The following is a 288358-nucleotide window of genomic DNA, read 5'->3' on the forward strand; positions in this document are numbered from 1 at the left end:
GGCTCAGAGAATCTGGCCATATGTGCTGCTCTCTCCTCCCGACAACGCTGTCTCTATGCAGGACCAGAGTGCAGTGAGGTGTGTGAAGCGGGAAAAGGGGGTGCCAATCTGCCAGGGTTCGCTCTGTTGCAGCAGAGCAGTCAGGAAGTTTGTCCAGGCAGCGCTACAGCAAACTCTCCTAGAGGAAAAAAAGCTATACTGTCTCTCTCTTTCTTTCTTTCATGTAGGTAATATGCACCTAGTGAATTATTTAAGATGCCAGAGGGAGGGTGGGGTAAGCTACATGGATGACAGCTTTGCACACTCTTGATATTCTCTCAACGAGCTTCACCTGGAATGCTTTTCCAACAGTCCTGAAGGAGTTCCCACATATGCTGAGCACTTGTTGGCTGCTTTTCCTTCACTCTGCGGTCCAACTCATCCAAAACCATCCCAATTGGGTTGAGGTTGGGTGATTGTGGAGGCCAGGTCAGCCGATGCAGCACTCCATCACTCTCCTTCTTGGTCAAATAGCCCTTACATAGCCTGGAGGTGTGTTGAGTCATTGTCGTGTTGAAAAACAAATGATAGTCCCAACAAGCGCAAACCAGATGCGATGGCGTATCTCTGCAGAATGCTGTGGTAGCCATGCTGGTTACTGTAATGATGGACTGTCATTTGTCTTTGCTTATTTGAGCTTTTCTTGAGATAATATGGACTTGGTATTTTACCAAATAGGGCTATCTTCTGTATACCACAACTACCTTGTCACAACACAACTGATTGGCTCAAACGCATTAAGAAGGAAATAAATTCCACAAATTCACTTTTAACAAGGCACACCTATTAATTGAAATGCATTCTAGCTGACTACCTCATGAAGCTGGTTGAGAGAATGCCAAGCGTGTGCAAAGCTGTCATCATGGCAAAGGGGGGCTACTTTGAAGAATATCAAATATACAATATTTTGGGATTTGTTTAACACTTTTTTGGTTACTACATGATTCCATATGTGTTATTTCATAGTTTTGATGTATCAATTTGATGATCCAATTTAAAGACATAGCTTTTAGTAATTTGGCTCAGATTTAACCAATTTAAATTAAGTTATATTTGTGTTAGGGTTAGGGTTATGGACAAGAAAAGGGGGCGTCATGTCATCTACCAAATCATCATAAAGGAACTCACAGACTGCATATTGATCTTTATCAATGTATTGATAATAGCACATGGATAATAACTCAAATATATTGCCTCCATATAAAAATTGGTTGAGAGGCCCTAGACGTTCTTCTGCTCGTGATATAGTAGCCAGTGCCACAGCTGTGGTGTGTTTTTATGGAAGATGAATAGAGACACATTGGTGTGACTGCCAGTTTCACCATTAGACTTATTGCACCATCTGGGCGCAGTGCCAGAACCTTAAACGAATAGCAGCCAGACAGACAGGCAGGCAGCCTTCCATGTCCAGGATGTAACAGGCCATTTAATTTCCTTTAGCGATACCCTTGACGCAGGAGCCATCAGCCCACTGCATTACCAGTGATTAAAACTATGCAACCCAGTACTACAGAGCTGCAGCTAAACCAAAATTAAGTTCCCATTCCACAACTATGGTCATAGGCCTACTTCATTCACTGCACTGTGAGTCTTGAACTCGCTTGTTTTTTAAAGGTACAGTAAGGTCATCTCATAGTTTAGTGAAGAAGGAGCACTAGCGCACACCAATTTAGTGAGTGCTGCACTAATTACTAATTAGTCATGTAGCCCTGCCTTTAAGACACTGGCTGGACTGCAATCGATCAGCATTAAGATTGTCACTGAAATTTGATAGATAAAACCATTTGTGTACCAAACTGTTGGTTTATGGTTTCTGTTCACATAGGATAGTGAGAGAGCGAGAGAGAGATAGGGGGAGAATCTCAATTGCATATTCCTTGTGTCCTCTCTCCTTGCCTCCTTCTCAAAACCCATTGGAGAAGGTCAGAAGGGCGGGATCTCTGGCTTTCTCATCCAATGGGTTTTGAGAAGGAGGCGAGGAGAGAGGATGTGAGTCGTATGCACTCGGCAAATACTGGTTGCAATGAATAACAGGAAATAATAAAATACAACAATTGATAAAGAAATAAACTGGAAATGGAAGACAAAAGTACTCAAAAGCCTGAAATAAGGCAGGAATTAACATGGTAGAGATAAAAACACAGCAAACCGAGGACATAGAAGGCACAGCATGTGGGTATGTATGGGTGTATATGTGGGGGGAGCGTGGTTGTGATGGAAGAGGTGCTCGTGTTTGTGTGATGGGAAAAGTGTGATGAGTTAAGTGAATGAAGAAGGAAAATGGTTGCAAAAGCCAGAGCCAATGTGTGTCTGCGAGCAGGAGTTGTGACAGAGAGTTTTCAACTTTGTGCAGATATGGGATATACATTTTAAAATAAATTACAAATACAGTTTATTTATTTTTGTATTGTCTTATCATGATGGAACAGTCTCCAACCCTATATCCTAGACACCCACCTGAGTGACCCACACACTAAGGAGAAGTCCTTATCTGTTTTATAGGCCTACTGCAAGTAGCCTACACGCAGCCAAGACAGAGAGATAAATGTGGTCAGAGACACACTAAAGCAGCACCGCCCCCTCATGAGTCTGAGCCTGTCTGGCAGGGTTGGTCCTAACAAAGCCAAAGCACCTAGATGGGTGAGCATAATATACAAGGAATCTCTCAAAGCTGCTAATAAGAACCTTGACGACCTTGTAACTAGCTGGTGGGAATTCTGGTGGAGTACCCCCACCCAGATAGTGGCAGTGCTGGCAACACCAGCTGCAGTAACCCATGGGGAGGGGGTCACACTCAGACAATCGAGGGGGCAAATTATTGTGGCCCTGGTGGGACAAAAAAAAGAATGGTCTAACTGCACAGAGGTGCTTGGGAAAATGGTCACAACGGGAGACCAGTGTGTTTTGGGTGAAAGTGGTGTATCCAAGCTCCATCAGCTAGGAGTAGACATTGGTTAATCAAATCTCCCCATTCTTGCTCAATTTGACATGCCTTCGCAAACAGCTGCAACTGTATTCGCATTCACACATCAAGTCTTCTCTTGAGTTGGGCTCGGAGTTGGAACAACTGTTGAACATCTGAGCTTGTGGTTGTTTGTGAGAGAGGGGTGGGTGGGGAGAGTGTGTGTATGTAACCTACATCTGTTGTTATAGGGTAATGATATTAAGGACAGTATAGGTGAACATGTAATTTTTGTCATGTCAATCCTGGTTATAGGTAACAATCCTTCGTTAGAAGGGCCTACATTATTATGCATATTATTCATTAATTGTGGAAATAAAATAAGATATGTAGAATTGTTTATATACAGTGTATAAATATATTTTCTATAACTATATAAAGTTTAATCGAAGTGAGTGTGTTGGATATGCTTTTGGCTGTTGATCTGCTTCTGTTCTGTAGGTGATCTAGTGTGCTCTTTTCAAAGGATGGGTAGCAGTCTCTGGGAGGGCTCTGGGATCTGGGTGGGCAGGGGAGGTCTGCCGGTCACTAGGAGGACAACCCAACTTGGGATGGGGGGAAGTTTTAGCGAGTAGTGGAGAACAATTGGAGGTTTACTCAGTAGCAGTGGAAATATCATGGTACAGCTACATGGACACTCAATCGTAAAGGTACTTTTTAATTGCACTGTAAGTTTACAAACATAAACTCAGCAATAAAAGAAACGTCCTCTCACTGTCAACTGCGTTTATTTTCAGCAAACTTAACATGTGTAAATATTTGTATGAACATAACAAGATTCAACAACTGAGACATAAACTGAACAAGTTCCTCAGACATGTGACTAACAGAAATGGAATAATGTGTCCCTGAACAAAGGGGGGGTCAAAATCAAAAGTAACAGTCAGTATCTGGTGTGGCCACCAGCTGCATTAAGTACTGCAGTGCATCTCCTCCTCACGGACCGCACCAGATTTGCCAGTTCTTGCTGTGAGATGTTACCCCACTCTTCCACCAAGGCACGTGCAAGTTCCCGGACATTTCTGGGGGGAAGGGCCCTAGCCCTCACCCTCCGATCCAACAGGTCCCAGACATGCTCAATGGGATTGAGATCCGGGCTCTTCGCTGGCCATGGCAGAACTCTGACATTTCTGTCTTGCAGGAAATCATGCACAGAATGAGCAGTATGGCTGGTGGCATTGTCATGCTGGAGGGTCCTGTCAGGATGAGCCTGCAGGAAGGGTACCATATGAGGAAGGAGGATGTCTTCGCTGTAACGCACAGCGTTGAGATTGCCTGCAATGACAACAAGCTCAGTCCGATGATGCTGTGACACACCGCCCCAGAACATGACGATCCCGCTCCAGAGTACAGGCCTCAGTGTAATGCTCATTTCTTATACGAGAAATGCGAATCCGACCATCACCCCTGCTGAGACAAAACTGCGACTCGTCAGTGAAGATAACTTTTTGACAGTCCTGTCTGGTCCAGCGATGGTGGGTTTTCGCCCATAGGCGACGTTGTTGCCGGTGATACCAGGTGAGGACTGGCCTTACAACAGCCCTACAAGCCCTCAGTCCAGCCTATCTCAGCCTAATGCAGACAATCTGAGGACTGATGGAGGGATTGTGCGTTCCTGGTGTAACTCGGGCAGTTGCTGTTGCCATCCTGTACCTGTCCCTCAGGTGTGATGTTCGGATGTACCGATCCTGTGCAGGTGTTGTTACACGTGGTTTTCCACTGCGGAGACGATAAGCTGTCCGTCCTGTCTCCCTGTAGCGCTGTCTTGGGCGTCTCACAGTACAGACATTGCCATTTATTTCCCTGGCCACATCTGCAGTCCTCATGCCTCCTTGCAGCATAAGGCATGTTCATGCAGATGAGCAGGGACCCTGGACATCTTTCTTTTGGTGTGTTTTTCAGAGTCAGTAGAAAGGCCTCTTTAGTGTCCTAAGTTTTCATAACTGTGACCTTAAATTGCCTTCCGTCTGTAAGCTGTTAGTGTCTTAACGACCGTTCCACAGGTGCATGTTCATTAACTGTTTATGGTTCATTGAACAAGCATGGGGAACAGTGTTTGAACCCTTTACAATGAAGATCTGTGAAGTTATTTGGATTTTTGCGAATTATCTTTGAAAGACAGGGTTCTGAAAAAGGGACGTTTATTTTTTTGCTGAGTTAATATTCTGATAAATAGAATTGAAACTTGTAACTCATTATGGTAAATGGTGAAATAAGTATAGCCAGTTATAATTGTAATGGCTTAGCAGATAATAAGAAAAGACGATCAGTATTTACTTTGTTAAAAAGAGAATGAATATTTTGGCAAAATCCTGCACGGAGCCTTCACCGTGCGCTGCCACTTTAAGAGCGCATCAGCAGTCAGGAGCGAGAAAATAAAGACAGCTTTCCTGGCTCTGTGTGGAAGCTCTCGGTTGGCGCAGCAGTTTGACAGTGTGTGTCTTGTTTATTTTCAGCGTGTTCAGTTTGTAAAGTGTTTATGTCAATCACCAGGTATACCTCTCTAGGTTGTGGTTGTAATCTTCTGGGACCGCTCCTGTCATTGATCGCATAGATTAGTAGCAACATTGTTGCGAAGCTTTGACAAACAAACCAACAGGTGTATCAGATGGACAGACAGTGCCACTGTAAGCCTGAAGTCAACAGCTAAGACGCTCTCTCTCCCCTTACAAATTCCAGGGTTTTTCTTTATTTTTACTATTATTCTACATTGTAGAATAATAGTGAAGACATCAAAACTATGAAATAACACAACTCCATATTATGGCAAGAACAGCTCAAATAAGAAAAGAGAAATGACAAACCATTACTTTAAGACATTAACATTTACATTTACATTTAAGTCATTTAGCAGACGCTCTTATCCAGAGCGACTTACAAATTGGTGCATTCACCTTATGATATCCAGTGGAACAACCACTTTACAATAGTGCATCTAACTCTTTTAAGGGGGGGGGGGGGTTAGAAGGATTACTTTATCCTATCCTAGGTATTCCTTAAAGAGGTGGGGTTTCAGGTGTCTCCGGAAGGTGGTGATTGACTCCGCTGACCTGGCGTCGTGAGGGAGTTTGTTCCACCATTGGGGTGCCAGAGCAGCGAACAGTTTTGACTGGGCTGAGCGGGAACTGTACTTCCTCAGAGGTAGGGAGGCGAGCAGGCCAGAGGTGGATGAACGCAGTGCCCTTGTTTGGGTGTAGGGCCTGATCAGAGCCTGAAGGTACGGAGGTGCCTAAGTCAGTCAATGCGGAAAATGTCAAGAACTTTGAAAGTTTCTTCAAGTGCAGTCGCAAAAACAATCAAGCACTATGATGAAACTGGTTCTCATGAGGACCGCCACAGGAAAGGAACACCCAGAGTTATCTCTGCTGCAGAGGATAAGTTCATTAGAGTTAACTGCACCTCAGATTGCAGCTCAAATAAATGCTTCACAGAGTTCAAGTAACAGACACATCTCAACATCAACTGTTCAGAGGAGACTGCGTGAATCAGTCCTTCGTGGTCGAATTGCTACAAAGAAACCACTACAAAAGGACACCAACAAGAAGAGACTTGCTTGGGCCAAGAAACACGAGCAATAGACAAAGGACAGGTGGAAATCTGTCCTTTGGTCTGATGAGTCCAAGATTTTTGGTTTCAACAGCCGTGTCTTTGTGAGACGCAGAGTAGGTGGACGGATGATCTCTGCATCTGTGTTTCCCACCATGAAGCATGGAGGAGGTGGTGTGAAGGTGCTTTGCTGGTGTCACTGTCAGTGATTTATTTAGAATTCAAGGCACACTTAACCAGCATGGTTACCACAATATTCTGCAGCGACACGCTATCCCATCTGGTTTGCGCTTAGTGCGACTATCATTTGTTTTTCAACAGGACAATGACTCAACACACACCTCCAGGCTGTGTAAGGGCTATTTAACGAAGGAGAGTGATGGAGTGCTGCATCAGATGACCTGGCCTCCATAATCACCCAACCTCAACCCAATTGAGATGGTTTGGGATGAGTTGGACTACAGAGCGAAGGAAAAGCAGCCAACAAGTGCTCAGCAAACAGTATGTTGGAACTCCTTCAGGACTGTTGGGAAAGCATTCCTCATGAAGCTGGTTGAGAGAATGTCAAGAGTGTACAAAGCTGTCATCAAGGCAATGGGTGACTACTTTGAAGAATTTAAAATATAAAATATATTTTGATTTGTTAAACACTTTTTTTTACACTACATGATTCCATATGTGTTATTTCATAGTTTTGATGTCTTCACTATTATTCTACAATGTAGAAATAGTAAAAATAAAGAAAAACCCTTGACTAGGTGTGTCCAAACTTTGACTGGTACTGTATATTGGGGATACAACCATCCCAGCTCTACAGATTTTGCTGCAAAGAGACAGAATCATTAGATCACTTGTTTTGGTACGGCCCATACGTAGCTTGTTTTTGGTCGCAGGTTCAGGAATGGTTGAAGAATTGCAACATTTACCTCAAGCTAACTCTGCAAATAGCACTGCAGGCTGATTAGAAAAGTAATTGTCAATCGATCAATAATACTCTCAGCAAAATGTTTATCTGCAATTTACAATCTTTAGAAACTATGAGAATAGAAAGGTTCAGAACTTTTGTGAAACATCACAGTTGCAATATATATGGGAAATAGAAATCAAAACTGGATGGTGTTCAGAGATAAATGGGAGTGGTTGGTGTGGAGCTGAAGGGTGGGAATAAAAAAAATAAAAACATGATAACTCATGTAAATTATACTGTGTCTGTAACGTGTATATGGTATGTATAAACTGGAAGTAGAAGCCTAAGTGTTATTGTTGTTCATTCGTTTTCTCCAATTAGGGGAGGGATGGTAGGGTTAGGGAAAAATAAGGAAAATACATTAAAAAAAAATATTTAACTAAAAATATGGGGGATTGGAAAGGAGGCAGATAATTACATTGATAGAAGCCACAATCTATCTGCAATATTAAAGTTGATCTACTCCCTACATTAATTATTTGTAATGGTTTGCCACATTTCAACACAGATAGTCAATGTTTTTTTTTCATCCAACTTTTAACCTAAAAACATGGTGACATCAACCAAACGTAAATCAGAACTAGATGTTGAACTGACTTCTGCACTGTGGGTTCACTGTAATAGAAATAGCCTCTACGTATCTTGTCATTTCCAAGTAAGGACACTAGAGGGAGCTGTTGTTGAGTGGTGCTCTTGTACCAACCATGCCTTCAGACACCGTCACCTCTCTCTCTCCAACTCTCTTAAAGACACAATGTCATCCAGCCACCGTATCCAAATGCTTCGTATTGTCATCACTGGCAACAATCTACATATCTCTGGCAACACAGCCTCTTATCACTATGCCAAAAACTCCATGACTGTGTGAGGATGAGACAGTTACATAGCCCGCTGGAGGGCCAGTCATACTGTTGCTACACTTGTACCTTTTTGTGTGTGAGCCAAAGTGCCCAAGTGTGGACACGCTCTTCTGCCTCTTGATTTAGCAGTGGTGTTGTTGCACTGTTTTTTTTAATTCTCAGTTCTGTAGTCTTCTTGGCTGGATTCATAGGAGAGTAATCGAGTGCCAGGACACTGTGTAGACTGATACCTGATCAGCTTGGATTCAACCCATACCATGCCACTCTGTAATATCAGATCATGTCATGTGATAAACAAGTTAAAGAGCGACTACTGTGTACTGCACATACTGCATATTATACAAACACATTACAAAATCCTGTTAAGGAAATAATCTGCCGGCCTTGCCATAACCAGCACTTTTCCTCTTTCACAATAAGTACAGAAGGTTTCGATCGACCCGTTGTCATTTTTACTTCAGGTTAGAGAAGGTTTATTCAACAAAAGAAAAGCATTAAATCAAAATATTGTAACACATTCCGAGGTTTTACATCTTTAATCTCCAATCAGTAACAATCGATTTGCTCTATTCAGAATTACAATGTGACACAGACAGTTGTTGACATCGGAGATGGTTGTGGACATGGATATGAACTCTATACCAGAGAGTACTAAGGAAGAAAAATAAATAAAGGCAACAAAAAAAATGATCTTCATAAATATAGGAACGTGGTTGTAGACATTAACTATTTCATTGTTTGTTCTCTCCAGTCAGTCATATGTACATGTTTTTTCCAGCATCCAGAACCGTCCTATAGAAAAACAAGTGGCATATATAACTTTAAAACTCACCGAACGTTATTTAATGTCTCAACATATTTCACATCAAAAGAGAGATAGTACAGTTTAGAGCTTATAAAGACCACCTCACCTTTTTGTAAAGGCCTCATTCCGCTTGCTTCTAATTTGGGACTGTAACAGATGTAAAGAACAGGTGTCAATTCACATGCCGTATTTAGCCAACTGGGGTGGTTAGAACTGCAGTCGCAGGCCTACGAAATATATATTCCAAGAGTTTAACGTACATTTTTTTTTTAAAGACTACAGCCAGTATAAATATTCATATTACAATAAAATCGTTTTTTGCAAGTGAACAGAGCTGATGAATCTCCACGGGGGATACTAACACCTTGGTGGGTGAAAAGCTGCTTGCAATACTGTGGATCCTGGTAGTAAATTGCCGTGTCTCGCTGGTCTCTAATGGGCCCCGAATGCCGAGTCAAGGAAATGATGTAGTCCCCCAACAGAGTGCAACTCCACTGTATATGGAGCCATTACAGGACTAATGTATGAGCAGCAGATGGGACTAGCACTCAGACCCTTGCAATTGCAGAGGCCACCTTCCACCTCCCACTTTAGGGCTCTCCATGTAAGGCCAGCCTTGGAGAATATGTACGTCATACCAGGACTCAAATAGACTTTGGTACATATTCAAATAAATGTTGGTGCAACATTTTATGTGATAATATGGGTACATATAAACTTTCTCTCCAATAAGACCAAAGTCAAAGAAAATGAAATGCCAAGATGGATTTTATATCTTTAATAAAGATATTAAAGAAGTATATTTTGGAACAAAGTGGCCTTTATTTATTGATTCAAGTCAACTTCTGAATTCAGGCCTTGTAAATTGAAGCCCATTTTCCACATGAAACCTTAATGCCAATAAGAGTGACTGACCTGTATGCATGTGCATTTACAGTTCCTACTTGTCAGCGTCAGCGTCTGCGTCTGCATGCGCAGGCTCTGTTGAGGTAAATATAATTCATTTAGTGATCACAAATGGCAATATTTCCACACAGACTGATTTCAAATACAGCAAATATCGAGTGTCTAAATTTGCATGGATAATGAATCATATAAAACACCACTAAAAGTAGAAATACATTTGATTACAAAAGCATTTGTCTATGTTATAGATGAACTCGCTTCATACTTTGTGAGGCTTCTTCCTCGGGTAAAACTATGTATGAGAAAGCCTTTTCCCACTAGGTACGGACATCAATTCAACTTCTATTCCACGTTGATTTCATGTAATTGTATTGAAATGGCATGGAGACAACGTTGATTCAACCCGAGTGGGCCCAGGGTGTTCGAAATGAAGTTACTTTTACATTTGATCATTTAGTCATTTAGCAGAAGCTCTTATCCAGAGGAACTTACAGTTAGTTACTTAAGTTGAGACAACCACATACCAGTCATAGTAAGTACAATTTTCACAAAAAAAGAAGTTATCCTACTAGAAAAGACAGTACTAGCAGGAAAAGACAAGTGCACTTTTTTTTTCTTCACCACAACAACTTACTTTTGACCTCTAGCTTGCAGCCGGTGTCGACCTTCCCCAGTTGGTTCTCGGCTCTGCAGACATACTCACCACCGTCGTATGGGCCAGGCTTACGGATCTCCAGGGTGCATATGCCCCCTGTGCTGATCATCCTGTACTTGGGGTTGTTCATGTTGTTGAGGATCATCTTGTTCTTCATCCACAGAATCTTAGGCTGCAATGACATATGTGATTTATATGTGTTTCGTATGAATTGTATATTTCCCGCTTTCGTGTACATGGAGCATGTATTACTATGTACGATACTACAATCCTACAATGATCAGCGCATCGCAAAAGGGACATACACTACATGGCTCGTTGAACATCACATTCCAAAATCATGGGCATTAATATGGAGTTTGTACCCCCTTTGCTGCTACAACAGCCTCCACTCTTCTGGGAAGGCTTTTCACTAGTTGTTGGAACATTGCTGCAGGGACTTGCTTCCATTCAGCCACAAGATTCCATTCAGCATTACTGAGGTCGGGCACAGATGTTGGGCAATTAGGCCTGGCTCTCAGTCTGTCCACTGTTCCGCGAATGTCCAGCGAATGTCCAGCAGAATCGTTCCCTTTTCCCGCATTTGGGCTTTTTAAATATGATCATCCTAATTCCACTGGTGGAAATATTGCTACTGCAACATGTTATCACCATCTTTTCACATGTGAGGAGAATAACATTTCAACCCCACATGTGAATCTGCAATTCCACAAGTGAAAGTGAGATTTTCATGTGAAACGAAAAATGTGATTTTCACAAGTGAATGTTTTCACATGTGAAAATGCAATTCTACATTTCAAAGTGAGATTTTCTTTTTCAAATGTGAAATTTGCAGTTTTACATGTTAAATATCACATGTGAAACTGCAATTCACGTGAAGTGAAAACATGTTATTCTCCTCAAATGTGAAAAGGTGGTGTTAACATGTGAAGTTTAAATGTAATATATTTAAATTTAAGCTCAACATGTGAAACTGCAAATTTGACTTGTTATTTTGTAAGGGACGGTGTAAAGGCCCCCCCATGATCCCCTCAGGGTAGGAATGTAACACATCTGACCCCTCCACCCCCTCCTCTCTGCCACCCACCCACTACGGCCCAGTTGGCCAGGAGTCCAAGGTTCCTCTCAGAGGGAGACTATCATAACCTAACCCTATATGGAGCTGCATGTTCAACTCCCGCGTGGCACAGCAGTCTAAGGCACTGCATCCCAGTGCTAGAGGTGTCACTACAGACCCTGGTTCGATTCCAGGCTGTATCACAACCGGGTGTGATTGGGAGACCCATAGGGCGGTGCACAATTGGCCCAGCGTCGTTAAGGTTTGGCCGGGGTAGGCCTTCATTGTAAATAAGAATTTGTTCTTAACTGACTTGCCTGGTTAAATAAAGGTGGCAGCATCTAATGGGTATCCTTAATAAATACAAATGCAGCTCTGCTAGCCTAGCCTACATGTGTCCATTTCATTAACCTACAGTATGAGAGCGTTTGTGAGAGGGAAGTTTTACCTTGGGGCATCCCCTCACAGAGCACAGCAGCTTGGTGCTGTAGCCAACAGTGGTGGACCTGTCGTTCAGAACAGTGGTGAACTTGGGAGCCTCAGTGAAGTCATGCTCCACGAACGGGGTAGGTTTGTATTCAATAACTGAAAAATAATGAGACAAGCATGGATTAGGTCCTAAATGGGGGCAACTACAATACTTTATTGTTCTAACATTCTCCAACATTGTGGGGGACCCGTTAAAAAAACATGTCAAATTAGCATTTTCACATGTGAAATAGCTGTTTTCACATGTTGAGCTTAAATTTCACATGAAACCGTATTTTCACATTATTACTTTTAGAGTTCACAAGTTAACGCCACCTTTCAGATGTGAGAAGAAAAACATTTTGACATCACATGTGAATTGCAGTTGCATATGTGAAACTTGCTGTTTCACATTGTAAATATGTCATGTGAAAATCGGATATGCAGTTTCACGTGAAACACTTTGAAAAGCTCACATTCAAATGTAGAATTTCAAGTTCACATCAAAAAAAATCTATCACATGAAAATCGGATTTGCAATTTCACATGTAAAAAACATTTACGTGAAAATCTAACTTTCACATGTGGAGTGAAATAGTGTTATTCTCACATGTGAAAAAGTGGGGTAACATGTTGTAGTAGCAATGTTTCCACATATGGAATTGCTCATTATTTAATGCCATTCTGTGAATAATAATTCAAGTGTGTTAAACGGTATAATTTCTTATTTCTGTGCCATCAATTCGTAGTGTTACAGCTGCAGGCACACGCCTCTCTCCTTCATACGTTGATCAGTGACCGTTTGGAAGAAGATCAGAGAAAATAACTGACAAACTAGCGCTCTGTGTCTCCTTATTTATCGTTTTTAACATGTCAAAATTAGCACTGCCGAAGTTAATCAGTTAACCAATGTCATTAACTGAAATCATTTTTGTGCTCAATTTTTTTATTGCAATGTCAGAAAGCGTTTAAAATACACTGAAAACATAAAATACATTGTCTATATAGCTAAAATCAGCAATACGATGTCAAAAGAAGTTGACTTTGAGGTTAAAGAAAGTTTGTTGAACAATTTACCTGATTTTGCTAACCGTTACTTTGGATAAAATCAGAACAGCAATGTTCATGTAATGCTTTTTGTATAAAAAAAATCTAAAATGACAACTCAACTAGAGCAAACTATGAATTTGTGATTAATCACAGCAAATCCTGTGATAAACTCGATTACAGTTTTGTTATCGTTGATACCCATAGTTGACAAAATGTGAAAAGCGGACATGAGTCGCTCATGGTTGCTAATGGTCACGTTATGAGGTAGCCCCGCCTACGACTTCAAAAAAGTGTTGGCCCTCATGGTCAAATGGTAAAGACATTGTCATCTACCGTTGGAGACCTGGGTTCTAATCCTGCCAGTTACAAAAGAATACATGTGAAACTTATAAAATCTTATGTGAAATGTTGAGAAACAGGGAAATGTGTCTGAGTCATGTGAAAATCCATTTTAAACTTCACATGTCTGAAAACCATGTGTCTGCTTTTCCCATGAGATTTTTTTTATATATATTTTTTTACATATGATTTGTTCACGTGACAAATTCATGTGAAACGTCACGCGTGTCCGAAAACCATGTGTCTGACTCATGAAAATGTCATGTAAAAATTATATACAGTACTAGTCAAGTTTGGAAACACCTACTCATTCCAGAGTTTTTCGTAGTTTTTACTATTTGCTACATTGTAGAATAATAGTGAAGATATAAAAACTATGAAATAACACATATGTAATCATGTAGTAACCAAAACAGTGTTAAAGAAATCAAGCCACCCTTTGCCTTGACAGCTCTGCACACTCTTGGCATTCTCTCAACTAGCTTCCTGAGGTACTGTAGTCACCTGCAACGCATTTCAATTAACAGGTGTGCCTTGATAATTTGTGGAATTTCTTTCCTTCTTAATGCGTTTGAGCCAAGCAGTTGTGTTGTGACAAGGTAGGGGTGTTATACAGAAGATAGACCTATTTGGTAAAATACCAAGTCCATCAAATGGCAAGAACAGCTCAAATAAGAAAAGAGAAATGACAGTCCATCATTACTTTAAGACATGGTCAATCTGGAAAATGTCAAGAACTTTAAAAATGTATTCAAGTGCTGTCGCAAAAAACATCAAGCGCTATGATGAAACTGGCTCTCATGAGGCCCACCACATGAAAAGACCCAGAGTTACCTCTACTGCAGAGGATAAGTTCATTAGAGTTAACTGCACCTCAGATTGCAGCCCAAATAAATGTTTTACAGAGTTCAAGTAACAGACACATGTCAACATCAAGTGTTCAGAGGAGACTGCGTGAATCAGGCCTTCGTGGTCGAATTGCTGCAAAGAAACCACTACAAAAGGACACCAATAAGAAGAAGAGACTTGCTTGGGCCAAGAAACACAAGCAATGGACATTAGACCGAAGGAAATCTGTCCTTTGGTCTGATGAGTCCAAATTAGAGATTTTTGGTTCCAACCGCCATGTCTTTGTGAGATGCACAGTAGGTGAACAGATGATCTCTGCATGTGTGGTTCCCACCGTGAAGCAAAGAGGAGGTATGATGGTGTGGGGGTGCTTTGCTGGTGTTACTGTCAGTGATTTATTTAGAATTAAAGGCACACTTAACGAGCATGGCTACCACAGCATTCTGCAGCGATACGCCATACCATCTGGTTTGCACTTAGTGGGACTATCATTTGTTTTTCAACAAGACAATGACCCAAAACACACCACCAGGCTGTGTAAGGGTTAATTGACCAAGGAGAGTGATGGATTGCTGCATCAGATGACCTAGCCTCCACAATAACCCAACCTTAATGCATTTGAGATGGTTTGGGATGAGTTGGACCACAAAGGAGAAGCAGCCAACAAGTGCTCAGCATATGTGGGAACTCCTTCAAGACTGTTGGAAAAGCATTCCTCATGATGCTGGTTGAGAGAATGCCAAGAGTGTGCACAACTGTCACCAAGGCAAAGAGTGGCTACTTTGAAGAATCTAAAATATATTTTGATTTGTTTAACACTTTTTTTGGTTACTACATGATTCCATATGTGTTACTTCATAGTTTTATTCTACAATGTAGAAAAGAGTAAAAATAAAGAAAATCCCTTGAATTAGTTTGACTGGTACAGTGTGTGTGTGTACATGTGTATATATATACACAGAAACACACACACAATTTTTATATATATAAAAAAGTGTGATTTTCACGTGTGATTTTCTCATGTTTTTTTTTTTGTAAGGGACTTTTTTTGAAAAGGGTAGTGTGGAGAGTGTCTCACCCTCCTTCACAATGGTGGCTTCTCCCTTGGTCACGGCACATTCCTCACTGAGTCCGCACTTGTTCTCTGCAAAGATCCTGAAGGTGTAGGTGTTGCCCATAATGAGGTCTGAGATGGTGGCGTTTAGTCTGGGGTAGTGCTCCAAAATGTTGAACCAGTCCTAGGCAAGAGACCATATGAGTATTAATAATATTTCAATGTCTTATTACACATATTGTACTTTCTTTTTGAAGTACATTTTTTGTGTAAAGTATACTGAGATGTACTTTTAAAAAACATTTTGGGGGAATGTATTTGACTACAGGGGAAATATTTGCTGCTGAATCAATGGGAATTTTGTAGACGAGAGGGTTACAGAAGTTGTGAATGACTCAGTATGTCATTCACTTTGACATTGTATGGTAAGCAAGAGGGTTTCTCACCCCGGTCTTCTTGTCAGCTTTCTGGACAGTGTAGCCTGTGATCTCTGTGTTTCCATTATCTTTGGGTACGGTCCACTCCAAAGCAACATTGAATCCCCAGACATCCACAATCTTAATGCTGGCTGGTGGCCCAGGCAACTCTGTGGGAGAGCAAGCACCAAGATACATGGTTCAATATGGGTTGCATCATTAGTATCAGTAAACTCACAAAAAACTTAATCACTCTCAAGATCAGTTAGGACCTGACCAGAAACAACTCCTGGCCCTAGTTATGACCAAAATATACCTACAGTTGAAGTCAGAAGTCTACATACACCTTAGGCAAATACATTTCAACTCAGTTTCACAATTCCGGACATTTAATCCTAGTAAAAATTCCCTGTCTTAGGTCAGTTACGATCACCACTTTATTTTAAAATGTGAAATGTCAGAATAATAGTAGAGAGAACTAATTATTTCAGCTTTTATTTCTTTCATCACATTCCCAGTGGGTCAGAAGTTTACATACACTCAATTCGTATTTGGTAGCATTGCCTTTAAATTGTTTAACTTGGGTCAAATGTTTCAGGTAGCCTTCCACAAGCTTCCCACAACAAGTTGGGTGAATTTTGGTCAATTCCTCCTGACAGAGCTGGTGTAACAGTCAGGTTTGTAGGCCCCCTTGCTCGCACACGCTTTTTCAGTTCTGCTCACAAATTTTCTATAGGATTGAGGTCAGGCATTGTGATGGCCACTCCAATACCTTGACTTTGTTGTCCTTAAGCCATTTTGCCACAATTTTGGAAGTATGCTTGGGGTCATTGTCCATTTGGAAGACCCATTTGCAACAAAACATTAACTTCCTGACTGATGTCTTAATATGTTGCTTCAATATATCCAGATCATTTTCCTTCCATTTTAATATATATATATTTTTTAACCTTTATTTAACTAGGCAAGTCAGTTAAGAAAAAAATCTTATTTTCAATGACGGCCTAGGAACAGCCTTGTTCAGGGGAAGAACGACAGATTTGTACCTTGTCAGCTCAGGGATGCGAACTTGCAAACTTTCGGTTACTAGTCCAATGCTCTAACCACCGTCACCCCAATGCTGCCATCTATTTTGTGAAGTGCACCAGTCCCTCCTGCAGCAAAGCACCCCACAACATGATGCTGCCACCCCCGTGCTTCATAACAATGGTCATTATGGCCAAACAGTTCTATTTTTGTTTCATCAGACCAGAGAACATTTCTCCAAAAATAAATTTCCCCCTGATGTCAAGCAAAGATGCACTGAGTTTGAAGGTAGGTCTTGAAATTCATCCACAGGTACACCTCCAATTGACTCAAATGATGTCTATTAGCCATTCAGAAGCTTCTAAAGCCATGACATCATCTTCTGGAATTTTCCAAGCTGTTTATAGGCACAGTCAACTTAGCGTATGTAAACTTCTGACCCAGTGGAATTGTGATACAGTGAATTAAGTGAAATAATCTGTCTGTTAACAAGTGTTGGAAAAATGACTTGTGTCATGCACAAAGTAGATGTCCTAACCGACTTGCCAAAACTATAGTTCGATTAACAAGAAATTTGTGGAGTGGTTGAAAGACGAGTTTTAATGACTCCAACCTAAGTGTGTGTCAACTTCTGACTTCAACTGTATTTTATGACAGGCTAATGCTGTGTCATCATCTGTTTTGGAAATATAAACAAGGTTGGATAGTCTAATAGAATTTGACTGACCAATAATCTGGATGATGATAGCAGCTTTGTCCTCAAAGTCGTCCACCTTCACGCACATTTCGTATGAGCCAGAGTCCACTCTCTCTGCTTGACGGATGAACAGGATGCTGTCTCTGTCAGATGTACGGATGTTGACCCTCTTTGAGTCGAGGGGCTGTCCATCCTTTAACCAGCTAACCACTGGCTTAGGTTTGCCCTAGGAAAGTAAAGAACACAATGCTGGGCTCAATCAATTGTCTTAACTTCCATCTGTATTCACACATGCTATAACATCAAGTCATTTCACATCATTAGTGCCAGGAGTCTTTCCTGACCATGTGAAAAACCTTTGGCCCATAGTTGTAGCCTATAGCTAGGGTCCAATGGTTTTGGTCCTGCTCAGGTCCTGTGGTTTAGACACTCCCAGGCCTACCCATCTCATAATGCAAACTCACAGAGTAGGGGATGACAAGGTTGATCTTCTCGCCGACTTTCTTGACATACCTCTGCCTCAGGAAACGAGGCATGCGGACTTTGGGGCGAGCTACAGACAGAGAAAAATAGTTTACGAATAATAATCAACCTGTTCAAAGAAGTAAAATGACTCTGAAACTGTGACGCACACAATGGATGGGACACTTCAGAGATACTTCAGAGCGAGCAATTGAATGTGTATCTGAAAGAATAAAAAACAACTTCCTCAAAACCCACTCTGTACCTTCAGCTACGAGACAGATTCTCCTGTACTCCAGTCATCCAGACCAGATCTAGTTTGGTGGGAACCAAACACCTGCTGAGTCTAGCGGAGTGTCACTCACCAGAGCTCTAAATAGGTCCTATCTGAACTCATGCCATGTCGCAACACATGATGTAGATCTACAGTTACCCCAGCCCACACTGTTAAACAGGCTGCAGTAAGAATCACTCAACTGTACTGTAGATTCTCCAAGACCATAGGGTTCCCCACAAACACACAATTCACAGCCAATGGCTTACTGTGTTAAAACATGGACAGAATGGTTTACATTTGTAAATAACTAATATTCATATAATTGCAAACCTGCACCCATACAAACCTATGCACTAGTGCCAGTGCTCTAGGCAGAAATATGTGCTGCTATCAGAAAATGTATTTAACACAAAACAATCAACCAACTGGGGAATGGCCATGGTAGAATTAGGTGTGTTTCTCTGTGGAGTGTCCTGACTTGACGCTCCTTATGCGGCGATCAGGTCAAAAGAGAACTGCCTTGTCCCCGTCAGAGTCTGTGGCATGTTTCAAAATAAACACAGGGTCCCTGGTCATCTCAAAGGACTTAGATGGCATACGAGACGTTAGATCCCTCCCCTGTCCCCACCCCCTCTGTGTAGAGTGAACACTTTGGAATGTCCCCCATCCCCACCCCCCTCGACAGATTGCACTTGTTTCCATCGCTCTTACATGGGTTGGCTTGACACCTCTCCAGCACGCATTCTGACCGGGGAGTCAACTTAATGCCAAACCTTCCCAATTGAATCCGTGTTAATAGCAGACACATCCCAACTATTTTTCCAAGGATTTGTGGGGAAGTTAGCGGTCGTTCCATTGTGTGGTAAACCAGATGCTTTTATTGGTGGACCAATGGCTAAGTTTGACAGTGGGACTGTGGGACATGGACTGTGACACTCCGATTGGGGGTCGGCCAGTCCCTGTATAAGTCCTTGGGGTTCAGGTTTCATTCCCCTCCACTAAAATTCTCCATTACACATTTGCTGATCCCTGCTTACATAAATAATGTTTTAATCAACTCTCATAAAAAAAACATAGTTCCACCAATTACTTTGGTTTTGATATAACTATTTTACCGTGTATTCAGAAAATCGGACTCTGGATAAAACACAAAATCCAGGGCCACTGTATACAGTACATTCACTTGCTTCCAGGATGATTGCTATAAATTAAGAGGCTTGACTAACCATTTACGGTCATCATCGATGAAAACAAAAAGTAGACAAAGTAAGAAGACACAGGTGAAAACATGCACCCAAAAGGTGTCGAAGGAGGTAGTATATTTATCCTTCTACAAATGGGAAGCTTAGACCGAGGATCTCTACCCCCCCTCTTGGTGGCAACAATCTGGGAAGGCCACAGTTGCATTATTCTAACGGGCCAGGGATGTGACAACAGCCGTTGGATACCCGAGACTGAAATCAAGCCGAGCCGTTTCTCCCTAGCGGTTTCAACGTCTGCTCTTTTAAAAGCCATTTCAACAACAAAGACTGACACCGCCCACCGCAAACAGTTTGGACTTGCTGTTATTGCCACCCAATAATACAATACTGTCTACTTGGAAGAAAACCCACACGTCTGCTGGTTGGAAGAAATGGACCATGGCATGCTTCTGAAGTACAGTAGTTAAGGGCTGTTTGTGAGTGAGGACTATTGTCCAGGCTTTGCTTACCCCCAACTGCCTTGACCAGAACGGGGTCGGCGATGGTAGCAGGGGGGCTGCGGCCACCGGGGTTTACAGCAACCACCCGGATCAGCAGACGGTCGTCGGTAGTCTGGTTCTTGATGACATAACGGCAGGACACGGTCAGATCCTCGTTGGCTGCTTTCCAGTCTTCAGCTGTGACAGGAAAGTGAACAAACTTAGTGCAATATAGAACTGTGGCAGGAGAGTGATCACAGTGAGGACAATAAGTATCAGCTAATAGCTCAGTTCATGAGTTGTGTCATTTTATTTGACAGGACCTTCAAGGTACACCTTCTGTCCAGACGCTGAGCAGACAGCAAGGGGAAAGAGGCAGGGACAATTAAGAAACATTGAGACAGATATGGAGAATCTTCAGTCCTTCACTGAGTGAAAATGTAAACTGCAGGACACATATTTCAATAAATTATATTTCTAGTGGTGACTGAGAATCAGGGGAAGTATTTGGATGGAAAGTATTGTCATGACTTATCTCCCTATCTGGGCCCAAAACCATATTTTTAAATGGAGGAATTAAGGAGATTCATGAATAAAAAGATCATATGTTCAAATTTCCCAGGTGCATTATTACATTTGCAAGGTGAAATGTGTAGTTGCATTACTATATTTTCTTCTCTGCCATTTGACTCGAGTCCGTTACTGACATTAGCAGAAGGTTGTGATCTAAAAGCAGGCACCAGCTAGTCCATGGCACCGCCAGTAATGCCTCTCTCCTTATAAGGAGAGGTTAGGTACCGTATAAATCATCTAGTGACATGCAGGGGACAGGTGCAACTGATAGGTCTGACCAGCCCAAAAAAATATCATTTAAAATGGCACCAGCTTAAAGTGGAACGCAGCCTCATCGTACGGTGTTAGGTGAAACAAATAGATAAACATTATTCTTAGGTTGTGGTTAATTCTCTGTTTTACCTTCCAAGCATATCAGAGATGTACAAAATCCAATGGGACAACATAACAACATTCAAAGAACTTAGTCGTCAAATGCTAGCCTGGTCTCAGATTGGTCACGCCCATGACCATAGGAGTTGGCAAGACTGCACAAACAAATCTGGGACGAGGTTAGTTAAGGTAGTGGGCTTGAATAACTTACTTCCCTCCTTGGTGATTTCCACAGTGTATCCATCCAGGCCAGTGTTGGCTGGAATGGTCTTTGGAGGCCTCCAGGCGATGGTCACTGAAGTGTCGCTCTTGTCGTCCACTGTCACTTCCAGGGGCTCACTGGTGGGCTCTACAGTTGGGAAACGCAAACGCAATTCAGACAACGCATTGTACAACTTGGAAGTGAGATGAAATATTAGCCCCATTGGATTATACATTATCAATCAAAAACAAAGTAATACGGCTCTATTTAGTTTGGAAATGCTAACACAACTCAGACAATGTACAACTCGAGTTGCAAGAGGAAATAATTAGCCTTGTTGGGTTAGCATATCAACGGAAACATGGCATTAGGGCTCTACATTGTTTAGAAATGCAAAAATAATACAGACAATGTACAACTTGAAACTTGGAAGACATGGTTATCATAAAAAGTATTTTTTTTAAAATGTAATAGGAGAATGTGTGAAGAGCGTCGTAACGGTTTGACCAATCTTTCCTCTGACTGTCGAGTTGGTTTACCTTTGGGGGATGGGGGTGGGGTGGGGGGGTAGGTGTTTTGGGGGTTCCTCTACGGGGGCTGCGTCGGCAGCAGCGGCTGATGTTAAATGTGCATTTACACAAAAGGTCAGAGGCAGCAGGTATGAGAGCAGTGTTCTAGAATCCATTCCAATGCAATCTCTTACTGAACTCCTCTTTTTTTTTATCCAGTAGAGAGATGAAAACAGTCTACAATCTGCTAAGGTGCACTAGGCTTTAACTAGGGCCCGGAGTGTTCCCCTGGTCAGGAAAAACGTTTGAATGCATTATATGTATACCAAACTAACTATGCCTTCTCATGATCCTATATTGGAGTGGATTGGAATTGGACATATTCAGATGCGAAGGTATAATTGATCCATTTCACATGAACAGGGTTTACTCCTTCAGCAGCAGGGGCATCTCCCTCTGTGGTTGAGGCAGCTGTAACTGCAGCAGCATCAGCTAGTGTTTAATGTTAGAGATTCATCTAATGAATTAGTTCAAATAACATAAGAGCCTGGTCCCAGATCTGTTAACTCCTATGATAATGACCAGAGGAGTTGGCAAGAAAGACAGCACAAACAGATCAGGGACCATGCTAATAAAGCCATACCTACCATGATGGGCAAAATGCCCAATTATCATAGAGATTGTCTAGCTCTTTTTTTAATTTGAACTAGGCAAGTCAGTTAAGAACAAATTCTTATTTACTATGATGGCCTACCCCGGTCAAACCCTAACCCGAACGATGCTGGGCCAATTGTGCGCCGCCCTATGGGACTCCCAATCACGGCCAGTTGTGATACAGCCTGGGATAAAACCAGGGTCTGTAGTGACACCTCTAGCACTGAGATGCAGTGCCTTAGACCACTGCGCCACTCGTGAGTTAGTGCTGTTAGCCAAAAGTGATTTGCCATAATTCTAAACAGGAAAATCCGTATTAAGTGGCATATGATGATGAAGTCCCTTGGCTCCTTATGGATTGGTAGTGAGCCTATTACCATCAGGGTGGGCCACAACCTCAGCATCAGCAGCGGGGGTGCCTTCTTCTGCAGCAGTGGCGGCGGCCGCTATTAATTAAACGTTAGCAAGAAGTTTAAAGTCAGCTTTTGCTCTAACATTTCAAAAGATATTACAAAATGAAAAGATGTTGCAGCATGTTATGTGGATAGGAAGTACCGGTATATGAGTAAAGAGATAAAGAACTTACAGTAAAAGAGGTTAAGTAGCCTAGTCAAAACAAACATGTTATTCTTGGCTTTACCCTTGGATGGTGCCTCAGCGTAGGCCCACCCAGTGGGGAGCCAGGCCCAGCAAAGAGCTTATTACAGACAGAGATACTCCTTTGATTCATCAGCTGTCCGCAGGTGAAGAAGCCAGACTTGGAGATCCTTGGCTGGCGTGGTTACAAGTGGTCTGCAGTTGTGAGGCTGGTTGGGTGTACTGCCATATTCTCTAAAACGATGTTGGAGGTGGCTTATGGTAGAGAAAAACATTCAATTCTCTGGCAACAGTTCTGGTGGACATTCCTGCAGTCAGCATGCCAATTGCACGCTCCCTCAAAACTTAAGACATCTGTGGCATTGTGTTGTGTGACAAAACTGCACATTTAGAGTGGCCTTTTATTGTCCCCAGCACAAGGTGTGCCCGTGTAATGATCATCTTGGCAAAGGAGAAATGCTCACTAACAGGGAGGTAAACACACGTGCACAAGAAGCTTTTTGTGCGTATGGAACATTTCGGTGATCTTTTATTTCAGCTCATAAAACATGGGACCAACACTTTATGTTGCGTTTTATATTATTTTTGTTCAGTATAGTTTGATTACTAGCCTATAGGAAACATACATGATGTAGTGAACGCACTCTAAATTAAGTATGCCTTGACAGCATTGCGATGCATGAATTACCCTCTGGCTCAGCAGGCGGCTCAACAGGCACCTCAGGTGGGGAAGGAGCATCTTCAGTAAGAGCAGCTAACGTTAAATGTTTGGTAATATGGTATGTTAGTTTGCCAGCTGTTGACTGTAGTGGTGTTATTCCTGGATGGATTATTATGTTTGAAGACACACAATGTAAGCTACTTCCTGAACCATTAGAGAGTAGCCTAAGGCCGAGCACAATGCTTTATCCAGGGAATCAGGGCGCGCGCAAAGATACACAAAGGATAGAACATTGGTGTCCACTGAATCACCATTAATCAATAGCTCATATACAGTGAGATATCGAGCAATTGCACTACTTGACTAGGTAGTCAGGCTATCAAGTGGCTGACACCAGTGGATCCTAAACTGTGGGGCCTTTCAAGAGTAAGTTTAAAGACGGACTGAGTTCCACCACCACAAAATTGTTCCCCAGTGCAAGAAGGGGGGCCTCGAGTTTTGGAACCCCCGCCTTACACAACCACTTACACAACACATTGTAGGCTTGTAGTCATGGAGCCCACAGTGATTATTCTGCAATGTCTTCCGTAATGAGGCTTTAGGCCTATCTCAAAAGTAGGGGCTTCCGTGCTTTAAAGTTCTCTTTTATGAATCAATAATGGACGAAAGTTGCTTTTTTTTTTTACCATAAAAATGTGGAAGAACAGACTTTCTCGAAATACATGTCATGTGAAGGAATATTTTTTGCAGGGTTTGGCGGTTCGCAATGGGAGTTAGTTACATTTTGGACCAAAAATGGTAAGGCTATTTATAGAAGGCTCTTGAAGAGATCCAGTGGCAAAGGGACCGTCATAAGATCCATGACCTCCATTGAAGTATTGGGTAAATTAGAAAGACCCATTAACAAATCATGTCAACGTTTTGTTTTAGCACTCCTGTGAACTTATGAAAATGTTAGGTATGCCCCTTCCGCACCAAACAAACGTCACCATGGCTCATCCATTCAGAGAGGAGATCAACGATATAATTGACAAAGTAGCCCACGTGTTTCTGCTAAAAGCCCAACCGAGGCTCATTTCATGGAGCATTATTGCATTACCATTTGGAGGAGGGGGTGTGGGTGCTTTGGGCTGCTCAGGCGCGGGTTCTGCGGGAGCCTTTTCTTCGGTTGGAGCTGCCTCGGCAGGGGCAGCTGCTTCGGCAGCTTCGGCAGGGGCAGCTGCTTCGGCAGCTTCGGCAGGGGCAGCCTCTGCCGGTGGAGCTTCGACCTCGACAGGGGGAGCAACTTCAGCAGGAGCCACCTCCGCGGGTGCAGGGGCAGGTGCTTCCTCCTTCTTAGGAGCAGGCGCTTTCGGGGCTGCCTTCTTGATAGGGGCAGGCTTCGCAGGCATGGTGGCAGTTTCTGCTACTCCCAAAGTCAGTATGTCCTCAAAGAGTCATCACTTTAGAGGGAGTGGCAGGCTATATAGACAGTGGTCACAGACTCCACCCCCTAAGGAATTTTCTGTAACAGATACTTGACTGAATCTTGGACCTTATTATAGACCTAGTAGGGACATCCCAACACTTTCATTAGCCCCATTGAAGTTGAAATGTAAAAATGGTTAAAGTTAGGGTTCAGGGTAGGGACGTCCCAAGGATTCCGAATAGCACTAACCCTAGTATGAATAGGGACGATTAGGCCCGAGAGGGGGTCCAATCCGGCCCACGGGTGGTTTGTGAAAAATATCTATATAAATGCTTTATGTACATTTACCCACTAAAAAATTGTGTGGGGAGGTGAACTAAATATATTTACAAAATGACTAAAACCAAATCCAAACTATGTAGAACTGATAATGGATCTACTGTACATCCATACAGTTTCTTGACTGTGTCCAGCTAGCTAATAATCACTGAAATGAAAGCTAAACAGTCAGGGAGCGTTATATATTCCAAAAACGATAGAGGACTAATTTTCACAAATTTTGACGGCAAGGAAATATAACCACTTTTCAGTGTGGCCCGTCGGACCTTGATGAAGAACGAATGCGGCCCCCGGGCCAAAATGAGTTTGACACCCCTGCCATATACAGTAGCCTAGGTGAGCAGGGGGTTTACCCTGTGTTTCACTCAGTTTCCAGTTCACTGATGTGTTTGTTCTGATAAATTACTCTTATTTACAGATATGATGGTTAGGCCACAACCCAAATGCACACTGACCGCTCTTATTAAAGGTCTCAAGCACTCTTTGATTGCAACATTGTATTCATCATTTTAAAAAGGAAGTATTTTCGCAATTATGAGACCAATCATATATGACATGATTTTATTGACTGGAACGAACAGCGATAGGTGGATGAAAATGTCATTTCAGAAGCATGCCTACCTCTCCATGTATCGGGCTCAACTCTGGAGGGATAAGTTATTAGTCTGGTAATAGGCCTTTATGGAGTTATTTGTTTTCCTTAATGATTGTTGTCGCATACAGTATGCAGAACTATTTACAATGTTTACAATTATGAAATCCTGTACAAAATAGATAAATGAAATTTTACAAAGGATTCCTTAGAAAAAGAAATATCAAATATCAGCATATTAAAAAGAAAAAGCATTTTCTATATAGAATGAACCCCTAACAATACGCTGATGCTATTACATATTTTGTTCACACACTCATTTGGCATGCATTTACAACATTTAAAAATCCATCACATTTGCCCGTCAGTGACATTAGATACCATCATTACAGTTTTTATATTTTTATTGTGAGTCAATAACAAGCTTTGAAAAATAATTATGACTATTCAGCAACCTGTATTGGCCTTCATCAAGTGGAAATACTTAATTTCCAAGAGCTTCAGATTTGTTTAAGATTTTTTGAAGACCCTGATATAAAAAAACATTGATTTATCTTAGAATTTTTTTTTTATCAAGTTTTTATGTTGAACTATGATCTTAGATAATAGTTCAATTGTGCCCAACTGCAATACAGGCCTAAACCTTTGGACAACAAACTCTATAACCTACACATCATATCCCTCATGTGACCGACCTGAGTTCAAACCCAGGTTTCCTGTGCGCCACAAGGGTATGTTAGCCCACTGAGCTAAAGCCCAGGTTTTTACCACCAATTCAAAGTCAGGTGGTGTGTTGTGGGACCAAGGTTTGACACAAAGCATCCCTTCCATTGTCAAAGGTCACATACTCACTCTGTCTCAATGCAACACTCGCATCAAAATTCACATTAAGGCATAGTCAAACCCTGCCTGGAAAATTAACTCATAATCGTCATTTGGTCCAACTTACTGCGAGACTGGGGCAAGACTGGGGCAAGACTGGGTTTGTTAGCTTTCAGAACAATTTTGACCGTTTTCTTTTCTCTAATTGCCAACACCAGTAGAAGTTGCTGCATAGTCCTGATACAAAAGATAGTTAGCAAAACACACAGCACAGCCACTACAGCGCAACAGCCACAACGACCAGTGAATGAGATGAAGAACGAGCAGAATGGCATTTGTTTGCTTGCATACATAGATACGGGGTATAATATATTCTTCTAAATAGTAAAACAATGCAGAGTAGTTAATGAGGCTATTCATTAAGATGACAGAAGGTTCATATGGGTCTAGTCGGCTGAGTTTACACAGGCAGCCCAACTCGGATCTTTTCCCACTTATTGGTCTTTTGACCAATCCGATCAACTCTTTCTACAATAATTAGGCAAAAGATTAGAATTGCGCTGCCTGTGTAAACGCAGCCATGGTGTCATTGTGAAATGGATTGGCCAAAGGGGCATCTTTTCACACATATGGATTTATCAAGGATTCCATTCAATTTGTAAAAATGTGACCACACAAGGCAGCAAAAGCCATTGGCTTCAAGTCATCAGATGGAGTCGTTTAACAGTTTGATGCAAAAGCATACAAAAAAAAAAAAAATGAAGTAAAAAGGGAATGTAACGTGTTTTAACTTCATCGCGGCGGTTTAGTTGCACTGTGCTTAATAATGACCTTTGACAGTGTGCACCATTTCTTTCTGTTGTGATAACCATTGTACAAAGAAAGCAATCTGACATTAAATGACACTTTATATACAGGTGACTTATGATAAAGGGATTATACATCATTAGTGTGAAGAGTCCAAAACACAGACTGATTCTCCTACATTGTTTCAGCATCCGCCAGTATGGCCAGTTGTATCTTCTGAGAACACTACTGTAACCCACTATACTCTAAAATTACCTCATTATACAAAAGATGTACATTGTCTTTGACTTCTATCTTGTTTTGATCAACCGATCTTTCTATATTCCATGCCTCTGAAGTGGGAAATGGTCCTTGATCATTGCTATGCGCAAACAGATGTTTCTTCTATTTTATGCTGTGTGTCTGAACGGTCATTACCTAAACGAAAGATGAGCAAAGCAATAGTACCAGTCAAAAAGAGGGGAGAGCACCATTGGTTGCTACAGTAGATGAAGGACTGTTAATAGCAGAGTTAACCTGTGTCTGACGAAAAGGATTTGTGGGGTGCAACAGAGAACTCTAAATACTGACGTTCACTCACCCGTCTTGGTAATAGGCCTAAATACATGTTTTCTACTAGGAATGAGACCGTAGCTTTGGGAAAAGGCTATATTCGAAAGCACCTAGATGATCTGCGATGTTATACGGCTACCACACTGAGTAAAAGATCTCAATGTACATGTACATTCTTTTTAGCACTTTTATACTCTGACCCCAAACTAGACTGTCAATATGCAAGATTACAGTAAAGTATTTGGTTCAGCATATTAGATATTTGCGCCATGCAACTAGTGTAGATAAAATAACTGAAATCGATATTGGAAATACAGCACTGAGCAAAGTAACTACACCGAATTATGTCGTGGAATAGATTAGAGCATACCTCACCATATTGAAAATAAAAGCCAAACAATATCTAAGCTATAAGCAAACAGTAGTTGCTTAAGTGTTATTCCAAACAAACAAAAAAATCTCAGTAATACCTGATTTTATATGTGGGTAGTACTGGCGTGGCCTTATCTTCAAACAGATAGTTGGATTTCAAATCTATGTCAGTTCAGTCAAATAAATGAAAATGTATGCTGCTCGCAACAAAATGAGGAACTAATACCACAGAAGCTGAAATTAGTATGTACTGATGACATCGTTAAATGTGTTGGTTAGAGTGGACAGCGTTTGTAATTTTGCAATGAATGATAAGTAAAGATATTAACCATAAGGAAATAACCATGTGTCTGTGTGCTGCTCTGTTCAAACCCTGTTTTCTCGCTTGACCATGAAAGCCGGATCCCCACCATCTAGACTACCTGGAACACTTTAATTATCCCTCAAATATAGTTACGTGACATTAAAATCAACCCTGAACTACCCACGGTTCCCCGCAGTTGACCTGCAAAAAAATAATCAGCTGGCGGGTGGAATGAACACATTCCTATCAAAGGTTATGATGGTGGAATACACCATCATGGAAACAGGTGCTGCGTGAGTGAAATCCCCAGTCTGGAAGGATTTGGAGTCATTGTAGACAAGGACAACAACCCGGTATGGATACAGCCTGCAAAAGTGCAAGCAGGTATTTGTTGATGTTAATTCAGTTAATAGAAGTTCATTATTACAATAATTCAGGCTTTCATTTATTTAGACCATACGCAGGCCATATAAAGTTTCATCCTGTGAGGCTGGTAAACGTTTGAGTAGCCAATAGCCTACTGAATGAATGTAGGCTATTTTTGCAACCTACAGCCTATTCAATTATGGGAAATGTTTACTTACGTTTGAATGTAAAGGTATTGTTTTGTTATGTCAGCTATAGGCTTTCGTTAAGTAAGAAGAAGGCTAATTAGAAGGATCCTATTCAAAGCGATTTGAGTTGTCAATGTGCCGCATTGCATTGTGAAAATAGGAACATAGGCCTTAACTCATGGCATGGTTTCATTTTATCCAAACATTGAACAGACAAATTCATTCCTGCGGGGAATGGGAATAGCCTGAGGGGTAAATGTGGAAGACACATTTCAGTTGAATGCATTCAGTTGTACAACTTCCTCGGTATCCCCCTTTCCCTTACTACTCTGGAGTCATAAAAACAGTCAAACAAATTGATGTTATTTGGAGTGTCACGGATCGTCTCTTGGAACAACTCTATGCAGAGAAAAAACGGTCCTGATGTCGGATATCAGGCGAGGCTCGGAAATGATGTGGACGAGGCGGGTGCGGCGCCAAAAAACGGACGTGTGCAGGACTACACTGAACTACGCGTGGGGGGGGTAAAAAGCCAATGTCCTGGCACTCACTACTCTGCTCGGCGATGGTTATAAAGCAAAGCACCACTGTTGTATACTGCTGTTCATCTTGAGGTTACCATAAGGAATATATTTATTAAGGCATTCAGTATGTTTGGTCACAGAGTCAAACAAGTTCACCTGGTTATGTATAAGAGTTGCATATGTCTAAGATTTGGCCTTCAAAGATTGATCGATCGATATGTATTCAGGACCAGGACTATACAACCTGACGAGCCATACAACACGCCGTCATACTCTTTCCAATAAGCCAAAACGGGTCTCAAACTGACTTAATTTTACATGCACACTGCAGGCCATGTTGCTGTTGTTGGGCAAAAGTTGACAAGCAAGAATGGTGCTATTTTGTCATTTGAATTTGCTGTTGGAAGAATCACCTGCTTAGACCAATGAGAGATGAGGATACATTTCGAAAGTAAGAGTGATACTAATTATCTAGATATTTAGCACCTGTTTCTATCGAGGGTAGCAGTGATAGAGAGAAGGCTTCAGTAGAAAGAAAGAGAGACTTCATACTTGTGTATTATGAATATAACCTCGAGTTCAAGAAATCAAAATGTTTTCTCTCACTATAATATCTGTTGGTATGACTTGGCATGATTGAATACAATTTCAAAACATCAAAACAAAATGGCTTCTCATTCAACCATATGTAGTGTGATTGTTGTTTGCGGAGATTAAAGATAAGGTCCAATAAAACTATATTGGAGTTTTTGTTCCTGAATATACTAGAGCTCGCATAGGGGTAAATATTTAGAGCTATTTGAAGGGCTAGGTTTTGAGTCTACAGTTGAAGTTGATGTTCAAAATGTAGGGAGGCTGGGGTCCATTGTTTCTCTGTCCGGAGATTCAATGCAATTGGCTGCCTCTTGCAACTTCAACAACATAGCCATCTGGAACAACAGACAGAGAAGGAAAGAGTCAGAACAGGTGAAGCATTTCAAATGAACTCTACATAATGTACCGTGTTGTGATAACGTTACCTTCCAAGGACATACAGTAATGGAATTGAGATACAGACGAGGCCAGAGACGGCCTTACAGCAGGGTTGGGAAACAGGTACCACAGGCTTTTGCTCCAGCACAGCTCGTGCTATACACACCTGATTCAACTAATCAATAAATCACCTTGTTCAAATGTGGCCACTATCACAGTAGGCAAATCAGGTGTATTGTTGCTGGACCACAAGAAAATCACACACACACTGTGGGACCTCCAGGACAACAGTTGCATACCCCGTGGTACAAATGTGGGAGGTCGAGTGTCTCACCAGAGGGTCCAGGGTGTCCATGGAGCTGGGTGGGGTCTCCTTATTAAGAGGCCTGGCTGAGGCCTCGCTGGGCTGGCCTGGGCCTCCAGAGGTCATGCTGGGGGGAGGCAGGTGGAACAGCTTGGCCTGGTCCTGTTGGGCTGAGGGCCAGGGCAGGGTGCCCCTCACCCACTCCACTGGGTCCTCCCATACCGCCTTCTGACCATGCACCTGTGGCACAAGGCCACAACACGTCATACTCCGAGCACATTTAACATTCTAGTCATTTAGTAGACGCTCTTATACAGAGTGACTTACAGTTATTGCATTAGACAGGTGAGATAGCTAGGTGAGACAACTACAAATCACAGTGATAGTAAGTCAATTTTTCCTCTAAGGAAGTTATCAGCAAAGTCAGTGCTAGTTTGAAAAGAAAAGTGTGAGTGTTATTCCTTGCAAGATCTTTGCTCCATCCATTTAATTTACCTGCAATTCACCTAGCCTGGTCCCAGATCTGGTTGTGCCGTCACGCCAAACGTTTGACGTGACAATGACCATAGGAGTTGGCAAAACAGCACAAACAGATCTGGGACCAGGCTATAATTCATCTACCAGGACAGTAAAACCTGTCTGACCTTAATGCCATCCTTGGCTCCTTCCTGTAGGTAGGGGATAATGGAGAGGTTCCAAAGGTCAATGAACCAGGAGCGGAACTCCTCCACAGTCACAGGACAGGACAGGAAGAAACACGGGCCTAGAGAGAGGGAGAGCACAAGAGAGAGAATAAATAACATTAATGACCACATCAAATCAAAACACACAGTCTGTGGCCATGGACAAGAATCAGATCTCCAGTTAACTAACTTATATCACTTTATTTGGATAGTATGTAGATTTAGATCTGTAGATCATCCACAGGGAACTATCCAATTAAAGTGTGACCTAACTTTATATTTGTGTATTATTTCCCAGTTATAACAGAATGTTTTCCTACCGATGAGGAAGTCAGAGGTGCTGTGTTTCTCCAGGAAGGTGTGCAGGTGGTACCACAGCTTGGGCACCCAGTCCAGCACCCTGAGGAGGTCCTCGTTGGCCAGGCTCCTCTCGTCCTCCGCCTCCATCAACTTCCTGTGCAGGTAACGCACCAGGAAGCCATTGGCTGGCTCCACATTATTAGAGAAGGTCACCATCCTTGGGGTCAGGAGAGGGTCAAAGGTCAGGTCATGCTGTATGTATCATAAAGTACTTTTCTAATATATACAGTGCCTTCAGAAAGTATTGACACCTCTTTTTTCCAAATGGTGTTGTGTTACTGTCTGAATTTAAAACGGATTAAATTGAGGTTCTGTGTCACTGGCCTACACACAATACCCCATAATGTCAAAGTGGAATTACGTTTTTAGAAATGTCTTGAGTCAATAAGTATTTAACGCCTTTGTTTTCGCATGCCTAAATAAATTCAGGAGTAACATTTTTCTTAACAAGTCACATAATAAGTTGCATGGACTCACTCTGTGTGCAATAATAGTGTCAAACATGATTTTTGAAAGACTACCTCATCTCTGTAACCCACACATACAATTATCTGTAAGGTCCCTCAGTCGACCAGTGTATTTCAATCACAGATTCAACCACAAAGAACAGGGAGGTTTTCCAATGCCTCGTAAGGAAGGGCACATATTGGTAAATGGGTTAAATTTAAAAAAGGAGACATTCAATATCCCTTTGAGCATAGTGAAGTTAGTAATTACATTTTGGATGGTGTATCAATACACCCAGTCAGTACAAAGATACAAGCGTCCTTCCTAACTCATTTGCCGGAGAGGAAGGAAACTGCTCAGGGATTTCACCATGAGGCCAATGGGGACTTTTTAAAATAGTTAGAGTTTAATGGCTGTGAAAGGAGAAAACTGAAGATGGATCAACAACATTGTAGTTACTCCACAATACTAACCTAAATGACAGCGTGATAAGAAGGAAGCTTGTACAGAAAAAAAAAAAATCCAAAACATACATGCTAAAGTAAAACTGCTAGAAAATGATATCCTGAATACAAAGTGTTATGTTTGGGGGAAATCCAACGAGTACCACTCTTCAAATGTTCAAGTATGGTGGTGGCTGCATCATGTTATGGGTATGCTTGTCATCAGCAAGGACTATGGATTATTTTTTATTTTTTTTAGCTAAGCACAGGCAAAATCCTAGAGGAAAACCAGGTTCAGTCTGCTTTCCAACAGACATTGGGAAACAAATTCACCGTTCAACAGGACCATAACCTAAAACACAAGGCCAAATATTCACTGGAGGTGCTTACCAAAATGACATTGAATGTTCCTGAGTGGCCTATTTACTTAAACCGCTTGAAAATGTATGTCTAGCAATGATAAACAACCAACTTGACAGAGCTTGAAGAATTTTTTAAAGAATGTGCAAATATTGTACAATTCAGATGTGCAAAGCTCTTAGAGACTACCCAGAAAGACTCACAGCTGTAATCACTGCCAACGGTGATTCTAACATGTATAGACTCAGGGGTGTGAATACTTATGTAAACTAGATATTTTCGTATTTCATTTTCAATGCCAATGCAAACATTTAAAAAAAATATGTTTTCACTTTGTCATGATGGATGTGTGTAGATCGGTGAGAGGAAAATATATTTAATCAATTTTGAATTCAGGCTGTAACACAAAATGTGCAATAAGTCAAGGGGTATGAATACTTTGAAGGCACTTTTTTACATTGCCAATTTTCTAACCACTGTCCCTATTCATTAGACTGACAACATCCCAATTTAAATATGCATCAAAGCATACTTTAGACTTTAGATGCATGACCGGGATATATTGTAGCCTTAAATAAGATGTTTTAAGGCTAGGTCAGAACAAAAACCTGCCCACACAAAAAAACAACTTGATTTGTCTCTTCATTCACCTGAAGCTGAGGTGCAGGCCATGGTTCGGGGTCATCTTCACCGGCTGGTTGGTAGTTCCAATGATGTAAGGACTAAAATAAACACAGAATCATCACAGTTCAGATTAGAAACAATAATGTACTAGATGTTTGATAAAAGGTTCCATTTCAGTGTTAGTCTGCTCACCATTTGTGGTATTTGCAGGTGAGGGCCCCGTTGACAAGCTCGCTGATGGAAGTGGCATCATGTATATCATCCAGGATAACCACCAATGGAATTTCAGCGGTGCTGGTTTCCCGGTCAATCTGATTGGCCAGGTTGGACAGGCAGAGCTGGAGATCCTGTTGAGAGGGGAGTGAGAGAGAGGTCATGTTATTGATGTATGGTGATATTAAATCACAAACCCAAAACCAGCTTTCTGTTGGTCCTGAACTGTAAGGTGTACAGACTTTTCTGCCAGCCCAAAACTAACACACCTGACGATTAGAGGTAAATGTTAAGTTAGTGCCAATGCAGATGCTATTTTAACTCTGCATATTTTGTCGTGAGGATACAGAATCAATAGACCATTTGTGACCCGATTCAGGAAACTAGGTGTATGTCGCAAGTCACGACTTCACTGGAGAGCCATTTGAACGTAAAACATGTTTTTAAATCAAAATGCGTTTTTTGCCCTTCTCAAATACAGTATGTGAACATTCATGTGCCTTAATACCATACTTTTATGCCATCTGTAAATACGAAAAAAGTTGTTAAATTACGAGCCTAGTTGGTTTAGCCAAAGAAAAAGCAAGGAACCTTCCCGCTAGCCATGATTGTCTGAGATAATGAGTGGGCTGGACATGCTGAGAGATAAGTTTGATTGGTCTGCGGTGTAGCATCTTCTGTCTATAATATGAGCTGCTCGTTATGTGTAGAATCTTTTTTCTACTGCAGTTTTTTCTAAAGATATAATGTTAGCCATTGAGAACTGCAAATATGTTGCTACTGCTCTCAATAACATTGCTGACCTTAATTTATCAGGTGCTATCGACGCTATCGACAACGGTCAGTGAGAAAAAGTTGTGATGGACTACTTTCTGGATGACAATCTACCTCCTGGATGACAATCAGAGCTGACTCGCTCTGACTCTGAAAATGAGTCAGACGATGAGGAAATCCCTGATTTAGGTAAAAACATTTTAGTTAAAGAAGACATTGTAGAGTCTTCTGATGACAGTGATGGGGAAGAAACGGCGATCAACACTTGTCACGGAAGAAGTTTACCGAGTTTTGAAATCAGTGGAACACAACGGGCCAAACAAGCTGTGCAAACTGAACAGAAATGACACAGGATGTCTTATTTTAATTAAAGGGTTTGCAGTCTGCCGTGAAGCTTTCATCCATGTATACGAGTAAGAATCTAGCTACAGTTTCAGATATTATACGTTTTTAATTTTGTCAGAAAGTTGTTTTCATTGCAAGTTAAAGTTTGCTGTTAGCTAGCCAGCTGGAGTTCGATGGTTAGCTTGCTAGCTAACATTGAACCTATTTGGTTAACTTTAGCAAGGTACTGTATGACAATTGGTTTGTATTGCTAGTAATGTTACTCTATGGATTGGGATCATAGTTCATTTTTTAGCTAGCCAACGTTAACGTGACATGCCCAAACAAAAGACCCCAAGTTAAAGCTTGCTGTTAGCTAGCTAACATTAGCTGAAGTTAGATGGCTGGCTTGCTAGCTAACATTAACTTACGTGTATGAAGTGTGTGTAACGTTAGTGATGTTTTCTCAGAATGCCATTTCGCATTGTTAGGTATAGCCTAATGCTAACTAGCGCACAATTAACCTATTTGGTTAACTTTAGCTAGCTATGACAATCGGTTTGTATTGTTAGTTAAAGCTTGCTGTTAACTAGCCAGCTGAAGTTCGATGGCTGGCTTGCTAGCTAACATTACGTGTATGATCTGTGTAGTAATATCTCAGAATGCCATTTCGCATCTATTGTATAATAATGCTAAAATATTTGTATCTGGAATTTGTCTTTTAGCATCAGTAGAACACGCCTGACTCTCCTCCACCAGTCATACAAGGAGAATAGTCGAATGCCTCCCATCAAAAAGAGAGTTGGCCCAAGCAAAGGCAGCAGCGCAGTCATCAACTATATGCACCATATCTTCACCTATTTTTACTTGTTTAACACTTTTTGGGTTACTACACGATTCCATATGTGTTATTTCATAGTTTCGATGTCTTCACTATTATTCTACAATGTAGAAAATAGTAAAAATAAAGAAAAACCCTTGAATGAGAAGTGTGTCCAAACTTTTGACTGGTACTGTAAATATTTCAAGAGACAATTTTTTTCCAGCTTCGTAACATTGCAAAATCTGAAACCTTTTGTTTAAAAATGATGCAGAAAAGCTAATCCATCCTTTTGTCACTTCAAGATTAGACTACTGCAATGTTCTACTCTCCGGCTACCCAGATAAAGCACTGAATAAACTTCAGCTAGTGCTAAATACGTCTGCTAGAATCTTGACTAGAACACACAAATGTATCATATTAGCTCCCCTCTCTCCACCGGGATTATATGCCTCTGGCCCTATTACAGGGGCTGAGTCACTGGCTTGCTAGTGCAATCCCCTGCTGTCCATAGGAAGTGTGCATCACGTCGTGCCAGGCTTTTTTCGCTATACTCGCCTTGAGTGGGGTTATATCCTGCCTGGTTGGCCCTGTCCGGGGGTATCGCCGGATGCGGCCACACTGTCCCCCGATCCCCTCGGTCTCAGTCTCCAGTATCTATGCTGCAATAGTCTATATTCCAGTCTAATATCTCTCTCTTTCTCTCCCCCTCTCCCTCTATCCCCCTCCCTACTGCCTGGCCTGATAACTCTTGTCTGTCCCCATGCCAAGTCTACCTGGCCATGTTGCTACTCCAGTTTCTGCTGTTCGGCCTGTGGCTATGGAACCCTGACCTGTTCACCGGATAAGATACCTTATCCCAGACCTACTGTTTCGACCCTCTCTCTACCGCACTTACTGTCTTGACCTTTGAATGCTCGGCTATGAAAAGTCAACTGACATTTACTACTGAGGTGCTGACCTGTTGCACCCTCTACAACAACTGTGATTATTATTTGACCCTGCTGGTCATCTATGAACATTTGAACATCTTGAAGAACGATCTGGCCTTAATGGCCATGTACTCTTATAATCTCCACCGGGCACAGCCAGAAGAGGACTGCCCACTCCTCACAGCCTGGTTCCTATCTAGGTTTCTTCTTAGGTTCCTGCCTTTCTAGAGAGTTTTTCCTAGCCACCGAGCTTCTACATCTGCACAGCTCTGACACACACACACACTTACCCCACCAGACGTGCCACCAGAGGTCTTTTCACAGTCCACAAATCCAGAACAAATTAAAGAAAGCGTACAGTATTATATAGAGCCATTATTGCATGGAACTCCCTTCCATCTCATATTGCTCAAATGAACAGCAAACCTGGTTTAAAAAAAACATAAAGCAACACCTCACAACGCCTCTCCCGTTTGACCTAGATATTGTGTGTATGTATTTATATGTAGGCTATGTGTGCCATTTTTTTTTAATTTATGTAGTTCTGTCCTTGAGCTGTTCTTGTCTATTCATGTTCTGTATTATGTCATGTTTCATGCTTTGTTTGGACCCCAGGAAGAGTGGCTGCTGCCTTCACAACAGCTAATGGGGATCCTAATAAAATACCAAATTGCTTGCTCTTTGAGGTTTTAGGCTGGGTTTCTGTATAAGCACTTTGTGTCATCTGCTGATGTAAAACGGGCTTTATGAATACATTTGATTTATTGATTGGCAGAGAGGTTTGGAAATATCTTTCTTATTGGTTTATTAACTTACATTCAAACAGCTCTTACACTAAAAGGCCAATATCATTTTCACAATATTATTGCAACCTCATAGGGTGGAAATATATTTAAAACACAGGTAAATCACATTTTTTGACTGCACTGGGCCTTTAATAATTAGCTGCTCAGCCCATAGCTCCTCTCCAGAACTAGGAGTGAGGAACCCCGTTACCGTATGGCACACACTATCCTGTCCCCACCTTGCAAGACTGGCGGTGCATGTTGAAGGTGACCACAATGCCGTCGTTGAGGTCTCGACCGCTGCGGTCCACCAGGTACTCTGCCAGGCGAGAAGTGAGGTAGGTCTTGCCGGTGCCGCTGGGCCCAGACATAATGAGGCGGCGGTGCTTGAGCAGCAGGCTGATGTAGTGTTGGGTCATGGGCTTGGGGATGAGGGTCTCAAACACCAGGCTGTCCACACACTTCTCCTTCAGACCTGGGGGACGCAGAGTTCAAAGTTCAAACGTTTAATGTTCTGAAGCTTTATTGTCTGTTCAGGGTAAACACACAGAATTAAATAGAACACTAGAATGGACAAAAATCGGCCATCTTGGCCCGGAATTATATGGGTAAACATTTAAAACAAAATGTCTTTAACACATAGACAGGTCAGCTACAACGATTGGTCGGGTGTAGGGCATTCCAAACAGCCCTCCATTCAGCTGCTCACAGAGACATACTGTACGTGAAGTTAAACCAGGGAGTCCATCCACGTGCATGAAAATGTTCTGCTTAACGATTTACCGCATCACATGTCTCCCTTCATAAACAACTTGGAGAGCAGAAAGAATGTTCTGTAAATAACTCCCAGATCAAGGAGTTTGTGCTCCTCCTCTTCCCTCTCCAAACCTTCTCCCCCCCCTACCTCCTCCATGCCCTCACCCTACAGTGTGACATATCACCACCCACATTTATAGGGTGTGTGTGTGTGTGTATGTTGTGTGTGTGCGTGTGAGGCCTGGGCCAGTTGGGTCGGACTGCCTGAGCTGTCTGACACACAAGCTGCAGCGGGATCGTGTTTCTCTGAACCCTCGATTGCACTCCCCTGCTTCTTTCCCACCCTGGCCTACGGCATTCCTGCTTAGCCAGGTGGAACAGACAGCCTACCCAGCCTGCACCTCTTCATTGGTTTAAAAACACAAATGGGGTCTAACTGATATGGATTACCCTGAAAAGGATCTATCTACACTACTGTTCTAAGGAAATGTGCTCTAAAAAAAAAAACGACATCGAACCAAGAAAGCTAATCTGCTAATGGCCTGTCTGAGCATGTGTTTTCCTCTGGAACTTAGCAAGTAGAGAGAGGTAGACACCACAATTCAGTCTCAGCCTGGCCCTAACCTCTCCACTACAGGGTGCCAGTAGCAACAGTCATCGAAATTGTTAAAATGTTTTTTTTTTTTAACTATTATAATAAATGCAACAGTTGGACAATGGATGTATTTAAATATTGATTTATGATCCTTCAGATATTGACTGAATTATCTTTGTTTTCTATGTTCTATGTTTTTCTCTGGATCTCCTAGGGGACGGAGGGAAGCGACACATTCTCTTATATAGCAAGTAGGGAGCGGTATAGTGCCATTCAGAGTTAGAAAGTTGATTGTATTGATTGTAATACTTTTAATCCGTCTGTCTGAATAAGACATGGCATAATGGGGTGTAGTGAGATACCCAATGGGTTGGACGGGACATTTCTCGTCAATTATCTTGAAAAAACATATACTTAAAAAACAGAAATCAACCAATCCCCCATCCGTATCACAATGGGAAGGTCAAATGCTTTATTATCTAAATGTTGGAAGTGCATGGGCAACAGAGAGGCTTGCCTCTGAAGCTAAGCAGGGTTGGTCCTGGATGGGAGACCAGATGCTGCTGGAAGTGATGTTGGAGGGTCAGTAGGAAGCACTCTTTCCTCTACTCTAAAAATATCAAATATCAAATATCCCAATGCCACAGGACAGTGATTGGGGACATTGCCTTGTGTAGGGGACCTGACTCTCTGTGGTCACTAAAGATCCCATGGAACTTATCGTAAGAGTTTTAACCCCGCTGTCCTGGCTAAATTTCTAATCTGACCACCTAATCATCCCCAGCTTCCAATTGCCTCAGTTGTCCCCCTTCCTCTCCCCTTAACTATTCCCCAGGTCGTTGCTATAAATGAGAATGTGTTCCCAGTCAACTTACCTGGTAAAATAATCCTGTTTGGGTGCGTCTGTATGTTGTCATGTGTATGTTTTGTATAAAAATATATATTTTTATTCTGTATTTAATTTTCAATAAATCTCAAAACATGTTTTGAATTTGTCATTATGGGGTATTGTGTGTCAATTGGTGATAATTATTATTTTTTTCGAATAAATTTTGAATTCAGGCAGTAACACAACAAAATGTGGAATAAGTCAAGGGGTATGAATACTTTCTGAAGGCACTGTAGACACCACAAATCTTAGCCCAGAGTCAGCTCTCCGCTACAGGGTGCCAGGGGTCAGAGAGAGGTCAAAGACAGGGGGGCGATAGAGTTGAATCAATAACGAGACAAACAGAAGGACTTATGAGACTTCACAGCAGGGTTGGTGTCAATTCCATTTAAATGCCAGTCAATTCAGAAAGTAAACCATTGAACATAATTTGAATGGTCAGTCTACTTCCTGAATTTAAATGGATTTGACCCCAAGCCCCAAGCCTGCGTCACAGCCAATCATCCATCCTACATCATATCTTAGTATGGAACATGACAAGCAGTCCAGATATCTGGTTAATGTCCACAGCATGGGTCATAAATCATGATATATCTAAATAAAACATTCCTTTCATCATTGTACAGTGTGGAACAGGAGATCTGAAGAGAGTGGACAGAAATTCCAGAGCAGACTAAAGGAGGTGAATGTCAGTTAGACCAAACATACACGGTCTCACGGCCAAAAACATGTGCTACAATGACCTTTGGGGTGAACATTAACTCCATTGACTGTTTGCTGACCCCAAATATATCTAACACAAGCTAGACACAAGCTGTCTTTTACAATCGATGCTCAAAGAAATGACACAGAAAAAACTAACTTGTTAATAGTTAATAGTACATTAACAAATACCCTCTCCCTCAGAGAAATATTTTTCTACATCAGAAATGAAACTCCAGATTGTAGCGAACTTTTATAACAAGTATTTTGATCGTCACATTAAATAGATACAGTGATAAAGGGCATCCTTTTATTACATTCCGGCCCTAAATAATGGTATATTTCCAGAAAATGACCATTATTCATAATTATACCATTATGATCCTAGTCAGGTACTGACCTTTGAGTGTGACAGTGATGCTGCTGGGCCCCTTGGAGACACAGCGTGAGGGCTGGCTCTCTGGCAGCTCCCCTCCCAGCACCCTCCTGATGTGGTTCATACTGTAGCTGTAGACAGAGTCTGTAGTAAGGCCCAGGCTGGAGGTGGGGTCCACCTTGGCTATGTATACCTGGGGGAGGCGAGAAGGGGGAGGCGAGGAGACAGGGGAGAGGAGATGAGTGGGGGCAGGGGAGAGGAGACATGGGAGATGACAGGGGAGAGGAGAGGAGACAGGGGAGAGCAGAGGAGGGGAGCATTAGTGGTGTTGGGGAAAAGCAGACTGAGAACATACAGATACAGATTAAACTAGCCAAAACCATGTCCTAATTGAGAAGAAAAGTGGTCCTGTATTTATGTGTGTTCTGTTTGTAGACATTATAACCCTACACAGAACCCTACACCCTACCTTGTCATTTAAGTTTAAACAAATAAAATTTTTAGGGTACATTTGCATCAACAATATATCCACTTTTGAACGTAAACATGCTTTCTCACAGTGGAGGTGCCTGTTGAGACTCACCTTAAAAGCCTGGCCAACAGCCGAGTCCAGCATAGGCCAGTCCATTCTGCCGTTAACCCTCACAGTTCCGATGAAGAAGTCCTGCTGTTTCACCTCCTGTTGAACGAGGACAGGGGCAGTGGAGAGGTTAAACGGCTCGCCGTCATACTTATTGTAGAGGCCAGCTGAACAGAACAAGTCTGGCTCATACATCAATCACGAATGGCATAAATAGACTCACATCTTTGAAGACGCGCAGATTGGCCACGCGAACCACCACTCTCACACGAGTGTCGTCCCTGTGAGAGGGGAGGCTAACGGTGTCTGTCTGGAACACGTCTGTTTCGACAGAGAGAGAGAGAGAGAGAGAGAGAGAGAATGGTATGAGTGGTAGTCAGCCGGAGAGACACTGGGTCAAGGAATAATCTAATGAGTGTCCTACATGCATGTCAGAATTTTAACATGTCAAACACATAAACGTGGGTACACAATGTCCTTGTGTTCTGTTAGACAGTTGTATGTTTACTCATCACTGAGTTATGACCCTTTCACAGTGCACGCTAAAGAGGGTTATTTAGCTGAAATGCTTCATGATAATTATCCCTAGTCTCAGATTATTTTATTTTTTTTAAGAATTCAAGGAAGTTCATTCAGTCGTAAGACTTGTTGAGTGATGACTGCGTTCCTCTAGTTACTGATACCAGGCCTCACCAGAGGGGCTGCCCTCTCCCAGACTCATGCTGAAGGTCTTGGTCAGAGACATGGCAACAGATTGGCGTGGCGAGGCGGTGCCGAGTGATGCCAGGCCGGAGGACTGGGAGGTGGAGGTGGAGGGACCGCCTGTCTTTAACTGGTCATTCTCTGCCTTCAGGTTCTCCACTGTCATCTGCAGGCAGGAACACACAGTGTAGGATTAGGGTGATACTTACACAGCTACTTAATGAGGGGAATCCTGTAGGGCCGTAATGGGGTCAGGGTCAGAGGCCAAACCGCACAAACCATAACTATATCTACGTTACAGTAGACACCATTGGGTAACACAAAGACACACAGACACATGCAGGCATGCTCACACACCTCGCAAACACACAAGAGTCCTGCACTGGTCAGTTTTTTGGAACCACACCCGCGCCACATCAATTCCAAGCCCCACCCGATATATGACATCAGTACAGATTTTTCTACCCAAATTGACTTTCTACCGAAAGGCGATCAGTGACCCGCTGAATAACATACATTTATATAATTGTTTTAATGAGCTAGGCTAGCCAGGGAAAGTACACTTGGCAACGTATTCTCCAATGAGGGGGATGAAACATACGTTTCAGCACCACACAAATAATGGAAAGTTCCTTGATCCACTGTGTGCGTGAGTGGTAGCCTATATGTCTGCCTCACCGCTCACAGGATGGAATTTGCAACACATTGCAACACAACATGTAAAAAAAAAATAAAAAAAGATTAAGACTAGATTTAAAGCGTTTGATGCAATATTATTCTGAACCGTGAGCCGAGCCGTGGGTGTCCGACCCGTTGCAGGACTCAAACACACACACACCTGCATGTTGTTCATGGCCTCCTGCAGCTGCTCCAGCTGGTGGGCGGAGCTAAGGGCCTCCAAGCGGATGTCTGTCAGCTTCCTCTCCTTCTCCCAGAGGGCCGAGCGCAGCGTGGTCACCACCTTCTCATCCTCCGGGGGCTCCTCGCCTCCTTCACACAGTCTGGAGAAGAAGAGAAGAACACAACTTGCTTAGACTGAAAAGAGGTGGCAGGCACCTCCTCAATTCTATTGAACTGTATGATAGAGATGAATAAGAGAGATAATGGTACATGACATTCATACACGTGCCATTTGGTGCCCATTTGAAATGTGTTTCTTATGGAAGCAAAACATGATTCAGACTGGAGGGGCACCAGAGGGGATCAGGTTGTGTGAATTGACCTTACCCAGAGGAAGACGCAGAGACAGAGGACCTCATCATGGAGGGAGGGTTGTCCCCATTTCCATCTTCCTCGACATCCCTGTCCATGTGGTGGATGGGGATTTTAGGAGAGGAGGGTGCAGAGGAGTCTGGCGTGGCGATCTCCTCGATGTCAGCGTATGACGCAGAGAGCTTGGACCCCTTCTTACTGAACGCCTTGTTAAAGGAACTCCTCAGCTATACAGAGAAATACATAGATAACAGAGATGAGAATTAAAGACTGATGGGGCGCCCAGAGAGAACCACAATGAACACTTACAGTATTGTGACTCCTGTATCCATCCCTGCATTTGTTGATGCATTCGACCTTTGATGCGTCTCAAATGGCACCCTTTCCCCTGTATAGTGCACTACTATAGGGGGAAAGGGTGTTATTTGACACGCACTGCTATTCTTCATCAAAATCACAGCAGGGGTCTTTTTGTGTTTATTTGGAAGTCATTGCTTGGCTTTGATTTTGACACTTGAATATATAGCCAGTAGAAAGAAAGAAAACACGCTGTCCTCAAAATCCCCAAATCTCCCGACCCCTATACTGGTATCCTCTTTTCTTTGGTGAAGCAGGGTAATGTGAGACCGGTGTTGTCCTCTATTCTGAGGTGAAGCGGGGTAAATGTGAGAACCCAAGGCTAATCTAGGGTGGGGGTAAATTTCATTAAAATTCCAGTCAACTCAAAAAGCAAACCAAATTCCAATTCCAAATTGTCCTAACAGAAAAGCATTGAAGAGAATTGGAATGTCAGTCTACTTCCTGAATTGACTGGAATTTAAATGGAAGGTACCCTAACCCTGCAGAGCACTAGTCATGGGATGCAGTCCTATGGACGCAGTCCACGCAACATGACAATAACCTAGCAGATTAGTCTGTAGGGAACAGAGCACATAGAAATAAGCATCTGGCGATGAGACAGAGGTGTTCACGATGTCCAATGAGGGGGAAGGAAGAGAGAAAAGAACTGCCCCATGGTGGGAAAAGCCGTGAGAGTTGTACAGACCGTACAGATTTGAGTTGTTGCAAGAATCATGACCAAATGAGGAGCAAGGCTTTTGTGTTTACGTTCACTTTGTTCACAGTAGAACCCTATATGAGGAATTATCCACATTTCTTAAGTGTCTCTACTGTCTGTACAGTTTAAACAAAGTGAGTGCTGTGATTCGACAATACATACACTTAAAAAAAAAAAAAATGTGTTGAGTTTGACGTTTTGTCATGATATGTCAAATATGAGGACTACTGTACCACAACAAAACAACAGAAAATGGCTGGGGTGACTATATCACAAAAAGTTTATTTTGTCCTCTGGCAAAAAAATGTCATCGTCATTCACTAACTTTCAGACTAGCTTCGCATGAAAATCAAAACTTCCCTGGACACTAAACCAAACAGAATTTGAAAACATTTGTTGTCGTCTGATTATCCGATTTACTTTGTAATTTCTGAATCATTTATCTGTCTTATATTTACTGTAAATGGTATACATAAAAATGTATGCTACCGTAACGTACAGTTAGTGAATGAAGTGGATCTGGCTAGGTTTAATATGGGATGAAAAACCACACAGCTTTTCCAAATATCTAACAAGTATGACTCATCAGTGCAGGGAGGGAGGGAGGGAGAGAACTTGGGGCTCTTACAATATCCACTACTCACCTCAAAGACCTGAATAAAATACAGTAGCAGGGAAGCATGAGAAAGAGATCAGAGAGGAGTCATACTTAATATCAGATTTGGAGAGAGAGAGAGAGAACCCACACATGCAGGAGCACAGACACAGAGAGTGGCTGGATGGTGTCTCTCCTTTCAATGCAAAACATAAATTAGGATTCTAAAATGAAGCAATCCTATTCTAAGCCAATCTCATAACTTCATGATGTTGCTATTTTATAAGCTCTTTAGAATGTTTATGTTGGTTTATAGCTTGTGTAAAACATGTTATGTAGAGTTTATGAATGCTTTATGTATACATACATTAGCTAGATCACATAAAGTGAAGTAAAGTTACCCACTTTGCTTGTTACTAGCCAGTCCAGTGGTAAACTCTTGGTATAGTGGACTCCAGGAACTCAAATTGTAAGTTTTCGCAACGTTAGACACCAATAGGCCGATCAAATCCCAATGATCCAAAACCCAGACCGTTTTGACAAGACAGTACCACTGCCCTGACCCTAGTTAGAGGGTTCTCTCATAGAACCCGAAACCTAATTAGAATCCTGATTCAAATTCCTTATTATATTTAGACGGTTCTGTGCCCTCACCCAGCTCTTCTTCTTCTTCTTGGCCTCCTGCTCCTTCAGACTGCCCATGCTGGAGTGGCTGGTGATGCTGTTCAGGCTGGAGATGCTCTCGGACGAGTTCTGCCTCTTCATCTGCAGCTCTGGAGAGACAAGAGGAGCTAGTGAGGGGGAGTGAAGAGAGAGAAAAACTGTTCTGGAGAAGAGAAGGAATGGTCAAAGGGATTCTATTGAAAGAACGTTAGGCCCTTGGTTGGCTCCCTACCTTTAGGAGTGATGTCAGGGTTGCTGAGGGCCACATGGATGATATCCTGTGCCTCTGTGTTCTTCGTCTTCAGAATCTCTATGGTCTCCTTCAGATCAGTCAGCTCAGAGTCCTACAAGGAAACAGGCCCAATACATTACAACTGTCTGTTGCCTCTAGGGTTGCAGAATTCTGGTAACTTTCCCCAAATTCCCAGATTTTCCAGAAATCCTGGTTGGAAGATTCCCGGAAGCAGGAAATCGGAGAATCCTCTAACCAAGATTTCTGGGAAAACCTGGGAATTGTGTGGAAGTTACAGGAATTTTGCAATCTTACTCTGATGTTGAGAGAGGACTCCCTACTGTATATCTTCTGGGCTAATGTACCCCGTTGAGCAGCTGACAGCAGTCCTACACGGGGGGACTGACTATGGTGTGTCTATGGTGTCTCAGACCTGAAGGCTTGAAGGATTGTGCCGAGTGGCTGGTGAAAACAAGACCTTAGCACCATGTCAACTTTTGACCTAGATTTAATTTCCTGTCCTCCTGACAGTTTTTGTCCTCTGCTCTCCAACAGCATGATACAGTTAGACGATGCCAGGGCTTTGGGGTGGTCATGCGGATAACGCTCAATGGCATGTTGTGGGCCAGGATGTTAGCCTTGACTGTCAAAACACACTGAGGAGATCAGACTCTGTCTACACTCTACGCTCGCTTTGCGCTCAGCCTTCTCATATAACAAAAGTCAAATTGGTTCATTTGTTTGAAGAACTATTGGTTAAACATTAAACAATTCTCCAGATGCATTTTTTAAATGAAATTCTCACAACTTGAAGCTCTGTTTGCTAACAACTAATTATGGTGAACTGGAAAGAGCGCTGAATAATAAACATATCTTATGGACATTTATTTTACATTGATTGGAAATAGCTCGACAGTAAATTAATAGCGCAGAACTCTGCTCCCCTGAAGTTTTGGAAAATAAATCGCCCCCCCCTCATCGTGGAAGGATGTAAGAGAGGGCAGAATAATGCAGCTGCATTTACCGGTACCTTCTGCTCCTGGCTGACCGACAGGCTCTGCAGACGTGACGTCATCAGTTGCAGGCTCTGCTCAAATGCTGCTACCAAATTAGCCTTGAGAGAGAGAGAAAGAGGGGTCGAGAAGAGAGAGGGGGAAAGAGGGAGAGAAAGAGAGAACACAGATGAGTCACTGCAGTTTAGAGGCCGCAGGCACCACAGGATCACTGCACATCAAGCAAATGGCTTTCTCCATCTGCCAGGAGGAGAGGAGGGAAGGGGTGAAGGGATGGACAGTTGTGGAGGATGAAAGGAAGGGAGGAGAGGAGGGTGGGTGTGAGTGAGTGAGTGAGTGAGAGGTGACTGGAGTATGGCACTGGGGCACAGGCCTCTCCAACCTGATGTAGCATGGGAGACCGTTCTGAACCCTCATAGTAGTGAATGTGACTCTAATGTAATAGAGTAACAATAAACCTCAGCCGTTTTTACTTATATGTGTATGCAGGGCTACCATCTTTACATTCTCTTACATTTCAACATTAGCTACTTTTTACATGGCTTATTTAAAACTAAAACTACAGATATGCCATCATCCACATGATTCAAGGTAGGTGTCGAGGCCTGGCTGGCGCCGCCACATGGCGACTAAAACAGGAACCTCAGCACCAGGTCAGCCTGTTAGCCTGCGGAACGGGATGGACGGTCAGAGAGAGAGAGAGAGTCATGCGACAGCGAAGGACGGAGGAGGGATCTGGAAGCAACAGACAGTCCAACAAACCTGGCCTAGCTGCTACACCCAGCATCCAGAGGTGTGGGTCAGCGGCCAGCAGGCAGGGGGCAGCAAAGAGTCCAGAACCAGCGGTCAATACAGCCAACAGTGGAGGAGAGAGGGACAGTGGCGTTAGGCCGGGATCACACTCCTCGCATGCACCCACACATACAGCATGTGCACGCGCACACACACATACGCATGAACGCACACGTACATACACACACACACACACACACACACAACCGAGACACACACAGACATTGGGCCAGAGAGCTAATTACAGTAATAATAAATTACAGTTAATAGCGACATCATACAATTTATCACATAATAAAGAGACAATAATCCAGTGGGTAAGGGATGAAGCAAAATTATAATTTTTCCTACTGTGTAGGTTTTTATCAATTGTTTTATAAACACTGTTTATTCATGTATTAATACTGAACCAAGGTCTGTGGTCATATCACACGCAATCATGCAGTAGCAGTAACACACTCAGGTTAGAGGGTTAGACCGGGTTAAAGGGTATTGCCAATGGACAGTGTTAGTACTGTAGTGGACTTGACTTTCTTTGCTTAAACAGCATGCAATAGAGTCATCAAGTGCAGTTCCTGAAAAGAGTTTTGGATTGGTCGGCACCTCCCAAGATTTCATGTCTCTTTCAGCATGAACACATGGCAGTCTGTCACTCACTCTCGTAACACATCAAATATATGTAGCATCTAGTTGCCGGATTGTTAGGCTGAGGTGTGAGAAGCAGGGGCAGGGAGGGGGGGAAAGGGTGATGGGCGGATGGGGTGGGGAGGTATAGTGCAGAGAGAATAAAAGGGGTTGTGGCAGTACAGGGGAGAGAGAAGAGATTGTTGGGTGTGCAGCGTTGCTGGTTTACCTCCTGTGGGCCCAGCCTGGCCTCAGAACTATACGAAACATACTTTACGTATTTCTGAGTACCTCCAAGATGTATGATACCTACTAGTGGTCTAGTTACTTTAGACAGAAACAAAAGTAGAGAGGTTGCTCGGGGAGGATAGGCGAGCGTGATTCGTGACCGTCTAGCAAACCAAAGGTTGCGTGTTCGAGTCACGTCGGGACAACTGTAGCATTTTAGCTAAGCCTTCCCCTAACCCTTATTCTAAACTTAAACCAATTCACCTAACCTGCTATGTAAATTAACCCTTTCTTTTGTCATTTTAGTTCCCCTAACTTTTCACGTAAATGATTCTAACCTTTGTTGTTAGTTCACCTAACCACCAGCGTAAATTCTCCCCATAATTCTCCTTTGCTGTTATGACGCAAAAAGAAACTTGGTCCCAGAGAAATACCTATCCTATACGTCCACCATTATGCATGATAAATTACATCATAGAATGCATATGCTATTGTACGACAGAGTAAGACGCATGATACTATACGTCCTCTAATTCGTATGATATTGTTTCCATTCATAATGTAACCTAAAGTAACATAACATATCATACTAAACAGAGTCTCATACATGTACGTACAGAATAATACGAATTGCCCTGAGACCATGTTGTGCCTATGGTTCATAAATCTCCACCAGCATCGCTGGCTGTACTGGGTACGGGTACGGAGCGGGGGCCAGAGCCAGCCTCTAGTAGGCTAACCATAGTTGGCAAGGTCCAAATCCAGCTTTAACCAGCACGACGTACAGCTATGACCAGGCCAAGGTGGGTATTTATCCCATCTAGAACACTATAGGTTTATGTCTGCTTAGTAACTACAACAATGGACAGAAGATTTTCCCTGGTGAGGTCACATGACCGGGGGAAACTCTTGACCCAAGATTTAACCAATACTAGCTTCATTTTAGCTTAATTTTCATTGATTGGATTTCGGTCTGCGAGTTAGATTTCGTTCTATGCATTCAACACTGGGCATAAATCTATCAAAGCCAGCACCATATCTGATCTCACCCTCTCCACTATGCATGCTTTTCATAGCTCAACATCAGTTTAATCAATGCCTAATGATCCAGGCGCTTTAAATATCTTGGGTTTTGTGTTGGTTCGTGTGATAAAGACCTCATCACGATGTCTGGCACCCAGAGACAGGTTAATTCATATTATTAGATGACTCTTAACAGACTTGGATTCAAGCTCATTCAGCTTCCACCAATCGTATGGTCCAACACAGACATAAAGACATTTGTTTTTTTATATTGAAAACAAACAAATGGATCCTGCTACCATGGTATGTGAGACTGCTGTTAACAGAGACTCTCACAATCAATCAAAATAGAATCATGGTAGGACATAAAAGAATCATGGTAGAACATAATAGAATCATGGTAGAACATAATAGAATCATGGTAGAACATAATAGAATCGTGATCGAACAAAGGTGTGTCAGTTTGTTCATTAGTCAGCCATATAGATTGTCTGCTAGCCAGACCGCCTTAGCCAACTTCTTTGCCATTTAGCCAACAATAAAGGAGTAGCATACAGTAGCATAGTTTCGCTTTGGCCAGACTTAGGCTACATACCGGTGCGAGACTTTGCACCTGGTGGCTGGAGACTAGACAACGGCAGAAACAAATATGGCCACCATATAGAAGCTCAGAGGTTGAAAGGTGAGAAGCCTGTTCTACATACGTTGGCAGACAGCTGGGTGGTCAGGTTGGCCACTTTCTCCTGGGAGTTCTCCAGCTCGCGTCTCAGCTTGCGGATTTGCTGTGGAGAAGACAATAACAACAAGGTCCTTTAGAAAGGCAGAGCGGGCAAAGATCACGCCTTATAATTTACGGACGGATGGCCTGACACAATTGGCTTACTTCTCCACATCTCAAAGTGCCTCACACTGTATGGTAGAACATGGAATGAGTGATTGGCTGGGTAAGGCGCATGACACTAAGTAAGCTTATGGGAGAACATGAAATGATAAAGTAGTAACTACATGAAAAACAATAGAAACAATGGTTGCTGGACACCATGCCGAGTTACTCTGAACATGCCAAATGAATCACAATTGTTTGGGGGAAAACAACGTTTCTGATCGCCAAAGCACTGCTGAACGGATGGAGGTGAGCGGTACGCATGGACGAGAGCGAACGAGATGACATTTGGAAGATGAAGACAAGGGAGAGTTGAAGAGCAGAACATGTTAGCCTTACCTCTCCTTGTATCCGCTCCTCGGTCTTAGAGAGCATAGTAGGACAGAAAGAAGAAACGAGAAGAAAGCAGATAGAGTGAACTTGGGAGTAGTCGAGGTTACGGTGGGTTGTGGTAGTCGAACGGTAGCTCAGGTACAATCCTGAGTTTATAGAGGGCAGGGGATTCAGACTGCATCTTGTAAGCATTCAGCAGGGTAAAGGCAGGATAGAATACACCCTAAAATAATGACTATAGATAAGGATATACTTGATATGGGTATCAGTAGCAGTCAAACCACAACGTGTGAGCCTTAGTAGTTCATGAGAGGTGACGTTTTATAGAATTTAAACATCATGGTAAAGACCTGGATAAACAGGTAACTTCCAAAATAAAGGAAACACCAACATAAAGTGTCTTAATAGGGCGTTGGGCCACCGCGAGCCGCCAGAACAGCTTCAATTCGTAGATTGGCATAGATTCTACAAGGGTCTGGAACTATATGGCTGGTCTTTTGACCAAACAGATCAACTCTGAAAAAGATATGTTGTGACAAGTTCTGGGGATCTATTTTCGGCTGGAGGTAAAGAGGTGTAACTTTTAAACGCACGCTAGTTTATAAGGGATGGATCGTAATTTACAGAAAGGGGAGGGTTTAGTATTTTGTTAATCTAGTCCAGGGGAGGGTCATGTAATTTGTCATTTCAATATTTCTCAGTGTTTTAGAATGAGTTGCTTATTGGGATATATATCGATGTGTGCCCGATGCCGCCCACAATCTGATTCTCCGCTGGGCAAGCAATATCAAGTGTGCCTTCAGGCTCTTTAGTGTGGTCTCAATCAAATTAGCCATAGGCTACGAAGTGCATGCTCGGAGAAGCACAGAGCAAAGTTATATTTCTAAGATAGCTGCTGGGACGGTGTAAATACAAATAGGATACACTACACACTGCAATGGATATTCCGATTGTGAGCCCCGGCCTGCTCTGCTCTTGCTGATCAAAACTTTTTTGTGTGCTGCCTAACCAATGGCTGTACCTATGATGGCAGTCCAGGAGGAGAGTCAAAGGCTTTTTCCGAATGTTTTTATGTATTAGGCCTAGTCCCAATAATGCAGTATCTTGCGTGTGGTCTCGCCTATAGCTTATGTTTTGTTCAGTTTGAAAAGGAGAGCGCGAAGAGGAGAAGGAGGACCGGAGGTCAACTTTGATAGCTTGCTACGATTATAATTGATTTGATTAAAAACAATGCGTTTCTTGCCCATTATGTATTTATTAGAATTATTGACCTCACAATAAGCCAAGTAACTTACATTGTGTTGCTGAAACTAAAAGCAGCAACCGTGGCACAATCAATTGGAAATGGACAGCTCATGGTGCTGAAAGTAGGCAAATCTATGTAGACATAATTCATTTCAACCATCTTCATTTTAATGAGACTAACAACAAGAGGGCTATGAGTTTGAGACTATTTCTTTGACAGACGAAATGAGGCTATAGGCCGCTATATCCATAGATTTGTCAGTCAATTCCTCCACCCACCACGCACTCTTTAAATAGACTACCTCCGCGTCAGTGAAGGGCTGTTAAGTTCAAACTAAGACTCGAATTGAGGGGGTATGAGAGGGTATGCCATAGGTCTACCATTTATTAAAGAAAATGGCACAAAGCACAGGCCTACCCAATGTTAGTTTAAGATTTTGAAGAAAATAAAACGGATCCAATGATATATATAAAGTGATCTATAATAGTGCTTTATGCTAGAAACAAGCTGTAAAATACCTGGTTAAGACGTGATTCTGATGCATATGGGGATATCATTGTTTAGTTTCTTTGACATTCAGAGGCTGATCTCCACCCTCTATTGCTGAGGAGACATAAAATAGACTTTGCTTGGGAAGTAATCAAATTCTGTCTCTATCAATTTATTAAGCTATTCACTTTCTGTACAACAGATGTTTAAACCCAGACAGCTTTTAGGGTAACACTAGTGACCTTCTCTCGTTGGTTTAAGCCACGGAAGAAGAGTAGCCAGCATGTAAAGTTTAAATCTTTATGCATCGGTAGGCCTACTCTGTCTGGGGTGGAAAGGTGCTCAGATTGCTAAGGACGTCTCAGATTGAATTATTTGGAAATAGGGACCGTTTCGTTGCAAACAAGACACACTGATTTGGCGTTGGAGAAATATGATAAGATGAACACATAGGCCTGTCTCTCTGTGCATTCTTACCCTGTCGTTTTGGTAATCTGTGTGATATTAAAACATTTCTGCTAACATGTAAAATGACGAAAAATTGCATTCAATGTTTATAAGAGGCCATTTCTCCCTCGGACCTGCAAATACGATGAGAGATTCATGAAATGCTTTTACTATAAAGGAGATCTTTCCACCTCTACTCTTGTCCACGGTGGTCTGCGAACCCACAACCTTCTGGCCCGCAGCCCTTTGCGCTTTCAAAATCCCTGCGTTGCCATGTAATGCTTACAGGACGAAGGACAGTTTCTAAAACGGCATATCTAAGGCTCCGGTCTGTCCAAGAAGTGAGAGTAAATGGTAGACATGTTCTCTGCTATCCACTTTGTTTTAATTATTATTTTGGGTATAGGGGAGGGTCACTTTTTTTCTTCTTCAAGTGTTCATGGAGGGTTTAGGCAAAATGTACTTGCTGTATGAAGGGCCATCCATTTTCATTTCAGAAAGGTCAGATTTTCTCCATGTGACCCTTATTATAAATAACATTCACTCACTAAGTTTTATTTATACAGTATTGGACATTATTTTTGTCCAGCTTCTGTGAAAGGTTTGGACTCAATCTGGCATGGAAGGTGTCAGTGACTGTAGGAAGCCTGTTTAGGAATATCAAGTTATTTAAAAATACTGTTTATTGTTTTTTATTGATCATTTTGCATTTGACACTTTCCTCTGTTGGACCTAACTTTCAAATCGTGGGAATTCCGATCGCTGTCCGTGGTGCTGAATCCACTTGTAGACTATATTTGCCTGTTTGTTTGTTTACCTTTCACGTGGCAAAGTCACTACTGGCCATATCAACGAAGATGGTAGGCTACAGCTATATATTTGAGAGCCGTAACGGTGAGTGGACATTCCCCCTTTCTCTATATATTGGATATTTTTCCAGCGCCTGTGAAAAGTTTGGATGTGCGTAAAACCCTCCATTGTCTATGTTGTCTTAGGCCTAAATAGTATATGCCCATGGGGAGCAATTATGGTGCCTGTAACTGTATTTAGACATAGCATATTTGAAACAAGTTGTTGTTTCAAAAATTATTCACTGTCTTTTTAGGTCTTATCAAAAGTTAACCTAATCGTGCTTATTGACAACGTTTGACATGTCCATAGCTCAAATATAATGCATTTTACAGTAGGCCTATATCAGTGTGAATGCTATGTTAACAATATATTTCAATATTGTAGCCATGCAATTACTGTTCAAAAACAAATATGGGATAGGACTACATTTGTTATTTTGTTCCTGTAGGCTATTTAACAAATGTCCTTGCTATAAGTGATCCTCGGGACGTCCATACCCCCCATTAAAGTTTACATTTAACATGGTTTGGTAAAGGTTAGGCTATAATGGACAAGGATACTAGGCTATAACGGACTATCCTTCGATTTGGAGTTGATGACAACGCAATACATAAAAGATAGTCAAATCTATTTAGTTCTGATTGGCAAGTAAGGGCTAAAACCTCGACATACCTTCAACTTGCTTATTTCTCAAAACCTAGCCCTTTAAAGCCACTGCCAGCTCCTGCGCCCATAATTCTGGTTAAGAAAATAGGAAACACCCACGAACCTATAGCACTACCGCCAGCACTTAAGATTTACCATTGCGCTAGGTTTGTTAAAATAAACTGATGTGATTGGTCAAAAGACCAATTAGTGGTACAAATATTGGCTGCCTGTGTAAACACAGCATATTGGTGGGATGCAACACCATTCTTCCACTTGAAACTCCATAATTTGGTGTTTGTTGATGATGGTGGAAAACGCCGTCTCAGGCGCCCTCCAGAATCTCTCACAAGTGTTCAATTGGGTTGAGATCTGAAAACTGAGACACACATGCACACACACCCTTTAAAACCTCCTATGATCCTTTGAGACCCCTCTTTCAAAGTCATTGAGATCTCTCCTTCTAGACATGGTAGCCCAAATAAAGACCCTACACATGATGGGATGTCAATTGCTTAATTAACTCAGAAACCACAGCCATTTGGAAGCACCTGCTTTCAATATACTTTGTATTCCTCATTTACTGAAGTGTTTCCTTTATTTTGGCAGTTATCTGAACGTAAACAATGGCCAAATTTGGAAAAGGAGAGAAAACCCAATGTTCTGAGGTAAAAAGCTGTCTTTGAACAATGTTTCAGCTCTGGAATGCCTCAGTGGCAGTTGGCACAACATCTCACCTCACTTCAGGCATGTTTTCAATCAATGACAGAAAAACTACATGGCTGTATTTGTACAGTTGGCTGGCCAGGCCTGGCACTGTTCCGGTTGTATCACATACATTCATGTCATTGTGAAGGGTTCCAACAGTTATAATCATGATAGTAAGTCCTGTGGGCACACAACAGCTGAGCACAATAACTATTTCAGGATTATTCAATAATTTTATTACTCACAGAGGAATAGTTGGATGAAGCGTTGGATGCCAAGGACAGGACGGAGCCATGGACTAAAAGAGGAAGAAAAAGAGAGAACAAGCACATAACATGTTTTAGTACTGAAATATGCCATATCAATACTTCACAGAATATGCTAACAATATGACTAATCTATCGTTCAGATTTTTAAACACAACGTTATATCCAGTAAACCTGCTACTGTGTGTGTGTGTAGATTTACAAGGTATAAATGACAGTTTACTTGTGGCAGTATATAAGTACTTCACAGAAAACAACATACAACATAATCCAACGCAGACCACGTTGAAGAAGAGATAAATGACTTCAGAGAAGTGATAGAGACAAACTGGGTCACCTCATTATGCCTTTACATAACTCTAACATGGAGGTACTCAATCTCTCTCGCTTTCTGCCTCACCCTCTACCTCCCTCTCTCTGCACTGAGAACACAGCCTCAAGGACACTACTAGACTCAAGGGTTGTCTAGGCCGGGGCCTGAAACATCAGGGGAATGTTCAGGTTCCCTGAAATATATTCAGGGAGTAAAAAACCTCAACACACTCAAATTGGAATTTGCATTTAACTTTATCAACTGAGGGCCCCAGTAGTAGACTGACAAGCCAAAAGGGCCTTAGAAATGGAGCCATAGTGGCTAGCCATAAAAAAGGAATGATATATCTGTATACAGGTATCTTACATGTGCTAGCTGTCTCACAGTCATCCGTGGGCTCGCGGTCACGGAAGGATCCAGAGCGCATCATGCTCTTGGGCCGGTCGGCCAGTGACACGCTGCTGCCCAGTGGAGAGGAGCCATACAGGTCGAAGGCCGCGTCATTGGTGGGGATACTGTTGGAGCGGGTTATCCTGGGGACACAGGTACCGCTCGGGATGGGGGAAACTGGGAAGACAGGAAGGTTGGCATGGGTAAGAGGCAGACTGACACAGTACAATGAGGCAAGTACACCACATACTCACGCACTTAAACATACCTGCATGCATACGCACGCACACACACACACACCCCTAATGAGTCAGTGTAAAGAAACACTCAGGGTCCACAACAGTCAACATGATATATACAATTGATGATAGGTGTATAAAATCGAACACACAGCCATGCAATCTCCATAAACAAACATTGGCAGTAGAATAGCCTTAATGAAGAGCTCAATGACTTTCAACGTGGCACCGTCATTAGATGCCACCTTTCCAACAAGTCAGTTTGCCCTACTAGAGCTGCCCATGTCAACTGTAAGGGCTGTTATTGTGAAGTGGAAACATCTAGGAGCAACAACGGCTCAGGCGCAAAGTGGTAGGTCACACAAGCTCACAGAACGGAACCGCTGAGTGCTGAAGCACGTGAAAATCGTTTGTCCTCGGTTGCAACACTCACTATGGAGTTCCAAACTGCATCTGCAAGCAACGTCAGCACAAGAACTGTTCGTCATGAGCTTCAAAAACTGGGTTTCCATGGCCGAGCAGCCGCGCACAAGCCTATGATTACCATGCTCAATGCCAAGCTTCGGCTGGAATGGTGGAATGGTGAATCACGCTTCACCATCTGGCAGTCCGATGGATGAATCTGGTTTTGGTGGATGCCAGGAGAACGCTACCTGCCCCAATTCATAGTGACAACCTTAAAGTTTGGTGGAGGAGGAATAATGGTCTGGGGCTGTTTTTCATGGTTCTGGCTAGGCCCTTTAGTTCCAGTGAAGGGAAATCTTAATGCTACAGCATACAATGACATTCTAGACGATCCTGTGCTTCCAACTTTGTGGCAACAGTTTGGGGAAGACCCTTTCCTTTTTCAGCTTGACAAAACCCCTGTGCACAAAGCGAGGTCCATACAGAAATGGTTTGTCGAGATCGGTGTGGAAGAACTTGACTGGACTGCACAGAGCCCTGATCTCAACCCCCATCAAACACCTTTGGGATGAATTGGAACGCAAACTGCGACCCAGGCCTAATCGCCCAACATCAGTGCCCGACCTCACTAATGCTCGTGGCTGAATGGAAGCAAGTCCCCGAATGGAAGCAAGTCCCGCAGCAATGTTCCAACCTCTAGTGGAAAGCCTTCCCAGAAAAGTGGAGGCAGTAAAGGAGGAGCCAACTCCATATTAATGTTTGACGAGCAGGTGTCCACATACTTTTGGTCATGTAGTATATATATATATATACACAGTACCAGGCAAAAGTTTGAACACACCGACTCATTCAAGGGTTTTCCTTTATTTGTACTATGTTCTAAATTGTAGAATAATAGTGAAGACATCAAAACTATGAAATAACACATATGGAATCATGTCGTAAGCAAAAAAGCATAAAATATATATATATTTTTTTCATATTTTAGATTCTTCAAAGTAGCCACCCTTTGCCTTGATGACAGCTTTGCACACTCTTGGTATTCTCTCAACCAGGTTCTGGAGGTAGTCATCTGGAATGCTTTTTTAACAGTCTTGAAGGAGTTCCACATATGCTGAGCATGTGTTGGCTGCTTTTCCTTCACTCTGCGGTCCAACTCATCCCAAACCATCTCAATTGGGTTGAGGTCGGGCGATTGTAGAGGCCAGGTCATCTGATGCAGCACTCCATCACTCTCCTTCTTGGTCAAATAGCCCTTACACAGCCTGGAGGTGTGTTTTGGGTAATGAAAAAAAATGAAAGTCCCACTAAGTGCAAACCAGATGGCATGGCATATTGCTGCAGAATGCTGTGGTAGCCATGCTGGTTAAATGTGCCTTGAATTCTAAATAAATCACAGACAGTGTCACCAGCAAAGCACCTCCACACTATCACACCTCCTCCTCCATGCTTTACGGTGGGAACCCCACATGCGGAGATCATCTGTTCACCTACTCTGCGTCTCACAAAGACATGGCAGTTGGAACCAAAAATCTCAAATATGGACTCATCAGACCAAAGGACAGATTTCCACCAGTCTAATGTCCATTGCTCATGTTTCTTGGCCCAAGCAAGTCTCTTATTATTGGTGTCTTTTAGTAGTGGTTTCTTTGCAGCAATTCGACCATGAAGCCCTGATTCACGCAGTCTCCTCTGAACAGTTGATGTTGAGATGTGTCTATTACTTGAACTCTGTGAAGCATTTATTTGGGCTGCAATCTGAGGTGCGGTAAATTGCAGATTTCTGAGGCTGGTAACTCTAATGACCTTATCCTCTGCAGCAGAGATAACTCTGGGTCTTCCTTTCCTGTGGTGGTCCTTATGAGAGCCAGTTTCATCATAGCGCTTGATGGTTTTTGCGACTGCACTTGAAGAAACTTTCAAAGTTCTTGACGTTTTCCGGATTGACTGATCTTCATGTCTTAAAGTAATGATGAACTGTCGTTTCTCTTTACTTATTTGAGCTGTTCTTGCCATAATATGGACTTGGTCTTTCACCAAATAGGGCTATCTTCTGTATACCAACCCTAGCTTGTCATAAATTCCACAAATTAACTTTTAACAATGAACACCTGTTAATTGAAATGCATTCCAGGTGACTACCTCATGAAGCTGGTTGAGAGAATACCAAGAGTGTGCAAAGCTGTCATCAAGGCAAAGAGTGGTTACTTTGAAGAATCTAAAATCTAAAATATATTTTGATTTGTTTAACACTGTTTTGGGTACTACATGATTCCATTTGTGTTATTTCATAGTTTTGATGTCTTCACTACTATTTTAAAATGTAGAAAATAGTAAAAACCCTGGAATGAGTAGGTGTGTCCAAACTTTTGACTGGTACTATAAATATATACTGAACAAAATATAAATACAAACCAGCAGGGGGATGTGTCTTAATGAGAGTTTAGAGTTAGACAGAGTTTGTCAGTCAGTCATCAGAGCTGGAGGACAGTTGATGAACGAAAGAAGACTGAGACTCACCCACGTTAGTGAGGACGGCCTTGCCAGAGGAAAGATGGGGCATGTGGGTGGGAGAAGGCAGCTGAGGGGGGCTCTCGCTCTCTGTCAGGCTCACTGCCGTGTGGGAGTGACGCCTCTCCTTCCCCTCTGACTGACCCTCAGACGGACCAGAGCTGTAGCGACTGGAGCAGGACAATTAAGAGAGCAACAATTAAACATGCGCCTCAGACGATTAGAATACTACATCATTTGATACAGCAAATGCGGCGGGAAACTATGACAAACTTACTTGACATACCCTAATCCTTTCTTAGGTAAGGTGTTCCTGTCCGTTTGCAAACTGGTAGAGAAAGAATACAAAGACACCAAATATTACATTTTCTGCTATCAAACAATCCATGATAAAACGGTGTTAAACCTGTAGATCTTTTTTTTTCAATCACAGAAACTCTTGCTATTAATAATATCTCCGTTGCAGTAGAAAGAAGGTAGCATAGTTTGATCATTCTATGTTGCTACATACAGATACTGACTGCTGCGCTAGTGAGACTGGTGAAGACATCCCCCACAAGCAGAGGGTTACCCAACCCATGCCACCCCATCATCAGGGTGTTGCTCCGGTCGAGACCCACCTGTCTGGGAGATTGAGGGAGGTCCTGCTCCCAGCAACCCAGGTCCCTGTGCCCCTCATCTCCTCCCTATCCCTGTCCCTGTCTCGGGACTCTGCCCGGATATATCCTCCACTGGGAGGAACACTCATGGTGAGGGGCAGGGACTCCATGCTGCGGTGCAGGCCAGACAGTTTGGGGTACAGCAGCGGAGAGCCCCCCAGGGACAGGGTCTGGCTGGGGTAGCAGCTGGGGGAATCCAAGTGCAGGATGGGGGCTGGGCTAGGGGTGAGGCCCCGGGGGGCCGGGCTGCGTGACCCAGACCCGGCCAGGTCCTGGAGCTTAGAGTAAGGGGGCACTTTAGGAGGGAGGTCCTGGATGGTCACGCACGAGTCCAGGCTGTTGGAGTTGACCTTGTCCAAGTGGGCAAGGCTGGGCGGCCGACCCAGAGACTTGCAGCTCAGCATCCTATGAATTAGACACGAGACACAGAATGTCAGATCCAGCACCATACAGCACCGGGATGGATCCAAAGACCCTACTGGGCTGGTCCTGTTCTAAGACATGAGTGCAAAACACAGCAAGCAAAATGACAGTTACTTGTTTGATTGCATTGTTGTTCTCTTATGTCTGTTTTAAGTGGTTAAGAAAACATTACACAGCAACTCTTCATAAAATGACAGCTGAACAAACTGAGTCGATACTAACACATGACTACATAGCTGATTCTATAAACACCAGACCACAGCAAAAGGAGTAGTATTATTTTAACGTACTGTAGGACTTGAACAGTGTGAGAATGTATCACGATGGTGAATTTACCTCTGACTGGTGGGCGAGGACAGCTCGGGGTATTTGCTGCTACTGGCCCTCCGCAGTCCCTGCAGTTTGGTGCTGGCCTCCCCTGTAGAATCCCCCTGACAGTCTTCCATCTTCAGGGAGCCACACAGGGAGTCCATATCAGACGCCACTGCCTTGGCCTTAGCTCTCTCCTTCTCCTTCTCCCGGTCTGTCTGGTTGACAGGGCCTGTGCTCCCTCCTCGACTGGCCCCCTTAGTGCTTCCACTGCCGGGCTCTTTCCTCTTGGGGCCAGGGCAGGCCATGGAGATAGGCTTCAGGCTCAGCAGGCCGGGGTCGATGCTGCTGCTGGCAGGCCGGGCCGACCCAGGGCGGCCGATCAGGCTGAGGGTGCTGGACTTGGCAGGGCGCGGCAGGCTTCGGTACTGGAGGCTGTTACGGGCGTTGGGCCCCAGGAAGCCCCCCTCCTCACTGCCTGTGGCGTCAAAGCTGTTCTTACGCCCCCCTTTTCCTCCCCCTCCTACTCCCATCGGCTTCACAGGGATGCCAGAGGACTTGGGAATCTTGCCCACGGTGGCAGAGCCACTAGAGATGGTGCTGCCCCCCACTGTCATGGCGGTGGCACTGCCGGTAGTCGGGGACCTCTTGTAGCCAAACGAGGCCCCGGCGGAAGGCTTGACCAGGCCTGACGGGGGCTTTCGGTGTTCCCGGTGCTCCGGGAGGTGTTCTCTCCCGGCGTCGGAACGGGAGCGCTGCAGCCCAGCAGCCTTCACAGACATCTTGGTCTTGTCCACCGCCTTGTGGTCGCTCTTTGGTGCTGCAGTCATAGAGATAGATAAATATAGAGTTTAGATGAGATTACATTACAGAGTAATTATCTATCGCCTAGCAAGCTGTGATAATGAGTGCAGCTGAATGTGAACCTACCCAAAAAGTGAACTGACTGGATGTCGATGACACCACTGTGACTAATGTTGGATGAATCAGAGGAATCAGTCAGACTGGAGTCATGGATGACCAGAACCATACAATATGGCTAAATGGCTAAATTTGGTCACATGAAAGCAGCTGCATATAACTCGTGTTATTAGAGGAGAGTCAACTTATAAGCAAGAAACATCTGTATTTACTTACAGATGGTTTATATGAAGAGGTCGAGTCACCGACATACAGACACACAAATCTATCTAAGGTATTGCAGACCGGTCTGCGTGACAAACTGGGCCCTTGACCAAGACGTGAAGAAATGCAACGCCCAATAACTTTGGCGACCCGGCCAAGATTTTTTTTCTCGTTTTTATTAACGGCACTCTGTGGATTGTGCATTCACATTATTCTGGCAACTTGTCATGGACAAGTTACTCAAATTGACATGCTTAATGCTTTTCAGAATATAAGTACATCAATTATTGCTCTTATGTCACAGGCGCATGAGGTAACAGTTCATGTCACTCAGTCAGGGAAAGGGGAGAAATGGAGATAGCGAGTTGACAAAGCAAACACTAGTAAAAAAGCTCCCAGTCTTTCCCACGTATAAAAGCCTCACTTGGCGGCCATCATTGGAATTCAAGATGCAATCAGACATGTAGAGCAACATAATTGATTGGGGGGGGGGGGTGGGGTTAAAAACAAAATACTCTGTGTATGAATATCTTAAGACTCCATTTTTATCCCAGAGAATGATGCCAGAAAACATCATGGATCCTTAGAACCTCCATATAATCAGCCACATTAAACCAGCTAAATAAGTAGTAGAGGGCAATGCAATAAATTGCATCAGTCGGGAAATCTTACTGCAGTGTGAATGTTTCCCTTATCGTTCAATCGTGTATATCGCGTGGGATGAAAGAACACCAACCACAACGTTATTGCTGTAATCAGACGGATGAGTCACTACACAGCATTGTAATCTGCTGCATGTCATTACTAAAAAAAGAAAGTTTCCAATTCAACCGGCTTTAGGATGGGATAGAAAGGTAATACACTACAGTGCACACTCTTCCTACGTCTCACTCTGAAGATATTTATTTCATTCAAACTATGAATCAGTTATGGCTGCCTCAATAGCAGCAGTCACATAGCAACGGATCCAGTCTTAAAAGACACCATTCATTAAGATATACACAAACAAACACTGCACTGTACTGTGTTTGTTGCCGTTTAAATGGAACTTTTCCACTGATACTGCCCACGAAGGTGCATTAAATATCCATCGTCTTCAAATTCAGGCAAAGCAAACAGATGAAAATATGTTAAAAACCTGAAAATGCTTCACAAGACAGTGATTCTCTGAAGTCAGTTTGTTTTTTTGACAAGACACATAGGAAGATGAACCAGGAGGGAAATCCACAAAGATGAGCCCAGTTCTGCATGGAACACACTGTACAGTATCATTTCTTCTCAGTTGTTCCTGTACAGTACTACAACCAATCAAACTCTGGCGCAGAGAGCCAGAGTGCCTTGCTACATTTCAGTTGCTATCAAGCAGATATCCGCTGGCTGTGGCTACTCTCCAAACAGACTTGGTTGTTCATGTGTTATCCATTTAGGGGAGGTTATGGATGACAAGGATATGTTGCAAAACAAGTTAACAATCATGTTTTCTACCCATGTTTCCTCGTCATTTATACATCTACTTTCACACACACTCTTCATTAACGCATGAAGTAAAAACCCGTATAGTCTTTTCCTGTATAGCACTCACTTGGAATAACGATGGGATACTTAAATCATCAAACTGCTAAGTTACTTCCAACTCAACAGGACTGGACCCCCCAAAAATGTTTTTAATGTATAGAGAAAAGTGTGGATGTCTGAGTGTGAGAGGTAGGTCAGAGAGGGAGAGAGAAAACGAATCATCCAATCTCACCTGCCACTTTCAGGACGCTCTGAGAGGTGTGCGTGATGGGTGAGGTCACGCCCACAGGGGGGTTGCGTCCCTTTTTAAAGGTCCCTGGCTGACCCAGGCTCTGGGGCTTCCTCAGTTCCCCCTTGACCCCCGCGTCCTCACTAGCACCCTCCATGGGTCTGGAGGACTTCCTCCACTTGCTGGGGGTCTCGGTTTTGAGGCTCCCTGTCTCGTAGGTGCTCCCGTCCATCTTGCGTGCAGCCTTGGCATCCTCGCTGTACCAGGACAGGCCACTCTCCACCAGGGAGCGCTTCTCAGCATCGGTGCGGAGCTGCATGAGGACAGGGACATAGCCATCAACATGCGGTACTTTGCAAATGGAAGTATTTATTTTATTTATATGTTCACAACACAGGAGGTTGGTGGCACCTTAATTGGGGAGAACGGGCCCGTAGTAATGGCTGGAGTGGAATTGGTGGAATGGTATCAAATACAACAAACACATGGTTTCCATGTGATTGATGCCATTCCATTTGCGCCGTTCCATCCATTATTATGAGCCATCCTCCCCTCAGCCTCCACTGGGTCACAATGGGAAACACAGGGTTAGTCAATTCCATGTCAGTTTGGTCAATGAAGAAGATTCATCGAAATTCAGATTTAGGAATTGAAAAGTGCCATTTATTTATTGATTTAGAAATTAAAATGAATATTTGGGGTCATGTGAGAGACACCCAGGTTTATGTGTGTGTGTGTGATATTGTGTTTGTTATCTGTGGAAGATCCTCAGTAATCTCTGCTGTTCCATCTGAGTGTCTGTCTGCATTCCAGAGGGAGAGCATGTGGGAGGAACGGATAAGCCTATACTGTATAACACCAGAGATTTACTGAAGTCACTATGTTATGAGCTTCAGAGACTTTCACCCCAGTAGTCATGTTAACTAGAAAGGATGTATCATGGCTCATGTGTTCTCTTGAATCCCACAAATGTTGGTGCGTCATGGATGATCAGAGTTTTGACTTGGCATTTTCAAGGAAACTTATAGTACATACTCGTGACATGCATTTTGGGTGACATGTGCTACATGAAAGCTTGGTAAGTCTGGGCTGATTTACTCTGTTCCAAATGCATCCCGTTTTTCAATGCCCTCCTCTTTCTAAGCGGGGAAAATAACTGGCTTGTCTGCAAGCTGCAACCCTGTTACAGAAGGACTACTCTTTCATCGTATGCGGGGCAGGCACATTATTAACTGCCCAATTAAACTAGAACCAACAGATAATAATTCACTGTGACTTTTCCTTACGATAATATTCTGCACAAGTGGGCAAGGCTGGGGGTGGTCAAAACAATATAGTACCGTGCTGTAGGGCACAACTACTGAGTCACCTCAGCTATTCTCTTCGTTAAGCACACCACCAAACTCATTCATCAAAACAACATGGGCACAATGCTGTCTCACCTAAGCCGTCCCTCTGCTGAAATCTTTGTTAATACAAGGTTGACACTGCCATGACAGGGAAATACTGTAGTAAGCCATCATCCAAGAATATGACGACAGAAAAAAAACAAAGATCTTTATATCTTTATTTTATATTATATTTATATTTATATTATATTATTTTATATTTAGTTTATATTTCTAGACAGGTGCTACACTGGAAAATGTACTGTAGGTCTACTGTATGTAGCTGATTCGAGAATTGGGCACAGTGTGTCTTGGCAGCGCACCTTATAATGTAATATAGTCACAGATGGCTCAGTCAGCTATACTAATCCCCATGCTTCATCAATATGCTCTCTCTTGGACGAGGAGGAGAACAGAAGAAAGCCGCAGTGTCGCCACAGTAACACCAGAAGTGACAAGCCGTCTGAGAAGCATTTTTCACCTGTGGATAAACTGAGAACCTCTGTACTCACCACGCCAATGAAGAATGAAATATGTACAGTATTCTCAAAACGTAATTGATTACTGAAAGTTGACATTTATAACTTGTGGTGTGAGGATGAGTGAAGGGGTTTCTAAAGGGCTATTTGAAGTGCCCGATGAAGCAATAGAAGTGGCTGTTTTCCCCCTTGAGATGTCACCTACCAAAAGTGGGTCAACTATCTACAACATGTATTTTAAATCCAGTTCAGATTTCCACTGACTGTAAGTTGGATGCGTGATGTCTCAGTATTAAATGAAATGCAAAATGTCCCTTTGATTTCAAATGAGTGGCTAATGGGGCAAACCGTGGCAGTAAACAACTTTGAGTGGTGCACAATGACACATCATCTTAATCCATTTCTGATGTAATGACATTGCAGTGTCTGCCGTGTGAACTGCTTCTTTGGGACCCAAATGACTCAGGCAGATTTGACACGCTTCTGCAGGGGGTGAATAACAGACGCAGGCAGGCGGGCAGGGGGACAGTGAGACGGGGCAATGGGTGCAGTGTCAGTCTGAAATACTGACTTAAACTTTTGAGGACAAAGGACTTACCTAACTGTGTTCTTCCAGAACTTAAACAGAAAAAGTTGTTCCCTTAAATCTATTAGAGTATGCTTTTCTCAAAATACCAGTATCTGCTTACTGTGTGTGTGTGTGTGCAGATAGTACGGCCACATTGTCTGTAAACAGAAGTACATAAACATAGCTAAGGCTGTTGTGATTGAATGTGGCCTTTACTCACCATGACAGAGGAGTTGCGTCTGGAGCCGAGGGGTGTTGTGGGCAGGGAGTTGAGGGAGGAGCTGGCGTTGAACTCCTCAGAGCTGAGGTTATCTACAGAGCCATCGCTGAGCCCACTGCTGATGGAGCTGCTCTCATCCCAACTGCAGAAAGAAGGGGTCAAAGGTTATAATAAAGCAGAGCATGGGACTGTAGAAAGGAATAGTTACTGTCTATTAACAGTTACAGAGCTATCTAACAGTAACTGTGTAGTTACAGAGGAGGTTATCGAAGGAGAAGACAAAGGTAGGACTAAATTGGCAACAGCTTTGACATGTCCATCTGTCCTCCTGAAGGGATATCATGGTAACTGCCAGCGGAGGTAGGCATCTCTAGCTACAAGCTGTTTTATCAGGCAAGGGATGCCTAAGTTACACAACAGAGCTGCTTTGATTCTAACAACACAACTCTCTTTACTCTCTCATGTGCAACACATCCTCTTAGTAACAAACTACAGCTCCACGAGTGGCACTCCGACTGAAGTTTCCTCAGCACGGGACGTGTCTGTTAAATCAAGTTGACTGGTCGAGGCCGAGGGCGGAAGTGGGTTGACAGGCAGCTCAGGGTCAAGGAGCTGGGATGGCGTGTTACAAGGAGCGATAGAACAAGGGAGCAGGGGAATTAGAGGAGAAGGGGAAATCACAATGACAGCTGCCTGAGGGTCAGGGCTGCCACCCAGCCGCCCGTCTGCCTGGCCTGGTTCACCCTGGGACATATACTGCTGGAGAGGCCCCTACATGAGAGGAGGGAGGGAGGGACACGGATGACCAGTCACAGTGTGACACTGTAGCCCAAAAATCGGCTTCTGGCTCGCAAGAGAGCAAATAAATTCACAGACCAAATGCATCCTCTGAATATATTTGAATGCCAAATATACACATCACTGCATGCAATTTAATTTCAGGAGGGGTGTAGTGCGTAGTCGAGAGGATTATTGTCACGTAAGGTTCAGAACAGTGTTGAATTTAAAGCAGAGACTTTTGAAATGGAGAGAAGTGGTTCTGAAGACAGCTTTGTATGCCTTTATGGTTTCAATAGAAACATCTCCAGAGTGCTGTAATGTTAAGTACTTCTGAGATTTACATAATTATTATGCTACCTCTCATTAGCTTGGCAGGGGTAAGTAGCAATCCATTTTTTATCCAGACACAAACGTGGCATAGAGAAAAGGTAGATACAGTAATAAGACCCTTGGAAAGCTGAGTCATTCCTAACTTCTCTTCCCTTTCTGTGCTGCCCCACTGACTTGAAATTGCTCTTTGTGGGTTTCTACTCTGCAATTAGCAAGGCGATGGAACATGGAATAGTATACGTTAAAAAAAACACAGGGAGAAAAGAAATGGCCCATAAAAAGCCTGAAGCAGAGGAGGCAATTGGACATAAAGGGATACAGTGCATTTGGAAAGTATTCAGACCCCAAGACTTTTTCCACATTTTGTTACGTTACAGCCTTATTCCAAAAGGGATTACATAATTTTTTCCTCATCAAAATAACCCATAATGACAAAGCGAAAACAGGTTTTTAGAATTTAAAAAAAATGTATTAAAAAATATATGAAAAGAAATATTCAGACCCTTTGCTATGAGACTCGAAATTGAGCACAGGTGCATCCTGTTTCCATTGATCATCCTTGAGAAGTTTCTACAACTTGTCATTATGGGGTATTGTGTGTAGATTGATGAGGGGGAAAAAACGATTTAAACTGTAACTTATCTACTTCATCTACTTCCCCAGAGTCAGATGAACTCGTGGACACCATTTGTATGTCTCTGTGTCCAATATGAAGGAAGTCGGAATGGTAGTTTCGCGTGACAATGCTAACTAGCATTAGCGCAATGACTGGAAGTCTATGGCTATCGGCTAGTATGATGGGGAAGTACAAAGAGCCTCATTGCCAAAATCCCGAAGGATCCCTTTAAGGATCCCTTTAATCACATGGCTATGGAGGAGTGTGTCCAAAAAAGGGCACTGGTTGAGACCTAGAATCTAACAGTCACTGGAATACTTCACTATATCATTTTGCTCTCTGAAAAGAACTGCTACCATAAATGTACATCATAACAGGAAAAAGTATATGACATGTTGTTGTCAGCCACAAAATCAACTAAAGTTGATCGTGCATTTCTCAGAAGCGCCAATAACCCTAAGTGGTTTAATTCAATCAACAAAGTAGTTCATTTATTTCCTATCCCTTAACAGGTAGACACAAAACAGACTCTCCATCAATCAAACACACACTGAACTGTTGGCCAACACAGAGACAGGGTGTTGAGTGATGTTTTCATTTGTGGTTGTGGAGCGAAGAGTTTTAAGACTGATCTTTTGCTGGACTGCAGTGCTCTCCGTAGGTGGTTGTCAAACACAACCCTCTCAGGACAGTTTGGGATTTTGGCAATGAAGGCAAATTTGGCCGCATCCCGAACTATACCTTTAAATAAGTCCTGTACCCCCACAGAAATTAGTGCCAATTATCGGTTAATATCCTTTCCAAAACTCTTTAATATCCTTTTAATCTAATTTCAAGACTTGTACGAATGCGTCCCTCTGACCTATTAGCCACATGTCTTGAGAAAAGAGACATCAAAGATTGCAAGATTGGGAGTTAATATATTTAATGCTAAGCAGCGTTTTGTGATGTGCGAAGGTTGAAATGGACTTCTTGGTCTATGAACTTTATACAGAGGACTGAGGCAAGCCACATTTGTCGACACTCTAAGCAACAATGCTATAAACATTTAGTAGTCCGTGGTAGTCTTTTAACAACCACAAACCAGGAGGGATTTTATCACGAGGCCTAGGACGAACAGCAGGGATGTTAGCTCACAGTAACACTAACACACTTGGCTACATTCTTTTATGAATTGTTGTCCAAGGAAAGGTTCCATCTTTGATTTTACATTGGGATTAGAAAATGTTATCCTCATACACACTGGTGAAACCAGCATTTTTTGGTACTTGATAAACATCACATTTTATGAGGCAGAGCATTTTTCTTCAAGGCATTCAGTGTTTCTGGCATTATTAAAGTGATTAACAGATACCTCAGATATTCACATGAGTCTGGTATGTTCGATCAAGTCACACCTTAGTCAGTAGCCTTAGTCAGTAGTTTGTCCCTGGACACTCATGATGAAGTAAGACAGGGTCATTCCTTTGAATGTCCCCAAGGGGGTGGCAAATCCAAGAGAGACAGGGAGGGAGTGTTTTATAGCCTGTAGTCCAGGGATTATCAACTAGATTCAGCTGCAGGTCGTTTTTTTCCCTTGAGCGGATGGTCAGGGGGCCGGAACATAATTACATATCATTTGTAGACTACAAATTGACCACAAGAAGCCTAAACAGATATAATATTTGGATAAAACATGATCATTTCAAACCTTGCTTACATTTGTATACGACCACGTCGCTCTATAACACTTGGGAATAGATTTCCAAAATAAAAATCACTTGGACCTGATTTCCTGGTGTTTTAACAGTCTTTTATGTCCAACAATGACAATGTAAAATATATATACACACTGAACAAAAATATAAACGCAACATGTAAAGTGTTGGTCTCATGTTTCATGAGTTGAAATAAAAAATCCCATACATTTTCCACACACACAAAAAGCTTATTTCTCTCAAATTGTTCACATATTTGTTTACATCCCTGTTACTGAGCATTTCTCCTTTGCCAAGATAAAGCCGTTTAAACAGCATTATCGTTACACAGGTGCACCTTGTGCTGGGGACAATAAAAGGCCACTCTAAAATGTGCAGTTTTGTCAGACAACACATTGCCACAGATGTCTCTGAGGGAACGTGCTACTGGCATACTGACTGCAGGAATGTCCACCAGAGCTGTTGCCAGATAATTGAATGTTCATTTCTCTACCATAAACCGCCTCAAATGTTGTTCTTGAGAATTTGGCAGTATGTCCAACCGGTCTTACCACACCAGCCCAGGACCTCCACATCCGGCTTCTTCACCTGCGGGATCGTCTGAGACCAGCCCCCCGGACAGCTGATTTTCTGAACAAACTGTCAGAAACCGTCTCAGGCTAGCTCATCTGCGTGCTCGTCGTCCGAACCATGGTTTTGACATGGCTGCAGTTTGGCGTCGTAACTGACTTCAGTGGGAAAATGCTCACCTTCGATGGCCACTGGCATGCTGGAGAAGTATACTCTTCGCGGATTAATCCCAGTTTCAACTGTACCGGGCAGATGGCAGACAGTTTGTATGGCGTTGTTTGGGCGAGCGGTTTGCTGATGTCAATGTTGTGAACAGAGTGTCCCCATGGTGGTGGTAAGGTTATGGTATGGGCAGGCATAAGCTACGGACAATGAACACAGTTGCATTTTTCCCATGGTAATTTGAATGCTCAGAGATACTGTGACAAGATCCTGAGGCCCATTGTCGTGCCATTCATCACCATCACCTCACGTTTCAGCATGATAATGCACGGCCCCATGCGCAAAGATCTGTACACAATTCCTGGAAGCTGGAAATGTCCCAGTTCTTCCATGGCCTGTATGTCACCCATTGAGCATGTTTGGGATGCTTTGGATCGACGTGTACAACAGCGTGTTCCAGTTCCCGCCAATTTCCAGCAACTTCGTGCAGCCATTGAAGAGGAGATGGACAACATTCCACAGGCCAAAATCAACAGCCTGATCAACTCTAAGTGAAGGACATGTGTCGTGCTGCATGAGGCAAATGGTGGTCACATCAGATACTGACTGGTTTTCTGATCCATGCCCCTACTTTTTCTTTTTAAAGGTATCTGTGACCAACAGATGCATATTTGTATTCCCATTCATGTCAAATCCATAGATCAGGGCCTAATGAATTTATTTAAATTGACTTATATGAACTGTAACTCAGTAAAACCTTTGAAATTGTTACATGTTGCATTTATATTTTTGTTCAGTGTATATAAAAAAATGTTTCTCAGAAAACTTGGGGGGCAAATAAAACCTTTGGCCCGTGGGCCGCCAGTTGGGGAACCCTGCCGTAGTCTGTTGATATTGCAACATGTGTCTACTTTGGAGCTTACATTTCGGAAGTGGAATTCAGACAAGGAAGGTGGGGGGAACTGAACCGTGTACATACTTCATACATTGGGGTGGAAATTGGCCTTTTGTTTTCAGTGGCACTGCTCCAAGCTTACTGGCTGATTTATGCGTTAGTGCTATTATTTGAATTTCTGTCTCTGAGAAAATGTTTCAGTTCAAACGATCGAGAGAAGAGCTGTGTGGTGGGGGAAGAGGGAAAAATATGATCTACATTCTACACTACTCCCTGGTGGAGCACAAACTGGGACCAGCTGTGTGCAACAAGTTGACTCTTACTTATTGGACCCCAAAGCATGTCATTGTGTAAAGTACTGTAGAACTGCAAGGCTACTAGACCATGCTAGAAGGCAACTTTCTTCATAATGTAGAGATACTAAACCTAACAATGACGTCACTTGAGTCCATCAATCACAATAGATTGTATTATTGTGCAGAGAAATGTGATGAAGCACAATGAAAGCCTTTTGCGCTATAATGATTTATTTGAACTGCTTTCATACAGCCGTGACTACAGAAACAAACAGCTTAATTGATCATACAGAGAAAGCCAAACACTACCTTGAGACTTTGATGTCATTCCTACCAGGTTGATAAGTGTCCCGTTTAGATAAGCATCCAGCAATCACACCTAATAAAACAACATGGTACTTTCTCCACACACACACAAAGGGATACACGTCATCTGACCGGGTTTAAAACCACTGCTGCTCCACACTATTGGAGTGTCCCACTTTTGATATGATTGTGATATGACCTTGACGAAGTTCTTGACAAAAGCATCGTCTAAAATGTAATATTTATTACAATTTATGACTGCCTTAATTAAGAAAGCTAATTAACTCTCATCCATCTTGTTGGAAGCCCAAACACCAGTCTACATTATTAGAGACCAGCTGCCACTGATGTTATCCAATTACAGCTGACGCTTTTATTTACCAGGTAGTTACTAGTAGAACTTAAAGGCCGGATGCAGGGACCAGGTAGCCAGTCATGATTAAAGAGACAATTTTAACTTTTGACACAGTGAAAACATACTAGCTTTGTAAAGCAGACATATACACACACATGTGGGACATGTTACCCTATAGATATTACGAGGTAGTAAAAGGGCCATCGACCATTCATGGTTAAGTCTTCGCACAAGACAGTATGCAACAACCAGACCTGTGCCAAATACTTTCAAATACTTTAGCTGTGCTTGATTTAGTTTGCCCAGTATATATAGAACTGATGGATTTGTCCCAAAAGTGCAAACTCCAAGCTAAATCAAGCGCACCTCCAATACTTTCAACAGCATCTGTGTCCCTGGTCTGGTGACAACAACTATGACTGGGAGAAAGGAAGGCAGACAGCACAGCTAGGCAAAAATATAGTTTGTGACTCTTGGGAGCGCATACCTGTGGCTGAAAGGAATCTTCAATTACCCAGATAGCTGTGGTACTGTTGCCACAATTCCATCATGGAGGGTGCTTTTTTAACCAATCCCATAATTGCTTGTGACAAACAAGTGCCAAGTCTCTATCTAACAAGACCTCAGTGTTTGCCAAAGTATAAAGCTTTGCTTGATAAGCAAAATGTTGAGTCACTCTGCTGTAGCTCCATTTGAACAATCAAATCAAATCAAATGTATTTATAGAGCCCTTCTTACATCAGCTGATATCTCAAAGTGCTGTACAGAAACCCAGCCTAAAACCCCAAACAGCAAGCAATGCAGGTGTAGAAGCACGTGAACCCCCAGGTAGAGCAATGAACCCCCAGGTAGCCTAGAGAGATACATCACTTTTTTAAAGAAATACTGAAAATATCAGTATTTTGATTATATAACCTATAAGCTAGTAATTGTAGCCAAACACTATTACATTGGCCAGTAAAAAGTATCAAGATTTTCCCATAGGAACGCTGCTGTCGATAGATAAAATAAATGGATGATGGATCTATTATTTTCAACATCAACACTTGAAACTCTACATTTTAGTTAATTGATTTCTATAAAATAATTACATTCACTTTTTTAAGAAGAACAAAAATAGACTAAAAGTATTTTCAATGTTTTTTATTGAATAAAAATGTTACAGTAGCTAGCCTAATTTTCATCATTTCATCCGGAAAACTACAATGTTAACGTTACATTCTAAGCATTTCGTTGTTCAACTCTTGAAGTGAAACAAACTATTTTCAAATTCCACGTGTTCACTGTATTCAGAATCATTTACAGAGCTACAATACATTGTCTGACAGTGATACACGCTGATCAGTATCGCTGCAGATCTCTGCTTAGTGCTTACCTTGGACTCGGCGTAAAATGTATCGTCTTTTTCGCACAGGGCGCCGTCCGCTCGCGCTGCCGCATTGGCGGCACTTTCCCAATTAGCACACGTCCGCTCATATTCGCGCAATTCTGACATCAACGAGCATTTTTACAATTATTTCCCGTAGTATCCATGTAGCCTGAAGGAACGCTCCATTCAAATTCTGATATTCACTGCAACAACCTCCGAATCCCTGTTTCCCCAGTAAGGACTGCGAAACGGTTAGGAAACACCCCCAGAAAGTGACCCCCCCTACTCTCCCACTCCTGATGGCTAACATCTGTTGTTCAACTGTTCCCAAAACCGCGCATGTAACCCACATCATATCATCGACACCACCATTATAGCTACTTGAATAAACTAATTGTTCAATGACCCTGGAATTATTACCCTCTTTGGGATTATGTGGATAATATATGGAGATTACATGGCATATGACAAGATATCATGTTTAAGATGGCAATGAGTTAAATGTACAGAGAAATAATAAGTAGAACATTTGCAGAACTAATCTGGAAGTTAGGGGGAACCTTGCTTTGCTGTAGGTTACATATGCCAACACTGGACCAGTTTAAAACATGCACATAGAGCATGTTATTTTTCTAATGTTCTCTCTGTATTGTTGGGAAGGGTTTCGCTGACTAACTAAGCGTTTCGCTGTTAGTCTACACCTGTTGTTTACAAAGCATGTGAAAAATAAAATTGGATTTGATTTGGAAAGCTAATTAATATAACCTAAAATATTCATATACTCTCTCTGGGCTCTCTCTTCTCGATGCTCCAACTCCTGCGAAATGAAAGCGTTGGAGCGGTAAGGGACACCGCCTCACTGTCTGCCTGTCTTCCAGGAGGCCAGCTTGACTGAGTGTCCTCCCTGCTTGACCTTCAGTCAGAGGACCACCAGGGAGGAGAGATGAGAACATAGAGCAGCAGCTAATGTTCACTTAGACATAGACCAGTACACTACGACAATAAATACACCCATTGTGTTTCTGTAGCTAAACGCATATTGCTCCATCACCTATTCCTTTTAACTTATTTTATAACATGATTCACTTGATGAGACCAGGGTGGAAACTAAGTCCTGGCATAGGCCGAGTAGACTAGCCTGCGTTAACTCTGTGAACTGAATGATTCACAAGGCTTCGGCTACCACAACATAATCTAGCCGGGACCTCCAGCAGGGCATGAGGAACCTTGGAAAATGTCCTTCTGGTTCCTCCCCTCATTAGTAACAGAGCGTTCTCACTGTGATGTCATCAGGTCAGAGGAGCGTCCAACCACTCTGGGAGTTTCACTGTGTGGGCCAAGAAGGTTCCTCCCCAACCAGACCAGACCAAAGCAGCACAGGCCTGAAGATTCAAGGCTAATTGGTTCAATCTGAATGGGCGCTGTAAATTGTCTTTGTGTCATGGATCTGTACTGGTCTGATGGTCCAATACATGGCAACGTTGAAAGAGTTGGCTGAATCACACACTATCAAAGGGTACTGTGTCTCATGACCAAAGGTGGTCATAGCTAGGCTCAGGAGGCAATATGATAGACAGCGTAAAGTACACATTTTAAAAGGAAATGTCCGACTGAACGTGACGGCCGTCTCGGGGCTCATCATCATGACATGGACCAAGCTAGCAAGATATGTATGCATACAGCCTATTTACATTTGTTTTTTATTGTGACACCCTTTGAAATGTTACACATAGAAGGAACAAGAGTATGTAAATACTGTATATCTAGCCTGATCCTAGACCATCCTGAACGCTGCGTTCTCATTCTGTTTCACGTCACCTCATCACTTCATGTATCCGTGTAGCGAATCATTTATGTAGGCTCGCAAGATCAGGCTGGCTGGCGAGGCTAAGATTTATCTGCCATGGTAGTTCCTGAGTTGGGCCAGACCAAACAGCCAGTGATCTGTTATCAGCTAGCACCAGCCACACAACAAGCAATGGGAAGATTTCTGGCCAGAAGAGAAAGCAAATGATATGCCCCAACCAGATGGACTGTGGTGATGATACTCAATAAAATACTGTTGTGTCTTCCTGCATCTCCTGATACTCGTAACCTGATCTTTTGAATACAAAGTATGTGGTAAACAGTCAGTTTACAGTTTCCCTGTTGCCGTTTTTCTTTATTCAGTGAGGGACCCACATCCCTTTCTCACCCGTAACACCTGTAATTGAATTCAATTGAACTTAATAACGATAATAACTGTATTTGTGAAGTGCTTTATAATTATTGTGCTTAAAGTGAAAGCCATTCCCAGGAAACCAATTTCCTGCTGCCTTTGAAAGGAACTACAGTATATCAGGCATTTATACAAATACTGAACACATATGCTTTACATCTCCTGTCTCCTGTTCATCTGACCAATTCAGAGTGCTGCTAAACATGCTGTCACCTATCCTATACGTAACCTTTACTAAGCTGTAACTACTAATATAGCCATTACCTACTGACCAAATGTCTTGTGTCTGAAACAACCATCCCCAAAATGTTTGCTTAGGTCACGACTCACCATTCAAGAATATAGCATTTTCGGATGGGATATGTGCAAGCTGTGCAAACACTGATTCCCACTGTCAGTGTGAATGACTGCGATGACTGCATACTGGAGGCAACGGAGGTAACTCATAACATGTGCTGCACTCTCTTTGCTGTGGTTAACTGCTGTTGGCTGTACTGCAGCAGACAGACCAACAGGAAGCTGCTTTCATGCTCTGACCTTTCATGGCTGTGGTCTTTATCAGTAGCTGTCAGCTCTTTCTGCTGGACCAGTTAAAAAGGTAAAGAGCAAAGCTGTCTGGTCGGCTCAACATTTCTGCAAACCCATGTTCGAGATTTAGTTAAAATTGGTAGACATGCCCCTGCCTGTTATGTGTAAAAAGACAGCCATTTATTTTGTTATAAATGAGAGGGGTGGAGGGATGGAAGGAGGGAGAGGAGGACAGCGGGCCAGGACAGGGGGCCAGGACAGGGGGCCAGGACATAGAGCCCTGCACCACCCTCCCTCAGAATGATTCTTAAATATGAATCCAGAATTGGCATTGGCTATAAGGTAGTCCATAAAATCAGCTAAAATATTGATAGGTGCCAGCGGAGTCTCTTCATCTACATGGTATGAAATAAGGTAAGTATCCAGAGGCTGTTGTAGAAAGCTATATCCACTTTATAATCAAGACAGGTAACCACTGCTCTTTGACAACCCCTTTGATTACCCAGTAGAACACCATTCATGCATTCAGGAAGAAACTTCTACTTGAAAAGGCTTGACTCAATAACCCAGAAAATCAATCAGTAATGACTACCGAGGCTAATGGTGCAATGACACAATCCTTCCAGCAGAAGGCACAATGAGCCCAGATTGAGGCATGGAATGGCATGGACAATGGCAAGGATTGGCAGAATGACTTGGGTGTCATTGCTGCATTTGTTTGCAGCTGGTGCCTGACCACTACAGTCTTTCTTGCATTTTGTACATTCTTTTCAATTTGTGCACACTTTGTCCACATACTTTCATTCATCAATTTATATTCAAGAGCTTTATCGTGAAAAGCGTCGAACTCCTCTGAAGTAATGCATTATAGATGCATTATAGAAGTCTCTAAGCAGCTCTCTGAGGACCAAGCTCAGTGTCCACTGGCACACCCTGCTGTCCAGTCAGTTTTTCCTCATCACTTTATCCTCTTATTCAATCAGTACATGAAAAAGATAGATTCGTACAGTTATTTTGATTTGTATTGAGCTTGACCCTGGCAAAGCTAACAGGATTGTGCTGCCATCAGCAGCAGGGCAAGGCAGTACAGCACAGTAGCTCCAGTAACACTAGCAGTAAAACAGTAATGGCTCTGAGATGCATCGTTGAGTCCATCTGAGACTGGAGCTCTGTATATCCACGTGAAAATGGACTCCCTCTGATCGTTGGGGTGGAAAACATCAGCCAGACTAGACCTCAGACAGGACAGGAGGGTTCCCTTACCAAACACCACATCACAGAGGCACACCAGGACACCTAGCCCTGATGTGGTTGTAATGGAGCCTGCATGCCGGTGAGTGATGACATGACATCATGGACATGATACAGAGATGTTCACATGCCCCCAGGGCTACGGTCATCTAATTAGATACTGGTCCGTTTATCAGACATGCATGTGGAGGTGATACTGTAGTGGTAGTCTTCTTGATTCTGTCTTCTACTATTGACTCCTCCAGTGACAGAGGCCTCCCATATTGCCCACAGATGTGTCACACTCTCTCTCTCTGTGTGTGTGTGTGTGTGTGTGTGTGTGTGTGTGTGTGTGTGTGTGTGTGTGTGTGTGTGTGTGTGTGTGTGTGTGTGTGTGTGTGTGTGTGTGTGTGTGTGTGTGTGTGTGTGTGTGTGTGTGTGTGTGTGTGTGTGTCAGTATGTGAGTGTGTGTGTGCGTGTCTGTGTGTGATTCTGTGTCTGTGTGTGTAAGGGGAGGGCCTCCTCTGTTCACATGTGGCCCCAGACCCCTCCTGGCCTCAGGGGTAGGGTACGTAGAGTAGAGTGATCCCCTCCCTCTTCACCTTACCCCTATATATATATCTACTTTTATCGATCCAGTATCCATGCACATTGTAAATATGGTACTGGAAATGACCCTGTATATACATACTATGCATACTTACTTTAGCATGTTCTTCTTATTTTTAAATCTTTTGTTCTACGTTATTATTTTTTAGTTTATGTTGTTATTGATTACTACATTGTTGGGGTTAGAGTTTGCAAGTGAGGCATTTCACTGTACTTGTGCATGTGAAATTAAAACGTGAAACTTGAGCCATGGCCCATAAAGGGTTGACCCCGAGCAGCGGTCCTACTAAACCGTAATCCCTGCAGGACTTTTGGAGGGTCCGGCCAAGCAGGCCCAGACCTAATCAATCTGCACATGGCTTTATATGGGTCAGGAAAGCACTATGCTAGGCTGGCCAGGAAAGCACGGACTGACTGTGGAGTAGAGTCCAATGTATGCAGGAAAGGGAAATTGAAGGCAGACTGTTCCGTTCTTTGTGTACCAGTATTAGATGACTAGAGGCAAATACTGTACTGTATGCACTCAAGTATGGGTGTGTTGATGTGGAATTTCCATTAAAATGAGCCATAGTGTAAATGGTTACACACACAAACAGAGACACAGAGAGAGAGCGAGAGAGAGACAGAGAAGCTCGATTTCCTAGCATGTGCAAAGCTTTTTCACCGTTGCCATGGAAATGACATTACCAGAAGAGCAAACTGAAACGATGGATTAGCTAACATGAAGGAATCCATTCTTTGTCTTAACTCAGTAATACATAGCACATACTTAATATGCATATATTTGGCAGACTCTGAATAGTGTCGTATTTTAAACAGCATTATGCATACTGCATGATAATCTAACCGAGCACGATGTTGTTCAACTTGTTCATCAGAAACAACACCTATTATGGAAAGAGAGGGATTACATTCTAATGACCCTATAACTCAAACAGAATGACCTCTTGCAAGTCTTTGTGCCGGAACCATTGATAGCTGATCTGAAACCATTAAAAAGTATGTCCGCCGTGGAAGGATTCAAAGGGGAGTTCTAACAATAGGTACGAGCCGTAGACATCCATTGCCTGGTCTCCCACTATACCATTTCATGTTTGGATGCAGAGCAATCTTCTTAATCGGTCAATATGAAGCCCTTTCATCCTCCACACACACATAACTACACACACGTGCACGAATGCACACACGCTGACTCCAGCACACTGACTCGTCAGTGGGTCAGAAGAGGAGGGTTGCCATGGCAGCGTATCCCGATCCATGTGCCGCATGATGAGAGGCGTGTTGCTGCACCAGCCTTTCCCTTCCTTTTCCCTGCACTGCTTAGAACACTGTTCAGTGCGCGCACACACACACACACACACACACACACACACACACACACACACACACACAGTCCATCACCCCTGTACCACCATGTTCCCACATACATTACCTCACCTTGCCGCACAGTGGAAAGAGGGGGGCCATAGATAGCCTAGTACTCAGCCTACTACAGGACTCCCATTCCACATGGTAATGTAAGCTACTCACCCTGTAGGCATCTCCATAATCGATACCTCAGCATGCAGTCAAGTGCTTTATAGCCGGTTCAGTAAACAGGGCAGAATCTGAATCGCCCCCAAAATTCGGAGTCATTCGTTTTCTGTCTGAGAGTCTAAATAAGCTTCCAGTAATGCTTTGAGTAACTCAACGTCTGCCAGGAAAAGACAGTAAATCCCTTGGTTGCGATAAACAGAGAGCATTCTGGGTGGGCCTCATTTAGTGAAGTTCCATGTTTGCATGTCCTTTTTAACGCATTAGACCATTCGCTCCATCAAAGAGCGAATAACCAAACAGATTATCCTCCTGTGAAACGACGGGATTGGACATGAGAAAGTAGCTGTCAGGCTGAAACAGAGCGCTGATGCCGCAACTCGATGGGTGTAACCGTAAATGACGGGTGAAAAACTGAATAGTGGGACATTTATCATTTCTCTTTCAGGTGTAGCAAATCTAAACTATATTCAGTCATATCGTTATACAGTATTGTCATTATTACTGTAATGTCCTTATTACATGATTACAGTAATATCATTACTACAGTAACGTCATTATTACTCCTAACCCAATATGTGAAATATGATTCAGGGAGACCTGGTTAAAATGGCTGCCAATGTTAAAATACAATACTGCTGATGGTTCTCCTCCATTATTATGTGGTGTGAAGAGTATATCTACAGAAAATTACGATTCTCTCATTATAAAGACATTATGATTCTGCCATACAGATTCCAACAGATGGTACATTACCCTCCTTCCTCCAAAATGGGGCCTAGTCAGAATGTTCAGATGGAAACGTATTGTGTAGAACATACATTATTCTCGGTCATGGGGAGTAAGCCATAGAGCCTATCAGCTCTATGCATCATATTTCTATCTAAACATTTCACCCTTTTCGGAACACACCGCACACCTGACTCAGAGGAATGGCATTGCTCTCTGAGTGCACAAGTTACCCTCAGCACACAGTACTGCATAGACTAGCTGTGGATATCACACACAGCCCTACATTACTATGTGTTTTGATGTTGTTAATGTAGCAATATAATCAATAGTCATTAGGCCACCAACAATGTGCGGCAGGTTCAATTCACTCCATAGAACCCAAACCCCCGGAAGGACCACACACAGTGGCTTGGTCTAAACGCGTTGTAACGAGCAAAGATTAGAACATCTGGTTTGATAACACGTATGACAAATTGCCTCAATTAAGTCAACGATTTAACAGAACAGCCAACCAGGAATCAGAATACAGAGCCCTCTGAATTATAGATGTGGCTATAATATTATACTACAGGACCATTTTAGCTCAACATTCCCATTTTACCCATGGCAGTCAAACCTCCCTTCGGATATGCTTGACAGTATTCTATGGCTTCCATTCAGATAAAGGAGAATGTGTGAGGGATGATGGCGAATTAGATGGAGAAATGCGCCTTCTCCCCACAGTCACACTGGAGCTGGTTGCTATGGAGATACAGGAGGGGCTTGCAGAAATTATCTATTTTCAAGAGACTGTAGATGCTAATGGTTTCCAATGAGCGGAACTGTGTGTGTGTGTGTGTGTGTGTGTGTGTGTGTGTGTGTGTGTGTGTGTGTGTGTGTGTGTGTGTGTGTGTGTGTGTGTGTGTGTGTTGCCAGAATCGTGGATTATTTTCACATTGACTGTACGTACAGTAGCTCTCAGATGAAATGAATTCATGGTTACCAACAAGGACAGCATTGTTACTAAAAATGCAGATGTATTCAGAAGTAAAATGAGATATGTAGTATGGAGGAAACTAGAGCACGAGCCGTCTCTTCCGTTTTTAAGACCTGGATTAGCCTAGCTGCATACCGGTAGTTATTCATACTATAAAACGCTATTATAGATTAGCCCTTTGACGGTCAGTAGCATAGCACTATTCCTAGTGTATGAGGGGTTTATCCGAAATCAAGGGCATTTCCCGCTGAACTCACAGACAACACAGCTGCACAGTATGTATCATGAAGGCTTTTCAGGCGGTTTTAGCATTCAAGCACAAGAATGTATCAAAGGTCATGCTCCAATTTCAGTGTCTTCAAAAAGTATTCATGCTCCTTGACTTTTTACACATTTTGCTAAACTGCTTGCTGCTGACTGTACTCTGTACTGCATGATTGTAGCGGGTTTACTAACACGTTAGTTCTAGTAGCTATGCTGACTATGACATGACAACGATGTAGGTTGGGTGTAGCGTTTAGTGGTCATGACATGAAGGTTTGGCTTGGAAAGGTTTTTTCGCCTGGTCACAGACAGCTGATGTGTTGTGCACTGAAGTCCACAAGCGAAAGGAAAAGGTGAGAGGCGGAGAGCACGTAGATATACAACGAGCTGTTTGTATGTGGCTGCTATGAAGGTGAACTGTGTTTGCGGGTGATCATGGTGGCAGGTAGCCTAGTGGTTAGAGCGTTGGACTAGTAACCGAAAGGTTGTGAGGTCAAATCCCTGAGCTGACAAGGTAAAAATCTGTTTTTCTGCCCCTGAACAAGGCAGTTAAAGTGTGAAGTTATTAATTATATTTTGGATGTTGTATCAATACACCCAGTCACTACAAAGATACAGGCATCCTTCCTAACTCAGTGAGGAAGGAAACCACTTTGGGATTTCAACATGAGTCCAATGGTGACTTTAAAGTAGTTAAAGAGTTTCATGGCTGTGATAGAAGAAAACTAAGGATGGATCAACAATATTGTAGTTACTCCACAATACTAATCTAAATGACTGAGTGAAAAGAAGGAATCGTATGCAGAATAAAAAATAAGGCACTAAAGTATAACTGCAAAACAATTGCCCGAAGAAATTAACTTTATGTCCTGAAAACAAAGTGTTAAGGTTTGGGGTAGTCCAACACAACACATCACTGAGTACCACTCTTCATATTTTCAAGCATGGTTGTGGCGGCATCATGTTATGGGCATGCTTTTCATTGGCAAGGACTAGGAATTTTTTTAAGATAGAAAAGAAACAGAATAGAGCTAAGGACAAGCAGAATCCTCAAGGAAAACCTGGTTCAGTCTGCTTTCTAACAGACACTGGGAGACAAATTCACCTTTCAGCAGGACAATAACCTAAAACTCAAAGTCAATTATATAGTACACTGGAGTTGCTTACCAAGGCGACATTGAATGTTCCTGAGTGGGCTAGTTACAGTTTTGACTTAAAAATACTTGAAAATCTATGGCAAAACATGAAAATGGCTATCTAGCAATGATCAACAACCATCTTAACAGAGATTGAAGAATGTAATAAAACAACAGTGTGAAAATATTGTACAATCCAGGTGTGCAAAGCTCTTAGAGACTTACCCAGAAAGAAGTACAGCAATAATCACTAACATGTATTGACTCAGGAATGTGAATACTTGAGATATTTCTGTATTTCATTTTCAATACATTTGCAAAGATTTCTGAAAACATGTTTTGACTTTGTCATTGTGGGGTATTACGTGTGGAAGGGTGAGGAATTTTTCATTTTTTTTAATAAATGTTAAATTCAGGCTGTAACAACAAAATGTGGAATAAGTCAAGGCACTGTATACGTTTTCTCTTAGGGATTTGGTAGTTATACTATCCCTTCGTTATATTCTGACAGATAAAATATATTGGGGATCTCGATCCAAGCGTATGGTTATCAAAAAGATGCCAGTAGTCCTGTCTCTGTGTATGGGCTGACCTGGGAACAGGTGGCACACCACAGGAGGTACAGGGTTTCTCATCATGGTCACCTTAAATAGCTCACCTAGGGATTGAGGACACAGGTGGCCCAGTGCTGAGCATTCACTATGAAGCATTTTTACAATCACCAGACATACCATCTTACTCTCACTCTATTTCTCTTCAATCTCATTCTGCTTCTCACTATGCCTTGTCTCCATCTATCACACGTCTCAATATTTACACTGTAGTCTCTCATAGGCAGAGTGGACTGATTACCCAAGCGGGCCAGTCAGTCAGTGCCCCAGAAGCTGCAGAGTAAATCCCAATGCATGTGGAGCAATGATAAAGTTGCTCACATCACACCAGAGAACTGGCCTGGATTCCCTGCCTCTGCCTCTCCTCTCCCTGCCTACTGACTGTCAACTAGGGAGAGGGAATTAGAAAGAGAAAGAGAGAGGTGTGGGGGGGGGCAGAGAGAGAGGGGCAAAAAGAGAGATTGCGAGAGAGAAAGAGACTGTTAAATTAGTGTTAAATGAGGCATGAAAGGAGAGAATGCTGTGGCTCTGCACCTGGTAGACAGAACACCTGCCACGCCTTTCCTTGACACCTTGACCTGGGATCAGACTGATGCCCTACCACGGCATTGGTCGGTAGGCTACTGTTACTAATGCGCAGTTAGTTCGTTAGTGGGTTTTAACTGTAAAAAAAAGCAGGGTAGTACTTTAAGCCAATGTCATTCTGTACTTCAGTCCTTTCTGCTTAAGTTATTGGTAGCACAAAGTGACTTGCTCAATCCCATTTAGTGGAGAGGCAGGCACTGACTCGAGGGGCTCTGTGTGCGTTTGTGTCAGTTACACCCTCCTCCGTCTCTGCAGTGAGATGTGGGTGTGAATGAATGCCCACTGCTGTCTTTGACACGGCCAGCTCAGCAGGAGCGCTGGTAATGAATGTCATTACTGCACAACTCAGACGTAATCTGCACTCATTTAGACCCATTTAGAGATCCACTTTTGGTTTTCCTGCCATTCGGACATCTTACTTTTCTACAAAATGGAAGATTCCAAGACAGACAAAATCTTGTCTTGTTTCAGCAGATAATTTCCCAAGTTGTTGGAACGGCTAGGAATAGAGACGGAATAGTGAAGCTGCGAGTTTGGAATAATTCTGGACATGTTTATTCACTAGTTGCCATCAACACACACACACACACACACACACACACACACACACACACACACACACACACACACACACACACACACACACACACACACACACACACACACACACACACACACACACATACACACACACACACACACACACAATGTATTTCACAGCACAATGAGTTTCAGCAGAGGGGGATTCGCATTAGTAGCTAGGTTTCCATCCAATTGGCAACATATTTCCATGCAAATATTAAAAAATGCATAAAAATAATATGCACATTTTCCCACCAGATATATGTTTCCATCAAATTGACTTGTGTGTGATGACTTAGTGGACATAAAAATAACTTGAACGGTAAATTCCAATGAACCAAATAAAAAAATACTAGTTAAATGGGTTTCCATTGCATTTTCAACTCTACTGTAGGTTTTGCCACAAAACATGTTGTATTATATAGCGAATGTGCCCATTCGGATTTTTGCTGTTTCCATCAGGCCTGTCGTGAATATTTTTTATCCGACATATACTTTAATTGCATAAAAAGGTTGGATGGAAACCTGGTTAGTAAAACCAGCTATCGATGCTGAGAGTAATACCTGATGATTCACATGCAAGTCGCTACTCATCACAGCTAACCTTCCAAAAAAATCCTACAGGAATCCTGCAGGACTTCACTGATCCACCTCAGCAGAATCAGTCTGAGAAGAAGGCGACATGGTTGCTGCATGAAGCATGAATCCATAATAGACCCATTCAGGAACAAGCGAGTTACACTAGACAAGACTGCAGGGCTCCAGACTAACATTTTACCCTGGTGGCACTAACTTTTTCAAAAAAAAGTTTAAAAAATTGCAGCGTCACATAGTAGAATACATTTGAGTCATCATCTTATTAAGTAATTAATCATGTTTTATTAAGAATGTAATAGACTACTGAGATGGTATTCTATTATATTCTAACATGTCCAAGCAGGAATGCATGATTCAAAAAATTTGATATGTCATGAATTTTGGGTTGACAATTTTTGTTTTATTTTACTGTCAAAATAGGGCTCCAGAATTTTCCGATTTTTTTTGTTCAATAGATAAGAATTTGCCTTCATTTTTATGTGCACAAATATTATATACAGCATAGGCATAATTCAACTGGTGCTAATTCACCACCTAAGCCAATGGAAACTCAAAACACATTAGCTAGAACGGTAACTCTAAATATAACACCTACTGCTAGTCGCCTTGTATTAATCGAACACTAAATGTAAATGTCCTAAAAAAGTGCACTTGCAATGGCCGATGCGCAACTTTGCCCGTTCTGTATTTCAAAGCCATATCAGATATCTTGACTGAACCAGGTTTTCCATACCTACAGAAAGCTGAGACCCTCATCTCCTTATAATAGACAACTTGAACTAGTTGCATCCAAAGTAGTTTTTTCCACGCAATTGCATTTTTAAATGTTATACAATCACGAGGGGCACACAAGGTGGGAGAGAGAGTATGAGAAGCTCACTCGGGGTCATTACAGCAGCCGGCCCCAGCGAAACAGGCAAGCACAGCGGCAAGGCAGACACTTTTATTACAGGAATCATGAGAATAATGCACTTTACTGTTTAACAAATTCATGGTTTTATTCGCTCTAAAAAATAGGACGTTTTGATGTAGATGACGAGGTAGATTGTGCAGCTCGCACCAGTGTAACCAATTCAAAATTTTACTCGCACAGCCAAGATAAAGGGTCTCAAAATGTGACTAAATGGTCGCAGTCTGGAGCCCTGGACTGCTGAGGACAGCACTGTGAAAGGGTTACTCCATGCTCGATTGATGCTTGTTTCATGACATACCGTAAGTTGTAGGATCAAGTGATAACAGCCATCCGTAGAATCCACAAGGACAATATCAAAGATAATTGTACAGTAGGATGCAAAGTGAGTCTTACTGAAGAACTGGATCCAAAGCCTGCTCAACCACCCAGTAGCTCCCCACAACCAGAGTAGAATAACCCTGAGTTAGACAATAGAATAACCACAGGTGTCAAACTCATATCACAGAGGGTTGAGTTTCTGCAGATTTTCACTCCTACCTTGATTGATCAATTAAGGTCACTGATAAGTTAGGAACTCCCCTCACCTGGTTGTCTGGCCAGAAAAACAAAACAAAAAACTGGAAATAACAAAAACCAGCAGGTACTCGGCCTGACATGGAATGAGTTTGACACCCCTGCTATATCCCCTTACCCATTGGCTAGGTTGTCATCGTCATCCTCTGGCATGCTCTTTCCCAGCAGGTCGCTGTCGCTCAGGTAACCAGACTTGAGGTCAGCATCGTCCACATCCAGTCCTTCGATGAGCTCGATTCGGGAGGAGTGGCTGAGACGGCTGGAGACTCGGGCAGGCATGGTGTGGGCCGTATACTGGGACCCGGCCTTTCCCCCATGGTACACGCCGCTGCCCGTGGACGAGGGGGCGTCTCCAGCCTGCAGCCGGGGGCTGGACTGACCGTGGCGCCAGGAGAGAGGAGACGAGCGATTGGACAGACTGGACATGCTGCGGGCGTTGGTTTCGTCACTGTCATAGCAAACATTACTGCTCTCCAGACAGCTGGGGAGAGAAGAGGAAGAGAGAGAGGTTATAGTATTGTAGAAATGGAATGAATGAGAGGACAGAAAGGGAGGTCGGAAAAACTACGAGTTTGAGGGACATATAGAGAGAATTAGAGAAAAAAATTGATATTTCCTGTTTCTCACTCTCTGTCATCGGGCCTTTAAAGAAATCTGTCTTGACATATAGTCTCTGCTGACCCAGATACAGCTGTAACATTCACTCTCAGCCTTCAGCGACTACAACAAAGAATGGGTGGCATCTCAGAACTCAAGGGCATCTCGCTTGCTATAGTATAAGAGCATAGCATCATTGTGTGAACAGAGGAAAGTATTTTGTCCCCTCTCTCCCTTTGACGGGATCGTTCATAACCCTCAGCAATATGTTCACAATATCATTACCAGCTGGGACTTACAGACCCAAGGTAATCAGCACATAATCACACACCGCCAACATAATTTTTTTTAAATGATTGCTCGGGCCAGGAGTTTTTCTTGACTACATGACCTGATCAGGGAAAACTCTGGGCCATTGTGTCAGCCAGTGAAAGGTGAACCAATGTGGACTAGAGAGATGTTCTAGTTTAGACTAGAGAGTACTTCTAGTCTGTTGTCTAAGTAAGAGGTTAGACTAGAGAGTCGTTCTAGTTTAGACTAGAGAGTCGTTCTAGTTTAGACTAGAGAGTACTTATAGTCTGTTGTCTAAGTGAGAGGTTAGACTAGAGATAAGTTCTAGTTTAGACTAGAGAGTAGTTCTAGTCTGTTCTCTAAGTTGGTCAGGTTTTGCAATGCCCTCCCAATGGCAAGGAGCTTCTGCTGAGTCTGGCGATTACATAACCAGATGCACCAACCAGCCCAGATGAATAATGCAATGCCTGCCTGAGACCATGTGGGTGTTTTTTCCTCCTGCTATTTCTGTACTTCTGTAGATGGATAATTCATCAACAGGGACTGTTAACTGTTACTGCCTCAGGAATACATTCCGACTCCCACAATGCGTCAGTGGAATGATACATTACCTCACAGTAGGACGGTACTTCCTTGAGAGTTTTGAAATGTAGTTTAACTTCAATTTGTAAGATAGTTTGAACTCATGGATGCACATCAAACAATCCCATATGTTAGGGTATATGTTTGGGAGTTATGACAGGGAGCTGAACTAGTGACAGAATTACTGCCGGTCAGAGAGCTGTTAAAAAAACATGCTGTACGCAGTGAGGTAAAGTCATTCGAAGCGTATGATTTATTAGTAGTACTGTATGTGGATGTTACTTGCAGTACCTGTAAGTAACATCCAGTCCATTTGTGCTTTAGAGCAGGGCTCTCCAACCATGCTCCTGGAGAGCTACCATCCTAGGTTTTCATTCCAACCCTATTCAGGTGCACCCGATTCTAATTATTAGCTGGTTGATAAGATGAATCAGGTTAGTTACAACTGGGGCTGGAGCGACAGCATACAGTAGGGTAGTTCAGTAGGGTAGTTCTCCAGGAACAGGGTTGGAGAGCCCAGCCCTAGAGCAGGGTTTCCCAAACTCGGTCCTGGGGGCCCCCATCCTGGGTGCACATTTTGGTTTTGGCCCTAGCACTACATAGCTGATTCAAATAACCAACTCATCATCAAGCTTTGATTATTTTGAATTAGCTGTTGAGTGCTAGGGCCAAAAACCTAAATGTGCACTTGGAGGGGGGGGCAGGACTGAGTTTGGGAAACCCTGCTCTAGAGGATTGGTGGCCAAGGTCGAAAAGCATGAGTTTTTAGATGGGTGAAGTTGCCGAGGTGTCTGTCAGCCTCCAGAGGCCAGGGCTATGGAAATTCAGAGCTCATATCTGGGATGGAATCCCTTAGGACATGAACACCACACACATCAAAGAGAGACCAAACGGCAACAGGAATATTGGTAGGCAGAGCACATACTGTTGAGCTGGAGACAAGAAGCAGGCAAAAAAGGTAGACATACAGGCTTTGAATGCAGAACAACTTTTTGTTAACGAACAATTCGGTTTCTGCCCAGGTTCTTCAATATTCTGTGGAGTTAGTCTCTGGTGTTTTCTGTTATTGTCTGTGTCTCATCATGATAGAAACCGTCTGAAACGAAATACTCGACAAAGGGTTTCCCAGAATGTGACGGTCATGAAACAGAAACAGTCTGTTTCAGAGGGATTGACAGGATATGTTTAACAGGTGGCAAGTTGCCAAGAAGACATATAACGGAGGGCAGTTGTGTAAACATGATTGTGTGTACTCTATCGATCTGTCCATTGTGTTTCATGTGTGTCTGAGTATACTAAGGGAAACAAATCCATAGCTTTCTATGTCTACACGTACAGCATCTGGCTGAACCAATGAAACAATATACAGTTGACAGGTAATGTGTGGGGTAGCAAGTAATGTTTGCGCAGAAGGAACTTTAAAAAGGAAGAAAAATATGGAAATAAAAGGATACTCTGGGTTTTGAGAATGCGCTTTACACGTTATGCCCCGTTCACATCAGTACGTGGCATCAGAAGCACCCCAGTATTGCCTACCATAATCTATCAACTCAATGTACGGTAATGGACTCACCCATGGCTGAGCTGGGCACCCCGTAGACTGGACATGGTATCTTCCAGGTTCTGTCTGAGGTCAAGGACGTTCTGCACCGTGCGTTTCCTCTGAGACTCTGGGTCTGTGGGGACATCACATCAGTCACTGTGGTCAGACACACAATGCAATCACATATTCCATGTATCACTGTCAGACTGTTTGTGTCTTATTCCCTTGAGATATCCCCAAGATTTTCCTCTCTGCAAATAAATATTAAAGTTCCAGTGTGAACACACTGTTGTGACTGTGGACTAGTATTGTGTAGTGACAGGTGTTTTGCTGGTGAGAAGCATCCATGCTGCGTTCACATTGTTAGGAAGACAAATGTGACTCCCTGGGCTCCCTCACCATGGCAACGCTGCTCTAACACCCCTACAGGGTCCTGACATAGTACAGCTCTAACTGTGGAACACCCCTGTTTTGGATCTTGACGTGGTACAGTCCTAGATGTAAAACACTGATGACAGTGACTGGGACTGTGAGTGGCCACCAGGGGGATGCTTCTGACGTTCTGTCTATAGCCTCCCAATAGGGAAGACATGCATTCTCCTTGATGTGCGTGCGTGTTCCTACACACATTTATTTATGCAATTATAGCATAACACAATCACAATCTCGCACATACATTCAGTCACCCCCTCTACCCCTGCACATACTGTATATACACACACACACACGCTCACAATAATCCATAGTAAAGCATAGCAAAACAAAGGGAAATGTCATAATGGATGATGTGAATCCTACATGGACAGCAGACAAGACATGACCATCCTATCCTAAATCAATAACATGAAGCCATGCTATCTGTCTCATTTGTTAAAATGAATGACTGGATTTCTGTGTAGACCATGATGGTGAAGAAGAGAGATGTGGGAAAACAGGAATGCTGTTTTCTACCATACAGTACAATAGCTACAGGCAATAGCCCATAAGAGGTGAAAAAATTATCATCCACTGCATTAACTGAAGGTGCTGGCTAAGAGTCAAGCATAGTAGAGGAATCCCATCTCAAATAATGAGGCCATACTCATTAGTTATTCACTGTGAGGCAATTCAAGGGAATAAGACACGTGGAGAGGCTGTAAATTAGCGAACAGCCTTAAATAAAAATGTATGGCCTTTTGTACCTCTTTCACTATCATGAAAATGTGGATATAGAAACATGGCTGTAATGTTAATGTTCCGAGAAGTGCTATTGTAAGCTAAAAGTATGCTCTCGTTCAGCGGTTTTAAACGTGTGTAATTACACTCTCTAGTCCTTTCAGCATGAGTGGATTGAAAATAAGGACCTCTGCTGCTCACAGTATTTCAAACAGTTTACACTTGAGCTCATGTCATAATCTGCTTACATCAGCTCAAACTCAATCTCATTTCAAACCAGTCTTTGCCAGAAGCTGAACCATAGCCTTGTCCCAGATCTATTTGTGTTTTTTGCCTACTCCATTGCCATTGTCAAGCCAAACATGTTTAGCATGACAGTTCCATAAGGAGTTGGTAACAAAGCAGAAACATACTGGCACCCAGGCTAGCTGAGCCATGTACCATTCCTTCATATTTAGCCTACCACCACATCAGACACACCCTTTAACAAGGCTCCTTTAGTTTGACTGAACAGGCAGAGTCATTTATAGCTTAATCCTAGATAATGCCTGCTGATACAGTATATTGGATCTATACAAATATATCAAAAATATGTTTATAAAAATGGTGAATGTGATCTAAAAGAGAAATCGAGCTACCTTTGAGAAATCTATTTATAGTTCTGATATCACTGGTCAGTAAGAAGGCAACATCGAAATGTATTGGTCGATTTCTATACAGTGCCATTTGAATGAATATCTTGCTAACCGTAAAATGTATGCATGTCATCAACCACTTCACAACCTCAGAGCACCACTGCCCTGGACCTACTGTAAGGATGTGATCTCCATCATACAGCTGCATGGGAAACATCCTTATCTTTGTCGTGGCAACCACCACTACAAAGATATAGACCAAAAACAGAAAGCCGAGCCAGCCAGCAGAGCTCATAGCAGACATGTGCTGCTGAGGAAATAGGTCTACATGGTAAAGTGATTGGCAGGTCCCTGGTGCCCTGCACTGAGAAGAGGGACGACATTCTGTAGTTTGAACAGGAATCCTCCTCACTCGCAGACAGACAGAATGCTTAAGCAGATCTCAATGGAAAGACCATGGACATTGTGAACACTTTCAATCTCAAAAAAAATCTAAAAACCTACTGTTTAAATTATATGTTTTTTGGCAGAAATAACTGACATGTTTCTATCTGTTCAGCTTTCTTTTTTTCCCTTTATTTAACAGGGCAAGTCAGTTAAGAACAAATTCTTATTTTCAATGACAGCCTAGGAACAGTGGGTTAACTGCCTTGTTCAGGGGCAGAACAACCGATTTCTACCTTGTCAGCTCAGGGATTTGATTTTGCAACCTTCCGTTTACTAGTCCAACGCTCTAACCACTAGGCTACCTACCTCTTAGGTCTGACAGACAGGGTAAACTTGTATAGATTAGTTCATCTAGACTGATTTGGCAGTCTGGAATCCCTGTTTGTTCCTTTAAGGTCCAGTCAATAGATTAGTCTGTTCACTGAGAAGACATTAGAATGGCAGTCAAAGGCCTATAAATGGTCTCCCACACTAAAACACCCCACTTCAACTGTACAAACAGTCCAAGGGATAGGTGATAACCAAATGGTAGGCTCCGATCTCACAACATAATGGTGCCAAACTCCCAAACTCGAATGAGTGCAAAGGTCGAGAAATCCTACAGCAAGAAAATCCCTTTCATCTATTTAATCTGTGTGGACATGCATAGTTTTCTATTGTCAATTATATCCAGTAGCATGGGGGAGAGAATGTAAGATATTCTCCTACTGGAGCAGCATGACCAGTGATTCCAGATGAGTTTGCCTCATACAGTGCCTTCAGAAAGTATTCATTCCCCTTGACTTATTCCACATTTTGTTGTGTTACAGCCTGAATTCAAAATAGATTACATTGATTTATCTCAACCATCTGCACACAATGCCCCATAATGGCAAAATGAAAACATGTTTTTAGAATTTTTTTGAAATGTATTGACAATGAAATACATAAATATCTCATTTACATAACTATTCACACCCCTGAGTCAATACTTTGTAGAATCACCTTTTGGCAGCAATTACAGCTGTGAGTTACCTGGTAAGTCTCTAAGCACTTTCCACACCTGGATTGTGCAACATTTGCCCATTATTATTTTCAACATTCTTCAAGCTCTGTCACATTGGTTGATCATTGCTAAACAATGATTTTTGCGTCTTGCCATAGATTTTAAAAAACTCGGCCACTTAGGAACATTCACTGTCTTCTTGGTAAGCTCCAGTGTAGATTTGGCCTTGTGTTTTAGGTTATTGTCCTGTTGAATGAAGGTGAATTAATATCCTAGTGTCTGGTGGAAAGCAGACTGAAACAGGTTTTCCTCTAGGATCTTGCTTGTGCTTAGCTCTATTCCGTAAAAAAAATTATCCTGAAAAACTCCCCAGTCCTTAACGATTACAAGCATACCCATAACATGATGCAGCCACCACTTCACTTGAAAATATGGAGTGTGGTACTCAGTCATGTGTTGTATTGGATTTGCCCCAAACATAACACTTTGTATTCAGGACAAAAAGTAAATTGCTTTGCCACATATTTTTTGCAAACAGGATGCATGTTTTGAAATATCTTTATTCTGTACAGGCTTCCTTCTTTTCACTCCATTAATTAGGTTAGTATTGTGGATTAACCACAATGTTGTTGATCCATCCTCAGTTTTCTCTTATAACAGCCATTAAACTCTGTAACTGTTTGAAAGTCACCATTGGCATCACGGTGAAATCCCTGAGCGATTTCCTTCCTCACCGGCAACTGAGTTAGGAAGGATGCCTGTATCTTTGTAGTGACTGGATGTATTGATACATCATCCAAAGGGTAATTAAACACTTTACCATGCTCAAAGGGATATACAATGTCTGCTTTTCTTTATTTTTACCCATCTACCAATAGGTGCCCTTCTTGAAACCTCCCTGGTCTTTGTGGTTGAATCTGTCTTTGAAATTCAACGCTCGACTGAGGGACCTTACAGATCATTGTATGTGTGGGGGTACAGAGATGAGGTAGTCGTTCAAAAAATCGTGTTGAACACAGAGTGAGTCCATGTAACTTATTATGTGACTTGTTAAGCACATTTTTACTGCTGAACTTTAGGCTTGCATAACAAAGGGGTTGGAAACTTATTGACTCAAGACATTTCAGCTTTTCATTTTTAATCTCTATTTAATATATTTTATATTCAGGCTGTAACACAACAAAATATGGAAAAAGTCAAAGGGTTTGAATACTTTCTTAAGGCACTGTACCTACAGTATTTGACTGCTACTCTATGGTAGTGTATGCAGCCTATTGTCACAGTCATGGTGGGCCTGCACAGTTCACATCTAATTACTGCAGGAAGACATGTATGCTGCATCCGCCTCATCTGCTAGTTCTCTTGTTGTCGTCGTAGTAACCCAGAGCTATGCTTACTACCCTGCCCTGCTCTCCTCGTGGACATGGCTATTGAAGGAATACGCATTCATATTCAATCTGCCATTGAGAACTAGTCAAATTCCATCTCCCTTAGTTGTGTTAACGTGCACTCCTTCTCCACCCCCCCATTAAACTGTATGGCTATTTTACAATATAGTTGAATATAGACAATTGCCGATTGCTATTGAGGTTCCCTCCGCATTCTCGTCCATTACAGCTGCACTATACTGTACAATAGAGGCTATGTATTGGGTGAACCAAAGTCTATCTCCAGCTCTGTCTTATGGTGAGAGGGTTGGACTGTGTTGTTCTGGTAGTGGATAGAGGTCGCATTACACAAACTGACTTCATAAATAAGTCTATTATGACATCCAGAGGACAACTGTACCACCGAATCAGAATGAAGTCATAAGATGTGTCCCACAAATAGAGCCTCTATATTGAGGGATAAAAACAGTCTTTTCATTAATGCTGCTGTGAGCAATAAATCAAATTAAAAGTGGGTTACTGCTGCATTATGCAGACTATGAATGCAGAAGTATATGAATATGTGTATCTGTCCAATAGATGGATTAGCTGAGAACATCACAAAGACAATTACATTTTTTATTTTAACCTTTATTTAACTAGGCAAGTCAGTTAAGAACAAATTCTTACTTATAATGACGGCCTACCTCGGACCAGTTGTGTGCCGCCCTATGGGACTCCCAATCACAGCCAGATGTGAAACAGCCTGGATTTGAACCAGGGACTGTAGTGACACCTCTTGCACTGAGATGCAGTGCCTTAGACCGCTGCACCACTCGGGGAATGCTTCAATGGGGCACAAGTCCATGTGTTGTTTATGTTTTTAATAAAAATTGGGGACGAAATATAGTTTACATGTCAACAATCTTCGAAGCCAACCCGTCTGTTTTGCCCCATAGTTGCACAAGGGTCAGTTTTGTTGCTAAACAACCAACCCGTCTATTAGGATTGCTATTGTACGATACCATGCCGTAGGGAAGGAACATTTTCTCAAAGAAAGACGGGCACAAAAGCATGTTTCCGTAATAAAATACAGTTCTGATAAATGTAACCGCTGCATAATGGAGTAAGATAACAATTTTTGAATAAAACAAAAATACTGACTGTATTATGGCACATAAACAATTGTATAATGAGACAGAAAATCAATGGAATACAGACATTTGGCGGTTCATATAAATATGTGAATTTTTCGTGCCTGCTTTCTTTTCTGTGGCGACTTTGTTTACATTATCTAATCAAACATCAACCATTTTTTTCTATTCCACGAAGGGGAACACTTACTGTACATAAGTAGACCGTTTTTCAATCTGTCTTGTCATGTAGTTGCCATGTAAATGCGTTTAATCCCCATTGGTATTTCAATTTTTATTAACACGCGGGTCAAAACCTTTTAGTCCCATGTCTACGATTTCCGACGATACCCCATCCTTTTGAAACAACGTTTCACACTTTTCACCGATAGTAAAGTCCAGGAGAAAAGATGGTTTGCACAGGTAATCGTACCGTATATATTGTTAGTTTCTCTTTTGAAAGCAATCGGTGAAGTGACAATTAGTTAACAAATGGATTATTCACTTCTCAAACACTGCCAAATGAAAGCTCAACAGAGCTACATTGTCAGGTGGCCGTGGGTTAATCCTTGGTACTCACAGACAATTAGCTTAACTACCCCCTAAATGGGCTGTCTGTCAGGCCTACTGTTCGTCAATGAAAATTACTCCTGCAAACACGCACATTTATTTGTTGACATTTTGGTCAAGTTTCCCTTTATTGTACATTTGCAGAGGCAATCGCCTGTAGATTTTTATTCCCAGTTCCACAAAGAGAAGTAGTCTGGTGTGTGTGTGTGTGTGTGCATGTGTGTGTTAATATTTGCTCTCATGGGCAGTGGGGAGGCGAGTCATGACTCATATGATTCCTTATACTGTCTGAAGTTCTGCCGGTTTTTCTGGCAATATTTGCATTCATAAAACAAAGCTGTTCACTCATTGCAATGTTGTCTCATTAGGGATTATTATGTATAATAATAAATAATTAATTAAGCAGATGTTTTAATTGAGAGTTCCTCGTTTTAAAATAATGTGACACTTAAAATCTCTTTTCCTTAATAAATCTAGGAGAATGTGAATTAAGAACATTTCAGAAAATGTCTCTAGTGGTTCCTACGTAACCAATTGTTCCTACGCAACCACGCAGATTCTAAGATGGCAGTGCAGACGTGGTTTGTCGTTTCTCCCGTGTACATTTTGTATTTTTCGTCTTTTTTTTGTATATATTTCAATTTATTTTCTTTCCTATTTTTAAATTAAATATACCCCCTGGCAACCCGCCTCACCCAATGTGAAACGGATCCGCTATTTTTAGACCTTAGCCAGAACCTCCATCAGATGCTAGCCATCAGAAGCTAACCAGCTAATTAGCAACTAGCTATTTAGTCATTGTCAGCCACTGCTAGCGGCCTTTACCTTCTGCACAGACTCCAGACGATTTTAGCCTAGATAATACTTGCCAGCCTGCCAGTATCGAACTCTTTTTCTCCACTACAATGCCGGACTCCTGCCGTAAGCCCTGGACCATTACTCTTGATCATCACAGCTAGCTAGCTGCCACCGAGTGGCCCAGCCCCGAAGCTAGCTCTGAGCCAGGCCCACCTTCGGCCTGCTCAGTGATCACTCGGCTACAATGCTGATGTCTCCCGGACTCCACCCCAACACGACTAGAATCCACCACTACTCCACCGGATTCTTGCCGTAAGCTCTGGACCTTTGCATCGGATCATCGCTGCTAGCTAGCTGCTACCGAGTGCTATAGTGGCTAACGCCCCTGTCCAGAAGCTAGCACCAGTTAGCTGCGAACCATGCGCATCTCCCTGCTAGCAAACAAAATTAATACAGCTACAATACCTCTTTCGCCAACTGGCCTGGACCCTTTGTCGACATGGAGCCCCGCCGTTCCACCAGGACTGGTCTGCCGATGTAACTCCATTCGTTGTGTCCTCAACCGGCCTTTGCCGAACGTCGGAGCAGACGCTTCTATTAGCCTCAGCCTGCTAACTTTGAACGCTGTGTCTCCCACTTGCTAGCGTAGCAACGACTACCCAGCGGCTTCCCTGTTTCATCTATTGCTGTTCACTGGACCCTATGATCACTTGGCTACATAGCTGATGCCTGCTGGACTGTTAATTAATCACAGTAATCCATTTAGTTTATTTTTGTTTATCTGTCGGCCCTAGCCTCGAACTCAGGTCCTGTGTGTACTTAACTGACCATCTCTGCCCATTCATCGCCCTTTTACCTGTTGTTGTTGTCTTAGCTGATTAGCTGTTGTTGTCTTACCCGTTGTTGTCTTCGCTAGCTCTCCCAATCAACACCTGTGATTGCTTTATGCCTCGCTTTATGTCCCTCTCAAATGTCAATATGCCTTGTATACTGTTGTTTAGGATAGTTATCATTGTTTTAGTTTACTGCGGAGCCCCTAGTCCCACTCAACATGCCTCAGATACCTCCTTTGTCCCACCTCCCATACATGCAGTGACCTCACCCAGCATAACTGCGTCCAGAGATGCAACCTCTCTTATCATCACTCAATGTCTGGGTTTACCTCCACTGTACCCGCACCCCACCATACCCTTGTCTGTACATTATGCCCTGAACCTATACTACCACGCACAGAAATCTGCTCCTATTATTCTGTGTCCCTAACACACTAGACGACCAGTTTTGATAGCCTTTAGCCGTACCCTCATCCTACTCCTCTTCTGTTCCTAGGGTGATGTGGATGTTAACCCAGGCCCTGCGTGTCCCCAGGCGCTCTCATTTGTTGACTTCTGTAACCGAAAAAGCCTTGGTTTCATGCATGTTAACATCAGAAGCCTCCTCCCTAAGTTTGTTTTACTCACTGCTTTAGCACACTCCGCCAACCCTGATGTCCTTGCCGTGTCTGAATCCTGGCATAGGAAGGCCACAAAAAATCCTGAGATTTCCATCCCCAACTACAACATTTTCCATCAAAATAGAACTGCAAAAGGGGGAGGAGTTGCAATCTACTGCAGAGATAGCCTGCAAAGTTCTGTCATACTTTCCAGGTCTGTGGCCAAACAGTTCGAGCTTCTAATTTAAAAAATGAATCTCTCCAGAAATAAGTCTCTCACTGTTGCTGCCCGAACCCCGGCCAACAGCTCCGCACCCCCCGCAGCAACTTGCCCAAGCCTCCCCAGCTTCTTCTTCACCCAAATCCAGATAGCAGATGTTCTGAAAGAGCTGCAAAACCTGGACCCCTACAAATCAGCTGGGATAGAGGCTGACTCCCCTCAGCTCACAGCTGTGCCCTGGACACCATATGTTAATTGATTGCCCCCCATCTATCTTCAGAGTTCGTTCTGTTAGGTGACGTAAACTGGGATATGCTTAACACCCCGGCAGTCCTACAATCTAAGCTAGATGCCCTCAATCTCATACAAATTATCAAGGAACCCACCAGGTACAACCAAAAATCCATAAACATGGGCACCCTAATAGATATTATCCTGACAAACCTGCCCTCCAAATACACCTCTGCTGATTTCAATCAGGATCTCAGCAATCACTGCCTCATTGCCTGTATCCGCTATGGGTCTGTGGTCAAACGACCACCCCTCATCACTGTCAAACACTCCCTTAAACACTTCTGCGAGCAAGCCTTTCTAATCGACCTGGCCCGGGTATCCTGGAAGGATATTGACCTCATCCCGTCAGTCGAGGATGCCTGGTCGTTCTTTAAAAGTAATTTCCTCACCAATAAGCATGCCCCTTTGAAAAAATGTAGAACTAAGAACAGATATAGCCCTTGGTTCACTCCACACCTGACTGCCCTCAACCAGCACAAAAACATCCTGTGGCGGACTGCACTAGCATCGAATAGTCCCCGCGATATGCAAATTTCAGGGAAGTCAGGAACCAATACACGCAGTCAGGAAAGCAAAGGCTAGCTTTTTCAAACAGAAATTTGCATCCTGTAGCTCTAACTCCAAAACGTTGTGGGATACTGTACAGTCCATGGAGAATAAGAGCACCTCCTCCCAGCTGCCCACTGCACTGAGGCTAGGTAACACTGTCACCACGATAAATCCACGATAATCGAGAATTTCAATAAGCATTTCTCTATGGCTGGCCATGCTTTCCTCCTGGCTACCCGAACCCCGGACAACAGCTCCGCATCCCCCGCAGCAACTTGACAAAGCCTCCCCAGCTTTTTCTTCACCCAAATCCAGATAGCAGATGTTCTGAAAGAGCTGCAAAACCTGGACCCCTACAAATCAGCTGGGATAGACAATCTGGACCCTCTCTAAAATTATCGGCCGCCATTGTTGCAACCCCTATTACTAGTCTGTTCAAGCTCTCTTTCGTATCGTCCGAGATCCCTAAATATTGGAAAGCTGCCGCGGTCATACCCCTCTACAAAGGGGGTGACACTCTAGACCCAAACTGTTACAGACCTATATCCATCCTACCCTGTCTTTCTAAAGTCTTCGAAAGCCGAGTTAATAAACAGATCACTGACCATTTCGAATCCCACCGTAACTTCTTCGCTGTGCAATCTGGTTTCCGAGCTGGTCACGGGTGCACCTCAGCCACGCTCAAGGTCCTAAACGATATCATAAATGGCATCGATAAAAGACAGTACTGTGCAGCCGTATTTATTGACCTGGCCAAGGCTTTCAACTCTTGTTAATCACCGTATTCTTATCGGCAGACTCAACAGCCTTGGTTTCTCAAATTACTGCCTCGCCTGGTTCACTAACTACTTCTCAGACAGAGTTTAGTGTGTCAAATCGGAGGGCCTGTTGTCTGGACCTCTGGCAGTCTCTATGGGGGTACCACAGGGTTCAATTCTCGGGCCGACTCTTTTCTCTGTATATATCAACAATGTCGCTCTTGCTGAGGGTGATTCCTTGATCCACCTCTACGCAGACGATACCATTCTGTATACATCTGGCCCTTCTTTGGACACTGTGTTAACAAACCTCCAAACGAGCTTCAATGCCATACAACACTCCTTCCGTGGCCTCTAACTGCTCTTAAACGCTAGTAAAACTAAATGCATGCTTTTCAACCGTTCGCTGCCCGAACCCGCCCGCCCGACAAGCATCACTACTCTGGACGTTTCCGACTTAGAATATGTGCACAACTACAAATACCTAGGTTTCTGGTTAGACTGTAAACTCTCCTTCCAGACTCATATTGAACATCTCCAATCCAAAATTCAATCTAGAATCGGCTTCCTATTTCGCAACAAAGCCTCCTTCACTCACGACGCCAAACATACCCTCGTAAAACTGACTATCCTACCGATCCTCAACTTCGGTGATGTCCTTTACAAAATAGCCTCCAACACTCTACTCAGCAAATTGGATGCAGTCTATCACAGTGCCATCCGTTTTGTCACCAAAGCCCCATACACCACCCACCACTGTGACCTGTATGCTCTCGTCGGCTGGACCTCGCTACATATTCGTCGCCAGACCCACTGGCTCCAGGTCATCCAGAAGTCTTTGCTAGGTAAAGCTCCGCCTTATCTCAGCTCACTGGTCACCATAACAACACCCACCAGTAGCACACGCTCCAGCAGGTATATCTCACTGGTTATCCCCAAAGCCAACACCTCATTTGGCCGCCTTTCCTTCCAGTTCTCTGCTGCTAATGACTGGAACGAATTGCAAAAATCGCTGAAGCTGGACACTTATATTTCCCTCACTAACTTTAAACATCAGCTCTCTGAGCAGCTAACCGATCGCTGCAGCTATACATAGCCCATCCAATCTACCTATCTCATCCCCATATTGTTTTTATTTACTTTTCTGCTCTTTTGCACACCAGTATTTCTACTTGCACATCATCATCTGCACATCTATCACTCCAGTGTTAATTTCATCAATTGTAATTACTTCGCTACTATGGCCTATTTATTGCCTTACCTCCTCATGCCATTTGCACACACTGTATATAGACTTTATTTTTTTCTATTGTGTTATTGACTGTATACTTGTTTATTCCATGTGTTGTTGTTTGTGTCGCACTGCTTTGCTTTATCTTGGCTAGGTTGCAGTTGTAAATGAGAACTTGTTCTCAACTAGCCTACCTGGGTAAATAAAGATGAAATAAAAATATATATATTTTAAATACGATATGATACGATATGTATCGTGATTCTTAGGATTCTTTCTGTATTAGCATTTGACACTGCAATTTTATTTCGATTTGATGTTCCAAACATACTGCTCAGTATATGTCTGCTGCAGAGAGACAAGAGAGAGCATGAGAAAATTCGATTTGATCAGTCATGGAAATGAAAGTGCTGAAAACATGTTGGCTCGCTATTTAAAAAGAATATGGAGAACAAGCTGTAGGATGAAAAATACCAGAGTTTTGGCGCAGGTACAGCCGACTAGCGCTAGCTAATGCTACATAGCAAAGGTACGTATTTTCTCGTTTTTTTAAATAAATTGATACATGGAGTCAAAGTATCTATATAACATTGTCCCAAAATAATATTGCAATATGTAACTGTTTCGATTTTCCCCGATCACTAGTAAACACACATATACACAAACAATGGACTGTCAATGTTCAGAATGGGATTGTTGACTGACACTGTTTACTTGTCTCTAAGCCTGACGAACACGAGGGTTCGACGTCCCGTCCGTATAAACTAATAAGGCACGGAGAACAAATGAGATCAGTAAAAATGTGTCCATTAACAAAATATGTCTCTAACTTGGCTAGCTGGTATGTCAACAAAATATAGGCTACCTCTATGTGACTAGCTGGAATGCTCATTGACTGGCTTGTTCATAAAACCTTTTGATATTAAAATAGTATATCAATGAACAGATTGTAAACAACATAAGAATATTTGTGACAGAGCTGTGTTGTTTAAATCAGTCTCTAGGCTCTATGATTCAGGGCAGAGGTCACTGTCATTAGCCTTGAACCCCCTGGGAGCCATCGCCAGACACAGTCAAAGTAGTGGCCTAATAACCTCAAACCATCCAGTCCCATCTTCAATTACCGTCCATCTCAACATGTTTTTGTTAGAGTGGGCCAGAGAAGAGCTGACCCTTTCAGGGGCCTGCAGAGAAACAGACCCCCAAAATGAGCGTTCTATGAAACCATAGTAAGGGTATGGGACTTGAAATTGGCAATTTAATAGAGCAGGGGTCGGACACAATTGAAATTGAGGTCACCGATTCAGCAGCTGATGCACAAACTGAAGTACAGTGGGATATATGCCAGCCATGTATGACTGTCAGAGAAAGACAAGGTTTGGGCGGGATATTTGGTTCTTGGTCCTAATCTGTGCTGTTGTTTCTGATCAATGTCAAAGCCAATTAACCCAACACACTAATCTAATGCACTCAGTTGGGATAATGACATGCATAGCCAGAGGCCAATAAAAAAAAGCACAGTAGGCAATCCAGGGATCAACCTATATCACTGGTCAGTATAAAACCTGACAGAAAAATTACGTGGTACTGTATGTATAAGAAAAAGAGAGATATCCTGTTCAGAATGTGCTGTGTTTAGTCAATTATCTCTACACATTATATCATCTCTATCCACCTGGTTGTACACAAAGAGGTTGTCGTTCTACTGAGATACCTACAGGAGAGGGAGAGAGAGAGGCCCAGCCATGGCCATTTTCTTTCCCATAGCAGACAGTGTGGGCACCATCTGTCAATGGCCACGGATGAATGGGGCTGGGAGGAGGCTAAATATGTGTCTCACAGTGGGCTGAAAATGAATTAAATATGGCTTGGTTTATTTCCCAGCTCCTATTTTCTGGAACTATTCACAGATATCCCTGCATGGAGCATACAGAGGGCTACACAATCACTAAGGGCATAGCTGGTTTGTAGACACACTGCAGCAGACTAGCTGAGATGGAATAGAGATCAGCGTGTCACTGACTAGACCTGGGTTTTATTTTTGGATTTCATACCATTGAACAGCCAGTGCTATATAGTGATGGGGGAAAAATCAACACAGTTATATATTGTAATATTACTTGGACAATATTATATCAATACTTTGACTCCCAAGTATCAATTTGCTGGCAATTCCCAGCCCTAGTGCTATAGGAAACAACCTTATACACACAATCCATGACATCATGCTTCACATGCCAGAGATAGAGTAGCCAGTAGGATATTAAAAACAATAACCTAAATGCATTGCAAACAATGGAGGTATTGTCCCCCACCACCCATCGTGTGATCCCAACCCCTGCTTCACAATAATGTGGAAACAACTTTAAATCAAAACGCAAAAGCTGGGGCAGCATTCAAGAGAAAGCTTTTCAAATGCATGCAATGTGAACACTGAGAGACGGTGTAAAAACCGTAGAGGCTTTTTCTTAATCGATGCTGGGCCAGATTAGCTCCATTCAGGGACAATGAAGTCGGCAGCAGCAAGCAGGTGTTAGCGACAGCTGTAGTAAGGGGGCGTGCTGACTGCGCGAGGCATCGAGAGGAGACAGTGAGGAGAGAGGGGCGTTTCTATTTGTTGTGCTGTAGAAAGCAACAGGCTCGACAGGCAGGGAAAAGGTTCTGCTTGGTTTTACTCACCCAGCATCTGGCTGAAGAGAAGCTGCTCCAGGTCACCAAGGACAGTCACTACCAGCTCTGGATCCACCTTGAGGAAGGACTGGCTCCCATCCCCTTGGCCCTTGGCCCCTGCCTCCCCAGAAGCTCCCGCCACCTGCTTCTTGTTGACAGCCTTGGCCTTGCTGGAGAGGATCTCATCATCAGATTTGCCATCCTCAGGGGCCTTACTCAGGGGCTTCACCTCTGCATAGGGACCCCTAGGGATCCGGCTCTGACCGGGTCTGACCAGGCCAGAAGGAGCCGCCAGTGGGCTGAAGGGTTTGGGTTTGCCCTGGAAGAGAGAGTGCTCTGACTTGGAGAGGTTGCGTGAGAGTGGCGCGCCCCCTCCTCCGCCACTGCCACCCCCTCCTGCCAGCTTGGGCTTGCCCGTCTTGAGATGCCCCGCTCCAGGCTTGGCCATGTCATCACACCACTTGGGCTCGTAGAGGTGCATCTTCTTCTCTGCATCGGTGAGCACGGCCAGGTTGGTCAGGGACCTCTGCTTGCGAAGGTTGGAGGACACAGGCAGCCGCCCTTCAGAGCTACCTGCACGGTACACCCTCAGTTCCCCTCGCTGGGCACTCTGGGGCATCCCCGACTTGCCCCTCTTGGCTGCCACGCCAACAGCTTTGCCCTCTGCTTGGCCGTACGTTTTGGTACTTTCCGCCCGTTCCATCTTTAAATCTCCTTCTCTGCCTCCTTTCACACTACTTCTGAGCATGCCTCCTGCATGAGAGCATTGAGAAAAGCATCAGCAAGGAGAAAAAAATAGTATTCCTCTCGGTCCCCTTGTCCTTGTCAAGAGAAAACAGAAAAAGGCAACCAAAACACAGTTCTTGGATCTTTGGTCCTTTTTTCAGAAAGATTATAATTATTTTCCTCTCCTCCTTCCCCCTCTCTGTCCTCATGACAGACTCTCCCTTCTTTTCTCTCCTTTCTTTCCCTGTCCTCTCTCTCTCTCGTTCTCCCTGGCTCCGTTTTCTACTCCTCCCTTCAGCAGAGCCTCCTGCCGCTGAAGCGCGCAGCAGCAGGATGACAGTAGCAGCAGACGCAACAACAATCCCTCCCCCCTCTTCCTCCTCCTCCTTCTCTCCCCCCTCCTCCCTCTCTCATCCTATGTACCATTTAAAGATACTTTGCTCTGCCTCAGCAGTATGTGTGAAATGTAAAGGGAGCGATGAGAAATGATAAGCTTGGCATTTTTAAAACTGGAAAGCATCTTTTTTTTTATTTTTATCACAGGCATGTTTTCACACGCCCTCGTCTCTCTCAATCCCTTTGTTCTTCCCCTCCCCCCTCCCTTCACCTCTTGGGTCAGGCACGTTCATCGCACACACAATTGTGCATGATTGGCCTGCGTGCTGTGGAAATGGATTGTGCAGTCAGACACATTTAGGCACGCCGTTTACTCGGTGCACAAAATGAACAGGGTTAACAGCCCGTGAGGAAAGCTGTGTCCAAAAGCCCACAACAACTGGAACATCCAGCTTAGTTGTTTATCCTGTCTGAGCTGCCTTATTACCTAACTCTAACGCTGATTTAATCATATGCTTAAATCTACTGAGTGTTATTGACTTTTTACTTCAATGGAACTAGTCCAATGATGTTTACAGAAGAACAATGCTGTCCAATAAGTTTCCAAGTGTGTCAGTACCGTATTTTCATGTATATATACAGTGGGGAGAACAAGTATTTGATACACTGCCGATTTTGCAGGTTTTCCTACTTACAAAGCATGTAGAGGTCTGTAATTTTTATCATAGGTACACTTCAACTGTGAGAGACGGAATCTAAAACAAAAATCCAGAAAATCACATTGTGTAATTAATTAGCATTTTATCGCATGACATAAGTATTCGATCACCTACCAACCAGTAAGAATTCCAGCTCTCACAGACCTGTTAGTTTTTCTTTAAGAAGCCCTCCTGTTCTCCACTCATTACCTGTAGTAACTGCACCTGTTTGAACTCGTTACCTGTATAAAAGACACCTGTCCACACACTCAATCAAACAGACTCCAACCTCTCCACAATGGCCAAGACCAGAGAGCTGTGTAAGGACATCAGGGATAAAATTGTAGACCTGCAAAAGGCTGGGATGGGCTACAGGACAATAGGCAAGCAGCTTGGTGAGAAGGCAACAACTGTTGGCGCAATTATTAGAAAATGGAAGAAGTTCAAGATAACTGTCAATCACCCTCGGTCTGTGGCTCCATGCAAGATCTCACCTCGTGGGGCATCAATGATCATGAGGAAGGTGAGGGATCAGCCCAGAACTACACGGCAGGACCTGGTCAATGACCTGAAGAGAGCTGGGACCACAGTCTCAAAGAAAACCATTAGTAACACACTACGCCGTCATGGCTTAAAATCCTGCAGCGCACGCAAGGTCCCCCTGCTCAAGCCAGCGCATGTCCAGGCCCGTCTGAAGTTTGCCAATGACCATCTGGATGATCCAGAGGAGGAATGGGAGAAGGTCATGTGGTCTGATGAGACAAAAATAGAGCTTTTTGGTCTAAACTCCACTCGCCGTGTTTGGAGGAAGAAGAAGGATGAGTACAACCCCAAGAACACCATCCCAACCGTGAAGCATGGAGGTGGAAACATCATTCTTTGGGGATGCTTTTCTGCAAAGGGGACAGGACGACTACACCGTATTGAGGGGAGGATGGATGGGGCCATGTATCGCGAGATCTTGGCCAACAACCTCCTTCCCTCAGTAAGAGCATTGAAGATGGGTCGTGGCTGGGCCTTCCAGCATGACAACGACCCGAAACACACAGCCAGGGCAACTAAGGAGTGGCTCCGTAAGAAGCATCTCAAGGTCCTGGAGTGGCCTAGCCAGTCTCCAGACCTGAACCCAATAGAAAATCTTTGGAGGGAGCTGAAAGTCCGTATTGCCCAGCGACAGCCCCGAAACGTGAAGGATCTGGAGAATCTGGGTCTGGATCAGAGAATCAGAGAATCAGAGAATCTGGATCTGGAGAAGGTCTGTATGGAGGAGTGGGCCAAAATCCCTGCTGCAGTGTGTGCAAACCTGGTCAAGAACTACAGGAAACGTATGATCTCTGTAATTGCAAATAAAAGGTTTCTGTACCAAATATTAAGTTCTGCTTTTCTGATGTATCAAATACTTATGTCATGCAATAAAATGCAAATTAATTACTTAAAAATCATACAATGTGATTTTCTGGATTTTTGTTTTAGATTCCGTCTCTCACAGTTGAAGTGTACCTATGATAAAAATTACAGACCTCTACATGCTTTGTAAGTAGGAAAACCTGCAAAATCGGCAGTGTATCAAATACTTGTTCTCCCCACTGTATCAGTGTAAGGATACACCGTGACTGTACAAACATAATTTGGAAGTCATAATTTACTATCGACATTAACATCTTATTTAGAAGAAGAAAAAACGATTCTGTCAGATAATATCACTCGTATATCAAAATTATTGACGGTAAATCAAATAAAATTGTATTGGTCGCGTACACAGTTTCACACAATAGGAAACAAGCTTGTCAGAGCAGCTTGGGAGTAAGGTCATCATCAATAGACTAAACTCTGCATGAGGGAATTGCTTGGGACGAGCAAGAACACGTTTCAAATAAACAAAACAAAATGCTGATTTTGGCAGGTGTCTATGGAGGTTTTCAGGTCAGGTCCTTTTTCACTATACAGTATCTCGCCAACAGCCTACATGAGTGTCACTGGACCAAACAATTGTCAACTTTCCCCTGGCCAGCCAATCAGAATGAGTTTTTGCCAACAAAAGGGCTTTATTACAGACAGAAATACTCCTCAGCACCCTCAGATTTGGAGGTTCTGGGCTGCCGTGGTTACACATGGTCTGCGGTTGTGAGGCAGGTTGGACGTACTGCCAAATTCTCTAAATCGACGTTGGAGGTGGCTTATGGTAGAGAAATTGACATTCAATTCTCTGGCAACAGCTCTGGTGGATATTCCTGCAGTTAGCATGCCAATTGCATGCTCCCTCAAAACTTAAGACATCTGTGGCATTGTGTTGCGTGACAAAACTGCACATTTCAGAGTGGCCTTTTATTGTCCGTAGCACAAGGTACACCTGTGTAATGATCGTGCTGTTTAATCAGATTATTGATATGCTACACCTGTCAGGTGGATGGATTATCTTGACAAAGGATAAAATGCTCACTAACAGGGATGTAAACAAATTTGTGAAATACATTTGAGAAAAATACACTTTTTGTGCATATGGACCATTTCTGGGATCATTTATTCAGCTTATGAAACCAGAACTTTACATGTTCCATTTACATTTTTGTTCAGTGTACTAAGAAAGGAAATGGTGGAATGGTAATTACAGTTAACCTATTTATTCATTTTTCAATAAATTCAATAAAACAAGTGCAACTAGGCGCCATTTGATACCACCATTTCCTATTGAATACTAGGAAAATACTGTAAAATAAAGTGCTAGCACACTTTGGAAAGAGCTGCAAGCAGCATAAGCACTAAACCCAGGTAACAGCATCCAACCCAGACTCATAATGTCTTATAGTATGTAAGTATAGCACTGGAATTACTGCAAAATGACTGTCTGCTTCACCCCTTCCCCTTAGAACAAGTGGACATTCATTGACTCTAAATACTGCATGAGGGCTGCTATACCAGCTAGGTGGCTTTCTGTTCACACAGACAACAGAGCTGGGAAATACATGCCTGTTTATTAACCTCTATACCTTCTATTAAAGTGAAATAGTACAATATAGTGTGCATACATACTGTATGCACAATTATGTGTGTTGACATACAGTATGTGTGTAATGTGCCCGCTTGAGAAATCAAGGAATAATTTCTAGGTTGTGCTCAAAAGCAATGAAACACAATTTCTCTTAACCAGGAGAACCAATAAACTTTTGGGAACACTATGGTTCACTTCGCTTTGATGCAATGCAACGGACTAGTTTGTTACGATGCCTCAAGGGCCCTTTCTCACTGCTCTCCCACCGTGTGCCCCACACACTCCACTGGCCTGATATGTGGGTCCCGTGGCACCTGGGGTTCTTCTAAGACCCATGGAGTCATTTGATGTGGCTTAGCGAGGGGGACTGAAAACAATGTCATGTTTCGTTCTTGCTTGTCACAAGCGATGCCCCCATGCTGAGTTGAGTCCATTGATGATGACCTCACTCCCAAGCTGCTCTGACAAGCTTGTTTCCTGCTGTGTAGATATTTGTGGATGGGAAAAAGTTGATCACAATATTCTGAAAGTATTTCTGTATGAGCATATTTATGAAAATGTAGCTGAAGATATTGCAATTGCATCAAGTCATTTCTGCCTGAGCAACCCTACTGCATAACCAACATATCAACTGTGCCTAAGTCCTTATAAAGAGAATGTTAGCTTACAAAAGACCACACAGAGTATCATAACGTACTCAGCCAATGATACGGCGAGCCCATTTCCAGACTGTTCTCGACTGATTTAATGAACTAGGAGAGAGACACCCTTCCTCAGGAGAGATGAGGGTGAAACAGCATCCAGACGTTGCTTTCCCACAGATCTGGAGACTATTCCGAATGTACTGGCCAGCAGTGTGTGTGTGTGTGTGTGTGTGTGTGTGTGTGTGTGTGTGTGTGTGTGTGTGTGTGTGTGTGTGTGTGTGTGTGTGTGTGTGTGTGTGTGTGTGTGTGTGTGTGTGTGTGTGTGTGTGTGTGTGTGTGTGTTTACATGTGTGTCTGGTTGTGTGTGTATGTCTATGAGTAAAGAGGCTATGAGGGGATAGCTCCACAGCTGCCAGTAGTAAATTTCCCTGGACAATCTGTGTAATCATTTTGTGGCGACTCAGCTGCTATGGGGTGCTGCAACATATGATGATGCAACACATAAAAGATGTAGAGGAACGTCCAAATGTTCTCGCCCAGTGTGTGTGTGTGCGCGGGCGTGTGCGTGTGCGTGTGTGGTCAAAGAAAAGCAGAGTGATCATTGATATCCTACCATAAAAATACATCTTGTTTAAAACACTATTTAAATAATTTTGCTGAGCGGAATACGAGACTGAGGGTCCACGATATTGCAAAAACCTGAATTAAACAATATTCTGTGTTTTTTCCCTCCCCAACCTTCCCTATATGCTGAATATTAGTGCATTCCTGCTGAGCTCAATGGGCTGGAAACCTGTAGAGGAAGGCTGAAGCAAACTGCTAATCCATCTTGCTCGTTTCCAATCTCAGTAAAGTGATTATCTTACCTCCTTGTTTTAATGTGGGAGCATTTTGTCTTATGCCACAGAAATAATACTATTTTTAGAGTAAAATATTCCACTATATTGTTCCTGGACAAACCGACCAAAAATGTCAAAATGTTTACAGGTTGTTTCAACAGAAGTAATTCTTAATGAGCAACTGAATGCAAAAAAATACGTATCTTGTTAAAAATGGCCTATGTGGCATTGATATTAGTCAGAAACATTTATTCCAGTGGAAAAATGTGCTAAAAAGTGCAAGTAGGATAATATTGGTCATAAAGTCAGTATTTTCCAAAAACAGAGTTAAGATTTATGTAACTGAGGTCGTCACGATTTACACAGGGGTTGGGTTTGGAATACAATCATGCCCACATGCCCTTGCTGTTTGAACTCTATGCAATCGTATAGCAGAACCTGACCGTGAGACAAACCTGCCCCCATTAAGCAGCTCCTTAGACTTGTTTACTTAAGACAACACGTCGCCAATGTTCTGTTGAAAGAACACTTGGCCCCTAAACCCTTTATGGAGTGGCCACTTGTTGATGTGTTTGATAGTGATCACTCGAGTCTGCCACTGTGTTGGACAAAATGAGAATTGAGACGATACGCACTGGCATCCCAACTGCCACAATAGAAGAAAAAAACATTTGAGAGAATCGTGTCTGCTGCCACGACCTGTTTTGTAACATGATTCGCTATGAAATACTCCCAGATATGCACTTTTTTTTAAATTTGAAAAATACTGCACCAAACACCTTAGCTAGATGTAAAATTGCGCTCCTCGGAGATCTCCTCAATAAAAACTTCAAACTTAATAACAGATTTCTTGATTAATCTTAGATTAATTCGGACTACTTTGAAGAAGAGGTAGTGGCTATGTTGTTGCTACTCCAGAAGGACAAACAACAGTAACAGCCACGGTACGATATGGGAACATAATACACCCAAATCGAACCACACCACCAAGACCAAATGAGCACCAGAAAAACACATGCAGAATTGGTGCGTTCAGCCCCCTTTAAGACATGGCTGCATAGATCCCCTTCTGAGCGTCATTACCGACAGTCAATGCTGATATAACAGCAATCAGATCAGAGTTACATATAATTTCTTTCTTAAGATTGTTTGTTTGCTTGTTTTGTTTCACGAATGAAGCCACACACTGATTACACTGATGAAGTCCCACAGAGAGCATTTATCCATATGAAATAAACATATAACCCGAGCGTCCCTCTCTCCCTCATCAATAGTGTCTGAGACACAGTGACAGATTGGAAGTGGCCCCCAGGGCTGTCCCGGGGGGACGAGAGGCACTCCCTGACAGGAGGCGATAGTTGATCCCCAGATCAAATCACTGGGTACCTCAGTCCTGCATCTGTCCATTCGGCCCTGAAGACCACTCAACCATGCAACCTCCACCACCCTCTCTCAGAGGAATAAAGTGAGGGGCGGCCACAGCCTCTCTAAGTCATCACGATAATTAAGAGACTACTTTGAAGGCTTTTATAGTGAATGCAGTTTTATGAGGTACTTTTCTCATTATCCGTGCATTGGGTGTTCCTAAACAGTACTGATCAGTACAAAACTTGGACACAATGCCCCCCTATCTTTATTACATTACCAGTGACCTTTGCATTCTCCTCTTAGGCCTGTGGTAATTGTAGGTTTACATTGTGGTTTGTTGTAGATAGGAATGTTTGTAAATGGATAGTAATGGCAGAATGACTATTCTCCAATTGTCAACCATTAAGTAACTTCTTACTAAACATTTTCACAGGCATGTCACTGTGAAATCGAAAAGCTCCTATTCAACATTTGACGATGCGAAACGTACAAACACCTGCTGTACTTGTCTTTCTACGATAAGATATGACTAAAACAGGCAGTGGAGTTAAGAGTGGCTTTTTTAAGCAGTTTTCATCTTTTGTCCGGGATTTGAGAGTGATTTTAACAGTCAGGGAAACGTGTTTTCCCACATGTCTATTTATGAAACGCTGTACTGACAAGACAGCAGCAGTGCCCTCCAGTCGTGACAAACTGCTGGAGGAGATCCTAGATCCTGATGTATCAAACAGGTGGAGTAATGAAGCTTTTACTGTACTGTACGTTAGCAGTCACTGTAGTGAGAACTAGTGACAGGGGCTGAGTTGGGCATATTAACAGTAGACTATTATAATATAGACTATATACTGTATGTGTCTGGCAGTCTGACCTGTTTACTGAAAAACAACTGCATGTTAATATACAGTATCATATTTCGCCGTATTGCCACGACTGACCAAAAAATACAGGGGGTGATCAAAATGTTAGTAAAGTAGCGATGTGTTGTTTTAATGTCATATGTTGAATAATGTAAAACATTATGTTGATTTGACTTTAACCAACTTTAGGTCTTCTCCCTGAAGATGTTCTCTACCTGCAAGACAATGGGTCATAAAGAAGAACCCTTCACAACTAGGTGAAGATACCATGTGACCTCCCTGGACTAGAAAAGCTCTCTATCTATCCCTGGAGCTCTCTTATCCTCCTCTCTGCCCCGCTCTGGGCTCAGCTACTTCTCAAGGGAGAGAAAGTATCTTTAGGGAAATAGTACCCAGGGGGTAAAGTACATTTTAGGGAGAAAGTACCTATTCAGTACGGGAATTGGGACTTGAGTGTCCCAGTCTTCATATTACTTTTGCTTTGGTCTTTCAACAACATGTGGTAGGAAACAGCGCAATAGCCACTCTGACAAGGTAAAAACCTGAGCAAGGCACTGTTCCCCGGGCGCCGAAGACGTGGATGTCGATTAAGGCACGTCTCTGATTCAGAGGGGTTGGGTTAAATGCGGAAGACACATTTCAGTTGAAGGCATTCAGTTGTTCAACTGACTAGGTATCCCCCTTTCCCTTTCCCTGCGACATGAATAGGTTACATCAGTATCCAAGGTACCCATCTCCCCTAATCTTCATCGGATGCACTCATAAATGTTCTTCTACTCACAGAATGTTTCTAAGATATGAAGTTATGATTCTGCGAGCATTGGTCAAACAACCAATAATACTGAGTGACTCTGGTTCTGTTCCTGTGGTTGGTCCGGATTGCGTTCTCTTTTTGAGTGAACCACGGTGCGTTGTTTAGTGCGCTGTTTAGATATTGTTCACACCAGTCCAAACAAACTGAACTAAGGTGGTAAATGCACCAGAGTTCGGGAAAAACCACTCCAAACCAATTCGATGCGAAAGGCCCCTTAGTCCCAGAAAAAGGCATAAGACTTTAGAGAGCTAGTTATTGCCTAAACACTAGCACACTTAAGCTTACTGTGTGCTTCCCAGTCGAAACTGTCAAGGCTCAGGAGAAGACCCAGATGCAAACAGTTTCGAAGTAACAAAGGTTTATTACAATGACGGGGGTCAGACAAATGACAGGTCAAGGGCAGGCAGAGGTCAGTAATCCAGAGCAGAGTCCGAAAGGTACGGAACGGCAGGCAGGCTCAGGGTCAGGGCAGACAGAGGTCAGTAATCCAGGGTGGTGTGACAAGGTACAGAACGGCAAGCAGGCTCAAGGTCAGGGCAGGCAGAATGGACGAAGAGAAAACTAAAAAACAGGAACTAGAGAAAGACAGGAGCATGGAAAAAATGCTGGTAGGCTTGACAAAACAAAACTAATTGGCAACAGACAAACAGAGTACACAGGTATAAATGCACTGGGGATAATGGGGAAGATGGGTGACACCTTTAGGGGGGTGGAGACAAGCACAAAGACAGATGAAACAGGTCAGTCGTGTGACAGAAACAAGTTTGTGTATATATTATGACAATATTTTGTGATGTTTTTGTATGTTTTGTAAGTTTTCTTGAGGCTAGTCGAAGTTCGGTAGCCGAAGTATACACCCCTTCGTCAGTGATTGGTCAACAGTAGGGATTATTCAATTAAGTGTTTGTTGTCATTCAACAACAGACAACTAGTTTTCATGTACATTTTTCACTTGAGAAATACTGCACCAAACATATTAGTTACTGTAGATGTAAAATTGTGCGACTAAGACCTCTGCCAAAATGTAAAATATGAATTTCAAACATTAATTCAGACTATTTTGAGGTTGTGTACTTTTGCTATCTCAAGAGGGAAAAACAGTAATTTTGTTGCTTCTTGTTTTCCAAGTGTAGGTATTTTAAGGGAGTATTAGAGCACAGACATTCACTCCACCTAACCGAGCTCTGCTAGGAGCAAACCGAACCTATGTATACGGACGCCTAAGCTAACCTTCTTCAAGGAAAGAAGAAGACAGTCAGAGCACAGCCTCCGCAACTCAAGGAATTAGCCAAAAGACAGAGCAACCAGGAACACAATCCTGAGGAGACAAGAAGAGAAACAATCACAAGGAAACTCAGAACAAGAAAGGATACACAGCCATCTTCCCCTTTGTGTTTGTCTATGTGGCCTGAGCAACAGACTTTGCTCATTCCCTGAGTATGACATCTTAATATTCTGATATATCGAGGTCTTTACTTCGTATCTTTCACCCTGTTCCCTAAACTTTTCCATGATCATTCTCATTATGCTTGTAAATATTTTGATTACTTATTATAATTGATGTATAATGGAATTGTGTTGTCTTCTTACTCTTGAAGAAGTGAGTTCAAATTGACTAGTAAAGAACTCATACCTTCAGATAAACCAATTATATTACCAGGTTATTGTTGAACTAACGCATAAGTCAGGTCTTCTCAGAAGACCAGTTTTGTCCAATAAATCATCAAATCAAATTTTATTTGTCACATACACATGGTTAGCAGATGTTAATGCGAGTGTAGCGAAATGCTTGTGCTTCTAGTTCCGACAATGCAGTAATAACCAACGAGTAATCTAACCTAACAATTCCACAACTACTACCTTATACACACAAGTGTAAAGGGATAAAGAATATGTACATAAAGATATATGAATGAGTGATGGTACAGAACGGCATAGGTAAGATGTAGTAGATGGTATAGAGTACAGTATATACATATGAGATGAGTAATGTAGGGTATGTAAACATAAAAGTGCATAGCTTAAAGTGGCTAGTGATACATGTATTACATAAAGATGGCAAGATGCAGTAGATGATATAGAGTACAGTATATACATATACATTATATTAAGTGGCATTGTTTAAAGTGGCTAGTCATACATTTTTTATAAATTTTCATCAATTCCATTATTAAAGTGAGCTGGAGTTGAGTCAGTATGTTGGCAGCAGCCACTCTATGTTAGTGGTGGCTGTTTAACAGTCTGATGGCCTTGAGATAGAAGATGTTTTTCAGTCTCTCGGTCCCTGCTTTGATGCACCTGTACTGACCTCGCCTTCTGGATGATAGCGGGGTGAACAGGCAGTGGCTCGGGTGGTTGTTGTCCTTGATGATCTTTATGGACTTCCTGTGACATCGGGTGGTGTAGGTGTCCTGGAGGGCAGGTAGTTTGCCCCCAGTGATGCGTTGTGCAGACCTCACTACCCTCTGGAGAGCCTTACGGTTGTGGGCGGAGTAGTTGCCGTACCAGGCGGTGATACAGCCCGACAGGATGCTCTCGATTGTGCATCTGTAGAAGTTTGTGAGTGCTTTTGGTGACAAGCCGAATTTCTTCAGCCTCCTGAGGTGGACCAATTCAGTTTGTCCGTGATGTGTACGCCGAGGAACTTAAAACTTACTACCCTCTCCACTACTGTCCCATCGATGTGGATAGGGGGGTGCTCCCTCTGCTGTTTCCTGAAGTCCACAATCATCTCCTTTGTTTTGTTGACGTTGAGTGTGAGGTTATTTTCCTGACACCGATAACAGGCTGGTGCCCCGATTTCATAGTAATAACTGGACACACTTCCCTATGTAAGCATTAACACAATCCAGACTGTGCATTGTCAGGGTATTGACACACAACTCAGTGGTGTGGGAAGGCTGGAGGCCGAGTGACTTCAACCGCTGAGGTGTGCGGTAATTACCTAGCAACGCACAGTCGGGGGTGTGTTAATGTGCTTATAAGAAAAATGGATTGCAACATTTTATTTGTGAGAGAAGAAGAAGCCAGCAGTTTCTAGTTGCAGCCGTGTGGTTCATTTCTGACATTAACGTATCCCCCACTACTTCTCTGACTGTTGCCATGTTACTAAGCGACATACAACAAGAAGTACCATTATGCCGATGATGACAGAACGATAATATTGGCCTCAGTCTGCCTTAGTAGTAATGCCATAACTGCTACATACTCACTTGGCTAGCCAGCTATTGAGTAGCAGGGACAATTAGCTGCCTCTTCCTCTCTGTTGGTTGTTACACAAGCTGGCTAAACTTCTTGTCACTTCACTTGCTAGCTAACTAGTGCGCTAACATTAGCTAGCTACCTACAGTACAGCAGAGTCTCGTCAGAGACTCGACAGCAGAAATGAGAACAAACTCTATCTTCCTAGCTATAGTGCCTTCAGATAGTATTCATACCCCTTTATTTATTCCACATTTTGTTATGTTACAGCATAAATTCAAAATTGATTAAATACATGTTTTTTTCTCACCCGTATAACACACAATGCCCAATAATGACAACGTAAAAACTAAATACAGGAATATCTCATTTACTGTACATAGGTATCTACACGCCTCAGCCATCACATTTTAGAAACACCTTTGGCAGCGATACAGCTGTGAGTCTTTCTGGGTAAGTCTCTAAGAGATTTGCACACCTGGATTGTGCAATATTTGCACATTATTCTTCTTAAAATTCCTCAAGCTCTGTCAAGTTGGTTGTTGATCATTGCTACACAGTCATTTCCAAGTCTTGCCAAAGATTTTGAAGCTGATTTAAGTCAAACCTGTAACTAGGCCACTCAGGAACATGCAAAGTTGTCTTGGAATCAACTCCGGTGTATATTTGGCCTTGTGTTATAGGTTATTGTCATGCTGAAAGTGAATTTGTCTGCCAGTGTCTGTTGGAATGCAGACTGAACCAGGTTTTCCTCTAGGATTTTGCTTGTGCTTAGCTCTATTCCATTTATTTTTACTCCTTGGTCCTTGTTGATGACAAGCATAACCATAATATGATGCAGCCACCACCATCCGCTCCGGCAACTGAGTTAGGAAGGACGCCTGTATCTTTGAAGTGACTGGGTGTATTGATACACCATCCAAAGTGTGATTATTAACTTCACCATTCTCAAAGGGATATTCAATGCTTTTCTTAACTTAACCAATCTACCAATAGGTGCCCGTCTTTGCGAGGCATTGGAAAACATCCCTGTTTTTTGTAGTTGAATCTGTGTTTGAAATTCCCTGCTCGACTGAGGAACCTTACAGATACTTGTATATGTGGGGTACAGAGATAAGGAAGTCATTCAAAAATCATGTTAAAGACTATTGCAACTAATTATGAGACTTGTTAAGCACATTTTTACTCCTGAACTTATTTAGGCTTGCAATAACAATGGCTGTTGAATACTTATTGACTCAGCTGTTCATTTTGTATTAATTTGTACAGTTGAAGTCAGAAGTTTACATACACCTTAGCCAAATACAATTAAACTCAGTTTTTCACAATTCCTGACATTTAATCCTAGTAAAAAATCCCTGTTTTAGGTCAGTTAGGATCACCACATTATTTTAAGAATGTGAAATGTCAGAATAACAGTAGAGAGAACTTGGGTCAAATGTTTCGGGTAGCCTTCCACAAGCTTCCCACAATAAGTTGGGTGAATTTTGGCCCATTCCTCCTGACAGAGCTGGTGTAACTGAGTCAGGTTTGTAGGCCTCCTTGCTTGCACATGCTTTTTCAGTGCTGCCCACAAATGTTCTATGGGATTGAGGTCAGGGCTTTGTGATGGCCACTCCAATACCTTGACTTTGTTGTCCTTAAGCCATTTTGCCACAACTTTGAAGTATGCTTGCGATCATTGTTCATTTGGAAGACCCATTTGCGACCAAGCTTTAACTTCCTGACTGATGTCTTGAGATGTTGCTTCAATATATCCACATCATTTTCCTACCTCATGATGCCATCTATTTTGTGTAGTGCACCTGTCCCTCCTGCAACAAAGCACCCCCACAACATGATGCTGCCACCCCCGTGCTTCACGTTTGAGATGATGTTCTTCGGCTTGCAAGCCTCCCCCTTTTTCCTCCAAACATAATGATGGTCATTATGGCCAAACAGTTCTGTTTTTGTTTCATCAGACCAGATTACATTTCTCCAAAAAGTACGATCTTTGTCCTCATGTGCAGTTGCAAACCGTAGTCTGGCTTTTTTATGGTGGTTTTGGAGCAGTGGCTTCTTCCTTGCTGAGCGGCCTTTCAGGTTATGTCGATATATGACTCGTTTTACTGTGGATATAGATACTTTTGTACCTGTTTCCTCCAGCATCTTCACAAGGTCCTTTGCTGTTGTTCTGGGATTGATTTGCACTTTTCGCACCAAAGTACGTTAATCTCTAGGAGACAGAACGCGTCTCCTTCCTGAGTGGTATGACGGCTGCGTTGTCCCATGGTGTTTATACTTGTGTACTATTGTTTGTACAGATGAATGTGGTACCTTCAGGCGTTTGGAAATTGCTCCCAAGTATGAACCAGACTTGTGGAGGTCTACCATTTTTTTCTGAGGTCTAGACTGATTTCTTTTGATTTTCCCATGATGTCAATCAAAGAGGCAGTGAGTTTGAAGGTAGGCCTTGAAATACAGCCACACGTACACCTGCAATTGACTCAAATTATGTCAATTAGCCTATCAGAAGCGTCTAGAGCCATGACATCATCTTCTGGAATTTTCCAAGCTGTTTAAACGGTACAGTCAACTTAGTGTATGTAAACGTCTGACGTACTGGAATTGTGATACAGTGAATTATTAGTGAAATAATCTGTCTGTAAACAATTGTTGGAAAAATGACTTGTGTCATGCACAAAGTAGATGTCCTAACCGACTTGCCAAAACTATAGTTTGTTCACAAGAAATTTGTGGACTGGTTGAAAAACGAGTTTTAATGACTCCAACCTAAGTGTATGTAAACTTCCGACTTCAACTGTAAATATTTCAAAATCCTTAAACACTTTGACATTATAGAGTATTGTGTCTAGGCCAGTGACTCAATATCTAAATGTAATCAATTTCAAATTCAGGCTGTAACACAACAAAATGTTTGAAAAGTCAAGGGGTGTGGATACTTTCTGAAGGCACTGTAGCTAGTAATGCAATGACTGCTATACCTACAGTATGTGGCTAGCCAGCCACTGTAGCAGGGCAAATTGTCAGCAAGTTGTGTCGTGCTTCTTGATTGACGATTGGTTGGCTCACTTAACGTTAGTTAGCAAGCGTGCATGCTCACTGGCCAGGCAGCAACCTACTTGCTATGAAGTTACAAGAAAACAAACCAACAACCTAACAAACTGAAATTGGATGCATTCTAAATGCACGACCGACGAGGGTAAACTTTACTACCTAGCTAGAACTAATTAGTTTATGCAGAGATGTCTTTTTTGCAGAATCTTAAGGTGAGTGATATGCATACTATGGTCTGTCTGTGTTACAAAATGTGTTGCAGCCATGAGCCAAGTTTAACAATAATCTTTTCATTTTAACATAACCTTCATTAAAGTTTGTGGTTACCACTGGTTATGGATCGGAGGTGAGATACATTTTCTGCCATGTTTTGTTTTGGTCAGGGCTCAGAGTTGGCGCATTGATATTTTGAAAACTGGAACTACTTCAGTGATTGACGAGGCTACATCAGACAGTGCAGATTACAGGGAATTGTCGATGGCTTGGAACCCCATTTTAGCCAATCAGATCGTAATGTAATGTAGCTAATCATGGTTGAATCATCTGTCAAAACATGATCTGGGGCAAGGATTGATTCTAAGCAGAGTGGAATTCAAATAGATTTATGTTGAAAAGGAACATGGAAAAACCACATAGTCGTAATTTGAACATTAGGACACATTTTGGTGGCGGTCTGTTGGAATGGTGAAACATCCTCACCAAAGACTGAACATTCCGTATTATGTGTGTGAATGTAAATGTGTTTAGTGTTTGTTAAAGGGCCTTGTTTTCAGTCGTATTTCATATCCTGTTATAGTTTGAATATTTTTCTATCATTTCACCTGCAGCAGTTAAGTGTGTCAATTGAATGTGTGAGGTATGTGTGTAGAATCAGGATTAGCTAATTGTGTATTGTAGGCCCCACCAATTTGAGTTGATTGAATACAGGTGTATATGTGTTTGTGGGAGATGGTCAGTGGGGGCGGGACTGTCCTGCTGGGAAGTTGGCGATGGCATAAATTGATTTTGTTAAGCAGTGGCGTGTATTCATGGAGGCCAAGAGAAGCGAGGCTTCCCCAAAAATTGACCAAGATCTTTTTTTTAAAATCATAAAATAATTTATCTTTTGTTTCTCTGTGTTTCATCATTTTCCTTCAATTCGCAAGATGCTGAAAGTATCTCACAGGAGAAATCATCCGAGTGAGCGAAACAGCACCCCTCTGTCTCTCCACATGTAAGCCATATGTCTAATGCTTAGCATTGGTAAGGAAAGCCAGCGAACATTTGGCCTCTCTTGATAAAAAAAGTATAAAAAATGTGCCAATCAGCGTTGAGCTAATCTGAGCGAGCTCAACTGTGAATGGTCTTGGCGCACCAAAAAAAAGTGTTAAGGGAAGCCAGCTTGTATTTTGGCATCACTCCTATCCAATCCAATTCAGAGCATACGTCATTGATAGAAACTTGAATTGTTGCATCTCGTTGTGTTGTTGTCCTCCGGTGGTTAGCTAGCTAGCTAAAATTGAGACTTTCCTAAATTAGTCATGGAAGGATATAGAGATTTGGACTTTTGGTTTTACTTAATTCTCTGTATTGGCCAATGATTATAACGACGATTCGGATCCAACCATTAATTCATACATTGTTGTGCCTCTGGCCTGAGAGTATGGAAGTTCAATATGCAGCTAGATGTTGAAGACTAATGTTAACTAGCTAACGTTGACCATGAATGGAAGTTAGGCTAGCGAGCATGCATTTTAGCCAGGTAGCCGAGGACAACAAAAAATAAAAGTGTATACTGTATGACAGAGTGATAGATAATTTCGTCAACATGAAAGAGAGGAGGATGGCATTAGCGTTTCTCTACAAGTAGGGTGAGTCAACATGTTTTTCTACTTGTACGAACATGCACGCACACACACACACACACACACATGGAAACACGCACACAGAAATCAGAACCATGGACGGCCACATCATATGCTATTTAGCTTACGTTGATTGGACTTAATTGTTTTTGCTATCTTTTAGTTGTCACTGTAATAGACTAAACAGAGGTGATTTGATGTTGTTGAAATGGTGCTGGAATAGTGGTGGCAGCTACTGTTTTATTTGCAACTTTGCGATAACTCTGTGGTTCTAAATCAATAGTTGTTTCCGAAAATGTTGGAAACATTAACTTGCTTGACCATGCTGTAGGTCAGGTAACTGTCTGTAACTGTAATGCAATATGCTTTGTGGACTTCACTGGACAGAAGTTGCTATCCGGTTTTGTGTTAAAACAAAGATGGGGTTGAATTTATTCTGCCACTGTGTCTTCTTATTGTTTCAGCAAGCAACGCAATTATCACAACACATAGGTTGGGGGGCTTGGCTTCCCCAGTGATTTTACCCACGCGCCGCTACTGTTGCTGAGTTAGAAAGAAGAAGTGCGTTGAGTAAGGTTGGAGATGATTAATGGAAAACAGTTGCGTCGAGAAATAGAACAAAAAGGAAGTGGTCTCAAATTGAAGTGGATGGTAAGTGTAATGCAGGCAAGGATTTGTGTCCTGTTTGGATGAGTTTTTTGGATAAGGATGAATATCTGGGAGACACGTATGAGGTCTCGAGGAAGGTGAAACGGGCGCTGGGAAAAGTGGAGTTAATTTGAGTGACCAGAAGTGGGCTTGTTCTGATTGATTGTATTTCTGAGGAACAGAGAGAAAGTGCAGTGGGAATTACAAGAATCTTGACATCCAACGTGTCGTGTTTTGAACTTCGGAGCAGGGCGCTTGAAAAGGGAGTCATCTCCGGGGCGTCGATGGTAGTTGAGGGTTAGAGTTCTTGGAGTGCCCTGTAATGTTGAAGGAAGTTGAGGTGGCAAAAGTCAGGATGGTCCATCAGATCTCCTATGTAGAGGCAACCAAAAGAGTTGAGAAAGAAAGTGACAGTGTTGAAGATATGGTCGCGGATGAACCGCAGCCCATGAATGTGTGCCAAGCAAGAGAAGCGGATATGCTATGGGTTAAAAAGGTGGATTTTGTAGCGGTCATTGCAACTGCGAGATTATTCTGTATAATGAAGAGATCATTACAAATGTAATAAATTATTATTACTATCTGTTAACTGTACGGCACAAGTATCAAAGAAATGAAAGAAGTTGGTCATCATTGTGGCTGCAGCTGAAAAGTATCTGGGACTTCAGGAGTTCACAGCGGAAAAACCCCCTGAAGGGAGTATTGAGGGAGGCGGGACTAGCTACCTTGACTGACGTTGACATCATCGAATCACCGCCCCGTTTCCTGTTCCACCACCAAACAACCTATGCAAACAGTCAATCCGGACGCTTGATCGAATGACACATACAGTTAGTAAACAAGGAAAGACAGAAAGTTGTTGTAGAAGGAAAGAGAAGACAAGGAATAAAGCTAGCTGAGGGTTGGAGGTCGGAAATGGCGGCGAGTAGTGCGGGAGAAATTGAGAAAAAGTTGGTGAAGCAACAGCTGTGCTGGAATGCAAACAGTCTGGGTGTCAGTTCTGATGGTATGGAGCGGGAGGATGAGGTTCAAAGACATAGGAAGAAGAGAGATCATGATACAGAAAGCAGTGGAGGGTCTAGTAAAGAAACCATGAAGAGGGCCATGGTAGGAAGCAAGAGTAATGATGTGTTGGAGAGGAAAGTGGTGATAGTATTTGATGAGACCACAGGGCCTCACTTACACCCTGTCCGACTAACTATCGCCGTAGAGAAAGAGGTAGGTGAAGTCAAATTAGCTTGGTTCATTGGAAATGGTAGATTGTTAATATTGTGTGGTAGCCAGGCTCAGCAAGAGAATATTCTGAAAATGGAAAAGCTTAATGGGAAGAAGATTAAAAGCCATGTCCCTGGTGCTTATACACGAGTGTGTAATCCTAAGGGTGGAGATGGATGTGAGTCATCACTGGGGTCCCAATATCTATGTCCACAGATGATATTAAAGAAAATGTGAAGGGAGGCAGAGTGATTGGGGCCAAAAGGCTGATCAGTAGGAAAGAGGGTCAAAGAAGTGAAAGCTTATCAGTCATGCTGAGGTTTTGAGAAAGTCTTGCTGGGAAAAGTACAGATAGGATTCATTAGCTTCAATGTTAGAGAATTTGTCCCATATACACTGCAGTGTTTTAAATGCCAAGGAATGGGACATGTAACTGCTCAGTGTAAAGGGGAAAAAAATATGTACCAAGTGTGGAGGTGCACATGATTACGATGAATGTGGAAGCAATGTGAAGGTTAAGTGCTGTAATTGTGGGGTGGAACACGGTGCAGCATTTGGTGGATGCCAGGTACAGAGAGAGGCTAGAGAGGCTCAGAGACATAGGATCAGTCATGATGTATCGTATGCAAAGGCCGTAAAACAGATTGGTAGAACTACAGTGCGGACTGATGGAGTTTACATGGATGCACCTGTAGTAAGTGGACATACTGTTGGGGCCCTTATGATGGCCCTGGCATGGTTTGGGGGCCTGTTCAGAAATCTTGTGGTTATGAATGTGCAGTGTCGAAGGGCACTTTGCTAATGAATAAAGTTGACTTCATAGCTTTTATTTTGGTAGGGTTATCAGTACGACTCGGGTTGTGGAAAGTAGAAATGCCAGCTTGAAGGTTATTGTGGAGCCAGCAAAAGAGATATTGGGGGTAACAGATGTTACTGTTGAAATGGTTGTTGACATGCTGAACAATTCTAAGGGTGGAGTGTTTTACCATGATATAGGAAAAAATGGATGGGTTTGGGAGGGTTTTTTGTGGGAGGAGGGAGGGTGCGGTAGAAGTTATGGATTTATTTGGTTTAGATTTTTTGTTTTTATTACGGTAGTACAGAATTAGGCTGATTTTGATTGATCGTACGTTCCAGCAGATAAGGTGGTGGCGTGCACTTTAAACGATTGTTTGCGGACCGCCATGATATCATAGAAGCAAAAGCAGAAGGATAGAGGAGAACGGAGAGCATATCTTTGCTAGATTTTATGCTCTTACCTTTTTGTACTTTTAATACTTACTTTTACCTTTTTGTACTTTTAATACTTGCTTTTAGCTCTTAGCCTGATTTTAATCCATTGGGGTATTTATTGACAATACATACAAATGTTTGAAGTAAAACTAGTCCAGACTTAAAGAAACTTTTTTTATGTGCACGAGGTAAATGCCAACTTCGTCACACATGGTGTCAGAAGTGGGATGATTTCCCTAGCTACAACGAGAAGACCCATGATTTGAACTTTTTAAGAAGACAAAGGTTTTATGGAACAGTGTTTTAAACGATGGGAGTGGAACAGGCTTAACGACAGGCGGTGAGCAACTGGATGAAAACCTGGAGGCGTTTCGCCGGGTGGTGGGGCGTGGCTGGAGCCCAAATGGGGAAGTGGTTCGGGAATCCCCCATGCTGAAGTGAGCCATGGGAACAGCCGCTGCCGCAGCTTTATTGATGGACGTCAGAGGGACCAAGGGGACACTTCCAGGGGCTCCGGAGGGAGGCAGCCCAGGGCCTACTGAGATGCTTCAGCTCGGGAACCCAAGGTAATCTGCGCCGAATGCAGAGGGGGAGCTGTTGGGGTTGGCATGCCATCTTTTAGAATCCGAGAGTGAAATACATACACACTCGTCTCTAACATGTAGGCTCAGCATTCCCGAACAGTCCCAATACAAGTCCGAATGTTGAACAAACTTCATTTCAACGTACTTTGCCTGTTGTCCGCTGATTTTGGCTCTATGTCAGAGGTAATCTGATAACAGGGAAGTGTTATCAACGCGACCTTCAGTACGCAGGTCTGTATATCAGTTTGTATTTCCGTTTTTTATTTTCCATACTGATGAATATTCGCACGTGACAAACACTTACACAATATGGCCGAGCCTAACCTAAGCCACAGACTGAACGGCGAACACTTTCAGCTGTTTGCGAGGAAACGTGCTTCAGCGACTACGTTCGGTGACATTCGGCTATTGCTTACATATTGTGAATCAGGTGCAATGCGTCAAGATTGAAAATATAAGCGACATAACCTTGAGGTGCTGCAAAGTTAGGTAAACACCACTTTCCTGTGGATACCCCACTCCTACCGCCAAAAAGACCAACAGCATGTGGAGCCAGTAAAGTAAGTGTAAATATGTTATTCAACATTCTGGCTTGTAAAGACTATTGCATCTTTATTAGGGCAACTTTGGTTAGATTGAAAATCAATGGAGTAACCATGGTAACAGTCTGATGTTTAGGGAAGAGTAGGGAGTGGTCTGCCAAGGGACCAATTTGCATGTTTTTCAACCATTTCACCTGCAGCAGTTAAGTGTGGTAATTGAACGTGTGAGGAATGTGTGTAGAATCAGGATTGGCTAATTGTATAATGTAGGCCCCTCCCACCAATTTGAGTTGATAGAAATACAGGTGTATATGTGTAGAGAAGCAGTTGGACGCAAGGATAGAGGAGAGTGTGTTTGAAAGAGTTTATGCTCTTAACGTTTTGATCTTTTAATCCTTGTTTTAGCCTGATTTTTAACCTGTCATTGAGTACTGGTGATAGAATAACTCCCCATGTTATTGTAATGGTGAGAAGTTAGCATGGCCTGGGGGTTTGATATTTGTGCGTCTAACGTTCTCACTCGCCATAATTCACGATTTATTCAGGACTATCTGTAATCATGGTAGCATCCACAATAATGTAGAAGTGTTAAGAAACATTCTATTCTTATTTACAATAAAAGTGACTCCAAAATGACAGTACGTTATTTACCATTCATTTCTATTGGGCACAAAATGATCTGAAACACAAACAAAACAGCAAATGCATCCAACAAGTTTTTAGAGTCACAAGCTTGACATAATCATTGCGTGCTAGGAATATGGGACCAAGTTCTAAACTTTTGACTACTTTCAAAAGACTAATTTCTGTTGTCTGTAACTATGGGCAATAAATATTGTTTATTCATAACATGGCCCAGGCTTCCATTAAGTAAGTAGTCTTGGACAAGTAATTTTTATTTGACCTTTATTTAACTAGGCAAGTCAGTTAAGAAACAATTCTTATTTTCAATGACAGCCTAGGAACACTGGGTTAACTGCCTTGTTCAGGGGAAGAATTACCGATAAAAAAAAAAAACTTGTTAGCTCAGGGATTCGATCTTTCAACCTTTCAGTTACTAGTCTAATTATCTAACCACTAGGCTACCTGCCACCCCCTGCCTGAGAAAGAATGGCCTATAGGGGCAGGAGCCTACAGTATCTTCTGTTTATGTAGTGTGAAGCTACTTGATGTACAGTGCTTTCAGAAAGTATTCACACCCCTTGACTTTTTACACATTGTGTTCTGTTACAAACTGAATTTTAAATTGATTAAATTGAGATTGTGTTACTGGCCTACACACAATACCCCATAATATCAATGTGGAATTTTGTTTTTAGATATTTTTACATAGAATAAAAATGTAAAGCTGAAGTATCTTTAGTCAATAAGTATTCAACCCCTTTGTTATGGCAACCTAAATAAGTTCAGGAGTAAATATTGTGCATAACAAGTTGCATAATAAGTTGCATGGACTCTGTGTGCAATAGTGTTAAACATGATTTGTGAATGAATACCTCATCTCTGTACTACACACATAGAATTATCTGTAAGGTCCCTCAGTCGAGCAGTGAATTTCAAACACAGATTCAACCACAAAGAACAGGGAGGTTTTCCAATGCCTCGCAAAGAAGGGCACCTATTGGTAGATGAGTAAAAAAAAGCAGACATTAAATATCCTTTTGAGCATGGTAAATGTATTAATTACTCTTTGGATGGTGTATGAATACATCCAGTAACTCCAAAGATACAGGCATCCTTCCTAACTCAGTTGCCAGAGAGGAAAGAAATGGCTGTGATAGGAGAAAACTAAGGATGGATCAACAACATTGTAGTTACTCCACAATACTAACCTAAATTACCTAAAAATTTGGCAAAGATATTAACTTGAATACAAAGCGTTATGTTTGTGGCAAATACAACACATCACTGAGTACCACTCTTCATATTTTTAAGCATGGTGGTGGCTGCATCATGTAATGGGTATGCTTGTCCTCAGCAAGGACTAGGATTATTTATTTTTTGTTGTTGATAAAAGCACAGGCAAAATCCTAGAGGAAAACGTGCCAGACACTGGGAGACAGGTTCACCTTTCAGCAGGACAAAAACCTACATTATAACATAAGGCCAACTATACACTGGAGTTGCAACATTGATTGTTCCTGAGTGGCCTAGTTACAGTTTTGACTTAAATCGGCCTGGAAATCTATGGCAAAACATGAAAATGGCTGTCTAGCAATGATCAACAACCATCTTAACAGAGCTTGAAGAATTTTTAAAAGCATAATGTGCAAATATTGTACAATCCAGGTGTGCAAAGCTCTTAGAGACTTACCCAGAAAGACTCACAACTGCATCACTGTCAAAGGTAATTCTAACATGTATTGATTCAGCGGTGTGAATACTTGAGATATTTCTGGATTTTATTTTCAATACATTTTCAAAGAAATTCTAAAAACCTGTTTTCACTTTGTCATTATTGGGTTATTTGTGTAGATTGGTGCATTTAAAAAAAATCTATATTGTATTCAGGCTGAAACACAACAATATTTGGAGTAAGTCAAAGGGTATGAGTACTTTCTGAAGGCACCAGAGCCTTAATGATGAGGACCAGAGGGCGCCGTTTTCACTTTGGGGGAAAATCGTACCCAATTTAAACGGCCTCGTACTCAATTCCTGCTCGTACAATATGCATATTATTATTACTATTGGATAGAAAACACTCTCTAGTTTCTAAAACCGTTTGAATTTTGTCTGTGGGTAAAACACAACTCATTTGGCAGCACACTTTCTGACCAGGAAGTGGAAAGTCTGAAATCGATGCTGTGTTCAAGTGTCTGCCTATAAATGGGCATGATACGTATGACTATACGTGCACGTCATACACCTTCCCCTAGATGTCAAGAGGAAGTGAGAGGAGAAAGGAGTTGATTATCTCGGTCTGAGGTTGAATAAACCCTCTTGGAACGACGTGTCCCCCATTTTGTGTTCTCTGCAAGGCGCGTGGTGGGACCTGTTATTGCCTACTGGAAAGCTGTCGTTATGGGCGAATACTATCTCCGGCTTTGATTTTATTTGATACATGTCACAATATCATCGTAAAGTATGTTTTTTCAATATAGTTTTATTAGAATATTGATATTTTTTCGGGACGTTAGGCGTGTTGCGTCGTTTGCGTTTGTTCACGAAGGAGAGGTTAGCACCACCTGGCCAGTGTGCTTGCTAATTCAAGAGGGAAAGAGGACGTTCTGAATCCAAACAACGACGGTTCTGGACAAAGGACCCCTTGTACAACATTCTGATGGAAGATCAGCAAAAGTAGGAACCATTTTATGATGCTATTTCATATATCTGTCGAACTGTGTACTAGTAGCTTTGCGCTCAGGTTTTGGTTATTCCCTTACCATAACTAAGTCTTATGTCGTAATGAAGATATTTTTAGAATTCTAACACTGCGATTGCATTAAGAACTAATGGATCTATCATTTCCTATACAACATGTATTTTTTTGTAATGTTTATGAATAGCTATTTGGTCAGAATAGGTGAGAGTCTAATAGAAATATCCGCACATTCTGGGAAAAAGATGCTACGTTAGCACATTGTATAACCACGGATTTCAGCTCTAAATATGCACATTTTCGAACAAAACATAAGTGTATGTATAACCTGATGTTATAGGACTGTCATCTGAGGAAGGTTTATGAAGGTTAGTGAAATTTAATATCTTTTGCTGGTTTATTCGCTAACGCTAACGTGCCTATTGCTATCGCTAACGTGCCTTGATGAATGAATGCGGTAGTGTGGTAGGCTATTGTAGTAAGCTAATATAATGCTATATTGTGTTTTCGCTGTAAAACACTTAAAATCGGAAATATTGGCTGTATTCACAAGATCTTTGTCTTTCATTTGCTATACACCATGTATTTTTCAGAAATGTTTTATGATGAGTATTTCGGTATGTAACGTTGGTGTCTGTAATTATTCTGGCTGCTTTCGGTGCAATTTCTGATTGTAGCCGCAATGTAAACTATGATTTATACCTGAAATATGCACATTTTTCGAACAAAACATAGATTTATTGTATAACATGTTATAAGACTGTCATCTGATGAAGTTGTTTCTTGGTTTCTTTGGTTTGTTCTAGGTTAGTTTGGTTGATTTTGTGCATGCTACCTGTGCTGTGAAAAATGTCTGTGCTTTTTTCTATTTGTTGGTGAGCTAACAAATATATATTGTGTTTTCCCTGTAAAACATTTAAAAAATCGGACATGTTGGCTGGATTCACAAGATGTGTATCTTTCATTAGCTGTATTCGACTTGTTAAAGTGTGAAAGTTAAATATTTCAAATGAATATTTTTTGAATCTCTGCCTTTTCAGTGGAATGTGGGAGGAGTTCCGCTAGCGGAACGCCGGGGCTAGAAAGGTTAACCCCAATCCATCTCCTTAATGCTGAGTGCCAAACAGTCTTTTGTGAACTCGACTGGGGGTCGAACTCCCAACCTTCCAGTCTCAGGGAAGACACTTTAACCACAAGGCCACTGAGATGGTGTTTTTGTGTTAAAAATAAAAATCGTTCAATAACTTATATGAAAACATTTGTATGGCCAAAATTGCATTCTTTGATAAAGACAAACGTTTTCATGTTTTCATGAGTGTTTGAGTTTAGGTCCATAACTTGCCTGTGACAGGAACCATAGCTTTTTTAAAATTCAAAACACATACTACTTCCTTAACCCAGAATTGTTTTAAGCTAGTAATAACATGGACAATCAGGCTATTTGATTCTCTATTTAGGACACCTGGGGGTATTAGAAACAAATGTGAAGAAAAAAAAAATTGGATGAAGAGTTTGAATTAGGTCTTACTGCCATTACTTCAATAAATGAACTAAATAACACATCTAGATATGCCAAAATGTTAGTCTGAAGGATTTATGGCTTGTAGTGACTCAACTACATCAGAAAGTTATTGGGATCATCTGGTAATGTGTGTGTGTGTGTGCGTGTTGATCTGCATTGCTTTCAGATGTGATTTTGTCACAGTCCCTTCTAACGTCTCCTGCACTGCCTGTGAGTGTCATAGAGGGAAACAGAAGACACATACATGCTAGTGCCAAAAACACAAGGTTAAATACATGTAAAAAACCAAACATTTTTACAAATGTTTCCTGATCTTTCTGTTATCACTCAGATATATAGGACAGACACAAACATCCTTTAGATTTTTTTGGGGTGGACTATCTGTTGTTCCATGTAGTGAATCTGTTGTTCAATGCGTTTGTGTGGGCTAATAGCAGTAAGGCGCCCCAAAAATGTTTTATCAAATAACGTATTTAAATATTTGCTTGATACTTCAAGGGATCTTAAAATTCTAAATCAAATCCTAAATCCTATGGGTTAAGGATACCTAATTACAATAATACCTAACATATGCTCACCATATGTTCTACTATTCCTGGTATAATTTTCGCAGAGCTGCAAAATCATGTCCAAAGTTAAGTCTGTTTCTTTATACATGTGGCCTTCAAGGCCCAGATGAGAACTCCAGATCAGAGCAGATACATATGTCAGGGGGGAATTGTGGGATGATGCCAAGCCTTTAGACGCAGATAAGTGTCTGAAAACGACAAAAAATACCCATAAAGCCTGCTCCGATAACCATCTACAGCAGGAGGACTAGATTTGGTACCAAACCCTGTGTCTGAAGATTTATGTAACACCTAAGCCTTAATCCTAGTGGTGTAGGACAGGGGCAGTAAAACCCACAGACATACAGTATCTTCAATAAATTGTCCAAAAAAAAAGGATGTCCAAGAGATGTTTAATGGAAGTTGAATTTACTCAACAAAACCTGTTTGTTTTCATTTATCATTTCATTTATTCTTGGTTGGACTCCAAGTGTAGCAGAATACTTTACCTTCAAATCCAATTGGCCTACCATAATATACTGTAATGTGAATGGGGCAAGACATGCAGTGAATGAATGTGACTCACCCAGGTCATCACAGCACACCTCCATGGAGTCAGAGGAGCAGTCACTCAGGTCCTCCAGAGAAGAGGCATCACCATCCTGGGCCTGCAACCTACACACACAGCATGACCGTCACTTCACAGAATGATACAACGTTATGCACAGGCAATACGCCTAATTATATGACTTGAATACAGAAGTCAGCTTTGTGAGGGAAATGCACCTAATTAATATGCAGAACAAATACATGTTTAGACTTCAATTGTTTCACTACACCATAATAAAATATATTATAAAGCCTGTCTTGAATGCATTCCAGACATACTGCCAGTGAGGGTACAGTAGAGTAACGGTGATGTTATCAGTCAAAAAATGTGAAACACTGCCATCACCTGAACGTGAAAGGTGCCACAGTGGCCATGTTGACTTGGGCTGGCTCAATCCCTCGGCGTGGCACACTGACTGTCTGACTGCCATCACCACCACCCTGGCTCAGATGGGACTCTCTGGGTTTGTTGGTGGACATATCTCTCTCAGACGCGCCCATGCCTTGGCTGGAGAGCTTTCCCGGTTCCCTACGCTCCTGGCATGTAAGGGCGGTCGTCAACACAGAGGTGATCAGGTTCCCATTCCCTGCTTTAGTGTGGAAGAATCTGCCCCGGCTTTGGCCTGAGTGGACATCACCACCAGAGAGCTTGCACAAGGCATCCTGTGCGTCTCCATTGTCATCCAGACTTCTGTCACAAACCCCGCCTGAGGCCCAGTTCCTGTTGGCGTTTCTCCTGACGTGAAGTTCTCGCAAAGCCTTCTGAGATAGCGCGCTGCTGCTGCGGAGGTCAAGAGTGTCCTTGGAGCGTGGTGGTGGAGCTTGCCTCTTGGGGACCTGGGGGCTGCTGTAGGCTGACCGGCTGCCTGTGCCTCTCTCTGGGGCATAGGAGGCTCGGGAGGGGGGACAAGGGGAACAGATACCACCCCTCTGCTGCAGCAGGTGGCTCTTCAAAGCTGCACCTCTCTGCAGCTCATTTGAAAAGGTGGAGGAGGAGGAGGGATGCGTTTTGGCGCTGAGCTGAAACTGTGCTGTGGAGTTAGGGAGGCCGCTGCCCCCTTGGTGTTTGGGGTCCAGTCTGGAGAGGGGGATCATGCTCCGGGGTAGGGGGATACCAGAAACCAGACCTGAGCCTGGTTGGGCCTGGGACAGGTTCTTAATGTTCACACCGCCGCTCATGGTCAATGAAGATCACTGGGTCAATTTCTGAAAGAAAAAGAATAAATAAATGACACACCGCTCTCCGTATTTCATATTTACACTTTTTCTCAATCGCCTACAACAATTTTATGGAACAATTGTTGTGGATTTTCAAAACAGAGTCCACAGACACAAAACTCTGTGGGTTTTCGCGTTTTGAAAATGTAGCTACCTTCTCAAAACATAAATACATCGACATATACAGTCAAAATTTTGAATATGAATGAACACGACTTCCTGCAAAAACATTCACGCAACAATACTTATCTCTTGAGTGCAAGCAGACAAAACAGAAAGTTAGTCTGTCTTTTAAAAACCCTAGTAGATCAATGCATTTTTTTTCTTTGCAGTCACTAAATCATGATGATCAAAATTAGGAGTACAACTTTACCAAAGTGCAGAATTATGGGAAATTACTCTCATTGACCAAACAATATCATACACGTCAAATATTAATCCTGATAAACAATTTTTTATTAAAAAAATAATCACTTTGGGTGGAGGATTCTGTCATCAGTACCATCCCAATCCAATTCCATGTATTCAACGCAAAGGCTGGTTTGCTCATAGTTTTGTAGACTTTCCATTGGAGCACAGAAACACAATCCACAATAGAAAAAAAGGAAAGGTGAATACAAAGGAGGAACACAACTGAAATGAATGTACAGGCCTCAATTCACACCAAAGCAAAGCTCTATAATGGAAGGTCAAAATGTTGGAGTAGTAACCCAACATCGTTCCCTGCATGTCCACAATATTGTAAAAAATCATAACGATTAGACGTTCCTCTTTGCCTTGATCTTTCCATATATTGTACATGGTATGGCACTGATGGGGTGAGTTAGTAGTATTTACTGATTGCCGGAAACAGTGAACACAATTGCACACATTTCTCTTCTGATGAAAGCAATGTTTTAATATTCTGTGAACAAAACACTATACAGTGGATTTTGTATTAACTGATGACATCTGGTAAAATGTTTTTGCAAAAGGTCTAAGATATGCAAGTGTAACGGCTGTCGTAGTCGTTCTCCTCCTCAGACGAGGAGGAGCATGGATCGGACCAAGATGCAGAGTAGTTAGTGTTCATTATTTAATGAAAAATCAACAAAACACTTCAAAATACAAAACGTGACAAACCCGAAACAGTCCTGTGTGGCCCAAACACAGTCACAGGAACATACACCCACCAAACACAAGTGAAACCCAGGCTGCCTAAGTATGATTCTCAATCAGGGACAACGATTGACAGCTGTCTCTGATTGAGAATCATACCAGGCCGAACACCAAATCCCAACATAGAAAATCAACCATAGACCAACCCACCCAACTCACGCCCTGACCAACTAAAATAAATACAAGACAAAGGAAAACAGGTCAGGAACGTGACAGCAAGTCTGGTACTAAGGCAAGAAAATGATCAGAAGTTCTGTAGGCCTATTTGAGCATTTGATCATTGCTGTTCTGATATAGATACTTTTCAACACAGATCCAAAAATTGCTTGTATGCGATTGAGAAAAACTGTAAGCGTTCATTTCCATTTGTATATGAAAATTGTCAAAACTGTTGTCATGTTACAATTGATTGATTCTAAGTTGTTGCCTTTTTCATGTTCTTTTACTTCCAGACGTGCAAATATCGGTAGCTAGCTTACTGTACATATTATATGGAATCAATCTGAAACAAATTGAGGATTGTTTTAAAGCTTGATGTGTGTGGTCCTGCTTTGTGGGAGACTAGGGAGAACACATGCATGTGTCTGTCTGAAATAAGAAGTTATACAGGGGATCGTATTCTTGCAATCCGTAGGAGACGGAAGACACAGCATGCTTACTGTAACATTTGTTCCACTGTATACTGGACAACAGATGTGCATACCAGGCTGTCTGTCTGACAGAGAGAGAGAGAGAGAGAGAGAGAGAGAGAGAGAGAGAGAGAGAGGTGGGTCACGATCAGATGCGCTCCTGCATTTTTCAGCATTTTCTTTAAAAAAGATAAATTTAGAGTTAGATAAACTTGGATTTTTTGTCAGGAACCCATACAGGATGCTACCCTCTACAACATAACCTTCACTTCAAATCAAAACTCAAAACCTACAACCTGATTTTGGACGGATTTACGGAATCACCTGGAAGGTTCACATCTACCAAGGATTAATTATTATATTCAGCAAATCCTCTGGAAAACAACAGAAACCTGAGAACACCACCCAACCTGGAACTGAGTGAGTAATGTTTAGTCTGAAACTATATTTGATTTCCAAAAGCCAAGAAGAAAAATACATGACACTACTTTATAAGGACTGAATAGTAATATAATTCTGCCAAGCTTGATACAGCTTCAACTAGCACTTAAGTGTCAAGTGAGAGGTGTCAAAGCCCATTAGCCCAACAATGGCAGGAGAGTCGAATAGTCTACCCCAACCAAATGGAGAGGCCTTAGAAGCTCCCTCCTGCTGTTCAGAGGTAATTAAAATACAGTACCCTGTGCATGTAAAAAATGACAAGACAAGAAAAGATCACAAAATGAAGCTCCTTATGGAAAATCAAGAGACACTTTTTGCTGACTATTACAAAAATGGGAACATCAGCAACCTTATCTTCCACACAAACCATCCCCAGGCATGGCACAGTGCTATATTAGCACACTACCCCTCTGTTAAGAGAGGGGGGGTTAACGAGGGGTGGAAACTCAGGATTCTTGACAATGAGGACGAGGAGTCAGCTAATATAAATCTCTATAAGTCTGGAACAGTATTGGTACAGGGCAACCACAAACAGTTTCAGCTGGACTTTCACCTAATCAAAGAATTAGCCCAGCAGGAGAAGCTCTCCCTTGATAAAGATACCCCCACCCCAAGTGGGTCAGACCAAACCTCTTCACCATATAACCCCACAGACGAGCAACCCTCAGCAGACAGTCAACCTCCCAGTACAGAGTACTTCTCCCTCATTGAAATGAAGGATAAATTCACCCAGCTGGAGGTAAGGCAGGTGGAGCTGGAACAGCAGGTGATCACACTCCAGTCAGCACAGACCCAGACAACAGTCCAGCACAACAACACCCCCTTAACCAGACCTGGAGAGCTGGAGGTGGAGAAAGACATATCTGCACTATGGACAGTGGTGAGACAACATCAACAGGAGAAAGAGCAGGAGCAGGAGAAGAACAGAGCACTAGAGGAGAGGATCAGACTACAGGAGGAGAGGGAGAGGGGGATGGAGGAGAGGATCAGACTACAGGAGGAGAGGGAGAAGGGGATGGAGGAGAGGATCAGACTACAGGAGGAGAGGGAGAAGGGGATGGAGGAGAGGATCAGACTGCTGGAGGAGAGGTTGAGGGGGATGGCATGTGACAGAGAACAACCCACTAGGGAGGTGGCCATCCCCACAGAGACGCCAGCAGAACAGCCCACCTCAGCACCCGACAAAAGTCTCGACACCACAGCAGAACAGTCCACACCAGACCCTGACCATAGAAACGACATCACAACAGAACAGACAAAAGAAAAACCCCAAGCCCAGCAGCTCTCACCCCCTCTGAGCACCCCCCCTGTCAGCCACCCTGATAGCCCTCCTGACAACCCCCCCACACCCACTGAGGACAAACACAAGACACAGATTGTCCTTCTTATGGACTCAAATGGGAAATATATAGAAGAAAAAAAACTTTTTCCCAAACACAGTGTGTCTAAACTCTGGTGTCCAAACACCCAGCGCGCCCTAGACCTTCTGTCTGAGGACAAACTAGGCTCACCTAGCCACATAATAATACACACAGGCACAAACGACCTGAGAGCACAGCAGGAAAGGGTGGCCACAGCACTGAAGGGAGTGATTGAAAAAGCTTCTTCTACTTTCCCCAACGCACAAGTGGTCATCTCCACCCTGCTACCACGAAAAGACTTCCACCCTGCTACAATACAGCGGGTAAACGCAAGCATTTCCCGTGACTGTGCCTCAAAACCAAATGTTTTTCTGGCCCACCACTCCACCCTGGACTTGAACAGCCTCTATGACCAGGTCCACCTCTACAAGGCAGCAGTGCCCACCTTTGCCCGGACTCTAAAGGACATCGCTCTCAAACGAAGCCCCAACACTTCACACAGGAGCAACAGATCAATAGACACCCCACCCAGACCAGCGAGACACCCTCCAAGACCTCCAGGACCCCCCCCTGGACCTACACACCCCCCCCACATCAACCATGCCCACACCCAATTTAGGCCCCCTCAGATCAGACCCATGCCACTCCTGCCCACCCCATGCACCCCACCCCCGCAAAGAGGGCATCAACATGGAAGTCACACATACGCCCAGGTAGTGAGCGGGCAAACAGGCCCAACCCCCACTCTTACACTCGCCCAAGCCAACGGCATGTACCAGATGCTCAGCAGGCTCTGCTCACACTTACTGGCCTGAGGCCAAACCCCGACCAACAACATTGGACACTTTATGGAACAAAAAGCCTTCACTATATCATCCTGGAATATCCAAGGTCTGAGGTCATCTGCCTTTGGCCTAAAGAGCAGGAACCCGGACTTCACCAAAGAAATCGGTAATGCAGACATTGTCATCCTGCAAGAAACATGGTATAGAGGAGACGGACCCACTGGTTGCCCTCTAGGTTACAGAGAGCTGGTAGTCCCATCCACCAAACTACCAGGTGTGAAACAGGGAAGGGACTCAGGGGGAATGCTAATTTGGTATAGAGCAGACCTAACTCACTCCATTAAATTAATCAAAACAGGAACATTTTACATTTGGCTAGAAATTCAAAAGGAAATTATCTTAACAGAGAAAAATGTCCTCCTGTGTGCTACCTATATCCCCCCACTAGAATCCCCATACTTTAATGAAGACAGCTTCTCCATCCTGGAGGGGGAAATCAATCATTTCCAGGCCCAGGGACATGTATTAGTCTGTGGCGACCTAAATGCCAGAACTGGACAGGAACCTGACACCCTCAGCACACAGGGGGACAAACACCTACCTGGAGGTGACAGCATTCCCTCCCCCATATGCCCACCTAGGCACAACTATGACAACATAACCAACAAAAACGGGTCACAACTCCTGCAGCTCTGTCGCACGCTGGGTATGTACATAGTCAATGGTAGGCTTCGAGGGGACTCCTATGGTAGGTACACCTATAGCTCATCTCTTGGCAGTAGCACTGTAGACTACTTTATCACTGACCTCAACCCAGAGTCTCTCAGAGCGTTCACAGTCAGCCCACTGACACCCCTATCAGACCACAGCAAAATCACAGTCTACTTGAACAGAGCAATACTCAATCATGAGGCATCAAAGCCAAAGGAACTGAGTAACATTAAGAAATGCTATAGATGGAAGGAATGCAGTTTGGAAACCTACCAAAAAACAATTAGGCAACAGCAAATTCAATCCCTTTTAGACAACTTCCTGGGTAAAACGTTCCACTGCAATAGTGAAGGTGTAAACTTGGCAGTAGAAAATCTTAACAGTATTTTTGACCTCTCAGCTTCCCTATCAAATCTAAAAATCTCAAATAGAAAACCGAAGAAAATGAACAACAATGACAAATGGTTTGATAAAGAATGCAAAAATCTAAGAAATAAATTGAGAAACCTGTCCAACCAAAAACATAGAGACCCGGAAAACCTGAGTCTACGCCTTCACTATGGTGAATCACTAAAACAATACAGAAATACACTACGGAAAAAGAAGGAACAGCACGTCAGAAATCAGCTCAATGTAATTGAAGAATCCATAGACTCTAACCAATTCTGGGAAAATTGGAAAACACTAAACAAACAACAACACGAAGAATTATCTATCCAAAATGGAGATGTATGGGTAAACCACTTCTCCAATCTTTTTGGCTCTATAACAAAGATTAAAGAGCAAAAACATATACATGATCAAATACAAATCCTTGAATCAACTATTAAAGACTACCAGAACCCACTGGATTCTCCAATTACCTTGAATGAGTTACAGGACAAAATAAAAACCCTCCAACCCAAAAAGGCCTGTGGTGTTGATGGTATCCTTAATGAAATGATCAAATATACAGACAACAAATTCCAATTGGCTATATTAAAACTCTTTAACATCGTCCTTAGCTCTGGCATCTTCCCCAATATTTGGAACCAAGGACTGATCACCCCAATCCACAAAAGTGGAGACAAATTTGACCCCAATAACTACCGTGGAATATGCGTCAACAGTAACCTTGGGAAAATACTCTGCATTATCATTAACAGCAGACTCGTACATTTCCTCAATGAAAACAATGTACTGAGCAAATGTCAAATTGGCTTTTTACCAAATTACCGTACAACAGACCATGTATTCACCCTACACACCCTAATTGACAACCAAACAAACCAAAACAAAGGCAAAGTCTTCTCATGCTTTGTTGATTTCAAAAAAGCCTTCGACTCAATTTGGCATGAGGGTCTGCTATACAAATTGATGGAAAGTGGTGTTGGGGGTAAAACATACGACATTATAAAATCCATGTACACAAACAACAAGTGTGCGGTTAAAATTGGCAAAAGACACACACATTTCTTCTCACAGGGTCGTGGGGTGAGACAGGGATGCAGCTTAAGCCCCACCCTCTTCAACATATATATCAATGAATTGGCGCGAGCATTAGAACAGTCTGCAGCACCCGGTCTCACCCTACTAGAATCCGAAGTCAAATGTCTACTGTTTGCTGATGATCTGGTGCTTCTGTCACCAACCAAGGAGGGCCTACAACAGCACCTAGATCTTCTGCACAGATTCTGTCAGACCTGGGCCCTGACAGTGAATCTCAGTAAGACCAAAATAATGGTGTTCCAAAAAAGGTCCAGTCGCCAGGACCACAAATTCCATCTAGACACCGTTGCCCTAGAGCACACAAAAAACTATACATACCTCGGCCTAAACATCAGCACCACAGGTAGCTTCCACAGAGCTGTGAACGATCTGAGAGACAAGGCAAGAAGGGCCTTCTATGCCATCAAAAGGAACATAAATTTCAACATACCAATTAGGATCTGGCTAAAAATACTTGAATCAGTCATAGAGCCCATTGCCCTTTATGGTTGTGAGGTCTGGGGTCCGCTCACCAACCAAGATTTCACAAAATGGGACAAACACCAAATTGAGACTCTGCATGCAGAATTCTGCAAAAATATCCTCCGTGTACAACGTAGAACACCAAATAATGCATGCAGAGCAGAATTAGGCCGATACCCACTAATTATCAAAATCCAGAAAAGAGCCGTTAAATTCTACAACCACCTAAAAGGAAGCGATTCCCAAACCTTCCATAACAAAGCCATCACCTACAGAGAGATGAACCTGGAGAAGAGTCCCCTAAGCAAGCTGGTCCTAGGGCTCTGTTCACAAACACAAACACACCCCACAGAGCCCCAGGACAACAGCACAATTAGACCCAACCAAATCATGAGAAAACAAAAAGATAATTACTTGACACATTGGAAAGAATTAACAAAAAAACAGAGCAAACTAGAATGCTATTTGGCCCTAAACAGAGAGTACACAGTGGCAGAATACCTGACCACTGTGACTGACCCAAACTTAAGGAAAGCTTTGACTATGTACAGACTCAGTGAGCATAGCCTTGCTATTGAGAAAGGCCGCCGTAGGCAGACATGGCTCTCAAGAGAAGACAGGCTATGTGCTCACTGCCCACAAAATGAGGTGGAAACTGAGCTGCACTTCCTAACCTCCTGCCCAATGTATGACCATATTAGAGAGACATATTTCCCTCAGATTACACAGATCCACAAAGAATTTGAAAACAAATCCAATTTTGATAAACTCCCATATCTACTGGGTGAAATTCCACAGTGTGCCATCACAGCAGCAAGATTTGTGACCTGTTGCCACAAGAAAAGGGCAACCAGTGAAGAACAAACACCATTGTAAATACAACCCATATTTATGCTTATTTATTTTAACTTGTGTGCTTTAACCATTTGTACATTGTTACAACACTGTATATATATAATATGACATTTGTAATGTCTTTCTTGTTTTGAAACTTCTGTATGTGTAATGTTTACTGTTAATTTGTATTGTTTATTTCACTTTTGTGTATTATCTACCTCACTTGCTTTGGCAATGTTAACACATGTTTCCCATGCCAATAAAGCCCCTTGAATTGAATTGAATTGAATTGAGAGAGAGAGAGAGAGAGAGAGAGAGAGAGAGAGAGAGAGAGAGAGAGAGAGAGAGAGAGAGAGAGAGAGAGAGAGTTACAGTCTATAGATTTACTGTATTTTCCCTTCAAATATCATTTAAACAGAGACGGGGATGTGGGTAAGATTGGAGTGTCATGAAAGTCAATTAAAATATAATTTTGTTAGAATCATCTATATCATCAATATTACTTGTTTAGGTTGAAGCAGCTTTGCCACAAACATATTCCAACATTATGCTCTCCCCTCCAGTGAACTGCATGCTGGGAGAGTCAGTGACCGACTGACACCGTTTGGCACACTTAGCAGGACCGCCGGCCCTTTAAGGTGGTGCCAGCAGCACCCCACCCCAACGTCTGCTCTGGTTCCTTGGACATGCTCCACCACTCCTCCTCCCTGGGCTTAGCTAACCATGGCCTCCCCATCAACACCCAGCCCCTATCTACCACCCTCATATCACAACAAACCAGCACCAGCTATTTGTACCGTGGGGGACTTGTTGACGTGGTGTGCTACAGCTGCACATTAGCTTGCCAGAGGCAATCACTTCTAAGATACTCAGTGAAGTGTATAATTGGACTTGTAGATGTTTTAGCCCTATTTGCACAACACATGGCACCGTGTCTCTGTTCCAGATTAACCACTCAGTAATCACTGGAGTGGAGATAAACAGAACAGGGCCAAGTTTCCCGATAGGGATGGAATTTAGGCTTAGGAGTGTTTTAAAGATGCATCTTTCATACGACGGCCGAAGATGTAACATGCGTTTCCCTAAAACACCGCGCTGAGAGAACGTTCGCTAGGTGTGTCGTTGAGGCATGTGTTGATACTGATAGGATCGAAGGAAAGATAGCACTGCTCTCGGATCAGCGTTCTCCCTTTCCAATTTTACCTTAACATTAGAATTATTCCACAATACTGACGACAGAACAGCTCATATACACACACACACACAATATATACAAAAGTATGTGGACACCCCTTCAAATGAGTGGATTCGGCTATTTTAGCCACACCCGTTGCTGACAAGTGTATAAAATTGAGCACACAGCCATGCAATCTTCATAGACAAACATTGTCAGTAAAATGGCCTTACTGAAGACCTCAGTGACTTTCAACGTGGCACCGTCATAGGATGCTAACTTTTTTTTTGGTCAAATTTCTGCACTGCTAGAGCTGCACCGGTCAACTGTAAGTGCTGTTATTGTGAAGTGGAAACGTCTAGGAGCAGCAACGGCTCAGCCACAAAGTGGTAGTCCACACAAGCTCACAGAACGAGTGCTGAAGCACGCAGCGCATAAAAAATCTTCTGTCCTCGATTGCAACACTCACCACCAGGTTCCAAACTGTCTCTGGAAGCAATGTCAGCACAACACTGTTCATCAGGAGCTTCATGAGTTCCAGTGAAAGGAAATCTTAACGATACAGCGTACAATGACATTCTAGACGATTCTGTGCTTCCAACTTTGTGGAAATAGTTTGGGGAAGGCCCTTTTTATTATATATATATTTTTGTACCTTTATTTATCTAGGCAAGTCAGAAAAGAACAAATTCATATTTTTAATGACGGCCTAGGAACTGCCTTGTTTAGGGGCAGAATGACAGATTTGTATCTTGTCAGCTCGGGGATTCGATCTTGCAACCTTTCGGTTACTAGTCCAACCCTCTTACTACTAGGCTACCTCCTTTTTCAGCATGACAATGCACCCGTGCACTAAGCGAGGTCCATACAGAAATGGTTTGTCGAGATCGGTGTGGAAGAACTTGACTGGCCTGCACAGAGCCCTGACCTCAACCCCATCGAACACCTTTGGGATGAATTGGAACGCTGACTGCGAGCCTGGCCTAATCGCCCAACATCAGTGCCCGACTTCATTAATTCTCTTGTGGCTGAATGGAAGCAAGTCAACGCAGCAATGTTCCAACATCTAGTGGAAAGCCTTCCCAGAAGAGTGGAGTCTGTTATAGCAGCAAAAGGGGGACCAACTCCATATTAATGATCCTGATTTTGGAATGAGATGTTCGACGAGCAGGTATTTTAGTGTATACAGGCCTTGTAGGAGAGCAGCAGATGTTGCCACATACATGCACGCGCGCGTACGTACACACACACACACACACACACACACACACACACACACACACACACACACACACACACACACACACACACACACACACACACACACACACACACACACACACACACACACACACACACACACACACACACACACACACACACACACACACACACACACACACACACACACACACACACACACACAAATGAATCTGTTTGGCATTAATGACAGTGGAGTGACACATCTCCTACGAAGGGTAAAAGCAAAGGAGTAAAACAGAGAGTTTACTATTTTTGACATATAGTAGAATTTGTAAAATTGTAAAACAGTAATATGAATCTGATCTGAAAATAGCTCAATAGGCTGAAATAGAAAGTACAGTTATTTTCTTACCTAAGTGCAGACTTCCTGTTCCACGCGAGGCAGAGTAATTCCTCTATAAGTCCTAAGCAGTCCTGCATATGTCAGTGTTCCATACCAACTGCTAACCACTGCAATGGGATAAACCTATAATGCAGTTGAATGCAATTTAAGAGCCACGTGTTGCGTTAAAGAGAGTGTGTGAGTGTGGGTCAGAGGATGCTGGACACAAATGAGCCAATGGAAGAGCTAAGAACGAGGCTTGAATATATTGTAACAGCATGTTTATCTTTAATGTTTTTCCCCTCTGTACTAACCCCCTCCCCTCACTGTCATTCGCTCTTACTCAATCTCTCTCACACGCCCAAATTCCATACTCATCACACCAACACACACACATACAGTGACTCATATGTTTGTGTGACATCATGCCAAGCTATCCCCTGAGGTCATGGTCCGTCACTGTTTGAATTTGACATTCAGCACAGCACCTTCCAACAGGCAAACATCAAACCACACAGCCAACATTACTGCCCCAGCCCAGTAAACCTACCTACAAGCAGCCTGTATTGAACCATCCCACTGGGCACAGATGTCAATCTGTGCCCAGTGGCAATGTGGAACATCTATTCCACATTGGCTCAACAGAATGTCATTGAAATGATGTGGAAACAACGTTGTTTCCAACCAGTGTGTGCCAAGTGGGATGGTTTTTAAATATACAAATCAACTTCCAATAGAATTACTCAATGTTCTCTCTAAAACACACAAGGAAAAATGCATTTTGAATTGCTGGTTGCAGAGTGACCGTAACATTCAGGGCCTTGTCTTACTACCCAAAGCTGAGGACATTTCAAGGCTAGTTCTGCCTGCATCTCTTCATGTTGAACCTAAGACTTGTACTGCTATTGATTAAGTCTTGTTGAAATTCATATGGAAAAACTAAACAGAATATAAAAAAAGACAAATAAACTATTGTGAGGTGATATTCAGATGAGGGTGATAATGTCCTGGATTTCCAAACAGTCATTCAGATCTTGAAGATAAACTGGATTGAAAAGTGTGTCATTAGAAATAACTTCCCATGGTTTTATATTCCCAATGTGATATTTGAAAAGTGTAGTGGTCTTCATTTTTTGCTCTCTTGTGATCAAAATGTTTAGAAATCACCCATGAAAGTGGCTAATACTAATAAACAAGCATCCTGGAAAATTGTCAACTGTACACCGTCTGACAAACAACATGTCTGCTTTCGACCAGTTGCTTGTAGCTCTTCTTCATTTCAATAGCTAATCCCGTCGTTTGAAATGGACCGATACAGGAAACTACCACTTGACTGACGACACCGATTCCGAAATACAGGAAAAATCCAACCCACACTGACCCAATCAGCTTGTATCAATCGAATTCTACATTACAATCAGTTGATCAAGTGACATCTGTGGCAGCAGTCTGAACAAAGTTGTCAAACTGTGAATTTCAGTTTCAAGCAAAGCTGAGTTTTACACCATAATGATGAGCGTGTCACAGCAATTCAGTCCGTTGATAAAACTGAATTAACAACATCTTTCCCATTGATACTTTTCCGAGTCACCCCTAACTGCCCACTAGAGCTGACCACTAGGCGATAGGCGAGCACCACTTCATAATGACATTGTCTACTAGCGTTATATAACACAAAGGCCGTGTGTTATATAAGGCCTGTCTTGATCCATTTCCTAAATTGTGATCAGAGTCCCAGAGACTGGGGGGACACGCAAACACACATGCATGCACAAACACATGCGCGTACACATAGTCAGACGCTGACACACAAACCAACATCCACCCACACACACAAGGCAACACACAGTGACACACACTCGCCCCCACACACAGACAGACAGGTGTGTGGGGGTGGAGGGGGGGGGGGGGGGGGGTCAGAGGCGGAAGCATCACGACACTGTGTCTCGCCTTACATTTGGCTCAAGGCCCCCAGTGAGAAGGCAGTGGTTGGGCGGGCTGAGACGCTGTGTCTCCAGGACGACTCACAGCTCTGCTTTATCTTTCGACATGGCCTCCAGCAGAAAGGCATCAGCTTCCTCCATCCCTTTAACATCTCTGTCTCACGATAACCATCGCTAGCGTGATTGGAAAATGAGCTTGTCTAAAAGAAAGAAGTGCCTACGGTGTGTTTTCACATACTTATCAACCAATTATCATAATTCTGGTCTAATTTTACTGTAATAGGATCATTGGCATCTATTGTTCTGCTGTTCAGTAATCATGATGAGGATTTACCGATAAAGCTCAAAATGATGAAACGGGATCTGGAATCTGATTAATATTCCTTATGTTTACTAACCAATAAATAGCTAGGCCTATAATAGGATTAATACAATAATTCAGTTTGTCTGCCTGCAAACACAGGAAGAGCTTGGAGCGTACCTGTGCATACTTTTGTTGTTGTACTTAACCAGGTTAGCCTTTTTGAGATACAACTTGCATTTTCAGGAGATACCTATATTGTTGAATGTACAGTGCATTCGGAAAATATTCAGAGCCCTTGACTTTTTCCACATTTTGTTACATTACAGCCTTATTCAAAAATGTATTACAACAACAACAAAAATCCTCATCAATCTACACACAATGTCCCATAATGACAAAGCGAAAACAGGTTTTTTGAATTTTGTGAAAATGTATTAAAAATAAAAAACAGAAATACCTTATTTACATAAGTATTCAGACCCTTTGTTATGAGACTCAAAATTGAGCTCAGGTGCATCCTGTTTCCAAAGATCATCCTTGAGATGTTTCTACAACTTGGTTGGAGTCCACCTGTGGTAAATTCTATTGACTGTGCATGTCAGAGCAAAAACCAACCCTTGAGGTCGAAGGAATTGTGGGTAGAGCGCTGAGACAGGGTAAGGGTACTGGGTAAGGGTAAGGGTACCAAAACAATTCTGCAGCATTGAAGGTCCCCAAGAACACAGTGGTCTCCATTATTCTTAAATGGAAGAAGTTAGGAACCACCAAGACTCTTCCTAGAGCTTGCCCCCCGGGTGAGTAATCGAGGGAGAAGGACCTTGATCAGGGAGGTGACCAAGAACCCGATGGCCACTCTGACAGAGCTACAGAATTCCTCTGTGGCGATGGGAGAACCTTCCAGAAGGACAACCATCTCTGCAGCACTCTGCAGCACTCAGTCAGGTCTTTATGGTAGAGTGGCCAGACGGAAGCCACTCCTCAGTAAAAGGCACATGACAGCCGGCTTGGAATTTGCCAAAAGGCACCTAAAGACTGTCAGACCATGAGAAACAATATTATCTGGTCTGATGAAACCAATATTGAACTGTTTGGCCTGAATGCCAAGTGTCACATCTGGAGGAAACCTGGCACCATCCCTACGGTGAAGCACGGTGGTGGCAGCATCATGCTGTGGGGATGCTTTTCAGCAGCAGGGACTGGGAGACTAGTCAGGATGGAGGGAAAGATGGACAGAGCAAAGTACAGATAAATCCTTGATGAAAACATGCTCCAGAGCGCTCAGGACCTCAGACTGGGGCAAAGGTTCACCTTCCAACAGGACAACGACCCTAAGCACACAGCCAAGACAACGCAGGAGGGGCTTTGGGTCAAGTCTCTGAATGTCCTTGATTGGCCCAGCCAGAGCCCGGACTTTAACCTGATCTAACCTCTCTGGAGAGACCTGAAAATAGCTGTGCAGCAACGCTGCCCATCCAACCTGACAGAGCTTGAGAAAATCTGCAGAGAAGAATGGGAGAAACTCCCTAAATAAAGGTGTGCCACACTTGTTAGCGTCATACCCAGGAAGACTTGAGGCTGTAATCGCTGCCAAAGCTGCTTCAACAAAGTACTGAGTAAAGGGTCTAAATACTTATATAAATGTGATATTTCAGTATTTTTATTTTTAAAACATTTGCATAAATGTCTAAAAACCTGTTTTTCCTTGTTTGTTATGGGGTATTGTGTGTAGATTGACGAGGAAAAATGTAAATGTAATCCATTTTAGAGTAAGGCTGTAACACAACAACATTTGGAAAAAGTAAAGTGGTCTGAAAACTTTCTGAATGCACTGTATTTTATGTGTTTTATTTAAGATAATTATTTCCAATACTGTAAAATAGAAAAATGTTAAACAACTCTGTCCATTCGCTCTGTGCTGTGGATAAGACATAGCAGACAATACATCTAAATCCACAAGAGGCGAAAAAGAGACATGCCATGAGACTCAAGAGGTCAGTGTTTCAGACAGGACAGGCCAACGTGTATCACCAGGACCACCCGTCCACAGCTGTGTCCCAGTGTTCCCATCACTGCCACCTAGATAACAGACACTGGGAGACCAGGGTGCCAGCCCTTCCGTTTCCCAGAACAGATCGCTACTAATCCAATTGTCCCTCATTCACTCAAGCTAGTCAAGCTCACTCCTCAATCCGTCATACATTCTAATGCAATTACGGCAGCTACGCAGCAGGCACTCTCCTGAAGGAATGTGTGTGTGTCTGCATGTGTGTGTGTGCATGCGTTTGTGTACGCACAACTCCATTTTGCTCCTCCCCGCCTACTAAGAAAGACTCAAGAGGGAAGTTCCGGTGGTCAGGTCTGTACAACAATCAGAATCCATGCTCCAAGACTGGCGCCTCTGGTGGTAACGTCAATGAAGACGCCGACTCAGTCACCAAATTCATCAAAAAATACATAGGTTATGTGATACCGATGGCGTCTTTCAAAACTTAACCGAATCAAAAACCATGGATTGATGGCAGAGAGATGCTGCTTATAAACACGGCAGTTGTATGGTTACACAGTACAAATACGACCTACTCGGATCAATCAGGATGGCGAGAGAAGTATGGGGACAAGCTGGAGGAGCAATTCAGCGGGTCGTACATGAGGCGTATGTGGCAGGCTCCCCAAAGGGTGGTACGCTCAGCCGAACGCACCATTGGGTGCACACTGCCTGCCCTCCAGGACACTTATAGCACCAGCTGTTGAGGAAAGTCAAGAAGATCATCAAATACCACAGCCTGTTCCCTCTACTTCCATCACTCAGACGCGGGCAGTATAGGAGCATCATGGCAAAAACATGACGTTTTTGAATAGCCACCACTAGGCAGCTCCTTCTCCCCCTGTCCCCTTCCTGCACTGTTGGAGCTCTGAGCTTACGAATTTCACTGTACCCTGCAATTACATATGCCACCCTGTGCGCGTGACTAATAAACTAATCAAATCTACACTACCATTCAAAAGTTTGGGGTCACTTAGAAATGTCCTTGTTTTTTAGAGAAAAGCACATCTTTTGTCCATTGAAATAACATCAAATTGATCAGAAATACAGTGTAGACATTGTTAATGTTGTAAATGACTGTTGTAGCTGGAAATGGCAGATGTTGTTATGGAATATCTACATAGGCGTACAGAGGCCCTTTATCAGCAACCATCACGCCTGTGTTCCCATGGCACGTTGTGTTAGCTAATCCAAGTTCATAGTAGTATAGATTGTATAGATTGGCTGAAACTGGCAAGTAGAGTCACCAATATAAACGAGAGCTGCAACTATGCTTCCTGACATGTCATTCATTTTGCTGTTGAAACATTGTCGCCACAACATTCAGCCATATAGAGAAGCACATGTCTATCTAAGCAGTTATCGCAGCTAATTAGTTCATGATTAAAAGGGTTTTAATCCATTTTAAACACTAAATACTGAGTGGAAATCTAAGCTCCCACAGCATATGTTGGATAAGTCCTGGAACTTTGTCTGCCATAGCCACTGTAGGCTTTGGGAGGGTGAGTTAAGAAGGGGAATTTATTCCTTACTAGTCACTTTAAAGGTCTAATCTATCCAGCCCTGGGCCGTGATGATGATATCACTGCCACCCAGCTGAGCTCATGCTGCAGGGCAGTTTACAGGGCAGCAACACATGTCCAATGATGACACAGACTTTCAGAGGTCTCTCCTACAGAGCATAAATGCAGCCTCGGTCAACTACGTATCCCTCAATCCACTAAGCATGGAAAGGTAGAGATGTTATTATTTCAGTTATCTAACTTAAACTGAATTTAGAGACACCAATGACCTTGTTCGTTGTCGTTCGACTCGTTTTCCACACATTTATTTTCCGCTTAATCACAAACAGTCTGTTTTAAAAGAAGACTTGCCAAATCCAAAATGGCCAAACTTTAAAAGCAGTAGTCAGAGCAGAGAAAGTACACCCTGCCAGTGCCAACCAACCCTGTGACATCCCACAAAAACAAGCAAGACCACTGCAGTCAACATGTTATGTAACTGACACAGTTCTCAATTGAACTCTTACTGTTACTGCAGTGATGGATGATGCTGTAGTGCAGTGAGTGCAGTGAGCATTGATGCTGCAGAGAGTGTAGGCGTGGGACCATCGTTCTGTGTTGCTTAGCCTACAGACCTGTATGTGGGCTGACAAGTAGGTCAGTAGAATACAGAATAGTACAAGTTAAGGAGCACTGGAAATTGAATACCTGCCGTTCTGCAGCTAGTTCACCTTAGAAGGTGCAGTGGCAGTGAGATTCAGTTCGTGCACTTCCAATTTAAACATATGATCCTCTCTGTGCAGGTAGAGGTGGATGAGACTCTCCCTGGTTGTCCTGAATCATTGCCCCAGAGTTTCTCTTTGAGCGATGCTACAGTTCATAAGGAATTTATGCATTCAGCAATCCTACTATCAGGTCTTCCTCTTCATCGTCACGCTGGCAAGATCTCGACAGTCGGATCAACTGTCAGACTGCGTTATGGGCATATAACATGCCCCATCCGGAGGTGTGCCTGGAGAACTAGGCCGTCTCCGCTCAAGTCCATAATAAGATGGGTTGGATGTGATAGAACACACCATTCTCGGATGAATCCACACACCCATTCCTAAGCTGCTATCTCTTCTGCAGCAGATATTTCCATATACTACCATGTTATTATATTGAGGGGGTAATGTCTAAGACTGGGTTATACATAAACATCTTTCACTTCACCTCACCACCACAAATTCTCTGATTTGTAACCCGAGCTATTCTAGCTGGTCAATGAGAAGTCTATGGATGTGTTTCAAATGACCCCTATTCCCTATATAGTGCACTACTTTTGACCAGAGCCCTGGTCAACGGTGGTGCACCGCATAGGGTGCCATTTGGGACACATCCTATGAGAGTTCCATGAAAAACACCACATGCCAAACAGATTGAAGGTTCCAAGGCAAACACGTGTCCAGACTCTGGGTTTGTCGGGGTGGAAAGACTACCACTGGAGCGTGTCTCTGGACCAGACGGCCCAAACCAGAGTCCACATTGGCCCGGACACACAGGGTGTGGCGGTGAGCATCACTGAGACGTGGCAGTCAGAGAGGCTAATGGAGACCTTCATCCGTTATACAAATTATACACTTTAGTAGCACCTTGTTTGCCACAAACATTCAGAAATGACATTTTCAGACATAAGTAGATGAAGCATACAGTTTAGTTTGCCCTTGAGGGAACATCTTAGAAAGTATACACTGAGACTACAAAACATGAGGAACACGTGCTCTTTCAATGCCATAGACTGACCAGGTGAATCCAGGTGCAAGCTATGATCCCTTATTGATGTCACTTGTTAAATCCACTTCAATCAGTGTAGATGAAGGGGAGGAGACAAGTTAAAGAATGATTTTTTAAGCCTCGAGACAATTGAGACATGGATTGTGTATGTGTTCCATTCAGAGGGTGAATAGGCAAGACAAAAGATTTAAGTGCCTTTGAACGAGGTATCGTAGTAGGTGGCAGGCACACCGGTTTGTGTGAACTGCAATACTGCTGGGTTTTTCACGCTCAACAGTTTCCCGTGTGTATCAAGAATGGTCCACCACCCAAAGGACATCTAGATAACTTGGGAAGCATTGAAGTCAACAGGGGCAGCATCGCTGTGGAATGCTTTCAACACCTTATTGGGTCCATGTCCCAACGAATTGAGGCTGTTCTGGGGGCAAAAGGGGGTGCAACTCAATATTAGGAAGGTGTTCCTAATGTTTGGTAGATTCAGTTTATGCTTGAAGCAGCATAGCTTGCCTCTGCAATACAGTAGATGTTGTGTTACCACAGGTTGCTATTTCAGTCCATCCCTCCCATAATCACAGTTGACATTGAGATTATTTCAGAAGTTCAGAAGAAGTACAGTGAGATGTGTGTGTGTGTGTGTGTGTGTGTGTGTGTGTGTGTGTGTGTGTGTGTGTGTGTGTGTGTGTGTGTGTGTGTGTGTGTGTGTGTGTGTGTGTGTGTGTGTGTGTGTGTGTGTGTGTGTGTGTGTGTGTGTGTGTGTGTGTGTGTGTGTGTGTGTGTGTGTGTGTGTGTGTGTGTGTGTGTGTGTGTGTTTGTTTGTTTAACTATACTTATGTAAGAATAGTAAACAGACAAAAATTTGATCCATTGGGGACATTTTGTTAGTCCCCACAAGGTCAAATGCTATTTGTAGGTTTAGGGTTCATGTTAGAATTAGTGTTAGGGTTAGAATTAGATTTAGGAACTAGGGTTAGTTTTAGGGTTAGTGTTAGGAGCTAGGGCTAAGGTTAGGGTTGGGGTACAGGTTAGGTTTAGGGTTAGGCAAAATAAGATTTTGAATGGGACTGAATTGTGTGTCCCCACAAGGTTAGCTGTACAAGACTGTGTGTATGGGTGTGGTCTGTTCCACTGGGGATGACATCAACAGCCATTAGTGGTATTCCTTAGCAGCATTCCAGGGCCAGACGCCTCACATCACATGGTATTGAATTATGTGTGCGTAAGGAAAAGGTGAGTCTGAATCATGACAAATGCTCACAACATCCACAGACACACACACACACACACACACCATATGCCTACTTACGCTGAACAAAAAATATAAACGCAACATGCAACAATTTCAAAGATTTTACTGAGTTACAGTTCATATAAGGAAATCAGTCAAATGAAATAGATTCATTAGGTCCTAATCTATAGATTTCACTTGACTGGGAATGCAGATATGCATCTGTTGGTCATAGATACCTTTAAAAAAAGGTAGGGGCGTGGATCAGAAAACCAGTCAGTATCTGGTGTGGCCACCGTTTGCATCTCCTTCACATATAGTTAATCAAGCTGTTCATTGTGGCCGGTGGAACGTTGTCCCACTCCTCTTCAATGGCTGTGCGAAGTTGCTGGATATTGGCGGGACCTGGAACACGCTGTCGTACACATCGATCCAGAGCATCCCAAACATGCTCAATGGGTGACACATCTGTGAGTATGTAGGCCATGGAAGAACTGGGACATTTTCAGCTGCCATGAATTGTGTAAAGATCCTTGCAACATGGGGCTGTGCATTATCATTCTAAAACATGAGGTGATAGCGGCGGACGAAAGGCACGACAATGGGCCTCAGGATCTCGTCACTGTATCTCTGTGCATTCAAATTGCCATCGATAAAATCCAATTGCCTTTGTTGTCCGATGCTTATGCCTGCCCATACCATAACCCCACTGCCACCATGGGGAACTCTGTTCACAACTTTGACATCAGCAAACTGCTTGCCCAAACAACGACGCCATACGTGGTCTGCGGTTGTGAGGCCGGTTGGACGTACTGCCAAATTCTCAAAAATGACGTTGGAGGTGGCTTATGGTAGAGAAATGAACATTCAGTTCTCTGGCAACAGCTCCGGTGGACATTCCTGCAGTCAGCATGCCAATTGTACGCTACCTCAAAACTGGAGACATCTGTGGCATTGTGTTGTGTGTCAAAACTGCATATTTTAGTGGCCTTTTATTGTCCCCAGCACAGGGTTCACCTATGTAATGGTCATGCTGTTTAATAAGCTTCTCGATATATCAGACATGTCAGGTGGATGGCGTACCTTGGCAAACGATAAATGCTCACTAACAGGGATGTAAAAAAAAATTGTATCTGTGCATATGGAAAACGTCTGGGATCTTTTATTTCAGCTCATGAAACATTGGGTCAACACTTTAAATGTTGCGTTTATATTTTTGTTCAGTGTATTAAGTACATTCTCAGTCCATTTTATATAGATCTGACAAATCCTGCACAGAATTAATCTCCCTTCCTCTTCCTGCTGTGTCTAACTGATCCATTTAAATTTGTTATATGATTACATTTGGCTTAGCGTAGCAGAGATTACTATACGCCTGGTTTCCGTTTGGAGAGAGGCATTCGCCTGACTGAAAAGAATGACAGAATTTTACAGCAGATCAGACTTCCCACTCGATGCAAGATTATTAACCGCCAGAGAGTGAGCACATTTGTTTTTGTAACAGCCCCAGTACTGGCGCCCACTGAATATTAGGGTTTAGAAAATGTCAAAGCTATATTTCAACCCCTCACTCAGCCCCTCAATGGGGTTGCCCAATGACAGCCACAACCAGTGATTCAATCTCTGACAATGAAAACAAAAAGTCAAGCATGACATAATGATACATCTTATACATAAACATGACTGATGTTACTGTATGCATTAGACTCCAGCCCCTACCGTCACATCTTGACTCCACCCCTACCCTCACATCTTGACTCCACCCCTACCCTCACATCTTGACTCCACCCCTACCCTCACATCTTGACTCCACCCCTAACCTCACATCTTGACTCCACCCCTAACCTCACATCTTGACTCCACCCCTACCCTCACATCTTGACTCCACCCCTAACCTCACATCTTTACTCCGCCCCTAACCTCACATCTTGACTCCACCCCTAACCTCACATATTGACTCCACCCCTAACCTCACATCTTGACTCCACCCCTAACCTCACATCTTGACTCCACCCCTAACCTCACATCTTGACTCCACCCCTACCCTCACATCTTGACTCCACCCCTAACCTCACATCTTGACTCCACCCCTAACCTCACATCTTGACTCCACCCCTAACCTCACATCTTGACTCCACCCCTAACCTCACATCTTGACTCCACCCCTACCCTCACATCTTGACTCCATCCCTACCCTCACATCTTGACTCCACCCCTAACCTCACATCTTGACTCCACCCCTAACCTCACATCTTGACTCCACCCCTAACCTCACATCTTGACTCCACCCCTACCCTCACATCTTGACTCCACCCCTATCCTCACATCTTGACTCCACCCCTAACCTCACATCTTGACTCCACCCCTAACCTCACATCTTGACTCCACCCCTAACCTCACATCTTGACTCCACCCCTACCCTCACATCTTGACTCCACCCCTAACCTCACATCTTGACTCCACCCCTAACCTCACATCTTGACTCCACCCCTACCCTCACATCTTGACGCCACCCCTACCCTCACATCTTGACTCCACCCCTACCCTCACATCTTGACTCCACCCCTAACCTCACATCTTTACTCCGCCCCTAACCTCACATCTTGACTCCACCCCTAACCTCACATCTTGACTCCACCCCTAACCTCACATCTTTACTCCGCCCCTACCCTCACATCTTGACTCCACCCCTAACCTCACATCTTGACTCCACCCCTACCCTCACATCTTGACGCCACCCCTACCCTCACATCTTGACTCCACCCCTACCCTCACATCTTGACTCCACCCCTAACCTCACATCTTTACTCCGCCCCTAACCTCACATCTTGACTCCACCCCTAACCTCACATATTGACTCCACCCCTAACCTCACATCTTTACTCCGCCCCTAACCTCACATCTTTACTCCGCCCCTAACCTCACATCTTGACTCCACCCCTAACCTCACATATTGACTCCACCCCTAACCTCACATCTTGACTCCACCCCTAACCTCACATATTGACTCCACCCCTAACCTCACATCTTTACTCCGCCCCTAACCTCACATCTTTACTCCGCCCCTACCCCTCACATCTTGAATTTGATTGATGTTGTCAGTAACCAAGTTTCCATCCAACCTTTTTATGCGAGTAAAGTACAGGCCTGATGGAAACAGCAAATTTGTCTGTGCAAATTTGTCTGTAAAGTTTCCAAATGTCGACAAAATACGCTCGACAAGATGGGATCCCTTTGTGTCAGTAAAATGTATTAAGTAGGTGGCCTACTTACACTGTATCTGCCAGCTGTTGTCTAGAGAGCACGTCCCAAAACCCGAGTATGCACATTCGTTAGATAATGCAACATTTGTTGTTACAAAACAATCAACAGATTTGAAAATACGATGGAAACCCATTTAACTTGTTGCGTTTTTTTGGGGTTCATGTTTATTATCTGCAAAAGTTATTTTAATGTGCACTAAGTCATCACGCAGAGCCTTTTATCCACAACAAGTACATTTATGGAAACACATATCTACTGGGAAAATGCGCATATTGTTTTAATGCAGATTTTTTAATATTTGCATGAAAATCTGTCGCCAATGTTGCTTGCCTAATAACAAGATATTAACCAAACAACAACACATGTGTATATTCCAAGGCTACCCTTAAGACTCCCTGCAGCCAGCACAACAACAGGCGCCTAAAATGGAAGCAGACTTTCTCCAGAGGAATTAGTTCTGCTCGGCCATGTCCTCAGCTCTTTGTCTGTCTACAGCTGAACTCATGATGGCCATATGACAACCCACTGGTGACCCCAGGCATTGTCTGAGGTCTGTATGAGAGAGAGAAAGATGCTGTGTGTGTGTGTGTGTGTGTGTGTGTGTGTGTGTGTGTGTGTGTGTGTGTGTGTGTGTGTGTGTGTGTGCGTGCGTGCGTGCGTGCGTGCGTGCGTGCGTGCGTGCGTGCGTGCGTGCGTGCGTGCGTGCGTGCGTGCGTGCGTATTTTAGATTAGTCCTCAAGTCTGTAGTCCAAGAAAGATTTCATATACATAATGACTTACATCAGAACCCTAAAGTGAATCCAGGGCTGAAACAGAGCAGAGAGCAGGGCATAATTTATGTAATGGAGTAGATTTGGCTTAATCCTCCTCCCCATTCTTCATGTCCAAATTGAAATAATCTGTGTTCTCCTGAGTTCTAAAATACATGTGGAATCATAGCTCTATTCTGCTTACTATCAGCAGTTTGCATTCTCCCTCTTTTTTTCTTCATGGCCTAATTCATCATACTGTATTCATAACAGGTCTCACAGGGAGCGAAGCATTTTAAAGTTGATACTAAAATCGAAAGTTATACATTTTCCTAGTCAGGCCAAATAGAGCTGACTCACTGGGCACACTGGTACGATGCTATCGCCCCCTATTGGCCAACCCAAATTTGTATTACATTTTTTACTCCAAAAACACTACAGCACTATAGCGCGAAGATGTGTGTGTGTGTGTGTGGGGGGGGGGGTGACTGATGAGGAACCATAGTGACATCATGGGCTGGATAAAAACAGTCTACCGTCTTCCCTGGATAATAATTGCCTCGTAAAATAATAGAAAAATTATCATATTATTGTTCTATCTATAATAAAACTTTGCCTAAACATGGATTATAGACTTTCATTCTTGTTATTTTTGAAAGCCACAACTTCAGGACAACACCTTCCTGGGCTAGAATATTTGGGAAATAAGCTACTGGAAAGAAGTATAGGTGCTGAACCAACGTGAGTCAAGGTGCAACCTAAAAATCTGTAAGCATCATTGGAAAAGAAAAGCCGCAACGCTCGCTCACCATTAAAAACTATTGTTTTTATTAAGCAAGTTTAAAAGATTGACGTTTCAGCCTTCAAAGCTACTGGTCATAACTTGAACTCTCTTAAAGGTGTTATGTTAGGCCAGTAGGAGGAATGAGGTTAGCTTATTAACCATTACCCACATGGATCATTTCTTTCTTAATAAGCTTAAAATGTATTCAACTTGTCATTCTATTTTTCTATAGGGTATTGATATTGTTTGTTCTCTCTCGTTATTAATCCCCTGGCTACCTTACATTTTTAGGTTATTCAAATAACTTTTTGAGATGGAACTCCGTTACATTCATTGTTTGAGAAGGAGAAAGCCATGCATAAAACGATGAGCCATAGCCTTCATATTCATATAGCATATCAAATGGAGAGTGAAGGGAATATAGGCTATGTCTTTTTAAAACAACTAAACACAAGATAGTTAAGGAGTGTATGTTATTTCTTTTTAATTATAGGTTTAGGCTAAAGCCTGAAGTCCGAGAGAGAGAGAGAGAGAGAGAGAGAGAGAGAGAGAGAGAGAGAGAGAGAGAGAGACTCCTTTCTTTACTGCAGTGTGCCAGTCAAGTTCAAATAGGCTAAACCATCGTCTGTCACATCACAATGTCGTCCCCATCGAAGATGGCTGTCAATTATCGGCGATAGAATATGCTATGGTAATATCGCTCAAGCCTATACTGACACATACTTTAGTCTAGGTTTAGGATGTTGTGTCATGTCCATGCCTCCAAGACAGTGGTATTTTGCTAAGCTCTACCTAATAGCAACAACTGCTGCTTTTCAAAGCAGCAGTAATATCTCTTTTCAAAGAGAAGACCTTATGCAGTAATATCATAAATATCAGACAAAACAACACCTGAAAGTTACCTCCGCTTTAGCACCTGAAATATTGGGCTGAACTAACCTGTCAGTCAGGTGCAGAGTAGCTGTGACCCTCAGAGGTGCTTCAGACAGCTGACAACACACTGACGTGAGACACTCTTCAGGTGTGCCTCACCAATGCCTCTCTCTTCATCATCCCAACAGCTAATGGACGCACCAGCCTCTAATGATCTAACACTGCACTTCAATCCAGTGTGTCCTCACTAACGACCCTGTTACTCCACTAACGCCTCGGTCAATACGGGTCATCTGAAAACACTGCAGTCATCTCGACCTAGTGGTGCAGCAGTCAGGAACAGATTCGTTTGCCCTCTGTCCATTGTCTGGATCTACGAGAATGTCCGTCTTCCGCTTGCGCAACAATGCTCCGTCCCGACAATTTTCCTGCTGCAGTTTGTACCTACAGTACACTCTGCAGCAAAGCTTCTCTACTCTCTGCAAATGGACCCGCTGGCCCCGGTCCAGCTTTTAACAATCTACTCTCTAATATACAGTGCATTTGCCTACAGCAAAGGAATGCAAAGTTTTACCTGCTAGGAAAAGATGCTCTTAGATGTGGTCTGTGTCCATTTTCACCTGTGACTGAAAGCCCTGTCAGCCACAGAGGCACTTACTCCTCTGTGAGTCCTGAGTCACTGAAAGAGCCGGCAGAGCGGAGAGAACGGAGGCAGGGCTGATTCTCATTGTCGCTGTATGTTTGTATTTTGCTGCCCGCCGGGCACACACTCATCATCACGGCCCTCACTTTGAATTTGGGCCAAATGGGGCGACTATGAGGCGTCAGCGCAAGGAGTCATTTTCAGAGGCAGTGATATGGCGCCAACAAGGGCGTACTGTACCACACCATGTCATATTCAGCACTGGAGGGAGGGGGGATCTACATGCCACACGGTGTCTTAGAGGGAAATGTTTAAGAGTGGATCACGGAATCATGGAAAAATACTGAATCATGGGTGGAAAAAAACACATTACAGAACAGGTTTTGTCACACACAAAAAGTAGGAAGTTATGGTTAGCATATACTTAACTCGGTGTCATTGTGAGCAATCGCAGAACAGACATACAGTATTGTGGCGAAGGTGATCAGAAAGTGGGTCAGATAGTTAAATGGCTAAAGGCCAAATCTTTACTTTATCAGAGAGAGCAAACCTTGTCTACATAAGAATCGACTGTTTTGTGGGTTGACTAACATCGAAGGGGGATAAATGACAGCGTTAGAGACGCTGCGGTAATTGCTGAGCTCCTCTTCCTCTTCTGCTTTGGAGGAGAAGTGAGTCAGGACAAGAGCAGTGATTAGAGTCAAAGCTATAAGGGGGAGTACTCATGCTGGGAGACAATGCTTCAACATCAAAATGGAGGACAAGTGAGAAAGTATAGCCACGACTCTTCTTGCTTTTACATGATAGCCAACCTATTGTTTTTCACCCATGTATATGAACAAGCATCCACGTACACACACACACACCCCGACGCACACTAACACACACACACAGGCACGCACATTCACACCTCCAATCTTGTATGGCTAGCGAGTTGCCTTGATCAAATCGAGCTGTGTTTACAGGCACAGCACAGGAAGGAAACACACTTGGTAGGCTACCAGACTCAGAATAACCCACACTCATCAAAAGCACTGAGCTGAGACACAGAAAGGTGTTTTATCACTGTCACGTCTTCACCTGCTGACACTGGCCGTAAAACAAGCTTATTCAAATGTGGAGCTGCAACCATTAGTATTCAAAACAACTAACTGAAACAGTCACCTTGTAAGAAATGAAAGACAATGGTCGCAATATACTGGAAGTAGTGTCATTACTGTCTTCCACAGCAAGGTTAAAAGTAAAAGGCTGTCATACTTTGACGCTAACTCCTATTATGTCATGCTGTATGCCTTGCCTCATAGTGTCTATATCAAAGTATGAGTCCTGTCATCTTATCTGGATTGACAAAGGCCCCCCTTAACCAATGGATTTCTAGTCCTTCTAACCTTCGAGAGAGGGATAGAGGGTGTGTCTCAAGAGGCGGTGATGTTCAAAAGGCAGCTTTAGTCCTCTCACAAGCAGAAGGGGCCCTCTGCTGGTCTGAGAGTGAAACTGCTTCTCTCCACACTCACCACACCACACTGCAGCACAACAGCCATCATCATATCCTCGATTCCAGGTATTCCCAAACTGAGGTGCGCGTTTCACTGCCAAATAATAAAATGAAACCCTCTAGTGTTCAGCAAAATAACAACACAACTAGGTAAGTCAGTTAAGTACAAATTCTTATTTACAATGACGGCCTACCCCAGCCAACTTGTGCGCCACCCTATGGGACTCCCAATCACGGCCAGATGTGATGCAGCGTGGATTCAACCATGGACTGCAGTGACGCCTCTTGCACAGAGATGCAGTGCCTTAGACCGCTGAGCCACTTGGGAGCCCAAATACAGGTAGCCTAGTCAAATAATTAACATCCAATCACATTAATCGTTACTCTCTCACAGGAAACCTTCACTCTTGCGCAGACATTTAGAAACGAAACATGACAATTCGAAAAATAAGCCACGGGTGTTTTCAGAGCAAGAATAAAGACGATTTGCGAGTACAAGACATGTATAAAACCAACAGATACCATTAATAAAAAGGGTCTAGAAGTGTCTTATATGGTGAGCTACCGAGTGGCTAGGACAGGCAAGTACCATACTATTGTGAAGGACTTAATTGTTCCTGCTGCTGCGGATATGGCTGGGACAATGCTGGGAGAAAAGGCCAAAAAAACTATAAAGACAATGCCTTCATCAAACAACACTGTTTCACGACGCATCAGTGACATGGCAGGAGATGTTTTTAACAATTACTACTTTGCATACAAGCCAGTGAATTATATACAGTTGGATGAGTCAACAGACGTGGCGGGCCTGGCACAGCTCCTGGTATATGTCCGTTACGTTTATGGGGGGGTCAATTAAGGAAGACTTCCTCTTCTGCAAACCACTGGAAACCAGAACAACATGAGAGGATATTTTTAAAGTCATGACAGGGAGACATAGTGAATAGGTAACGCGCGTGCAAGCAGTTGCTCCCCACGCCACTTGGGTACATTGCAGCATCTACCGAGAGGCTCTTGCTGCCAAGGGAATGTCTGACAGCTTGAAAGACATTTTGGACACAACAGTGAAAATGGTTAACTTTGTTAAAGCAAGGCCCCTGAACTCTCGTGTATTTTCTGCATTATGCAATGATATGGGCAGCGACCATGTAACGTTTTTACAACATACAGAAGTGCGCTGGTTATCAAGGGGCAAAGTATTGACACGTTTTTTTAAAATTGAGAGACGAGCTTAAAGTTTTCTTTAAGGACCATCAATTTCATTTGTCTGACCACTTGCATGATGACGAGTTGCCTATCTAGGTGATGTTTTTTCTCGACTGAATGATCTGAATCTAGGATTACAGGGACTCTCCCCAACTTTATTCAATGAGCGGGACAAAATTAAGGCTATGATTAAGAAGTTGGAGCTCTTTTCTGTCTGCATTAACAAGGACAACACACAGGTCTTTCCATCATTGTATGATTTTTTGTGTGCAAATGAACTCAAGCTTACCGACAATGTCAAATGTGATATAGGGAAGCACCTGAGTGAGCTGGGTGCGCAATTACGCAGGTACTTTCCCAAAATGGACAACAAAAACAACTGGATTTGTTATCCCTTTCATGCCCTGCCTCCAGTCCACTTACCGATATCTGAACAAGAGAACCTCATTGAAAATTGCAACAAGCAGTTCTGTGAAAATGTAATTTAATCAGAAGCCACAGCCAGATTTCTGGATAGGGCTGTGCTCAGAGTTTCTTGCCTTGGCAAATCGCGCTGTTAAGACACTGATGCCATTTGCAACCACGTACCTATGTGAGAGTGGATTCTCGGCCCTCACTAGCATGAAAACTAAATACAGGCACAGACTGTGTGTGGGAAATGATTTAAGACTGAGACTTTCTCCAATACAACCCAACATTGCAGAGTTATGTGCATCTTTTCAAGCATACCCTTCCCATTAACCCGTTGTGAGTTATTCACAATTTCCGATTAACAAATAAGGTTTTATATATAAGATGGCTAAATAAAGAGCAAAATTATTGATTTTTATTGTAATATTATTTGTGCCCTGGTCCTATAAGAGCTCTTTATCACTTTCCACAAGCCGGGTTGTGACAAAAACTCACACTAATTCTTCTGTTTAATAAATGCATCATATAGTGATTGTGTGGCAGGCTTACAATGATGGCAAAAAACAACATTTGAGAGTGTGCTGACCCTGGTGCTAGAGAGGGTATACAGCTGGAGGTTGAATGTTGTAAGAGGTATGGGACTATAAAAAGTTTGGGAACCACTGCTCTATTTGGCTGAGGTGTATTCACTAGGAACTAAACGGAAGAAATGGGTCGAAACTGGAAGGGACTACCTAAATGTGTCCTGTTGTTTTTATTGTGAAACCTTTTCCATTGTAAATTTTTTGCTACGTATGCACTAATGAAAAACCCGCTAACTACACAAAGTTGAGGTATGACACAATAGAGTTGCTGGACAATAGACGGGTTGGTTGTTTAGCAATAAAACTGGACGTGTAAGCAGCTATGCGGCAAAACAGACAAGGTTGGCTTAGACTTTTGAGAACATGTAAACTATATTTAGTCTCTGTCACACCCTGATCTGTTTCACCTGTCTTTGTTCTTGTCTCCACCTCCCTTCAGGTGTCGCCAATCTTCCCCAGCCTGCCCTGGCCGCCTGACTGCCATTCTGGACTTTTTGCACCCTATCTGGTATACTGACCTCTGCCTGCCCTTGACCTGTCCTTTTGGCTGCCCCTGTACTAGTAATAAACTTTTTCTACTTAGACACTGTCTGCATCTGGGTCTTGCCTGAAACGTGATAGTACGAACTGGCCATGACTGACCCAGCAGACTCGGACCAGGTCCGCAACACCTTCTCCTCCCAAGGAGCCACCATTTTTTTATTTTTTTATTTCACCTTTATTTAACCAGGTAGGCAAATTGAGAACACGTTCTCATTTACAATTGTGACCTGGCCAAGATAAAGCAAAGCAGTTCGACACATACAACAACACATGGTTACACATGGAGTAAAACAAACATACAGTCAATAATACAGTGAAAAATAAGTCTATATACAATGTGAGCAAGTGAGGTAAGGGAGGTGAAAGGCAAACAAAATATATATATAAATAAATAAAAATATAAAAAAGGCCATGGTGGCGAAGTAAATACAATATAGCAAGTTAATAAAAATAAAATAAAAACACTGGAATGGTTGGTTTGCAGTGGAAGAAAGTGCAAAATAGAGATAGAAATAATGGGGTGCAAAGGAGCAAAATAAATAAATGAATACAGTAGGTAAAGAGGTAGTTGTTTGGGCTAAATTATAGATGGGCTATGTACAGGTGCAGTAATCTATGAGCTGCTCTGACAGCTGGTGCTTAAAGCTAGTGAGGGAGATAAGTGTTTCCAGTTTCAGAGATTTTTGTAGTTCGTTCCAGTCATTGGCAGCAGAGAACTGGAAGGAGAGGCGGCCAAAGGAAGAATTGGTTTTGGGGGTGACCAGAGAGATATACCTGCTGGAGCGCGTGCTACAGGTAGGTGCTGCTATGGTGACCAGCGAGCTGAGATAAGGGGGGACTTTACCTAGCAGGGTCTTGTAGATGACCTGGAGCCAGTGGGTTTGGCGACGAGTATGAAGCGAGGGCCAGCCAACGAGAGCGTACAGGTCGCAGTGGTGGGTAGTGTATGGGGCTTTGGTGACAAAACGGATGGCACTGTGATAGACTGCATCCAATTTATTGAGTAGGGTTTTGGAGGCTATTTTGTAAATTACATCACCGAAGTCGAGGATTGGTAGGATGGTCAGTTTTACAAGGGTATGTTTGGCAGCATGAGTGAAGGATGCTTTGTTGCGGAATAGGAAGCCAATTCTAGATTTAACTTTGGATTGGAGATGTTTGATGTGAGTCTGGAAGGAGAGTTTACAGTCTAACCAGACACCTAGGTATTTGTAGTTGTCCACATATTCTAGGTCAGAGCCGTCCAGAGTAGTGATGTTGGACAGGCGGGCAGGTGCAGGCAGCGATCGGTTGAAGAGCATGCATTTAGTTTTACTTGTATTTAAGAGCAATTGGAGGCCACGGAAGGAGAGTTGTATGGCATTGAAGCTCGCCTGGAAGGTACGAGGAGTTGCTTTGTGGTCTTATGGAAGGTTTCCAGACCTTGGCCGAACGCCATGACCAAGCGTTGAACACATTGCTGGAGCAATACTGCGGGTTGTCTGTTAGGCAGCCTACCATGACGGTAACCTCCCTGCCCCTCAGTAACTGGGCTGTTAGCAGCGCCGCCTCCCCGGTCACCCCGGTTTCCCGGGAACCCAGCTTACCTCCCCCAAAATGCTTCGATGGAGAGTCTGGCACCTGTCAGAAGTTTTTGATGCTCTATTGTCCGGGAGAGAGGCTGCCCGGAAGTTACTCCAGTTATTTCTGCAAGACTACCGCAGTGTGGCAATACTCCGTGCAGGAAGAAGTCGAATTTCCACACAGTGGATTTCCACGCGTTAGCAGCTGAGAGTGCCTGGAACCCAGAAGTGCTGTTCGACATGTTCCTGCACGGAGTATTGGAGGAAGTAAAGGATGAGCTTGCAGCCCGGGAACTACCGATGTATCTCGACTTGCACATCACCTTGACCATTCGGATCAATGTGCGACTACGGGAATGAAGGAAGGAGAAGAGAAGAGATCTCACTCGCCCGTCCAAGGGTTCCACCTCGCCTTCGAGGCATCCCGGAAGACCCTGACGGCTCCATTGCCGAGAGAACCCAAGGCTACCCGAGTTCCCTCGAGAGTCTCCGGAGACTGCCAATTCACCTCTTCCCGAGCCTGTGTAACTAGGCAGAGCTAGGCTGTCTCCAGGTGAATGGCTATACAGGTTTAACACTAAGAGTTGCCTGTATTGCAGGACTACTGGTCATTTAGTCTCGACCTGTCCACTTAAAGATCAAGCTCACCGGTAGGAGCGAGTACTCTGGTGGGCCATACGGAGAACTTTTCCTCTCCCCTTGCTCGCATCCCTTTTCATGCTATTTTGCTGTGGTGGAATCAGTCGAAAACTCTCCGGGTACTCATTGACTCTGGGGCCGATGAGAGCTTTATGGACCCTATCCTGGCTTCCAAGCTGGACATCCCCACTCAGCCCCTCTCCATTCCCATGGACGTTAGAGCACTGGACGGGTGCTCTTTAGGCCGGGTGACCCACAATACCACCCCCATCAACCTACGTGTGTCAGGGAACCACAGCGAGACGATCCAATTTCTACTCATTAAGTCTCCTCAGGTTCCTGTGGTATTGGGATTCTCCTGGCTCCAGCGACACAATCCTCTCATTGTTTTCTGGTGCCATCATGGGCTGGAGCCCATTCTGCCATGTCCATTGCCTGAAGTCAGCGCAGCCTGCCCCGGGACATCTTCCTGGGTGCTCGGAAGTTGCCCCAGATCTCTCCGCTATTCACGCAGAGTACCAGGACCTCCGGGAGGTGTTCAGTCAGGACCAGGCCACTTCATTTCCGCGGCACCGACCATATGACTGCAGAATTGCCATTCTCCCAAGCACCACTAAGCCCCGGGGACGACTGTACTCTCTGTCGGTACGGACACCAAGGCTACGGAGACCTACATTTGAGGACTCCCTAGCTGTAGAGTTCATCTGTCCTTCTGCCTCCCCACCGGCGCAGGGTTCTTCTTTGTGGAGAAGAAGGACAAAACCCTGCGCTCGTGCATCGACTACTGGGGTCTCAATGACATCACGGTGAAGAGCCGCTACCCGCTACCCCTCATCTCCTCAACCTTTGAGCCGCTCCAGGGGGCCACCGTGTTCTCCAAGCCGGACCTATGGAATGCCTACCAGCTGGTGTGGATACGGGAAGAGGACGAGTGGAAGACTGCCTTCAACACGGCCAGTGGTCATGCCATTTGGCCTTACCAACGCCCCTGCTGTGTTCCAGGCTCTGGTTAATGATGTTCTCCGTGACACGTTGAACCGGTTCATCTTCATCTACCTTGATGACATTCTCATCTTCTCCCGCTCTGCCCAAGAATACATGCTCCATGTCTGACAGGCTCTCCAACACCTCCTGGAGAACCAGCTTTTTGTAAAAGCAGAGAAGTGCAAATTCCTTCGCTCCACCATCCCTTTTCTGGGTTACATCATCGCAGCAGGGAGTGTACAGATAGATCCCGGAAAGGTAAAGTGGTGGTGGATTGGCCCCAGCCTACGTCCTGGGTGCAGCTGCAACATTTCCTGGGATTAGTCAACTTTTATTCCCGCTTTATCTGAGTTTACAGCACCCTGTCTGCACTCACCTCTCCCAAGATTCTGTTCACAGGGTGATGTAACCACAGATTTTTTTCTATTGTGTTATTGACTGTACATTTGTTTATGTGTAACTCTGTTGTTGTTTTTGTCGCACTGCTTTGCTTTATCTTGGCCAGGTCGTAGTTGTAAATGAGAATTCTCAAATGGCCTACCTGGTTAAATAAAGGTTAAATAAAAAATAAATACATTTAAACAATGAGCTCTTGATGTCCCTCAAATACATCATTACAGTTGTTGGTTAGTTACCTATTTGCCATATTAGCATAGACGTCAAAACATCTTAAAACAAGACATTGTATCAAGAATAAGATACAACTAGCTGATACGAGCCACCTATGATTCTCCACATGGCAGATTCTTGTCATTGTTGCTAGCTATCTGGCCATCCAGAATCACAACAACACACGACCTTCTGCCCACTGATTGATGCGCATCGTTTTAGTGACGTTGTCAGCTAACCCATCTATTGAATGAGAGAGGGTCCTCCATGCAGCACTATACAGGTCTGCTGACGACCGCTTCTGAAATCAACTAAATTATCTAATTTCCCCACAAAAATGAATCTAACAGTGTATTATTGGCTCCGCAGATTGAGGACAATTGCATGCATTGATGGAAATGTATCCTAAAATGGATTTCCTTATTTAGACCAATTATGTCTTCATGACGTTAGCATAACAAATAGCCTATGTGAGCGTGTAGTTAAGTCATACATTTTTTAAGAACACGTTCATTTGTTATTTTAAACACCAAACATTGAAATACAACTTTGGACATGCAGAATTTAAACCTTAGTTGAAGCAGACCATATATTCCCGAGGGAACAAAAGCAGTTTTGTTTAAAAGTACGGTATGTGTTGGGAGGAAGGGTCAGCTGATTGCCGAGATGTCCTAACAGAGGAAGACTATACCCTTCTGACTAAACAGCCCGCATGCACATGATCATCACGTCCTGCACTAGAGACATTATCAGTAATCATAATGTTTTTTTAATGTTTTTAATGTTAAGAGCATATATCAATGCTCTTAACATTATGAGTTTAAGATGTTAAAATTTCTATGAGAGTGGAATACATATTTAATTCCATGTTAGATTACTATTAGATTATTAACACCTGGCAGTAATAGCAATCTTTGGACTGCATGCATTAATAACCTACAGATCATTTAAATAGTCTCTGTACAATTTTGAAACCACCTAAGATGTCAAATAACCCATACCAAAACTTGTCCAACTAACACCGTGTTCAACTAACATCAATCGCTACATTGAAGTAAATATAAAATCAAAACTACATTGAAAAAAAAACTCATGGTCACTGCAATCCAGTGCCAAGCACATTGTCTTGAAGCTAACCTCCCTGAGCTCTAAGCTAGCTCTGCCTTCCATACATGAGAGGTTATCTTGGCAAAGCTGCTTTACAAAATAATGCGGGAGGGAGACACTCACCAGAAAGAAGACTCCTGGTTACCAGTCAAGATCTTCTGGGCTCCATGTAATTAGACTGGACTTGACCTGATCGGCACTCCCACTCAGGTCTCTCTCGTCTGTCCTCAATGGGGTTTTCCTGGATACATAAAGGTTTAAAAATGTTTTTTATTTTCTTATACAAATAATCCAATGAGTAATCACAACTCTTCCCCTTCACAATGTAACAATGGACCTTAGAGCATGAAGTTCCTTTTCCACTGGCTTCCTCTCTCTCACACACACACACAAAGCTCAAACTACCCCCCCCCCCCCCCCCCCAACCCCACATGCACACACACACACACACACACAATCACAAGTAGCCTACACACTACAAGCCGGAGCGGATGTCCACAGGACAAACAGACAGTGGGCTAGTGTTGGTCCAGGGTCCTAGCTATTTATAGGCTTCTTTAGTGTAGCATGTCTCTTCCTATGAGAGTGAGGAGGCTGGAGGAGGCAGACAGACCAAGCACCACTCAGGGACTCTGTACAGCCTGATGTTCCCACTTCCTTGTATAAGCCTGCCTCAACTCCCCACCAGTTTCACCTTTTCTCAGCCTCTTCGATCAGAGGAAAATTACCAGTATACTATCTTGGTTTGCCTTATGGGAAGTACTGAGTGAGATCCATAAACAGTATAGGTAGGACTAAGCAGAAATACAAGGGGAGTCAGAATGAGACATGGCTACTTAGCACATGGTCATGTGTCATTGCCATTGATTATAGTGTATATTATTCTTATTGGATACAGTGATGTGTTTGATGTGTTTTATTGTAAGAACTGCAACATAAAGTACAAGATTCAAGAAGGAGGAAGCTGGCTATTGAGAGACACTAAATCATAGATAATCATCGAATCAAATAAAATTGTATTTGTCACATACACGTGGTTAGCAGATGCTAATGCGAGTGTAGCGAAATGCTTGTGCTTCTAGTTCCGACAGCGCAGTAATATCTAACAAGTAATCTAACAATTCCACAACAACTACCTAATACACACAAATCTAAAGGGATGGAATAAGAATATGTACATATAAATATATGGATGAGCGATGTCCAAGTGGCATAGGCAAGATGCAATAGATGGTATAAAATACAGTATATACATATGAGATGAGTAATGTAAGAAATGTAAACATTATTAAAGTGGCATTATTTAAAGTGACTAGTGATCCATTTATTAAAGTGGCCAATGATTTGAGTCTGTATGTACTGTAGGCATGGTCCATGGTCCATACCGTAGCAATTTCTGTGATTAGAGCACTGTCTGTTGGTAAGAAAGTAGCATTGCAAATTCTCCCGGTTCTAAATAGTGTCATGTGTATTTATCATATTTCATTAGCTCACTGGTGTTTTCTCAGCCCCTATCATTCATTTACAACCCTATTTCCTGTTGTAAGGTTGTATTTTTTCACCCTAGTTCAGGGTTGTCAAATTCATTTAGCCCCAGGGAGCACATTCTGTTTTCAACGATATCCGGAGAGCCGCACTGAAAATGTGTTCTATTTCCTCACTGTCAACATATGCAAAAAAATAGTCCTATATCCATCATTTTGGGAATTTTCAATGCTCCCTGACTGTCTAGCTTTCATTTTGGTGATTATTAGTGAGTTGGACACAGTCAAGAAACGGTATGAATGTAGGTCTACTGTATTATCATTTATGCAGTTTTGATTTGGTTTGAATCATTTTAAAGTATTTTGACTTTGTTTCCCCCCCCCAACAAAAATATATATAACAACAAAAAAACTCAAACCAACCGCAGGACGGATTTGACCCCCTTGTGGGCCATATGTTTGTAACCCCTGACCTAATTGTTAGCTAAGCTATCGTTAGCTTGCTAGCCACATGGTTTCAGTTCGCTAATATTGTATACGTTTATTTTGTCCAGCAAATATTTCTTTCTTTCTATATTTCATGGAATTTATCTGCTGTTTGATCATCTGAGTGGGTGTGGTGTTTAGGAGGTCATGGACATTTGCAAATACCTACAAAGTAGGTTTAAAATTTCTCATTTCATTTTCATATAGGTTGATTATTTTGTTTGTATTCCCGCGCTTCACCAGCCTCTCCAATTGTGTGTGATTGCGGACCACAATTCGGGACGTTCCTACATGTGGGCATAGAGAGAAATAGCAATGCCGTCTTTTTGTAGGCGCAATCTCTGCAATGGTTCGTTAGACCAAAGCCTATGGAGAAAATGTATGGCATTTTTGTAGGGTTTTTGGACTAATGCCAAAAAAAGCTATGTGGTAAACACAGGCTTAGGAGATCTTAAGTTTTGCTCTATGACATAACGTGAATTTTGCGGAACTTGTTATAAAAAAAGCACAAAGCACATAAAGGCTTCATAATTCATAAAGGTCATGTTAACTGACTGCTATTATCTCATAGAACAAAACATATAAGACCTCTGAAGCCTTTATTACCCTAACCCTAACCCTAATTTCCGGGTTTTAGGACTACAAGATGGCGAGCTCTATTTCTACATCTCCCATTGGTTCCTGCATGAACGCCTCAAGTCTTCATGCTTGTGTGACACTTTTGATATTCTGCGGGAAAGCAGTGCCCGACAGGCAGGGGCAAAGGACATTGTCTACCGTTGTCCTAGCTAGCTAGCTACCATTCTCGCCTGCTATGTACTGGAGTCCAGTGTCCTTTCGCTCCCGCCTGCCGAAACCTGCCTTCGCCACCATTAACAGAATTGTGGGAAAGCAGTGCCCACATGCAGGAACACCAAGAATTACAGGCCGAATTGCACCCAAAACGTGCAACCAGGGGGGGCCCCTGGACCAAGTTTGGGAAAGCCTGCTTTATATGACTGGAGACAATAGCAGAGTCTTTTTTAATATGACAAAAATGACAAGTTAGCCAATACTCTGCTGACACTGACAAACAGATGAATAAAAATGACCTTGTCCGCAACTATCTAATAGGCCTACGAAAAGGGGAGACACAAATATTATATGACGTCCATCTAAGCTGACCCAATGACAAAGACAGAGAATATGTACACTCCCCTGGTGCCAATAACATAAGTTGAGCATTTTGATAACTAAAAGACAGATTAGAGTCTTTTCATTGTCTTCTCTTTACAGCAATAGCCATTTGCTTTTAAAACGATGTTTTCACACGATTGTAATTTCATATATTGCGATATGCCTGGCTGGGCCTCTTTTACTGACATTCGCAACTCAACAATCATCAAGTTGGTATTTGAAATCAAATCAAATACATTTGTATTTGTCACATGCACCGATTATAATATAACGAATATTACAGTGAAATGCTTACTTACAAGCCCTTAACCAACAATGCAGTTTTAAGAAAATACCTCAAAAAAAGTAAGAGATAATAATAATAATAATTAAAGAGCAGCAGTAAAATAACAATAGGGCTACAATGGGGCAAAAAAGTATTTAGTCAGCCACCAATTGTGCAAGTTCTCCCATTTAAAAAGATGAGAGAGGCCTGTAATTTTCATCATAGGTACACTTCAACTATGACAGACAAAATGAGAAAAAAAATCCAGAAAACCACATTGTAGGATTTTTTATGAATTTATTGTCACGAATACTACCGAAGGTGACTCCCCTTCCCGTTCGGGTGGCGCTCGGCGGTCGTCGTCGCCGGTCTACTAGCTGCCACCGATCCCTTTTTCCTTTTCGTTTATGTCTGTCTAATTGTTTTCACCTGTTTCTTGTTGGGGTTTTGGGAGGTGTACTATTTAGGTTAGTTTCGCCTGCTAGTGTTTGTGCGGGCTTATTTTGTGTGTTCATGTTACGTCGGGAGTGGATTATTTGATTGTGGGTTTTTCGCTGTCCAGCTTATTTTAAACAGTGGTCTGTGGGTTGTGTTTGCGCCTGTGTTTTGGCGTCACCCCTTTTGTACCTGTTCCTGTTTTCACTGTGGACATTAAAGCGTTTTGTTCCCGTAAAACTTTTGCTCTCTCTGCGCCTGACTCTACACCCATCATTCACCTGACGTTACATTTATTTGCAAATTATGGTGGAAAATAAGTATTTGGTCAATAACAAAAGTTTATCTCAATACTTTGTTATATACCCTTTGTTGGCAATGACAGAGGTCAAACGTTTTCTGTAAGTCTTCACAAGGTTTTCACACACTGTTGCTGGTATTTTGGCCCATTCCTCCATGCAGATCTCCTCTAGAGCAGTGATGTTTTGGGGCTGTTGCTGGGCAACACGGACTTTCAACTCCCTCCAAAGATTTTCTATGGGGTTGAGATCTGGAGACTGGCTAGGCCACTCCAGGACCTTGAAATGCTTCTTACGAAGCCACTCCTTCGTTGCCCGGGCGGTGTGTTTGGGATCATTGTCATGCTGAAAGACCCAGCCATGTTTCATCTTCAATGCCCTTGCTGAGGTTTTCACTCAAAATCTCACGATACATGGCCCCATTCATTCTTTCCTTTACACTGATCAGTCGTCCTGGTCCCTTTGCAGAAAAACAGCCCCAAAGCATGATGTTTCCACCCCCATGCTTCACAGTAGGTATGGTGTTCTTTGGATGCAACTCAGCATTCTTTGTCCTCCAAACCAAACGAGTTGAGTTTTTACCAAAAAGTTATATTTTGGTTTCATCTGACCATATGACATTCTCCCAATCTTCTTCTGGATCATCCAAATGCTCTCTAGCAAACTTCAGATGGGCCTGGACATGTACTGGCTTAAGCAGGGGGACACGTCTGGCACTGCAGGATTTGAGTCCCTGGCGGCGTAGTGTGTTACTGATGGTAGGCTTTGTTACTTTGGTCCCAGCTCTCTGCAGGTCATTCACTAGGTCCCCCCGTGTGGTTCTAAGATTTTTGCTCACCGTTCTTGTGATCATTTTGACCCCACGGGGTGAGATCTTGGGCACAAAATAATCTGAAACACAAACAAAACAGCAAATGCATCCAACAAGTTTTTAGAGTCTCAAACTTGGTGTAATCTTTGCGCGCTAAGAATTTGGGATCAAATACTAAACTGTCCCAATACTTTTGGTACCCTAAAGTGGGGGGACTTTGTACAAAAGTGCTCTAATTTCTAAAAGGGTTCACCAGATATGAATGGAAATACCATGTACTGTTTGGTTTGGAATTAGGCCCATTCATGTAATTAGCAAATAATTAGTTGATGCAAGTAGACTACTCACAGGTATATTGAAAGAGGGTTTTCCTGGTACATTGTCTGCTTTAGGCATGTGGTTGTGATTGTTTTATCGAGGTACTGTGCCTGTTTGTCTTTTTACATAATTAGATTTGGCCTTTGCCTAGATTGTGGGCCACATTGGTATGCTCTGTTTGACTATGCTTTAGGGCAGTGCTTCCCAAACTTTTATAGTCCTGTACCCCTTCAAACATTCAACCTCCAGCTGTATATCCCCTCTAGCACCAGGGTCAGCGCACTCTCAAATGTTGTTTTTTGCCATCATTGTAACCCTGCCACACACACACTATATGATACATTTATTAAACATAAGAATGAGTGTGAGTTTTTGTCACAACCTGGCTCGTGGGAAGTGACAAAGAGCTCTTATAGGACCAGGGCACAAATAATATTATAATAATAATCAATCAGTTTGCTCTTTATTTAACCATCTTACATAAAACCTTATTTGTTCATCAAAAATGGTGAATAACTCACCACAGGTTAATGAGAAGGGTGTGCTTGAAAGGATGCACATACCTCTGCAATGTTGGGTTGTATTGGAGAGAGTCTGTCTTAAATCATTTTCCAGACACAGTCTGTGCCTGTATTTAGTTTTCATGCTAGTGAGGGCCGAGAATCCACTCTCACATAGGTACGTGGTTGCAAATGGCATCAGTGTCTTAACAGCGTGATTTGCCAAGGCAAGAAACTCTGAGCACAGCCCTATCCAGAAATCTGGCTGTGGCTTCTGATTAAATTACATTTTCACAGAACTGCTTGTTGCAATTTTCAATGAGGCTCTCTTGTTCAGATATTGGTAAGTGGACTGGAGGCAGGGCATGAAAGGGATAACAAATCCAGTTGTTTGTGTCGTCCGTTTTGGGAAAGTACCTGCGTAATTGAGCACCCAGCTCACTCAGGTGCTTCGCTATATCACATTTGACATTGTCCGTAAGCTTGAGTTCATTTGCACACAAAAAATCATACAATGATGGAAAGACCTGTGTGTTGTCCTTGTTAATGCAGACAGAAAAGAGCTCCAACTTCTTAATCATAGCCTCAATTTTGTCCCGCTCATTGAATAAAGTTGGGGAGAGTCCCTGTAATCCTAGATTCAGATCATTCAGTCGAGAAAAAACATCACCTAGATAGGCAACTCGTCATCATGCAAGTGGTCAGACAAATGAAATTGATGGTCCTTAAAGAAAACTTTAAGCTCGTCTCTCAATTTAAAAAAAACTTGTCAATACTTTGCCCCTTGATAACCAGCGCACTTCTGTATGTTGTAAAAGCGTTACATGGTCGCAGACCATATCATTGCATAATGCAGAAAATACACAAGAGTTCAGGGGCCTTGCTTTAACAAAGTTAACCAATTTCACTGTTGTGTCAAAAACATCTTTCAAGCTGTCAGGCATTCCCTTGGCAGCAAGGATGCTGCGGTGTACCCAAGTGGCGTCGGGAGCAACTGCTTGCGTTACCACTCCACTATGTCTCCCTGTCATGACTTTAAAAATATCCTCTCATGTTGTCCTGGTTTCCAGTGGTTTGCAGATGAGGAAGTCTTCCAACCTTTTCTCAATATAGGGGGTGCTGTTTCAACGTTACCATTTATCGTTACCAAATTAAACTGCCTCGTACTCAATTCTTGCTCGTACAATATGCATATTATTATTACTATTGGATAGAAAACAATCTCTAGTTTCTAAAACCGTTTGAATTATGTCTGTGGGTGAAACAGAACTCTTTCTGCAGCGAAATTCATGACAGGAACTGCAAAGGACTGAAAACGAGGCTCTGTTCTCAGATCAGTTTAAAGCTCTGTATGTATCCTATGGGTCGACATTTACATTTACATTTAAGTCATTTAGCAGACGCTCTTATCCAGAGCGACTTACATGAACTGCACGCGCCTTCCCCGGGATGTCAGTAACCAATGAGAATTGGAATGGAGTTTCTACGTAGATCTCAGACCTTATAAAAGGGCATGGCATGGGGGGTGCGCTCTTTTCGACGTTCGTCAAGACGCAAAGGAGGACCTCAGGATGGCATGCTCAAAAGCTCTCGTTATAGGCCTAAGATATATCCGTCTGTGATTTAATTCAATATAGGTGTTAGAAACATCATAACGAAGTTATTTTAAACCGAGTTATATCAGTTTATGCGAGTATATTGTGATTTTCGGAATTTCCTTAGTATTGCGTTTTGAACATTTGGGCATGTCTGCGCCACATACAGTGGGGAGAACAAGTATTTGATACACTGCCGATTTTGCAGGTTTTCCTACTTACAAAGCATGTAGAGGTCTGTAATTTTTATCATAGGTACACTTCAACTATGAGAGACGGAATCTAAAACAAAAATCCAGAAAATCACATTGTATGATTTTTAAGTAATTAATTTGCATTTTATTGCATGACATAAGTATTTGATACATCAGAAAAGCAGAACTTAATATTTGGTACAGAAACCTTTGTTTGCAATTACAGAGATCATACGTTTCCTGGAGTTCTTGACCAGGTTTGCACACACTGCAGCAGGGATTTTGTCCCACTCCTCCATACAGACCTTCTCCAGATCCTTCAGGTTTCGGGGCTGTCGCTGGGCAATACGGACGTTCAGCTCCCTCCAAAGATTTTCTATTGGGTTCAGGTCTGGAGACTGGCTAGGCCACTCCAGGACCTTGAGATGCTTCTTACGGAGCCACTCCTTAGTTGCCATGGCTGTGTGCTTCGTGTCGTTGTCATGCTGGAAGACCCAGCCACGACCCATCTTCAATGCTCTTACTGAGGGAAGGAGGTTGTTGGCCAAGATCTCGCGATACATGGCCCCATCCATCCTCCCCTCAATACGGTGCAGTCGTCCTGTCCCCTTTGCAGAAAAGCATCCCCAAAGAATGATCTTTCCACCTTCATGCTTCACGGTTGGGATGGTGTTCTTGGGGTTGTACTCATACTTCTTCTTCCTCCAAACACGGTGAGTGGAGTTAGACCAAAAAGCTCTATTTTTGTCTCATCAGACCACATGACCTTCTCCCATTCCTCCTCTGGATCATCCAGATGGTCATTGGCAAACTTCAGACAGGCCTGGACATGCACTGGCTTAAGCAGGGGGACCTTGCGTGCGCTGCAGGATTTTAATCCATGACGGCGTAGTGTGTTACTAATGGTTTTCTTTGAGACTGTGGTCCCAGCTCTCTTCAGGTCATTGACCAGGTCCTGCCGTGTAGTTCTGGGCTGATCCCTCACCTTCCTCATGATCATTGATGCCCCACGAGGTGAAATCTTGCATGGAGCCCCAGACCGAGGGTGATTGACCGTCATCTTGAACTTCTTCCATTTTCTAATAATTGCGCCAACAGTTGTTGCCTTCTCACCAAGCTGCTTGCCTATTGTCCTGTAGCCCATCCCAGCCTTGTGCAGGTCTACACTTTTATCCCTGATGTCCTTACACAGCTCTCTGGTCTGGGCCATTGTGGAGAGGTTGGAATCTGTTTGATTGAGTGTGTGGACAGGTGTCTTTTATACAGGTAACGAGTTCAAACAGGTGCAGTTAATACAGGTAATGAGTGGAGAACAGGAGGGCTTCTTAAAGAAAAACTAACAGGTCTGTGAGAGCCGGAATTCTTACTGGTTGGTAGGTGATCAAATACTTATGTCATGCAATAAAATGCAAATTAATTATTTAAAAATCATACAATGTGATTTTCTGGATTTTTGTTTTAGATTCCGTCTCTCACAGTTTAAGTGTACCTATGATAAAAATTACAGACCTCTACATGCTTTGTAAGTAGGAAAACCTGCAAAATCGGCAGTGTATCAAATACTTGTTCTCCCCACTGTAGCTATTGTTAGCTGCTAGTTCCAAAGTTGAAGAGGACGTTTTACAACCGAGCAACGATTCTTTTGAACAAAGGACAACTTGCCCAAGATTCTGATGGAAGCTCGTCCAAAAGTAAGAGCTATTTATGATGTTATTCCGTATTTATGTGGAAAAATGTAAAAGGATTTGTCCGCCATTATTGCGGCACTGGTCTGGCTGTAACGCACACTGTATGTCTAGTAACGTTAATTTAAAAAATCTAACACAGCGGTTGCATTAATAACTAATGCATCTTTCATTTGCTGTCCAACCTGTATTTTTTTGTCAAGTTTACGATTATTTATCGATTAGATTAGGTGCCTCTCCAAGATGACGCCGGCCAGAATGCATGAAATGCTGCTACTGATCACATTGTATAACCACGATTTGTGCTGCTAAATATGCACATTTTCGAACAAAACCTATATGCATTGTGTAATATGATGTTACAGGACTGTCATCTGATGAAGTTTATCAAGGTTAGTCCAATTATATATCTTTTGCTGGATTGTTACGATCGCTAACATTTGCTGCTGGTAAATGCGGTTGTGTTTCTGGCTATTGTGATAAGCTAATATAATGCTATATTGTGTTTTCCCTGTAAAACACTTAAAAAATCTGACATATTGGCTGGATTCACAAGATGTTGGGCTTTCATTTGCTGTACGCTGTGTATTTTTCAGAAATGATTTATGATGAGTAATTAGGTATTTGACGTTGGTCTCTGTAATTATTCTGGCTGCATCGACGCTATTTCAGATTGCAGCTGCAATGTAGAACTGTGATTTATACCTGAAATATGCAAATTTTTCTAACAAAACATATGCTATACAATGAATATGTTATCAGACTGTCATTTGATGAAGTTGTTTCTTGGTTAGTGGCTATTTATATCTTTATTTGGTCGAAATTGTGATAGCTACCTATGCAGGAAAAAAATGGTGGAGAAAAAAAAGTTGTGTCTTTTGCTATCGTGGTTAGCTAATAGATTTACATATTGTGTCTTCCCTGTAAAACATTTTAAAAATCAGAAATGATGGCTGGATTCACAAGATCTGTATCTTTCATCTGGTGTCTTGGACTTGTGATTTAATGATATTTAGATGCTAGTATTTACTTGTGGCGCTATGCTAGGCTATGCTAGTCAGCTTTTTTACTGATGAGGGTGCTCCCGGATCCGGGATGAGTACCACTCCACTATGTCTCCCTGTCATGACTTTAAAAATATCCTCTCATGTTGTCCTGGTTTCCAGTGGTTTGCAGAAGAGGATGTCTTCCTTAACTGACCCCCCATAAACGTAACGGACATATACCAGGAGCTGTGCCAGGCTCAATGGGCCGCCACGTCTGTGCCGCCACGTCTGTTGACTCATCCAGCTGTAACGCATATAATTCACTGGCTTGTATGCAAAGTAGTAATTGTTTCAAAACATCTCCTGCCATGTCACTGATATGTCATGAAACAGTGTTGTTTGACAAAGGCATTGTCTGTATAGTTTTTTTTTGCCTTTTCCCCCAGCATTGTCCCAGCCATATCCGCAGCAGCAGGAAGAATTAAGTCCTCCACCATAGTACAGGGCTTGTCTGTCCTAGCCACTCAGTAACTCACCATATAAGACGCTTCTAGCCCCTTCTTATTAATGGTATCTGTTGCTTTCATACATGTCTTACTGCTCAAAAAGTCGTCTTTGTTCTCGATCAAAGAACTCCTGTGGCTTAGTTTTCAAATTGTCATGTTTTGTTTCTAAATGTCTCCGCAAGAGTGAAGGTTTCCCGCGAGAGAGTAACGGTTAATGTGATTGGATGTTAATTATTTTACTAGGCTACCTGTATTTGACAATGTGTTGTTATTTCGCTGAACACTAGATGGTTTCATTTTATTTTTGCCAGTGAAACAAGGCTACTCTGGCGAGAAAAAAAACTCACACAAATGTATAGCCCTGTTGGAAAATATAAATGTACTGTTTGAAAATGTAAAGATATATATTTTTCTTCCAGAGAGGCGGGGCCATTTTATTTCATTTTTTAAAATGTGAATAGCATTTTTATTTGGCGTACCCCCGACTTCATTGCGCAATAGGTATTTTAGATAGCGATAGGTATTTTAGACTCCTGGGTAGGTATTTTAGATAGCAATCTGGTTGATGACGTGGCACACAACCATTTGGTGATGCATGCTACATCTGAGCAGGGGAACGCGACACACATCATCGTATCATCTCTCTCTCAGCATGTTTGTCCCATTGAGGTATAAAATAACAGTTTGTCCCAACAAAAATAATGTATCTAGGCTAGGTAAAATGATTTTGCTCTCAAAGCCCCCAAATTGTAGGCCTATTTAACTTCAGCTTTGCCTAATGGCCCAGCCCCTGGAGAAAGTGAGTAATCCTTTCAGTAAACAAGTTCAGTCTGCAATCATCATAACAAACACCTTATAAGGCATTGTAGCCAAGACACAAACTTAACAGACTGGGGAATGTCACAGACAGATCTAATATCATACTGGCCAACAATCAGAAGCTGTTTTATCTTTAATCAATGCAATACAATGTTTTGCTTTGCATATCATATCTCTTGGTAAGAAGTCCCAGACAGAGGCTATCTTGGATTGCTGGTATGTTACTAGGTTTAATCTCCTCTTTCCATCACCACCCTCCCATTTCCTTCCCTCACTTTCTCCCTCTATCCCTCTCTGTCTAGCCTCATTTACACCTTGCACTAACGTGAATTTGTGATCTTATCAATATGATCCAATCACTATCTGATCAAGGTTTGTCGCATCTACACATTGTTTTAAAATGTGTCTCCTATCCATCCACTGTGTCCACATTGTGACCAGATTAGCTAATGCCTCCATGTATGCAAATTATTTGACAGATATTCTTAAAAACTATTATGAATTTAAGACAATTACTGATGCCATAAGTCAATGGTGCTACCTTTCAATGATTTTAGAGGCCGGTATCATTATGACTTAAGGGTTGTTCCACCTATTAGGTGCCTTTTGAGGAGTGTAACTTGGTGAAAAAAATAAAGAGTGCATGTTTTCCCATCTCAAGAGGTTGAATAAAAAGAATACTATAATAAGTGCCCATTAAGTGTAACAGAGTTGACAGTAACAGGGTTGACCATAACAGGGTTGACCGTAACAGACCATAACAGGGTTGACCATTTAATCTTAAATCAGCCATAAATCCCCTTGTGACAGGAGGAATGGAAGCTTGTTGTGTGTAACAGCGAGGGGCAATTGAATGCAAGCTTCACAAAAAATGTTTCACTGTGAATAAATGTCTAGCCTGTCTATCTATGCCTGTCTATCACGGTGGACGTGTTATGCTCGACTCGTTCAGTTTTCAGAAATTGCCCAAAAAGAGTAGAACCAGCTCACATGCTTTTACACTCTGATTTATCTGTTAGATGTTCAATGTTTCTTTTGAAAATAAAAAAAGGAATAGTTTCACCATATTAAAACAAGAGTTCAGTTCTCGTAACAGGGTTGACCTTAGATCAAGAGACAGGTTTTATCCTTACCTTTAAATGAATAACTAATCACAATAAATAAATGAAATGACTTTGTTAAAGCAACAAAATAACTAGGGCTTTACAATGACGGTGAAAAGTTGGGAGATATTTTGGGGTTAAGTGGGTTAAAATCTTCCTAGGACTCCCAGAGGGACATGTCAAACTTGTGAATTTTGGCACTTTAGTAAGTCTTTATTCATGTAAAAAATATATATATTTATTGAATTTTCCATGTGGTCTATATTAGAGGACACTTCATTTAATATAACAGGCTTTTAAAATTCTATATTAGTGCACAATTTCTACTTAAAATATCTAAGTCTGGGTTTACATAGGGACGCAAAAGGCACTTCTTTTGTGCAATGACCCTTAAAAAGATCTCAATCGGATCACAATGGCTTTGTTTACACAGGCAGCCCAATTCTGATATTTTTTCCACTAATTCATCTTTTGACCAATCACATCAGATATTTTCACATCAGATCTTTTTCAGAGCTGGTCTGATTCGTCAAAAGACCAATTAGCGAAAAAAATATAAGAATTGGGCTGCCTGTGTAAATGCAGCCAATGTGTCTTTTAATTGTCTACACCTGTGGACGAGATCAGGGGCGCATGTTAGCACCAGGTATAAACAGGGCTTCTCTGCTCTCTATTTGTTTTCTCTCTCTGCATCTCTCTCTCGCAAACCCTTTTCCTTCAGCCATCTAAAGCACTTTCTTTTTCTCCTCCTCTCTCTACATCTCTTTCACAGTCTATGTGTGTACCCAGCAGACTCCTCCCTAAGTCCCAGCTTGGTTTGTTTCTCTGAGTTCTTGTAGACTGAAGCCACTCCAGAACTCCACTGTCAGAGATCACTCTACAACCAGGGAGTTTCAGCAACACACACACTACAAAAGGTAAGATGGGACTATCTCAACACCTACCAGCTACTGTAGCCACTGCTTTCATGATGCATAGTATACAGCAACAGGCCGCCGAACACATTCAAAATGTTTATTACTATCCAAGGCTGCACAGATTCTTCTGCTTTTTCACTTTAAAAGTGCAGGGCAGATCACATTTGATGTGCTAGAAACTTAAAAGGGTAGAAGGGTAAAATAAGCTGTTGTAAGTAGGGAATTAATTACTGAGTAGCTTGATTGTGTGTGAAGATGATGACTGCAGCTTTTAGATCATGATGGATGACAGAACACATTGTTAGATGTCAAATCACCTAAATGTTTTGGCTGGCTACATTCATGGTTCTATTTCCTGAGCAGCTGCAGGAAAGGAGTCACAACTCAGGAAATTATGAGGAAATGATGAGTAATGTATGTGACCAGCTTCCTATGCAATGTGTTGCTCAAAATATTTTTTCAAAAGTGATATTCTCTGTCTAAAGCTGCCTGACCTGGTCAGTGACTAAGGTCATGAAGTGACTGCTAACATGTAGTTGAATTGCATTAACATTTGGTAATTTAGCAGACGCTCTTATCCAGAGCAACTTACATGGACAATTAGGGTTAAGTGCCTTGCTCAAGGACACATCGACAGATTTTTCACCTCGTCCACTCTGGGATTTGAAAAAGCGTCGTTTCGGTTACTGGCCCAATGCCCTTAACCACTAGGCTACCACAAAATGAAGATAATTTCCTCTTTACTCAAATTGCTGATTAGCACCTTCTGTCTTGGTGACATATTTCAACAAGAGAGATTGAAGTACAGTACATTCATCCAACAGCAATTTATTTAAATTCAACAGTAGACTTGATAAGTTGGGTTAGGTCAAAGACTGTTCTGAGTGAGTGTTCTGGCACCTCCCTAGCCTCAGGATTAACTTTGAATTTCATGAAAAGGAGAATAAACAGTGAAAGTGCCTGCAGGTACCTTAGCCAAACCCAGCAGCAGTTTTAACTCTACGGCCATTCCTTTATCTTCATTTTGAGTACATTCCTAAAATACCATACATTTAGACGAAAGGGTATATACAGAGGATACCCAGGCTCTATTGTGTAAATACTGTATGTTCTCTCATTTGTAAATTTCTTGATTACATGACCAGAACCCTAGTTAGTCTAGCTGGTTGACTTGAAAAAAAAAAAAAAAAATTATGGTCAAGTCACAAGGTCTGGAAAAACCTCACATTGTATACACAGCTTCAAGCATTCCTCCTACTGTAGGTCTCCTACCATCCAATGCGTGTCAGGAACTGTAGAAGTATACTTGCTTATTTATATGTAAGGAACTCCTCCCAGTCAGTGGGTGTCAAACAGAAGGAACCACATACCTCCCATTTCTATGTAAGGAACTAACACTCCACTAACTCTGCAGAATGCCTTTGGGAGGAGGAAATAAGTGTGGCTGCTGCCAGAAGACCGTGTACTTCGCTGAGGAAGTGCAGTGCGAGGGGAAATATTTCCACAAGTCCTGCTTTCTGTGCAGTAAGTGATCGTCGTGAGGTCATCACGTTCTTTCGTAAACCACATTGACTTGACTACTAATGTACCAATTATTCCGAGCTGACATTAAGAGCTCGGGATGGAATGTGAAGTATTTGGCACTCGGAGGAAGCGGAGCATCCAAAGGTTCTCGGTTCTCGCTAGCATGTCCTTATTTGGAGAGGGAGAAATGGATGTGTCACAGGCCTTATATGGGAGAAAAGGTACCAGAGAGTGATCTGGCTCAGATGAGTGTTTGTTAGTTTGAGTTAACTATGCACCTCTCTCGCCCCCAGAGTCAGAACGTCAAATGTTACATCCCATAATGTCTTTGCAGTGACTCAGACTCTAAAGAGTCAAATGTCTGCAACTACATGGCCTGTTGCTGATAAACATAACACGAGATGACCTCTAATTGGAAGACTGTTAGTATTGGTGTGTAGCTTCTAAACTGCTTGTGTTGCTGATATGGCACAGCATTGACCAATCAGTCCAATGCCACTAAATCTGTCTGCCTCTCCCTGCCTAAAATATTCTGCTCTTAGTGGCATGTAAGAAGAACCTGGACAGCACAACGGTGGCCTGCCATGTGGATGAAATCTACTGCAAATCCTGCTACGGCAAGAAGTATGGGCCAAAAGGCTATGGCTTTGGTGGGGGAGCAGGCACCCTGAGCATGGACACGGGGGCACATCTTGGAATCAGACCTGAAGAGTAAGGAAGTAATCTTAGAGTTGTATGTACTCTCCATACCAATAGGTCTACCAGGGCTATTTCCACAGCACTGCTGATATTCATCATTCCCTTCTAATAAGGGACTGATTTAAAACCTGGGATAACATTACATTAATTAATCAATCAATTAGGGATAAAGGAAAAGCTGCAGACCTTGAGGCCTGACTTGAATGCTGTTCTATGTAGTTTAATCCTAACAAATCTAACCACAGTAAGCTGCATAGTGTTAGTCATTACATATCCAGTAAGACGGTCCGTTTGTTCATCAACAGGCAAGCAGCCCACCGCCCCACCAACAACCCCAACGCCTCAAAGTTGGCCACTAAGTTTGGTAGCTCAGATGTGTGCCCGCGCTGCGCCAAGGCTGTCTATTCTGCCGAGAAGGTGCTCGGAGGTGGAAATGTAAGTCAGAGTTTTGGGCTGATCCTGTTTTTTGGAAGGGGGAGAGCTACTTTATGGGTAATCTCTAACCCTGCTTCTCCTGAACATCATGGGGTGGTTCCCGGACACAGGTTAAGCCTAGTCCTGGACTAAAAAGCACTTTTAATGGAGATTCTCCATTGAGCTTGCAGTCTAGTCCAGGACTAGGCTTAATCTATGGCCGGGAAACCGCCTATATATTTAACAGTACTAATGGCCATACTGTATCAACGGCTGCGGTGGGTCAACGGAAATGCATGATTGGGGATATCTTATCTGTGTTCAAATACTGTAATGTGAAGGAGAAATACCAGTTATTGTTGACATACTGTATCTGTGCAGCCCAGTGCTGAGACAACACTTCTCCTAATCTGTCTTTTCCAGTCCTGGCACAAGAGCTGCTTCCGCTGTAGCAAGTGTGGGAAGGGGCTGGAATCAACCACTGTGGCTGACAAAGATGGTGAAATCTACTGTAAAGGTGGGTGTACTCTATTTCTGAACTTCTACTGTAACAGAATTTAAATAAAACTAGAGAAAATACAAATACTGTAGCGTCTTATCAATTTATGTTCCTTTTTGTATTTATATACATTATTATATCACGTATTTTACCTTTTCATCGACAGCATGTTATGCCAAGAACTTTGGTCCAAAGGGCTTTGGGTTCGGCCAGGGGGCAGGAGCTCTGGCACATGCTCAGTAGAGCTCAGGCCTCCTTGGACTCCTAAACATTTGACTGCAAATCCCTGGATTCCCCAGTCACCCTGTTTAATCCTGTCTCATTCCAGCTACTGGCAGAGGCTCAATAGCAACACACAGTGCAGTTTACCTATGTGCTTACCTTACCAGCGGCATTAGCTGCTCATGTTTTGTTTCTAAGATCTGGCATTAATGAGGTTAATACTCTGCATGATACATTCTTTTGTAACCACTGAGAGAACCAAGACTTACCAGCTTGTTCATTTTGGCCTAATAAACTCCTTTTTGCAATTTGAATATACACCAAGTGAGTCAGTTTATTGACAGTAAGTTGGACACACCCTGGTTTTGTTTGGCAGTTGGTGAGTTTGCTTAACGGGGTCAATTATCAGAGGCAAAGTGAAAGACAAAAATCATAAAGTATTGTAGTCCAAGGCTATGAATTCTGAAGACTTGCATTGATCTTATCCTATGAGATATACTGTGCACATTAAAAGGTAACAAACTAAGAGAAAAAGGCATTGAATTAGATTATGGGATCATTGTTTGGGAAATAGGCTTGAATGACAACAGCACATCTGGCAACAAACAACCCGATTTTTAAAAAGTTTGGACATCAGAGCAACCTAGAGGGAGTCAGAAAAGGAGGTGCATATGATAGGTAAGCTATACAAAAACTTGCTGAGAGCATATCCTACTGACAATCTCTTAAAAGAAAATGACTATTGGAACCAACATTTAAGTTGATTTTGTTGGCACAAGATGGCGGGAAGGTTTGAGCATAATTAATGGCATTACAGTTAACAAATGTATGCTTAATCCAGTATAAACTAATGTACATTTATCCACAAGTGTAAAACTGATTCAATCCACACATTCTGTGAACGTTAAAGTCTAAATGTATGGGCAGAGATAGAAAGTTGCCTGTCAGAAGTATTATAATTAACTTTCAATCTGTCTGCGTATTTCAAGACATGGCATATGGGCGAGATGCCAGTGGGCTGGATGATTCACTTCTCACTCATCTTGAAAAAAACATGTACTTAAACCTGGAAATCAATGTGCCATAATTAATACAATGGGAAACCAAATTATTTAAAAAATGGAAACAGTATGGGTGACGAGAAATAAATTGGTACCATTTTAAGGCCATGAGTCAACCATTGTCATTTGATGGGGGGAAGAGCTGTCTGGGTTCGTTATTAGAACTATTTTTACCCACTGCAAAATGCAACTGGGCCACTAAAGAATTCCACTCGTACAAAAAAAGGAATTCCTTTTCAATTCAGTCAGTGGTTACATTGCAAGTTAATGTTTTATTTGAATTATAATTGGCGGAATTCAGACCTGAGATACATGGAACTTAATTCCCTTTTCACACACTTCTCTCTTCGAGCATTCTGACCTAGAACTTAAGCATGAGGAAATGCATGTGCCAGCCATTTGTTTGTGGTGAAGATCACAGAAATGGAGGTGTGGCAGATCTGTCTACGATAGGAGAAGCTATATAAGGACATGCCCATTGTAATGGCTGAAATGGAATTAATGGGACAGTATCAAACATGTTTGACTCCGTTCTATTTACGCCATTACAATGAGCCCATCCTCCTATAGCTCCTCCCACCAGCCTCTGTTGTATACAGATTAATGTTCTGATCTTGACATGTGCTGCATTCATAGAAATGTGGGAAGGTGGTATTTACCACATACAACTGGGAAAAAATCTACTTGAACACCCCTCCAACTGGTAATTAGTGGGAAACTCGTTTATCATCCCTGTGCTCCAATTCCTTCCACATGCTGATGTCACCGAAGGAAATTACCTCTAACAGCACTTTCGGCAGTTAAATGCAACAAAACATTAATTATAAAAAGCTAACAATTAATATTTTAACTCTATTTTGTTTACAAGCATGATGGCTCTTACTGTTAGTTTGTGGTTGATGCAGCTTGTTGGGCATTATCCAATCAGCATTTCTTAAATAATTAAAAGCAAGTGAATGCATCCAACTGGTATTTATTACTTTCCCACATGGTTATGAACGCAGCATTAATTCCCTAATAATTCCACCACCTTTACACAAGGTCAAGCAAACCTGTCTGTTGCAAGTGGAAAAACACTTTTTTTTCTGATAGAATTAACGGCGTTCTCCATGCACTTGTAATTAATAGATTGATACGAGCTATTGATAAGCGCTAGCTAAATGGGTAATCTGGATAAGGGGATTGTAAATATAGGCTAAATGACAATTAGATATATTTTACCTTATGATCTCTGGAGATACAGTAGAGTATGAAATGCTATGCCGTTATGCAGAATTTAATGTATGGTTTTATAATTGGCAGGGATTACATTTGAAAACACAAATGGCATGACAAGTAATATTTCACATTTGTTCTGTCTAGAATGTTTTAATCATGGAATTCGATTATTTAATAATTAGTACTTATCAAATTAGTAATTTAACACGATATCAATGGTTTTAATCATACGCACCGACTTTTCCTATTACGCGAAGAACAAATTCAGTTTGCGCCTGTGACCGTGCTATCGAGTGCCATGTGTTCGGTACCAAATGTCATGGTTTATTTGAATCCTTTTTACGGTAATTTAGCTAGCTAACCCAAACAACAATCGCCATGTTTTTCAAAATGTCCAAGAAATTATTCCAGTCGTCACGTGACTTGTATCTGCTCTGTGATTGGATGATACAGACCGCAATGCTGTTCGGGGTGTGTAGTTTGTTTGTCCCCTAACGCTGGTATGTACTGTATACAGTCTTGTACCCTTGACTCTTTCATATATAATTTTTTTAAGCAATTTAAATTATTGGAATGAATGGGTCATCCCAGAGATTATTATACCTCTTCAACATTTGGAACCACGCTACCAGCATGTTGTTGAAATGTGTATGCCAAACCATATGTGTATGCCAAACCATAACTCCAGAAAGAGGGACACAGCCCATCTGAGCCCTATTAAATTGATTCAGTGCGTGCAAAGGAGCCACACCCGCTACACGCAACAGCGCCTCTTCAACCTCAGGAGCCTTAAGAAATTTGGCTTGGCAAAACAAAACGTTGATTTGATTTTGACAGAGATGGAATCCATACCTATGACAAAGTATTGCAACTGTTTAGTCATAGTCCTCTCTGTGTACATGGGCTGCTCGTTTCCATGCAACAGTCAAACAAATCGACAGCACTTTGGTTGATCCTGCTGCCATATATAAATCGAAATTAAAATCAGCTGTCATGCGATGCATCAGTAGGCCTAGTTCTCAAGTGACAGAAATCCCAACCGACATTCTCCTTATTGCCTGGTACAACAGGCAACCATAAATGGGAGATAGGCCTACTTGCTTCTTGACAAAAAACAGCAGAAGCATAACAATCAATTTCAGGCCTGCAAGTTTGCAGTAATTTCACATTGTCTAGGGGTGCAGAGAAGATATAGCAATTGTATAACTCATTTCATGCAATTTTTCGTAGCGGCCGCGGCCCCCTAAATGGTCGCTTATGTCTAGGGCTGGCCCTGCGCACATACACAAAAGCAAACCAAGCACTTAAGCATCTGACAACCCAATCAGAGTGGTAGAATCAGATGGTGATACACTGGTCTATGTATAGTTGGCAGGACCCTGCTATTGTGTGGTGGATATGATTGCATTCCTTTCATCAACTGCGGGGCTTAACATTGTCTGCAGTTAATATTCTAATCAGGCCGCGGGGGCCTGCTGTTCTCAGGGGGCAGCGTGTGTCTGCAATACCTTTCTCATTACCAGCAAACAGAGATCTGAAATACAGGGTGAATACAACCCAGGGCCGGCTCCAGGCATAAGCGAAATAAGCGGTCACTTAGGGCTCCAGGACGCTAGGGAGCCCCAGACCAAAAAAATAACTCAGTCGGGGTCTCAACTTACTGTTGAGAGTTAGAATGGTAGAATACACAAGGTGCAAGTTTGAAATGTGGTTGTGCATCAGCAATTTTTCTCGTTATGTCAGTAACTGACAGTCACTCAATTAGCCATGTCAGCTAACACTTTTCAGATTGGTAAATTAGTCTAGCCAGCTATCTAAACTTGTAGTTCTCATGGCTGAATAACAACCGGGCCAAAGGCCCTGACCTCCAGGGGGCCCCCATTGATTTTGTTAGTCACTCTCACTCAGATATCATTAACATTATATCAGGACATTTGCTTTAAAAATGCAACATTTTCTCTACACCCCATGGCAAAATATGTACAATTGTATGAAATGTGTTATAAAATTGCTAAATGTTCTCTTCGCCCAATGGAAAAATTTGTAGAATTGAAGGAAATGAACTTTAAAACTGACATGTCTCTCTGCCGTCAAGAGGGGGCCCACTAAAATGTTTTGCCCGCGAGGTCGGGGAGGGGAGGGGAGACAACCAAATCTCGCTTTGGGCCCCCAAAAGGCTAGGCCCTGACACAACTGCTTGCAAACCAACCCACTGGATAATTTATCAAGGCTCCATAGTCAGAAAATAGTAAAAAGCAGTTGTGTTCATTTGGACAACTTCCTCCACTTGGTTTTCATTACTGTCTGGTCTTCGCAGTAAAACTGACATGATCCTTTGTAGCTCAGTTGGTAGAACATAGAGCTTGTAATGCCAGAATAGTGGGTCCGATTCCCGGGACCACCCCATACATAAAAGCTATGCACACATGACTGTAATTTGCTTTGGATGAAAGTGTTTGCTAAATGGCATTATATTATTGTGATACCTGATAAGGAAAGTGTCTGTCCCCACCTGGCACAACACACAGCCCACTAACAAAATGTGTTATCACTGAGCAGCTGCTGGATCATGACCTACAGTACCAACACCACTGGAAAGTTCAGCATCATAAGCATTGGATAAGGGAGACCACTAGGGTGTGTGTGTGTGTTCTATTTAGGGGTCCCAGTGACGGGCAGGAGGGACAATGGGAGGCTGAGTTAAATACTCTGGTGCATTCTTCTTCCCATCACTCTGAGCCTCTACAGGACATCTCCAAACTCAGCAGAGAAAGGTAAGACTGGGCTCCTCTCTGAATGTGATATTGTGTAGACAATGCTTAGAGCTTTTCTGTATTTCCTGAATTTGAGGTTTTCAGGTCTGATAATTGCAGAACATTATTCATTGTAATATTTGTTATTATCGGTGTATTTCCGTATGTATTTTTGAAAACTATTTAACTATTTTGAAAACATCTCACATACTTTTAGATTCTATTTACAGATGCTCAAAATTAAACTGTAAATCAGTAGCAAATCTAAATAAACATTTTAGGGTAGGCCTATTAGAAAAATCTGGAATCAATTTATGTTTTCTGTCTTTTTTTTCTTTTCTTTTTTACAATTTGTTTGTTTAGAAAATGTATTTAGCAATTTCAGGTTTCCAACTTATTTGAGTTTTCAAATGTCTCTTTTGTTCTATTCAATTGTCTTTTCTTTTGGGAAAGATTATTTTCTGAGATTGTTTTACAGGTCTTTCTATGTTTTACCAGTTATTTCTGTAAAGTATTCCACACTGGTTTCCCATTACTAATCATTTACACTGGATTCCCATCCAAACTGGACACTGCAACATTCCTTTATGGAATTGGGAATTCTAAAAAAGAACTTCCCAAATCCAGACCTCCTGGTCTATTTGTGGAGCATTATCCAGTGAAAATAAGCAGGAGAAAGCTAGGATTGTTATCTGTCTGGAATAGTTACCATGCCAGGGCTGATGCACGTCTCTCCCCCTGTCTGCAATCACTTTCTTTTTGGGGGGAGTGCCACTGTCAGCAGAGAGAGGCGGCAGGGGGACGGGTCGCAGGCCCCAGGCTCCAAGCCAGAGGGTCAGATGTAGAAGTGGGGACTGGTGATGTAGACCACTTGGAGCCCTGAGCGACCACTTGACCTGCTGATAATGTACTGTAGTAGTTGGAGAAAAACAACTCATGGCTAGATAGTAAACAACTATGACCAAATGGAAACATGCTCTATAGTTCATTTAGCAAACGAAGGAGTGAATAACAAAAAAAAGCTATGATTTAGGTGTTTTTCAGTCATATTACATGAGTATGATAGTTACTTTTCATAAAGATGACAATACACTGTAGAATCATGCAATTACTTTGTGTTGCATATCAGTACATTGAAAGCTATGATGATATGTCAAGGGAACTGAAATGGGAGACATAATTACCGTAGGCTTACAGGTGCAAATGGTCTCTCTTGTCAAGTTCTTCAGAAACATAGGTTTTATTTTTGTGTTCTAGGGGAATCTACATTGCCAAGATGCCGGAGCAAGTGTAAGTGTATTCTTTTCCAGCGAACCCCTTCATGAGACGGGTCAGACAGCACATGCCAGTTATCTTTAGAAACACTAACAATGACTGCCTGATAAATTCTGTGTGCCACATTGGGAAGTATTTCAGATATTATGCTAAATTATGTTTGCACTAAAATGTGTTTTTTTCTTTACAGACAAGAGGTGAGATTTAATTCTAATTCTATTGCATAAATGCCAATAAACCCTGATTAAGTGAGACATTAATTATACTGTCAATCTATGACTAACTTAATCAAATTGATTCATCTTTTTGAAGCGAAAGTCGAAGATCTCGGCCTCCCGTAAGCTCATGCTCAAGGTGAGTCCATAGCCACACTATGACCACAGCGATAACACTTGACTGTTTGGCAACTACCTCAGCCGTATGAGGCCATACGTTTGAAGTATTTAAATGTGTTTTCAGAGCTTAATGGTGGCCAAGGCGAAGGAGGAGATCGAGCAGGAGTTAGTGGATAAAGAGGAGGAGAAGGAGAGGTATCTGACAGAGAGAGCCCCCGCCTTACAGACCGGTGGCATGTCCTTTGCTGAGCTCCAGGTACTCCCATCCATACACACGTTCAGTAAACCTATTGACTACATTGTCCTGGGTACTAACTAGTTCACTGCAAAATCCGAATTTCCCCAACAGGAGTTATGTCGGGAGTTACATGCCAAGGTTGACGTGGTGGATGAGGAACGATATGACATTGAAGCCAAAGTCATGCACAACACCAGAGAGGTACAGTGCCTACAGTGCCGCTTGAAACATACCTTCTAAATGTGGTTCATATATCCACGACATGGTCGACTCCAAGGGCTAGCTTTAAAGACGGTGTAATCTGAGATGCCTTTTGTGTAGCCCATAGAGAAAGAAGCCATTTTAGTTGTATCTCTAGGACGGGGTCTACCTCTTCTTTCCACCTGTCCTGTAGATCAAGGACCTGAACATCAAAGTTTTGGATCTGAGGAGGAAGTTCAAGCGGCCCAACCTGAGGAGGGTAAGGGTCTCTGCTGACGCCATCTTGCGCTCCCTCCTGGGCTCCAAACACAAGGTCTCCATGGACCTTCGGGCAAACCTCAAGTCAGTCAAGAAGGAGGACACAGAGAAGGTAAGTTTAGTTTTTCCTGGTAGATTTAGTGTGTCCTCATAAGATCAAAGGCAGCAGGCAATAAATAGTGTGATGCAACGATGAGTTTTGCTAAGTTTGTATAATATACTGCCTGGAGCTTTATTTAAATTGTCAATATTTCCCTCAACCGGTGGTAATCTAATAATCAATGACAGGAGCTAACAGTTTGTTCTTGTAACATGAAGCTGACCAGGCTAATATACTGACACACTGACATGGTAGTGACTGCCAATTGTGTGTACGCTCTGCAGGAGAAGACAGTGGAGGTGAGTGACTGGAGGAAGAACGTGGAGGCCATGTCTGGCATGGAGGGAAGGAAGAAGATGTTTGACGCAGCCAAAGGCACCCCTCAGTAGACAGAGAAGAGAATACTCCAGATGTTTCGTTCATTTCTATTCATCCTGAACATTCAAAATGCATTAATGGTTTAAAGTCTTGTTTCAGTGGCACTACAATGCTTGTATTTATTGTTTTCAGCAAGGCTTACACAGTACAAGCTGTATGCTGCTACAATCACAATGTTCTGCTTCATCCTCACTGTTAATATTGGCCTGAGAAGAAATTATAGAGTAAATGATAGTTCATGCAATTCCACTCATTTTGCCATGGGGCAGAGAAATAATTTTGCTGTTTTAAAGCTTATTTGCTTGCCTGACACCTGAATTTAATTCCGCTGCTCTATCAATCGCGTCATACATTGTCTGAAACTAGTCGATTGTGCTGATGCCAATTTGTATAAACCTTGCTGTCCGTCTCTCCGACATTTGCAACACTGTTTCAATATTAGAATTCAATCTCCAGCTGTCCCATAGTAATGAACGTGTAAGGGTTGGGAGTCGGGACAAGACAGACAGGCAGGCAGCGTTTCTCAGCCAGTCGAAATCATGAATCAACTGGCATAATTTTAATGGATATATACAAAGAAATGTCAATTGAAAAAGGTCAAACAAATTGAAGTGAAGCTAGTTTGCAGTCTTTCCAGCTTCAGTTCGAACTTATTGTGTTAGCTGTGTTGTTGGCTAGCTCCTCTGAACAACAGTGTCCTGACGAGAAAGCACATTTTGTATGCCAGGCGAATTCACGCCTCATTAGCTCATTGTTAATCAAATCAAAGTTTATCTGTCAAGTACGCCGAATACAACAGGTGTAGACCTTACAGTGAAATGCTTACTTACAGGCTCTAACCAATAGTGCGAAAAAGGTATTAGGTGAACAATAGGTAAGTAAAGAAAAAAAACAACAGTAAAAAGACAGGCTATATACAGTAGCGAGGCTATAAAAGTAGCAAGGCTACATACAGACACCGGTTAGTCAGGCTGATTGAGGATAATATGTACATGTAGATATGGTTAAAGTGACTATGCATATATGATGAACAGAGAGTAGCAGTAGCGTAAAAGAGGGGTTGGCGGGTGGTGGGTGGCGGGACACAATGCAGATAGCCCGGTTAGCCATTTGATTACCTGTTCAGGAGTCTTATGGCTTGGGGGTAAAAACTGTTGAGAAGCCTTTTTGTCCTAGACTTGACACTCCGGTACCGCTTGACATGCGATAGTAGAGAGAACATTCTATGACTGGAGTGGCTGGGGTCTTTGACAACTTTTAGGGCCTTCCTCTGACACCTCCTGGATGGCAGGCAGCTTAGCCCCAGTGATGTACTGGGCCGTACGTGCTACCCTCTGTAGTGCCTTGCGGTCAGAGGTCGAGCAATTGCCGTACCAGGCAGTGATGCAACCAGTCAGGGTGCTCTTGATGTTGCAGCTGTAGAACCTTTTGAGGATCTCAGGACCCATGCCAAATCTTTTTAGTTTCCTGGGGGGAATAGGCTTTGTCGTGCCCTCTTCACGTCTGGTGACGAATATGTAACAAGGGTCAGCCGACGAGAGCATACAGGTCGCTGTGGTGGGTGGTATATGGGGCTTTGGTGACAAAACGGATGGCACTGTGATATACTGCATCCAGTTTGCTGAGTAGAGTGTTGGAGGCTATTTTGTAAATGACATCGCCGAAGTCGAGGATCGGCAGGATAGTCAGTTTTACGAGGGTATGTTTGGCAGCATGAGTGAAGGAGGCTTTGTTGCGAAATATGACTCCGACTAGATTTAATTTTGGATTGGAGATGTTTAATATGAGTCTGGAAGGAGAGTTTACAGTCTAGCCAGACACCTAGGTATTTGTAGTTGTCCACATATTCTAATTCAGAACCGTCCAGAGTAGTGATGCTAGTCATGCGGGAGGGTGTGGGCAGCGATCGGTTGAAAAGCATGCATCTAGTTTTACTAGCGTTTAAGAGCAGTTGGAGGTCACGGAAGGAGTGTTGTATGGCATTGAAGCTCGTTTGGAGGTTTGTTAACACAGTGTCCAAAGAAGGGCCAGATGTATACAGAATGGTGTCGTCTACATAAAGGTGGATCAGGGAATCACCAGCAGCAGGAGCGACATTGTTGATATATACAAAGAAAAGAGTCGGCCGGAGAATTGAACCCTGTGGTACCCCCATAGAGACTGCCAGAGGTCTGGACAACAGGCCCTCCGATTTGACACACTGAACTCTATCTGAGAAGTAGTTGGTGAACCAGGCAATGCAGTCATTTGAGAAACCAAGGCTGTTGAGTCTGCCGTAAAGAATACAGTGATTGACAGAGTCGAAAGCCTTGGCCATGGCGATGAAGACGGCTGCACAGTACTGTCTTTTATCGAAGACGGTTATAATATTGTTTAGGACCTTGAGCGTGGCTGAGGTGCACCCGTTACCAGCTCGGAAACCGGATTGCACAGCGGAGAAGGTATGGTGGGATTCAAAATTGTCAGTGACCTGTTTGTTATCTTGGCTTTCGAAGACTTTAGAAAAGCAGGGCAGGATGGATATAGGTCTATAACAGTTTGGGTGGGTCCAGAGTTTCACCCCCTTTGAAGAGTCTTTAGGGATCTCGCATGATACGAAAGAGAGGTTGAACGGACTCGTAATAGGGGTTGCAACAATGGTGGCGGATCATTTTAGAAAGAAAGGGTCCAGATTGTCTAGCCCATATGATTTGTACGGGTCCATGTTTTGCAGCCCTTTCAGAACATCTGCTATCTGGATTTTGCTGAAGGAGAAGCTGGGGAGGCTTGGGCAAGTAGCTGCGGGGGGTGCGGAGCTGTTGGCCGGGGTTGGGGTAGCCAGGAGGAAAGAATGGCCAGCCGTAGAGAAATGCTTATTGAATTTCTCGATTATCTTGGATTTATCGGTGGTGACAGTGTTTCCTAGACTCAGTGCAATGGGCAGCTGGGAGGAGGTGCTCTTATTCTCCATTGACCTTACAGTGTCCCAAAACTTTTTGGAGTTAGATCTACAGGATGCAAATTTCTGTTTGAAAAAGCTAGCCTTTGCTTTCCTAACTGACTGCGTGTATTGGCTCCTGACTTCCCTGAAGAGTTGCATATCGCGGGGACTATTCAATGCTGGTGCAGTCCGCCACAGGATGTTTTTGTGCTGGTCAAGGGCAGTCAGGTCTGGAGTGAACCAAGTGCTACAGTGGGGAGAACAAGTATTTGATACACTGCCGATTTTGCAGGTTTTCCTACTTACAAAGCATGTAGAGGTCTGTAATTTTTATCATAGGTACACTTCAACTATGAGAGACGGAATCTAAAACAAAAATCCAGAAAATCACATTGTATGATTTTTAAGTAATTAATTTGCATTTTATTGCATGACATAAGTATTTGATACATCAGAAAAGCAGAACTTAATATTTGGTACAGAAACCTTTGTTTGCAATTACAGAGATCATACATTTCCTGTAGTTCTTGACTAGGTTTGCACACACTGCAGCAGGGATTTTGGCCCACTCCTCCCTACAGATCTTCTCCAGATCCTTCAGGTTTCGGGGCTGTCGCTGGGCAATACGGACTTTCAGCTCCCTCCAAAGATTTTCTATTGGGTTCAGGTCTGGAGACTGGCTTGGCCACTCCAGGACCTTGAGATGCTTCTTACGGAGCCACTCCTTAGTTGCCCTGGCTGTGTGTTTCGGGTCGTTGTCATGCTGGAAGACCCAGCCACGACCCATCTTCAATGCTCTTACTGAGGGAAGGAGGTTGTTGGCCAAGATCTCGCGATACATGGCCCCATCCATCCTCCCCTCAATACGGTGCAGTCGTCCTGTCCCCTTTGCAGAAAAGCATCCCCAAAGAATGATGTTTCCACCTCCATGCTTCACGGTTGGGATGGTGTTCTTGGGGTTGTACACATACTTCTTCTTCCTCCAAACACGGTGAGTGGAGTTAGACCAAAAAGCTCTATTTTTGTCTCATCAGACCACATGACCTTCTCCCATTCCTCCTCTGGATCATCCAGATGGTCATTGGCAAACTTCAGACAGGCCTGGACATGCACTGGCTTAAGCAGGGGGACCTTGCGTGCGCTGCAGGATTTTAATCCATGACGGCGTAGTGTGTTACTAATGGTTTTCTTTGAGACTGTGGTCCCAGCTCTCTTCAGGTCATTGACCAGGTCCTGCCGTGTAGTTCTGGGCTGATCCCTCACCTTCCTCATGATCATTGATGCCCCACGAGGTGAAATCTTGCATGGAGCCCCAGACCGAGGGTGATTGACCGTCATCTTGAACTTCTTCCATTTTCTAATAATTGCGCCAACAGTTGTTTCCTTCTCACCAAGCTGCTTGCCTATTGTCCTGTAGCCCATCCCAGCCTTGTGCAGGTCTACAATTTTATCCCTGATGTCCTTACACAGCTCTCTGGTCTTGGCCATTGTGGAGAGGTTGGAATCTGTTTGATTGAGTGTGTGGACAGGTGTCTTTTATACAGGTAACGAGTTCAAACAGGTGCAGTTAATACAGGTAATGAGTGGAGAACAGGAGGGCTTCTTAAAGAAAAACTAACAGGTCTGTGAGAGCCGGAATTCTTACTGGTTGGTAGGTGATCAAATACTTATGTCATGCAATAAAATGCAAATTAATTATTTAAAAATCATACAATGTGATTTTCTGGATTTTTGTTTTAGATTCCGTCTCTCACAGTTGAAGTGTACCTATGATAAAAATTACAGACCTCTACATGCTTTGTAAGTAGGAAAACCTGCAAAATCGGCAGTGTATCAAATACTTGTTCTCCCCACTGTATATCTGTTCTTAGTTCTACATTTTTTCAAAGGGGAATGATTATTTAAGATGGTGAGGAAATTACTTTTAAAGAACGACCAGGCACATCCTCTACTGTTGGGATGAGGTCAATATCCTTCCAGGATACCCGGGCCAGGTCGATTAGAAAGGCCTGCTCGCAGAAGTGTTTTAGGGAGCGTTTGACATTGATGAGGGGTGGTCGTTTGACCGCGGACCCATAGCGGATGCAGGCAATGAGGCAGTGAGCGCTGAGATCCTGATTGAAAACAGCAGAGGTGTATTTGGAGGGAAAGTTGTTCAGGATAATATCTATGAGGGTGCCCATGTTTACGGATTTAGGGTTGTACCTGGTGGTTCCTTGATCATTTGTGTGAGTTTGAGGGCATCTAGTTTAGATTGTAGAACTGCCGGCGGTGTTAAGCATATCCTAGTTTAAGTCACCTAACAGAACGAACTCTGAAGATAGATGGGGAGCAATCAATTCACATATGGTGTCCAGGGCACAGCTGGGAGCTGAGGGGGGTCTATAACAGGCGGCAACAGTGAGAGACTTATTTCTGGAGAGATTCATTTTTTAAATTTGAAGCTCGAACTGTTTGGCCATAGACCTGGAAAGTATGACAGAACTTTGCAGGCTATCTAGCAAAAGGAACAGGTTCACATTGTCTTGAATAGACACAATATTCCCTTGTACGCCCAAGCTCCGTTAAGGGCAAGTGGTTATGTCTGGACAGGGCCCACCTCAGTCTCATAACAATAACTGCAATAGCAACTCTGTGAAGCTAGAGGACAGTGTTACCGCTGTGCTGAATTCAAACACAGTCTAATATGAGCAATGCTGTACACTCTTAGAAAAAAAAAGTGCTATCTAGAACCTTAAATAGTTCTTCGGCTGTCCCCATAGAAGAACCCTTTGAAAAATCCAGGTAGAACCCTTTTTGGTTCCAGGTAGAAACCTTTTGAGTTTCCATGTGTTCTACATAAAAGTGTTCTACCTGGAAACATAAAACTGTTATCCTATGGGGACAGCTGAAGAACCCTTTTGGAACCCTTTTTTCTAAGAGTGTAGGATGGTCTGTGTTCAGATTTCCATTCAAACTTGTGGTAGGCCTGACAATGTTGCAATACTAGCTAAGAATAATTTATTAACTGTGGGTCGTATCCTTACTTGAATTGCCTGTAACTTGGACTTTGTCCTTGGATGGAATATTTCTATGAAGAGTACATGGATTTCAAGTCAGAATTTTGCTCTGAGTTCTCAAGTACTTCAATACAATTATCAAGGGATATGCTGTATCACTAGATACTATCACTTGTATCCAGGTTTGAATTGATCCTAATTATAAGGGTATGAATGAAGGTTATTATAAAGTGGTACCAATTCAGTTAAAAAGGCAAGGGGATTGTTTTTCTACAGCCACGCCGGTTATTCCGTCATAATGGCCAGTATGTTGTGTGTTCTTGCTTACATAACACATACAGTGCCTAGTGAAAACCTACACACCACTTGCATAGTTTTCAGATTTGACTGCGTTAAAATGTAATTGGATTAAATTAGATTTTTTTCATACTTATCTAAACAACCTGCTCCACAATTTCAAAGTGAAATAAATAATATAGTCAATTTTCTCAATTAATATACAAAATAAAATGCCTTGACTGCGTATGTTTTCACACCACAGAATTAATACTGTACTTGGTGGAAGGGGCGCAAGAGGTGTGTAGATTTTCACTGTAGGTTACATAACATCTCCATACGTATATCATGGGACATGAGACAAAGCTGGCCTCCGCTTTCTGAAGGTCCTACAGGCTCCCAAAAGTGTGTCAGAAATCTCACGCCACACAACCTATAAACAACCAGAGGGCAGAAACACACACTATAAACAAAACCTTTGAAAGGCTGTGGCCTTTAGGCGGTGTGAGGCATGTGCTGAATCATAATTCTCCGTTAGATCTGATACGTGTGGGGTCTCATGTTAATAGAGAATGTTGGTTTCTATTAAAAGGTTTGGCATGGAGATAAAGAGTGCTGTAAACATGTTGTTGCAAGTTAGCAGAGAGGAATAAGACACTGAACAATGGAGGTGCAGCAGAGGATTCAGCAGTTCAAGTGTGTGAAGAACAGAACTATGTCTATACCCTTCAACTGCAGTGTAACAATACTCTCCAATCCAAATATATAGCTAATTATAAACCGAGTAGTTTGGGTCCTGGATGCAGATTGGCTGAAACAGCATTCCAGCCGTGTGTATATCAGACAATAAACCATGGGTATGATGCAAAACTACTTGTTTACTGAACAGAAATAGGCCTATACCCTTCAACTGCAGTCTAACAATAATCTTCAATCCAATTGGAACATTTCTTTCCTAATCTGACTGTTGGTTTTATCGTACTGTTTGTTCCAAATTGGAAAATATTCTATACACTCTTAGAAAAAAAGGTTCTAAAAGGGTTCTTTGGCTGTCCCCATAAGAGAACCATTTGAAGAACCCTTTTTGGTTGCAGGTAGAACCCTTTTGGTTCCATGTAGGACACTTTCCACAGAGGATTCTGCGTGGAAACAAAAAGGGGGGACAGACAAAAAACCTTTTTGGAAGCCTTTTTTATAAGAGTGTGCAAGTTGTTGCCAATGATTAACTGATTAGCAGATTAAGCAGATCAACTATCCATTTGATGAGAGTCACAATTCATAAACTATAATGACCCATAAATCTAGATATGTCCAATTAGTTCTGAATTGTGTGTGTATTAGGACTATGCTGTGCTGTCCCTAATGCTACACTCTTAGAAAAAAGGGTTCCAAGAGGGTTCTTCGGCTGTCCCCATAGGAGAACCCTTTTTGGTTTCAGGTAGAACCATTTTTGATTCCAGGTAAAACTCTGTTGGGTCCCATGTTGAACTCTCCTGCCTTGATTTACCTTTTGCCTGCCCGTTGTACTGTAATAAACTCTGAGACTCGTACTATCCGCCTCCTGTGTCTGCATCATGGGTCTTAGCCTGAGCCGTGATAGTATGAAATGGCGATGACTAACCCAGTAGACTCGGAACAGCTCCACAACGCTGTCTCCTCCCAAGCAGCCACCATTGGAAGACACAAGAAGTTACTGCAAAGCCTTATGGAGGGACTCCATACCCAGGCAGAACGCCATGACCATGCATTCAATACATTGCTGGATCAATTCCGCGGATTCCCTACTAGGCAGCAAGCCACAACAGTAACCCAGCCATCAGCGGCGCTTCTTCCTAGCCTACCCCAGTGTCCCGAGAACCTCGCTTACCTCATCCGGAGTGCTACGCTGGATATTCTGGAACCTGCCAGGCTTTTCTCTCCCAGTGCTCCTTCATCTTCGACCTGCAGCCTTCTTCGTGCCCCTCGGACCGCTCGAAGATAGCGTACCTCATTACGCTGATGTCCGGGAGGGCACTCGCTGGTGGTGTGGGAGCAATAGTCCACCGTTTGTCTCAGTCTGGAGGACGTAGTTGTGGAGGTACGAAATGTGTTTGATTCTTCGTTGTCCGGGAGAGAGGCTGCTCGTAAGCTGCTCCAACTACGTCAAGACTCCTGTAGTGTGGCAGACTACATAGTGGATTTTTGCACGTTGGTGGCTGAGAGTGCCTGGAACCCGGAAGCCTTTTTCTACACGTTCCTTCACGGATTATCGGAGGTTAAAGACAAGCTTGCAGCCCGGGAGCTTCCAATGGCCCTCGACTCCCTCATCACCTTGACCTTACGGATGTGCGGCTACGGGAATGTTGGAGGGAGAGGAGGTCTGTTCCCAGTCACACTCGCTCGTCCACTGCTCCCACCTCGTGGCTGCACTCATCTGGGGTATAGAGAGCCAGTTCCTTATGGGGGAGGTCTGGCTAACCGGATGTTGGTCCCGGACTCTGCCAATTCCCCGGTCCTGGAATGGGGACATTCCTCGAGACTGACCTGCCATCCAGGCTCCCGTTGGACACTGGCTTTCATCCAACGCTTTTGGTGCCTTCCATGGTTCCTGATGTCTCCACATTCGTCTCAGCCTGCACTGTGTGCGCACAAAATAAGACTCCACGACAGCTCTGGCTGGCCTTCTTCAACCACTCCCTGTTCCTCACGGCCCCTGGTCCCATATATCCCTAGACATTGTTACTGGTTTTCCTCCGTCAGATGGCAACACCACAATCCTGACGGTGGTGGATAGGTTTTCTAAAGCCGCCCATTTTATTCTCCTTCCAAAGTTAACCTCAGCCTAGGAGACGGCTCAGTTCATGGTGTAGCAAGTCTTCTGGATCCATCGTCTTCCGGTCGACATGGTCTCCGATCGTGGTCATAAGTTCTCGTCCCAGTTCTGGAAGGCGTTCTGCACCCTCATTGGGTCGTCGGACAGCCTGTCCTTTGGTTTTCACCCCCAAACTAATGGCCAGTCGGAGCGAGCCAATCAGGACCTGGAGACGGTTCTTCGTTGCTGTTTCCTGTGCTCTAGTTTTTGTTTCTTCCTAGTCTTCCCAGTTCTGACCTTTCTGCCTGTCCTGACCCTGATCCTGCCTGCCATCATGTACCTGCCTGACTCTGATTTGGATTACGACTCTCTGCCTGCCTTGTCTTACCTTTTGCCTGCCCCTTGTACTATAATAAAGTGAAATTCGTAGTATCCATCTCATGTGTCTGCATCTGCGTCTTAGCCTGAGCCTTGATAGGTTCTCCTATGGGGACAGCCGAAGAACTCTTTTAGGTTCTACATAGCACCTAATAGTGTATCTGGTGACCTAACCAGGAAGATAGTGGCCCTGCAGTAACTCAGGTCAGAGGTGTTGACCCATGCTATTTTGTTCTTTGAATTTGTAAAGTGATGTCAGACTTTGCTCTGGGGTAAGATGTTAAGATGTTCCTGTTCGAATGCTTTTCTGTGTGTTGTGTGTGTGCGCTTAGAGGTCAACATAACATAGTACGTGTACATTTCTGTGGGAGGGTGTGCATGCTTTTGTACATTCGTGCATGTAGGGGGGCATAAACTTAATCCTTCCCTTTCCCCGCCAAACCTGACATTCATCCCTATTTGGGAGCATCTAGGGTTGTCCAGTCCCAGTCTATGTAAAAATAGACTGAAGTGAAGCCTACGGAGAACACTTGTTTACTCATTGTATGTGATGCAGGCTACCATCTGTTAGCGGGTATCTGCCCACCCATTGTAGACACAGCCAGAGAGGGCCATGTGATCCTCAACAGGGTTTAAAAGCTTATGGTTCCAACAGAGACTGGTATACAATACAATCCCACATTGTCCCCCCATCTCAAGCCCACACTGCACTACTCTGGGTAAGTCTGCATGTTGTGTGTCTACATACAGAATCAATTTCTATGCGGAAACAGTTTAACTCTTTGGCTCTATTGCTTATAGATGGTACACTATGTAAAATAATATGAATTACTATACATTTTATAGATCACAAGGAATATTTGCTTTGATTTTTCTATGCTACTCCACACACATTTACGCAGGTAAATTCTAAAGATGTCAGACACAGAAGAGGTTGAATATGAGTAAGTAAATGACCAGTTCATCAATCGAATCGTCTGTATTCTGTCTACCGGTTGTGATTTATTTGTTGATCAATGCTTGTGAGTGATTCCGTAATGGAATTGGATCATAACACAATTATTTTGATGTGTTATTCTTTCAGGGAGAAAGAACGTAAGTCATTGCATCAATTCAAATATTATCTTGGGGGAAAACAACATATCGAAATGCCGATAAACATACTTTGAGTTAAGACATACTTTATGCAGTAAGGGCTCAGGTGCAGCTACAGGTATGTCAACGTTTCATCATGGGGGATAGTGAAAATCATTTAGAATTTTATTTTATCCATTGCCAATACACAGTATATGATTTTTACAGAACGCTTAAGAATAATCTAGGCACAACTATTTTCTGATGTGATTGTCTAAATACAGTTTAGTGTAAAATATACTTTATACTGATTTATTATTGTTTGTTTACATAGTTCTCCATGCTGCTGTTGTGTTCATGTACTGCTTTCACATGTGGCTGGTACTGTACCTAATGATCTTCCTTCTCTGTGCATGTGGTCAGAAGGAGAGGAGGATATTGTTGGTATGTATTACAAACAATATCTTACAGAACCAGTGAATTTAGTAGGCTGTTTACTATTTAAAAAAAACAATAATGTAATACCATTATTTTGAGTGTAAAATGACATTATTGAATTGTCTGAATTAAAACTTTGAAGCAATTATTAGTTCTGCCACTTTGTTACCCTTTTTACACACCACAGCTTCCTCTACAGCTCGAGTCGCCAAAAAAGCAGAGTCCACTATGCCCCTGGCATCTCCACTAGAGTGCATAAATTAGTCATGGGACTACTGTATAGCTACCGCTGTGGTATAAGCTTCTGCGCCATACAGACAACTTTTGTCTTTGGCCCTCAGGTCGACCATCCTAACCCCACTTCCCTTCCTTGCCGCTGTCTCTGCCTGCCCCCTAAGCACGTTCCCTGGGGAATTGTTTTCTTATGATTTTTTACATGAAAGGTATGCTGGTGCCTGGGTACCCGTCACCTATCTCTATTTCTGTCCCGTCTTGTCGCCATGCTGTTGGGCTTCGGCGCGGCTGTCCCATGTCTCATCCTCATGTGGCGTTAGAGTTGGTGTTATAGTGTTATGTGGGTCAGGTAGTCCAGAATAGGGAACCCTAGGGGAAAGATGCACAATGCCACTCTCGGCCAAGATAGAACTCCTGGCGATGTGGTTCGTGTTTCCCTCTAAGCGGAACAACAGAGTCAGTGTTACCGACTGCTGTGCTCTGACTGGCACTCGGACTGAGGAATGAATGGTGACCTTTGATATTCAGGCATGAAATGCACCGACTGCCACAATGAGAGAGCTTTTAGAGAGCTGTATCACTCTACCTGGAGTGCTGCTCACATTGAGGACACCAATCCTTATGAGGGAATAAAAGGCAGCTGTGCTGTTACGCTCAGTCAATTCACAGTGTGAGGAAAAAGGGTTGACAAACTGGCAGAAATAATTACTTTGATTAAAAGAAAAATAGAATGCTGTCTTTAATTACTACTTTGCCTTTCTAGTTAGTGCGTTGCTTATATTCCTACTCTGTATGCCCATGTCTTGGCTTGAGAATGACTGCTCTGCTCTCACAATATGCGTTGGCTTTGCAACAGACGAAGTGGAGGAGGAGGTTGCTGAGGAGAAGGAGGAGGTAGAATGTAGTGCTGCTTGTGCTCATGCATGCAAGCTAGCTAGCCTAGTAACACCGACAGTAACAACTGTACAAACTGTATACACACACACATTTTTCACCTGTGTGTAATGATCCTGAAAGCATGGCTGTTTCAGTGAAATGCAATTATGTATATTCTCAAGCTGGAATAGGATAGTAGGGTTCAAAGCTCTACATGGCTCTTGATATCAGGGCTCCCGAGTGGCGCAGCGGTCTAAGGCTGCATCTCAGTGCAAGAGGCGTCACTACAGTCCCTGGTTTGAATCCAGGCTGTATCACATCCGGCCCGTGATTGGGAGTCCCATAGGGCGGTGCTCAATTGGCCCAGCATCGTCCGGGTAGGCCGTCATTGTAAATAAGAAATTGTTCCTAACTGACTTGCCTAGTTAAATAAAGGTTACATATTTTTTTAAATAATAAGGTCAGGTTAAATGAAAGATAACAAGGTGAGCACTTTGCTCTATTTAATATTAAATCCAAAACTTTATTTAGAAAATGGAAGCTGTAGTATTTGTTTTTTGAAAAACCACATTCTTGGTGGAAAAAAGAATCACTGCTTGACATGCGTAACGGGGGCGTTAGAAAGGCCTGTATGGATGAGGTACAACACAGCCAGCAGAGGAGAGATGTGAGCAGGGGCTGGAGTGGGGAGGGGTGATCAAGCAGGTCACAGACCTTTTTCTAATCTGGTTTAGCACCGCTGTCCCCCTGGGCTTCCATGGGTCTTATCATGGCTCTATTTCAGTCTCTGCTCTCGGTACCTTTTCACATCTGTCATAGTTGACATTGTATTGACCCTGGCTTCTTTTACCAGACGCCGAGGGGGAGCAGGAGGAAGGAGGTAGGTAAAGGCTTATCAATCAATACCTGGTTATGAAAGAATGTGTGAAAGTTACATTTGTGTGTGAAAGTTAAACATTGACCAGTTTTGCAATGTTCTGTCAAGTACATTTAAATATGTCATTAACTGAGTTCTCCTTTTTCCCCACTCGGGAAGAAGGTTGGGAAAAACCTAAACCAAAGTAAGATTCAAAATTAATCTGGATAATCTGAACTCAGTTTAGGAAATATTTCACATCCAAGAGAACTTGTCTTTTGTATCATCCTCAGACCAGCCTTCATGCCTCAGACCAGCATGGTGCCTCCCAAAATCCCAGATGGAGAGAAAGTGGACTTTGATGTCAGTTTGCCTCACTGTAGCTACACAAGTATACTGAATATAAATAAGGACCTATACTGACCTGGAGTTGGATCAAGTTGCCCCTAACCACTGACAGATATTTTGTCATCACTTAATGGTTAAGATTAGGATAGAGTTGTAGGGGTTATCTGATCCTAGATCTGTGGTTAAATTCAACTTCTACCTCGAGCAACTAACCATGTCCTCCCTGCATGTTTTCTCACCCTGTCCTCTGACCTCTCATCCTTGAACCTGTCCTGCCTGTAGGATATCCACCGCAAGCGTATGGAGAAGGACCTGACTGAGCTGCAGACGCTTATCGAGGCCCATTTTGAGAGTCGCAAGAAGGAAGAAGAGGAGCTCATCAACCTCACTGATCGTATTGTGAGATACTGTTACATCATTCTGCATTCAGATAGCCTACAGTTACATCATTCTGTGTTCAGATAGCCTACTGCTCACTCTGTCATTGCCTCACATACAGTTCTAGTCAAATACTTTTGGTTATGATACATGGGTACATAAATAGGGATATCTGCAGTGGTGGGAAAAGTACCCAATTGTCATACTTAAGTCAAATTAAAGATACCTTAATAGAAAATGACTCAAGTAAAAGTGAAAGTCACCCAGTAAAAAACGAATTGAGAAAAAGTCTAAAAGTATTTGGTTTTAAATATCCTTAAGTTTCAAAAGTAAATGTAATTGCTAAAATGTACTTAAGTATCAAAAGTAAAAGTACAAGTATAAATCATTTAATATTCCTTATATTAAGCAAAGCAGACGGCCACATCTTCTAGTTTTTAATTATTTATGGATAGCCAGGGGCACGCTCCAACTCTCAGACATAATTTACAAATGAAGCATTTGTTTAGTGAGCCCCCCAGATCAGAGGCAGTAGGGATGACCAGGGATGTTCTCTTGATAAGTGTGTGAATTAGACCATTTTCCTGTCCTGCTAAGCATTCAAAATGTATCAAGTACTTGTATGGAGTATAAAGTACATCATTTTCTTTAGGAATGTAGTGAAGTAAAAGTAAAAGTAGTCAAAATATTAATAGTACCCCTAAATTAAAAAAATTAAAAATAAATATTAATAGTAAAGTACAGATACCCCAAAAAACGACATAAGTAGTACTTTAAAGTATTTTTCCTTAAGTACTTTACACCACTGGATATCTGTGCGATGGGGTTATAACTAGTCTAATACTATCCCCTCTGTATCTCAGGAGAAGCGCAGGTCTGAGAGAGCAGAGCAAGTGAGGATCCGAACGGAGAAAGAAAAGGAGCGTCAAAACAGAATAAACGTGAGTATCCCCATTGCAACACAAGGATCGGCAGTGGACAGCGTGAACACTGCACATTAGTAGAAAAGTAGGACAACTGTGGCAATGTTGTGTTTTTCTCTCATCTCCAGGAGGAAAAGGCAAGAAAGGAGGAAGAGGAATTTAAGAAGAAAGCAGAGGATGACGCCAAGAAAAAAAAGGTCCTCACCAACTTGCAGTTCAGCGGGTACAAGGTGATAGAAATCATCCAAAAACACCCTCACAGCACCAGACTTTCTGAATTGTTACCAGAGTCTAATTTATAGCTAATATCTGTACATCTCGTTATACTGTAACTACAGACAGAAAAGAAAGGTGGGCCAAAAAAGAAAACAGAGCGAGAGAAGAAGAGAGCGATCTTAAGTGAACGGCATAATGAGCTGAATATTGACCATCTCAAAGAGGACAAACTGAGGTATGGTTGAGAAAAAACTTTACACTGGCATGTAGTGATAATATACAGTATGAAAGGGGTATTATCCAATAATTAATAATGTTATAATCTCTCCCGAACGAGATGAATGACTACTCTCTCACTGTGCTACAGATATTCGGTTAACCGCTGAGCAGCATTTATAGGATTGTCCTAATTTCCGCTATTTTCGATGATTTCCACTCTCTCCCTCGTGTAGAGAGAAGGCTACTGAACTGTGGAAGTGGATACATCAACTTGAGGCAGAGAAATTTGATCTCCAGTACAAACACTCGCGGCAGAAATATGATGTAAGATTATGCCACTTCCTTTTCATTCCAGACTTTAGCATCAAACTGAAATGAAAAAAATGATATGTGCATATGATTCACATGAAAGTGAAAGTATAAGCATGTTTTTTTTAAACATTTTTAATAAACACCAGCCTTGCTAACTCCTGCGACATGAGTAGGGATTGATATACTACTTCGTATAAATTAACATGCACAACACCACAAAACCTCAACCGAGAGTTCATTCAAGATCTGGTAACTATATCTCAATGGACTTGACAGGGAGGCATAGAAAAGTCAACTGGCTGTGATCCAAGAGAAGTATAAAGACATATGTTAGATGTTGATTAAAGATGTGATTTATTAGGATCCCCATTAGCCGACGCCAATGGCGACAGCTAGTCTTACTGGGGTCCGACACATAACGAAAAAGACGGTACAGACAACAACATAAAGACTTTACAATTGACATACATTTCAAAACATGAACATGTAGTGTGTGTGTAGATGGTTGTATTTACTGTCAAAACTCTCATTTATATAGGTCACCGTACTCAGGAATCGAGTCAGCGATCATCAGAAAGTGTAAGTACAAAAGGCATGACCTAGATACCAGTGGCGGCGTGTGTCGTTTAAAGTTAGGGAGGAGCATGGCCTTATTTCTATTCAAATCCAATAAAATTGTATATGACTGAATATGACTGTCGTTCATATTCCATTCACCCAGCTCTATGTAACATTGGTAGGTTTAGGCTACTAACATGATACTTCAATTTGCCCTATACCGATCATGAGGTTGCTACAACCGGTTGAAATACAAATTGGGGTCATCAAAGTGACAGATAGTGACACATACAATACCGCCTTGCACAGTCTTGCATGTATCTAGCCCGCTGGGGAGTAATCATTCATCTTAACAGTTGCAAAATGGAAAACTAAAACAAGACTTTCTATTGGTCAAAGGTAGGTCCCCTCCCTGTTTCGTTCCATTTTACAGTGTACAGAAGCAGTTTACCAGTTACACCAGAGGGCCCCGGGGCAATAAATGTATAAAACTGAAAGCTTACCTTGACTTGGAAGAGTTGCTCTCTTTGAGTTAACTATTTACCACACTTTATTCACTGCAGCACTAGCTAGCTGTAGCTTATGCTTTCAGCACTATATTAATTCTCTGATACTTTGATTGGATGGACAACATGTCAGTTCATACTGCAAGAGCTCTGATAGGTTGGAGGACATCCTCCGGAAGTCGTCATGATTACAATGTAAGTCTATGGAAGGGGGTGAAAACCATGAGCCTCGTAGGTTTTGAATTGAAGTGAATATACCCAGAGGAGGACGGAAGCTAGCTGTCCTCCGTCTACAATATGGTGCTACCCTAGAGGGTGCTGTTGAGGATACTGTAGACCATTGCAAAACAGTGTGTTTTAATTAGTTACTTGCTGACATTAACATATATAGTATAGTTTTCTCTTTAAAGGATAACTTTCTTAATTTATCACTATATACATGGTCCTGAAATTCACTTAGTAGGATGGTCCTGCCCTTCCTCCTCTGAGGAGCCTCCACTTCTATATGCTTCTTAAACATACACAACACATTCCAAGAATCCTAATTTCCTCCTATATTTTCTATCTTGTCATTTCTTAATCGTATTTGTAATTTCTAAACTCTCGATATTCTGCCTAGTTTCCTTCCAGTAGTGATAATACCCTGCTAAGACTGATAAGCCGTCCCAATGTAGAGGCTCACCTTGAGCCTAATCAAGTTTCTGCCCCCTCCTGTCTTTCCATCCCTTCCACCCTCCGCCTGTTGCCAGTTGTTTGAAGTGAATCTACTAACAGCTGCAGGCTGAGAGGAATTGAGAGGGGCTGAGTGGGGCTGACGCTGTTGCACACCCAGCCCGCCGGGATTCAGACAACAAAGGCCTGGGGGTTAATTAAAGAAAATGGTCTGAGAAGGGAGCAGCCTATAGGGCGCCTGAACAACAAATACAAGCATGCATGTCAACACACACACACACACACACACACACACACACACACACACACACACACACACACACACACACACACACACACACACACACACACACACACACACACACACACACACACACACACACACACACACACACACACACACACACACACACACACACACACACACACACACACACACACACACACACACACACACACACACACACACACACACACACACACACACACACACACACACACACACACACACACACACACACACACACACACACACACACACACACACACACACACACACACACACACACACACACACACACACACACACACACACACACACACACACACACACACACACACACACACACACACACACACACACACACACACACACACACACACACACACACACACACACACACACACACACACACACACACACACACACACACACACACACACACACACACACACACACACACACACACACACACACACACACACACACACACACACACACACACACACACACACACACACACACACACACACACACACACACACACACACACACACACACACACACACACACACACACACACACACACACACACACACACACACACACACACACACACACACACACACACACACACACACACACACACACACACACACACACACACACACACACACACACACACACACACACACACACACACACACACACACACACACACACACACACACACACACACACACACACACACACACACACACACACACACACACACACACACACACACACACACACACACACACACACACACACACACGATACAATGGAACTGCAACAGCTGAAAGGCCAAATCTACCTGTGAGGTCACAACTAGTAATACGCCACACAATAAAATACAGAAGACTTAACACTGGTATTCTAAACATGCCAGACCTACCTTCAGATACCCCATGTAGGATATCTGAAGGCACTATATTTGGGTCTGATCTGACAGTTTTTTTATTTCCCAGACTCTAGTAAACTAGCCTGAGCATGTCAGTACGTGTCCTAAGAAGGACATGAAACAGCTATCATAAGGCTGCGGGCCCCACACTGTTGGATGAAATGGCTATTTCTCAATGGTTTCAGACCTGCACCAATTTGCCAGACTTAATCCCACTTCAATCTGGGTGTTAATCAATACTATCGATATTGCCTAAAACATCAGTGTGTAATTTAATATCTGGGGAGGTGAACCGAATGCTGAAATCACACATTGTGGCATAGTACATGTGGCGATGTGGCGTAATGTGCTGTCTGGTTGCCAGCATAAAGCAAAAAAAATCACTCACCAGAGTAGCTACATAAAATGAGCACGCAGTTATTCTCAGTGGCAGAGTCAAGCTCTATGAATTTGCTTAATCCCTGTCTCATGACACGTTGCTTTCAACAGCCTTTACTGGCTTCTCTCTAAAGGGGCATCACATTCAAACAACCACTGCCAGGGTATGGGGACATGATCTGCACCATGCTACACATGCCTGGGGGCTTACACACATAAAAACACTAAACATGGCTTCAGGGCTTCCTTCAAAGGTTAGAATGAAGGTAACATATTTCAGGAGGAGAAGGCATGGCAGGTTCCGTTGACAATGCATATGAAACGTGCGATGTCTCCCCTTGTAATGCTGTTCCGCATCAGTGGTACACGCGTCCCGGGGATCAGACCACAATGGTTGTGCTGACTCTTCATTCTAATTACTATACGATACATTACCCATGTTTGTATAGTATAGCAGTATATCTGAGAAGGGTAAACCAATTGCCATAGGACAACAAAGCCAAACACTTGGTAAGATTGTTTGTTTTCTGAATTCTTTCTTTCCCTATTGGGTTTATCTATTGGTATTGTACTGCGTTTCCCACTCATACCTTGCCGTGTCAACCTCTCAAGCAATGTAATTAGGTGGCTTGAGTGTGGATTCACTTGGAGACATACTTGTCTTCTTGGCTGGTGGGTGGCCTGGTTGATATAACAGTGTTAACCTTGTGTCTCTTCTCAGTACCAAGGGGACCAGGAGCAAACGGGGCTTGAGGAAATAATGTTGCAGATCAGAATTGAGACCATAGGAGTTCATTCCATTCATACCACCTTGCCCGATGGACATCCTGGCACTCCACAGACAAGGAAGACTTGTGTGACATATGGAATATTTTTCAGAATTTTGGGGGGGGAATTAACTTGTGTGGATTGTTATTTTTAGGGAAAAATGTATCACAATAAACCAAAACAAATATGTTTGAATGTCTCTCTCCTCACGTGTGATGAGCAACAGCATAGATGACTAAGAAGGTAAGATGGGGGTATGCTTGTAATCAATAAGGACTGGGGAGTTTTTCATGATGAAAAAAAAATGCAATGGAGCTATGCACAGGCAAAATCCCAGAGGAAAACCTGGTTCAGTCTGCTTTCCACCTGACACTGGGAGATAAATTCACCTTTTAGCAGGACAATAACCTAAAACTCAAGGCTAAATCTACACTGGAGTTGCTTACCAAAAAGACAGTTTTTACAGTTTTTACTTAAATCTACCTGAAAGTATAGTAGAAAGAGGAGGAAGGGAAGCGCTACTAAGGTACACTATAGTATATTTTGGTAGATAGAAGGTGCTCTTTGGTAAAAGGTGTAAATTGGTCATCAAAAAGAAAGGAGGACCAAGGCACTCTTCATATAATTAATTAAAATGCCTTTATTAGTATGGCATGTGCAAGACCTAAAAATGGTTGTGTAGTAATGATAAACAATACATTTGACAGAGCTTGAAGAATTTTGAAAAGAATAATGGGCAAATGTTGCACAATCCAAGTGTGGAAAGCTCTTAGAGACTTACCCAGAAAGACTCACAGCTGTAATCACTTCTACAAAGTATTGTCTAAAAACATGTTTTCACTTTGTCATTATGGGGTATTGTGTGTAGATGGGTGAGAAAACAAAATATTTGATTAATTTTGAATTCAGGTTTTAACACCACAAAATGTGGAATAAGTCAAGGGGTATGAATACTTTTTGAAGGCACTGTATACATTCATACGCTACACACACATCACAACTGCTGCTACCAGACTCTTATTATAATGCTCAGTTTATAGACTGCCCCCCATCCTCCCCTTCCCCAATACACATGTAAATATTGGACTATAAATTGTGCCTTCCTGTATTATACTTATGCCAAAATGTTTACATTTACTTTATGTTTTATATTCTTATCTTTTAAATCAAATCAAATTGAATTGGTCATACATGGTTAGCAGATGTTAATGCGAGTGTAGCGAAATGCTTGTGCTTCTAGTTTCGACCGTGCAGTAATATCTAACAGGTAATATCTAACAGGTAACAATTTAACAACAACTACACACAAGTGTAAATGAATGAATAAGAATATGTACATATACATATATGGATGAGCGATGGCCGAACGGCATAGAAAAGATGCAGTAGATGGTATAGAGTACAGTATATACATATGAGATGAGTAATGTAGAGTATGTAAACATGATATAAAGTGGCATTGTTTAAAGTGACTAGTGATACATTTATTACATCCAATTTTTTATTATTAAGTGGCTAGAGATTTGAGTCAGTATGTTGGCAGCAGCCACTCAATGTTAGTGATGGCTGTTTAACAGTCTGATGGCCTTGAGATAGAAGCTGTTTTTCAGTCTATCGGTCACAGCTTTGATGCACCTGTACTGACCTCGCTTTCTGGATGATAGCGGGGTGAACAGGCAGTGACTCGGGTGGTTGTTGTCCTTGATAATCTTTTTGGCCTTCCTGTGACATCGGGTGGTGTAGGTGTCCTGGAGGGCAGGTAGTTCGCCCCCGGTGATGCGTTGTGCAGACCTCACTACCCTCTGGAGAGCCTTACGTTTGTGGGCAGAGCAGTTGCCGTACCAGGCGGTGATACAGCCCGACAGGATACTCTCGATTCTGCATCTGTAAAAGTTTTGGTGTTTTTGGTGACAAGCCAAATTTCTTCAGCCTCTTGAGGTTGAAGAGGCACTTTTGTGCCTTCTTCACCACGCTGTCTGTGTGGGTGGACCATTTCAGTTTGTCTGTGATGTGTACGCCGAGGAACTTAAAACTTTCCACACTCTCCACTACTGTCCCGTCGATATGGATAGAGGGGTGCTTCCTCTGCTGTTTCCTGAAGTCCACGATCATCTCCTTTGTTTTGTTGACGTTGAGTGTGAGCTTATTTTGCTGACACCACACTCCGAGGGCCCTCACCTCCTCCCTGTAGGCCACCTTGTCGTTGTTGGTATTAAAGCCTACCACTGTAGTGTCGTCTGCAAACTTGATGATTGAGTTGGAGGCGTGCATGGCCACACAGTCATGGGTGAACAGGGAGTACATGAGAGGGTTGAGAATGCACCCTTGTGGGGCCCCAGTGTTGAGGATCAGCGGGGTGGAGATGTTGTTTCCTACACTCACCACCTGGGGACGGCCCGTCAGAAAGTCCAGGACCCAGTTGCACAGGGCGGGGTCGAGACCCATGGTCTCGAGCTTAATGATGAGTTTGGAGGGTACTATGGTGTTAAATGCTGAGCTGTAATCGATGAACAGCATTCTTACATAGGTATTCCTCTTGTCCAGATGGATTAGAGCAGTGTGCAGTGTGATTGCGATTGCGTCGTCTGTGGACCTATTGGGGTGGTAAGCAAATTGGAATGGATCTAGGGTGTCATGTATGGGGGAGGTGATATGATCCTTGACTAGTCTCTTAAAGCACTTCATGATGACAGAAGTGAGTGCTACGGGTCGATAGTTGTTTAGCTCAGTTACTTTTAGCTTTCTTAGGAACAGGAACAATGGTGGCCCTCTTGAAACATGTGGGAACAGCAGACTGGGATAGGGATTGATTGAATATGTCCGTAAACACACCAGCCAGCTGGTATGCGCATGCTTGAGGACGCGGCTAGGGATGCCGTCTGGGCCAGCAGCCTTGCGAGGGTTAACACATTTAAATGTTTTACTCAAGTTGGCTGCGGTATAGGAGAGCCTGCAGGTTTTGGTAGCGGGTAGCGGGCCTTTGTCTCTATACTGACGCTTAGCTTGTTTGATTGCCTTGCGGAGGGAATAGCTACACTGTTTGTATTTGGTCATGTTTCTGGTTACCTTGCCCTGATTAAATGCAGTGGTTCGCACTTTCAGTTTTGCGTGAATAATGCCATCAATACACGGTTTCTGGTTGGGGAACGTTTTAATAGTTACCGTGGCTACAACATCACCGATGCACTTGCTAATTAACTCGCTCACCGAATCAGCGTATACATCAATGTTGTTGTCCGATGCTATCCAGAACATATCCCAGTCCACATGAGCGTTGAACAGATCTGAGCACGGATCATGTTTTAGTTTCTGTCTATAGGCTGGGAGCAACAAAATGGAGTCGTGGTCAGATTTGCCTAAATGTTTTAGAATGTTTTATTGTTGTAATGTTTTATTGTTGTTCCTTTGTCGAGAAGGAATCTGCAAGTAAGCATTTCATTGGACATTGTATACCATGCGTATCCCGTATTACTGCAACTCGCTGTTGGCTGGGCTCCCTGCCTGTGCCATTAAACCCCTACAACTCATCCAGAACGCCGCAGCCCGTCTGGTGTTCAACCTTCCCAAGTTCTCTCACGTCACCCCGCTCCTCCGCTCTCTCCACTGGCTTCCAGTTGAAGCTCGCATCCGCTACAAGACCATGGTGCTTGCCTACGGAGCTGTGAGGGGAACGGCACCTCAGTACCTTCAGGCTCTGATCAGGCCCTACACCCAAACAAGGGCACTGCGTTCATCCACCTCTGGCCTGCTCGCCTCCCTACCACTGAGGAAGTACAGTTCCCGCTCAGCCCAGTCAAAACTGTTCGCTGCTCTGGCACCCCAATGGTGGAACAAACTCCCTCACGACGCCAGGACAGCGGAGTCAATCACCACCTTCCGGAGACACCTGAAACCCCACCTCTTCAAGGAATACCTAGGATAGGATAAAGTAATCCCTCTGACCCCCCCCCCCCCCTTAAAAGATTTAGATGCACTATTGTAAAGTGGTTGTTCCACTGGATGTCATAAGGTGAATGCACCAATTTGTAAGTCGCTCTGGATAAGAGCGTCTGCTAAATGACTTAAATGTAAATGTACATACGACTAAAACAACTAAGCCTACAAAATTACTAGTTAGACATTTTACGACTTCTGGTGTGTTCTTAATTCAACCTGGAGTGCCAGAATGCACACACAAATTCAGAGCGTTGTCAGATTGTCCATTTAAATTCAGACCTCTCGGAGCGCACACTGGATGCTTTGGCCGAGGAGTAGGGTTGGTTTGAGCGTACTGGCCTTACAATGTGAGTCAAGCATCGAAACTAATGTTGGATAGCTTGCTAGCTACTTCCAGACACAAATGAGACCACTCTGACCATTTTACTCGCCCTAGCAGAGCTGGTTAGGCAGTTTTCATGTTATCCAGAGAGTTCAATGTTTGTAAACTATGTAAATGTAAACAAACACATGGTTAAAACTATAGTTTCTATGTCATTGCATCCATAACTCGGTTTATGAATATAACAGTGGTTTATTTCTCCAGGCCCATCCCTCAGATTTGTACCAAAACAGAAGTGTGGTGACTGCTTTGTTATTGTTTCAGCTAAGGACTGTAGCTTAAAGGTAAGGGTTAGGCTTAGGTAAATGCATAGCAGTTAACTTTGGGTGAGCATACCGCCGTTTGCCACTATTCATTTTCTGCCAGTTAAATATACTGCCTAGTTCATAATTAGACAATGAAACACTGAAGGTGGAAGAATGATGTCACAGGGTGGTTCTTCACAAGATCCAGACAGTACATTACGCTCCTTCTGCCTCATGTCTTTGTGACTGTACCCATGACTCTGTACCCATGGCTGAGTTGGTGGGAACCTGAAGCATCTACTCTGTTAAGGATTAATGCCAATGGCATTAAAATACCAACCACACCTTCCTTGAAGGCCATAATTGACAACCTGGCTGCCAGTGCCAAGTCTTGCAAATGTCAATCATCCTGCATTTTTTGACACTGTGTTTTTGTACTTGTACACCATGTGAGAGAGTAGCGATCGTGTTCTTTTTACGCAAATAATATAGACTACCGTTCAAAGGTTTGCTGTCACTCAGAAATGTCCTTGTTTCTGAAAGAAAAGCAATTTTTTTGTCCAATAAAATAACATCAAATTGATCAAAAATACAGTGCAGACATTGTTAATGTTGTAAATGACTATTGTAGCTGGAAACGGCAGATTTTTAATGGAATATCTACATAGGCATACAGAGGCCCATTACCAGCAACCATCACTCCTGTGTTCCAATGGCACGTTGTGTTAGCTAATCCAAGTTTATGATTTTAAAAGGCTAATTGATCAGTAGAAAACCCTTTTGCAATTATGTTAGCACAGCTGAAAACTGTTGTTCTGATTAAAGAAGCAATAAAACTTCTTTAGACTAGTTGAGTATCTGCAGAATCAGTATTTGTGGGTTCGATTACAGGCTCAAAATGGCCAGAAACAAAGAACTTTCTCCTGAAACCCGTCAGTCTATTCTTGTTCTGAGAAATGAAGACTATTCCATGCGAGAAATTGCCAAGAAACTGAAGATCTCGTACAACGCTGTATCCTTCTCCCTTCACGGAACAGCGCAAACTGGCCCTAACCAGAATAGAAAGAGGAGTGGGAGGCCCCGGTGCACAACTGAGCAAGAGGACAACTACATTAGAGTGTCTAGTTTGAGAAACAGACACCTCACAAGTCCTCAACTGGCAGCTTCATTAAATAGTACCGGCAAAACATAAGTCTCAACGTCAACAGTGAAGAGGCGACTCCGGGATGCTGGCCTTCTAGGCAGAGTTCCTCTATCCAGCGTCTGTGTTCTTTTGCCCATCTTAATCTTCTCTTTTTATTGGCCAGTCTGAGATATGTATTTTTCTTTGCAACTAGAAGGCCAGCATCCCAGAGTCGCCTCTTCACTGTTGTTCTTTCAAAAACAAGGACATTTCTAAGTGACCCAAATTGAACAGTAGTGTATCTCACGCTAAAAGGTCAAACATTACCCACCGCAATTCCATATACATTCCCTATAGTTTATTTCAACAAAACGTGTCCACAAATCTATAAATTCAAGGGAACCACACAATTGTTTGTTGTTACTATACAAATACCGGTCTCGTTTTAAATTATGTGCAGTTTATAAAAGGCTTCATAAAGCCTTCATAAACATTACATAAATGTGTCACATATCATCTATAACGGTATGTCCGGCTCTATAAAGGGTTCATAAATGTGGCATAACTGTGTGACATTACCAACATGCTCTCATCCAGCAGGCAGAGAGGCATTCTATACTATTCACAGCCCTGTGAAATGTTCAATGTAACTGCATTGCTGGACTTTTTTAAACTTAATGTATTTGTATTGTTTTAAAAATGAAAAAAAAAAGTGATCTATGGTTTTAACATGTCTTTAACGTTTATTTGTTTTAGCTGTTAGTGATAAATCCATAAGTGTTAATGCACTTGTGTTTGCATCAGTACGCCTTTATGTATGTGTTATGAATGGCCAAAGGTGTCTGACTTTAAATTAAGTACAGCATTATGCGATATAGAGTCCTAATCAAATGCAATTTTATTTGTCACATACAGGTGTTTAGCAGATGTTATTGCGGATGTAGCAAAATGCTTGCCATGGATGTGTTTGAATGACAAAAGGTGTCTCAATTCCAACAAAGTATAACAGGACACTACATAAAGTGCCAATAAATAGGTGACTAACATTCTGCTGATTTATGAAGGTTCTCTCATGATCCACAGGGTAGGGTTTTAGAGGTATTTAAATGGTTTAATGGACCTGCAAAGTGTGTGTCTGTGTGTGTGTGCATGCATCAGAGCCAAGATGATTTGGATTAATCCAACCTGAGACTATCGCACCGGGTATTCCTCTTGTGTTCCCGTGCTGTAGACCAGGGCTTGATTACAACCTGTTACAATGGTGCCAACATGTTGTGGCTGATCTTTCAGTGAGGGAGTGGGTGAATGTGTCAACGGCCTGACTGGGCACAGCACCGCACGGTATGGCTCGTTATATTGTTGAGTGTGTGTTTGTTTACTGAGGAACATGTAGGAAGCTAGAAGAAAGCCACTTTCAATGTCCTTATGTTGGGGGCTTTCATCAAGGTAAGTGGTTCTTGGTGTAACGTCATCCCCAGGTTATTGCACACAGCACATATAAGCCTGGGATATCAACCAGTCAAAGTTGGCCTTAGTGGGAGTGACCATAGAATTCTATGGAAGTGACCTTACCGAGTACAGTATTTGTCATCCTTTGCTAGCAAAAACATTCTCCCTCATCGTCACTCGTCAACACAGCCACAAAGTCATAGTTATGGCTAAACCCTGCCCATTTAATCCATTTAAACAATTTATCTTCTTAACATGTTATTTTAAACCTAACCCTAACTAAAGGCCAACTTCAATGCGTTGGTCCACCATATCTTCCACGCATCTGGGCGGAGGTTTCTGTGAATGAGACGACTGTAGGTGTAATGCGACTGACATGACTTCCCTTTAGAGTGTGTGCCCTCCTTCAGCACAACATGTCATCCTTTCTAAAGCACATTTACATTATATTTAACATAGTGACATTCTACATTTGACATGTATACACCCTTCATAAAACATGACATACGGTTATAGATGCTTTGTAACATGTTTATGTATGTTTATGTAGTGCTTATGGAGGTATTATGAAGGCTTTATGAAGCCTTTATAAGCAGAACATAATTTAAAGCGGGTTAACCCTAACCTAAATACCACCTCCTAATTCCAGAACCGTAAATCAGTTAAGTAACGTGAATAGTTGGTGAAAGACAAACTGGTAATCTGCCCACAAAACAGTTTGCACCCTATGCCCAGACCAACCACAGCAGACCAGACGAGACAGGCAGCTTGAGTGAAACAAAACAAAGTGAGGGCATGATTGTAGACCAGGGACAGTATGTGTCTGCTCCTGCTGCATCACCAGCTGTTATTCAAGTGGAGCAGAACCGTCCTTGTTTGACCGAGTGGGTATCGGGAGTCGTCTGTGTCTCGACTCGAGCCTTTGAGACTACGGCCGGGATTCAATCCAACACGTGTTGTAGAGCGCTTGACGTTTATTGCTATCTTTCAATTTTGAGCCGGCATCTGCAGAGTTTACCGTGGACACGATCTCTGTGAATGTCAGGAACATTGCATTTAAAAAGGCACATTGTCCACAGCGCTTTCACCCGACACCTTGTATTGAACTGCGGCCTATGTTAACACAATGAGTTTAAGCCAAAGCATTAGCTTGGGAAGGTAAGACAAGTCTTCAGATCCCTGCCAAGTTCTCATCACAACATGTGTTGATTGCTCACCACACTACCTCATAAAATAATCAGTCATAAAATAATTTTCACCTGGTGTCAGCTCCGTTGCCCCCTAATGTACTTTCCATTTCTGGAATTTCTATTCTCATGTTTCAAACACATTTGTCTTCAGGCTTCACATAGTTGCATTCCCCAATTGCTGATCTACTACCTCTGCCAATGGTTGTTATGGTTCTGTTAAGTACAGCATGTACTCACACGAGTACTGGTATGTATCATCTAACGTGAACTTGGGGGGAAAAAACACTAAGCTAACAAGCATAGAGTTCTCATGAACACATGTTTTGAAAATATACTTTATCCATTATCCAATGAGTACAGAACAGCAAATATCTTTGGTGATACATTACACTTACAGTACCTCATCTGAATTTAAATACACAGCAGTAAACAGGTTTCGCTCCAACCTTTTAATGAGAGTAAAGTACATGTTGGATAAAAAATGTCATGACATGCCTGATGGAAACAGATTTATTTTTGGTAAACTTTCCAAAAGTTGACAAGGTGGGATCTTCTTGTGTCTGTAAAATCAATTATGTGAGAAATGTCGGTGGAAACGCGTTTATGCGCAAATGTTGATATAATAACCATCGTATCGAAGTAAACTTGGAGTCACACGATGACATGTTGTGTGGTCCTTCCATTACGACTCATCGAGAAAGCACACCGTTTATTAAGCTACAGATTAAATAAATTGAACTTCACAGGGTGGTGAAAGTGCAAGTTAATAAGCTTGATGCTCCTTTCCAATAATTATCGAGGGTCTTACTCTGGTGACATGATCATGGATGCTTGGCTGCATTTTGACAAATATTTTGACAAACACGTGCGCTATACGTGGCTATAGCGCACGTGCCAATACCAGAGTAGACAAACTCCCTATATAACAAACAACAATTGTGAGAAAACCATATGTAGATTTCAAAATGCAATGAAAAACCATTTAATTTGTATTTTTATTAGGTACATGGGATTTTAAAGCAAAAAATATTTGTATGTGCACTACGTCATCACGCACAGCCTTTTATCTGCAACAAGTCAATTTGATGGAAACACATTTCTGGTTGGAAAATGTGCATATTGTTTTCATGCAGATTTTTGAATATTTGCATGAAACTCTGACGCCAATTGGATGGTAACCTAGCTAGTGACTAAAATGTCACGTGACAAAAAAAATCTAAACCATGCAGTAATGGACAAAAACATCAATGTAGCAAACATGCTTAAAGTATGAATGTACCATATGGAGGAGCACAGTAGCTACACAAGGTTAAACATCGGTGACATCACAATATGTCCATTTTGTGATGTGTACGTTTTTATATATATATATATATATATATATATATATATATATTAGATTCTGTGGAACCCAGAGTGGCATGCTGCATCAATTAGTTAGCCAGCTAACCTTGGAATCAATTTGACCATGCCCATTTCAAACTTGTCTATATATATAAATATATATATATATATATATTTAGGCAAGTTAGTTGGCTAACTCCTTGATCCTGCTTTGTAATATACCCTCAGGACTACCTGACAAACAGTGGCAATTGTTACTGAGTGGACTATCCTGGCTAGATAAATACGCAATGAACCATAATTGACATGCAAGCGAAGGGGCCCTATTCAAGCAATCCCAGTAACCAGACATTATCAATACAAAAGCATCATGTTTACAGTGGAAAAACAGAAAAAGGATTTCTAGTAAACACAAAAGAGCCTAGAAAATAACAGAAATATAAGTGCAAGATCATCACCTTTGTACTGACGTAAGACGAAAGACACAACTAAACATAATGGCTAAGCATTCTGATTAGCTATACATTTTTTTATCTGTATTCAGATTAACTGGACCCAATCTGATATGTACCGTAGTAGGTTTATTAGGCCCACAAGTTCATTAGTACATCCGGAGGTTGTGCCAAGAGATCCATGCCAGTTGTCTTGTTACTCAATGACCTGCACAGACCGGTGAGCCGCGCTGGTGATGTCATTCACAAAGGAACCCTTATTCATCCCTTGCTGTAGGACACATGATTAAAATAGACATTAGATTCCCCCCTTGATACTGACCTTTCCCCCCCCTTGACAAAATAATACGTTATGGCATAGTTACAGTTACTAGCTCACGCCAGGTTTCTCACCAAGTGTTGCCCAAGTGAAGCTGAAATGTCAAGCAACTGATGGAACAGATCAAGACCCAACTATAGTCATTAGAAGTTAAAGAGGACTAGACAAGGGATAAGATGTCCTAGGTCTGCAGAGCCTAGTCGAACCTGTTCCTCTAGATTCCTCGGCTGTGCCATTTCAGCACCCCTATGGATCATGTGCATCTAATCTTTTGCAGGTGTACAGAATACCACCAAACAGAACATAATCTCCCCATCCGTCCTCCACTGTTTTGGATAATTACCTGACTGGGGGGGGGCGTGGATTAGGTTCACAGAACTGAGGAAATAACCTCGACACACCCTCGACACACCCCACCCAGTCGAGTACAGACAGATACTGTGGATCTCTACTGTGTTTTCACAACATAAAAAAGGTGCCAGCAGAAATAATAGCAACTACCTTCAGGGAAGGGGTGATGAGTCATCACACCGATTACCGTATTTGACCTGACTGAGCCTGCCTATTCAGATTGTCCTTTCTATTGCCTCCATTGTAAAACCCACCCAATCACATGTTGTCTTCGCTTTCATTTGGTATTGAGGCGTAAACTGGTAGGTAAAACGCATGTCTGACAAAAGAGGTCAATATCTGCAACAGGGATATCACATTGCATCGTACAAAAACAGAATTTGTTTGAAATATCAGCCCAAAATTGGTACCTTTTTTAGGAAACTCTGTACGTCCTTCTCTGACCAGAGGCTGTAGAGGAGCACACCTGCAGCTTTGCTGGCCTTTGGGAAATCCCTATCAAGAGAAAGAACAATCCATGTAAGACTGGGGTATTCTTTCTATTATCCTCAAACTCAAGGCTCTGTTATCTGGGTTCTTTAGAATGTCCCCAAAGTGGCTGCCCACAACTGTTAGATTTTTTCAATTTTTCTTTATATAGTATTGTGTATTGCAAACTGCTCTAATGTATTGTCCAATAGTTACAGTGAACCACGGAAATGTCTTCTGCCCCAGGCAGCACACACACAGTTGAGACGAGCACAGGGTCAAGCTGCAGTGCAGTGCCCCTGGATGGAGAGCATGTTGTAGGGTTAAGGGCCTTGCTCAAGGGCCCAAAGGTAGGGGAATGGGAGGGGATTATTATTTCATTTTTGTTGACAATTTTAAACACAATACAACCACACATGTGGATACAGTACAATGCCATTCAAATCATTGAGGATGACACAAAAACGTTCAAAACACGTATTTCCATTGTGGTCCTGTTGAAAATACATGAAAAAATAAAAATACACAAGATTATAACACAAAAACAAAATACATTTCAAATACATCTCATCAGTAGGGAGGAAACAGTAAAAGGAATAAATAGATGACCAAGTATGTGCAGTTTTAAAGCGTTTTTCCCATAAAACATTTCTTAAGGTTTACCTTAAATCTCCCTAGCGTAGGGATGGATTTTAAATGGATTGGTACACCATTCCATTCCTGTGCACCTGACCAGTGTTAAGGAAATAGCTTTTTTCAGCTATGCTTCTATAGCGCACCGGTCTGATATTGGCAACAAAAATAAAATAAATGGCTATGAGTCTAAAATGAAATGAAAATAACCAGACAGGTAACTGGTGGCAAGGCCATGTATAACTTTAAAAAACATTCACAGTTTGATCTGCACCACCCGGAGATCAACTGTAAAACAGTTCAGTTCCCTGAAAATATTAGGACCAATGTGCGTCCTAGGGCTGAGCATGAGTATAATTCTCATCAGTTTATTTTGGGCTGTTTGAAGTTTGTCTTTCAGATTTGTTGTTATGCCACTGAACCATGCGATACAAGCATAGTCATAGTGGCACTGGAACAGAGATGCTGCCAGGGTCCTCATAGTCTCTGTATCCTTGAGGATGTGAACCCAGCAGCCCTCCATCCATTTGCCAGACTAACTACGGCCAAATGTTTAAAAAAATTGCAATACAAAATATTGGCCAGGCCTTACCTGTTCTTGCTCAGGTCGTTAACTGAGTTGACCAGCTTGTTGGTCAGCAGGGGTTTCCCCAGCTCAGGCTCCTTCATTAGCAGACTGTGGCTGGTTTGGCACGCCATGGCCAGGGTGTCATCAAACTCTTTCTCTTTCTTGGTCCATGAGCTGAGGATGCCAACTAGCTCCGGTAGGGTCTGTCGGGCTTCAGACAAGACACATCCTATTAGGTCATTCACCTCCAGCAAACGCACGCGATGAAGTGTTGCTAATTCAACCACAAAATGTTAAAAGCTAAAACCACCAAAGGTCAGGTGTAAATGAAATGTTTAATCCTCTCTGAAGGGAAGGGGAAAGTGAAGGGAAAGGGTATACCTAGTCAGTTGCACAACTGAATGTATCCAACCCAAGTACCCAACCGCTTAGAATCAGAGAGGTGGGGGAGGGCAGCCTTAAAATACCAGGAGAAAATTTGCTTAGCTAAACTGGCCCAGCGAGATGTTTGCTCTCAATGCAAACTACACAGTCGTTGAAACAAGGTTTCCTCTGACCAAACATTTTCGGTTCCATCTGTTCTACAAAGAACAGGGCTATGATTGGTGTCCATGCTCACCCATGGTGCTCTGAAGGCGTTGGTTCTTGGCCAGGTTCCCTACCAGAGACACAGCAGTTTTCTGGAGGCTGGGGTTGGAGGATTGCAGCAGGGGAGAGATGTGAGGCAGGCCGTTCAGCTTCTGCACGATGCTCTGGCTCATCACACTAGACACCTGTGGACACAGAGATGAAGACATTATAAAAGGGTCTATGAAGGGTTTATAAAGAATATTAAGTGAGACCATGATGTGAATGTTGTTTTTTATACACACATTTGGTGCATGTTTTTCTCTATACATTTGTTGCATTTAAAATACTTTTTGTGTGAATAAATAATGAAATAATCAAAATGATGAGTATCAATTTGTAAGTCGCTCTGGATAAGAGCGTCTGCTAAATGACTTAAATGTAAATGTAAATGAGTGTTGTTCATACAATGCCTTGGTTAGCAGTGAGGTTCTGCAGGGCTCCAGAGCAGGCCTCCAGGGTCTCTTCTCTCTGGCTGGACCCCAGCAGAGACAGGTAACTCTGCATGGTCTTGGAGTGGAAGAGCCAGCCTGCTCCTTTCGGGTTCTGCTCCTCCATCACAGGGTAGTCAAAGTGACTCTACAAGAGTAAAAAGAGGAGGACCAAGTTATTATCAATCATCAGATTTTTTTTAGGTGATGGAAAATATACGACGGAAGTTGATGTACATGTAATTGCCGTGTGTAATGCTAAAAAGTGTATAGTTCATTCAATACGATATGTTGCTATTGTGTATCCGTCTCTCTCCGCTCTCCCTGGATTTTATTTGACCTATATGCCTGTCTCACCTCCTGCTCCTGGACCTTGCTGCTCTGTGGGCTGAAGCACCCAATGGGGCCGGTCTCACTGGGGGTGTTGGCCCTGCTGGGTGTCCTGGCCAGGGCAGTGATCCTGCTGAAGAGGGCAGGGGCTTCACTCTCCAGCTGGAAGCTCAGGTTGTGCAAGACACACACACAATTTTCCACAGACTGACACAGACAGAGGCAAAAGTATTAAAGGGTTGGTTAGCTTAGCATGTACTGTATCTCTATTGTAGCACACACATGTTCATAGTATGATCCATCCAACTCCAAGTTAGAAAGTAGGTAGCAACAAACATGTAACCATTAGAGAAAATGTATTCCATGAAACGTTCACATGTAGTTAGAGCTAGACTTTCTATTATTGCTGAATAATTATATTCCATGAATTCAACATTACTTGTTTAAACTTTATTTTAAGTAATTCAATGTTGCATGCTCACCTTGTCATCTGGCCTCTCTGCAGCCACACAGCGCTGGACGTAACTGACCAGAGAGTCGACGAGGCCTCGACAGTTACGCATGGCCTGCCTGTTGCCTTGAGTCGCACAGCTCAGGTTTCTGTTGGGGCAGTCGGGGAAAATGAAGTTAAACTGGTCTTGTCATACATCAGGTAAAGGCAGGTCAGGCCAGCATTGTATAGTCTGACAGTGGATAACAATACAGACTAGAACAGAACAGTACTTTCATCCATGAGTGACAGTAAGAATTTGTATTATGCTATTTACCCAATCCTCTGAGACTGGCACAGACACAACTTAAGAGGCTAGGAGTAGTATCGAGAGTAATCTACAGGTTCAGCCAGTGCAGTGCCACTGGATCAAATTTAATTAAGCGCTTCGCTCAATGCCAAAACAAGCGTAGATGGTACCTGGGATCTGTCATCATGAGCCCCTCCCATTGCCAGTTCATAAGTCTGTCTCTCTAACTTCCTGGCTAACTGCCTGTATCCATCTGTGCAATGTACACTCCTGGTCTACAGCATTGATTGATGTGTCTCACCGTAGACATGCCGTAGCATGGTAGAAGACCTCTGGGTCCTGGTTGCTGTTTGTCTCATCTCCAGTGTATGGTACTACCACAGTCTCAGTCAGGACAGGCAGAGCACTACGCACCAGCTCTGGCTTCAGACTGTCTGCAGATGACAGGTTCCAAAGGAGACCTGAAGAGAAAGGACAAAGTTGCAGTAGTTCAGTGGTAGTAGAAGCAGCAGTTGTTGTTCAAATAGCTGGTACCTGCTACTCTTGTGGCATTATTACCATCGATCTTAGCAAGCTCAACACAAACAATACATTCAACACAAGCAATACTAGATAGCCAACACAGTGTACATTGATCAAACTGTCATGACACGGGCACGGCGTGTACTTCCCAAAGCATAACCAGGAAGAGAACAAAAGCCTGCGCACCCTTCGAGTCCCCACGACCAGGGTTGACACGAAATATGAGGTGTTTAATTTTCACTTAACTACAGTACAGCTCTGTCATTGTCACTCATGTTGCCGCTACCGTCTCTTATAACCGAAAATAACTTCTAGACATCAGGACTGCCATTACTCACCACGAGTTAGCAGAATCCTTTTTTTCCTTTCACGTGTCTGACGAGCGCGACGCGAACGATATACTGCTTTCTCGGGAACAGGCCCAGATATCCGTGATTTGCGTGAAGAGGAGGTGTAGAAAAAGGGGCCGAAAGGGAGGGCTGCCTTCTGAGAATTCGTAGGTGATCGAATAAACCCCCACTTTCTTCCATTCTGCTAGCAAACTTGCAATCTTTGGAGAATAAAATCAATGACCTACGCGGAAGATTAAACTAGCAATGGGACATTAAAAACGGTAATATCTTATGCTTCACGGAGTTGTGGCTGAACGACGACACAATCAACATACAGCTGGCTGGTTATACACTGTACTGACAGGATAGAACAGCGGCGTCTGGTAAAACAAGGGGCGGCAGACTATGTATTTTTGTAAATAACAGCTGGTGCACGATATCTAAGGAAGTCTCGAGCTATTGCTCGCCTGAGGTAGAGTATCTCATGATAAGCTGTAGACCACACTATCTACCTAGAGAGTTTTCATCTGTATTTTTCATAGCTGTTTACATACCACCACAGTCAGAGGCTGGCACTAAGACAGCATTGAATGAGTTGTATTCTGCCATAAGCAAACAAGAAAACGCTCACCCAGAGGCGGCGCTCCTAATAGCCGGGGACTTTAATGCAGGGAAACTTAAATCCATTTTACCAAATTTCTATCAGCATGTTAAATGTCCAACCAGAGGAAAATAAATTCTGGACCACCTCTACTCCACACACGGAGACGCATACAAAGCTCTCGCTCGCCCTCCATTTGGCAAATCTGACCATAATTCTATCCTCCTTACAAGCAAAAATTAAAGCAGGAAGCACCAGTGACTAGATCAATAAAAAAGTGGTCAGATGAAGCAGATGCTCAGCTCCAGTACTGTTTTGCTAGCAAAGACTGGAATATGTTCCCGGGATTCCTCCGATGGCATTGAGGACTACACCGCATCAGTCATTGGCTTCATCAATAAGTGCATCGATGATGTTGTCTCCACAGTGACCGTACGTACATACCCAAACCAGAAGCCATGGATTACTGGCAGCATCCGCATTGAGCTAAAGGTTAGAGCTGCCGCTTTCAAGGAGCGGGACTCTAACATGGAAGCTTATAAGAAATCCCTCTATTCCCTCCGATATATATGAATCAAATCAAATTGTATTAGTCACATGCGCCGAATACAACAGGTGTAGACCTTACAGTGAAATGCTTACTTACGAGCCCCAAACCAACAATGCAGTTTCTATTCCCTCCGACGAACGATCCAACCTTCAAAGCATCAATACAGGACTAAGATCGAATTGTACTACACCGGCTCTGACATTCGTTGGATGTAGCAGGGCTTGCAAACATTACAGACTACACAGGGAAGCACAGCTGCGAGCTGCCCAGTGACACGAGCATACCAGACGAGCTAAACTACTTATATGCTCGCTTCAAGGCAAATAACACTGAAACATGCATGGGAGCACCATCTGTTCCAGAAGACTGTGTGTTCACGCTCTCCACAGCCGATGTGATTAAGACCTTTAAACATGTCAACATTCACAAGGCCGCAGGGCCAGACGGATTACCAGGACGTGTACTGCGATCATGCGCTGACCAACTGGCAAGTGTCTTCACTGACATTTTCAACCTCGCCCTGTCCGAGTCTGTAATACCAACATGTTTTAAGCAGACCACCATAGTGCCTGTGCCCAAGAACACTACGGTAACCTGCCTAAATGACTCCCGACCCGTAACACTCACGTCTGTAGCCACAAAGTGCTTTGAAAGGCTGGTCATGGCTCACATCAACATCATTATCCCAAAAACCCTTGACCCATTCTAATTTGCATACCGCCCCAACAGATCCACAGATGATTCAATCTCTATTGCACTCCACTCTGCCCTTTCCCACCTGGACAAAAGGAACACCTACGTGAGAATGCTATTCATTGACTACAGCTCAGCGTTCAACACCATAGCACCCTCAAAGCTCATCAAGAAGCGAAGGACCCTGGGACTAAACACCTCCCTCTGCAACTGGATCCTGGACATTGTGACGGGCCAGGTGGTAAGGGTAGGTAACAACACATCCGCCACGCTGATCCTCAACACAGGTACCCCTCAGGGGTGCGTGCTCAGTCCCCTCCTGTACTCCCTGTTCACTCATGACTGCAAGGCCAGGCACGACTCCAACACCATCATTACATTTGCCGATGACACAACAGTGGTAGGCCTGATCACCGACAACGACGAGACAGGGAGGAGACCTGGCCTTCCTCTGACACCGCCTGATATAGAGGTCCTGGATGGCAGGAAGCTTGGCCCCAGTGATGTACTGGGCCGTTTGCACTACCCTCTGTCTGCCTTGCGGTCAGAGGCTGAGCAGTTGCCATACCAGGCAGTGGTGCAACCAGTCTGGATGCTCTCGATGGTGCAGCTGTAGAACATTTTGAGGATCTGAAGACCCATGCCAAATCTTTTCAGTCTCCTGAGGGGAAATAGGTTTTGTTGTGGCCTCTTCACGACTGCCTTGGTGTGCTTGGACCATGTTAGTTTGTTGGTGATGTGGACACCAAGGAACTTGAAGCTCTCAACCTGCTCCACTGCAGCCCTGTCGATGAGAATGAGGGCGTGCTCGGTCCTCTTTTTTCCTGTAGTCCACAATCATATCCTTTGTCTTGATCACATTGAGGGAGAGATTGTTGTCCTGGCACCACATGGCCAGGTCTCTGACCTCCTCCCCCTCTTTTACACCTCTGCTACTCTCTGTTGTTATGATCTATGCATAGTCACTTTAATAACTCTACCTACATGTACATACTACCTTAACTAACCGGTGCCCCCGCACATTGACTCTGTACCGGTACCACTCTGTATATAGTCTCGCTATTGTTATTTTACTGCTGCTCTTAATTACTTGTTACTTTTATTTCTTATTCTTATTCATATTTTTGGAAACTGCATTGGGCTCGTAAGTAAGCATTTCACTGTAAGGTCTACACCTGTTGTATTCGGCGCATGTGACTAATACAATTTGATTTGATTCATATATATCAAAGATACTGTAGCTATGTACTGTTGCTAGTCAAGAACCAGGGTAAATATTTGATTACACAAGAGCCAGTTGATTGAACACAGCCTCTGGAAGACCGAACAATAGTCCAGAACACAGACTATTGTGAGATGTCTCACCTATCAAGTTCCCCTGGCACAATGCAGCACAAGAGAACACCGGTGTGACCAACAGCAGGATCTGATCAGGGTTAAGGGGAGCGTGTTTAGCGGGAGTGTTTTCCTGTGCTCTACGGCACGAATACATTTAATGTAAATATGTATGTTTTGGCATCAGAAAGCAACACAAGCGTGTTTCGCTTTCATACCCGCTTGCATTCACACTGGGGCACATGTCTGCATTCTGTATTGTCACTAGACGGAGAAGCGTTGTGTACAGGAATAGAATAGTGTTCTCTACCTGTGAGTTGTTTCTGTGTCTCAGTAGAGTCTGTGTCTCGGAGCAGGGCCAGTGCCTCAGTGATGCCCCCACAGCGCTGGACCTCCTCCTTGTTGTCTGCATCTTTAAAGGCCAAGTTCCGCAGGGTGGCGGAGGCAGTCTGTTGGACCTGGGGACTGGGACTCCTAAGCAGGTTCACCAAAGGGGGGATCCCTTTGAGCCGCAACACCTGAGAGACATGTAAAACTGTTAGACATCCTAATTCAGGACAGTGTCCTTCAGGACAGGACAGAGTTGTTTAATCCTGGTCCAAGAGACCCAGATGCGTGTCCTCACCTCCTGCTTGGCCTTGTCCTCTGAGTAGGTCGCGTGTTGGATGACGGAGGCTCCACAGAGCTGGTAGTTCTCATCTCCACTGGACAGGTACTCCACCGCCTCCTTCATGGTTATATCAGCTATCTGACCATTACCATTAATCCTGTTGGGAAAAGCACATACACGTATCAACACCTGTTCACACACATTTGAAATGCAACTCATCAAAGCCCAAAGCAGCATTTACACACCCACTCATTCCACTCACCCCGCTTCACCCTTGCTCTTCATCCCTGATATCTTGGACTCGGCCACGGAGAGGTTAGAGGGTGCCCTCTCAATACGACCTTGGCTGCTGGTAATCTGGCCACTACTTTTCGTCTGACGCGTGCCAATCAACTGGCTGTTCCTTTTCTGCACCCCATTACCTTTGACAGCGACCTGAGAGGAGCTGTTGCCATTGGAGATGACCTGACTGCTGTTCCTCTCGGACAGGAAGACGCTGGACCTGTTGGGCTGGAGCTGCCGGGCGGGGGCCGAGGACTGCTGTTGCTGCTGCTGCTGCGTGGTGATGGTGGTAGTAGTAGTAGTGGTGGGGAAGGGGGCCAGGTCAGGCACACTGCGGCTGCTGTTGTGCTTGCCTATGGTGGGGCTGAGAGGGAATCGTCTCTCCCACTGGCTGGAGCTGCTCATGTTCCTCTGGACCGTAGATTCCTTGGAGGCCACGACCCTTCGCTTGGTGCTTTTCTCATAGCTGAGCTGCAGGACGAAGTAATTGAGTAAATGCTAGCAGACACAAAGCAGGAATATTGCAACACTTTCAACTTCATTCCAAAATCATAATACACACAAAGGCGTAGAACCACTTTGGTGAAGATAAATACCGTGTACTGCATTTAATCAATCTATTGTTATTGATAACTATTCTAGACTTGTCTAATTGGCAGAGGGCAGTGGGAAATCAGAACTATTCATATACGATTTGTAGTGGGCACCTCTCCAGAATAAGATTTATGTTACATAAACAGTTGAGACAGGCATCCTCATGACTGGACAGGACAGGCCGAGACACACTACATACAAACAGAACGTTTTGTGAATGCTTGTTTTTCTCACCGACTCTGAGTTGTGTGAGACATCATTTGTAAATAATGTGTTAGAAATGGTTTACAGACATGAGTAATAGTATTAAGTAATAGTAAGGGTAATGTGTGACGATAATTTACAGTTTAACCTATATAATATGTTGAGTGTCAATATGGATTTCTTTCTCTCTTTGGTCATGAACAAGAATGAAGTCCTCCAGAGCTCGGTTGAGGTGGAAACTTGGCATGGACTAGATTTCCGTTTGGACTACTCATCATGCCTCACCTGTGTGAGGTGGATAAGTGAAAGCATATGATTGAGACAAAGATGTCAGTTTCAACAATGAGTCAGGTGCCATTATGGGAGGATGCCTCACTTTTCTCACTTGTGCTGGAGAGAAAGCTGAACAACACTCCCCAGATTTCTGGAGCAATAATGACTGGGCAGTATCGCACATTCACACCCAGTCCTGTGGTTAGTCAGTCATCTCCAGCACCTGGTTACACCTGACTCAGACTCTCATGACAGACTGGTCACATACATTGAGTAGCTGGCCATGTGAGATATGGCTCTGGGTTCCGAGAATAGTCTCAGATTTACTACCCTATGATGACCATGGCACTGCTTTCATATTAATATCCACTGTGCCTAAAGCTGTAAAAGAGATTTTAGGGGATTTTTGTTGTTGTTGATCACCACTGACCCATAATTTGTCCTTAAATGATATACTGCTAAATACAACTGATAATCCAAGCACAGTTATCAAAAATATGGGACAATGTTTTCTATCTTTGTATTTAAAACAAAAGGGAATGTGATGTGAAATATGAAAAGCGTCATACCGTTTTTGAGAGGCCATTTGTACCATTAAAGAAGGCCCCTCCATTGAGACTGGTAGGTGACTTAAAGGAGTCAGCGAATATGTTGATGTACACAGGACCTACGGAGAAAAACAAGAGATTGTAAATGGCTCTTAAAATATGTTAATATTAGTTATCACTGTAAAATATTGAGTGTGAGAAAAGATACACTGTTTATTGCTTTGATACGATTAAATTGAGGGCTTGAGGAAGCAAGTCTCCAAGCTGTAATGACTAATACGTTTGAAATCTTTAATCACATTACGAGATGCACTGTGATGAGAGATGCAGTAAGTATGTTTTGCCATGTTTTTCCAACTGTCAAACATCAAACGTGTTTTGTTTTGGTGGGACAAAATGCAATTTTGAACATGTTCCATGTGAGCCTGCCAACCAAGCATTATACCTATTTGCTGTTTTGACAAAAACAAATGATTGGTATTGTACTGTTAACGTCATTGTCATGCCATCCACAGTGTCTTATGCTTTTAGATAATAAACAGGGAACTTATGCATTCTAGTGAAATATGTATTGTAAGTCGCTCTGGATCGGGGTTAGGCTTAATTCAGAACTTAGGAACTGACTCCCATTCAACTCATGAGTTGAAATTCAAATGTAAATTGGCCGCACCCCACAGGAGGTATAACTTGAATGACATGAAGTAGAATTTAATTCAGTGCAATTCAAATAAATTCCACTCAGTCATAAAACATGAGAGTTTCATTGAATCTGACAAGTCACACTTCCAGATACCAAAGAATATTTCACTTTTCTCTGGAAACAATGTTCATAAACTATTTTAAGTGCTTAGAATACCCAATTATGTTTCCACCAACCATTTCATTTCTTAGGCTTCTTTTGAAGGCCTCTATGACATTAAAATGCCTATTTACTCTGTTCCATCTGACCGTGCAATCCGCTGTCTCATCAGCCCAGCCAGGCACTTTAAAAACTTGATCTCCACTATAAAAAGCATCTAGACATTATCCCACATTTCTTTGAGACTAAGATTTAGTTTTCAACAGCGGAGATTTGTATAAACCTTGCTATCTGTCTCTCCAACATTTTCAACATTGTTTCAATATTCAAATTCGATCTCCAGCTGTTCCATAGTAAGGAACGCGCCGGAAGTCAGGACGAAACATCCAGGCAACATTTCTCAGCTAGTCGAAATCATGAATCAGCTGGCATCATTTTTATGGATATATACAAAGAAATGTCAATTGAAAAAAGGTAAAACGAAATGAAGGGCAGCTAGTTTGCAGTCTTTCCAGCTTCAGTTTGAAGTGATTGTGTTAGCTGTGTTGTTGGCTAGCTCCTCTGAACAACAGTGTCCTGATGAGTGATTACATTTTCTATGCCAGGCGAAATTGCGCCTAATTAGCTCATTGTTATGGATGTATCCAAATAAATGTCACTAGAAAACAGCTTAAACAAATGCAAATGCAGCTACTTTGCTGTTATTCTGGCTGCACTTTTAATGTGACTATAAGTTAGCCGTAGTTGGCTAGCTAGCAAGCAAGGGATAAGAAAGTTGCAAGCCAGTATGGTAATGGAACATTTAGAACGATTGACTGGATTGTTCTAAAGATACATAACAAGTATTTTTGTTCCATAGATACAGAACAAAAAGACTGAAAGACTGGGTCGTGTCTCTGGCAACCGAACCGATAGATTGAACGACCAGCCGGCTTGGGTAGCAACCCTAAATTTGTGTCGGGACTATATTTTGTGGAAGAATGAAATAGTATGAATAAATGAATGAACATTTAAAAAATCTGAAAACATTTGAATCATTATTAGAATATGTTGGTAACCCGTTATAATGCCCTCAAAGCCGGTGTCTGGAGGATATATCGGCACGGTTTGCCGGCCCTCAACAACACCCCCATGCCAATATATCCTCCAAACACCGGCTTCTCTGGCATTATCACTTAAATAGGGTACACCTAATATAGAATAGCAGAGGCATTTGAATTTCATTGAATTTCACTGAATTCAATTCTATTTCATTTCATTCATATTATAATTGCAACTATGTGTGATGTTTACTACTTCAATTCAAATTAAATTCACATTCAATAATTGAATTGGAATTTATGAGGCATTCTCAATTAAATCCAGAATTGAGCCAAACCGTGCTCTGGATAAGAGTGTCTACTAAATGACTCAAATGTAATGTAAAAATCGTTCGGCTATAGTACTTAAGTAAAATAATTTCTTATTTGTTGTATGTTTGTAAATATTTGTCTTGAACTTGCTTTCTTGAAATTGTTTTATTGTGAGAGCTTTGGTGAGTAATTCTTCCAATGTAGGCTACTTATTATAATAAATACAGTTGAGTAAGATTTACAAATGTAGGCTACGTAGACAGTTAGTGATGGAGAACATTAGCTATAGTCAATTCTCAATTTCCTTTAGAAAATGTAGAACAGGCCTGAGTGGTGTGGACATCATTCTATGGGTGTGGACATGGCCTTCCATGATGTGTAATGGGGTGCTCATTGCAAATATATTGAAGAGGTAGAATTCAAATTGGCCTCTGATGTAGATGTTAACGACATTTTCATGAAATTAAGTTGAGTAATAATACATAAAATGTATTCTAATTAGTTTAGAAAATCAAAGATTTAGGGCGCTGGTTCAGATGTGCCAGCACAATGGCATAATACAGTGCATGATAATCCAGCATCCTGGCATTGACATTTCCGACAACAGAGGGGCTCACCTTTGCAACCCCTAGTGTTGCACGGTACACCAAAATGTCGGTACTTTTCCGACACTACAACATGAAAAAACGGTTTGGTACTAGAATTTTGTTACTTTCGGTTAATCTATCAAATGTATCTCACATTTGGAAACCAACAAAATGTATTTAATTTATTAGAATATTTATTAATTTGCCCAAGTTTATCATAAAACATGAACAGAATGCATCAGTGATTCATATTCCCTGCAACTTTCTGAAGAGGCCACGGCACAGGAATGCCACCGTCTGTGTGTGTGTGCGGTGCGTATGCGATGCTAATGATAACCGTCTTCGGGTAAACGGAAAGGCTTTCTATCTGCTACAAAGTAGCCTACCTGGCAGAATCATGATTATTTCCATCAATCCAGATGGACATTTGTTTTGCAAACTCCATCATGTGTGTGTGCGCGCTACCGAAACACTGCTAACCAAACAAAAGTGGCAAGTGCATGCTCACTTGAATTAAAGCTGCAATATGTAACTTTTTGGGAGCTCCGACCAAATTCAAATAGAAATGTGATTTATAGATCTGTCATTCTCATTGAAAGCAAGTCTAAGTTTCGATGGTACAATGATTTTCTACACTATACTTGCTTGCTTTGTCACATATTGTAGATCTCTTTTCTATCTTCAAATTAATTGGCACACACAGTCTGTGTCATCATTTTAAAACAGTTCCTGTTTGTTAGGATTTCTGAGAAAATCAGATAATTTACATTGAAGCATGATTGTCTCCCAACTTTAATTCGGACGCATTTTCCTAGATTCTCTCTTGTTGAGTGTCCCACACAATATCAATTCTATTGCAGTTTTTCAACTGGTGCTCTACACAAGGCAGGAAGACACTACTGCCATATTCTCCAAATGTGGAAACTTGGTGGATGGGTAAGGAATGGACAATGACAGCTCTGTCAATGATTTTGGCATCAAAAGAAGAGGGGCACAGGTAGGTAGGAATCTAGTGAGATTTTGGGGTTGCCAGGTTAAGCATTCCGGTATTTAAAAAGGATTGGAGGACATGTGTTATTCTCATGAGAGAAAAACTCATCCATGTTTCCATTTTGGAACTTGCTGGCAATGTAAAGTTGGCTGAAAGTGCAATCACTTTTTAATGCTGTTATTTACTTTTTCTATTTTGTGACTGGCTTTGCCTTAGCATTTTTAAGCAGTGGTACATTATTCCTCTTAATGCTCTGATGGATGGATGTGTTCCTATCCACAATGACTTGCTTGAGCTATACACCGAGTGTACAACACATTAAGAACACCTTCCTAATATTGAGTTGCTTGAGATGGTGGCTACTTGTTTTTTTTGTGTGATGAACTTTGCTTGTGTTGAAGATTGTGTTGAAGGGGGAAATCTACATTCAAAATCTGGAATTGAAAACCAACCAGTAGTCTGGCCTGCTCAGGTCCCGCTACTATCCATCTCCAGAAGGCAGTGGGGTTCTCTGTTAGTCCAATGGCTCCCCCATGTTCCTTTTACCAACTAATGGTTTTTCTCATGGGCTTGGTCAAGTTGCATGAATGAGAACTTGTTTTGTGTTTTTGGCATGACTCAGAAGTCTGAGAATTCTTCTCTGATGTTAGCCGGTAGAGCTTTCATGTCTTGAATGTGGATAGGAATCCACCTTGCGTAGTTTGTTCTGTCCAGTGCAAAGAACCATGGTGCCAAGGCTTCTAATATTTCAACAGAAATACCAACATCTCTAGTTCTGTGCACACAGAGAAAAATCATCACAAGTCTTAAATTTCAAGAACAATGTTCCAGAACTGGAAGGTTTGATACTTGCTTTGTATGTATCAAAAGAAGTGCACGTGGACTCCAACAGCCAAGCATCTTTCAGGAGTTTTGACAATGAAAGCAAAGTATCTTGATGATTGTGCCTGTTTTGGTAAAGTGTGCTGCCTATACAGTAAGTATGAGCCTGCTGTCCCTGAAGTTTCCACCCCAGCATATGAATAACCAGCACCTCACAACATTTCCTGTTGGTCCCCTACCAATTTCCCTAAGGACGTCCTTTTGTTAGCTGGGTAGCTAGCTAGATTTAATATTATACACTGAACAAAAATATAAAACGCAACATGCAACAATGTCAAAGATTTTACTGAGTCACAGTTCATATAAGAACATCAGTCAGTTGAAATGAATTCAATAGACCCTAATTTATGTATTTTACATGACTGGGAATACAGATATGCATCTGTTGGTCACAGAAACCTTTAAAAAGGGTAGGGGCGTTGACCAGAAAAGCAGTCAGTATCTGGTGTGACCACCATTTGCCTCATGTAGTGCCACACATATCCTTCACATACAGTTGATCAAGCTGTTGATTGTGGCCTGTGGAATGTTGTCCCACTCCTCTTCAATGGCTGTGCAAAGTTGCTGGATATTGGCGGGACCTGAAACACGCTGTCATACACATCCATCCAGAGCATCCCAAACATGCTCAATGGGTGACACGTCTATGAGTATGCAGGCCATGGAAGAACTGGGACATTTTCAGGAATTCTTCCAGGAATTGTGTACAGATCCCTGCAACATGGGGCTGTGCATTATCATGCTGAAACATGAGGTGATGGCACGGCAATGGGCCTCAGGATCTCATCACGGTATCTCTGCGCATTCAAATTGCCGTAGATAAAATGCATTTGTGTTCAAAGTCCGTAGCTTATGCCTGCCCATACCATAACCCCACCGGAACCATAGGGCACTCTGTTCACAACGTTGACATCAACAAACTGCTCGCCCACACGACACCATACACACCATCTACACGGTACAGTTGAAACCGTGATTCATCCATGAAGATCACCCTTCTCCAGCGTGCCAGTGGCCATCGAAGGTGAACATTTGTCCACTGAATTTGGGTACGACGCTGAACTGCAGTCAGGTCAAGACCCTGTTGAGGATGACGAGCACGCAGATGAGCTTCCCTGAGACAGTTTATGCAGAAATTCTTTGGTTGTGCAAACCCACAGTTTCATCAGCTGTCCGGGTGGCTGGTCTCAGATGATCCCACAGGTGAAGAAGCCGGATGTGGAGGTCTTGGGCTGGCGTGGTTACACTTGGTCTGCAGTTGTGAGGTCAGTTGGACGTACTGCCAAATTCTCTAAAACGACATTGGAGGCGGCTTATGGTAGAGAAATAAACATTAAATTCTCTGGCAACAGTTCTGGTGGACGGTTGTGCAGTCACCATGCCAATTGCACGCTCCCTCAAAACGTGAGACACCTTTGGCATTGTGTTGTGTGACAAAACGGCACATTTTATTGTCCCCAGCACAAGTTGCACCTGTGTAATGATCATGCTGTTTAATCAGCTTCTTGCTATCCCACCAGTCAGGTGGATAGATTATCTTGGCAAAGGGGAAATGCTCACTCACAGGGATATAAACAAATTGGTGCACACAATTTGAGACAAAATAAGCTCGTGCATATGGAACATTTCTGGGATCATTTATTTTAGCTCATGAAACATGGGACCAACACGTTACATGTTGCATTTATATTTTTGGTCAGTGTATGTTGCCTGTTGTTTTCCTTTAGCTAGGTAACCAACAAGACTAATTATTTGAAGTGAACAAAAACTGCGGCTAGCTTTTCTTGACATGGCTAGGGTTATGTAAAAGCCCATGTTAGAACGACCACCTCCGGTTTAAAGTCATTTTGAAATTATCCTTGTTCTCAATCAATTAGCTATATAATGCAACTCCTTGGGTGTGTTGGGATTTTTTAAAGCTTGATAACATGTTTTTAACCTTTTAAAAGACATTTGTCATGTCGTAGTTCAACAAAAATGGTTTATAGATAGATTTATGCCACTTAGGTCACATTGCTTATTCAATATAATGGCATATTGTTGAAGGCTGGTCCATTACTCACAAATCCACTATATGTTTTATTATAAATGGCAACAAAAATTCAACAGTAATATCCCCTTTACAAAATCTGATTCAGTATTGGCGACTATAATGGATTATTATGTTAAAAAGTATCAGGGTTCCATGCCCCAATTTTTGGGCATCCATTCTAATAGCAATTAACACATCCCAAAGAGAATCTCTTACAAATGTAAGGCTTAAATCCACTGGGTAACAGTTTCATATCAAGGTGATATTACATAAATCGTAGCGTAATGTGAAAGCCTATGTTAGTTCAAGGTCATATTCAGAGAAAACAAGCCATGTTCTCAAAATATTTGCTCTATATGGTAACTCCTTGGGTGTGTTGGCAATTTTTTTAACTTGATAACATAACAGGTTTTTAACCCTTTAAAGACATTTGTTGAGGTGATTCATGTAGTCGTTCAACAACATTTGAGTGGTGTACAGGTTGATTTCAGGTGTTTCCTGGCAATTTCTTCCACTTTAGGCAGGTTGGCTATGAAATATAAGACTGCTCCAGTGCTACTTACAAATACACAAGATTTGTATTATATATGGCCACAAAAAGTCAACAGTAATGTCACATTTCTAAAATCTGATTCAGTATGTGGCCATATATTGGCTCGTGTAAAAAAAAATCGGGGTGCTTCTAATATCAATTAATACATCTCAAAGAGCAACTCTAACAAATGTGACGCTTTAATTGCTCTACGGGTTTCATAACTTTTTGACGTTAAGCAGGAGCACAATGAGGAAAAGAAAGTCATCAATAAGTCGATGCTTGTATTCATTCAATAGTAAAGGATTCGAAATATATATCAGTTGGCCTAAATATGTTTATTTTGATATTAAAATGACAAATATTGCACTTTGTTAACTTAACAGACTTTACGAAAGTGGAGTTGCTGATATTTTATTCGTGCAGTTTTCATATTTGACAATGAATACGCTAAATCATTCACAACAATGCACATCGTATGTAAAAAAAAATAATAATAATGAAACCATAACCAGATTGGACTTTAGGTCAAATCAAATAGCATACAAATAACTTATTAGGCTATCTATGTTTCTATAATAATAATTAGGCCTCTGCTTACTCGTTGGGGATGTCGTTGGCGAAGACACAGATCCATTTTTACTGTACTTCGACTTGCCCCTCTTGATGGTTTGCACCTGATCCAAGACTCGCTGCTGTTTGGACCGAAGTTTCTTATCGGACGGCAAAGCAAGAGATGTCTCATCCACATTCCCGATGGACATGGCCGATTTCAACGGGTCCATTGTCATCATGAAGGTCCGTTTCCAGCTGTAATTCGAAAAATGCGACAGTCCGTTCCTAGGTCTGTACAGGTGGCGTTTGTACGTGCAATCTAATATACAATGCACCTTGCCCTGCCCTGAACAATGAACCACGCCCATTATAAAGCAATACCACGGTTGTGGATGTGAATGAAGAAAGGGTTCATTTTACTAGTAAATATTAGTCTTCCTGTGCGGCTGCTGACTGAAGATTCTGTAGAACAGGGGTCTTCAACCTTTTCTTGCCCAGGGACCCTCTCCAGGGCAAACCAGGCCTGGGTAATAATAACAATATGCTCAATAATAACATTTGATAAATAAACTGAATTCACTAGTGATCACTGCATTCATCATAAGACTGTTTAAGTTAGCCAACATCCATGATGTGATCTCCACCCAAGACCAGACCCAGAGCAAGGTCGAGAGTTCAGCAATCAAATAGTCAGGCAACTGGTGGAATTAATAATTATGCTCTTCACACCTTTCTGCACTGTGACTACTTCTTCACCCTTTTGACTCTCAAGATGTTCATGAATAGATAATTCTGTACCGTCTTACTCAATATCTCTCAAGCCGGTGACACATTTCTAACAAAGTGAGATCGGCAAGGCTAGGTGTGATAGACAGTCATATTTTATATGAGGAATGTGTGAGAGCAAAGGTCACGCTCTGGAGCAATGAAATTGAAATGAATTACATTGGATATAAGCCTTCACGGAGTCTTGTGTAAAAACACTCTCCCAAATGTGATATTGAATATGGTGAACCTATTTGTCTAATGATTCTTATCTCTTTATGACGGTCGATCAAACAGCACCGATTTTGAAGGACAAAGGCCGTGAGAATAGCCTGGGAAAATACCCAATTCAATTGTCAGATTGTATGCTGTTAGGCCAGGCAACACTTCACTGGCAAAATGCGCTGGTGTAGACAAAACAAAGCAGCACCACACCCATGGGCACAGCTTGGCGCCCTAGGGCAGTTATTGCTATGGGTGGTGGCCAAACTATACCTGACAATCTGCGCCAAGCATTCATTTCCCACTTCTCAGGAAACCCTCAAATGGATTTAGGTGTTGATGTTCAGACATGTTAAATGACTCATTAGAGAAGAGTTGAACTTTTGTGTTGGAAGTAACAGCACTTCTATCCTTCAATCATACCATCTATGCATACTTACGGTTTGTAGTTTCCAACAGTCAGTGGTCGGCTATATGATTATTACCTTGTAATAAACCCAAATGTCAGTGTAAACAAAACCTATATATGGGAAGTAAATGTACAAAAAGTCCATATTTCAAAATACATCTATTTCTCTTAAAGTTCAAGATCTTTGTGTGTAAGTGTTTGCATTTCCAGCAAAGACTATACCACAGATGGGAGACATCACATGGTTAATCATTGAAAGCTATATCACATGGGTCACCTTATCTTGCCTGTCTATTTGTTTGGTTTGCCATTAAAATTGTATTGCCATCCTCAGGTGGTCAGTATCTGCTACATGTGCAACATTGCCCTCTAGTGGTAAAACGGTCCATTAGAACCACAAAGAAATTGAGATATCTTTATACCGCACGACTCCAAAGTGAATGGTGCACTGTGACTGGAATCGAACCCACAACCATTGGTGTTGCAAGCGCCATGCTTCTACCGATTAAGTAAATATGAACAGAATGTCTGAAAGACTGTAGGCTCTACCAAAGCTGCAGCGTCAATGTGTCATTGAGTGTTGATTCCCGTGTGGCTCAGTTGGCAGAGCACGGCACTTGCAACACCAGGGTTGTGGGTTCAATTCCCATGGGGGATCAGTCTGAAAAAGTATGCACTCACTACTGTAAGTCATTTTGGATAAGAGCATCTGACAAAATGTAAAAAAATTAAAGTGGATTGTCATTCATTTGCAGATCCTAAGAAGTAATTACACTATAACAAACACAGTTCACAGAAATCCAAATATTAGTATAGACGATTTATTATTTCCTTTATAATCATTTCACTTCAAATTGTCAATAACAATCCATATAATCAAGTGGATTGAATACTGCCTGAAATGTTATCATGGATTGTTAGTAACTATACAATATTAGCTAGAGTTCCATTTTAACCAAGATGATTCAAAGGAGTGCCAAAATACATTTAACTAGCCCACATTTGTGAAGATAATTGAATGTATCTATGTGTAATATAAAATACAAATGATTCAGTCTTTTCCCATCATTAATTGCACTAAACTGAACCCCTGAAAGAAGCGGACAGGGTTACAGTTCTGTGCTTTTAAATTGACAATCTCTGCATATGCAGCAATGGTTGCACCGGCCTTCGTTTTACAGTACATTCAATTACAAGGTAGGTAAGTTACAAGGTAGGTACATTAAGAGCTTTATCTTGCTAATCAAGTGCAGGTACTCAAACAACTTGATCTTCTCTACTCTATATGACTCTTTACAAGTGTGCATTGATTGGTTACCAAAATTATTTGTTAATGTCATAAATAAATCATTAGAGAAAATGAAGTTTCTAAAAAAACACTACACAAGACAAGTGAATGCGTTCAAATCTCTCTTTGGGACAGTGCAGCCACCGCTCAAGAGATCTGATCATCTCCTCCCAACACGTCTACGAAATAAAAGCCTAATGTACAGCTCAAGAAGGGGAACTGTGCTTTGTCGCCCACAGTCCATTTGAAACTGACCATGTCACAGGAGGTCTTGTCCTGCAGGGCACTCGGATGCTGAATTCCAAATGGACCCTTAAGACTCTACTCCTTAGACACTCCTGCTGATCTGAGAGGATTTGGATAGGTGGAAGCAATATGGTAATAGTTCCACCCATCCAATCAGAAGACATAGCTACTACAGCAATGCATCTACCTATCCAAGCCTTTCAGATCTACAGGAGTGCCTAGGGTGTAAGGGCTGGGCGGATCAATTTGGAACTTCGTGTAACATTCACAACAACTGAACAAAACATGGCTCCACTAAAAGCAGACGTCATACATCGTCCCTGAGTTGTGCTAAAGAGGCTCTAAGCTGCTATACACTGTAAAAGGAATTCATGAAACAGAGGAAAGAATTGGTCCCACCAACACCCTGAGTGGTGGAATGCAAGCCAGACCTGAGGAACCTCCTAGTGCCAATGCAATCCTCAGGTCTGGACTATAGGAAAGATGTACGTTAAGAATGCGTTTATCACCCGATTGTCTCATGGCCAATTGTCACGAGAAGCTGTCATTGTTCGAGAGGGAAGATGAGTAAGTGCGGCGCAATCCAAAGATTGTCGAGTGGAATTTACAGATGGACAAAGTTAAAACTACACAAAACATAGCAGCTAAGCACATGAGCAAAACCACTTCAAGAAATGTCCTTTTCTTTTGGTTCAAATCATTAAGTCAAACCTTATGCTGCATGCTTCTACTGCAGTGAATCCTCAATAGCATAAAGTACATTCAGTCGATGCAGACAGACGAGTCCCAGGACCGCTTTAAAGCTGGTATCCTTAAAAGGTGAAACTGCCACGTCCATTTGCAATATTACAACAGCAAATAACTACAAACACTTTTTCCCCATCAGACATCATTCAATACGCGATAGAACAGCTGCATATGTACTGTAATTTCTTTTATCTTAATCCTCGACACTCCCCACCGCTGCTTCATCAACAAAAACAGCCATGGGGCATTGTTTCCCCTACTGCAGATTCCATCTTTAAGATCAGTTCCTCACAGTTCATTTTATACCCCCCCCTCCTCCTCCTCCTGCCTCTATTCCTCTGGCTCCAGAGGGTAGGGGTCCTGTCTGTCCAGTGGCCTACAGAGGGGGTTCAGAGGCTGGGCAAGGGGGAATCCCCTAAGCCTCTCCTGGAGGCTCCCCACAGCCAGCCTCATCTGGTCCTCTGCCCCCTGTAGAGCCTTCACCTCCATGGTGTAGAAGATGTAGAGCAGGAAGGTGGTGATCAGGATGGCAAAGCACAGCACCCCCAGTAGGTAAAAGGAGGCCCGGGGGAAGGGCTGGTCAGCTCCCAGGGCCAGCCAGGGAACAGCAGCGATGGCCAGCTCCAACAGCAGCAGGGCCATGCCCATCACCCCGGTACGAGCTGCCGTGTAGCGCATCCTCTCAGCACAGTACAGGCCCACCTTCACCTCAGTACGGGCCTCTGTCACAATGTCCACCAGCTCAGCCAGCTTACCTGAGGGAAGAAGGGAAATAGCAAGTCAAACCCTAGGCCATCACATTTGGAAGATTACTGACAAAATGCATACATCAGCTTTAAGAGTCATAATGACAATATCAAAAACCTGTAAGAGTTACACTTCAAATCATTGTGAACAACATCTAGGCTTAGAATGAGTACCTGCAGCACAGTCCTGCTCATCTCTGGTCTCGTCTCCTCCTGCCTGTTGGGTCAGGGTCTGCAGCTGCAGCTCTGCGCTAAGGGCCTCGTGGTCAGAGTAAGGAAAAGGCTGGTCAGGGACAGAACCCTTGGTGGTTGACAGAGACTCACACTGGATAGACACTCTTCCTGACCCCTGGGAATGACAACACATTTTAGTGTACAAGATGTACCATCAATACAATGATCAATGTCTCTTCCATGTCTATTTTATAATAAGTAGGCACATTTAACATCCAGTACATATCGGCAGACTGTTAGTCAAATATGAAAGTTTGTTAGAAACTACAACAAAAGCCAGATATCCAACAATCCTTCCCACTGTCACCTTGTAGAGGATGTAATCTATTCTGATGCCCTTCTCGAAGGGGCAGAGCTCTTTGGGATTGATGAAAGGGTTATCTGCTATAAAAGTGATGCCGTCCTCACAGCCCTACGGAGAAAAGATGATTAAAAGCTTTTCAGTTAATTTTAATAAAGCATTAGAGGCATGTCCACAACTAATAAAACATAATCAACCTCTCCTCTGCAAGATATTTCAGTTCGATTTCAAATGAAAAAAAATAATGACACTGGACTGATCATCATACATCAAACTTAGCAGTCTCTGTGTAACTGTCCCGGAGGCCAGTGTATGTCCGTAGCAACCGGTTGCCAAGGTCCTGGGGATGCAGGTTCAGATCTCCGGCCAAAATCACCAGGTCTGCTCCACTGGAGGTATGACTAACAGAATAGATCAGAATAACACCCATTAAAATGGCACTGAAATTAAAATGGCAAGAGGCAGTGTGCATTGAGTGTTAGCCTCCTTACCGAATAAACTGCTGCAGCTCCCAGGCCTGTACCACTCTATGAGGTAAGTAGGAGTCTTTCTCCCTGCAGTACTCTGCATGCAGCTGGACAACACACACAGGAAGAGGACACCACATTAGCGATAGATACATCTCATATGCATCTGTCTGCTACAGGTAGAAGTTACCCCTAGGCACAGATCCAGGATCAGCAAACTCCCCAAATTCTTAACCTTAAAAGGGCAATCTGCAGTTCAAACGACTCCCCACCACTGCGGAGGGATGGGTTTGAAGAAATGTAAGCACTCTCAAATTCATTGACAGTGCTAACCATGTGTATGTGACCAATAAATTTGATTTGAAAAAGCTTATATATTTTAGGTTCTGATGGGGTACTACAGTTGAACTAAGCTCATGAGTCATGTACAGTACATTCGGAAAGTATTCAGACCCCTTGACATTTTGTTACGTTACAGCCTTATTCTAAAGTTGATTAAATTGTTTCCCCCCCTCAACAACTGACACACAATACCCCATAATAAAGCAAAAACGTATTTTTCTTTTTTTAATGTTTGCTAGTTTATCACATTTACATAAGTATTCAGACCCTTTACACTGGCAGCGATTACAGAATTTAGTCTTCTTGGGTATGACGCTAAGCGCTTGGCACAAGTGTATTTGGGGAGTTTCTCCCATTCTTCTCTGCAGATCGACTCAAGCTCTGTCAGGTTGGATGGGGAGCGTTGCTGCACAGCTATTTTCAGGTCTCTCCAGAGATGTTTGATCGGGTTCTAGTCTGGGCTCTGGCTGGGCCACTCAAGGACAATCAGAGACTTGTTCCAAAGCCACTCCTGCGTTGTCTTGGCTGTGTGCTTAGGGTCGTTGTCCTGTTGGAAGGTGAACCTTCGCCCATGTCTGAGATCCTGAGCACTCTGGAGCAGGTTTTCATCAAGGATCTCTCTGCACTTTGCTCCATTCATCTTTCCCTCGAACATGACTAGTGTCCCAACAACATTTACATTTACATTTAAGTCATTTAGCAGACGCTCTTATCCAGAGCGACTTACAAATTGGAAAGTTCATACATATTCATCCTGGTCCCCCCGTGGGGAATGAACCCACAACCCTGGCGTTGCAAGCGCCATGCTCTACCAACTGAGCCACACGGGACCGTGGGAACTAGACTACACGGGAACTAGCCTACCCTAACATCCCCACAGCATGATGCTGCCACCACCATGCTTCACCTTAGGGATTGTGCCAGGTTTCCTCCAGATGTGACGCCAAATAGTTCAATCTTGGTTTCATCAGACCAGAGAATCTTGTTTCTCATGGTCCGAGTCCTTTAGGTGCCTTTTGGCAAACTCCAAGAGGGCTGTCATGTGCCTTTTACTGAGGAGTGGCTTCCGTCTGGACACGCTACCATAAAGGCCTGGGAGCTGGGAGAAGCTCCAGAAGGGCAACCATCTCCAGAGGAACTCTGGAGCTCTGTCAGAGTGACCATCGGGTTCTTGGTCACCTCCCTGACCAAGTCCTTTCTCCCCCGATTGCTCAGTTTGGCAAGGCGGCCAGCTCTAGGATGGGTCTTGGTGGTTCCAAACTCCTTCCATTTAAGAATGATGAAGACCACTGTGTTCTTGGGGACCTTCAATGCTGCAGACATTTTTTTGGTACCTTTCCCCAGATCTGTGCCTCGACACAATCGTGCCTCAGAGCTCACGGATAATTCCTTCAACCTCATGGCTTGGTTTTTGCTCTGACATGCACTGTCAACTGCAGGACCTTCTATACACAGGTGTGTGTCTTTCCAAAACATGTCCAATCAATTGAATTTACGACAGGAGTACTCCAATCATGTTGTAGATACATCAAGGATGATCAATGGAAACAGGATGCACCTCAGCTCAATTCCAAGTATCATAGCATAGAGTCTGAATACTTATGTAAATAAGGTATTTCTGTTTTTTAATCCATTTTGTCATTATGGCGTATTGTGTATAGATTGATGAGGGAAAAATGTATTTAATCCATTTTAGAATGAGGCTGTAATGTAATAAAATGTGGAAAACGTCAAAGGGTCTGAATACTTTCCAAATGCACGGTATAGTAATTTTCTTCAAGAAAAATGTATGTAGCAACTACAGATTTCACTTCAAACCATTATGGAGAAATTAACTAAACTGCCCTTGGACCAGGGCACCATCATCTTATTCCCAGGTGTGGATGAGAAGTCTGGATAGAAACACTTACATGTGTGACGTAGACGTGTGCTGCCAGTCTGCCTATGTTTAATTTGACCATCCCCACAGCCTTGCCTCCAAACCAGTCTCCATGGTGGGCCTGGAACAGAGGACAGGATACATAGTGAGGACTGAAGAGAATGCCTGACTACCTACCAAAGCCAAACTCATCATACACACAAATGTCTGAGGACTAGATGACTTACCATGTATGGGTAGCCGTTTAATGAATAGCGGTAGAGAAATGCGTCATGGATTCTATGTCTGGAGAACGTGGCCATTCCACTGCCTATGACTCCACTGGGGACACACAATCACAACACACAGCATTAAGATACATGTGTAGGCTACCACATTACTAGAGTGTTTGGTCACACTTTACTTTAAGGGTAGGCTACATACTGTATATAGACTTTCTTTTTTCTACCGTGTCATTGACTTGTTTGTGTTATTGGCTTGTTTATTGTTTACTCCATGTGTAACTCTGTGTTGTTGTCTGTGTCACACTGCTTTGCTTTATCTTGGCCAGGTCGCAGTTGCAAATGAGAACTTGTTCCCAACTAGCCTACCCGGTTAAATAAAGGTGAAATAAAAAATAAATAAAAATACAGAAGGACTTTATAACACATTCATACCTATGCACTGCTTATGAATGTGGTATGCATGGGTTATGAAGTCCTCCTGTTCAAGTAAAGTGTTTAGTCCCGTTTTTCTTATGTCTAAAAGCTGCAGACTGTTAGACATGATTGCAAACTACACCAGTCCAGATAAAGTAAATACGCTGAAGTGTATGCGACCGCTGACTAAAATGTAAGAACCAACTCACTCAAATCTGCAGACTTAAATATCTCCTCCACTCTTTTAGTGAATTACTGAGCGGATTAGAAATGCAAGGCTTTTGAACTAATCTCAATCCTGTGCCTTGGTATGGGAGGTCAAGCAAGTATTACGCTTAACTTGGAGAAATTCCATTGTGCAATAGCTAGCTAATCTTCCTGCTTTGAGGTCATTCTCTTACAAAATAATTCTTACAAATGAATAGTAATGTTTCTTGTGGTTGACATGAAAGCGCAGTGTACAATACAAAGCACAGGGATCACTGTGTGTTTGCTGTGTTCCCATTAAATTAAGTCCTTAAAGAAATGTTTGACTGAGCAACTGAATGAGTCGGATTTAAAATATTTCCCACATATGTTCTGAGAGTTGATGAAGGGATTACTAGGAAAACTAACTACATGGAGGTCCTATAAGGCCAGCCACACCAACAGATTGAACCAGATTTCTAATTGTACCTTTTGAAGTAATGGGAGTGCGGATGGGTAGAGGAAAGTTTCCTTTTCAAGCAGAGGAAGTCTTTTTCACTCCAGACCTGAAAAATAAACCCAGGGGAACATTGAGAACACACAGTGCCTTCAGAAAGTATTCATACCCTTTGACTTATTCCACATTTTGTTGTGTTACAGCCTGAATAAAACCTTTATTTAATAGCTTTTTTCCCCCTCACAATACCCCATAATGATAAAGTGAAAACATGTTTTTAGAAATGTTAATTCATTGAAAATTAAATCTCATTCACACCCCTTAGTGAATACATGTTATAATCACATTTGGCAGTGAATACAGCTGTGAGTCTTTATGGGTAACTATCTAAGAGCTTAGCACACCTGGAATGTACAATAATTGCCCATTATTCTTCAAGCTCTGTCAAATTGGTTATTGATCATTGCTAGACACCCATTTTCAAGTCTTGCCAAAGATTTTCAAGCAGATTTAAGTTACAACTGGATGTATTTCAAGGCCTACCTTCAAACGCAGTGCCTCTTTGCTTGACATCATGGGAAAATCAAAAGAAATCAGCCAAGACCTCAGAAGAAAAATGTAGACCTCTACAAGTCTGGTTCATCATTGGGAGCAATTTCCAAACGCCTGAAGGTACCACTTTCAACTGTACAAACAATAGTACGCAAGCATAAACACCATGGGGCCACGCAGCCGCCATACCGCTCAGGAAGGAGACGCGTTCTGTCTCCTAGAGATGAACGTACTTTGGTGCGAAAAGTGCAAATCAATCCCAGAACAGCAGCAAAGGACCTTGTGAAGATGCTGGAGGAAACGGGTACAAAATTATCTATATCCACAGTAAAATGAGTCCTATATCGACATAACCTGAAAGGCCGCTCAGCAAGGAAGAAACCACTGCTCCAAAACCGCCATAAAAAAGCCAGACTACGGTTTGAAACTGCACATGAGGACAAAGATCGTACTTTTTTGGAGAAATGTCCTATGGTCTGATGAAACAAAAATAGAACTGTTTGGCCATAATGACCAGTTATGTTTGGAGGAAAAAGGGGGAGGCTTGCAAGCCGAAGAAAGCTATCCCAACTGTGAAGCACGGGGGTGGCAGCATCATGTTGTGGGGGTGCTTAGCTGCAGGAGGGACTGGTGCACTTCACAAAATACATGGCATCATGAGAAGGAAAATGATGTGGATATATTGAAGCAATATCTCAAGACATCAGTCAGGAAGTTAAAGCTTGGTCGCAAATGGGTCTTCCAAATGGACAATGACCCCAAGCATACTTCCAAAGTTGTGGCAAAATGGCTTAAGAACAACAAAGTCAAGGTATTGGAGTGGCCATCACAAAGCCCTGACCTCAATCCTATAGAACATTTGTGGGCAGAACTGAAAAACCGTGTGCGAACAAGGAGGCCTACAGACCTTACTCAGTTACACCAGCTCTGTCAGGAGGAATGGGCCAAAATTCACCCAACTTGTTGTGGAAGGGTACCCAAAACGTTTGACCCAAGTTAAACAATTTAAAGGCAATGCTACCAAATACGAATTGAGTGTATGTAAACTTCTGACCCACTGGGAATGTGATGAAATAAAAGCTGAAATAAATAATTCTCTCTACTATTATTCTGACATTTCACATTCTTAAAATAAAGTGGTCATCCTAACTGACCTAAAACGGGGATTTTAAACTAGGATTAAATGTCAGGAATTGTGAAAAATTGAATTTAAATATATTTGGCTATGGTGTATGTAAACTTCCAACTATATATATATATATATATATATATAGTAGGAATGTAAGGGTGGAAAAATTCCACAGCTTTGGCAAAATGCCCAGACAGTCGAGACAGCTGTGAGAGTGGTGGAATGGGGTGTAACACAGTGGACCTCCTTCACCAAAATATGAGCAGAACAGACCAGTGTGCACTAACCTCTTGCAGCAGGACAATATCATGCTCCTCTCTGCTCAAAAGCTCTCCGATCATGGCGTAGCGCTCCCGACAGTGCTTGCTGAGGTAACGGATACCCCTGAGAACAGGAAGGACAGACAGACAACATGACCACATTATAGCCCTAGTATGTGTGCGATGCAAAAAATATATATGCTTACTCTGCACACACTAAAAACAAAACAGCACTCACCAGCAGTTAAGGGAGAAGACTCGGAGCCTGATGGTGTTGCTGTCAGCCATGGTTATAGGAATAAATGAACAGTGACGGCAGACTTCAACGGTGGTCAATGCCTGCCTGTGTGGTTAGGCTAGTCCCTGTGTGGCAGCTGAGGTTAGTCCCTGTTGTGTGGATGAAGCCACATCCCTGGTTAGGATCAGCAGTGAGGACTATGACTGGAACATTGACAGAGCAGAGTTAGTCAACTTTGAGGCTGAATGCTCTCTAAGTGTCTATAGCCAGCCTAAGCAACTTTTATTGTATGCTCACAATCCTATGTGAGAGAGGACATTACTTAGAAGTCCAATAAAAACATATATTTAAATATACCTGGCAGCACTAAATCATTAACCCACACAGTCCAACAACGCAGGGGGCCACCACACTCACTGTCTGTCTCCTCTCTTGCAGGGGGGCATAACAGACTGACCTAACCTAAGCCAACACACTGCTGACATAGGAGACACACTGACACAGGACAGAGGAATGAGAGCAGGTGAAAAGACCATGGAAGGTCACGTTAGAATGAAAGGCCTTCCACTGAATATAAAGGGTGGGCCTAAGCTTAATTAACCCAGTGTCAATACTCATTACCGTAGTCAACAAAAGCGAAACGCATTCCTAAAGGAGGTCTTTTCTTTGCTTAATAGGTAGGCCATACAAACATCAGGTGAATCCAAAACTGGTTGTATATACCCATAATTTATGTATGTTTTAATATGTGATGATTCGCCTAAGTGAATTTAAACTATTATTATTATTTATTTTTTACCAAACACACAAAGTATCTGATTTGTCAATTTGCGCATGCAATAATGTAACTAGCTAACGTTAGCTATGTATTTAAAACAGATAACCTTGCAGGCAACATGCGTTTATGATCCTAAAGTTAAGACACAGCCAACTGCCTTCCCTAGGCCCCAGATAGCAATATATATTGTTGAAAAGAGAAGACGTTTTACAATATGAGTTAAATTCTTAGCTAGGCGCCAGAGAGCTCGAGACATCGTTCTACGGGGAGTAGGACTGTCTCGGGACCAGATTGCTACCCATAGCAGGCTAATTGACCACCACTACAGCTGGTTCGCATTGACAACCAGAGACAATCTATCGAAGTTAGTGCACCATCAACATCAACATGGCTAGCTAACACAACATAAAGCAAAACAGGCTTTAGCTAGCTAACTAGCTAGCAGGCTTGGACTTTCATGACACAGAAACAGACCCTTACTGTTAACTGTTTATAGACTCTAGCTAGCTAACATTAGTTACATAAATGGAGCAGATGGGTGACAACTTGGTGCGAGTAAACTTTGATAATAATCTATCAAGCTAGCAAATTATTTTAGCTAGATAGCCAATGAATTTACCAACCTTTACAAGCAGGCTTACTAGCAAGTTCCGTGTGGCTGCAATTGGTCACATGTCGCGTGCTGACAAGTCAAGAAAACAGGGTGATACTTTTGCAACCCTGTTCGTCATAATACCTTACTTTGGGTTTTGTTTTATTTACTGACAAATAGCTTGTTTCCAGCCAATGCAGTTTTCCCATCGCTGCTGTGCTTGACCAAAGATTATGAATATTCTGACAAGATACATGTCTCTCCGCCCTAACAATGGGAGTCGTCCACAAAGCGGCACTGTGGGTTGTCTAGCGACCCCCTATCCTTTCTTTGGATTGGTGGATAAATCTCAATCTTGTAATTTGGGGTGGAATATTCGGTTGACGTCAACCACCAGTATTCAATGGGGAGATGCTACGCGACTAGCCTCGTGTCATTAATATGCATAGCTATCTCGAAACAACTCCGGTATAAAGTGTTTTTTCTCAAAACTGTCGTGACGTCACGTGTCCTACTTATATCAGTACACTGGTAACATCGTAAGCATTACGAAACCTGCCCCAGTATTTGTGCGTTAGAGATGTCGAGAATGTATGATTTGTATATTCTCTAAATAAATACAAATTTACAAGCGCCCGGAAAAAAATGACTTTTCGGCACCGCCAATGTAGGCCTAAATCCCTCATTACTGCCACGCACAGGTCGGAAGTCTACAACACCTCAATACATTGGAGGTGCCGAAGAGGAATTTTTTTGTTTGCTTGTACGTTTTTATTCAGAGCTTTTTTGAAAGTACATACTGGCTGTACCGGGAGTAAATGAAGATAGTTGCCCAGCGAAACTTCATATTTGGTGAGTAACAAAAGTATATTGACATTATAACGCTTGCAGAACTGTCTAACAGAGCCCCACAGCGGCGGTGCCATAATACCCATAAAACCCTGCGATCAAACGGGAAATGGTTTCATTCCTTTTCCCACCATAAATGTTTCCCATAGGGGATTTTTAGAAACACTTAAAATAAGGGCTCTGTTTCGTTTAGGTTTACCCTGGCATGAGGTTTTGATAACCATGTAAATCTATTGGACAAGGTTACTTATCAATATATTCGGGGCGGCAGGTAGCTTAATGGTTAGAGTGTGTGACCAGTACCCGAAAGGTTGCTGGATCAAGTCCCTGAGCTGACAAGGTACAAAGCTGTCGTTCTGTCCGAACAAGGCAGTTAACCCACTGTTCCCCAGTAGGCCGTCATTGTAAATAAGAATTTATTCTTAACTGACTTGCCTAGTTAAATAAAGGTTACATATTCGGCTCTATTTACTTTCATATTCGAAACTGCTACATTAAAGTAGACATCATGCAAGACTAAAAATCCCATAAAGCTCCTGCACATTGTCTGTCTCCAGCTAAAACCTTTGCTAAACAGGTATTGTGTCAATTCAAAACTTGCAGTTCACACAATTGCCAATTTATTCATTACTACATTTAGCTAACAATAGATTACCTTTGTCTCGTCCAGATCACTATGGTATTTGTAGTTCTTTGATAGCCACATTAGCAGCCAATTAGCATTTAATTTCTTTGTGGGTAAACAAAGCAAATATATTGCTTAAAATCACCTTGTCCTAGAGATATTTACATGGTTACATGCCTACACCAAAACACAGCTCTTATTTGAAGTGTTTCTGACATCCCCTATCGGAAAAACGGTTGGAACCATTTTCCTGTTTGATTGCTCGGTGTTATGGGTATTTTGACTCATACTGTGTACCTATGGGAGTTTAAATCATTGCTTCCTGTGTGTTTCCACTATTTTCCACAGCCACAAAGTAAACATTAATGGAACTAAAGTATGCTTTTTGGTCTTAATTTAAGGTTAGGCATAAGATAAGCAGTGCGGTTAAGGTTGGGTATAAAATTCGATTTTAAGAAGAGAAATGGTTGAAATAGGCAAGGTTTAGGACTTGGTGGCTGTGGTAACTACTGATGACCCCATGAGAAGAGACATAGTCTACTCATCGTCGCCACGTTCAAAACTACTGGGAACTCGGTAATCCCCAACTTCCGACTTCAGAGTGTTCAAGGAAAGTGGGAACTCTGGGGGAAGCTCAGACTGGGAAAAATCTTTAGAACGGTCATTCATCTTTCTAGACCACGTCACTGACGTCATGATTTGACTTAATTTTTTCAAGAGTTCCAAAAAGTTCTGGGACACTAAAGTCCATGGAGATTAAGAGCACCTCTTCCCAGCTGCCCACTGCACTGAGGCTAGGAAACACGGTCACCACCGATAAATCTGCGATAATTGAGAATTTCAATAAGCATTTTTCTATGGCCATGCTTTCCACCTGGCTACCCCTACCCTGGTCAACAGCCCTGTGCCTCCAACATCAACTTGCCCAATGCCTCCCTCATTTCTCCTCCACCCAAATCCAGATAGCTGATGTTCTGAAAGAACTGCCAAATCTGGACCCCTACAAATCAGCTGGGCTAGACAATCTGGACCCTCTCTTTCCAAAATTATCCGCTGAAATTGTTGCAACACCTATTACTAGCCTGTTCAACCTCTCTTTCGTATTGTCTGAGATCCCCAAAGATTGGAAAGCTGCCGTGGTCATCCCCCTCTTCAAAGGGGGAGACACTCTCGACCCAAACTGCTACAGACCTATTTCTATCCTACTCTGCTTCTCTAAGGTCTTCGAAAGCCAAGTTAAATAACCTGATCACCGACCATTTTGAATCCCACCGTACCACCTTCTCCGCTATGCAATCTGGTTTCCGAGCTGGTCATGGGTGCACCTCAGCCACTCTCAAGGTCCTAAATGATATCATAACCGCCATCGATAAGAGACAATACTGTACAGCTGTATTCATTGACCTGGCCAAGGCTTTCGACTCTGTCAATCACCACATTCTTATCGGCAGACTGAACAGCCTTGGTTTCTCAAATGACTGCCTCGCCTCGTTCACCAACTACTTCTCAGATAGAGTTCAGTGTGTCAAATCGGAGGGCCTGTTGTCCGGACCTCTGGCAGTCTCTATGGGGGTGCCACAGGGTTCAATCGGAAGGCCAACTCTTTTCTCTCTACATCAATGATGTCGTTCTTGCTGCTGGTGATTCTCTGATCCACCTCTACGCAGACGACACCATTCTGTATACATCTGGCCCTTCTTTGCACACTGTGTTAACTAACCTCCAGACGAGCTTCAATGCCATACAACTCTCCTTCCGTGGCCTCCAACTGCTCTTAAATGCAAGTCAAACTAAATGCATGCTCTTCAACCGATCGCTGCCCACACCTGCCCGCCCCTCCAGCATCACTACTCTGGACGGTTCTGACTTAGAATATGTGGACAACTACAAATACCTAGGTGGCTGGTTAGACTGTAAACTCTCCTTCCAGACTCACATTAAGCATCTCCAATCCAAAATTAAATCTAGAATCGGCTTCCTATTTCACAACAAAGCATCCTTCACTCATGCTGCCAAACATACCCTCGTAAAACGGACTATCCTACCGATCCTTGACTTAGGCGATATCATTTACAAAATAGCCTCCAACACTCTACACAGCAAATTGGATGCAGTCTATCACAGTGCCATCCGTTTTGTCACCAAAGCCCAATATACTACCCACCATTGCGACCTTGTATGCTCTTGTTGGCTGGCCCTCGCTTCATATTCGTCGCCAAACCCACTGGCTCCAGGTCATCCATAAGTCTTTGCTAGGTAAATTCCGCTGGAGACTCGTATCTCCCTCACTCACGCTTTAAGCACCAGCTGTCAGAGCAGCTCACAGATCACTGCACCTGTACATAGCCCATACAACTACCGTTATTTATTTTGCTCCTTTGCACCCCAGTATCTCTACTTGCATACTCCTCTTGTGCACATCTTTCACTCCAGTGTTTTAATTGCTATATTTGTAATTATTTTGCCACTATGGCCTATTTATTGCCTTACCTCCCTTATCCTACCTCATTTGCACACATTGTATATAGACTTTTTCTATTGTATTATTGACTGTGTTTGTTTATTACATGTGTAACTATGTGTTGTTGTTTGTGTCGCATTGCTTTGCTTTATTTTGGCCAGGTCGCAGTTGTAAATGAGAACTTGTTCTCAACTAGCCTACCTGGTTAAATAAAGGTGAAATAAAAACATTAAAAAAGTTGTTTTAAAAGCATCATAACGCACAGACACTGGGGCAAACTTGACCTACTGGCCTGTGTCTGTGCTTGAGCCTCTGAGAATCTGGGGTCATTAATTTATCCTAAAAGGCTGTGTCAAACATTGATTTCTCCAGTCAGTGCATACAAATAGTATAAAAGACTGTATCTTGACAATATACCTGAATAAAGCCTACTCCACAGGAGGTTGGTGGCACCTTAATTGGGGAGGATGGGCACGTGGTAATGGCTGGAGCGGAATAGGTGGAATGGTATCAAATACAACAAACACTTTGATGCCATTCCATTTGCTCCGTTCCAGCCATTATTGTGAGCCGTCCTCCCCTCAGCAGCCTCCACTGGCCTACTCTTGTGTTTGTTCTTGTCCTCAAGTAGGCTACGGAATTGTGAAATGACATCATAGTTAGAAATGTGACAGAGGACCAAGGGAAGTATACTGTACAATATATTGCACATGCAATGACTATTTAAACAGTATAACAATGGTGCCATCTACAATAGTTAAGAGACAATGTATCTAATCTGGAAAGAACGGCATTGACCACTCAAATTACAAACATGTTTTAATGGGTTTTCTGGGGGGGGGAAATGGCCCCAAAGGCACAATGCGTCTTTTATTGTTAGATTATACATATTTTTTGATTGGATTATATAATACAACCCCCCTTACTTCGAAGATAACATACAAAAATGCAATGCACAATTGGTAACCAAGGCCACAGTAAACCACCTATTAACCAAAAAAACTTTCCCACACCATTCAGATTATGATACATAAGATCTCATCATCAATGTCAACAAAAACACGTTTTCAACGGATGCATATGGCTTCCAATGAAAGTCAAAAAAATTAAACGACAAACAAAAATATGAATTATGATCATAGAAAAACCAAGGGCCTGTAAAAAAAGGTACAATTGAGACATCCGCTAGTAAAGATTAAGCAGTAATTTTAAGTCTAGCTTTTGAAGTATGACATTCAAATCCTGGTGTACTAAATCCACCATACAAAGTCTGATGTATGAATTCTTCTGACAGAAGCCCAGTGAACCATCCAAGGCAGAGACCATCCCCTATCTAGATCCATGGGATGACAGTTATCTTGTCTTTAGTATAAAGTTTAGCTCAGCAATACTTGTAACACCTCCATTGCCATGGCAAAGGATAAACACATGGCCCATAGCTCAGCCCAGCCCAGCCCTCCCACCATTAGTTTCAATATAAATAACAATCAATGGTCACACACCACAGCACAGAGAGGATAGGTCTTTTTAGAAACATAAAAGCTGTTTTTCATTGGCCAATGGCATTGACAAATTAAGAGTAGAATTTCTTGAGATAAGCTCATAAGATAAGAGATAGCTTTTGTTTTTATTGGTTACATTTACAAAAGAGAAACTTCTCTTACATCATGTAGGCCTACAATCAGACTAAATGTGAAATCCATCAATTGGGATTGCTCAAATGGGGAGATTGGATAAGAAAACCTGGAGTTCTTACATTAGTTGAACTCACCCTTACATTTGGTCAGTTACAATTTGGCAAGTTCTAATCGGGCGAATTCTCAAGCCATGTTTTTAAGAAAACAGTGTTGAATCCGCTCTAAGAGAACAGCTATAGTCTCTGTGCCGAGTTAAAGTTAATCACAAATATAAACACGTCCCCAAAATACTCCTATGTAACACATATTCCTGTAGCATCCACTGACTCACAGTAAAGAAACAGTTCATTTCAATATCAGAACTAAAGGCAGAAAATAAACATATATTTGTTGCTTCACCCTTTCTTGATATTTTAAGTGCACTGCAGCACATAGATGGGTTGTTGTCTAGACCCAATAAGCCAAGGGTTTCGAAACTGAATGCTCTGATCGTGCTATCCCCTTACTGTACATGTGGACTGCAGCCAAACGTGTAACCATTCATGACAACACATCAAGTGAAAACGAATAAGAGTTTCATCCATCTCTGTCCATAACACAATGTGCCTGGATAAGAAGCGTGCTTCAAGGATCTAGATAAGGGTGAACTGCATAGTAATGTTCCGTTTGCAATGAATTGATGCATGTACATCTGTGTGGTTTCTTTCGGTTTATTTAAAGACAAGAGGTAGTAAATAAGGCATACCAGAGAGGCTGGCAATCAATCAGTACTTGTCTTTGGAGAAAGGACGTTAGCCAAGTGCCTATCTAATTTATCAACACCACTCGGTAGGAAAGTTCTACTTTGATTATTTTGGGTTTGCTCCTCTTCGATGGTCCTTGTAGCTGTACCGTTCCAATCTATACACTTATTCCCATATTGCTTAGAGTGTGTTCCCTTGGAGACGACTCTCTTAAACCTTGTTACACCTTCTCATTCCCTCAGTGAAAACATCTCAAGCTACTGTACATTTTATTGTCATTACCAATATGACCCACTTGGCACATTTAAATATATGGTTAATAAGTTGCCTTTCCTGTCTGTTGAGACTTCATCCTTTTTCCTATTTTACCAAAACATGTGTGGAAGTATAAAATCTGTTCATGTCAGTTCATTCTAACGTCGTTTTGAATGTTTCTCGGCAGTTGAGCAGTCTGTGTGTACTGTACAGATTGTGTCACGCAGTACTTTGGAAGCCGATTCCCAAACCTCCCTGCAGAACGGTGGGTGGGTGGGTCAGTCTTTGACAAGCCTGTAGACGTGGTACTGTGCCCCGTGTTCACTCGTTGAGACCTCAAACACAAACGCTATACACAGCAAGGTCTCCTGAGTGTCACGGTTTGTCACCACCTGAAGGAGGAAGTGCGTCAAAATTAGATAAGAAACATGATCCAGCTATGGTCTTGCAGCAGGTGAAAGACAGTAAATATCATCAATCAATCAATTAGCAAAACAACATGAGGTCAAAAACACATCACCCAGCTATTGTCCTATGACCACGGTTGAAATATATCTTGTTAGTATATCAAAGTTAGTATCTTGCAATGCAGTATGTTACCTGAAGGATGGTAAAGTTTTCCAGAACACTATTCATCATGTATTTTTCTGGCAGGTGTTTGAGCTTGTGGATGAAGTTGATCATGTACTCGCACATGGGAGAGCGGTGGATCCTGTAGACACACTTCCCTCCTTCCATTCGGGCGTACTCCGTCTGAAATTCAGGCACAGAGATTTTAAAACCCTTACCCAAAACAGCAAACAATCTTAGTTGAAGTAAATACAGTTTACATACACTTAGGTTGGAGTTATTAAAGGTTGGAGTCATTAAAACTAGTTTTTCAACCACTCCACAAATTTCTTGCTAACAAACTATAGTTTTGGCAAGTCGGTTAGGACATCTACTTTGTGCATGACACAAGTAATTTTTCCCAACAATTGTTTACAGACAGATTATTGCACTTATAATTCACTATCACAATTCCAGTGGGTCAGAAGTTTACATACACTAAGTTGACTGTGCCTTTTAAACAGCTTGGAATATTCCAGAAAATGATGTCATGGCTTTAGAAGCTTCTAATAGGCTAATTGACATCATTTGAGTCAATTGGAGGTATACCTGTGGATGTATTTCAAGGCCTACCTTCAAACACAGTGCCTCTTTGCTTGACATCATGGGAAAATCAAAAGAAATCATCCAAGACCTCAGAAAAAAATGTGTGGACCTCCACAAGTCTGGTTCATCATTGGGAGCAATTTCCAAACGCCTGAAGGTACCACTTTCAACTGTACAAACAATAGTACGCAAGTATAAACACCATGGGACCACGCAGCCGCCATACCGCTCAGGAAGGAGACGCGTTCTGTCTCCTAGAGATGAACGTACTTTGGTGTGAAAAGTGCAAATCAATCCCAGAACAGCAGCAAAGGACCTTGTGAAGATGCTGGAGGAAATGGGTACAAAAGTATCCATATCCACAGTAAAACGAGTCCTATATTGACATAACCTGAAAGGCCTCTCAGCAAGGAAGAAGCCACTGCTCAAAAACCGCCATAAAAAAGCCAGACTATGGTTTGCAACTACACATGGGGACAAAGATCGTACTTTTTGGAGAAATATCCTATGGTCTGATAAAACAAAAATAGAACTGTTTGGCCATAATGACCATCGTTACGTTTGGAGGAAAAAGGTGGATGCTTGCAAGCCGAAGAACAACATCCCAACTGTGAAGCACGGGGGTGGCAGCATCATGTTGTGGGGGTGCTTTGCTGCAGGAGGGACTGGTGCACTTCACAAAATACATGGCATCATGAAGGAGGAAAAGTATCTGGTTATATTGAAGCAAAATCTCAAGACAGTCAGGAAGTTATAGCTTGGTCGCAAATGGTTCTCCAAATGGACAATTACCCCAAGCATACTTCCAAAGTTGTAGCAAAATGGCTTAAGGACAACAAAGTCAAGGTATTGGAGTGGCCATCACAAAGCCCTGACCTCAATCCTATAGAAAATTTGTGGGCAGAACTGAAAAAGCGTGTGCGAGCAAGGAGGCCTACAAACCTGACTCAGTTACACCAGCTCTGTCAGGAGGAATGGGCCAAAATTCACCCAACGTATTGTGGAAGGCTACCTAAAACGTTTGACCCAAGTTAAACAATTTAAAGGCAATGCTACCAAACACTAATTGAGTGTATGTAAACTTCTGACCCACTGGGAATGTGATGAAAGAAATAAAATCATTCTCTCTACTATTATTCTGACATTTCACATTCTTAAAATAAAATGGTGATCCTAACTGACATAAAACAGGGATTTTTTACTATTATTAAATGTCAGGAATTGTGAAACTGAGTTTAAATGTATTTGGCTAAGGTGTATGTAAACTTCTGACTTCAACTGTATAATGTATAGTTTGAGAGTAAATTGACACAATTTAATTCCCATTTCGTTTAACCTTAATCTAACCAGTTAAGTCATTTAAGTGCACCTCCTAATTTACCATGATGGCCTGACAGCTGTTTTTGTGACCATAATGCAGACCCAGTTGAAAATGGCCTTACCTCTACTTTCTCGACCACCTGTTTACCGAATGAGCAGACTTTGGTGGAGACGGTGATGGTCATGTTCTCAGAGCTGCTGTACTGGCTACTGACTCCATAGAAGGAGCCTGGGCCATCCTGCATGCCACTGCTGTTAAGATCCGCCTGCAGAGAGGGGACACACAGAACGAGTCAGATTAACGCTCAGCTAACAGGCCTAAACCCTCAAATAATGTATTTTTTCTTATTCTACTCTACTCTAGAATAATCAAACCACCAAAAGGGACTGTGTGACAGTGTAGGTTTAAATGTGTGAAAGATGTATTTTTCTGTTTTTCAATTATGTTTTCAATCCACACATTCCCCTGTAAAGCAGGGATTCTCAACTAGATTCAGCTGCAGGCCGATTTTTATTTTTTCTTGAGCTAATGGTCGGGGGGCCAACACAATTACAAATAATTTGTAGACTGCAAGAAGCCCAAACAGATAATATTTGACTAAAACAGATTTTCAAAATTCCGAGTGTACAAAACATTAGGAACACCTTCCTAATATCGAGTTGCACCCCCTTTTGCCCATAGAACAGCCTCAATTAATTGCGGCATGGACTCTACAAGGTGCCGAAAGCGTTCCACAGGGATGCTGGCCCATGTTGACTCCAGTGCTTCCCACAGTTGTGTCAAGTTGGCTGGATGTCCTTTGGGTGGATGACCTTTCTTGATACATACGGGAAACTGTTGAGCATGGCACCTACTACCATACCCTGTTCAAAGGCACCTACATCTTTTGTCTTGCCCATTCACCTTTTGAATGGCACACATACATAATCCATGTCTCAAGGCTTAAAAATTCTTCTTTAACCGATCTCTTCCCCTTCATCTACACTGATTGAAGGGGATTTAACAAGTGACATCAATAAGGGATCATAGCTTTCACCTGGATTCAACTTGGGGGACCAAACAAAACTACCCACAGGACAAATTCAGGTCGCCACAACCCTGCTGTAAAGCATTCAAGGTGAGGATCAAATAATAATAAAATAGATTTGTCAAACCAGCAGTAATAAATACAATAGTGAGAAAGATGATGTCATAATTACCCACCCAAAATTTGACTAGGAAAAAGGCATTCTGGGGGCCTTTCTCATAAAGCTCTTTGAGTCCGCCTTTCTTCTCTGGGAACTTGTCGTAGATCTGCCTGATGTCCACTGCCTCCAGCAGAGGGTCGCTGTAGGAGGGGTTGGTCTGACCAATGTGGACAAACAAGTGTTTGCTGTACTGCAGGGTGGAGAGAGGGAGAGAGAGAAAGATGGTCAGACCAGCTGCGATGACAGAAGTCTAGCTTGGCCATACTGAGTTAGTGCTAGACATAGTCTGGCTCGTCTGACTATGTGTACTGTAAAAACAAAGGCTTTTATCTGCAATTAGGACTGTTTGGTTAATGTGGTTGGGTGCTGTTGTTGGTTTGGTGACTCACGTTGTCAGGGTCCCTCTGCACCTCCATAAAGGCAGAGTACTCTAGCATCCGCAGCTTGGAGGAGGCGATGGTCCGGTCCTGCCACACGGGCACTGCCGTAGCAGCCGGGGGGAGGGGGGGAGCCAAGGGTTCATAGGCTTAGAGAGAGAGAGACAGAGGCAGTCCGGCTGAGGTCTCAGAAGATGTTTAATTTCTGCATTAATGTTAAGCACCAGATATATTGCTGATGTGTATGTTATATTGGGGCGGCAGGTAGCCTAGTGGTTAGAGCGTTGGCCCAAAACCCGAAAGGTTGCTGGATCGAATCCCCAAGCTGACAAGGTAAAAATCTGTCATTCAGCCCCTGAACAAGGCAGTTAACCCACTGTTCCCCGGTATGCTGTCATTGTAATTTGTTCTTAACTGACTTGCCTCGTTAAATATTTTATTTTTTAAATCGAGTTTCATTACTGCCAACTTGGGACTGGTCTCAGTTGTAAAACATATTTTCTGAAATCATGAAGCATGAATGAATGTAGATGAGAATCAAATTGGACTCTATACTCACTTGATATAGGTGGGGGGGCAGGGCCTGGTAGGTTTGGGTATGGGGACTGTGCAAAAGGTTTGATACTGAAAGAGATCGATCGTCACATCATTGTTACTATACATTTAGGAGTCAAACTTTTCAATATTCCTTATCCAACTCTTATTTGAAAAAAACACATTTCCAAAAGTGAAATTCCATGTGAAACCTGGTTATGCTAGTGGCATGTGGCTTTGGGCTTCATTGGCATGTCAGACAGATGTGGATTCACAGTGTTATGACTAGTGTCTCAACATAGGCATGTGTCTGTGGCTGCACCAGCTAGGTGTAAGTCCACCTCTGCTTAACTCTGTCATATTGCACTACGCCATACACTTAGTGATGCTATTTACATACTCTGATTGACTGATTGATCGATTAATTTGATAGATGTTTGTTGTCCTTCATGAGGACATTCTCTGCTCATTTGTGACACTCATCATTTCAGAGGGATGCTTGAGAGTGTCACACCAACGTTCCCAATGGGCCAATTCCGTACAAATCCATATGCTTTTTCTGTGTGCAAGTAATGCTTTGAAGTCAATGGAAGAGTTTCTTTAAATTTGGAATGACAAACATGAATATGGAAGTTAGGTGATGTCAGGGACTGATTCTGCTGCCAGTTTGTCTTGAAATCGCCTTTTTGTGTGACGTTTTTACATCACAAATGGCTTTGTGATTTACATTCCAAATGGTCAGAACGGAACGACGTTCCAGACAAATCCAGCATTGGGATTGGTCTTCTCGCTCTCAGACGTGAAGCTGGCTGTGGCCTGGTTGTCGAATGAGAGCAGGATGCATACTGAAGCAGAGTTAGTGCTGCCTTGTGCTATAGCTAGACCAGGAAGGAACTTACGCATAGCTGTTGCGGCCAAGCCCAGGAATCCTTCCCGGGTTGAGCTCTAGAAGCAGCCTGATGTGCACAAATGTGATCCGTTAAACGTGCCAAAGAGAACCCACCACTCCACTCACACCAAGTGTCAATCAATCAATCAATCGCACAGTCCAAACATACAACCTGAACCTGTCACTCAACAGATAGTTAAGTCATACTCACTCCTGAGAGGGGCCAGGTTGTCCTGGGATAGGGCCTGGCCAAAACTGTAAGGTGAAGATGACAGAATCAGTTGCTCAGGTAATGTACTTTACTGTACTGTTTTCAGATAGCCTACATCAATTACTAGTATAACAATAATGTTTAAATACTTGTAAATAGTGTCAATGCAGAGAGAGCAAACATTGAAATCTCAAACCCAGTGTAGAAGGGCTCACCCTGGCTTGCGGGGGGTAGGGAGAATGGGGCAGCGGGGGTAGCTGGCTCTTGATCAGGCTCGGTGACACAATCTGAGCAGACGACAGTGCTGCCATGTTCTGGAGGGCCTTGTCTTTAGACGCCTGGTCCTGTGGACGAGAAGGGAGAGGTGAGATGCACCACTAGGGGGCAGTCTAATACCTAGTACATACACTGAGTGTGCAAAACATTAAGGACACCTTTTCTAATATTGAGTTGATTTAAAAAGTGACATCCAATAAAGGATCATAGCTTTCACAGGTATTCACCTGGTCGGACTGTCATGGAAAGAGCAGGTGTTCTTAATGTTTTGTACACTGACGTGACATAACTACTAGGTTACTCACAGTGCCCCAGAGAAACACAGTTGGTTTAATAGTCATACAAAAACAACAGTTACAACTAAACTCAGCAAAAAAAGAAACGTCCTCTCACTGTCAACTATTTTCAGCAAACTTAACATGTGTAAATATTTGTATGAACATAATACTCAACAACTGAGACATAAACTGAACAAGTTCCACAGACATGTGACTAACAGAAAGGGAATAATGTGTCTCTGAATAAAGGGGAGGGGGTCAAAATCAAAAGTAACAGTCAGTATCTGGTGTGGCCACCAGCTGCATTAAGTATTGCAGTGCATCTCCTCCTCATGGACCACCAGATTTGCCAGTTCTTGCTGTGAGATGTTACCCCACTCTTCCACCAAGGCACCTGCAAGTTCCTGGACATTTCTGGGGGTAATGGCCCTAGCCCTCACCCTCCGATCCAACAGGTCCCAGAGGTGCTCTATGGGATTGAGATCCGGGCTCTTCGCTGGCCATGGCAGAACACTGACATTCCTGTCTTGCAGGAAATCACGCACAGAACGAGCAGTATGGCTGGGGGCATTGTCAGGATGAGCCTGCAGGAAGGGTACCACATGAGGGAGGAGGATGTCTTCCCTGTAACGCACAGTGTTGAGATTGCCTGCAATGACAACAAGCTCAGTCCGATGATGCTGTGACACACCACCCCAGACGATGACGGACCCTCCACCCAAAAATCGATCCCGCTCCAGAGTACAGGCTCATTCCTTCGACGACAAAAGTGAATCCGACCATCACCCCCTGTGAGACAAAACCGTGACTCGTCAGTGAAGAGCACTTTTTGCCAGTCCTGTCTGGTCCAGCGACGGTGGGTTTGTGCCCATAGGTGACGTTGTTGCCGGTGATGTCTGGTGAGGACCTGCCTTACAACAGGCCTACAAGCCCTCAGTCCTCACTCTCTCAGCCTATTGTGGACAGTCTGAGCACTGTTGGAGGGATTGTGCGTTCCTGGTGTAACTCTGGCAGTTGTTGTTGCCATCCTGTATCTGTCCCGCAGGTATGATGTTCGGATGTACCGATCCTGTGCAGTTGTTGTTACATGTGGTCTGCCACTGCGAGGACGATCTGCTGTCCGTCCTGTCTCCCTGTACCGCTGTCTTAGGCGTCTCACAGTACAGACATTGCAATTTATTGCCCTGGCCACAGTCCTTATGCCTCCTCGCAGCATGCCTAAGGCACGTTCACACAGATGAGCACGGACCCTGGGCATCTTTCTTTTGGTGTTTTTCCAGTCAGTAGAAAGGCCTCTTTAGTGTCCTATGTTTTCAGAACTGTGACCTTAATTGCCTACTGTCTGTAAGCTGTTAGTGTCTTAGACCGTTCCATAGGTGCATGTTCATTAATTGTTTATGGTTCATTGAACAAGCATGGGGAAACAATGTTTAAACCCTTTACAATGAAGATCTGTGAAGTTATTTGGATTTTTACAAATTATCTTTGAAAGACGGGGTCCTGAAAAAGGGACGTTTCTTTTTTTGTGCTCAGTTTATTACTACTATCACAACATTTTATACTGTAATCTAAAATATCGGAGCTTTTTATGTACTCTCATTAGGCTCTTAAAGAAACATACAACACATCTGAGTCTTCGAAAAGGAACACTGCAGCAACTACGTTTTGGAGTACTACTTGGCCACAGTAATTGAAAAGAAGCCGTGAAGAGAACCTCTATACACTGGTATGATTAATTGTACCGTTCAACAATGAGCAGATGAAAAAGCTTTCAAGCCACGTAATCAAACAGAACATTCCAGGAGTCACATGATTCTAATTTAGTCGAGACCTCGAATGAAAACATCCTTCAGAAAGCGTTTGTCTCTGAGGAGATCTGGTTGACGCCACCACTCTCATTATGGAAAAAGACAGAATAGAAAATACGACTGCAATAGAAAAAAATCCTCTGTTTCATAACACAGACGTAAATGGCTGCATTGACAAATACACTGCACTGTATTTGGTCAGATTGCAATTGATTTGTCTGGAATGTTCTGCTGATTGTAATTGCCAGAGATATAAAAATAAAAAAAATCAAGCGTAGATGGTTATGGTTAAGCTTGGCATGTTTGTACCTGTACATTCAAGAGCATTTGGCCCTACTTGTATGTTTACCCCAACAATAATGCTTAAAACGTCACTTTCGGTGTGCGTCTCACAACTTACATAGATCCAGTATCTGACACTATAGCAATATCACGGAACTAGTGTCACGGCACAGAGGGGACAGTTAAGTTGCACTACACTCCCCACGATTATTTGGTATGGGAGCTAAATAATAATTAAAGTGATGTCAGAAATAAAGAGAGAGAGGGGGGGGGGGTAAAGTGGATCTGAAAGGCCAACGCCTTTTGGTGTAGTTGCACAGGGATGAGAATTTGACATTTCCTAGGGTGAGAAACAGCATATCCTACATTAGCCTTGTTGGGTAGTATTACTACATGTCTTGAAATAGGAATGAAATGTGTGTGTAAAAGCAGAAGAAAGCTGACCTAAAGGGGTTTCAAATGCAAAATCTTCAGTGTAAACAAAGTCAAATGAAAGTTACAAAACATGTGGAACAGGTAGTGGTGATTTGCATTAATTAATTTGTTCATTCATTCGGTAGTGGTGATTTGCAGTGCAGTATAATTAAGCAATAAGGCCCAAGAGGGTGTGTTATATGGCCAATATACCATAGCTAAGGGATGTTCTTAGGTTACGACGCAACGCGGAGTGCCTGGACACAGCCCTTATCTGTGGTATATTGCCAATATACCACAAACCCCCGAGGTGCCTTATTGCTATTATAAACTGGTTACCAATGTGATAAGGAGCAGTAAAAATAAATGTTTTGTCATACCCATGGTCTACGGTCTGATATACCATGGCTGTCAGCCAATCAGCATTCAGGGCTTGAACCACCCAGTTTATAACTGACTATAGACTCCGGCCAGATAGAGGAACACGGGCAACGTTTGTTTTCTCTACAATATTACAATGTACTGTGATGATTCTAGCACTAAATGGTGTAAGTGCATCCCTAGGTTAAGTAGTACAGTATACATTGGTGGTGGATGGGGTCTTATAATATAAAGCTCCCTGAACCTATGTGCTACAAATGCTTTGCCTCAGAATTAGACAAGAAAATCACAGTGAAATGAATTCCAATATTATCTAAGTGATGCTCAATGGAATCAAAGCGTGATGTTTATCTGAATGAGGGGGAGATGCCTTAACGTTCTCTTGGATCACAATAGCCTATGGACATGGAACTGACATGAAATGTTTGCTAATGCTGCTGCAAACCTATCCTTGTGTTTACGTATTTAGCAGACACTGAACAAGCGTTACAAAGAAGGCCTGGCTTGTGAGAGGAAAGTATATCTCAGAAGACGCAGCCCTCGGAGAAGCAGAATCCCCCTGCACAAGCAAGCTGCTCAGTGTTTATAGCACAATCAGGTACGATGCACAGCAATGTGGTTCCAAGCACACACATTCCCGATTTTCCCTAAGCATTTCTTTATTATGGGATAGCAGTGGGGTTGGGTTGCCATGCCAGCAGAGGGCATTAGCAGAGTGGACGATGCACTGGCACCGCCAAGCAGGGGGGAAGCAAATCACAAAAGTCAAATCCACTTACCAAATTCATGGCCTGAATCAAAGGAAAGAGAAACGATTAGTATACACATCTAACTGCATATACCTAAACGGATATGCTGATAAACTATGGGCTTGCTTATAGGCTGTGTCAGTACATACTAAATACAGGCAATAATAAAGTTCAAGATGTACTGTAGGCCACTAGGATGTTGAAATAAAAATGTTCTTAGCCCTGAAGAAAAGTTTGGTGACACTAACTAAAAGACAACAGGTAGAATGCATTATGATGCACTCAAATGCATTATAAGACTTCATAATGACTTGGTATCATCTCCTTCTGAGCCTGTTGAATGTATATATATATATATATTTTTCCCATACAAAGGCAGAACATAGTACGAGTTAATAACAAAACATCATAAGCACTTATAACAAGTAATCATTTATTATATATTTTGGTTCTTAGTTTGCGAGCTGCAGATATTTCACATCAGTAAACTCAATACAAAGACTAGAGCAGAACACGATACCAACTATGGCATTGCTTACATGGTTATAGCTAAATAACCTAGAAGGAGCCATGAATAATACAAGGGAAAGCAACATCAAAGGGGAGCTGAATTTAACTATGGGACAGGAACTACGCAAGTAGGGACAATAATGTAGGTAATATCCCCCTCATGGGAAAAAAAAAATGTCAGAACATTGGGGTGGTTAAAATAATGGGGGCTCGCTATCTTATCAGATTCCCTCTACTAGATACGGTCAACTAGAATACCTCCTAAGTCTTACTAAATAGAGAAGTCTAAAGGTCCAATAAACTTCCAATAAAGGCAAATGGTGAACTACCAATTGCATTTTTGCTAAATTATTCATTTAATACACTTTAACACAATTTCCTCAGACACATTATTGTATTTTTTTATTTATTTAACCTTTATTTAACTAGGCAAGTCAGTTAAGAACAAAATCTTATTTACAATGGCCTACCAGTGAACAGTGGGTTAACTACCTTGTTCAGGAGCTGAACGACAGATTTTAAACCTTGTCAGCTCGGGGATTCGATCCAGCAACCTTTCGGTTACTGGCCCAACACTCTAACCCCAAAACGTTGATTCACTTTGTGTTATGTTTGCAGTTGGTTGAGGGATAGATTAAAGACCTAGAGTTGGATGAGGATTGATATAACAAACACCTGCCTGCTATCCTCCAATGGACGAAAGGCAAGTGGCATATATTCTGCCATATATATATTAGAAACATCAAACTCAAAGGATGATCAGGTTTGAGGAATAGGTTACACTCAATATGGTCTAGAAGTAGAAGTGGAATAGAAGTATACCGCTAACACAGTTGTTCTTAGCATACTGCTCTAGTAGTGTAAACACACATGCCGGTTTCAATATAACATTTAGCTCTAGGTCTTTGCATACAGTTGGAGTAGTTAACTCTCATACAGGAGGACATTCCGATAGATCCAATGGAGATTGGGGTCAGAGAGGAGAGAAGGGTTGAAGGCAGAGGAAGAGCTGAGGATAGCCTATCGGCAGAAGCATGGCTGGCATAGGTACAGTAGGGACAGACGTGGAGCTGTAGCGACAAGGCCATCATGTGCCAACACCTTTCACCATAGACCGATCATACTGCTCACAGCATTGCTCTAGGCTACACCACAGGCTGAGGTACTGTATACATGACAAGCAGTAGACTGAAGCCGGCTCATGCTATAATATCATTTCTTTACAGCTTTGTACTGTACTAAATGTTGAGATGTATTTCAATGGTCAAAAGATGACCATGTTGTTAGCCTGTAGCTCTCTGTGCCGTGCATGCATGGTAGCTACTAGCTTTAGCATGGTAGCTACTAGCTTTAGCATGGTAGCTACTAGCTTTAGCATGGTAGCTACTAGCTTTAGCTAAGTTCACTATTCTCTCCCAAACACGTTAGCCTATATGATGAGTCATGCAGTGACCTCAAGCCCATACACCCCTATGCAGACTGAGAGTCTCGTACTGTACTGTTTGCCACTGCTGGTATTTTCTATTCATGGAGCACCAATCCATGTATGGCTGTAATAGGAACTAAAGTGCACAACATGTAGCTAATTGGTTAGCGCAAAGCAAAGCCTTGACCAGCCCCGTCCTGCCCAGCCCGCAGAGAAGCGCATACCTTCAGCTTTGACTGGATCTCGCGAGATTTTCTCCGGGCGAGAACTTGCAAATGGCTAGAAACCTGCAGAGGAGAAGAGCCAAGAGGGAAAGAGAAAAGGAGACAGAGAGAAGAGAAGAGAAGAGAGGCCATAACCAAAGAGGAAAGAGACGCCCAGTCACAGTTGGCTGGAGGCCCGTTCGGTAGCACCTACCTTGATACCCGCTTGGTATTCTCGAACTTTCTTCCGTGCTAACACCTGTATGTGACTAGATACCTAAAGGGGTGCGAGACAGTTTTAAACATCATAGAGCATGCATACACAGATGCATGCCTGCTCGCGCGCGCGCACGCACAAACAATATTATACAGATACTCAAACATTAAATTAATGCAATTCACACGCTACTTAAAAAAAATATATACACATTACTTATATATATATAGATTTGATTTGTGTTGGATGGTATTAACTGTCTTTAATACAAAAGACAGTCAAATCTAATTTCTACAAACTAAAAGTACTCAATTGGCCGAGTTCTTACTGCAAAACATATTTGTTTAGTTCCCAGTTCCTAAATGTTAAAGCTGTAGTATATCTAACATGTCTTGTAGTTTCTCCAGCCTTAAGACTTCTAACAATAAATTGAGGTAAAATGAAGTCATTATAAATGTTTGAGTCTGAATGGTTAATTGTTTTATCAGCCTATTGCTCTAAAATAAAAATCTAATATTGATACCTGTTTTCTTGTGCGGGTTTTGCCTGTCCTCAGCTTGATGTACCTGGCTATCAACTCATTGCGACCTGGAATAGGGAGTAGAAGAATTTCATGAAAAATACAGCATGCAAAAGAGACAAATCGGATTCACACATTTAGGCATTCATTTATGAAACATTGGCTTTTCTAGAGCTGGTACACAAATAATCAAGGAGTGGGCACTGATCTATGATCAGCTAAGCATTTTCCACCCTAGGTTGTTCAGATTTGGAAAGAAAAGACTGATCCTAGATCTGTGTCTATGTGCAACTTTTCTCATGGCTCCGGATAAAAGTTGCCCATGATTCTACACAACAAACACATGGTGGAGCTAAAGGTATGCTGCTAAATATCTACAGGGGCTGAACAAAATACTAGGTGAAGCACACCATTCATCTCCCAAAAGGTGGTTCTTAGGAACACACAGATTACACAACCTTTCAGTCAGTGGGTGAACATTCCTATATACCACTGACACTGGGACATGGCTAGCATTTCTTTTTTTTTTAAAGAGGCATATAATACAACTGCAATTGACTGTTTCAACAGCTTTTTTTCATTTCATTAGCGTGTTTGACTTTTAGATCATGGGGTCACATAATTACAGACGCAGTACTTGAAAAACATGTTTGTTCTCTCTCTTTTTATTGTAACATCTACACTCGACATTCTGCACAAACAGGTCGGCAGAGAAGTGCCTTCTATTCTTGGCTTTAAAGGCTTTAGTCCTGACAGATGATAGGGGCTTCAAAAGGGTTACTTTTACTTGAATGCGACTTCTCTGGGTGTTTTTTTTTTAAATGAGAGAGCAACAGAACAATGGAATCTGTCAATGCTCTAAGCAATTAGTATTTACCAGCCTTGTCTGGTCATGTTTGTTGGATTTGCCCGGTACAGTTTGTATCTTTGGCCTAGGTAGGGAAGTCTGCATTTCAAAACATCTAATTTTGACATTTGCTGATTGGTAAGATAAATTATTGGAATTTTCCCCAAGAGGGTCGATGTGAATGTGCATCAGTGTGTGTATGTGAAAGAAGTAGAGGTAAATAGAGGAAAAAAGAGAGAAAGAGAGACAACAGCTGCACCATCATGAATAATGACTCTCTCAGAGTAACTGAGAGCCAGCCATGAGTTCATTACACTTCTCTCTAAAACACACACACACACAGTCCAGGTTATGAACAAAGGACAGCTAAAGCCTCACATTATCGCAAACCAAGGATAAAAAAAGCCCTGTGACAGGCCAGGCCAACTGACTTCAGACAGCACCGCAGACATAATGACAGGAGAAAAGCTAACATTGTGCCTTTTTCACACACTCCTTGGCCCTTGGCCTCCTTTAGGCTCTGCTCTGCTCTGCTTGGTGTAATTACTCTCTCTCTCTGCCTCTGTCTCCCTCTCTCTCTCCAATGCGCTTAGCTGAGCAGGCCTCTCTCGCTCTCTCTCCAATGAGCTGAGCAGGCCTCTCTCTCTCCAACCTCTCACTCTCTTTCCATTGAGCTGAGCTTAGCTGAGCAGGCCTCTCTCTATCTTCCTCTCTCTCGCCATTGAGCTGCCTGGCCTGCCGATACTGAACTGCAGCAGTCAGCCAGTCAGATAGCCAGCCGGCCAGCCCGCTGCCTCTCCCCCAGGCCCAGGAGGGACACGCCTGCCCCAGCGCCTCCGCATTCTTAGCATATTCCTCCCAGCTTGTCACATCTGTGCTAGCCAGTCTGATTGGCCAGGGCCCTGCGAGCGCAGCCAGTGCCTGTAAGGACTGCGGACACACACATGCACACAGCGCTAAGCTAATGGGCTTCACGTCCAAGGGTTGGTTGGCAGGGCTGTAGGAGAGGGTGGGGTGAGGGGACGGTATTGGAGCGGGAGGTATGGGGTGGTGGGGGGGGGGGGGGGGGGCGGCGGCAGCTGAGGGGATAATTCTGGAAGGAGACACAAAGCCATAACTGTTTTTGCCAAAAACTGCCACCTGGCATCAAGGCTGCCCACACGCCACACACCCCTCACTTCCCAAAACAACCCATGTGTGTGACCCCTTACCCAACGGACAGTAACACCTGCCACTGACCGTCGCAGTCAGGAGGTGGGAGAGAACAATTATAACCCCCTGGCCTGGCCCACTGACCCCTACTCTCCTTAGCCCAACTGCTACTCTCAATCTCCTGGACTGAGGGAGCAGTGGAACTAACTAACATGCTGACCAAACCGGGTGCGTCCGCGTGCGCCATCGTGTGCATGTTGATTTTGTCTATCCCCACCAGGTGCGTTCATGACACGCAGGTTAAAGTACCAAAAACCAACCGAACCAACTATATTATTTGGGGACAGATCGAAACACACACGACTGTTGCTAGGTAATTTGTCCTGGGAGATAAACATTGGGTTGTTGTTTTATCTGAAACGAATATGTTCCCCTTTTTTTTGCTGGATCTTTGTAGAATCTGTACCAATATAGTCATACAAAATCATGTGTTCTCTACTCTGACAATTAATCCACAGTTTTTAGTTAATTTGATTAATCTCTCCTTGTTCATCTTTGTTCTTCTTCTGTGGATTTTATATAGCGGTAGGCAACCAACTTTAAGGTGTGGACCTTGTTCATCTTTCAATCACCCACATGGCTATATTCTCATAAAAAGCAATGAGTTGATGGGAGAGGCAGGACTTGCAGCACGTCAAGCGTCTAAAGTAGAGCCTGGCTACACAGACACGCGCGAGCAGTTTGGATGAAATGATTGAATAACATGCATGTATACATTTTATTTTTCAAAGCTTACGTACACAACGCGACCGGTGTGGTCAGTATGTAATTGCTTCTAAAAATCTGTGCCATCCGTACTGAATACAGATTGTCCGCACAAAAATAACGGGACTTGAGCTTAATTTACAGAGGCTGTTCTAAGAAATGTTGTGTTCTGTGTGTCTTCATTAAATGTTGTAACTAACTTGGGTTGAAAACCATGGAATAAGCTTGTCTTTTGCCTGGCCTGACATGACTATTGCAAAGTAGAAGATTGGGGCGTTTGAGAGGCAGGCTGGCTAAGCCTGTTCAGACTAGACAGAGGGGTCAGCTAGGCGGAAGGGAAGGGGCCTCCTAGGCCCCAAGTCAGGTGGTGGACAGGTTGGCACACACCACACACAGAGGATGGACTTTTTGTACATCTTCCTCTCTCTCCTTCCTATCTCTATCGCATCTCCCCCCACTCTTCCTCACCCTGTTTACCATCACCTCTCTCTATCTCTCTGTCGCTCTCTCAGATTGCTCAACACCCACTCGTGCAGTTTGCAGAGCCCCGCAGGCTGACTTTGCTGTGCTTAACCTCTTCCCTGCCAGGACACGCCTATCCTTTTCTTTCACAGCCTGTCCACTGGAATTTTCCACTTCCACACTGAGATGGGGAGCGGAGGTAACTCACTGCTACACTGTCCCTCCCTCCCTCCTGCTGTCTCTTATCAAGCTCGCTCTCTCTCGTTCCATAACTCTCTCCCACCTTTCACATTGAGGTAATACTCAATTGCTAACTATACTGTTCGGCCATCACAGAGAACATGCCTGACATTTCAGCTAGAGGCTAACAGGGAAACACTCTCAGCCATCACACGCTTCTCTCCTCTCCCATCTATCAAACTGATGCACAGTATAGAATACTCATCCACCCACTGCAGCTTATATTACTCTGTCCTTCTACTAACTCTGTGCATGCAATGAACCCATCGCTCATTCCTGGCAACTCACAAAGGTCACTAAGAGACATGAGCTTCCCTCCAGCGCCCCATTTGCTGTTTTTTCCCCTTACCCAGAGTGCATTGCAGCTGTGACAGCTGCCGGGCTCGGCGAGGCGGAGGTGTGCTCAGGGCTTGGCAACGTCTTCCTCCAGCGATAACACAGGTGAACAACATGTCAGCAGTGCCCCGCCACAAAACAAGACAGGCTGCATTTATTTGACACACACTCATCCACAAAAGATCCCTGTCTTCCACCTGTCTGTCCCCTTAAAACCCGCTGGGTGCTCAGTTGCCCCAATAGACACAGACACATGGCCTGGCATCTATGTTCCTACCATTTTGGGGGTTTTCCACTTATTTATTTTTTATTTTTTTAATTCCACATTCTATTTTCCATTTCAAGGTCATCTGACATTCTGACCATTGAGGAAATCTGGTCAATTCTGAGCGCCACATGATACCCGGGGTTAATAGTCATCACGGAATACCAAGGTTTCCCACAAGAACATTCCTTGTGGAAAAATCCAGATATAATTCCCAATGGTAGGGATAATGATGACTTGCTTGGTTTTGGAGGCCACGGTGTTAGGCTAGCAGCGCTCCCCCAGTCTGAGACTGTGAAGTAGAAAGCATTACACGCAGTGCAATCGTTAAAATTCCCCCGGCCTCACGTCAGGGTAGGATTTAGATGTCTGAGGTCATCGCCTTGTGGGACAGGGGCATGCCTCGGCACTGCCAGGAGGGCCTCAGATGACTGGATAGGGTGTTTACTGCACTGGGAAAAAGCAGGCACGGTTTTTGACCTCTACTGGGGGTCCTGACACTGTGCTGCAAAGGGAGGAAACACACTGTGGGGTTGACCTGCCACTTCTGTTGTACTCGTTTTCTGACAAACAATATTGAGCTATAGGCTCTGAACGCTCACTGTCCTGCCAAACCAGGAGAGGGGCCGCCATCTTGCTTTCCCATTAAAGTCTCTTCTTCAATAGACTCAAGGGGAAGGTCAATAGACAGACGGGTCAAACCATGGCAATGTTGTCAGAGCAAACTGTGCAGTTCTGCACTGCAATAAATGCATTATCGCTAATAGGCAATACATAAACAAATTCAGACACATGGAAGTGGTGCTAAACTGGTCCATTCTCATTCTAAAAACCTCTCACCAAGTAAGCCAAATATGAAATAGCATTTAGCCGCAGGTCCCTCTGACATATAGCCAAGTCACTGAATACGCTCATAAGCTAGCTAGCCATCCAGTCAAATCAGATATAGTTGAAATGACGTAAATGGAACTGGTGGCAGACTCAACACCACATCCCGCCAGGAGAGGCGAGCTAATCAGAGCTCTGGCCTTGTTTAGACCCCAGCCAGCTCAGCCTATGATACTGGTATGCTCTCTTATGTTCTTTGAAACAGACCAGAAACGCAGCTAGTACAGCGGCAGCTAGTACAGCAACAGACAGCACAGCGGCAGCTAGCACAGCGGCAGCTGAGTCATCTGAGGTATGTGCGTGTCTATCCACTAACATTAAAATCTCTCAGATCCCAAAGAATTAGATTCCTGACAGACGCATGCTAAAACATTCCATTTTACAACAGCAAGGACAGAAAAACAACACAGTCATGAAAAGAATCCCCTAAATATATAGTCCTGAAATACTTTCTGATAGAAGTCAATGGTGGATTTAAAAAGGTTGACAGTACAGGCTTTGATTAAACTCTGAGACATTAACAATAATTAAAGGACTTGCACAACTGGACTTGAGGAGGAGACCCGGCCTATATCATGCTGGTGAACATAACATTGTTCCCCAAACCAAAATATGTTTTGTGAGGAGAATGTGAAGTCAAACCCCCTGAATAAGCCTCATCTCAGCCCGTACCCCATGCATTTCCTGACGATTCACATTTAAATTTGTTTTAGGTCCTCCTTGGCTGTCTGATTCAAACCAGCAGCCCAGCCTGCCGAGGCCCTTTTTTCTCACCCATCGGAGGGAGAGAGTGGGAGATCAAAATAACTTGAGACAAATGCAGCCAGTTTCTAACACCTGGATCTTTCACGATTCTAACCAGCAAACTTGCCAATTCCTCCATCTGGATGCAGAGGAATTCAGCACTTAAATTGCTCTCTCCACCTGCGATTTAATGAAAATGCTGGTGGAGGAAATAGCTTAGACGCCTAAAGGACCTTGTGAAGGATTAAAACGCTTTTTGCAGTGTTTTTGTTTCCATGGTTTGATTTATGGTGTTGAGATAATCATTGCAATGCTGTCCAACTGGTTCAAGAAGCAGCAAAAGCTACTCTTGAGACCAGGTGAGCATAACTACTTAAGCACCATTACTGTTAGACTGACATGAGTCTAATGAATGGCACTTGGTTTTGCTGCATAAGTAGAGAGCAGGTTTTGCCATTGGTGGAAAAAGTACTAAATTGTCACACTTGAGTAAAAGTAAAGATACCTTAACAGAAAATGACTCAAGTAAAAGTGAAAGTCACCCAGTAAAATACTACTTGAGTAAAAGTAAAAAATATATACTTAAGTATACTTAGTATACTTATACTTAGTATACTTATACTTTTGCTACTACTTTAAGTTAATGTAATTGCTAAAATGTACTTAAGTATCAAAAGTATAAATAATTTCAAATTCCTTATATTAAGAAAACCAGGCAATTTTCCTGTCAAAAATGTAACGAGTACTTTTGGGTGTCAGGGAAAATGTAGGGAGTAAAAAGTACATTATTTTCTTTAGGAATGTAGAAGTAAAATAAAAAGTTGCTAAAATATATAAATAATACCCCCAAAAACGACTTAATAGTACTTTCAAGTATGTTTACACCACTGGGTTTTGTCACTTTCCTAATTCACAGTAGGCTGCAGATGTACTGTACTGGAGATGAGGAAGAGAAGAGCAATACATGATGGGTGGCATAGCCGGAGACGTCACAGACAGGTGATGAAAGAACCAGTTTTGAGCTCTAAGGAAAGCCAGGTGAAAACCAGGCTGAGGGGAGCTGCCTCTTGTGTCTTCTGGGTAGCTCAGCTCCACTGCTGTGTTCTAGTGAGACTGGAAGAACCAGCCCCTGGGTCAGTGGAAGACGAGCTCAGACTTGTTCTGTAGAGCACTCTCAGAAAGAAATGGGCTACATCTTAGCCTGTGACACAATCGTATGGGAGGGGCGGGGCGGGAAACATTGCTTTCTTTGCCTAAAGGATTGTGCAAGAACAACTAGAGCCTTAACATGACAGCCTTCTGTGGTTTTATTTGTATTTTTATTTCACCTTTATTTAACCAGGTAGGCTAGTTGAGAACAAGTCCTCATTTACAACTGCGACCTGGCCAAGATAAAGCAAAGCAGTGCGACAGAAACAACAACACAGAGTTACACATGGAATAAACAAGCGTACAGTCAATAACACAATAGAAAAAAAATAAAGTCTATACAGTGTGTGCAAATGGCACGAGGAGGTAAGTAGCAAAGTAATTACAATTTAGCAGATTAACACTGGAGTGGTATATGAGCAGATGATGGTGTGTAAGTAGTGATACTGGTGTGCAAAAGAGCAGCAAAGTAAATTAAAACAATATGTGGATGAGGTAGGTAGATTGGGTGGGCTATTTACAGATGGACTATGTACAGCCGCAGCGATCGGTTAGCTGCTCAGATAGCGAATGTTTAAAGTTAGTGAGGGAAATGTAAGTCTCTGTGGTGATCAGAATGATGAGAAGAAAATCCATTAACAGTAATAATGAACATCAAAGAAACATGTTTCTTTCTGTAGATTACAAACTGCTGAGGTGTTTTCCCTCCCTCACTCCAGAAGGGAATGGGATCCAAACTCATTGAGCCACAGGCGTTTTCAATGAATGAGCCAGAAAGGGATGCTGGGCAAATTAACACGTGGACTAAGTTTGGTGTGTGTGTGTGCCTGCACCAAATAGTACAGAAGTGCATAAATGACTTAATTTAAGCTTTTAGATACAGAACTAATTATGGTAGGTATAACTAGACAAATAAACTACTGAATCTGGTTTGGTTGACGACAAAGAAAGTCTCTTGAGAGGTAAAACATTAACAATGTGGCTGATGGAGCCAATGAAACCACAGAACCTTATTTTGGCATCTACATTGATGATGAAAAATGTTATCATAAATTTTTTTTACTGTCTGTTTGTGTGTATGTGTTTTACTCACCGTACATCTTGCCTTCGTCTGAGAGGATGATTTTCCTCCGTCCACAGGGGGGGTAGATGGCCAGGGCCTCCTGGAAGCTTTGCTCTATGTCTGGGCTCCACACCCCCTCGGCGTCCCCGTCCATGGCCTTGTCCAGCTCATCGTTCCCCTCGTCCAGCCCATCCCCCGGGCTACCGTTGGCACTCCACTCGTTGGACGCAATGGTGGCGGCTCACCCTGGGCCCGACCCCGAGCCCCACAGTCAGAGGATCTGGGCGAGAGAGAGACCTTCATTAACATTTATCAATTTAGTCATTTAGCACAGTAGTTGCCAAACTGTCCCCCCCCACCCCAAAAAAGAGGAACTCAGTCCAGCTTTCAACCTACTCTTGAAAGTTGTAATTTAGAATGCACAAGGTGCAATTTCAAAATTGGGTAGTGCATCATCAGTTTTCCTCATCATATCAGTCATTGCATACCTTAGAGAGCTACTTATAACTTGTCAGAAATGTCCAGATCAACTAGCCCATGTCAGCTAATGTTTTTTTGTATAGTTTTATTTAGCCCATAGATTTTGTTGTAATGTTTGAGTCATTAAAATATCACATGAATACACATTAGACATGGCAAAATGAAAAGTAGCTTTAAAACAGCAATATTTTCTCTGATCCCCATGACAAAAAGTGTAGAATTGCAGGAAATAAGCGTTAAACCTGGAAAATGTTCTCTCCGCCAACAAGAGGGGTATGAACAGTTTGTGTCAAGAACAGTGCTTGTGCCCATAGAAATAGACATAGTGCGCGCGCGCTTGCAGGTTTGACACTCTTATCCAGAGTGAATTACAGTAGTGAGGCATTCAGATTCATACTTTTTGGGGGGTATTTTCATTACGAAAAAGTACGAAAAGGGTATGTTGTAATCGTTGTCAACAACTTCACCGTCACCTTTAGCTGGCAAGTGCATTTCAAATTCTGCCTTATAAAGTAGTGTAGAATTGCAGGAAATAAGCTTTAAACCTGGTCTCAGCTGTCTGTTTTCATTGAAATCATAAAATCTGTACAAATAAACAATACAGCCACTAATTATTACCATTTCCTAGCCTTTGTCTCTAAAACTGCCAAATGAATTCAAGATATTCTATAAAAACCTAGTATAAAGAGCACACTAATCAGCAGTGGCCTCAAATAATTATTGTGGTTAGGGGACTGTGTCCCAATGTGGTTGGCTCATGACTAAGAGCAGGCCGAGATCTTAAGTATTTTTCAAGCTGCCTCTTCGGCATTGTATTGTTTCTGAAACGAGCGTCCCCGAAGTATCCATTATTCCAGGATGCGTGTGTTTATACAGTGGGGAGAACAAGTATTTGATACACTGCCGATTTTGCCGATTTTCCTACTTACAAAGCATGTAGAGGTCTGTAATTTTTATCATAGGTACACTTCAACTGTGAGAGACGGAATCTAAAACAAAAATCCCGAAAATCACATTGTATGATTTTTAAGTAATTAATTCGCATTTTATTGCATGACATAAGTATTTGATACATCAGAAAAGCAGAACTTAATATTTGGTACAGAATCCTTTGTTTGCAATTACAGAGATCATACGTTTCCTGTAGTTCTTGACCAGGTTTGCACACACTGCAGCAGGGATTTTGGCCCACTCCTCCATACAGACCTTCTCCAGATCCTTCAGGTTTCGGGGCTGTCGCTGGGCAATACGGACTTTCAGCTCCCTCCAAAGATTTTCTATTGGGTTCAGGTCTGGAGACTGGCTAGGCCACTCCAGGACCTTGAGATACTTCTTACGGAGCCACTCCTTAGTTGCCCTGGCTGTGTGTTTCGGGTCGTTGTCATGCTGGAAGACCCAGCCACGACCCATCATCAATGCTCTTACTGAGGGAAGGAGGTTGTTGGCTAAGATCTCGCAATACATGGCCCCATCCATCCTCCCCTCAATACGGTGCAGTCGTCCTGTCCCCTTTGCAGAAAAGCATCCCCAAAGAATGATGTTTCCACCTCCATGCTTCACGGTTGGGATGGTGTTCTTGGGGTTGTACTCATCCTTCTTCTTCCTCCAAACACGGCGAGTGGAGTTTAGACCAAAAAGCTCTATTTTTGAATCATCAGACCACATGACCTTCTCCCATTCCTCCTCTGGATCATCCAGATGGTCATTGGCAAACTTCAGACGGGCCTGGACATGCGCCTGCTTGAGCAGGGGGACATTGTGTGCGCTGCAGGATTTTAATCCATGACGGCGTAGTGTGTTACTAATGGTTTTCTTTGAGACTGTGGTCCCAGCTCTCTTCAGGTCATTGACCAGGTCCTGCCGTGTAGTTCTGGGCTGATCCCTCACCTTCCTCATGATCATTGATGCCCCACGAGGTGAGATCTTGCATGGAGCCCCAGACCGAGGGTGATTGACCATCATCTTGAACTTCTTCTATTTTCTTCTATTTTCTAATAATTGCGCCAACAGTTGTTGCCTTCTCACCAAGCTGCTTGCCTATTGTCCTGTAGCCCATCCCAGCCTTGTGCAGGTCTACAATTTTATCCCTGATGTCCTTACACAGCTCTCTGGTCTTGGCCATTGTGGAGAGGTTGGAGTCTGTTTGATTGAGTGTGTGGACAGGTGTCTTTTATACAGGTAACGAGTTCAAACAGGTGCAGTTAATACAGGTAATGAGTGGAGAACAGGAGGGCTTCTTAAAGAAAAACTAACAGGTCTGTGAGAGCCGGAATTCTTACTGGTTGGTAGGTGATCAAATACTTATGTCATGCAATAAAATGCAAATGAATTACTTAAAAATCATACAATGTGATTTTCTGGATTTTTGTTTTAGATTCCGTCTCTCACAGTTGAAGTGTACCTATGATAAAAATTACAGACCTCTACATGCTTTGTAAGTAGGAAAACCTGCAAAATCGGCAGTGTATCAAATACTTGTTCTCCCCACTGTATATCTGAAATTCTGCAGTTGTTGACAAAAATACACACATTGGACAAATATGGGGAAGGCCAATTGGGATGGTCCTATGGGTAAACTCAACTCCTCACGTTACAAGAACATTTTGAGGTTCCTCTGTAAAACAAATTCACGAGGGCATCGTTGCACATTTTAAAGTCGCTGTTTTGACAATTTCCACAATGCAACTTCAGAAATATGAATTGGAGGATTAAGACAGATGTGAAAAGAAAAGCTAAAGTATTGTTTTCTAAAAATCACAACTACCCCATTGTACAAAGTTGACATTTGTCTTCACTAAAAGACCAAAGATGCAGACAACGGGCATTGTTTCTCCATTTATAACTCTATACTCAATAAGAATATGTACTGTAGTAACTGCCAAAATAAAGGAAACTCCTACATAAACTGTCTCAATAGGGCATTGGGCCACCACGAGCTGCCAGAACAGCTTCAATGCGCCGTGGCATAGATTCTACAAGTGTCTGGAACTCTATTGGAGGGATGCAACACCATTCTTCCATGAGAAATTCCACTATTTTGTGTTTTGTGATGCTGGTGGAAAACGCTGCCTCAGGCGCCGCTTCAGAATCTCCCATAAGTGTTCAATTGGGTTGAGATCTGGTGCCTGAGACACACACACACTTGAAACCCCCTACGCTCCTTTGAAACCCCTCTTTCAAAGTCTCCGAGATCTCTTTTTTCTTTTACTAGCCACGGTAGCCAAAATAATGGGCAACTTGGCATTTTTATACATTCCCTGAGCATGATGGGATGAAGAACTGCCCGGAAAACCAGTTCTACCTCCTGAAGGGAAAACCCTCCAATCCAGTCTGACTAGGCCTGAATGTAACGCAGTAGGCCAGTCACAAACAGCAGAGTTAGTTGCTAGCTAACATCCATAACTAAGTGGAATGCCTAGTTTGAAGTTTCATTAGTCATATGTACGGGATACACATGGTATACACCGTCCAACGAAATGCTTCCTTGCAGGTTCCTTCTCGACAATGCAACAACAATAAGGGTAAAGGGTTAGGTTAAGGGGTAAGGTTTGGGAAAATAGGATTTTGAATGAAAATGTATTTTAGGTCCCTAGGGAGATAGAAGAACAAAGTGTGTGTGTGTGCAAAGATGCAGAGAGTCAGTGCAGGTAGTCAGTTCAAATGTTCAGCAGTCTAATAAGTCTGGTTGAGGGACAGTGTGAGATTGTGAGGTAAACCTGAGAGCTTTGGGCCCCCCAGGACCAAGGTTGGTGTTAAACCCCCGACTGAATGTGGAGATCACGGCAGCATTTGAGCAGCACTCGTATTCAAGCTAAAAGTCCACAGAGATCAGGCTGCAGCTATGCATCTACCCCAACACAACTCAAGATGAGCAGATCCAATGACCAGAAACTGCTACAGAAACTTCCCGCAGTCAACGTCCACTGCAGTCGAAAGGTGTAGGTGCATATTGCATAATGCACATGCAAGTATCTAGTAGAATCCATTACGTGTTGGGTCTCTTAAGAGCAGCAATGTTGGGTCAAGTATGTCCAAATGGTGTGTACATTTTTTGGAGGCAGTCCCAGTGTTAATCCTAGCTGTATCCTAGTAGCGAAGACACAGCTGTCTCCAACCCATTCAAGCTAGGATCATAGGAGTAGGTTGTTGAATAGTGAGAGTGATTCTGAGTTTCTTAAGTTTTGTCATGGGGATTTGACAGTACCGATCAGGATCCCTGAGTAATGGGTTATAATAGTATATGAGTCTGTTTAGTAGGGTGCTGCTGTGCTGTGTGTGAAAGAGAAGCTCTCATGGAGAGGCTTACATTCCAGACATGTCCTTATTAAGAAAGGGCTGTGAGCGCTCACTGTTCCTCCTCCTGCCTCTTTTGTGTCAACCCGACGCCCAGCGCTCAGAACGTCTCTGCCCAAATAAGGACTGGAGACCAAGGGATACATGTAGGGGGGAGGGAGGGGAGGGAAAGGATTGGAGGGGGTGGACTGTCCAATTTTAGGCGTCCACTTCGGGGTCTGGAGAACAGTAGGATTGTTTCTGCTGGAATGCAACATCAGCATGGACAGAGAGAGAGAGACACACAACCACACTCACAGCCTCTCCATGACGCTGCCTGACGCTAACCACCAAAGAGAGAGCATTGTCAACGCTATGATTATATTGACTGTTTCACTATATTACTGGGTAATTCAATATAATGCAGTAAAACAGTGCAGAAAAGTCTAAATTGCCCATGACACAGCAAACGGAAATGAGACACTTGCATACAACTGTGCAATTGTGTATTTAACTATCAACAATGGTTTTACAAAGTAAAAATGTCAGATGCTACATTATGGCTATTTCAATTAGCCTACTACGATAATTGGGAACTCCTAGGACCAAAGCAATTAACCTATTAAATGTTACAGTTATTAGACAGTGTTAACATTATTAAAACACCAAACCATAAGGGGTTTAGGTACATACAGATGTAGGATCTTAATTTGATCACTCTTTTGTTGCTGAGAATTTTCCTGCAACAGGAAATGCAAACTTGTAGTGTACTCAAGGTTGAAAAAGGCTTCTAAAGTTTGTAATTTACACTTTAAAATGTCAGACTTGACATCAATCCCTACAAAAAATGTCCCTTAATTATAATCCACATAAATATTTGCATTTCCTGTTGTTGCAGGATTATTTTCCTGCTGCAGCAAACTGGCTCAAATTAAGATCCTAGAAAATTAAGTCGATGTGTTGTGAATTACACAGTAAAATCTTAAATGTCGCTGACTCAACTAAAAAAGAAGCATTTTGCATCTAGGAAATGTGTGTGTATATTTTTTTACTCACATTTATTTCCCCATTAAGACATCCGCATGCTTCCGATCCGAAAAAGTTTGGAATAGTTTGTGCATATGACGACATTTTGTGACATTTTTGTTTGTTTTGGCCTAAGGCAAGTTTTTTGGGGGGGGGCTGTTCGTGCACACAACATTTTTTCTCGAGGCAACCCGAAGTTTGGAAGCCGAAGTCTACGTCCCTTCGTCGGTGATTGGTCAACAGTTCGATTCTTCAATGAAGTGTTTGTTGTGATTCAACGATAGACGACTCGTTTTCATGAACATTTTTCACTTGAGAAATACTGCACTAAACATCTTAGTTAGACATAAAATTGCACAACTAGGATCTCCTTGGCAAAAACACTCAACAATTTGTAAATTATCTTACTTATTTTACCTTTATTTAACTAGGCAAGTCAGTTAAGACTTATATAACTTCCGGCGCCGAAAAGAGATGGCCGCCTCGCTTCGCGTTCCTTGGAAAATATGCAGTATTTTGTTTTTTTACGTGTTATTTCTTACATCGGTACCCCAGGTAATCTTAGGTTTCATTACATACAGTCGGGAGGAACTACTGAATATACGATTAACGTCAACTCATCATCGTTCCTACCAGGAATATGACTTTCCCGAAACGGATCCAGTGTTTTGCCTTCCACCCAATACAATGGATCTGATCCCAGCCGGCGACCCTGTGCGACGCCGAAAAAGGGGAAAACGAGGCGGTCTCGTGGTCAGGCTTCGGAGACGGGCACATCGCGCTCCACTCCCTAGCATACTACTCGCCAATGTCCAGTCTCTTGACAATAAGGTTGATGAAATCCGAGCACGGGTAGCATTCCAGAAAGACATCAGGGATTGCAACGTGCTCTGCTTCACGGAAACATGGCTAACTCAAGGGACGCTAACGGAGTCGGTGCAGCCAGCTGGTTTCTTCATGCATCGCGCCGACAGAAACAAACATCTTTCCGGTAAGAAGAGGGGCGGGGGGGTATGCCTTATGATTAACGAGAAGTGGTGTGATCATCATAACAACACACAGGAACTCAAGTCATTCTGTTCACCTGATCTAGAACTCCTCACAATCAAATGTCGACCGCATTATCTACCAAGGGAATTCTCTTCAATCATAATCACAGCCGTATATATTCCCCCCCAAGCAGACACATCGATGGCCCTGAACGAACTTTATCTGACTCTTTGTAAACTGGAAACCACACACCCTGAGGCTGCATTCATCGTAGCTGGGGATTTTAACAAGGCTAATCTAAAAACAAAACTCCCTAAATTCTATCAGCATATCGATTGTGCTATCAGGGCTGGAAAAACACTAGACCATTGTTATACTAATTTCCGCGACGCTTATAAGGCCCTCCCCCGCCCCCCTTTCGGAAAAGCTGACCACGACTCCATTTTGTTGATTCCAGCCTACAAACAGAAACTCAAACAACAAGCTCCCGCGCTCAGGTCTGTTCAACGCTGGTCCGACCAATCTGAATCCACGCTTCAAGACTGCTTCGATCACGCGGATTGGAATATGTTCCGCATCGCGTCCAACAACAATATTGACGAATATGCTGATTCGGTGAGCGAGTTCATTAGGAAGTGCATTGACGATGTCGTACCCACAGCAACGATAAAAACATTCCCAAACCAGAAACCGTGGATTGACGGCAGCATTCGCGTGAAACTGAAAGCGCGAACCACTGCTTTTAACCAGGGCAAGGTGACCGGAAGCATGACCGAATACAAACAGTGTAGCTATTCTCTCCGCAAGGCAATCAAACAGGCTAAGTCTCAGTACAGAGACAAAATCGAGT

At 42.7% G+C, this 288358-nt stretch overlaps 8 protein-coding genes and 2 long non-coding RNA genes across 42 annotated transcripts; 5 read left to right on the forward strand and 5 right to left on the reverse strand.

The window, feature by feature from the left end:
- Positions 1–8820: 8820 nt before the first annotated feature.
- On the reverse strand, positions 8821–25125 carry LOC139535408 (myosin-binding protein H-like). The gene is made up of 12 exons (XM_071334781.1): positions 24784–25125; positions 21273–21410; positions 20147–20314; positions 18161–18249; positions 17727–17922; positions 16004–16143; positions 15582–15741; positions 12246–12382; positions 10720–10912; positions 10095–10160; positions 9286–9326; positions 8821–9166 (listed from the first exon to the last, which is right to left on the reverse strand). Exons 1-10 carry the CDS (start codon positions 25073–25075, stop codon positions 10120–10122), a joined length of 1554 nt encoding a protein of 517 aa, XP_071190882.1. The 5' UTR covers positions 25076–25125; the 3' UTR covers positions 8821–9166; positions 9286–9326; positions 10095–10119.
- An 850-nt stretch (positions 25126–25975) lies between these two features.
- On the reverse strand, positions 25976–133198 carry LOC139535409 (neuron navigator 1-like). Of its 7 annotated transcripts, XM_071334787.1 has the most exons (32): positions 132340–133198; positions 131971–132059; positions 118678–118683; positions 104410–105153; positions 90187–90289; positions 87262–87624; positions 66681–66822; positions 64029–64338; positions 61184–61976; positions 60386–60829; positions 60043–60093; positions 59775–59935; positions 56587–56787; positions 55887–55939; positions 51261–51284; positions 50743–50820; positions 47389–47472; positions 46359–46470; positions 46118–46236; positions 43827–44038; positions 43438–43600; positions 42591–42765; positions 42121–42218; positions 41901–41996; positions 41342–41510; positions 38239–38474; positions 34344–34498; positions 34178–34249; positions 32238–32434; positions 31879–31997; positions 31265–31474; positions 25976–30887 (listed from the first exon to the last, which is right to left on the reverse strand). In XM_071334787.1, exons 1-32 carry the CDS (start codon positions 133170–133172, stop codon positions 30798–30800), a joined length of 6702 nt encoding a protein of 2233 aa, XP_071190888.1. In that variant the 5' UTR covers positions 133173–133198; the 3' UTR covers positions 25976–30797. The 7 variants fall into 7 exon arrangements, with proteins under 7 accessions (XP_071190888.1, XP_071190884.1, XP_071190885.1 ...); XM_071334783.1 differs by lacking the exons at positions 104410–105153; positions 118678–118683; XM_071334784.1 differs by lacking the exons at positions 104410–105153; positions 118678–118683 and having other exon boundaries at positions 31265–31462; positions 47383–47472.
- LOC139535410 (uncharacterized) lies at positions 35040–37893 on the forward strand. The gene is made up of 2 exons (XR_011667123.1): positions 35040–35551; positions 36188–37893. It is a non-coding gene; the product is annotated as an uncharacterized lncRNA (long non-coding RNA).
- A 48176-nt stretch (positions 133199–181374) lies between the features above and the next one.
- On the forward strand, positions 181375–185337 carry LOC139535437 (cysteine and glycine-rich protein 1-like). Its single transcript, XM_071334841.1, has 6 exons — positions 181375–181665; positions 183080–183189; positions 183732–183900; positions 184194–184323; positions 184726–184819; positions 184968–185337. The coding sequence occupies exons 2-6, from the start codon at positions 183081–183083 to the stop codon at positions 185042–185044; spliced, it is 579 nt and encodes a 192-aa protein (XP_071190942.1). The 5' UTR covers positions 181375–181665; position 183080; the 3' UTR covers positions 185045–185337.
- A 4612-nt stretch (positions 185338–189949) lies between these two features.
- Positions 189950–192944, forward strand: LOC139535435 (troponin I, slow skeletal muscle-like). 8 transcript variants are annotated; one of them, XM_071334835.1, is made up of 8 exons: positions 190024–190076; positions 190837–190962; positions 191313–191345; positions 191643–191684; positions 191790–191921; positions 192015–192104; positions 192298–192474; positions 192747–192944. In XM_071334835.1, exons 4-8 carry the CDS (start codon positions 191676–191678, stop codon positions 192849–192851), a joined length of 513 nt encoding a protein of 170 aa, XP_071190936.1. In that variant the 5' UTR covers positions 190024–190076; positions 190837–190962; positions 191313–191345; positions 191643–191675; the 3' UTR covers positions 192852–192944. The 8 variants fall into 8 exon arrangements, with proteins under 8 accessions (XP_071190933.1, XP_071190938.1, XP_071190935.1 ...); XM_071334836.1 differs by having other exon boundaries at positions 190030–190076; positions 190840–190962; XM_071334832.1 differs by lacking the exon at positions 190837–190962 and having other exon boundaries at positions 189950–190076; positions 191313–191527.
- A 9819-nt stretch (positions 192945–202763) lies between these two features.
- LOC139535411 (troponin T, cardiac muscle isoforms-like) lies at positions 202764–212372 on the forward strand. Of its 8 annotated transcripts, XM_071334790.1 has the most exons (13): positions 202777–202923; positions 203107–203163; positions 203702–203722; positions 205680–205706; positions 205863–205887; positions 205976–206045; positions 206313–206429; positions 207272–207349; positions 207460–207561; positions 207670–207782; positions 208000–208090; positions 208617–208657; positions 212137–212372. In XM_071334790.1, the coding sequence occupies exons 2-13, from the start codon at positions 203157–203159 to the stop codon at positions 212174–212176; spliced, it is 732 nt and encodes a 243-aa protein (XP_071190891.1). In that variant the 5' UTR covers positions 202777–202923; positions 203107–203156; the 3' UTR covers positions 212177–212372. The 8 variants fall into 8 exon arrangements, with proteins under 8 accessions (XP_071190896.1, XP_071190891.1, XP_071190894.1 ...); XM_071334793.1 differs by lacking the exon at positions 203702–203722 and having other exon boundaries at positions 202811–202923; positions 203107–203183; XM_071334796.1 differs by lacking the exon at positions 205863–205887 and having other exon boundaries at positions 202811–202923; positions 203107–203152; positions 205680–205735; positions 205981–206045.
- Positions 212373–221484: 9112 nt separating this feature from the next.
- On the reverse strand, positions 221485–241364 carry LOC139535413 (plakophilin-1-like). Its single transcript, XM_071334797.1, has 13 exons — positions 241092–241364; positions 233337–233434; positions 231677–232167; positions 231430–231571; positions 231115–231322; positions 227073–227232; positions 226514–226631; positions 226059–226238; positions 225679–225849; positions 225263–225416; positions 224668–224854; positions 223385–223469; positions 221485–222575 (listed from the first exon to the last, which is right to left on the reverse strand). The coding sequence occupies exons 1-13, from the start codon at positions 241282–241284 to the stop codon at positions 222501–222503; spliced, it is 2262 nt and encodes a 753-aa protein (XP_071190898.1). The 5' UTR covers positions 241285–241364; the 3' UTR covers positions 221485–222500.
- Positions 241365–243246: 1882 nt separating this feature from the next.
- Positions 243247–254162, reverse strand: smpd2b (sphingomyelin phosphodiesterase 2b). Of its 5 annotated transcripts, none has more exons than XM_071334809.1 (12): positions 253553–254162; positions 252569–252646; positions 252152–252354; positions 251941–252037; positions 250005–250081; positions 248919–249012; positions 248723–248812; positions 246495–246577; positions 246272–246404; positions 246010–246114; positions 245643–245817; positions 243247–245477 (listed from the first exon to the last, which is right to left on the reverse strand). In XM_071334809.1, exons 3-12 carry the CDS (start codon positions 252199–252201, stop codon positions 245053–245055), a joined length of 1329 nt encoding a protein of 442 aa, XP_071190910.1. In that variant the 5' UTR covers positions 252202–252354; positions 252569–252646; positions 253553–254162; the 3' UTR covers positions 243247–245052. The 5 variants fall into 5 exon arrangements, with proteins under 5 accessions (XP_071190910.1, XP_071190911.1, XP_071190907.1 ...); XM_071334810.1 differs by having other exon boundaries at positions 252152–252300; positions 252509–252646; XM_071334806.1 differs by having other exon boundaries at positions 252509–252646.
- Positions 254163–254234: 72 nt separating this feature from the next.
- On the forward strand, positions 254235–281831 carry LOC139535417 (uncharacterized). 2 transcript variants are annotated; one of them, XR_011667124.1, is made up of 3 exons: positions 254242–254373; positions 269674–269802; positions 280818–281831. It is a non-coding gene; the product is annotated as an uncharacterized lncRNA (long non-coding RNA). The 2 variants fall into 2 exon arrangements; XR_011667125.1 differs by lacking the exon at positions 269674–269802 and having other exon boundaries at positions 254235–254373.
- LOC139535414 (transcriptional enhancer factor TEF-5-like) lies at positions 258258–280903 on the reverse strand. Of its 8 annotated transcripts, XM_071334798.1 has the most exons (14): positions 280771–280903; positions 272833–272897; positions 272307–272369; positions 272114–272176; positions 269984–269995; positions 265981–266109; positions 265766–265809; positions 265565–265621; positions 264691–264755; positions 264144–264280; positions 263771–263944; positions 262689–262832; positions 260692–260844; positions 258258–260483 (listed from the first exon to the last, which is right to left on the reverse strand). In XM_071334798.1, exons 1-14 carry the CDS (start codon positions 280892–280894, stop codon positions 260370–260372), a joined length of 1344 nt encoding a protein of 447 aa, XP_071190899.1. In that variant the 5' UTR covers positions 280895–280903; the 3' UTR covers positions 258258–260369. The 8 variants fall into 8 exon arrangements, with proteins under 8 accessions (XP_071190899.1, XP_071190903.1, XP_071190902.1 ...); XM_071334802.1 differs by lacking the exon at positions 272307–272369; XM_071334801.1 differs by lacking the exon at positions 272114–272176.
- Positions 281832–288358: the final 6527 nt, after the last annotated feature.

The sequence above is a fragment of the Salvelinus alpinus genome, chromosome 12 (assembly GCF_045679555.1).
Source record: "Salvelinus alpinus chromosome 12, SLU_Salpinus.1, whole genome shotgun sequence".
NCBI lineage: Eukaryota > Metazoa > Chordata > Actinopteri > Salmoniformes > Salmonidae > Salvelinus > Salvelinus alpinus.

Excerpts from the sequence above, each read along its gene's own strand:
- LOC139535408 (XM_071334781.1), bottom strand. The coding sequence starts at position 25,075 with ATGCCTGCGAAGCCTGCCCCTATCAAGAAGGCAGCCCCGAAAGCGCCT. Across the intron at positions 17,923-18,160 it reads ACCTTGTCATCCCCTACTCT|GGCAAACCTAAGCCAGTGGT; the intron begins GTGAGTTTGCAT and ends TTACTTTCCTAG. Across the intron at positions 10,161-10,719 it reads CTGCAAGCTAGAGGTCAAAA|AGCCTGCGCATGCAGACGCA; the intron begins GTAAGTTGTTGT and ends TTACCTCAACAG.
- LOC139535409 (XM_071334787.1), bottom strand. The coding sequence starts at position 133,172 with ATGAGCGGCGGTGTGAACATTAAGAACCTGTCCCAGGCCCAACCAGGC. Across the intron at positions 60,830-61,183 it reads TCCTCGCCCACCAGTCAGAG|GATGCTGAGCTGCAAGTCTC; the intron begins GTAAATTCACCA and ends TCTAATTCATAG. Across the intron at positions 47,473-50,742 it reads CCACCCAGCTGTCTGCCAAC|GCTAATTTGGTAGCAGCATT; the intron begins GTATGTAGAACA and ends CTCTCTCTCAAG.
- LOC139535437 (XM_071334841.1), top strand. The coding sequence starts at position 183,081 with ATGCCTTTGGGAGGAGGAAATAAGTGTGGCTGCTGCCAGAAGACCGTG. Across the intron at positions 183,901-184,193 it reads CTTGGAATCAGACCTGAAGA|GCAAGCAGCCCACCGCCCCA; the intron begins GTAAGGAAGTAA and ends GTTCATCAACAG. Across the intron at positions 184,820-184,967 it reads TGGTGAAATCTACTGTAAAG|CATGTTATGCCAAGAACTTT; the intron begins GTGGGTGTACTC and ends TTTCATCGACAG.
- LOC139535435 (XM_071334832.1), top strand. The coding sequence starts at position 191,477 with ATGCTAAATTATGTTTGCACTAAAATGTGTTTTTTTCTTTACAGACAA. Across the intron at positions 191,528-191,642 it reads TTTTTCTTTACAGACAAGAG|CGAAAGTCGAAGATCTCGGC; the intron begins GTGAGATTTAAT and ends ATCTTTTTGAAG. Across the intron at positions 192,475-192,746 it reads AGAAGGAGGACACAGAGAAG|GAGAAGACAGTGGAGGTGAG; the intron begins GTAAGTTTAGTT and ends TACGCTCTGCAG.
- LOC139535411 (XM_071334789.1), top strand. The coding sequence starts at position 203,692 with ATGTGGTCAGAAGGAGAGGAGGATATTGTTG. Across the intron at positions 207,350-207,459 it reads AGCGTCAAAACAGAATAAAC|GAGGAAAAGGCAAGAAAGGA; the intron begins GTGAGTATCCCC and ends TCTCATCTCCAG. Across the intron at positions 207,783-207,999 it reads CTCAAAGAGGACAAACTGAG|AGAGAAGGCTACTGAACTGT; the intron begins GTATGGTTGAGA and ends TCCCTCGTGTAG.
- LOC139535413 (XM_071334797.1), bottom strand. The coding sequence starts at position 241,284 with ATGATGACAATGGACCCGTTGAAATCGGCCATGTCCATCGGGAATGTG. Across the intron at positions 233,435-241,091 it reads GCCAACGACATCCCCAACGA|GTCCTGTGTACATCAACATA; the intron begins GTAAGCAGAGGC and ends TTTTCTCCGTAG. Across the intron at positions 232,168-233,336 it reads CAAATGGCCTCTCAAAAACG|CTCAGCTATGAGAAAAGCAC; the intron begins GTATGACGCTTT and ends TTCGTCCTGCAG.
- smpd2b (XM_071334811.1), bottom strand. The coding sequence starts at position 252,201 with ATGGCTGACAGCAACACCATCAGGCTCCGAGTCTTCTCCCTTAACTGC. Across the intron at positions 248,813-248,918 it reads TAAACGGCTACCCATACATG|GCCCACCATGGAGACTGGTT; the intron begins GTAAGTCATCTA and ends CCTCTGTTCCAG. Across the intron at positions 246,115-246,271 it reads CAGAGACTGCTAAGTTTGAT|GGCTGTGAGGACGGCATCAC; the intron begins GTATGATGATCA and ends TTTTCTCCGTAG.
- LOC139535414 (XM_071334798.1), bottom strand. The coding sequence starts at position 280,894 with ATGGACGGGGACGCCGAGGGGGTGTGGAGCCCAGACATAGAGCAAAGC. Across the intron at positions 272,177-272,306 it reads AATACCAAGCGGGTATCAAG|GTTTCTAGCCATTTGCAAGT; the intron begins GTAGGTGCTACC and ends TCTCCTCTGCAG. Across the intron at positions 260,845-262,688 it reads AGGTGGTCGAGAAAGTAGAG|ACGGAGTACGCCCGAATGGA; the intron begins GTAAGGCCATTT and ends CCTGAATTTCAG.